This window comes from Platichthys flesus, chromosome 13 (genome assembly GCF_949316205.1).
Source record: "Platichthys flesus chromosome 13, fPlaFle2.1, whole genome shotgun sequence".
In the NCBI taxonomy this organism is placed as follows: Eukaryota; Metazoa; Chordata; class Actinopteri; order Pleuronectiformes; family Pleuronectidae; genus Platichthys; species Platichthys flesus.
Window position 1 is genome coordinate 16,866,405 of NC_084957.1, and position 211,479 is coordinate 17,077,883.

Consider the following 211,479-nt stretch of genomic DNA (forward strand, 5'->3'; position numbering starts at 1 on the left):
TGAACGTCTGTTATCTTCTGTTTTCCACTTGGCGAGATATTACATAAAACCAGACATGCATGCATGCACACAACTGAAATGTAGTCTCCCTTCTTTGCGCTCACTTTAAAATTCGATATAAATGCAAAATAAAAAGCTGAATTATTGGGTGCCGTGCACACTTGCAACTATATACACTGTCATATGTATTCCCAGCCTAAAGAATATACAATAATGTGTGGAGCTGGTTACAATCGAAAAATAATCGAAAAGAACACCAAGTTCAACAGTGTCCCTCTCTTAGTTTAGTAAGAAAGTTCAAGTGGTTTAAGGTATTGTCTCTGAAACTCAACTGACAGGTAACATTCCTCACCTGCAGGCTCTTGAACCCTTCCACCCTCTGAAGTTCACCCTCAGCCAAGACAACTTTGTTTTTAGTGTCTTCAACAGAATGCTGTTCAACCACTAATAATAACAAGGACACTCAGTAGACCAAATACCTCCACCAAGGTACAACGACCCCTTGAATTCTACCCAGCTGCAACAAACTGCACAGACATAGATATGAATCCATTAAATATGCCTGAATCATGAAGTGTTCCCTTTAAAATCTGTGACAATGTCGAAAACCTTGATAATCTCGCAATGTTAGAGACAAATGTTTAAAGTCCAGGATCCACCACTCATTCTGATCCACTCCAAAATGGAATGCGTTCTCTGCTGAGTCATTCCCACATCCTTCCACCAATCTTCTTAATCATCCATTCAGTTGTTTATGTGTCATCTTGTTCACAAACAACGGAATGGACGGATGTGAAAACATCTCCTCCGTTGCAGAGGTAATACCAACACAACATCCAAGAATCGTATCCTGAAAGTAAACTTCTGGAGGTGAAATGTGCATTAGAATAACAGCCCGAGCAACAGTTGTGACAGACTCTTTGGAAATGTTTATGTTCCGTCTCTGCACAGCAATCATTACATCACCTGTGTGACACGATGGATTCAGAGACATGGCAGAGAAGAGATACAGACAATCGTGTTTCCGTCCTGATGTTCTGTCTGACTTTTTGTCAGTTTATTCTTTAGAACCTGGTTCTCCGTGAATCTCTGAATTCCTACCCACATCTCAGATTGTTTTTCTGCAGTGAAATGTTGTTCATTCTATTATTAAACTTCCAAGAAAACGTATATAACAGTGTTTTGTACATCCGCCAACGAGGTTATATTTTCAGCTATGTCTGTTTTTTGGGTTTGTTTGTCTGCAGCTGGATGGAGCAACTGATTCACACCGAACTTGGTGGATGGGATGAGGCGTGAGATCTGGCTCACCAAGGATTGTTTCTCATTTTCATAAGTTATTGTGAGACATTACAAATATCTCAAGAAACAATGTAATAATATTGTCAAGCATCTGTCATTTAAGGTTTATTTGGTCGTGGCTGTGATATCCACTTTGCTAAGGGGCAAGGGGTGACAGTAGATGAGTGGTAGACCGGTAGTCCCCTAACCAGCAGGTCGTGGTTCGATCTCAGTCTTTCCCATCGGCATGAGGAAGTGTACTTAGGCAAGATACTGATCCCACGAATTGCCGATTATAGTTATTGTAAATTGCTTTAATCATATGTATTAAAAAAAAGAATGTGAAGACTTTATGTAAAGAGACATAAAAATATTTTTTATAGATGGTGTTCGTCTAGCATGTATTTGGGGTTAAAGGTAGCAAAAATGTTAAATGGCAGGTACACCCTTCAATATCCCTGCAAGCAGAAGCCTGTGATGAAAACGGGGTTTTGGTCTTTGTTTCTGTGCTGTTTGCTCCCATTTTTTGAATCCATGAAAAACAACCATACACAACAAACATAGTATGTTTAAATAAAAGCTTTATTTAGTAAAAACTTATATTTCTCAGTACAAAATTGGCGCAGAAGGTGCATACAAAAACGTTCACTCTTTCCAACAGATGGACATATCCGGTAATACCTCAGTAATGATAACATAAATGACAATAACAACAATGCATCTCGTGGAAACTCTTCATTATTCTCTGTGCTAAGAGAATTATCAGTTGATTCCGGTTCATCGACCATGTAGGACAGTGGGAGATCACAGGCAGCTGCAGTAGCGTAAGCATATGCCTCCTTCCATGCGAAGCACAATTCAAAGAAACAGAAGCATTACATTTGGAGAAGCACAAATACATGTGAACACACTGACATCATCAGCTCCACAGTGGAGGAAGCTGAGTCTTTTGTCGGTATCCCCTCACTACACCCACAGAGAGAAAGAGTGGGAGAGAGATAGAGGGGTGGCTAAAATGAATGGTCCTCCAACTTTGAAATGACATCTGCCTCTCAAACATGACTCCAGTTCAAGGTAATAAATAATACATTAAATAAAAAGGTTTAAATATGTGTTTCATCTGCGTATCACAAAAAAACTGAAAGGCATCATGTGCACAACACGCAGAGTGCAATACATTAAGGGGTTTGGTGTTGAGTACACAAGATGCTCTCAAGATCAACACATCGACAGTCAATTTACCACAGAGCAGACCAACACCATGTGGGCTGGTAGAGAGGAATAAACTGCCCCCGTTCTCTACCAGTCGTTTCTATTTGTCAGTACATGTAACCAGTAGCCATGGCAGCAGTAATAAGGCCTATTGATAAGTCAGTCCAAGAATTAAAAAAGGAGTTTTCACTCAGTTTCTATTATTGGCCCCATCCTCCGATACCAATCTCCTTCTTGTAGCGCTTGGTGAGGGAGTCGGCCTGGTGCGTGAGCTTGGACAGGACACCCTGCAGCCCGGTGAGGTGGTACTGGAACTGCTTCTCCAGATCCTCGTCCTCCTCCTCTTCGTCCTCCTCGTACGACGACGATGATGATGAGGAGGAGATGGAGGAGTAGGTGGACGTCACGGAGTTCATGCGGCTGAGCTTCATGGACTCCTCTCGCCTCTCGTTGGCCGTGGCGCAACGCACGCCCCACTCCATGTCCGTGCGGATGGACTTGAGCAGCTGGTAGTAGCTGTACATGTCTCCCTCATCCATTTCCGACTTCATGGCGCTCAGCTCCCGGTCCCCGTCCAGCGGGACGTCCCGCAGCAGACTGGGTACCATGACGGTCTGGTCCATGTTGTTCACGGCGCCGAGGAAGCGGTTCATGGCGGTGAAGAGGGAGTTCTTCTGGATATTCGTCTCTGACAGCTGCATCATCATCTTGGCGACGTTTCTTTCCTTCGACTCAGCCACAGAAGTGAGAAAGAGGATCAGCGTCTCCTGTCTTGTTATTGCTCCTCTGTGAGTGCCCTGCTTTAGGTCTGAGCTGATCGGCTTAGCGAAGCGTCTGTGATGCTGCTGCGCGGATTGGCTGTCCGGTGAATCAGGCGAGCTGCGCTTGTCGTCGGTTCTTCAGTGTCCGCTCTTCGTGGACTGTTTCGTGAATGTGTTGCTTGTTCTTTTCAATTTGTGGGAAGACGGGTGAGGCTTTATACGCTTCAGGATTTGAAGGCGGTGTCCAGGACCTGTTTGTCAGGTTCTCCTACTGCAGTTGAAACCGGACCCAAATGACCTGAAATAGCACCGTGGAGGAGAACAGGGGGTTTGGCACTTTTTCTAAAAGAGGAGTGGCTCCACATTGACAGTGCAAACAAACTAAAATCTCTTGCTCTCAAATCAGTTTTAAGATTCATTTATGCGTAAAAAAGCACAGCGGCTGTCACTCCACTGCTCAACTCTCACATCTCAAACTTCACTCATGAGCTTACAGTGCGAGTTTGTTCTGTGATTTCTCCTGAAAGAAGTCGCCTACATTACATCATCACATTCTCTTCCAGTGAGCCAGACACAGAGAGCCATGCAGAGCGAGGCCCAGCCGCGCAGCCCGGTGCGATGAATATTCATTAAGCCATCAGCCCACTGCTGGTGCTGCCGGTGAAGCCAATCCGATGGCCCTGTGGGCTTCCGAGGCGGGACAAATCTGTGTTGGGGCCAATGGCGAGGCCCACTCATTTGCAGAATGCAAAGGCAACACGTGGTCCAGCTCTGGAGCCTTTTGAATGGTTTTTTAATTGAATTCAGAGATTTGCCTTTCACTATGTCAGCCCCGAACATTGGAAGAATAATTCGGATTCTATACTTGGATAAAAGTAGCACACTCATTTGCCTGCATTCAGGTTCGTGCTGTGGAAAAAAACATAATTTGAACTAATGTTACCTCTCTGTGAAGCACTTGTTCTGCAGAAAGAAACGCCCCCTTATAATAAAGCGATGAAACGTATAGACTCCAACCTTTTTATTTGTTGCGTTTGTTGGTTGAGTTGGAGCATGTTTTAACTTCTTCATGTACACTTATATTGTACTTCAATGGGTCCTTGTGTATTTCCAAATGATCACAGGAGATTTCCGAGTGGTTGTGAGATGATTAGTGGTTTATAAAATAGAAAACTCACAATTGCATTGATGAAACGGGAAATGAAAATGTCATAAAACCACAAATTCATTCTTTAATGAGCACCGCGTACACATCCAGCAGTCTCTACAGAAGTATTACAGGCCTGGTTATCTCCCCTCGGGGTAACTTTAGGCTAAGCCCATTGCAGTTACTGACAAGCTTTTCAGATTACACTTAAAACCAAACGGTTGCACCATCCAGTTCCCAGCAGTGATGGAGGATTGCTGATTTCCCTCCACTCTTCTATCTACAGCAGCTAGTAAACAGGGAGGGGGGGGGGAGGACTCCCAAATAGCCTCAGCGTCAGAAACAGCCGTCCAGAAGCACTCCATGCACATGTGCTGTACATGCTCTGGTGCAGTGCTCGGCTTGAAATCTGAGCTTTTGTAAACACTTCTGGTCAGACTGAAACTTTAGCCATAAACATGTTTACTGCTGCCCGGCTGTCAACATGAGAAACATGTTTGATGAATTTGTATGTATCCCTTTTAAAATAGGCTCACGTTGCTTCAGAGAATAGGCTCATGCAGCCGGACATACTGAAGGGGCCTGAGTGAAACTCCAGGAAGAGGTTTCATTCGGTCACAGTTTGTTCCAGAGACTCACAAAGGAATCACTCATTAAAAAAAATTGTTGCTCAGCAAGAATGGAGAGAATGTGAACAAGGATGGGAAAACCTGCTGGATGAGTTTCTAACACACCTCTCTCTTTCTCTCTCTCTCTCTCTCTCTCTCTCTCTCTCTCTCTCGCTCTCTCTCTCTCTCTCTCTCTCTCTCCCTCTGTCCCACCCTTCATCTGTCTCCTCTGGTGCCCCTCATAGGTAATAAGAGATATGTACATGTATAGGTACAGGTGTAGTTGTTATAGTTATATGTGTATGATAAAGGTACTGTATGAGTACAAGTATATGTATATGTTTAGCTACAGATATAGGTACAGATATTTAAGTAGATTATAGGTAAAGTTATGGTTAAAGTTAAAGGGATGGGTATAGGCACATGTTTTGGTACAGGTATAGTTATAAGTACAGGTCCAAGTCCCTGTCAATGTCAGTCAAGTTGTATTATTTGATTCCCCTATTAATTTATAATACAGCATTTTTATTTTGTCATGTTGAAATACTCACATAAAACACTGGAACTTCAGAACTATGCTGCGCAGGAACAACGTTGTGTAGAAGGGTTGGAGTCCTTTAATACAAATATAAGTAAAAATCCTCAAATTGTGCTCAGTAATAGTAATTAAAATGCAGCGAATGATTGGATTACTAACAATTATGCGTGAACACGTAAGCAACACTTGTTATATAATGTTAGGTAGCTAACCATTATCAGCGTACTTTATTTACATGTCGATAGGTTTTAAATGTATATTTCTACTCGCTAGTAACTATAAAAACAAATACATGTAGTGAGATGTAGATTATTGAACACAAAGTATAATGTAGCATGAAATTGAACAACTCGGTTAAAGTACAAGGACCCTAGAATTATGCTTAACTGCAATACTTCAGTGTATATTTACTATACGTCAATCTCCCTCACTGCCTGTGGTCGGGTTCCACTGCCCCCACATCCCCCCACCCCGCAAAACTGCATTGGAAGCAGAGCTACACACACACAAATGGACTAATCTGATCCCCCCCTGTGAAGATAACCTGATTCTAGAGCCATTTAGGGGAAAAAAGCAGGTCAGCAGAGCAAATGTGTACCACTGCTGAGCGGAGATCAGATAGGAGCAGGAGCGGGCTGTGCCTTCTCAACAGGGCTGTCAATCAAAGGCCCCACCTCGCCGACTTCTTCTATTCTCCCGTGAAAAAGGCCCTCTCCACTTGTCAGAGGACGCACTGTGCTCGAATGCAACAATGAGACCTGGATCAGTCCGGAAAGGTGTTTTTTTTCTCGATCGTGTGTCATGTCAGAAGCGGAGCCTCCACCGATTACGGCGGGTGTCATCATCATCATCCCACAAGGCCTCAGAGAGTGAGGGAGAGGAGGACGCCACGGAGAGGCTGGGGAGGGAGGGAGGGAGCGTTGGTGGCTGCACTAAAGGAACAGGCAGCTCGAGTGGGAACTCTTGTAGTTGTCAACACAACTGCATGTTACGGAAACGTGTGAGGCAGGTGTGTCTGGGTTGAGCAGGGAAGCTGGAGGCGAGGAAGAAGCAGCAATTATAACAACAGCAGCGGCAGGAGCAGCGGCTCGTACCCCAAACAATCAGTGGAGAGGGACAGGCCGGCTATATTACTTTATAAGGTAATAAATGAGGCGTCACTGTGGATTCAAAGAGGGAGGCTCTGTTTGTGCGGTGTAAGTGCTCCCTCTGCAAGTTTGTGAAAAGCACATTCATAAGAAGGTCAGATTAAAGCAGTAAAGTTCCTGTCATAGATTTTAATGAGGTTTTCAGTCTAAATTAAACAGCCATTTAAAAACACATCACTAAGCCACTCAAGATTTGAAGTTGGTACAAATCTGGGTCATCAAAACCAGGACTTCCCCGTCAGACATCACGTCATGTGATCATTCTTAGAGGATGGTGGTTATTTCCAGGAGTTTCCACAATGTTCGGTTGTTCAGGTTATGTAATGTGAAACGAAAACCAAATAAATACATGGACTCGCAATCTCTTTGTTCAAGTTTTACATTTTACAGCTCAAAGTACTTACATCTGTGTGTGATTGAGCTCAGTCCATATCTTTTTATTCAACAGGCGTGTTTGCTCATTTCATTAACAGAGTTGATCCTGCATCAACTTTAGTTTATCAACTCAAGTTGAATTAACTCAAATGTTTAAGGCAACGGAAGAACACGTTTTAGAATACACAATATTTGTATTGGTGACAACAGTCTCTGCCATAGCAACTGACCAGAGTTTTAGCTAAAGTTTTAGCAATTATAACGCTAGATTAAAAAAATAAATATTTATTCTATAAAGTGTCATTCGTGTTAAAAAAAGACTTTGCCTCATAATTACCGCGCTCAAAAAGATAAAAAAAAGCCTGCTGATCATTATTTATCATGCTCTGTTTTTCAAGCCAACCACTTTTCTAAATTACACCGAATAATCAGAAGAGTTCCATAGGCCCTTTTCATAGGAGAGACTTCTGCTAGTCATAGTTGGAAAAGCACCTGCGTTACTTTAATAACTTTAACGACGGCTCTGTTCTATTCAAGTGTCACATTGAGTCACAACATTGTGACAGTGATCCAGCACGAACAGAAACAGGTCTGTGAAAACGAAGCAGCTAAATGGAAGTTTCAGCCATCATTCATTTCATAATTTATACTTGTGCTTTTGCCAAAAGGCCTCACACTAACCTGGAACTGTCATTATACACATTACATTACATTACATGTCATTTAGCTGACGCTTTTATCCAAGGCGACTTACATTTTTAGAACACTCATCATTTTTTTTTATGAGGGGCTATCTAGGGGTTCAGTATCTTGCCAAGGACACTTAGGCATGCAGATGGGATAGAGTGGGATTCAAACCGGCAACCTTCTTGTTGCAGAGCACCCGCTCTATCCCCTAGGCCACGCTCTCCCCGTAATGACCTGTCTACATATAATATTCCCACTGTGAGCCAACATGGGAGAATAGCTGTTTAAAACCTCTAGAGGAAGCTGTGACATCATCGCCTCAAGTGATGTCACTTGAGTCGGTGTTGTCCATGCATTGTCGGATTAAACACGAGGTCTTCAAACCAGTTTGTGGACAATGTCCTTCTTCAGAGGCAGGGTCACAAGCTGAAGGACATAGTTTATACTTAAGTGTTACGTAATGCTGACAAATACTTCCTTTGATGAAATTATGGAAACGCAAATGATGTGGAATAGGATGAATGGATGGATGATGGATAGTTGGATGGAAGAATGATGGATGGATGGAAGATGAATGGATGAACTAATTGTCTATAGTATCCCTGGGGCCAATTTGTCTTACAGTAACAGTCAACACCGATGCAGAAAACAAATGAGACCTAAATAATAAATACAGGACGTACACTGAGATTTATTATTTTGGAACAACAATGAGAAAAGTCGGATTGTCACAATTTGTAACCAGTTGACCTACAGCTGCTTGGGGCCCTTGGGCAGTTAGCCCACTTTGCCTGGTTGGTTAGAAAAATAAAATAATTAGTGTGACTGAAATCTATTTAAGCTTTTTCTTCATATGTAAAAAATGGCTGATTGCAACCAGTATCTCTCAAGCCTTTTTAGTTTTATAAGCTTGGTGCCCAATGTTTATCCGTTATGGTGACATTTCTGTCTGCTCTTGAGCGTGTGTGCGCGCTCCTCGGTGTGCGTCCGTGTGAGTAATAGCACCTCCCCGGCGGCGTCTCCCCGCAGCCTCCAACCCATTAAGTGTATCCGGGAGGCGGAGGAAGAGGAGGAGGAGGAGGGGGAGGAGGAGGCCACCGCCGGGCGCGCACACGCTCCATTAACGGACCCACTGCCGCGCCGCTCGGTCGGTAATTTGCGTAACGAGACTGGAGAGCGGCTGGTTAGCGCGTTTCTCCCCGAGTAGCAGCATCTCCTCCCCGCCGCTGGTCCGGCCTCGTTTCGGATGCAGCGCACGGAGGCAGCGCAGCGGGAGAGGAGGAGGAGGAGGAGGACGCGCGGAGAGAGACGGAGGATGTGTGAGTGCGTCGAGCTCCATCTTCCACACAAACAGCAGCAGCAGCTGCCTCCTCCTCCTCCACCTCCTCCTCCTCCTCCTCCTCCTCCTCCTCTTCGCTACCCACAGTTCCGTTTTCCACTGATACCCAAGCGCCCCCACGTGGACGAGGATGGTACATCCAGTATGCGCTCAAAAAGAAGAAAAAAGAACTTCGTAGACTCAGCTGGATGTTCATGAAAACTGTCAGTCACAGAAAATGTCAATAAAGTTTGTCTTTCCTCTTTCTTTTATGTAAAATGCCATTTTTATGGATAGGATAGACTTTTGGCAATAAAAGTATTGAACATTTTAAATGAATATATACACTGTATAAAGTTTATTATAAACCAAGTCACTCCAATAGAAAAACTGAAGTACAGTGGCCCTGAAGTGCAAAACGCAACGTTAAATAAGATAAGACAAAGACAAATAAGATAAAACAAAGTGACAAATAAGAAAACAACAAATAAGAATACACAACCGTGTACAAGAGAAGAAAATGGCAAATGAGAAAACCAGAAAACAGATAATAAAATGGAATGGAAAATAAGACAAGAAAATGGTGTATAAGGAAACACAACGACAAATAGCAAAAGACAACGGAATTAACGGTACCTGCAATGAACAAGGCTCATTGCTGATTGGACGAACGAAGGAGAAAATGCTGACACGTTCGATGTGATTTGCCATTGTGCTTCCTTTTTTTGTCTCTTTATCGGCCGTAGTGTTTTCTTATTTGTTATCGTGTTTTGTGATTTGCAGTGGTGTTTTGTGGCTTGTTGTTATGTTTTGTGACTAGTTGTTGTATGGTTTTATTTGCCGTAGTGATTTGCACTTCAGGGCCTCCATACTGAAGCTATACACAGATTACGCTTTACGATCAGTCTGGAGGAGTTGCAATGCTTTTGATTTACATTAGGTTTGCATTGAATTGCCCTGTCCTTCCCATTTATTTCAAGGAGGGTAGATGCAGCACAAAGAAAATGGTCTCATTTCTCCAGATCAGTTTAGACAAAAACAGAACATTACACCCCTCATGAAGATTATTGCAGCACTTACTTTTAGAAAGCTTGCATGAGTCTACTCCAAGAGCCAATAAAAACTGAAAATATTCCTCTTGTTGTTGCTGTGACTAGCTTGTTCACTTTTTGAAACCATTAAAACGGTGGGTTCTGACAGATAAGACCCTTTGTATCAACAGGCTCTTTAACTGTGACTTCAAACACAAACCTAGCTGCCATTACTAGATCTACATGTCCTCTTGGTTTGGTTTGCACGGCAAAATAAAGTATATGCTCAGTGAATGTGATAGACAGATGTTCTTATTAATATTCTTTGCTGCTTGACTCCTACAGCTATAGATGAGGTAAACCCACACACCTGTATACAAACCACTTGGCCTACTTCTAGAAAGCCTCAACCTTTTGCCTGACATCTTCCGACCCTAATCCTGAAGCTAAAAATATGATTTGTCCCGATTTGAGCATGAGAACGCCTGATTGATCCCATTTTACTGCTGTGGATGAACATAACATTGCTGTCCATGATATATTCTTGCTCTGTTCTATCTATTTTTGCACTATTCAAGTCTGCACTACTCACATCCTTTCCACGCTGAGCCTTGACTGCATACTATGTTGCATATAGGTTTATGTCATGAGAGTATTTAATATGTTGCGCTACTTACATGTGTTGAGTGCTTATATGTCTACTAATGAGTTTAAAATAGGAAAATAATTACATTTCAGTCCCCTGTGCATTTGTCAGAAGTAACAATAAAGCTGACAATGTCAGAGGTTGTGTTGTAGAGACTTACTAACAAAGCACAGTTTGTACAACTCGCACTCAGCTTTAAACTCACCTGATAATAAACATGTTTATCTCCATATTTAAAATATACAGAGCAGTTTCCATCATAGCACAATAAAAACACGCTGAACCCAAGTGTTTTCTGTATATTTAATGATAATAAGACCACTGATGGTGTCAATAGTAGATGGTGCAATTTCTTTTTGAGTTTCTAATGACCCCCTGTGTACGTAGATGGTATTACAATTTAGTATTTACAGAACAATATCAGCTCGAGGAAAGGAAAATTAAGTTTCAGAGTGGAGTCAGGAAAACACACATTCACTAAATAAATTTACAGCTTTAAAAGCAACAAGGTTTTTGTAATGTTTAGAAGCCACAACCAAATACTGACCAAAACTGAACACGGCAGGATCCACGAAATCAAGACGCTCTCTCACACAAACACACAAACTGGATTTTAACATCAGTCTCAGGTCATCTGATCCACGTCGTTTCACGTCGGGCATCAGGAGGTGTCTGGAGGGAGTGATCGGACCCAATAAACATGGAGCTTCGATAATTTGATGTTTTTTTCGCTGACTATACAATTTGCTCCATCATCAGTGTGTTTCAGACGAGGAGAGGAAGAGCCAGAGGACGTCAGCTGAGTCGACCATCTTTCAGTGTGTTCCAGGATGCATTCGCAATCACGCATGCAAAAACACTGTGGCCACGTGCATCCCACACCACCTCCGAGTGTGCTCTGAGCGATCTGATCTCAAATGCTTAAATTAGACTCCAACGTACGCCAACACCAGGTCAGAAGGGTCATCCTCACACACACACAGACACACACACACACACAGACACAGACACACACATACTGAAAGAGCGATAGAAAATCTCTCAGTGATCCTGTAAACTTAATGCCAATCATATAAGAATAAATATACAGCTGAATTCAAACGATTACATGTTACTGTCAAAACATTGGCCACAAGTTGTTTTTTTTTTTAGGTGCAAGTTTCCTATAAACTATCAAACAAATACAGATTAACATCACAAACTGTGTGGAATCAAAACTCTTGACACGACATTTACATCATTAGCATATCAGAATGAGAAACATTTCATTATACAAAGTACATTTCCAATACATATCTACAGATGGTGGTGGTGACGGAGGCATGGTGATGCACTACATAGAATACTGTAAATACTAGATGAACACTGTTGAAATCCTCGGACTCCTCGATGCTTTTCAATCCATCTTCACATGTTCTGCTGTTTTTTAAGCTTGAGACGCGTTCATTCAAATGATGCTGTTGGATGCTCACTGAAGCATTAAAGGTAATTGGGTGTTAGAGGCATAATTCAGAGCCCTGTCACACCAGCATTTGAAACTACTTAATGTCAAATCCGGGGCAACACTTCACGTCAAATTCCACTATAGCCTCGACATGTACATTTTTGTCCTTGACCAATGGAAAGTCGTCTTGACAGCTGATAACTGCCCTTTTAGGGAGTTAATAGTATAAAGAGCTGTCGTTCATTTTAATGGCAGATATCTTGACTTGTCAAAGCTGGTGAACTTAGTAAAATAAATAACGGCAGCGTTTGATTTAGGTGAGGCAGTTTCATGGTCCTCGCACCCTCCATGCCCTCTCACTATTGGGACACTTAATAGTTATAGCTCCTTGGTTAATGGAGCCTTAATAAATTGCATTACCTCTGCTAATGAGGTTATGTTTTCACCCCTGTCCGTTTATTGGGTTGTAAGCTAGATAACACAAAAAAAAAACAGATTTCCTCTAAGGATGGTGGAACGATGTGGTTGGGGGTCCGGAAAAAACCCATTCCATTTTAGTGTTGATCTGGATCAGAGGATGAATCCAGGATTTATTTTTTTCACTTTCACTTTCAATTTCCCCATTGAATAATTCATGAATTTCGAGGGGGAAAAAGAGGCACATTCGGGGAACTGATATCTTTGAGTGTGTGAATTTTGGTGCAGCTTGATTGAATTAAATGGGATTGTTGGGCCCTGGGCTCTTCTAGTTTACACCTGTAAATGTTCCAACACCGACAAGTCAAAAATGTCTGTTGTAGCTGAATTTCTCAGTCCACTTTTAGTTAGTTTGTCACTTATAAGACAGGGGTTGATAGTACAAATCCCACTAATGCATAAATTGTCACTGTGGGAAGTCGTGTTCCTGTGAGTTTGTCACTGTCTGGTGTGACAGGGCCTTCACATTTCCTATATATGAATATATTTCTCTTCCTATTAAAACTAATTAATTGATATTAAACATAATTAAAAGTGTGTTAAAAAGTGACAAAATCAAGTAATATTTACTGTTATCTTAAGTTAATGTGGGCGTTTAACAGCAAATATTCACATTTCTTGTTCTTAAGATTTAACTAAAAAAGTGAATTACAATTGAAAATGTAACTTACTTCCTACTGCGCCTTTAAGTTAAATTAAATACTCGGGTCAAAAACATATCTACAGATAAAAAATACTCTCTAAAAGCCCCCCCTCTTCTTTCAGTTGTCAATTTTCTTATTAAAATATCATCGTCAGTACACATAATCGGTTAACAAAATGTCACAACCGCAGGAATATACAATGGTGAGCGATAGCAAAAGGCAAAATGCAAAACTAAACCAATCTATTAAAGTATTACTTCAAGCTTTAGTCATGTCATTCTGTACAAAGATGTGTGGCGGTCTTCTGCTGGCGATCGGTCGAGCATGCTGCGTCCAACTGAGAAGCCAAGTAGCACCCGGTCATGTATCTGGGACCAGCTAAGATGCCTACGATATGTGCTATTGAGCAACTATAAACATCAAGCAGCAGAGCGGTGTGTGTGATGCAGAAAGCTTTGATGCAACAGCAGTGAGTCAAGGAATGGTGCTTTACAATAAGATACATAAAGATATTACATTAAGATCACAGGCAGAGAGACGGAGGGACGTAAATTCCAATTTAGATGTTTGAGAGTGTTTCGGGGAATTTACTCCTGTCATGTGTCGAGAGTGTTTCTTGTTCTCTTCATCTCCCTAAAAAGAGGAAAACACAAAAAAGAGAGTTTACATTCTTCTTTTTTGGCCACCTGGGAAGAAGCAACGTAAGCTGAAACATTCACGTATTATCAACTGAGAGATGTGTTATGGAAGAATTGTTCACAAATAAAAAACATGGCCATGTGACAAACATAAGCCGGATATCCGATTTCCTTTTTGCTCTGCTTTGTTATAACTGTCTCTTCAGCTGCTAAATGTGTCTTTATGTTCACAAGCTAGTTGTTAACTGTGTTTATTTGTTGTATGGTGTCAAGCAGAAGACGTGCAAGGAGGTGAAACCAGCTGCAGAGAGCGGTGAGTGTGAACCAAAAACATCTACAAATCTAAACAATGCACTGAAAAGCAGCAAAAACACAACGTTCACATTAAGAAAGTATGAATTTTTAAATTTATTTATATAATGTATTTGGAGTGCTGTGACAGAGATAAGCTTGATATTCACTTTCCCTTTTGCTCTGCTTTGTTCTCCACCGAGTATTAAATATCAACTATTTAAATGCCTGTCTGTTTAGCAGCTAAAAGCTCCTTTATGTTCACTAGCTAGTAGTTAACAAAAAAATTGCCAATAAGGTGCTAAGATGCTCATCAGAGATGAGTGGAATTGCGGAGTTGGTGATAATAACTATGTGAGTAACACCCGTCACATTGTATAGAGGGATTAAATTGCTCATTATGAAAATAGTGATTGTAGCACCTTTAACTCTAAACGCGTGTGGTTGCTCGTGTCTCTTTGTGTTTCTTTACCTGCCACGCCACATCAGCTAGACCATCTCATACTGATTGGCTGTGATGATCCTGGACAGACAGCAGGCCAGCAACATGCCAATCAGCTGAGAGATACATAAAAAAGGGGTTAAAAGGGGAGAAACAGTACATTTTATAGAAGACTCCATTTCCCATATAGTCTATTCTCTCCTGTTGCTGCGAGTACCTGCTTTCCTGCAATACATAACGTTATAATGAAGACAATACAGATAAACAATGACCTTAAATTTAAACAAGCAATGAATGAAGATGTGTATTCCTTGCAAAGAACACTACTTCACATTACCTACAATTTTCCAGTCAAGTTAGTCAGTAATTTCCTGTCAAATCACATCTGTCAGTACAAAACGCAACATTACCTCTGTCTGTTGATCTCCTTAGCAACCGCCTTGCTGGTTGTGAGTAATTACATCTCTAATTTGGATAACACTGAAGATCTATTTACACTTCACAACACACAAGCCACCTTTTATGTGTACAGCGGAGAAACGCTCTTCTGTTAACTGTTACCTGTGAGAAGGCGATCCCAAACGTCACTCCTGCAATGATGGCCATGTTGGTTTCCATGAATGAAGTGACCAGCTCATAGCAGCCCTGTAACACAGGGGGTAGGTTAGTTTGAACCGGGTAGAGGGACAGGTTATATGTGCACGTTAGGGGTAAGATGGGTATCTGGGAGATTATCTGAGACATTGGTTGGAGAGATGGATGAGGGAGGTGGTGTGAAAAATTGTATGATACGTGCATTCATGGGCTTCACAGCACGTAAATAGCAGAAAGTCAAGGACATAGAAAAGCAGCGTACTGACCTGTTGGAAGACCTTGGTCGGGGCTATGGTTGCGTTGCGGAGGTCCTCTTGGTTGCAGTCGGAGGAGTTAGAGCAGCAGCTGGCAGGAATACCGTTGGAGGGGTAATACACACTGGCCAACCAGCTGCTGTAGTTATACACTCCACAGCAACGCAGCTGAAAACAGACAGAAGATCGAGAGCAGATTAGAATTCATGGACTCATTCTACATTTATGTTATTGTGAAAGAATCACAACCAACGATGTGCAACACTCTGGATTGTCGTCCTTGCCTGTGTCACTCAGACTAGTCCCCCTTCGATCCGAAACTATAATTCATGTGTGTGTTTTTGTTGCCCTTGTGTGTGTTGTTTGTCCCTGTTCTTGTCTGAGTGTGTCTTTTGTGTGCGTTCCTGCTGGGCATCGTCCTGCCAACATCTACCGCTTTCTGCCAACTCACCTGCCCAGCAGAGAGTCACCCTGCGGTCGGCTCCACAAGCCTGCTACTTTACTTATGCTGCCTTGGAATGGGGCCATGTTTCCCATGTCCAAATAAACGTCACCCTCTTATTGCTTATACAAACTCTGACCTCAGATTTTTTCTGAAAGCTCTGTACTGCTGGAAGTAAAGTTTTCATTGGATGATAGACTTAAATATAGTGATATCAGTCATATAGTTTTAGAAAATTAGGAAAAATGTTATGGCTCCAACATTCCATTTCTTTCATTACGTTACCAACTGCTAGTTTGTTATATTGTTAGCCTCTGTGGTTTCTAGACAAAGTTAATATTAGCATCCATGCTGCTAGGGTCTAGCAGTAATGTTTATCACAATTTAACCACTTGAGTACCAAGTGGTTGTACAAAACTTCCAACCTCGTAACCACAAGCTCACAAGTTCCATCAGAAGCCAGCATAACCCCTGACTCATTCAACACAACTCTGTCACCTACAGAAACGCTACGAACAATCTCTACTTTTACCATTTTGAAAACTTGAATATGTTTTTTTTTTTTATTGTTTGTACTAATACCCGTCAGCCTGAGCCTCAGGTCCACCATCCATCTGCTCTCCGGTTTGGCTACGTCAAGTTTTGTTCTCCATCTCTCTAACCCTGACCCCCGGATCAGAATCAAACTTCTGCTAACCTGTCCGTCCCGCTCTCGAATCTGAACACTCTCAAACTCTGCTCACCTGCCTGCGCTGCTCTCCAGAACCAACCTTCAAGACCTCACTCACTCGAAATTGTCTTTGTTGGCTGTTGTACCACATTGACATCAGCAGCTTACCTTGTGCTGCAAGTTGTCCACAGCGCGGCTCGCCTCGTCCTCAGCATTGTAGTTCAGGACTGCGTCATTGTACGTCCTGTGAAAGGTTCCCTTTATCTGCAGCAGGCCGACATATGCACATAATAACACATGTCAACAGTATGATAATGCTTGGATATTTCGTGTATTAGAGACATGTAAGGATGTTATATGGTGCACTGGTCGCTGACCTCATGGCGAAACACAAATCCAGAGATCCCGGCCACCAACTCGGCGAGGAAGACGAGCGACAGAAACATGGCGTACTACAGAGAGAAAGGAAGGAAGAGTTAGATTTGGATAGTTTGCATCAATACTTTCTGCTCCAGGAGGTCATTTATATATGCTTGCACACACACACACGCACACACTTGTCCACCGTTAACACACCAACGTGCCCTGAGGAATCTATTGGATTTCTGATCCCCCTGCACGTGGTAGAGGTCAGCCATTATTCCCTTTGTCGTGCGACCTGAGGCTAATTAATCAGCACATACAGCACACCTCTCCCTCTCTCTCTGCAACATATCACTACTTCCCAGTCTCTCACCAGCTTCAGCATCCATGGGCTTCCTCTGCAGGTGGCGAAGCATCCGAACAGGCCGAAGACGATGATGACGGTGCCGGTGCCAATGAGGACATACGGGGCGTTGGTGGAGTTGTCGGCTATCAGGGAGATGTACGGGCCAAGCATCAACTTCCCCCATACTCCCACGGCCAGCAGGATGGCTCCTGTTATCTACAGGGCAGAAAGAAGGAGAAAACAGAGGGAGACAGGAATAAAATGAAAGCAGGGCCTTGTTTCTGCACATATTACAATAAATCTGTTTTAGCAGCATATCAAGTGGGAGGAGGAGAAAAAGGATCATGGTGGAACAAGGAAAGAGCAATTAGAGCAAGGAGGTGGAGACTGGAGACAGAAGACACAAATGTATCTTTAGTACGGGGATAGGGATCACCTGCTTTATGAATGTGCCTGCACTCACACATAGAGAGAGACAAAAAAGAAAGGGGACAAATCATAGAAGCTCTTTGATGCGAGGCGAGACGCTTCCCCCTGTTGCGCAGCTCTTTGCATTTCAAATGAAGGCCCGCAGATAAAAGAGCGCGCTGTACAAGGCAGCTGAAGCAGCGTGTGTCTCAGCTGGGTACGTCTCACTGGCATCGGAAAGGGAGCGGGCTGTGGGAACGGCTGTTGATGCTGCGACTCGAGCGAGGGGCCAACTCATCCTCCTAACCCGCTTTCCTTCCAAAGAGGCGGCCGCTCGCCGTCCTGCTGCCAGGCCCTCTGAATAGAGAGAGGGAGCGGCCGGCACAAAGTGTCTCTGTGCACCCGGAAAACTGACGAGGAGAATACACTCTGATTTCTAAAAGCAAAAAAAGCGAGCTGAGACTTAAGAAGAAAAGTTCCCTCTTAGCAACAGCGGCCGCCCACTTACAGAACGTCTCTGGTGCCAAATGCAAATTTCCATCGGTGATTCAGAAAATCTACATAAGAACCAAACGATATTGGAAGTTGTTAGAGAAATCACGGTTACCTTGTGGTAAGCGTTATGTAACCCTGCGGAATCTGATCAAAGCCGACATGCTGTTTGCGGTTTTGGGGAACATTTCCATGGTAACAACGAGCTCCACCGATCACAGACGGTGCTATTACACCTGAGGATTGTGGGTAGTATAGAACATTTTGTGTAAACACAGTTGATGTCATGCAGACTTGTGGCCTCTCAAGGAGCGTCAAGCATCATTTCACAATCTCGTGGCTTGTGGTAAGTCTGCTGTACCTTGGATGGTAGGAACAAATTATGGCCGACAGAGAAAATCTCTATTCACAAAATATATGGGAGTTTTACTTTCGGAAACACGCTTCTGAATTCTATTGGGTGACGATGTCCTCAAGCCTGTAGGTCATGTTACGAAAATACGACAAAGACAGAAGCGATTACCAACCATACAAAAATATTTATGTTCTAAAATTAGGCTGCTGTGTTCTGTCTCTGATTACAGCTTCAACCAGCCTCTGCAGGTTAATGACTGTGTTAATAACATTCACACTTTGCCCCATTGGCACTCAATGATTGGGAAAAGGTTTTTCACCTCGACAAATCACAAGCCTCCAGCTGCCTAATTACAGGGAAAATAGTTAGAGATCGTGCACATGGCGAAACCTGATCGTTTGTTTTTTGTAATCAAAGTTTTCTTAGCGTTTAAATATCAAATAGATTATTTTCTATATTCTATCCGTGAACATACTCAGTTTACTGCGATTTAGAATTTTAAAAAGGAATAAAATCTTGGCATTTTTGCTTAAAAAATGCATCACATGGTAAATTCAGTCAGAATTATTATCGAATCCTTATCGGCCGATCAAGGAATCGAGTCATTAATTAATAATATAGGATTTTCACTCTCTATGTTTTCATGACTTAAACTTGTTGCTTTCTATTACATAAGCAAAACTTGTAAAAATGGGTATTATTGATGACCTGAGGGCATTTGCTTGGCATTTGATGCTGAAGTGAGACCCTTTACATTTAGTATATAAACTGATTTTAAGACAGGACTATTTAAGGTTTTTGTTGTCTCTTTATCTCGATCCTCACCCTGTAGGACTGTAGCTGCCATGTGCTCACATGCTGTTTTCTACAGGACGGACTGCATTGATTTACCCGCCACATAAACCTAATGTCTTAAGTATGTATCGCTGTATTTGCATATAGGGCGGCAGTAGTGCAGAGGTTAAAGCTGTTTCCTGTCGGAATGAAGCTTCTTTGTTCTGTTGGAGTTTGCATGTTCTCCGGGTGCTACTTACTGCCCATAAATTCAGCGTAGGTGTGAGTTGGCCCTTTGATATACTGGTGACCTGTCCACGATGTTTCCAACCTCTCCTGGTCAACTGGGATTAGCTCAGGCTCCCCTGTGACCCTCGAAGGACAAGCAGAATAAATATGGATGGATGCATTTTTTCGCTAATTCGTGTGCAGAGAATTGAATAATTGGCTGATGCAACCAGACAATAATGAATTATATATATATATATATATATATATATATATATATATAATTACAATAATGAATTATATATATATAATTCATTATTGTCTGGTCTATTGTCTATATATATATATATATATATATATATACTGTATGTTTTATTATGTATTCAGTAGTCTGTGTTGTAGCTATTATAGTTGCTCTGTCTCTCGGTTGAAAAATGCCCACGGAGGCGTTCTTGCAGAAAATGTTCTTCTTTTCCCTCTTTTAAAATAGAAAATAAAACATGGCAACAACACGGAATACATGTTCAAAGATTGTGTTGCTGCTGTGTTACACGGCTCACCACAGCTACAACCTGTTCTCACTCCTATATGGTATGCATGTATTTGAAGAGAAGAAGCGGAGGCTGATGATTCGATTTGTAGCTAACGACATCTACTCTCTCCGTGAACAGAGTTTCTCACAGCCTGAGTCATTTGAAGCATTCGACCTCTTGATGACGATGCACTCACCAGCGACAAAATGTCTCCCCCCCCCTAACAGCTGCTGCCACATACAAATAAAGACCCATCTTCTCAATTGTCGATGCTTAAGTGTTCATTTTAAAGCCAGTGGGGAAATCAAGTCCGAGGAGCAGGGACGAGTCATCTGGAATCCATGCCCGTTGCTGAATTCCAAACAGCCCCCCTCCCCCCCCCACACACACTCCTCCTCCATCCGCACGTTTTGTTTGAAATTCAACGCCTGGCCCTGCCACCCTGGTCACAGTACAGAGTTTAAAACAGGTCGCTCCTCACACCCTCCCCCCCTCTCCTTCCCTCCCGGACTAATAAAGAAACAGAAAGTGTGATGACAAAATATGCCGGCGAGGCCACCGCACAGACTCCGCCACCTGCTCCGCATTTTCCCCGTCCTGCGCGTTAAACTACAGCAACGCAGACATTCACACTCCAGACATCATTTGCCAGGACAAGCTGATGACAGTGAAACCGAGGCCTGACATTGAGGGACGTCTCCCCGCTTCGAACTCGGTGCCACTGCCAGCGCCCTCTCCATGCCTCGGCCTCGGGCCTGAACAGAGCTACTGACCTGTGAGACACTTGTGCTCTTCAGACATCTGAAACCCGATGCTGCAGACGTTAGGGAGAGCGACAAGACCATTCAAGCCAGACTAAATATAAAGGCTGGTATCTGTGACACCGGCTTATATCTGCAACGCAGCACAGCTCGGCTTCTTGAGCCTTCGTGGCTACAGATCTAAACTAAAAGCAAGGTAGATCAGTTCTTCTCTTCATGAAAAGCATCAATATTGAGGCTATTTTCTCCATGAAAGCAGAGAAAGCCCTCTTCAGGTCCTAAACACGTTATAAACAGATAAACTGCTTCCACGTGTTCTTATTAGATAATCTAACCCAGCTATTTCTGGCAGCTATCAGAAAACACACAGGAATGAGCCTGTAATGTATGGCTGTGGTCACAAATTATGGCCAATAACATAATAAATTCAGTCACTTGGTGTTGTGGTATACTCGGCTCATATGTGGATCATAGTATTTGAAAGTTGCTTGATCATAATTGCAGGTTCAACTGGTAAAAGGTAAATAAAAGCACATGGAAACTACTGAAAAACACTCTAGTTTATCTCAGTATTTAAGTATTTAATCCCACAATTGGAAGCAGTCTTTACTAAATCGATTTGGTTTGAGTAGCTGGGAGGATTCTGAGTGATCTGCGGCCTACAATCCTGAGGTCAGGAGCTTCAACTACAGTGAAAAGGCAGAATTCATTCTTCAAATGAGCCTAATGCTTGGCTAGCATCGTGAATGCAGCTTTATATAAATTCAAACTCTTTCGTATCGTATTTGAATTGACAAAGTATTAGAAACACTGTGAACTACTCTGATCACCAAGGAAAAATACCCACAATTCTCTGGATCTTTGAAATCAATTTACAGACGAACAAAACTGAAAATAAAATATCGATTCATTTTTGGATAATACAACACCATCACAAACCCCAGTCTCTAAATTCAGTGTCAACAAACAGTAAACACGATCATGGCAGAGCTGATGAACTAAATGACTTTTTCCTCAGGTTTGAGACTGTGGACCGCTCTCAGGAGGGGGCTTAGGGCTAAGATGCTATAACCGCCTATAACAGCAGGTACATTGTGTCTTTAGCAGAGTCTGTTATAATAAATCGACAGGTCCTGATGGCCTGCCTGCCATCCTTCTCAAGAGCTGTGCATTGGAACTCACTGCTGCTTGGTGTCCTATCTTCCAACAATCCCTCTAACGTCACAGTGGGGTTTGAACCCCCTCCAATTTGCCTACAGACAGGGATGGAGGACGGAGGTGGTAATCGCAAGTGTGACGCATCCAGTCAGTAATTATTTAGAGAACCCCAAGAGTTACGCTCAGGTTCTATTGTACACTTCTCCTCAGCTTTTAACACCTTACCTTACCTATTGGTCCAGATGTTAAACAGCTTGTAAATCCTTTCATCATAAAATGGTGGTATTCTTTACTAACCAACAGATCCCAGACCATGAAAGTAACTAGCTCATTTTTCAGGGACAAATACTGTAAAACAGGTGAACCGCATGAGCTCTCCTTTCCTCTACAATCAAATTACCCGACGATACAGTGATTTTAAGCTTGATGAATGCCCTGCAATGTACTTGGATGAGATTGATACATTCAAAGACTGGTGTGACAGTCATCATCTAATTTTTTCAACATCAAAAAAGACAAAGCAGATGACAATTGACCACAAACAGGTAAGAGTCCATGACCAATCACAAAGTTATGGAGCAGGTTAGCACTTTTAAGTATCTAGGCATACAGCTGGACTGTAATCTGAAATGGCGTGCCCATGTAGACTTTCTGTGGAAGTTAGCTCAAAGGCTGCACTTCCTACACAGGCTTAGACTGTTCGGGGTGAGCACCGACGTCATGTCGATATTTTATGCTGTGGTGCTTGAAAGCAAAATGAGATATGGAATGGCTCCATGTTTTGGCACTTTCACAGTCCAGCTCAAATCCAGAATTGAGAGCATAGTAAAAAAAACAGGACTATGCTTCCCTTTAGACCATCTCCGAAGGTTCTGTGGTCAGACTGGCACACAGGATCTTTAATGAACCGTCACACACATCGTACCCAGAACGTTAACTTCAGGTAGACGTTACATGTAAAACCAACCACCTCATGCTCTCATTCATCCCAATGTCTATCAACCTTCCATTTTTACCTGAATAACATTGGTACCTTGTCTTGCAAATGTTACACTTTGGTTTTTAAATGCTAATGCCAGTTTCTGTTATTTATCTTGCCTATCTTGTTTTATCCTGTTAGTGCTTTATCCTTTTAAGTGTATTTAGGGAAGGTGCAATAATAAACTCACTTTTCTCCTGCATTATTATTCTGGTTCTTTCATGTTCTGTCTGTGTGTACTGTTTTGTTTGTTGTTGTTGTTTAATGAACAATGTACTGTTCTGCAGCTGCTGTATCACTTTGGGCCAAGACAAATGTCCCTATGGGACAATAAGTATATTTGATTGAAACTGAAGTTATTTAGACTGGTTTCGAAAGCAAGAGCTGAAATAATCAAGTCAATATCATTTATCCAGCAAGACAAGCAAAGCATCTCTGCTTCCAGCTTTTCGTCCTCTTACATTATATTTAACTGAACATCATTGGGCTTTAAGACAGTTGGTCACAATTAGAAAAAGAAACAAAAGTCAACTTAAACTGTGATGTTAACCTTTTTACACCAATGTGAAATACAACTCCAATATTTTAAAATCATCATACATCAAAATGAAATCAAAATATCAAAAAGGATAGTGCTATAGTGATAAACATAGGCTTATATTTATACTTACTTATAAAGAACCAAATATGACATATACACATTTGATGTTTATTACTTGTGCATTAATATGTGAGCAGCATATTCATTTAAAGCTTGTGGACAGGAAGATCAATTATTCATTTACATTTGGGTGGGGTTACTTTTTTAACAATGAATAGGCTTATTCATATTTTATGAGCTGGGTTTTTACAATTTAATGTTGAAAACTGTAACATTATATTTCTGGAATATGGTGAAGCAGAATTAACAAACAGCGGAATATACCAATAGAGTTCAAGGACCTTAAAATTGTACTGTAGCACTTGAGTAAGCATATGAATAGATATTGATATTGGGCTGGACAATATGGCCATATAATATATTTATACAATAAATATGTAATATTCTTTATATGCATGTGGGCACATTAACACCTGATGATCAGCAAGTATTTTTGTTACATTTTGACAATATCTATAAGGCAGTATAGCATATATACTGCAGTTGTAATGTCCTTTTAAGAATGTATAGAAATCACATAAAATGTATGGTAGATATTGTTATAACTATATTGTTACATTTTGACAAGATATGAGTTTGCACAAGGATACAATGTCCCTTTCAGAATGTATAAAACGACCCAACATGTTCACTGTGTGTTTGAGTAAATGGTTTTAAATGGTTTTAACAAACAGATCAGGTCTTTCGTGATTATCTTATCAGACATTTTGGATTTGAACATCATCCAGCTCCTCACTGACACCGAACATGATGCTGAGTGCGTGTTTGCGTGCGTGTGTGTGTGTGTGTGTGTGCAATGCACCGACACCACTAACGCCCAGCAGACAACATATTTGCAACCTAAACGCAACTTACATAACACACCACGATCACAATACACGCACACACACACGCGCGCGCACTAAACGCTGCGTCGTTGGGCGAGACCCGTCGAGCCTTTCGCGTTTGTCCCGAACAACACGATGAATCCGTCGGTGATGCTGGATCCGTCCAGCCCTTCATCACGCACCACAGACACCACAGTGCCTGTTTTGTGCAGGGAGGCTCCGGCGGAGAGAGACACAGAGAAATGCTACGTACCCAGAAGACGAAGGAGTAGACGATGAGGAGGGTTTTAAGGCAGGTGATGACCGGTTTAGTCTCCATTGTGGAACCAGTGTGATAATAACAGCAGCAGAGGAGGAGGTGGCGGAGGAGGAGGCGGCGGAGGAGGAAGAAGAAGAAGAGAAACACGTCTCTCAGCGCGAGCTGTCGCGTTGCAACCACGCGCTGATGCAGCCACACGGCGTCACTGGAGCAACGCAGCATCATCATCATCTTCTTCATCATCATCATCATCATCATCATCAGTGATAACACAGAATGATACTGATAATAACCTCACTGGGCGATATGATAATATGAATCAGAAGCACACACACAAAGATGCATGTGTGTATTATGTTTTGATATAATCTTTTATCTGCTCTCTTTTATGATCTGGCTTTACTCTGATCTGCTATCTTTGCATTTGCTTTTTCATTTTGTGAAGTCCCTCTGGCTTTAGAGGGCTTTATTATTAATTTAAGTGTTGTTATTATTTTAAGTATAATTATTATTGCCATTTCTAGTGCTTTGTTAAAAAAATAGAAAAATGCTGCAAGGCAATAGAGTGAGAACCATTCTCAAATGAATCACTTCGTATCTCAGAATAATGACTAAGTGTGACTCACTATCTAAAATGTTGCAACTTTGCATTGATCTTTTTTTCTTTCACCTGAACAAATAGGCTTCCGTAGACTAAACGTATATAATAGTGTTATATTAAATATAGGGTGGAGTGGGGACAGTTGCAACCCTTTCAGAGTTTCTCTGGTAACCAAAGATTTCTTTGGATTAGACCAAATCAGCACTAAATTTCTATTTAAGGAATATCAATCTACCGCTGAATGATACAGGCCTAATTCTTAATTGAAGAGGGTTTCATTGATTGTTTAAGATAAGATCAGCTTCATTGATCCAACCAAACAGAACGAAAGTGTCACAGCGGCAGGAGTATAATGGCTCCTGCATATGTGGCCTATTACAGCTCCTGTAACCTCTATAAATACTCACTAGCCGTCAAGACAGGCTCACCCCAGCCTCCACTTCTCTCCCCCTTTGCGGTCCTGAGTATGGAGAAGCTTCCCTGCCATGCTCTGTTAGTGCATGCTGTAGTTGCCGGTGCGTCCACCACTACTCCATAAGTCTTTATCGTGGAGCCAAAGTCCCCCCCTCCTCGCAGGCACAGGTGCAGACCCATGGATGTGGCTGAGGCGTACAGTGGAAACAGTTCTTAGTTTATATAATGCACAACATGTCCCTGTTATATCATCTTTAAAATTTTAAAGTGATTAAATATTTATCTAGACGCTTGCTGTTGATGGGTCAATATGCAGGATTACATAGCAGAACAGCAAAGAAGACTGTAAGCAAATGGTTTTATTCCATATACACTGAGGATGCTTTGAAAGATCTACTTGTGAAAAAGCCTTTAAGTAATTTGGATGCACACAGGGAGTTTATCTGAAAGTGGGACATCATCTGCAAGTGTGTTTCAGGTGTTTCCATTATTTCTGGAAGCTAATAGATAATAGAAGATTATAGAAATGCCTCTTCCTTAAAAACGAGAGACCAAGTTGGTTATGACATTTGTCTTTAGTAGACAGGAGACACCAGGATACGTAAAGTTAAATCAACGTGTGCTATTGTGGGTTGATATCTTTTCTGCACAAACCCTTTTTGGTTTCTTAGCTTCACATTTGGTCACACTGTGAAACTAATCAATGATTATTAGAGACACTGATTAAATACAGAAATCCAAAAGGTGTTTTACGAATCCTAAAAGATTAAAAGTAAAGTTTATTTTTTGGTATTAAAATAAAAGACAATGCAAATTATACACCAAATGGAGCTTTTGGCGCCCTGAAGCAGAATGCTGTAAACGTTTGGAACAGGGGAGAACAATAAAACAACCATTGAGTATAGATTGAGTTCACCATTAGTTCACAATGTATTCATCTTATTATTCAACTCATCCTACACTAGGTCAATACAAAACAAAACCTCACTGAGATTAGGTATACAGGGATAGAGATATAGCTGAGAACTAATTGTCTGCACCATTTAATACACAATCCATGTGGTCGTTCTCTTTTTTAGTTTGACTACAATTTGTTTGATTCAATTAAAATAAAACAAAATAGATTAAAAAACAAACTTGAAAACACAAATACAATCTCTCACCTCACAACAGACTTTGTGGTTCTTCAAGTGTGTTCAGTCAGTAGTAAATACATGAGCTCCACAAGGAGATACATTGAAAGTGCTCGAACATACAGACAATGGGCCTCATGCAAGAATTACAAGAAGCTGACAGAGTTGAGCAGAATTTTCTCTTAAAGGTCCAGTGTGTAAGATTTAGGTGAAAGGGATCTACGGGCAGAAATTGAACATAAAATAATCCTAGTGATGTTTTCACCAGTATGTTTCATCTAAATGGTTTTCGTTACCCCATATACCCTTTAAATCTTAATACTTTATAATTACATAAGGAGTGGGTCCTCTTGCTGGAGGCCTTCATGTTTTTTTTTACAGTAGCTCATTCTGGACAAACTTACACCTTCTGAGATTTTATGCCAACTGAAGGTTACCATTTGTGATATATTTGTCAAGCCAGAGAGAGATGGTGAACACGTCTGCAAAGACCTCCGCCAAGGCCTAGCAGTCCCCTCATGAGATTTGGATTTTTATTTGAATCTGCAACAAACTCACCACACAAATAAATAGCAGGTAAAAAGTAAGAGGTTTAGGCTGAGAATCTGAATTCTTGCATGAGGCCTGATATCTAATTGAAACTAGTGTGCATTCCCTGGTCTACCTGTGTCTAGTATTAGTTACACACTAAAATTTCACATTGTAAGAAAAGTTCACCTCATTCTTCCTCAGGTCACTTAAATCAGTCAGCAGCTGGATGATTGACGCCCACTACACGGACAAGAAGGAAAAGTGAGGAGAAGCGTGAAGCCACTGAAAGTTCACATCACCAAAGGCACCAGTCATCTGATGTGAACTTGAGCCTCTGTGTTTTCTTGATCCCTGATGTGCCGCCTGGTTCACTTGCTACAGTTCCCTGGGCTCTGTACTCCTAAGTCCGTGCTCTTCATCATTACTATGAGTCCTCCTTTTAAGGTGCTGGTCCCTCTGGGTCTCACTGGTACCGGTGTCTACACTGACCCAAACTCAGCCATCCAGGCATCATATTTTTCCAGGTCGGTAGCGGAGACGGACTTGGACATCTTCTTGAGCGTTTGGGTGAAGTCTTCCATAGTCACGGGCATCTGCAGCTCGTCTTTGGACAAAGCTCTGATCTCCTCAGGGCTCAGGCCTTGGATGCGACGCCGCATTGCCATCATGGATGCATCCCTGTTATACGTGGAAAGACGGGAGCAGCAGACAGACGACTGTTACTATACGCACAGGGAACAATTTCACTGAATAAAACATGTCACGTTGAATTTCCTATGTTTTGAATTCCACGTTTGAAGAGTTTTTCTCCTGTCAAAGGGGATGAGTTTACACTGTGAATAAGTCCTGCAGGCTACATGTAGTATGTAGATGATACACACACATCCAAGGTCAACAAAACAAAAAAGCCAATTACTGAGATGAGCAGGACTCTGGCAACTTAACATACCTGCTATTCTCAGCATAGCTACATGAGAAAGGATGAATAATTTCAACACCAGGGCACATAGACAGTAGTCTGATGATCACTCACAGTTTATATTATTAACTGTTGTAATCTATGTATCCTATGGAATGTGTCACATAGTAATCATGAAGCCAAACACTGGTTATCTACATGCACTACTGATCTATCTGAATGTGTATACGAGCTTGTGTAAGTGTGTGTAACTGCTTTAAGAAATGCACACGCTACAGAAAAAGGCAAAAGAAAGAGATTAAATAATTATTTTGAATGTAATTACTCTTTGTAAATGTATAGAAATCAGGGTTTAGTCTTTGCTGAATAGCAGCCTTTACTCTGGTTATTATGTCGGGTTTGAGTTGATTGGGGATAGACAATGAAACCTGGTTGATTGGTATTCAGAGGGCAGGGATGACCTTTGAGAAAGCCTGAGATAGAGATTGTATAACAAACTATAAGATACAATAACACACACACACATTCACGCACGCACGCACGCACGCACGCACGCACCTGCAGACGTTGGTGATATCTGCTCCAGAGTAGCCCTCAATCTTCTCAGCAATGAGGTCCAGGTCAACGTCAGCAGCCACCTCTACCTCCCTCAGGTTGATTTTAAGAAGCTCGACACGACCCACAACTAAACGAACAGACACACACACACGCATACAATAAGAGTATTGTCAGATATAATGATGACACATCTGAACATAATTGTCCTAGAAATGCTCTATAAATACTGAGTGAATTAAATAAATTCTTGATAATTCTCCCCAGTGTGACTCAATATCAATCACTCTTATCTTAGCTTCACTGTTGGGTACAGCCTCTGTTACTTTTATTACAGTGACCTTCGCTCTAGTTTGTTGTGCTGTCAGCCTGAGGCTGATGAAGTCACCTGTGGGCAGGGAGATGTAGATCCGCTTCTCCAGGCGTCGTCTTAAGGCCTCATCAATGTCCCAGGGGAAGTTGGTGGCGGCGAGGACCATAACCATCTTAGAGGGGTCTTCATTCTCTGATGCTCCCCCCACACCTTCATTCAGTGAAAAAAAGATTTCATTTAAAAAAAAATGGAGGACAGTCTTCACTGCATCTGTGTTGCACAGGTCTTGAAAGAACAATTTCAGGCTTTGCTGAGCAGTTTTGTTAGTATTTTTTTAAATCAAGATACATTAGCTTCACCTTTCCACTTCTCTATTTCACTTACCATCCATCTGGATCAGAAGCTCTGATTTGACCCTGCGGCTGGCTTCATGTTCATCAGATGTTCCTCTTCTGCCACAGATTGAGTCAATCTCATCAATGAAGATGGTTGTTGGTGCATAAAACCTGGCCTACGGAAAAAAAAATATTAAACAAACGTTTGCCCTTTTCAAATAACTAAAATCCCCCCAAAAATTTAACTTTTTATCTGAAGTTTCTTAAGACTCATGTCTTATTCAACAGTTCCCAAACATATACACTTTTGTGTTTAGTATCTATCCCAAGGACACTTTGACATGTGGACAGAGCTGGGGATTGAACCACCAACCCTGTGATGTGTGGTTGACCCCATATCCCCAGGTATTAACTTACCATTTCAAACAGCAGACGAACAAGCTTTTCAGACTCGCCCCTGTATTTGGAGCTTAGCGTGGAGGAGGACACATTGAAGAAAGTCGTCCCACATTCTGTGGCTACAGCCTTGGCCAACATGGTCTTCCCTGTCCCTGGAGGGCCCACCATTAACACACCCTGAAACAAACACACTGTTGTTGAGCAAGACCAACGGTACACAGACAACAACTTCTAACACAGCTTCAGTCACTGCGACGTCTTATATTAACATAACACTGACAGACATGTTGAACTATCTCCTGCTGCTGTAAGAAAAGCACTGACATGCACGAGGCTGATGAACAAGAAAAGGCTTCATCTGTTCCCATGTGACTGAAAATCAACAGATCTGATCATAACCCAGTTACTCTGTGTTGTAATTTTCAGTGACTAAATAGAAAGAAAGCCACAAGGGTCACTGCTAATTACAGTGTGACTTATATGGATATTTGGGCGACAAGGCAAATAGCGATATAAGGGTAAATATCACACACTAATATATCTGCCGATATACGTATATGTTTTTTAAATGGCAATGATTACGAAGATTAATTAACATAGTCCCTTTCTTGCAAAGTTGTAATTCAAGGTGGATAACAATTAACAATTAAAAAGACAAACAGAATAAAGTACAGTAATACAATTAACAATAAAATAAATATAAAATAAATAACAAAAATATGAGATGAGATAACATAGAATCAAACAAAGCAGGTAGATTAAGTACAATTCAAGCAGTGTTTTTAGCACTGATTCATGAAAGTTTGAAAGAGAGATCACATACCAGCACTGATTTACAGTTATGTTCATGTATTTGCACATAATTCAAATAAACAGGGTCTCTGAAGCAAATCTCTCTTGTTGATTTCAGTCAGACGTCACTGCCGCTCTGATGTCTGCATCTGTTATGATGATTATGTTTTCTTTTTTCATGTACTTGTAATCCCTACTTCCTCAGCATCCATACACTGTGATTTATATTCCCAGCAGGATGGGGCGGACAGATTTATAACACAAAACACGGATTAAGATGAGATTTACCAGAATCTCACCAGGAGCACAGCGTTCTATACTAAATGTCAGTTATAATGAAACTAATACCTTCAGTCTTCCTGTGTCCCCGGAAAACAATCATGAATTTAAATATTAAAAACTAAAAATGTATTTCTGTAGTTGTATAAATTTAATAGCAGAAAAAATATCTATTTATACTGAGTAAAAAGTTAAATGTTGCTTGTACCAGAAAAAGTGGAGAGCACTGTGCTGCTGTAAAAGTGTTGATCCACACATGAAAAGGCCTGAGGGGAGGAGACCTCACATGATAAAGAAACAATCAGGCTGTTACAGAAAAGATAAAATGGTCATTTAGTCATGTATGGCAGCTGAGGAGGCCCACTGACGAAAGACGTGAACGTATGACAGGATAACCGTTTGTGTTCATGTTTGTATGAAAAATAACAGCTGACTGTCATACTAGGTTAAAAAAGAATGCAGTCTGGTTTGAGTATAGTGTGGGGGAGTTGCACCAGACACCTAAGCTAGGAGATAGTTTGGGTGCGAGTTATAAATAAAGCAGGTAGATTAAGTACAATTCAAGCAGTGTTTTTAGCACTGATTCATGAAAGTTTGAAAGAGAGATCACATACCAGCACTGATTTACAGTTATGTTCATGTATTTGCACATAATTCAATTAAACAGGGTCTCTGAAGCAAATCTCTCTTGTTGATTTCAGTCAGACGTCACTGCCGCTCTGATGTCTGCATCTGTTATGATGATTATGTTTTCTTTTTTCATGTACTTGTAATCCCTACTTCCTCAGCATCCATACACTGTGATTTATATTCCCAGCAGGATGGGGCGGACAGATTTATAACACAAAACACGGATTAAGATGAGATTTACCAGAATCTCACCAGGAGCACAGCGTTCTATACTAAATGTCAGTTATAATGAAACTAATACCTTCAGTCTTCCTGTGTCCCCGGAAAACAATCATGAATTTAAATATTAAAAACTAAAAATGTATTTCTGTAGTTGTATAAATTCAATAGCTGAAAAAATATCTATTTATACTGAGTAAAAAGTTAAATGTTGCATGTATCAGAAAAAGTGGAGAGCACTGTGCTGCTGTAAAAGTGTTGATCCACACATGAAAAGGCCTGAGGGGAGGAGACCTCACATGATAAAGAAACAATCAGGCTGTTACAGAAAAGATAAAATGGTCATTTAGTCATGTATGGCAGCTGAGGAGGCCCACTGACGAAAGACGTGAACGTATGACAGGATAACCGTTTGTGTTCATGTTTGTATGAAAAATAACAGCTGACTGTCATACTAGGTTAAAAAAGAATGCAGTCTGGTTTGAGTATAGTGTGGGGGAGTTGCACCAGACACCTAAGTTAGGAGATAGTTGGGGTGCGAGTTATTTCTTATGAACTGTTGTCATAGAAACCATTTGAAAGATGAGATTTATGATGAAAACACAACCCTTTATGATAACGCTGAGCAGCGCACAACTTTGTTGAGTCTAAAACTTAAATGCTAAGATTTAAGTTTTCTATTGTTGGTGTTGGTGTAGGTGTGACACAGCCATCCTCACCAATGTAAAGAAAACATAAACTAGAGCAGAAACATAAATAACCTTTCTGGTTTAATGCACTTATTGTAAGATGCTTTGGATAAAAGCGTCAGTGCACTGTTTACCCTTCTGAACTGAATGATGATCCAGGTGAAACAGCATGGTCTGCGACTACTTTTCAAACTAGTGTTAGGGTGTTGACTTTACACAGCATGTCTGTGCAGCTGTTGAAACAGGCTGCAGGAGTCACATTACAGCTGGGTGTTCAAATGTCAGCAGCTACCAGGGTTCAAAATTGTAAGTTAGGTCTGAACACAGAACTTTCTGAAATTATGAAACGCTTGCCTATGTGTAAAATCTATGTGATTTTTTTAGTCATCAAGTATGTAAGAAAGAAAGCGTGAGTGTGTGTGTGTGTGTTTGTGCGTGTGTGTATTTGAGTACCTTCCAGGGGCGGCGAATGCCCTTGAAAAAGTCAGGCATCCACATGGGTAACACCACAGCTTCTCTCAGCAGCTTCTTTGCATCTTCCAGATCAGCAATATCCTCCCTGCGGTTCACCAAGATAATTCATTCAGCAAAGCTCAAGAAACGAGCCTCTGCAGTGTAAAGGAGTTTAAATGAAGCTGTGAGCTACCATACCAGTGAACGTTAGGGTTACGGGACACGATGTCTTTCTCCAGTGAGTCCACCAGGTTACTGTCATACCCTGTGCCGTCAAATTTCTTCAGCTCTGCATCCCCTGGTGCATCTCCTGCCCCTTTCTTTGCCTGTTAAGAAAAAATGATATTCTCATTCCTCTAAATCCGTGTCCATCCACTCAACCACCATTAATTTACTGCGGTCTGACCTTCTCGTCTTTAGCCTTTGTGCCACGTGCATCTTTCGCTCCCTGCCGGTCTGGTTTCAATCCGCGGCCTCCTGGCCCCCCCCCTTTTATAGTCAGACCGAGGGACTCCTTTCTCTGCTGCTTCCCTGCACTGCTGGGACGCTTCAGTGCTACAGGATTCCTACTCAGACACAGGATTAAAATGATATACTAAGATAAAAGCAGGACTTGCCTAGGATAATTTGCAACAGGGGAAGGCAGTAACTGTAAACCAGCTCTGCTTCGGTGATGGCAAAGCCTGATATGTCCATTTTAATGAACAGAAATTAAAATTTAAATCCAACATGATGAGTCACAATGTGCGGAATGAAATGGCACAGATGAGATCTGTGTGCACTTCAAAGTGCTTCCTTATAAAGTTATCTTATCCCACAGACTTTCTGGATGGTATCAGTTATAATCAGTTCTGCCAGGAACTCAATAAATCTCCTGGATCCAATCGGGCAAATAAAAACCACACTAAAAATATTATGAAATAAAATAAAAAAACTGCAGAGACACTGCAGTTGTGTTCCTTGTACTTTTATGCTGAATGGAATTAAATAATAACTGATTACTAGAATGTTTTTTCTGCTTTTTCGGTTGTGTTATTATATGCAAAGTGTTTCAAATTTATGGGAATATAAAGTGTTAAGTAAAAAAACAGACATCATTACCTTTAATTTAGCCAAATTGTAAAATACAAACAAAGAATCAGACATTAGAAATAAACTTTACAAACCAGTCTGGTTGGACTATTGACCTGATGGTATATAATATTCCAACTGAAATATGACCTAGTTGGACAAATGGCGGGGGCTCTCCGGCTCTGCAGGAGGATGTTTCTACACACACAAACACACACACCTGTGTTCAGCAGGGATGGGAGGGGGCCAAACTGCTGGATCCTCGGGTCTGTCGTTGGACTGAGGAGCAAGAGGTGCAAAGATGTCGTTTGGCTTCTCTAACTTTAAGCTCTCTAGCGTTCCCATGATGCCTTTCACCTGCTCGTACTCCTCAGTGAGCTCCTGCCTGACCTGAACACAAACAGAGGAAAATGTGTAATATCAGCACTGCATCACTGCTTGTAGACAATAAGCAAAGGATTAAAAACAACTCTTGTCTACTTGTCTCCAAACCATCCAGAGAAAGGAGCCAGACACTAGAGGATCATCTTGTTGAATTCACAGCTAGTGAAGTAGATTCTCAAAATACAAGAGCTGACAGAATAAAATAACACACACCCTTTTATGCCATGGTCAAACATCCATTCTGATGGAAGCAGTATTTTCATTGCAGAATTGCCCCTTTCACCAAAATCATATTGTATTAATTATTAATCAAATAATGTTACAGCTGGTAATGGTGATATTCATTTCAACCACTTTATATACACATGGGTACCTTAATCACTACTATATCATAATTTATCAGTTGATTAGGTTTAATGTTATCACACTAAAGTTATTAAACCAATGTAATGGAGTAAAAACAGTGCGACATTTGCCATTGTAATGCAGTGGAATAGATGTGTAATGTGGCAGAACGCAGGAAAAAATCCAGGGCAAGTACCTGAAGAGTCCAAAACTTGAATAAATGTACTCAGTTGGATTAAAACACAGCATCCTAAATATTTGTACTGCTGAACTCCAGGGCTGTGGCTTCTCCTTCAACGACTCTTCAGTAACTTGTGTAAAAAGGTGTGATCACGGATTTGGGGAACATACCTGTTGCCATCGGACTTTAAGTGCAGGGTCTCTGAAGGTCTGACAGTGCTTGTGGATCTGTTGAATGACGCCCTGGTAGTACACAAGGGAGGAGTCATAGTTTCCAAGCAGGGCATACTCACGGCCTTTCTTGGCGTTGTCACATATCTCTGCCAGATTCATGCTGAATAATAGCTAAATGATGAGGAAAAAACAAGATTAGTTTGACTGAAACCATAATAGATGTTGGCTGGAAATGACATTAATATACATTTAAAATAGCCTTATTGCTAGTCCTTCAACTTCAAAATGTTGCATTAGCTATGAACTTCCTGTGTAAAATATACTAAACAAATGACAAAAGAAGCTGTACACAACAAACCGCTACTAACCTACTTATTTTTAACAAAGGTGTATGTCTTCAGTATTTATATGGTTCAGTTAACAGACAATAAATCCATAAGCAGCTGTATTGATACAGGCTGTCTCCTCCTGTTAAGATAGAGTGAAATGTATTGTTATTGAAGCAAACTGTTATTTATACTTTCCTGGCTTTTACACATCAGTGGCAGTTTATATTGCAACCGGAAGTGCCACTATGAGCTGCCGCTGCCACGATTTGAGCTGGCTGTCTCTCGTTGTACCTGCAGTTCTTAGTTTAGTAAATCCATTAGTTTTAATTGATTAATTTGCTTTGAATTAAATTAAATGTAAGGTTTCAATCCTAAGGCTTTTACTTTTGCTCTTGTTTTTCCTATTTGGCCAATTTAACTCTTTCTTATTTGTTTTCTTCAAAACATGTTGTTTACTTTCTATACTGCAGATGCAATGAAACCTGTTTCACCCGGTGTGGAGCATGGAGGCTACGCGAAGGCTAAGCTAGCTGAAAGCAGTGTGTTAGATAATACACCTTCAGTCCCAACACCATTCAGCTCCTCCTGTTGTCTGCAGTCGCCTCAGAGACGTTAGCTTTTGCTAGCTCACCGCTGCTAGGCCACAGACACACACCGAGACGCGGCAAAGCGGCACACAAACGTGGCTAATCCGCTCAGGAGGTTAAACAGACGAAAAACAACCAGGCCAGGCTATAACTCGCATTGTTGAAGGGAAGGTGGAGCTCGTACTTGCATGAACAGCGCTGGCGTGTTGTGTCTGTGAACTGGAGCTCCAGTGCCAGGGGAAGTGTTACCATGGCCGCGGAGAGACGCCGTGAGGAATACAGACCGCGATGCGTTCACTGGCCCCGCCACAAGCTCGTAAGCATGACCACTGTGCGCGGATCACACGTCGAGGAGGTCACCGCAAGCAGCAAACAGTCCTGCTATCTGTTTCAGTCGGAGAGCACACGTTTCAAAAAAATAAAATATATATGCCCTTCCTGAAACGCTCCTGACCTGCCGTGTCGCAGATCTGCAACTGGCACAACAGAAACTAACTTGCATTACACAGTGGTACTGTGCTTTTTCATTGTCTTGCTGATTAGCAGTGAGTAGATTTGATCTGAAATTACACGACTGACTTGAGATAAACTTGATCAATGTGTAAACACTGGGTTCTCATCCCTGATTGGTAGGCAGAGCGTAACACGCTCGGCAGAGCAGCGAATTTTGCAATCCCCATGCAATTAGCCTCGAACGCTACTGGACCAGACTCACATTCACAGCAAGTTACACAAACCACAGCTGCTTCTGGAGCTCAGTGACAGGGATGTATTCATGATCCCCGGAAGGAGAGCCAACCTTCACTGAATACAGCTCTGGTGAGAGAGGAGGACATTACACACTAAAGAACAAACCCCAAACAAATAAATTAGATTGTAATTCTACAGATTTTAGAATTGAATCACAGCTTGGATCAATAATATCAAAGCACACACATGATGCATGCCCACAGCCCACCGAATAGAATAGATAATTAGACTCTGTAGCAGCCACTTCATCCCCTGATCACTACTGCTCAGACTCTAGCTCCAAACTACGTCTTTGGCTCAAGATATTTTGGCTTAATTTCTGGATAGTGGGAGGAAGTGGAGACATGTTGTGCATCCTTAGATACAGTCTATGTAAGGGATTTGATTGATGGACGGAGGGATGGATGGATGGATAGATAAACTACTTTTGGGGTCGCAGTGTTAAACTAGTGCTTTCTAATCATCTCCATACCTCCTCATCTCACCTTTACCTCCAAAGTTATCAGTTTTTTTAATATCAGGGTTGTGGGTCATGAAATGAAATGTCCATCCAGCTTCACTAACAGAAATAATCACTCCGTGGGAAAGTTAGCTGATGTACTTTAAAAGACATAAATATAAAGTTAGGGAGTTAAATGGTCGATTTGGTGTCACGACTGAGCTGTGTGAAGTGAAATGCTCCCTGGGCTCAGGAAACTGTGACTGAAATCCTGCTGCACGTGGAAACATTTTGCTGCTGAAGCTTATAGTCACATGTCAGTAGCCAGAGAGACAGATGTGGCTGATGTGGCTGCGGATGAGGCCTGTTAATCTCACTGGCAAACATACTGTACCTTGTTCCAGTCTGGGACAGAGGTTCATCTTCGCCAGTGATACCTCAGGCCCCGGATGGTCCAGTACCTGCCTGCACCACTGTAGAGGACTGAGGACACTCTCACCCTGCAGCTTGGCTTTGTGATTCACATACAGCCTGCAACACACAGCAAAAGGCCACAGTTTAGCACAAACATGTTACAGTGACATGACCTGGAGGTTGAGTTTTACAGTGGTGATATTTCTCAAATGAGCAACAGTAGTGCAGTAAAGCCTTTTTACAGCTAAAGTAAACCAGTGGTTGTGTAAAAGATCATGAAATCCAAATACCAATACACCCGTAAACTTCAAATCTCCACAAAGAGCCATTTCCATTTTATTGGCAACAACCTCCGCTCTGAAACCAACAGTGTCAAATAAAACTAAGGTGGTGACAGCTTCATTCAGTGCAGTGATGTACAGAATGTGAGTGAATAACTGTTGCAACTTCAAGGATTGTAATATTGTCACCCAGTGAGGGATGATGTAATGATTTGAATCAGGACCATTAATATTTATTGTGAGTATTATGTTTTAATGTTGTTCTTTTATCTGCTCTGCTTTATTGGAAAGTATGAACTGGCTTTTCTGTGATCTGCTATCTATGCACTTGTATTTTATTTTGTTAAGTACCTCAGGTGTTGGAGGGCGCTTTAGAAATAAAGTTTATTATTATGTAGTTGTTGTCCATGTGGTCAGTTGCAACACACATCTGCATGGAAGCCCATTTCTAGTCAAAATAATGATTAAATGTATGACTCACTATCTCATTTTTAAATGTCCCACCTCAAAAGGCTTGACTTTGCATTCATCTTTTTTTCTTTCACCTGTACAAATAGGCTTTCTTAGATGAAATATAAACCCATATATGTTGTTAAGATGTAGTTGCGTATTGTGTCCACACGGTGCTGCTGCAAGTCAAATAGGTGAGAGAGTTACCTGCGAAGTAGTGTTGCTCGAGCTCTCTCCGTGGAAACGTGCTGTGAACTAAAACAGGATCAACAGGTATGACAAATTCCATAAATAATTCCAAAACGTTCACATATAGAGACTAATGAGGTGTTGTTTCATTAGAGCGCTGACTCTGAGCCCGAAGGCGACAACCTCTGCGACACTACTGTTGACAGGAAACCCCGGTGAGTGTGACCACGTGTCTTGCTAGTCTGTTTCTAGCCACCGCTAACTGTTTAAACTGAGATACTATTTATAAAAAAGTCTGGAGTTATGAGGATGTGTTTGATGCCTCAATTATGCTTTGCTTCATGTTGTATTAATTGGGTTTCATGTTCTAAAAAAAGGTGCCAATGCTAATCGCTAGCTAGCGCTAATGGTTCGCTAATGGACCACAAGGCTGATAAAGCGGCATTAATGAGGTGATAATTGAAGGAGCATTCCGGTCACTTTTTTTTTTTTTTAAGCTGCTATGTGTAAAGGTTGAACTCTTGAATGGATTTAACTTCAAATATAATTTTACTGTACTTTGTTTATTAGACTGTACATGAGTGAACGGCATATAATTAATTCTATGACCGTGTTCAAGGTTAAAATGGTTAAATAATGTCTAAAATGAGTTATAAAGATTGTTACGGTTAAATATTGAATCCTTTCATTTCATCGTAAATAATTTGTTATCAATTCTGTAACAAATTTTGCTGTGATGTATAGCAATCCATCGCACAGTAAGCAGCATATCCTAACTAAGTGATTTTGTTGGTAGGAACATTTCTAAATAAGACTTTATAAGATCTCATATGAAAACACAATGATTTACTTCTCTTCAATATCTGTGCAGGTTTTGTTTTTTTTGCGACAGAGAAAGAGTCTCTATTGATGGCGAGCCCAGCCCAGCAGAGCTATGGACGGTGGGGGTCACGGTGTTGCCAGCCATGAACCTGCCCATAGGAGACAACTGGCTTGCTCGATCTCAATTGATGGCAGATAAGCAGATATACACTCAATGCCTACCCTGGTAGCAGGAACATATTTAAAGCTTTCCAGTTCGTGGTTCCCAAGTCTCTAAGGTCCACCATTCTCACATGTCTCCATGCAGATATGGGAGACATGGGTTTGGAAATAACTCTGGACTTAATCAGATCAAGATTTCATGGCCTAAGTTGCCTGTTGATGTAGAGAATCACATCTAGTCCGGCGGACTAGGGCTGCAACATCAATGTTTTTATTTATCGATTAATCTAACGATTATTTTTGTATTACTTGATTTAATATAGTTGTTGAAGTAGCCTAGTAGTAATATCAATGTCTGTCTGAAGTTCAAAACTGACTGACAAATAAAATAAAGTAGATAAAAGGAGACAAAGGGTGAAAATGTTACAGATGGAGAACCTAAAGACTCCACTAGCAGATCTGAGATTCGGGCGACCACCTGGATGTTTTCACTACCCTCAGTTGGGAAAACCACTTATGAAAGCAATTGATGCCTTCAGTGACATTGATAGTTCCCCGGTGAGCCCTAGATCTGTGCATAAAGGGACTCATGTAGAGTCAAGTTGGGAGGGTGTAAACCATATGAAGTATAGGGCTACTAAATCCAAATATATGTTGTTTACTATTGTGTCAACTCGGTTGCACATCATATAGTTGAGTTACCTGCACACTGGTGCTTTGTTTCACTACTGCTCTAGATCTCTGTGTAAACATTAAGATTAAGATACATTTATTTGTCCCATACACATGCACAGACATGCACAGGCACACTCATGCAATTGTAGGGAAATTTAACCTCTGCTTTTAACCCATCTGGTGCAGGACACACAGAGCAGTGAGCAGTCATGTACAGCGCACACGGAGCAGATGTTGGGGGAGTAAGGTGCCTTGCTCAGGGGCACTAGACAGGGTAGGGAGAATCCTCTTGGATTTTTGGACAGATCAATCAAGGTTCGTCTTTTTGTTTTTTCTCCATGGAGTCGAACCAGAGACCTTTTCTGCCCATAGTCTAAGTTTCTGCCACTAGTCCACAGGTACAATAAGTATGGAAAAATTACATAAATAATCCAAAAACTTTTCACATATAGAGTAGTGATGGCGAGATGAATCATTGAAGCTTTCCATCCAATTGGTTCGCTCATGGGCCCTCTCGTGGAAAATAAATGTAAAACAGGCAGTGATTATAATGACACCATGGCTTTGGTGATTGAAGCTTTGAATTGAATGAATGATGTTTGTGATGCCAATACATAAATTATGAACTTATAAATATAATAATAATACATTTTATTTATAAGGTGCCTTTCAAGATACTCAAGGTCGCCGTACAACAGTCAACAATACAGTTAATTCAAATTTTTAAAATGCACAAAGCAGAGCAGCAGCAGAACAACAACTTCAGCAGACAGGAACATTAAAAGTTATACGCCTGCCTAAACAGGTTGGTTTTGATGCTAGATTTAAAAAGAGCGATCAAACAAATTGAGGAGAGGGTTGTGATGTGAATGTGCTACCTGGTTTGTGTCTGTGCTTATGTGTGTAGGGACAAAATGTAACGCGTACAATAGGGATAACAGTTTATTCATTTTTATTTATAAATAACAGCTTTTCAACAGTGTTGAAAAGCTGTTGCGTTTGCAGTGAGATTGTGTCCTCGTCTGCAGGACTTTGGTGTCCAAACGCTGCCACAGTTTGCTACCTAAGCCAGACAAGCCCGCTGTAAGTGACTAAATACAAAAAAACAATTTAGAATGTAACCATTACCTTGAGTCACAGGCTGAGAAGCTTCTGATGTTTGCGGTTGTAGTGAGGATGAGGAGGAGGAAGACGTGCTGTTTCCAATAACACCAGCACATTCACTAGTGACCCTTGTCACAGCATCTGCGGCTTTATTAGGGCTAAAGAAGCCTATCTTTTTAAACTTTGGATCGAGCAGACAGTGACATGATGCTCATCGATTGCAAGTGTACAGCTTTCCCTTAACTTCCCCTCAGCCACTCAGCCATTTCTGTTCCATGGATAAAAGGGGAATGACTTTTGATCCAGACACTCTCTTCTTCTCTGACAACTCAACTGTGGCATCATGAAATGGGGCCAGCACTTTCAGACATTCTGCAATAATTTCATAGTGTTCTGATGACAGTGGGGCATTGCATTGCGTAGGCTAGCCAAAGCTGCTCCTACAGGTTCCCTGAGGTCATAAACACACGCTGGAGCATATGGTATGTGCTGTTCCAGTATGTATCCACCTCTTGAATGAGCTTCAGTACCGGCCAGTCCATTCGCACCTGTGTCAGCGTTTCCTATAAAATTTGACAACAAACTGAGTCATTCAAGTGTCACTGAAGTATCAACTTAAACAAAACATTATCATTTAGAATATTTCAATTATATGAAGGAATTCACCTTTGCTGTGTTGCTGCTCTTGAGATAGCCCACTATCCGTCTAGAGTTAGCACGGATGTCAGACAACATACTTTTGCCGAAGAGCCTTTTTAATGAGTAAATTTAATGTCCTCCTAAATATTCAAGGGCTGGAATCCTCAATGACCATATTCACCATGGCCTCATTCCACATACTACTTCAGTCCTGATGACAAAAAAAAGTCTATAAATAGTTCTTCTCATTAATTACTCGCATGCAAAATATTAATTAATGTTGTCTAATACAAATTCACCATGTCATTTTATGTTTGTATGCTGTCTTATATCGTTGAATCCTGAAATGGCTTACCTGAGCTTGGTCCATCTTGGTTGGTCCATGTTTTCATGCAGGGCTCTATAATGCCCCAGCATAGACGAGGGGTTATTGTTGTATCCAATTTCTTTTGAACACAACAGACACTTCACCTTTTTTTTAAATTACAGAAATTAGAAGAAATACATTAGAACAAGTGATACGCTGTGCTGTCACATCTATTTACAGTATATTACACTATTTGTCATTAATATGGCCTACCTTTTATCAGGAGAGATCTGCTCAAAATGTTCCAAGACAGCGGAAAATCTCAATCCTCGCAGGACCCAGCGCAAAAAATAGAAGGTTGAATATATTGCAAGCGAACGCGCAATTAAGTCCCAAGACAAGTAAATGTGAAGGGGAATCCATTGCGTTTCGCGGCCCCTTTTATTTCGAATCGAAACACCAAACCTGTGAACCAGTTCCTGAATCAGTCACATGCTACGGCCAGTTCATAAAAACCTTCCTGGGTTACTCGACACACGCTTCGACACGGAAGGACACATCACTAATATAGAGACTAATGAGGTGTTCTTTTATTAGAGTCCTGACTCTGAGCCCGAAGGGACAACCACTGTTGACCTATTGTTTACAGAATCCCTGGTGAGTGTGTCTACGATTCTTGCTAGTCCGTTGCTAGCCACCGCTAACTGTGGTGTCCAGTGCTCCGACGGTCCCCGGCAGAGGGATCCCACGCCAGCGGTCAGTCGCACTGCGTATAAGGGGATGTTTGAGACGCGCTGGCTGCTGCACCAAACACCAAACTCGGCCGCGGCAACGAAACTGCCTCGTCCTTAAGGAGGCGGACACTATAATTCCCTCAGCTTTGTATACACTCCCAAGTCCCTCCTTTATCATTTTCAAAACTGAGGTTTACTTTTAAGTTGCTGGTCCATCTGGGTCTCGGTGGCACCAATGTCTACACTTACGCTAACTCAGCCATCCAGGCATCATGTGTTTCATTGTAGGTTGCTGTGTGGCTCCTGGTGAGTATATGGCCAGTATAGTGTCTGAGTGTTGTTGATTTGAACATGTCAGTGATCTCCCTGGTAAGATAGGGGAGTGTGCCAGCTGGACTGATTTATCTGTCCTTCCATTGGTGTACTCATTTGTTTTTTTGCCTTTGTTATTTTTGGAGGTAACCCTGGGTGGAGACCTGTTTCTCTGGCGGGGGTAAGCATTTCAGGTCCTTGGTCGTATGGCTGAGGTTCACTGAAGTTTCGCTTTTAAAGACGCCTCGAGCCCGGCACGCCTCTGAAGACAGTAAGGTTTAGTGAAGTTAGGAAGGAAACCAGGGGGTTTGCTTAAACTGACAGTGCACTCAGAGGCTTGCTCACTGTGGTCACCAGTGAGTGATTTGATAAATTAGGTGAGTTAAAGTTTGTACTTCGTTTGGTACAACTGTAGTTATGTGTCCAGGATCCTATCTTTTTAATCCAGTTTTTGAGTTGTCAAGTGATGATTAACTTAACTTTAGACCGGCTAGTTCACCAGCATTTCCATTCTGGTTATGGTGTTTTTATAGTTAATATTTTGTGCTACCTATATGTGATTAGGGTTTTGGAAGCCATTACCTTAGGTGTTTGTATAAGGAAATTATTTTGTTCATTCTATAGAACAACAAAAAAAATCAACACACTTGCAGTGAGCAGATCATATTAGGTGCCATGTTTCTCCTCTGAAGCTTCATGCAAGTTACTACGTAAACAATGAGCATTTTAGAAAGTAGAACTGACAAACAACAAAATTCTCAGGCAGTGCAATGAAACTAAGTGCAATTCTGTGTCCCATCTTATGCAACCTCACTTTTCACAAAGCCAAAATGCCATCAGAAGGCAAAACTGCTGGAGTCATGTTACTCACTCAAGTTAATGTGATGGTTGTGACTGAATATTTTGTCTGAGTCTTTTGTAGTTTGGCTCATAGCTACAGACAGGCAGTCTGTGAGGTGTCCGTCAGTAAGCCGGTTCCTGTACTTTGATAATTTTCATTTGTAAAAACTCCATTTCACAGATGTAAGCTGGTCCAAAGTAGGCATTCACTCTTAGTGCTCATGCAGTGAGGAGTGGAAAATTCTCTCTGCTGACAAGTCCCCAAAAGTCACTGTCCCTTGATCTGACTTTCAGCTCTGTCATTTTGCCTGTCATCCTAGGATCTTAACTTTGTTGTCCTAAGTTTTTGAGACTCGCCCCTGTATTTGGAGGTAATGGTGGAGAAGGACACGTTGAAAAATGTAGTCCCACAATCTGTGGCTACAGCTTTGACCATTAACACACCCTGAAACAAACGCACTGTTGTTGAGCAAGACCAAAGATACACAGACGACAACTTCTAACACTCACAGCTTCAGTCACTGTGACTACTAATATTAACATAACACTGACAGACATGTTGAACTATCTCCTGCTGTAAGAAAAGTGTATTCACTTCAGTTACACTGAAAACTTTGAAATGTGCAAAGAGTACGGATGTACAGCACTGACATGCACGAGGCTGAATAAGAAAAGGCTACATCTGCTCCCATGTGACTGAAAATCCACAGATTGCATCATACTCCAGTTGCTCTGTTTTGTAATTTTCCGTGACAAACACTGCGATACGATCATTTGCAAATAAGCAACAACTTACTGCTTGTGGCAGTATACAGTGCCACAGGGCTCTCACCACAGCAGCCAGAGACAAACCATTCCGGTTTTAGGACGTTTTATTCTCTTTAGAACAAACAAAAGTAATCTTTAACTTAATGCGACTCGCTTTGCAGCTCAGTCCTTTCCACAGTGTGTCTTCCGTGTGCTCCGTCCTGAGAGCGTCTCAGCTAACAGCTCTCACCTGTGCTGATTGATCCTCTGTGGTGCAGGTGAAGGAGCTCTCCCAGCCCCCTCACCTCCAAACAGCTGTTTAACTGGTAAATAGAAAGAGAGCCACAAGTGTCAAGTTTGAATAAAGAGCTAATACCAGCAGTGATTAACAGTTGTTAGGTTCATGAATTTGCACATAATACAAAATTAAACGGTGTCTTTGATGCAAATCTCTCCTGTTGATTTTAGTCAGATGTCACTACACAGTAAATTTTGCAGTGTTAAATCAACACTTAAAGAGTTAAATTTAACACTGTCCGAGTGTATTTGGTCCTTATCAGAACTGGTGTTAAATTAACTCTTTCCATAGTGTTAACATTTCAGAGTTAAATTAACTCAAAATTGAGTAAAAAAATTAACACTGGCTAACACTGTACAGTGTTAATGGAACTTAACACTACAGGTTAAACAACTCTGGAGAGAGTAAATATGACTCTGAGCAGTGTTGATAAGTTACTCTACTGTGGTGACAAATCAACTCCTGATTCATATACTTTTTAACACTGAATGGAGTCCTTGAAGGTTAACACTGGAGGCTCATATAACTCTGATTACTGTTAATTTTACACAGTACAGTGTTGATGATTTACTCTGTGCTGTGAAAAAACTACGCAGAAAGAGTCAAATCTTAACACTGCACAGATCAATATGTTGTTACTTTTACACCTTTGTAGTGTCAAATTGCCTCTATCTATAATATACTTTTAGAAATACCATTTAATAAAAACAAGTGACCACCAAAATGCATTAAACTTCTAATTTTTTATTGCACAAAGTACCGTCTAAAAATGCATTTAACATTTGGAATCAACCTTTATAGTTGTACAAAATAAATACAAAGTGAATAGTTGTGCAATGGGTGTGTGTGCCTGCCGTGCCAAGCACCCCAAAACAATAACAGTTAACAGTGTACTTGCCATGCCATTACAGGGCTCAAAGTGAACTTTACATCCTCTGAGCTAGATGGTTGCAGTCATGCCAAGCAACTGATCAAGTCTGCATAAAAACATTACTTAAAAAACAAGTTAACTTTTGATCAGTCTTACAATGCCACCACTTTAAAACACTGACCCATAGTCTAGTAGGAAGGAGGGGTCCCAATAACAAGCAAAAATCTTAAGTAGACACCTTCAGGGTCCTAAAAAAACATGTTTCAAAAACGTTTGTCTCGGGGACATTGGGACCCCTCCTTCCTACTAGACTACCTAGGTCTGCATAAAATGGCAATATGGAACAATATATAAGGCAGTATCAGTTGTACCATACTTCATTTGAACATCAAATGGTTTGAAGTAAAAAAGATTATTTATGTGCAACACTTGAGGAACTTTGTCTGGATGCAGCTTGACCTTAAAAGCATGGTAATGGTTATCAAAACAGATGGTTTCCATCAATTTTCCACAGAGCAAAACACAATCATCTTTTACAGCAATCATGTCAATCTTACAAAATACAGGCATCTCACATGCTACCTCAGTGCATACAATGAAGTCACAACGGTATTCCGTACCATGATACTTTATCCATTTTGCAGAAAACACACTGGTTGACAAGAGAGTTCCAAATTTTTCCGCTATTGCTGCTCCATGTCTTGACTCATAAAGTGTCACACTTTTTCCTGGACCTACAATTAATCTTTCTTTGCTAAAAGATTCATGATACATTGCCATATATCTTTGGTGCTTTTTGGCTAATGTTGTTATGTTTTTAAAGCTTTTTAATTGCTGTTTGAAGAAATTATGTTTGGCTTCGTAACGCATACACCGTGTGTGTAAAATTGGACCAATGTGCCTAATGCAGCTAGGATAATGTATCATAAAATGATGCTTTGGCATGAGATTTCTTTCAGGAAATAATTGCTTGAACAGCCGATGATGATCAGTGATTAAATGTTTGAGGTATATGGTCATGCCTTCTGACAAGACTGGTGAGAATACAATGTTAACAATCTGAAGAAGCAAAAGTAGGAGATGCCAGTGTTTATCATCTGTCTCGATCAAATCACCAAAAAGCAAAGGCATATTGTTCAACAAACACCAAGCCTGTATGGCATTCAACCCCAAATCACTTTCATCCATCATTTTATCTGTTGGCAGAGGTGGACGGTTTCGCTGCTGACTGAAACCATAGTCATACGCATGTATTCTACCAGCCACTTGTTCAGCACTTAGGCAGTAGCATTGGATGTATTTCAGAATCAGTTTCACCTCGAACTGCCCAACTCCCTCTAAAATATCGTGCATGATATCAACTGCAGAATTGTTGGCTGTGTTGAAATACTGAAGTGAATTCAACAGACAAACACGTTTGACACCATATACATGTGGCAACCTTGGATCTGTTTGTACAGTTTGACAGTGCTGTGCATGTGAATCAACAGTTCTTAAGACAACTTCCGGGTCATCTTCACAGAATACAGTTTGGAAAGAGTGTTTCTCAAGGAGACAGAAACGACAGCAATATCGCGCCTCAAATGACTCTACAAAGCCAAAGAGACCATGCAAACCAAGATTGTCCCCAGTGACCTGAACTACAGTACCATGAATAACATGTTCAAAAGTTGGAATTTGAAGTCCCTCTGTCTCAAGCACTTTCAGATCATTAATAAGTGGTTCCAGTATCAAATTAAAACTGTATCGCTTTGTCCTGTGCATGAAATAGAGCACACAAATGAATATTAATCAAAGATGAATTAAAGATTGGGGGGTAATTTCTTAAAGTAAAATATATAGCACCTAATTTATGTAAACCCCTTTTTGGTCCCAAGACATTTGCAGTTTCGAAGTCGTCGTAAAAGAGCTGGATCTGCAAGGCATCTTTTTCTATAGAAAATAGGGGACTTTGGTTAAAATAGGTGGCATCTCTCAAGTCTGCATACACACCTTCCTTGGGAATATACCTGGGCTTGAACAAGTCTGCAGATTCTTTTTTTTGTAAAATACTCTTCAGTGTTTCCAAAATGGGAACATATGCAAACATGTCAGTTACAAGGACTTGGTCATATGTCCCAGTAGTTTTGTTTCTTCTGCTGTCAAATCTTGTGCCAAGCACTTTTTGTACAGGCTCAACAAGTCCCCATTTCTCTCTTAGGTGCCTGCATATTTTTGCTTCTGTATTTAAAGGTGTGAATCGGTTTTCCCACATTTGGAAGGATTGCTCTATTTTGTTCCTATTTTCTGTATCCTGTGGAGACAAGCACTGTAAAGCTACATCTTTAGCCTGACTGTGAACCTCAAAAATCACTTCTTCCATTGATGAGACAAATCTCTTAACATTAGACTGACTTAATCCTGCTGCTTTGAGTTGTGCAATAGCTGTGGCACACATATCTAAAGGGCTGCTACTGGACCTTGTCAACGGGGTAGATGTTGAGGCTGTCTCTTCTACATTGGCTGTCACCTGCTCTCCTGCTTCACCAAGATCTGCTCTGCTTAAATTGACGTCATTATCAACTTGTTGGTCGATATTGTCAGTGTGTTTGGTGTTTAAATGTTTCCTAAACCCAGAAAAAGTTCCAAGCACACGGCCACATCAAGACTGAGCACATTTAAGGCGAAGATATTTTCCATCCAAGTAACCATGAACAACTCGTAAATGCCTAACAAGGGTATTTGTGCAAGTTAACTCAGTCTGACAAACAAAGCACTTCATGACAAACACATCAATACTGTTCAAGTACTAATGAAGCGTTCTAGCCCGAACTTCTGCGACGCGGGGACTCTCCTTCACTTTACCAACATCTATGTTGTACACAGTGGTCTGGATGAACGTGAACATGTTGTACAGCATGGGATTGTATGTGGTGGCAAAAACATAATGCGCCTTAAACATTTCGTAGAAAGTGCCAAGTGAGGAGGCTGACCTGCAACTGATGGCAGTTTTGTCAAGTATGATGAAGAACTGGTGGACTTGTTTCTTCCTTCGTCCTACAGCCAGGAGGTACGGTTGTGTGCTTGTTGTGATGGAATCGAGATGTTCCTGGATGTTGGTTCCTGTCTGAGAAAACAAAAACACAAAACACAAGGCGAGACTATTACAATTCCATGGTTGTGATATTACACAGACACACACAAAACAGCTTCCATGTGTTTGTACAGTTTTTAAGTGTATAAGTGATTATGACCTGCAAAACTGAAGCTCCCTCAGTCAAACATAATTGAATAAAACATATTATAAAATTAGGAGAATATAGAAACCTTCTTGAAGACCACAAGATGCTTCTCTGCTTGGGAAGCAGACACCTTTCCAGGTCTTTTACGACCCTGGGCAGTGGGGGGAATCAGGTGTAACAGCAGCAAAATCGATGAGAGGTCACTGTCCCAACCTGTAACAAGACAAATTTGATGTTAAGTGGACCATCAGTTGAAGTTGTATGAGGTAGTGAGTGAGTGAATTAGCAATTATGTGATTGATAATTTTGAAATGTGTATTGATGAGTTTAGTGGTTGTTTAGCTCGGTAAGTTGTCACTATTATGTTATTCTCTGCCTTAAGGGCACCAATACCTTTATGTGGCTGTGAGGTTATTAAATGTTCCTCATCACTGTATGTTCACAGGTAGGCCTGTCACGATAACACATTTTTCTGTGCGATTAATTGCCCCAGAAATTATTGCGATAAGCGATAATATTGCCGTTTTGACACCATTTTCAACTTATATAATGATAATGGCATAATAATGCAAGTACACCCTTTCGAAGATCAATAAACTTTTATTTTTAAAGAACACTGGAACTGGACATCTGGAAGACATTTAAAATATCCAGAATTAATTAACAAAACATCCAAAAACAATAAATAAAATTATTTTAACCAAAAATGCTCTTGAATAAAAACCAAACACAACCAAAAACAATAAATACAATTTAAACACTAAATAAAAAGGATGTAAACCAGATTGCACTTCAACAAATAATAAACATTAGGCTCAGACATACAGGCAAAACTGCCAATTAGGACCTTTGTGCAAAAAAAGTGCAAACTAACAACAAAAAACATGACAAAGCGGATGCCTCAACAGGTCATATGCAAATCTGTAGCTTCTTTAGTCTTGCAGATTCCGAGCAAGAAATACCAACATGTTGACTTTGTGTGGCTTAAGGCAGGATCTCTCAGGAGTAACAATGTGGCCAGCTGTGCTAAACATTCTCTCTGAGCTGGTGCTTGTTGCACAAATGCACATGTACTTTTGGGCCAACTTGGCCATCAAAGGATATTTTCTTTGATTGTCATGCCACCACATCAAGGGATCACAAGCTGCATCAAGTGCATCTTCTTGGAGGAATTTGGTCAGCTCTGTATCAGCCTGCACTCTTTTTGGAAAGGAAGCCTGGGTCTGACTTGTGAGATGAGCTCTTCTGTTTCGAAGAAAGTCACTCAGCTTCATCTTCTTGGTGGGTGCGGTAGCAGTAGGTTCATCCACGTTTCCTCCAGCAGCGTTGCTGCAGCTCTCACCACTGGCACCTTCTCCACTTTCTTCTGGCCCTATTATGTCCAGTAGCTCTTGGACAAGCTGTTGTTTGACATCATCCAATGCCTCTGCCTCCTCCATGCTGCCATGCTACCTTGGATCCAAGATGGTGGCCTTTCTCAGGAGGACTTGGATTGCAGGTGATTTGTATTTTTCAGTCAGGACCCTGCACATGTTTTGTTTAATGCTGGCTGTCAGTGCAGTGTCATCAGGGCCTGGAGAGAGAAGGTCGTCTTTTATCAGTTCCATCACAGGTTTAACTGAGGACACTGTGACGTATCTTTCCCCTGAGAGGACGTCTGTGAAGTCAGCTAGTGGTTTCATTGCTGCGTTGATGGACTCCAACACAGAAACATCTTGCCAGGTTGGATTGAGGTGGCTATGTTTACGGTCTTGAACCAGGACACTTCTTATGGCTGGGAGTTGCTCGAGCACCCTCTCTACCATCTTCTGCTTAGTGCCCCATCGTGTGACAACATCCTGTGGGAAAGATAATATTGTTCTTGTTCATTAGTTAGTCTATATAAACATTCTTAAACAAATACTACATTTTACATTTCCATTATTATTCATTTGTATGTTTTATTTTATTTTTTAATGCCAGTGCATACGACTACAGTCTCAATTAAATTCAACAGGTCTAGAGGCTACTTTAAAATAAGAATAACAACTCTTTAAATATTTTGTGTTGCAAATTAAACAATAGAATATAGATGTATTGCACAGTAATACATTATACAACAATTCAATGCACTGCACTCACTACTGGACTCATTAAAAAAAAGTAGAGTAATAAATAGTCAATAAATAATACATTCTCATGGTCTCATTCACTCAGTCAGTACATTCATGTCACACTGTACCATCAACTTAGTGCCATTGTATGCATTAGATGCATTAAATTAAACTATCAATGAATTAAATCACTCACCAGTATTAGACTGTGTTGGGGGAGATTTGCCTCACTCTGTGCCTTCCTCAGGTCTCTCCTCTTAAGCCAGCTCAGGTTGAATGTGTTGACCAAACTTTTACAGAGTCCGAATGCACGCGCTGTCCGATCTTTGTCGCTGTCCAGACCATGGCACACAGCAAGGTGGAGGTTGTGGCCAAAGCAATTGAGCCATGACCAGCCAAGATTTCTTATTGCAGCAACAATGTTAGCACCATTATCTGTAGTGATACAGACTAGTTTGTGCTCATCCAGTCCCCAGTCTGCTAAAGCAGACTTCAGGTTTTCTCCAAGGGTGTCAGCAGTATGATTCTCTGGGACATATCTGGTCTCTAAACACTTGGAGTGCAGGGTCCAGTCCGCAGTTATGTAGTGTATGGTCAAGCTCATATAGGGAGTCATGTTTGTACTTGACCACATATCTGTAGTGGCAGAGTAAAATGGGATGTCTTTGATCTCCTTTAGTATGCTGTCTTTTACACTGTTGTACAGTTGTGGAATTGCCGTTTGTGACACGTATGTTCTCCCAGGCAATTCGTACTGGCTGTCAAATGTTTGCAGCATTCGTCGAAATGCAGGCTTTTCCACGATACTAAAGGGCATCATCTCTCTAGCAATGAAGCGAACTACACAGTCAGTGAGCGCGCACCATTTTGCGCTGTCCTGTTTGTACTTTGTTTGCCGACTAAACGCCCCAGGGATTGTGGACAGTTGGGAAGACGGAGACTTCCCAACTGTTTGTTTTTTCCCAAGCTGGGAAAACTGCATCGGGTGATTGTGTTTCAGGTGAAGATGCAGGTTTGTTGTATTACCGCGTTTTGTCAATACTGTTTTCAAACAAATGCGACATGTCGGCTCGCATAAGTTATTTGGTTCGCCCCGGCCGTTGGGTTTGAAGCCGAAGTGCTCCCACACGGCAGCTGTCGCGTTCGGCTTAGAAACCAACTCCATCTTTTTATTCTTCCAAATGTTTTTTCTCTTCTCCTCTCGGGACTTTCATGCTGCACTCTGCACTGCGCAACGCCAGGGCTCCGCCTCCCACATAGAGACCAATGCTACAAGTGACTGAGACGTGACGAGGGGGTTAACTTATTGTGCCCTCAGCTCGGCCTTTAAGGCTGCGCTGCAGGAAATAATAACCATCACCAACTGAATGCCTAACCCTGCGCGCTGCCTTGAAGAATTCAGTTGGGGCAAAAAAACACCATCCGGCGATTTATTGCAGCCGGCAAAAAATTATCGCTCATTTTAATTTATCGCGCAATTAATTGATTTATTGCATATCGCGACAGGCCTATTCACAGGACATTATTACACTGCTAATTATTGCTACTTGGCATACTGAGTGTATACAGCATAACACACCAGTAAAACCTTAACACTGACATGGGTTACAGTGAAGCAGACATAACAAATGCAGCCAATGAAATGAGGCAAAAGTCATACCTGACCACTGTCGTAATCCACTTCAGACCCATCCTCACAAGTATCAGCTGCCAGGAGAAGATCTTCAAGCTCACTGGTGGATGGAAGCTTTCTGCATTGCTGGATGACCTTTTTCTTGAACGTGGTCGTCCATTTCTCAAGAAACTTGCCAGACACATCCTCTCCAAACATCATAACAATCTTGTTCCACCTAGGGGAAGGAAAATTAAGAACTTAAAGATTTCACAGCCAGATGAATTGTTACTGTCACTAAAATGCACACATACTTTCTTTTTAAAACATAATTGTGAAATTGTCAAAACAATGAAAAAAAATTACCAAGCCTTTGACGTCTTTGAAATGTGGAAAGACAGACAGTACATCGCTTGACTGCTGTGGCTCGAGAACCATGTTGCGGCGGAAGTCAAACGTCAGCTTCATCTTCTTCTTGATTGTGTCCTCATCAGCTGAATGTCTCATCAGTGCGATTGCTTCCTTACACCCATCTTCACTCAGGACAGTCTCTGGAACACACTGGGGCTCTCGTCTGGCAGCTGGTCCTCCAGGCCCATCTTCCCAAGATGTTCCTTCAGATGATGCTACACAACATGGAAAAAAAACACCATACTTTGACAACCATATAAACGTACAGGCAAGAAAAACAAACAAGAACAAAAACAATGTTTCAAATCTTCTTCTACTTTTATTATTATTATTGTTAGAGTGTTACCTCCATATGATGATCGCCTGTCTCTAGCAGTGGATCTCTGAATAGTTTTGATCCTCCAGGCCAAGTACCCTGATCCACTCTCGCCATCATAATAATGGTCCTTGAAGGGTGAAAGGATAACAAATACAGACACTCAATTAATGAGATTTTTTTTTAAGTTAAGGTGCTTCCAATTTTGTACGCAACAAAAAAAGTGTCATTTTGCACATGAATCCTCCATTCCTGCCTCTCACAATTGGGGATTGGGGACTGGGGGTAAGAAAGCCGTATGCAGAGCAATTAAATCAATTTTTTCTAATCAAAAAGTACCTTTGAAAGTGTGCTCTGGTAGCAATCAAAATATTTCATCTTTTAACATTATCACAGAGATTATATGTGACTGACATAACCGGTCCTGGAGAATGGATCACTGAGGTAGGGGAATAAGTTCACAATGCCCCTGGCATACATTTCTTTCACCTGTCTCGGTGGTGATATACTGCAAGATTTAAAAAAGTACAGATTTGTTAAATGCACATTTAACAAAGACTTGAACTTGATCTAAAAGCTTCACCAAGTAACATAAAAACTATTTACAAATTACCCATTCTTCTCCGTCATGTCAGCTGCCAGTATGTTCACCATTTTCCTCCTGGTTTCATCTGTCAGGGACTTGCTTCGATTATACTCATTCATTATGCGTTCCCCACCAGGTTTCTTGGTAAGAGTCGATTCCACCAACTTCAAACAAAGAGAAAAACAATTCCACATGTCTTAAAAACAAGTGGTTATTTTTTTATGGCCTTGGCGGCCTTAATATAATCCCTGTTCTGCTCTGTTTGTGTGTTAATTCTTACGTTCTTGGCTTCTGTGTCCAGCCTCTTCCGTTTACTGGAAGGACTTTCTGAGAGAGGGCAGTCATCAAAAGTACAGTAGCCAGAACATGTGAAGACTGGGCCACTTCTTTTAGAGCCGATGGATTTGACACTGTGGCACCTAAATCCAAAACTGCAGTAAGGATGAACACTCCGTATTCCTTTGGCCATTACAGAGGTCCAGTTCAGTGTTTTGAATCTACGGCAGTGGTTTTTTTGCGCAGTTTGGTCCAATCCTTCTGGTCAATGAAGAAAAAACAAGGTGGCGGCGAAGTACTCTTCACTAGATGATTTTTCTTCATCTGAAGTGACTGTGGATCCAATCTGCAAATAGCAATGAAACAATTAAAATATGAGTTATTCTTTTAAAGGCTGATAATTTATATTACTGCACTTTGAATGTTAAATAATGTAAGATGTTCAACACACAAATTATGCAATTAATTAGAAAAAGGTGATAAAAAAGTAATGTTACTTGCTGAGTGGGTGTGTAAAGAAAATTGTTCTGTTGTAACATCAATCTATGTTCTATTGCTACTCACTCTGCCTACTGAGTCTGGACCAAGCAACACAGCGGTTTGTCAACTCAGTTTATCATTTTATAAACATTTTCTTTCTCTAAGAAATTTTAGGACAAATAATGACAATACAAAATTTGGACACTATATGAACTATGAATTTTACTATTTAAAGGTTCATGTCCACAGGCTTTTAGAAATGTCAAAGTGAGAACGTGAAACCATTACCTTTTTATATCGAAGATAGCCATCTTTGAGCCTTGTCCTGTTCATGTTGGAATTTGCAATACCAAAGTCATGGCAGATTTCACCCCAAAACTTTCATCATGGTGTAACAATTCGCCCTGTTTAAAACCCCAGGGGAAAATTACTACGCATTATTTTTAAGGCACGGGTGGATTAGTCCTGCTGCGTACGGCGCGTGCCACCTGCCCAACTTATAACAAACGAATAATCACTGGTTAGACCACTATTCTTGTCATAGGTCCCACCACACATAAAATAATATATATAAACGAAATAAATCAAGACAAGTTGCGTACGATTATCTGTATTTACACCAAACAACAACACCCCCACATATCACCTCGACATGTCCCCGCAAACAAAGTTGGACATGATAACATAAACACGCTATTTATACAAAACCCAAACATCAATATTTCCCCACCCCCGGATGATAACATAACCCGCAAACAATCAATACTTCCCCACCCCAAGTTCATAACATGATCCCCAAGCGACATCCCCACAAACAAAAGGTAAGCAGGTGTGGCGTGGTGAGTTGTCGCAAACCGTCCCAACAGTGTCCACGATGTCCTCACCCCTTCCAGGAGCCCAAAATGTTCAATACTTGCAGTAATCCCTTATAAGTCTCTCAGGCAATAATCCCGCTTCTTCAGAAAATCCCATGATGGTTTTAAGTGGTCGCCGTTCCCTCGAACCTCTGGTCGCTCCGCCAACCCGCTCCAAAAAACAAAGAACCCCCTGCGGGACGTCACTTCCCCCATATTTATCATATTTGCCGCTACAGAAACCCAAATGCACATCATAACACATATAATTAACAAATACATACAAAGATCCCTTCCCTCATCCTTATAATTTGAAGGCGTCTGACCCATGAAATATGTCAATTTTATTGATACATAAAGTGCACTTAGGTGACCTTTACAATGGCTCGAGGCACGACACTTGTCAATGACAGTCACTATATCCTCAATTGTTTTTTTTAAGTTTTCTGGACTGTAAAACAAAAGACAGTCATTTTCCCAATTAAGATTGTACTTAAGGAATTAAGAGCGCTCTTAAGAATGTTTCCCATGCGCATTCTTAACTGGCTTCTTTAGAGTGCCTTAAGATCACACTGAAGAAGCTGTTAATGGGAGCTGTCCAGCACCGCGGTGCGTAAAAGAAATCAATAGATGCCAGGCAAATCGGATGCCAAGCGGTGTTCCGTGTGTGTCTAAGCAGTGTGTGTGCGTTGTGGACCCGCCCAAAGAGACACAGATTACTATCTTGATAATGCGCCCAGTGAAATACTGCGCCATTGACTTAACATCTGTAATTAATAGGCCCATTCAAAATTAATCTGCTCCAAACAGCTGTTTGTTGGGCTTGTTTTGGATGAAATGAACAAAATATAATCCGGGGGAAAATAATTAAATTTATTAATTAAAAGTAGGCCTACATTTGGCTGGAGTGGGGTTGCCTACCTTTCCAAACGTAGAGAACACAAAGACTCTAAAGTGAACAAAAGAAAAAGATATTGTGTTATGCTGCTGCATTTCTTGAAGTGTTTCTGTAGGTCCGGCTGCGCATAGTCGGCTGCGCGTGCTGTAGCCTATAAACTTACAAATTCAGAAAATAAATAAATTCCCTAATAATAACCACAGTGTAATAGTTACAAACTAGTGGGGTCTGCCTGTCACCCCCATATGTCTGTCAATCACTGGCCTGCAGGTAGCGACTGAGTTTCTGCGTTTCTGCGTGCTGTAGGCTCCGCAACAAGCTGCGGATGAGTTATGTAACAACTGGAAAATAGTAAAATATCATTTGCACTGATAAAAATGTATACAACATAGCCTATTGTGCATACTTTGCATATGTTACTTGGTGTGCCAATTAACATGAGCATGTGCTTACTGGCTGAACAATTAGACTAACCTTGTGCGGTGTAGATGCCACAAATATTTATAACAAATGTTATATTTATTAATAGAAAAGGATAGGATGGCGCTATTTAGCTGCTAATACTTTCAACATCCCATGTCACTTGAGCTCAAGTAGCCATAAGAAATATTTGCAAGGGCAACTTTCACTCGTGTTGGCGCCATTCCTCCACATTTGAGGAGAAGAAGTCGTTGGAAGAGCAAATCTGGTGTTATAATACCGCGCATGCGCTTATTCAGAGTAAAGTTACCAACTCAGGAAATAATAAAAATGCATAATTAAATATATTGTAACGGACTGGGTTTAATGTTTATATGTGGGTTTGACGTTATTCAGTAAAACACTGTGTTTAAGGAGTGTTCTGAGATCCTGAGTGTCACTGAAGGGGTCGGGGGTGGGACATGTGATTGTTTAGACGAATAGGATGGGGCTGTTTGGGGAAGACAGTCTCTCATTGGCTGGTTTTGGGGGGGATCAGGAGTCAAAGACGAAGTGAAGTTGTTGTTGAGATGTTAGATAGATAGATAGATAGATAGATAGATTACTTTATTCATCCCGAAGGGAAATTAAGTCGTCATTGCAGCCGGTATATTTGAATACAATAAAATAGAATAAAAAAAAAAAATATTGAGGTAGAAAGAATAAAAACAAACACAAGATAAATAGGTAGATAAGGTGCAGTGGCAACATGATGGTAATAGCACTGATGATATGATGGTAATGTTATTGTCAGTATATAAAAATAGTAAAGTATATATGATTTAACATAATATATATTTATATTAGGGCTGTGAAATGATTACAATTTTTAATCAAATTAATCACAGGTTTCTATGGATTAATCATTAATCATTACAGATTTTCTCTGTATATTTTTGTGAAAACAAAAATGTTATGACAAAAGACGGATATATACATTTAACATGTTTTCTTATTATATGTTTATTTATATATATATATTATACATATATATAAATAAACAAAACGATGGTGCTGCAACTCAGCAGTTCTTTAGCAGTTGTCTTTGCTATTCCATATGGAACATTAATATAATCTTCATCCTAAACAGAATTCAGGCATCTTAGCCACTGTATGGTTGATGAAAACTTTATTCTTTTCTTTTTAAATCAAAAAAATTATTTGAGCTTCTTAGCCATTCTTTTTATAGGATGGTTGACATTTTTTATATTTTGTCAAACAAACATTAACCTCACCATGACACAATCTAATGCCTTTCAAGGTCCTCTTAGCTAGTCGTTCTTTAGCCAGTTGGTGAGGCAAACTAACTTGTTTTCATTCTCTGACAGTAAAGCTGACCGTTTCTTTTGCACAATGTGTCCTGCGAGTGAAGCTGGTTTGGCGCATTCCACTTGAACGCCCCTCGCCGACCAACTCATACTTCACGTTGCGGTGGTACGTGAGGCTGGTATTACTACTGTGAAACGATAACGTCCCGCAGAGTGTACATATCACCTTGGTTTTATTGAATGTTTGATCTTTGATTTTTTTTAGAAACACTATCTTCCCGTCCAGAAGTTTCTCAGGTTCATCAGAATTATCCATGTTGTTGGTTTGAATGGCAGCTGCCGCCGGGCTCACACCGGACGCGGAAGCAATGCCAAAGCATAGCGTAAGCGCAGCGCCAAGCCTTAAAAAAACAGCTGGCTCCCATCCACTCCCATGTTAAACCGTTGTGCTGGTCACACGGGACGCTGAAGCGCCACGCCGCGGCTGCCTAGTGCAGAGTGGGCAGAATCGTGGGTATATTGGAAGGTCCTTCTGCGCAAGCGTTAAATACGTAAAAAAAAAAACTGAATTAATCCTGTAATTTAATCATAACGCGTTATTTTTTACAGCTCTAATTTATATGATAGTAATTATACCAATATATTAGCAGTATATAGTAATAATGGCAGCAACAGTATATATAATAGTAGTAAATATGATAATAATAACATGTACACATCTATAAATATGTGTATATAGACTTATATACAAAGTTAATATAAGTTGTTTAAGGGGACATATTATGAAAAATCCACTTTTGTAGTGCTTCTACACGTTAATGTGGGTATCTGGCATGTCAACCGTCCCAAAAACTCTGGAAAAAAATAACTCCCGCGATTTGTTGTGGTTCCTCTATGTAAGAAACTATACGAGTGCGTCGAATGGGAATACGACCAGAATTGACATCAATTGAATTGATATGTGTGCATACACACGTATCTAATGCATGTATTTAAATAATGTACATCTTTATCAGAAGATTTCGTAGTTTGAAAATTGTAGCTTCAATGAAGAAACACAACAAACGGATACAGAAATATATGTCTAGGAGAGTGAATCAAAGAGATTTTACAGTACAGTAAATATTGCGCATAATGCCTTTTTCAACAAAAAAAAAGGAACTTTGAGGCTGAATTGCTCAAAAATGATACAGTAAATATGCTTGATAATGAGTGAGTGAACAGTCAGGATGGTCCTGAGGACAACTGTATCAGTCTGTCAGAAATTATGGAATAAAGGGATTTTACAGTAGCATAAAAGATTGGCTCGCTCAGTATCATCGACTACCTGCATTTGCCATACATTCTGTAATACGGGCGCACTTGAAATCAGGAAAAGACGAACGTCAGCTCACTTGACCACGAAAAGACGAACGTCTGCTCACTGACCGCAGTATATTTAGGGTGCGAGTAATTTCTTATGAATCGTTGCCATGGAAACCATTTGAAAGACAAGAGATTTATGATGGAAGCAGGAGCCGAACTCCTGTCAAAGATGTCATTCCTTTATATTTACCTGACGGGAAAATGTGCGTATTTCCACACATACTCTGACCCATGCATACAAACATTTTGGAGACGGGGAAATGGCGACGCAGACGTGAGGTGGTGAACTGAAGCCAGATTATTGATCCAATTCATTATTTACATTAAAACCAACAGCTTTGTTTTTTGTGTGCGACATATCTGTTCCACACAAGCCTTTATCTAAAAATATTTAATACAACTTACAGCAAATTACATTTCGAGTTCATGGCGCTCCTCGGGACAAGATTGCTGGGCTCGGGATACAAGCTCTTTGTCGACTATTTTTATGTAAGTCCCGCCCTTTTCTGTGACATCCTTTAGATGAAGGTCTGGGCGTGCAGAACCATCCGCAAGAACCGAACTGGAATCCCAGAAATCAATGTCAACGTTCTGGACTCAATCTCTCTGTGGCAGTATTCATTGGATTCCGGAAGGACTCCCTCCTGTTTGTCGAGTGGCGCGACACGAGGAACGTCTTCATGTGCTCAACACTCCCCACCAGTGTTAATTTTGGCAGCTATTTTGATTTAGTCTTAGTCTTTTGATGAAAATGCAAATTAGTTTTAGTCACATTTAGTCATTTTTATCCTTCTTAGTTTTCGTCGACGAAAACTAATTCCATTTTACTCTAGTTTTGTCACATTTAATAGCCACATTAAACTCCTTTTCTATAAAAACATGTAGCTGCAGCCTAAAGCTTAAAAATATATATTTAGTTTTAAATGTGAAAACAAAAAGTGAGAGCAGTTCTGGAGGCGAACACAGAAACTGCAGCTCTGTACAAACCGCCTGCAGCTTCTGCTCTGATCAAGAAGCTGAGGCGCTGATCTCTGAGCAGCTGAGACCAGAGAAACTCTGTGTTTTCACTGTTTCCATAGTTAAGAAGCAGTCGGTCACTGAGAGGCTGCTCAAGGAGAAAGCGCTCTGCTTTCACTGTGTCTCTCTGAGCGAGTGCGCGAGGCGGGGGGTGGAGCTACGGACCGGTGCGCCATCTGGGAGCGCACAGACACACACACACAGACTCACTCGCCCGCTCCTGATACTTCATGACAGCCTGATACGATGTTTTAAAAATTGTGACTTTTTGAATTGTTAATGTGTTAGTGCACGTGTTAGTCCATATGTCACAGCAAGCATTACTGTCTCCTGTTTAATGGAATCAGTCCATCGTATGTCTCTTTATATTGTTTACCTGTCCTGAACTTAATGATGATCCAAGTGAAACCTCATGGTCTGCGACTACTTGTCAAACTAGTGTGAGGGTGTTGACTTTACACAGCATGTCTGTGCAGCTGTTTGAACAGGCTGCAGGAGTCACATTACTACGACTATGGTTGGTGTGTTACAAGCTTTCACTGCCACACAGCTGGGTGTTCAAATGTGGGCAGCTATCAGGGTTCAGAATTTTAAGCTAGGTCTGAACACAACACTATGTGAAATGATGAAACGCTTACCTCTATTGATCTGTGATTTCTTAGTCAAATATGTAAGAAAGCGTGTGTGTATAACTGTTTAAATTTAATTTACCATATGCCCCTTCCAAGCAAAAAAAAAAAAGCTCGCCAAATGCAGCGTGGTGATTCTGAACCTGCAGCAAGAGCGGGGTATCTTGCTCGGAGAAGAGAAAGGTATGGTAAAACATTTAAAAAATGAAAACCACAAATAACTCAACATGAAGTACATATTGCTCTTATGTGTTTGTCATTACCTGAACTTAATGCATATTTTCATTAAATGTTCATCTTTCATTAGTCCAAAATAACTTGATTTTGGCATGACACTACATCTCTTTTTCAGCTACCAGAGAAATAATCAGCAGGGAAAGATTCCATAAGCCAAGTCAAGTGAGTTGACACTCGCTGTGTTAGACCTGTGTTAGATGCCGACAACTATGGAGAACATTCCACCGGTTCTGGTTGATGTCGATGAAGCACAAGAGCAGCCAGAAGATGCACACGCAACGTGCCCCACTTCCACACGTTAAGTTTAATGAAATGTTAGTTCACGAAACTTTGTGCCACACTTAAATGTTCTTGATGTTTTTTATTTAAAAAAATGTTTACGGACCGTTTGTGTTTATGAAAAATTCTATGACATTAATAAATTCTGGTTTAAATCAATTTTTTTGTATGGGATTTGTTTTTTATCGATCACTTAATGGTAGGAGGTTTTCATATAATTTGGGGCGACTTCTCATCATGTGGTGTGACCAATAATACCAAGACCTGTTTTAAATTTAAAGTAAAATATAGAATTTCTGTGGCTGAATATTAATCACTGATATGGTATGCTTAAATTAATGGTATTTATATCAATTGTATGCGCTTTACAGGAAAAATAAGTATCTACATTTAAGAAGGGGACCGTGACATAGAACAAAAATATGAGATCATTATTTACAAAAATTAAGGAAATTTATTAATTTTAAGATAAATCTTTGTCCCACCACATTACATTTTATTACAGCAAATTCATCTAGATGAAAAAACATCAAATAATTTGAAATTTTTATATGATTTTATGTCTACACAACATTCCTCAAGCTTGAGACCTCAGGCGGTTTTTCTCCATATACTTGATATTGAACCACATATCACGTAAAGTGACATTGTGTCACCTGTAACTCACCCAATGAGTGGGGTGATGTTGCCGCTTGGCTGAATGATACTCAGCGTATTGTTAAAAAGATTCTCAAAGCTGTGATAAATATTATCTATATTTAGTTTCTAACTGGCGGCACACTTGCCATGGTCCCAGGGTCTTGTTAGCTAGCATCGCAGCGCACGGCACAATTCTTCTGCTCCATCCTGCTCGACCCAGCTCATAACAAAGTTCTCTCACCTACGATTCCCTTGCTAATGATGCGTTCTGGTGTTAATGTGACGCTCAGCAATCACAACACCTGCTTTATGTCAAAGTGGAATTTAAATCTCATGGATTTGTTTCGTCAACCATAAAAGTTTTGTGGTAATATAATGCAAATCTGAAACTTTTATTTCTGCATTTTCTGATGACCTCTCACGGCCCACCTGCCCATATTTTTATGTTCTCATATCGATTAAAAATCTGTAAACAAGACTGAAACATGCAACATATGCTCAATCCAATTGAAAATCGTGCCACTTTTCAAATCACTTTTATTAATTTGCAGCTTTATATTGTCCCAATTCTTCGGGCTGCTGGTAAACATTTGCATTATTGAACACATGCAAGAAAGTACCAGTCAAATATGGATAGTTCTGACGTCATAAAGCTGGTAATTTGAGAGATGAACATGTAATAACAGCACCAAAACTTACAGTTTTAGGAATTGCATGTCACTGTAAAACAATTATAGAGAATGGTTACTTCACAGTTTATCTCACTGGTCCCTTTATGCACAGGGGAATCTGTTTTTCCCTTTACTGACTGTCTGCTTTGGATTCTGATAGTTGTAGTGCTACTAGACGGGTGATTGCATATAATTCATGTGCATAATAAAATGTACTCTGCAATGCTGTGAATGATTTCATGTAAAGTTTGATAAAAACATACTTGTGTTAACTCCAAATTGATTTGGGCATTTCATTGAAATGTTGATTCAATGTTGTGCAAACTTAGATATACATTGTTACCCATACTGTCACAAGCTGTGCCTTACAGTAGGAAGGGGAAAGTGCAAAAATCATAAGAAGCTTCTGTCAGTTCAGACTTCAACGTGTGGAGGCTCAACTCATCGCTGCGTTTCTCAGCATCGGGATTGTCCCAGCCGGCCGGGGTGACCTTCATACAAATCCATATAAGATGGAGTTGACCTTAGCATTGACAAGCTGCTTCTTCCTGCTCTCTCTGGCTCCACAGATTACTCACACCGCTCTCACGCAGCTGCTTCAGTCTCATAGGCTTGTGACTCTTTAGCCTATAAGCGATCGTCAGAAAGATGGCATCGACGTGCTCCTTCTCCGCAGGGTCTTTGGCCGAGGTCTCAAACAACGGGAAGTTGTATCTGTCAGCGAGACACTGGGCGGCCGCCGTGGGGACCTCCCTGCACTCCCTCAGGTCACACTTGTTTCCCACCATGATGCGCGGCACCAGGGGCCCCACACAGTGTCGGCTGCATTCCTCAATCCACTCGGGGATGCTGTCGAAGGACGGGAGGCTGGTCACGTCGTACACAAAGATGACGGCGTGGACGTTGCGGTAGTAGTGCTCCACCATGCTCTTCCTGAAACGCTCCTGACCTGCCGTGTCCCAGATCTGCAACTGGCACAGCAGAAACAAACAGTGATATAATATTAATTTATAACAGTCAAACAGCGGTGTTACTGTCGATTCTTCACATCATCAACCAACACTAAGGAAACACTGAAACCAACAATATCCATCAATAGCCTCCGATATCCAGACCCTCTCTGGTCTCTCCGCTCCAAGCCTATCTGTTCCTGCTGAAGATATTAATACTTCTTGGTCACAGATCTAGTCTATATAGGCTTTAATAACAGTGTAGTAATGAAGGTAAATTTCACCCAGTTCAACAGTGCAATATGCTTTCTTTTCCAACAAAAAGGAAGGCCTATTCGGAGGGAATAGGAAACACACACAGAATAAGGCAGACAGGCCTCAGACTACAGAACTACAGAGGCAGAGTCCACACATTATTATTATTGTTCTTATGATGCCAATGTAAATATCTAAAAGGGTAATGTGTAAAGATAAATATGTAAATTAACTCAAATATATGACTAAACTTATCTTTTAACCCGATATATGACTGTGGGAAGATAAAAAGATACAAATAAAAAGCTGACAGATGTTCTCTGACTTTTCCTTATCTGAAGTGATTAACTTATTGGTGGATGCAGGACAGGTCACCCACCATCTGCATCCAACTGCTGGTCAGAAAGAAGTGTGTGTGTTTGTGTATTTCCTCCCACCTTGATACTCTCTTCGGTTAAGTCCATGTTAAACTCCTCCGTGTTTGTGTATGGACCACGGCTCAGAGGTGGTTGTGTTCATTCCGCAGGAGAATAAAGTGTGTTGTGTGTGTGACGGTGTTTCCTTTCGTCTTGATACTGTTTCCATACAGCTCCAGCACAGACTCTCCTCCATGTCCACATATGGACCACGGCTCAGAGAGATTACTTTAGCAGGAGAGTGATACGTGTGAAGTGTGTGGCGTTGTGTGTTTGTGTTTGTGTGTGTTTCCTCTCACCTTGACACTCTCTCCATCCAGCTCCACCGACCTCTCTCTGAAATCGACTCCGATCGTCGCCTCGGGGTTTTTCAGGAAGGTGCCTCCGCAGAACCGGTACGTGAGACACGTCTTCCCCACGTTGGAGTCTCCGATCACGATGATCTTAAAGGTCCGAGCCTGTGCGGTGTCATGGTCGTGCTGGGCAGAAAGCTCCAGAGAATCGTTTCTGCTGAAAACTGTGTCAAATTCCTCCTCAGCTTTGTTGTCTTTTGCCATTTCTCCTCATCTCGCGGTCTGGTGGCGAACTGCGCTCAAACATCGCGAGAGTTGGAGAGACCGCAGATGGACGAGTGTCGTCTGCACCGTTATTTACATAGACTGAATTTAAGATTATTCACCACTTTACATACATTTCACTACATGTATCACTTATTCTGCTTCAATGGGAATAATTCAGAACAAAAACATTTAATTTAGCTGCTGAACGTCTTCCTCCTTTTAATGAATTAGTTAAATGAATGAGTTTATCAAATAGCTGATTCAAATGTCAGGGAAGGCAGTTTTTTCAACAATAAACATAATATAAAAGTCATCGTGACAAATAGTAAAAGAAACATAAGGCTACACAAAAAGAGGCTTTCATAGATAAAAGAGTGAAAATAGTTAAGAAATGTAATTATTTGGAAAGTTTGCCGCATTGATTTAAAAGAACTCACATTTCCGGGGGGCTTGTTTCACAATGTGGAGCAAACCAAACTTCTCCATGTTTAGTAACAGGTTCTCAAAACAATCTACAAATATGTTTGATAAAAGATGTGCTTAAGTTAAATTCAGTGTTGTGCTGCATGCTCATCATAACTTGAACACACTAAGCAGTTGCTGTAAACCAAGCTTCGAGTTGGAGCTAAAAAGAACTGTTTAAGTCTAACTCACCATAAAATGACCTTCCTGCTCACTTTTGAGTTGAAAAAGAAACGTTACTTAATATTTACGTCATGACTTTAAAACTACTTGTGTTGCTGGTTATCTTTTTTTTTGTTTTTTTCTTGATTTGACTTTATATTTTTTAAATGTCAACATTTAACTAAATTTAAAAATCCAGCAATGGAAGTAAAATATTTATTAAAAAATAAACACACAGCTTTGAATTATTCCCAAGCTTTAACTGTTTGTCGCAAACTGACATTATTGAGTGTGACCTTCATTTTCACCCTGCTGTTGCCATATAAATACTTTCATTTACTACAATGTTGAAATACAAAATGGATCACATTTGAATCTTGTGTTGTGTACTTGTGTATTTTTTTCCTCATGTGCTTAAAAAACTAAAACACACTCACATGTTCTTCTGCATCAGACACAGATGTTTAATTGACAAACACTCAACAGCTTTATCATCCAGACCACCTTTTAACACAGCCAACCAACCCTCCCTCCCCTCGCACCCTAGCACGCACGCACGCACGCATACACACACACACACACACTTCAACCACCCATCATAGACAACAAGAATATCTACACTCATTTACCAGTTTATTATGTACAACTAAATAATACAGTCTCAAGCCACAACACTCATAAATATGTTTCTGAGGTTTTAACTCAACATTTATATCAATGAGGTTAGTCAGATTAAAACACTTTAATGTGATTCAAGACAGATAATAAACTGGTAAGTGAGTGTACGGAGCAGTTGTTGAGGCCAATGGCTCTGGGACAGTTGGAAACATGCGGACAAAACTTTCTCACATAAAATAATTAATCAGGACTTAACAGTACAAGTCAAAACACCTCGTGTGTTGATTTCTGATTGTAACATAAGTGTTAAGTAAAAAAAAACAATCCATAGATACAAAATCATAAACACAATCAAATAGTTTAAAATAAATTCAATAAAATTTATAATTTTTCTTCAACATCTTTCACAATTACACAACATCTAAAGAAAAAAGTCAATCATGGCATACAGGCTTGTTTTTAAGCCAAAACCTGAGTGAGCATAGTACAATGGCTTCTACATTTCATACAGCAGTTTTCACCGTGTGCGACATCAGGACGGGCATCACCAACATTACAAGGACTGCAAATTCTTAAGGCCTGCAAATGACCGTTAGTGTTCAGAGCCATGAACGTGAGCCACTGGAGCTGCCATATGTTCCAAAAGTCACAGTCACGATTTAACATCGATCATAAGCAGGACTGCTCCTGAATTCCAGCTAAGTATTATGTTAGTTGTCATGTTATTAGCATATTCCAGTCTAAATATAACACAGCATGAGCTGTGTTAAAGCAGTAAAGGAGCCCTCCACTGGTTCAACACAAACATGTCGATTTACTTATCATGGGGAGTACTGCTCTGTATGTGCAAACAGTTTGACATATTTAAAGTCTTTTGTAACTTAGAACAAGCTGTCAAGTCAAAAATACTCCATCTTCCGCAGAGTGTTCAAAATGTTAAATACCAGCCACTCTGCTCGGTATTAACCAAGCACAAAGTATCTGATGAAAGACGCAGTTAAGTTGCTTGTTTGCCATCAAATTCTTCACAAAAAAGCCATAAGGCTTCCTCTCTAAACTGAAAATGAACTCAGGAGCAAGACATGTCTTTGTTTTCTGGACAAACTTTCCAAGGGAATCTTAAGTTTTAAAGTAATTTTGCCTCATAAATGAGTTATGAGTTCCTCATATTTCCATCCTTCTCCTTTTGTTTGTTTGTCAGCGGGATTCAAAAAAAAACTAACAACGGATTTTCGCTTAACTTGGTGAAAGGATGAGACATGGGTCCAAGAAAACAAGAAAATAGATCTGTGTGGAACAACGATGTATTTTTCTCTTTCTGTAACATGGCGAGACAGCATGTTTTTGGGGGACATTTTGACCTATTTTCTGGGGAATAATTCATGGATCTTTGTGATTTTTTGACTGAATTCAAGGGGACTGTTAGGACTTGGCGGAGGTGTATGCTAACCTTATTGCATGCCATTCTTATGTTCTATTGTTATAACCCAGAAACTACTGGACCTCCTGGATTTCAGTGATCTTTTATGGAGGGGTGGACATGAGCCAAGAAAGAACCCAATATAATTTTGGAACAGATCAAGATGAAATCATTTCACTGCTTTTAACAAGGCAAGATACCTCTTTACTTCATTTTCGTACATTTCAGCAAATGTTTAAATATCTGATGTGTTGACCTGATCTCAATAACTGCAACAATGCGCTCTCTAAGCACCCTTCTACTATGGAAGTGTAATGCTACACATCTTACGAGCAGCCTCCATTCAACTGCCCTCATGCGTGTGTGCTAAATAATTATGGTAGATCCTCTACTCTTCTCTATAGAGGAGACTATTTTTAGACAGTTATTTGTCTGACACTACTAGACTTCACGCTGTCCCTCCTGCTCACCGATCACGGTACAAACTGAGGAACAAAGCCATTCGCTCTTGGCTCTTGTTCACACTGTGTGAAAAAGACTGAAAACAATATATGAAACCATTCCTGCTTCTTTCCCCTCCCTCCTCCAGTGAATTAGTCAGGACCAAGATTTGTAAAAAAAGATAGAAAAAAAAGAATGTTCTCTTCAAAACAGCTTGTGCTTCTACTCTCCATGGCTGGTTTCAATACTGACTTTAAACTGGATCTGAGGCTTAGTCTATGAGACAGAACCCTGTTAATATCCGTTGAATCACAAATACATTTGACTTTTCTTTGACACAGTGATGCATATCGCTACCAGTTCTCGTCTGAGAAGGAGCTGGAGCTACCAGAGTCAGAATCTGCGTCTGTCAACCCGTCAAAGTCCCAGTCAGCACTGGAGCCACTGTCGTCATCCTCCTCTGTAGAGAAGCTGTGAGCTGAGCCGAGGCACGCTGGGTACACGCGTGTCGAAACGCACACGGGCCCCAGCGTGGACACGTACACCGCCATGACGTTCTTCCAGGTGTCCCTGGCCGGGTCGTACTCGTGGATGAGGACCCTGTTTTTGTTGTGCTGTAGTAAAGTCTGCGTGAGGAGCAGCAGTTTGCTGTTGTGCTGGATCACCTGGTAGTTCAGAGCTCGACTGTCGATAGGAATGTCACCCAACCTCTTCCATTCCCCCCTGGTGGGGCTGTAGGCCTTCACCACAGGGATGTCACACACGCAGATGATCTGGTCCTGAAACACGCAGGCCTTGTGAAGCTTGTCTCGTCTTAGCGACCCGCAGTGACGCCAGCGGTTCCTCTTGGGGTCGTAGCAGAGCATCCTCCTTTTGTTCACCACGTAGAGGTGGTCGTTCAGCGCCACCACCTGCATTTTACCCAAAGAGTGAGGCAGAGGGGCCACAAACGTCCACTGGTTCCTCTGGACGCTGTAACACTCGACCTCCTTCAGTCTGGTGTCCGTCACCGGGTTCCTTCCTCCCAAAAGGTACACGTGACCGTTGAGGTAGCCCATCCCGGAGTGGATCCTCCCCAGAGGTCTCTCTGCCAACTCCTGCCAGCTGTTGAGCACAGGGTTATACAGCCAGAAGTGTTTAGAGAGGTGGGAGGCAAGGTACAGGTGGTTTTCGGGCGTGGCACAGCCGATCAATGACTCCATGGTGGAGCGTTTGTAATCCTGACTACTGAGGTCCTCCAAAGGGGGAGCCATGAAATACAGGTCCTCGGAGTACGGGTCACAGCACATGATGTTGTCGTTGGGCAGGCCGAAGAAGAGGATCATCTCTTTTGCGCTGACGCCTATTCTGTGTTTTGCCACCTGCTGTGCCTCAGACAGGCCACAGCTGTCCTCTGTGGACCTGTTGAAAAAGCATGCGAGGTACTTCTCAATGACAGGCCTGGCCATGAGGCCCTCCAGGTAGAGCTTGTCCTTTTCGGTGAACAGGTTCCAGCGAACACACCTCAGCGCCTGCAGAGCATCCTCCCTCCTCTGCGGGGCATTGGCCTCTACCCACTGCAGAGCTGCCGAGCACACCTTTCTCTCGCAGTCCACGTCCAAAGCATCCAGAGACAGCAGGTCCCTGAGCTGCAGCAGGTCCAGCTCGCACAGGTCCCCCCCGCTGCACAGCTGGCTGAAGTTCCTGGCAATGAAAGCCCGTGCGCTCTCCTTCAGCTCAGTGTTGTCGTAGGTGTCCGCGAACTTCAGCATCCCCACACAGTTGGAGAGGTCCAGCCTCCGGGTCATGAAGCTGGAGCAGGCCCTCCGGATGTACTCCAGCTGGAGCATGTTGGCGGCCGCGTACAGCCGTTGGACGTTGCCCTCCGTGACGGTCACCCGGCCCGTGTAGCAGTACTCGATGATCACCGACATGCTCTCCGGGTCCACGCCGCGGATGAGCACCCGCTCCTGCCCGCTCTCGTTCAGGCCGCCGGTGAACATGCTCTTGAAGTAGGGGCTGGCGGCGGCGAGGACGTTGCGGCTGCACAGGAACACTCGGTCCGGGTCGCCCCCGGTCGAGCCTCCGCCGGGCTCCAGCGACTCCTCCTCACGCTCGACGCCGATGGTGATGTCCCCGAGCAGGCGACAGTCGAAGAGCAGCTTGAGCTCGTTCACCAAGCCCCGGGCGTGATTCGCGTCCTCCAGCACCTCGGGTCCACTGAAGCAGCTCAGAGACGAAGCCATGGCTGCGGCTTCACTGGGGGGTTTGGTGTTTACCTTCAAATGACATGATCCGAATAATGACACATCCTGCTCCCGGGTGGAAATCACACATCAGCGGCTGAAGGCTCCGCCGCGTCTCCGGACACTCTCCGGGCTCCACACGCTCATAATGTGTCTTTTAAACCAGAGACAGTCCGCCGATTCGTTCCTGAGTGCCCGCAGAGTCAGGTTTCTGTGAATATTTCTACTATACACTGTTGTTTTCTGTGCTCGGAGCTGAAGTCATCAAGACAGAAAATGTGTCAATAGATAAGGTCGGAACGACATTTTCCGGAAGAAATATTTTCAAAATTAAAACTCAATTCCATTTTGTGTGGCACGCATTTTTATTAGTTTCACTCTAATTCCAATAAAAACACAATTTAGTGGATTTTTAAGCCATTCTTTGCGTTTGAGGTATTTCTATGAGCTATATTAGTCAGTTACCTTCAAAATGAAGAAAGTATTGTCTTTTATTTTGAAAGGTGTCCTCCCCAGGCTTCCGCTTTGGGTCACTGCCTGTTCACACAACCTTGCTAACACGCTTATGATTGGTCTGTTTAACTAGGTCAATTTAGGGTGGGTTGGTGTTGATAAAATCATAAAATCCAAGCCATTAAAGAGAAGAAGGAATTCTCTTTAAATGGCTTCTTGTAGAAATAAGGATGTATTATTTATTATTACTTTTATTATTTTTATTATTATTATTATTATTATTATTATTATTATTATTATTATTATTATTATTATCAGTAGTAGTAGTAGTAGTTCTCAAGTTTCAGGTTTTATTTGTATTATGCAGGTTAACATAGGGTCAATAGTACAATGAAAGGTACAATATTATGACATATTCACATTTATTGTTGAGCCTATTGATAACAAAATACTAAGCCTTACTGTTGCTTTATATTGTATATATTGATGTTTTAGTACAAGATCTCACTTCACTATATTACACCCACAGTATACTTTTTTGACTTTATTTGTCACTTCTCATCAACATATTTTAAGGGCTGTAACAAATGTTTCATGTATGGGAAACTACATAGTGTTTGTGCTAGGTGCTATTATTTTTAAGATTCAAGATTTTCAGGACAAAGTGTCATTAATGGAATAATAGTAATTCAAGTCTTAGAAATTAGTTTTTCCTCATTATTGCAAAGCTTTAATTTGATACAACACAAGTCCTACACATCCCCTGACAAAGTGAGAATTATGCATCACGTCGTAACCCAAACTCAGGTCTATCTGCGGTTGAGCTCGTTGATCCTGTTCAGAGCGTCCTGGTTGTGGATGGTCTTGTGGACTGTGATGAGGAAGGGGAAGGCGGAGGGCAGCTCCACCCTGCGGCTCAGCTTCTGGTGGCCCCAGTGGAGACAGCGCAGCCTCTCAGCCAGGTCCCGTCTGCCTGCTTGCTCCAGACCATCCTGAAGCAACTTGGTCTTATTGGGCTTGTCCCATGACTTCTCATACCTGCATGGTGAATATAATGGGATGCATTTGTATCAGATCAAGGGCGGTCTGAAGAAAGTCCCAATGTCAAAGACGACAAACTGACAATACTTAACCATAGGAAAACTCCTGAGTGTGTATATCTTTGAGAATTATACAGTTTAAAATTGGTTTAATAAACAATAAACAATGGGATAAATATCCTCCATAGCATAATGTTACTAATCTGCTGTTAATTCACTAACCAAACACCTGTATGTATCATATTTGAGTTTTATGTGAGTGTAATGACACTAATCAACAGTATCTGCAAGCTGAATAAATCTGACCTCAGCTGAGTTAAATACATGCACACACACTGTACCAGCTCTCCAACATAGCCCTGGCATGCACACTCTTCTCTGTTGACCTGGTGTGGAACCGGCTGATCTCAGATCTGTTGAAGCCAAGTTCAGATGCTAGAATGGTCCACTCAAAACCGAGCTGAGTGGAAATCTCCTGCAGCGTCTTCAGGTTAATCACAGCATCCTTAAAAAAATGCCATGCAAAATCCATTGGTAAGGATTTAAAAGCCTTAAACTAAGAAAGGCATCAAATAAATCTTTGCTGATTTAAAATACATGGAACTGACAACACAAACAATTACACTTACCTCCTGGGCTTTGTTAGGCATTATCTCAAATTCCTGAAGATCAACAGTGCAAGTCACTTTCTCAATCCCTGTTTTCCTAAATACAACTTAATTTAATTGTGTTAAAATGATTAAACATATGTATGTGGTCGTAAGCTCCATGATTCACTTACCTTGTATGCACATTCAAACAAGTGTGGTCTGAGAGTTACTGTGGAGATTCAACATCAACACACTGACCTGTTAAACATTAGTCACTCTAGCCCCGGGGTCAAGATGTTAACTGTTAGGTTAAACTGCCTCTACCGGCATCCAGGTAAACAAGTGATCTCTGTTAAAAGTGGACTAAATACATTGCGGGAATATATCTGCTGTAGTTTGTATGGTTAGTACTTAATTATATATTACACATACACTTAAGTATTACTTATTATTACTTACTAACCTATTTTGACTCTTGCTGCTGTCATATTGCAAATTTCCCCATTATGGGACAAATAAAGGATTATATTATCTTATCTTAGTTATCGAGAGTTATGGTTTTGCAAGGGTAGTTTAAGGGACAGCAATGTTTTCACCTCCTGTTTAACATGTTTTGCACATGTAGTGTGGATTTCAAGAACTGGCACTCAGTGCGCATGTCTCCACCAAGCTGCAACAGTTCCCTTAAATTCACTCAAGTGGCAGCGACTTTCCCACACAGATATAAGTTCCCTAAATGTTCAAGATTTGTTCCCCATTATGATCCATGGATCAAATGTTGTCTCTTTTATATAAACACATACAGATGTCACTCAGTCATTCAAAACATTATAAATAAATATCAAAACATATAAATGTCAGTGTATTGCTGGGTATAGTTGAGCTATCTGCTATTTCTTTCGCTTATTTTCCAATTTACTTGATTCAAGACTTAAATACAGGTTATATTTATTTAAGACAGAAACAGAAATCGTTGTGAGAGGCTTTTATTCACTTTAAAAAAGTCACCTCCTTTTTAAATCCTTCTCATCCATAAAAAGCATCAGGGTCATATGTGCAATATCATTGCAGCGATTATGTTTTTATCAAATACCATTGAAAAAATCACAGCATGTAATGTAAACAATAATGAAAACAAACTGGCCAAACATAACACTGATAAAACGAGCACGCTCACATTTACAAATGTCATACTTCACTTTAACTTAGATTTATTTTACTTGTTAATCATTATTCTGATCATAAGTGCGACTAGGTCCAGCCAATAGATACGAGTGTCGTGAATTACACAGTTTTTAAACAGGCACAGGAAGTCACTAAATTCCAAATCCGGGTGCATTTTCATATCTGATGTCACAGTCTGACAAATAAAATATAATAATTACAAAAAGTGGTCAGAGGAAATCATTAGAAGCATGTACAAAAGCATGAGCTAACAGTTATAACCTTTCAACTGGACACAGAAATGTCCATTCTGTCCAATGAAAGTATCCACAACATTTAAGAAGATCCAGTTCACATTTAACATCTGATTATTAGAATATTGCCACATTGTGAGTCAGTGTGTGTTTCAGCAGATCGTTCAGTAGTGATCCAGCCCGCTGGACCCAAACTCTTTACAGTCTCTACTTTGTCCTTCAGTGAAGACAAGTGCTTTCAAAAGAAATGTTAACAGTCACTCTCTCTTGGGTCTCAGCCCAAAAGTGGGAACCCTTCAATCATCGGGGTCCCATTGCAGCATTACCCTGTGTGCACGTCGGGAGCTCCTGTTTCTTAGGGGTCAGTAGCAGCCATCTCTCCAGTTGACGTCCCTCAGGGCGCTCAGGGCAGCCATGGTCTTTGGGGGTGTCAGTAAACTGCGGACACAGAGGAACGAGTCAATGGAATCTCTAATGCAGCAGTTTCTGAACTTTGCTGACAGCGCCTCACTGTGGAGAAACCATGTAAATGTTTTAACACGTGCCGTGTCTACGTCCACACTGTATTTTAATCGTGTCACATAGAGCTGCAAGTAACAATTATCTTCATAATCAAACAATTTGACAATAGTTTTTCCAATGGTTCAAATATAAAAAATACATGTTTGGTGTCGGACCAAACTTGTGAACAATGTTTTGTTTTTAAAATGATAGATTAAGCTTGTTGCTGCACATTTACATTAATACAAATAAAAATGTCCCTTTTATATAAACACATACAGATTTAACATTATTAACAAATAAAATAAATTTATTTTTTTGTTCCATGAATGCTTCTTCCCATTAAAACCCTGGCAGGCAGTCGACAGAGGACTAAGCTCACTTCTCTCGTACACCTCCCTTTTTGTTTTATTTTCTAATTTCTGACTCAAGTGACAATACTGCTTCTTGAGCTTTAAAACCTTGGTGCATAAAATTGGATCAGTGGGACTTTTCTTACCTGCGTGTAGGTGGGGTGATTTTGCTCAGACGTGGGACTCCACTTGTCCCCACGAAGGAGGCCGGACGAGGGAGGGAGCTGCGATGGATCACCGGCGGGTTGGCGCCAGCTTTCAGGGGCTGTGGTACCAAGCTGTTGCTGGGTTTTAGGGGCTGAGGCAGTGCGATGCCGCTCGGGATGGAGTGCAGGCTGGCAGAGGTGGTCAGAGGGGTGGAGGCGGGGCCCTGCTGCACCGTTGGGCTCACGTAGGCTGTGGCTTTCAGAGGATGCCGGGGCATGGTGGGGAAGTTCGCCATGCTCTGGACTCGCTGACTGAGCTGGCCTGGGGAAGGAACTGGAACACACGGCAAGAGGTCAACTCTAACTTCAGTAACAATATTGATAGTGCCGCATTTGAAAGTGCCATGCCTGCAGAAAAACAGCGCTCTATAGCAAACCAAAAGCTGATTCATTCATAGACGTGAGGGAAAGAGTCTTACTGGAGGATTGGAGCCGTGCGAGCCCGGTGGACGAGTCAAAGCTCTGGCTGTTCCGCATGGAGGAAGATATCGTTGGCAAGGAGGAAGGGCTGTGGGAGGGTGGGTTGACAGGGGAAGCCAGGCTTGGAATGCTGGGAACACTGGGCATGCTGGGAGCTCGCATGAGGTTGGGCATGCTTCTCCGTAGCTTGTCTATGCAACCAAATCAATAAACCAGATGGGGTTTTGCAGGTGTTGGGGTTTTGTAAAGATTTGGAGTCACAGTTCAAACAAATCGATAAATAGATTTTCTTTGGAATACTTAGTGTTTTGTTAGGAATATTAGATATACTGTGTATAGATAACCAGTAAGGATTTTTTTGAAGCTAATGATACATATATGCAATGATTCCTTAGATATCATCATCCGTATGTAGTGAAGGTTTGATGCTTTTACAGTTTAAACATAAACATTGTTATAAATAACTTAAGATAGAAAGAAAATACAAATACAACCAAATATTTATATTATAAAGTGTGATTATGATGTCTATTTTTAATAACTAATTTTAACCAGCTTACTAGTTTTTTTTTACTTATGTAATGTACCTCTGAGCGCTGTTATAAAATATGTTATAATAAATAATTTTATTAATTATAATAATAGTAAAGTAGAGCATAAATTAAGAGAAACATAAATGCACTTCTCTAATACATTGCTGATCCTGTAAAATAAAAGTTGTTATATAGGCACATATTAGAAAATATAAAATCTACCACTGATGTCTGAGAAAGGCTCATATTGGTTGGGTTCATATATTTATACAAATATAACAGGATAAGTTATGACAATTTAATTAGTGAGCTCAAAAGGCACTAGGAAGTGGATTTTGTAACCTGTGGGAAAAGCAAGTTTGTTTCCAGACGTAAGGCTAAGCTAAGCTAACTGGCTGCAGCTTTATATTTTCCATAAAGACAAGAATTATACCTCACTTATAACCATACACAGCATGTGAAAGTAAAATATTTTCAGATTTGCTCAGTTTCAAATAAGATGGCAAAAATCAAGCAACATCATAGTAGGCTAAAGTGACCCAGCTGGGAACGCTTTTAAAATCCTGCGACCAAGAGCTCTCTTTAAATCCATCTTGGCACAAACAGAAATCGGGAGATCTCAAATGTAGGTAATTCTGTAAAGGAGCTTTCAGCCTGAATTGGGACATTCATGTCCGTTTCAGAGATACAATCTAAACCCTTGTAGTGATGTTGTTATTCCCGAAGATATTTAGTGACCAGAAACGAGTTGCAAGTGGATAAAGTGATTCATGAGACGCTCACCTGTGCTATTCCTGTATGCCATCTGTAGTTCTGTGCTCAGGCTGCAGGGTCCAGAGTACTGGGAGAGTCCACTGAGTGAAAACTGAGGGGTGGTCGACATGCGTCTGCAGTCTCTGATACTGGAGAAGGTGTGGGAGTGGGGCAGGCCGCCCCTCTGCATAGATCCTGTGCGGAACAGTCGAGGCTGGGGAGGAGGGAGCTGGTCGTACCCCTCATCCTCTTCCTCATCCTCCTCCTCCAGATCCATCTCGCTGCGCCTTAGGGAGTGAAGGGAGAAGCTGGAGCTGCGGCGGCTGGCCGTGGATGAGGTAGTGGCGTAGTCCTGTCGGAGACCTGCAAGGAGACGGATCAATGCTTTAATCTGAGGAAAACATGTACAATGATGATACATTTAGTTCTGGAGCACCTCCTCATCCATTTCTCTGAATCGGTGGAACCCACTGCTACTGTGGAGGTGGAAGTATAAAATCAGGACTATAAGCACAGTTATAAAGATGCTTCCTATAAGTAATGTGCATTGGTTTCAGAAATAGAGGCAAGGCACTGAACACTGTTATATAGTAACTTTCAAATCAATTTACGACTTTTAAAATGTGTGAATGTGTGAATGTAAATGTCCAAGTGAAAGCCTATGGAGTTTCTGCAGGCTTCTCCCCCTGGCCCATTAGTCTAAAGTCTTGTAAATGTCATGTAAAATCTTTAAGTCCTCTTTCATTAAAAGGTACTGTATATTTTGTTCCCCCCCGCCCCCCCTAATGCCAACAAGACATTTAGACGGGCAACTCACTCTCCTCCTGAAGTCGTGCCATGACCTCCACATCTGTCATGTCCTGCAGTTTGTAGCTCATGGAGGCGGACTCGTCCTCAAGCTCCGACACACCCACCTCACTGTCCAGGGAAGACTGCGGGCTGATGGCTGCATGCCGGCGACCCAGGTCTAAAAAGAACACACACAAGAGAAAGTCATCAGTTTCATCAAGATATTTTAATCTCATCCAGGGACAAAAAGCAAGTGCACAATAGATAAGGCATGTTGCGTTTATTCTACACAGGTGGATGGTTTGACACATCCGAAAATACAGATTTTCTTACTGTGGAGAGCAGAGTTCGACAGGAAGGTGGGCACTCTGTCACTGAGGCCAGAACTCGTCCTGAGTGGGAGACTTGGCTGGAGGAAGGACTGAGCAGGTGACGTCAACGGGGCTTGAGAGGTGAGAAACACAGCAGAGGAGATTCACACATAGATAAAAACTTATGCAACATGCAAATCAGAACTCAGCCTGCGCGGTCAACCGTGTTCATGTCAGATATGGATAAACATCCACAAGGATTTTTTTACTGGCAGAATTCGAGCTTTCACCATCTGTCTCCGAGCATAACCGGATAATCTCGTCCATGCAATTCGCTGTAATCTGATTGTAAACTGCAAGCGACAGGTTGTTGGAGGATCTGGGTTAGGTTTATACCGTGAGCTCCCAAAACTATGGGAGCGGTTGATGGGATCTTCTGACTTCTGATGTGAAATCTAGCGAGGACTAAGAGGTTTTTATCTGAGCAGTGAATGCAACCACATTAACGAACCAAATTGAATTGAACATTGATTCCAAAGATAGACAGACGTTTATCTTTAAATGTCAGGCCCAAAGGTAAGCTAATCAGCCTTCATTTGCACATTCAGTGGCCATTTCTGTTAATTCCCTTTAGATTTTAAAATGAGGGCAGTGATGGCCTGAAGGTTCGAAAAGTTCACCAGAGTCTCCACACTGGCAAACTAAAACTGCTGAAATAAAAGTTACTTTCATCCTAATGGCTAATGGCTCTATACGGCAGTACTAGTGGTGATTTGAGCTAAAAGCTAACATTATCACAGTAATATGGAAAAATATTCACTGTCTTAGTTCTAGCATGCTAGTATGATAAGGTATGTAATTAACATTAAACACAAAGTAAAGCTCTGGTTTATCGGAATGCCATTAGTCTAAAAAGTATGTGGTCATTGATTGCACAAGACAAATTTACACATTGGCCTGAAAATGGGGCTGGATAAAACATTGACAGATCAATGTTCATCCTGAAGGGGACATGACAGTCTGTACAAGGTTTAGTGCCAATGTATACAACACTCAAGATATTTAACTCAAAACAAAATGATGTCCAACTCCTCATGAAGCCAAGACAAAAAAAGAGGTCACTTAATCCTCTGGGTACCATGAATGTCAGTTTCAATTTTTATTTTTCAAATCAAATTTGACAGGATCGTTAAAAATGTTGACCTGCTGATGGAACCAGGGGAAAAAATCCTGTAAGTCTTGAGGATGTATCCTCTTGGGACCGTCAATGTCTGGACAAATTTTATACCACATATTAACGGCAATAAATCAAATAGTTTTCAAGATCTTTCAGTCGGGAGCAAATCAGTGTTAACCAAACTACTGACCCTGCCATCCCTTGAACCACACTGATACCATGACTACTAATGAGAAAATGATAGACATAAAAAACATAATAGATTACATTTTTGATTAATAAATTACTCAAATAGCAATTGATTATAATGAAATTTTCATTCTTCCATTTGAATATATTGCTGCTTTACCAAATCAAGTGTCAAATTCAGCAGCAAATATCACTTTAATCAAACAGTCATCTTGTTTTTACAACAACAACTTGAGTTCAGACGCAAGGTTAGATCAGTGTGGGTTCAATGATTTGTTCGTGAATAAATAAACAAACCTCAATCCTCAAAGGCCCATCAGAAGTTAGAGTGACTGTTAAGCTGTTAGCATGAGTTATATATGCATGTGTATTATGGTTGTGGTGTAGTTGTGTTACCTGGGGACTCGGTTAGTGCAGCAGATTTAGTGTAAGGCAGGACGGGGCAGCTGAGTGTGGACAGCCCCTCGATGCAGCTGTATGGACGGACAGGGGAGACTCCTCTCCACCGCTTCGCTGCACACAGGAACGCAGCGAAGGACAAGTTAGTCTGATTGCTTCACCATATAACACAAGTTCACACACTCATGCAGACTTTGACTTTATTCAGACACACTCCAGCCAAATGTTAATCCGCTTTTTTACAGATCAGTATTGATGTTTTAAATGATTGGGACACGGCTCAGTTGGAGGGAGCTGATACAGTAAGATGAGGGTTAGCTTACCACCGAGGCTTTTTGGGCTAAACTAGAGGTTTTTTGGAGGGATCTTGGGATAAGCAGGGATTGTGCATGTAGGTTACATCTCATTCCCACAATCAGAATTAGATCCACTATATGTTTGACATTTGGGTGATGAGGTTACATTTATACAGTTAATATGTAATGCTTCTTGATGTGTTACACGTACAATATTTAACTTCAGCGGCTACGGGTCTCTCATTTCAAAATATTACAAAAGACCTAATCTGATGACGTCGTGAAGCAGTGTGGGATCATGGGAGTTGTTGTCTTCACCATTTTTGACGAAGAAAATATACCTGGCGTGACTCAGGTGCAAATCCTGCTCTTGGATGAGTTAATGTACAATGTTTTATTTGTGTTACGCAGCAAATGGCGACGGATATCAATGATAAATTACAAGTGACCAATACATACAGTGTTAGAAAAAGACTGCCACAGGCTTAGTGGCTAACAGTGTTTTCAAAGCGAGACAGCTAAAGCTACAGGCAAAGTAAGTTTGACGCATTTGAAGGGCGTCCAAAATCACGTCTCGTTACCTTGAATAAAATCTGGGATTTCTCTGGGCTTTAGCATTATTGGAAACATTTTGTACGTACAGAAGTCAACGAACTATAGAACCTAGTCTAGTATCCTTATGAAAATGTTACATATTATATTTTTATAACAATGTTATATCATACTAAAGGTTTATAAGCTGTAACTGATGGCTTTAATCATTGTTAAAACACAACTAATTAAGTTTAGAGCTCAGCAGTATAAACCATTGGCAGGCTATTCATTTGATGTTATCAGGCTTGTTAAATTGTTCATTTTTCTGGTAAGTTTGGTCTTAATTAGTTATTTGATGTTATAAAAACATCATGATTGACAGCTGAGACTGACTTGTGATTGGTTGTGCGCATGTCCTACCAGGACCTTGTTAGACCGATGTTTCATCCCACATTGGACTGCGCTTGCTCTGGTTCCAGATCACATCTTTGGCTCAAGTGGAAGTATTCTTAAACAGAATATTTTAGCTTTATTGCTGGATAGTGTTTATATACAGTATATATTTCCATCTTTAAATACAGTCCATCAGCTTTGATGTTGTCTTATTAAATTGCAATCAGTTACGATGTATAAGTGCTTAATAAGCACTTCATAAGAAAGTGTTACTGTGCTTTTTCACTGTTTTGCTGATTAGCAGTGAGTAGATTTGACCTGAAATGACACAAATGACTTGAGATAAACTTGATCAATGTGTAAACACTCTGTTCTCATCCCTGATTGGTAGGCAGAGCATTACACGCCCGACAGAGCAGCGCATTTTGCATTCACCATGCAATTAGCCTTGAATGCTACTGGATAAAACTCACATTCACAGCAAGTTACACAAACAACGGCTAATGGAGCTCAGTGACAGGGACGTATTCATGATCCCCAGGAGGGGAGCCAACCTTCACTGAATACAGCTCTGGTGAGAGAGGAGGACATTACACACTAAAGAACAAACCCCAAACAAATAAATATGTGGAATTTTATCACAGCTTGGACGAAGAATACGAGGATAACACATAAATCAGAAAAATCCACACATACATCATGCATGCCCACAGCATGAGCCGATGTGTGCAGCATTGTGCACTCGTAACAGCAAAAGAGTCTCTTATACAGGCTGTGTAGGACAAATCTGACTCTAAAACCCAGCTAATGTAAGCATGGTTTCTATGGCAACCATATCCCCTTGCGTAAGAGTGGAAACAGTAAAGCACCGAATCTGAAACAGGGTCCAGCAGCAATAATGTTGAATACTTGCACACTATATCCTGATTATAAGGGGGGTTTGTTATATTCTAGTTATATGTTAGTGCATCTAAACACCATGTCCTTAATGTAGAAACAGCATCGCACTGAGAAACACAGGATGGGAACAGATAACATATCCAGGTCGACCAAGAGCGTGGGTGCATCCTCAATTTGATTTGTCTAATTATTTCTTTATTAGTCAGACAAACAAAAGAATGTGACAAATTAAATTCAATAATAATGTGGCGGATGAATTGTATCCTCTCTCTCCAGCACTCAAGATTATTAAATGAAGAAAAATAACTAGTCAAAATCCAAAGTAGGTTCAACTTCTTTTAAATTGCCTCACTACCAAATGATTATACAGAGCTGGAAACTGAATTTAATATGATCCCAGCGCATTTTCCAGTACATTCTAAATATAATCGAAACCAGGACAAGACTCAAATCGGGGGCACAAGTGTGAATGTAAATAGACTCTGTAGCAGCCACTTCATCCCCTGATCACTACTGCTCAGACTCTGGCTCCAAATTTCGTCTTTGGCTCAAGATATTTTGGCTTAATTTCTGGGTAGTGGGAGGAAGTGGAGACGTGTTGTGCATCCTTAGATACAGTCTATGTAATTTGTCTTCTCGCCCTAGGATCCGTGTTATAGCTGATTGAAGGACGGGGGGATGGATAAACTACTTTTGGGGTTGCAGCGTTTGACCAGCGCTTTCTAATCATCTGTGTACTGTTGTTCATTAACACAATGTAACCTTTCCTCCAAAGTAAGTGTTTTTTTATCTGCAGGGTTCGCAAAATTTGTGTGTGGAGGCCGTGAAATGAAAAGTCCATCCAGCTTCACTAACACAGAAATAATCACTCCGTGGGAAAGTTAGCTGATGTACCTTAAAAGACAAAAATATAAAGTTAGGGAGTTAAATGGTCGATTTGTTGGAACGACTGAGCTGTGTGAAGTGAAATGCTCCCTGGGCTCAGGAAACTGTGACTGAAATCCTGCTGCACGTGGAAACATTTTGCTGCTGAAGCTTATAGTCACATGTCAGTAGCCAGAGAGACAGATGTGGCAGATGTGGCTGCGGATGAGGCCTGTTAATCTCACTGGCAAACACACTGTACCTTGGTCCAGTCTGTGACTGAGGTTCATCTTCGCCAGCGACACCTCAGGCCCCGGATGGTCCAGTACCTGCCTGCACCACTGTAGAGGACTGAGGACACTCTCACCCTGCAGCTTGGCTTTGTGACTCACATACAGCCTGCAACACACAGCAAAAGGCCACAGTTTAGCACAAACATGTTACAGTGACATGACCTGGAGGCTTATGCGCACGACCAGTACCCACACAGATAAGAATTGGGGTTGAGTTTTACAGAGGTGACATTTCTCAGATATGTAACATAGTGCAGTAAAGCCTTTTTTATTGCTAAAGTAAACCAGTGGTTGTGTAAAAGATCATAAAATCCAAATGCCAATACACCCGTAAAGTTCAAATCTCCACAAAGAGCCATTTCCGTTTTATTGGCAACAACCTGAGCTCTGAATCCGACTGTGTCAAATAAAACTAAAGTGGTGACAGCTTCTTTCAATGCAGTTATGTATTGGATGCGAGTGTATAACTGTTGCAACTGCAAGGATTGTAATATTGTCACTTCTCATTGTGGAATGTGGATACTTGAAATAGTATATTAATACATTAGACAATCAACTAAAGGTTAATCAACTATTTGGATAAACCATGAACATTTTCAGTTAATTTTATGCACAAAAAAAAAACTTCTAAAACGTGCTGCTTTTTTCTTTGAAATATATTAGTAGAACTACATTTTGAAGATCATTCATTGAAGATGTTGAAAAGAATCTCGAAATTTAGTCGGTGCTTCTCTGGCATATACTGCATCCTTCCACCAAATTTCACGGTTATTAATTTAGCGGTTTTTGCATAGTCTTGCAAATAAACAATCAAACAAACATATGGACAGGGGTGAAAACACAATATCATTGGTGGAGGTAATAATCAAACCACCTCCTTCTGAATCTTGCTAGCAATGACAAGATAATAATACACATAAAAATGCGTTTGACTATTTGAATGACAGATTCTTAATGTGTCATTTCTGCGTTCAAGGAGAAGAAGATTATATACCGTGCAGGACCGAGTTGTCATTTGAAACGAGGCCACAGTGTTAAACACTGGCTCGGGGTCAGTTTGCTCTGTTAAATGGACTGAGGATACACTGACACTCTCCATGGTTGCTTGATGCTGGATCCCATCCCTGCTGCATCCAGCTGTGTGCTACATTCTTCCACATGATTGCATCAGATGCATAAAGCTATAAACGCTTCAGCAGTGTGCGTGTTAGTTTGTGTGTGTGCGTGTGTGTGTCTTTGTGCTTCCTGAGTCTGCAGATACAGTGTTTCAAAGTAGTTCAGCCCGGGGCTCATGCTGCTGCATACAAAGACGGGCTGTTTGATCCCAGGCTGAAGCGGGTCATTGTTTCTAATTTCATCCCAGCACTGTCTTCCTCCGAGCTGGTACCTGTGCTGCTCACACGGTGCATGCTGGGATGCACAGAGCTTGTGTCAAAGCTGGTTTTAGTTCTCCTTATTCTTCTTTCTTCCAGTAAAAACTCACAATGCCAGCATGTCAACACAGTCGACCAGTCGTGTGTTTTGCAGCTCAGGAAACTCTCAAAGATCAGCAGCATCATCATCATGCCTTCGTTATCTCACGTTTGGATTATGGCAATTCTCTTTTCACCTGCTTGAGCAGACTGAGTTGACATAAATCTCAACTCGTCCAAAACACAGCAGCCAGATTTCTCACCCAATCTTAAAATTGTATTGTTTAATGAGAAGGCTCGTTCTAGACTTATAGGTACATATCTTTTGACAACATATGTGCTGAGGAATTTTTGACCATCCTCACTAACTGTATATGCCACTGTATATATCATGTATATAGTTTATATTATTTCTTTACACAATTCAGATAGCGGGACCTATTTTGTTCCACAGATACTCTCTTCAGGTTTTAGATAAAGGACCAACCAACAGTTCATCGCATTGGGACTTTCAGGTCTAACTCAGATGCTCCAGACAGGGAGGCACCAACTTCAACTCTCACCAACTTCAACTCTTTTGCATATTTCATCAGGGGCAAGACGAAATGACACAATGTGATTTAGGATATGCATATTTAGACTTAACTATCCAATAGTTTGCCTACATGTAACATAGAGAGTGACAGCCATTCTAGCAATTCATGGAGGTGCTGTTGGAATTGGTGACGCACGTAGATGAAGATATACTAGGATTATGTGGGAGACATTTTCCGACTTTGGGGGGGACATTTGCTCATGTTACTCTGTTAGCGTTTGTATATTGTTCCACCTTCTGTTCTCCTTGATGCATCAAGTCTACATTAAAATCGTCTGCATAAGACATCAGCTGCTGCCTGAGTTCTCCTTTCACCAGCTTCCAGAAAACATCCATAACAATATGTGCTTGGTCATAATCTGAGGTCCACAGCCAAGGCCCTACTCAGACCAAAGGTGGACCTTTTGTCTCAGGGCTCCTACTCTTTGGACCAATCTCTCTATGAATAAAGTATATTATTATTATGAATATTATAATTATTATATTAGTAGTATAGTAGTAATATGTTACCAGAGCCTGTAAGTCTACCCTTCCTGGAAGAGAATCAATAATATAATCAATAGAGGACACATGCCAGGCAGTATTACACATGATGTCTCACAACACCGCTGTGGCCTGTATAGAATCTGCACAGCCACACAAACAAAAACACAGATTTTAAAATGCACCATCACAACCACATACTAAGCATGCATGTGCAGTCAAGTGGTTGGTATAGTTACCAGCGATCAGGCTCTCCAACAGGGAGTACAGCGTTCAGGTCCAAAACATCCACCTCATCCAGGACAGTCGTGGCTCCGGCGGCGTCGCTGTCCTCCTCCTCCGCGGCATCAGGAGACGCCGAGCTCGGCTGGAAATAGGCGAACGGCTCCCCCGTCGGACTCCGGGCTCCGGGGACGCACGGATGCTGCTGCGTGGGGCTGGAAACGCCGTATTTAGCGAGGTAATCCTCGCTCGGACACGGCGTGGCAGCGCCGCGCAGACCCGTCAGAGACGTCTGGAGATGGTGGTGATGGTGAGGGCCGACGGAGCAATTGTTTACAGCGTTCGCTCGGCTCCGCAATTGTTCGTTCTGCTTCTCCAATTTTCGCACCAGCTCCTGCAGCTTCAGCACCTCCAGCTCCGCGATGGTGGTTTTATTGTTGCCATTGACGTCTGCCATCATCCGGGGGCTCAATACTTCTGCTTCCATCTGGTAACAAGCACATTGAGAGGGAGGGAGAGGCGGAGAGAGAGGCCTGCCGCTGCAGAGGGTCCTATTCAACTCAGAGAGGGTGTCCAGATCCCCCCTGTTTAGAGCTACTACTGCTACACACACACTCACACACACTGATGCTGCTGCTGGTGAGACTGCACATCTAGCATCTCATTGGTCAGCAGCCTGGAGTTCAACTCCCATCACACCACTGCTGAGGAGGAAGTGTTTAGTATGAAAACACTATTGAGGCTGTTTGCACCGTTATGAATTGTTATGTTTTATTTGCACAGTTGTAAATCTCAGTGGCCAGGTCATATTCCTGAACAACCCAATTTGTTTTTAATTAAATCACAAATAAAATGCATATATAAATATAAATATGCTATTTATTATTTTATTTGTGATGCCAGCTGATATTTGGTACCAGGTACACGAAAGACGAACCAAAATCTTAATGAGACAGAGGTATTGAGCTTAATTCATTCCAAACTTAACACACAAGCAAAACATGTTTGACTAGTTCCCTGTCATTCACTTGCAAACAGAGTGTGGTTTACAAATACAAAACTCCACTAACAAACTAATGCATTTTGTTTCTCAAAATACACAACACACCTAACCAAAAAATGCACTACATATTTCTTATAAATTATGCTTTAGATAGAAATAGCCTTCAGCATTCATACAAGTACAAAAAATAAATACGACAAGTAAAAAAATATAATCAATATAATATTTTACTGCAAGTACAAAATATTATAATAACTTGCTCATATTAAATATAAGAAGTGACACAGATATTTCACCTCACTCTTGTTCATGGTGACCCCCACTGTCTGTATGTCAGGTTTTAGAAGATTTTACTGAAGCATATTTGAAAATATTAAAGGCAAAGTTGCTACTTATTCATTATGGCAATCATAACCTGTTCATATTCAATACATGTGAATTGTAATCCTTGAGAGGGGACACAGATATTTCGCCTCAGTCTTGTTCTTGGTGACCCCCACTGTCTGTATGTCAAGTTTCAGAAGATTTTTACAAAAGAATTTCTGAGAAAATTAAAGGCAAAGTTGCTAGTTCTCCTCATAATTTCCTAAAATTAAATATTATTCAAAAAACATTATATATTTTATTCCATCCAAGGCAAGGAATAGCGGTAGGCAAAGAATATTATTTGGACTTTCCGAATACAGCCAGTGTATTAATTGGATGAACTGGCACAAACATTTGGCTCCAGACATTCATGGTCCCCAGATGAGGAATCTCAACGACTACAGTGATTATCATTAATCTATCTCATTCAATATTTCTGATTTTATTGTAAAGCACTTTGAGCTGTATTTAATGTATGAAAGGTGCTGTATACATACAATATAATATTAATATAATTATTATCCAAGACTTTTCCTCAGTGAGGTAGACATTTTGGGTGTGGAGGAAAATATCTGGATAACTGTTGACATTCAAGATTAGTTAAAATAACTGCAACAATCCCCAAACTCATCATGAAGCTCCATCATCTGCTCAAAGAGTCAAATAAATGTTTTAGTCTGAAAACTCCTGAACTTGTTTTTAGTCTGAACGCTTGCTGATTGGGTCTTTTCTGTCATGACGTACTCTTCGTACTCTGATTCGCCAACTCCTATGACATGACGTCCATCCCGGAAGAAAACAACGATGAAGGTAGAAACCAACATGGATAACCAAACACAAGCGCTGCTGACGCTGTTGTCTCTGCTGACAGCTGTCGTGCAGTTAAACTCCGCATTCTATCACGCCACCACCGCGTACATGCGCAGGAGACGAGCCATCATCCGAGCCCTCTGCGACAGCTCCCGTGTCCCGCGGCGCTTCCAGCCCGCAGCGGTGCGCCGCTTCTGGGTGAGACCGGGGAGAACTAGCGCCTGGTGGGATAACTTCACGAGCGGGGTCGTGGCTCCGGAGGAATGGCGAGACAACTTCGGGATGTCCAGGTCGGCCCTGATGCACCTGAGCGAGAGGCTGCGGCCGCATGTGGAGGGAGCCGCGACTAAAATGCGGGCGCCCGTGGACGTTCTCACCAAGGTGGCGTGCACGTTGTTCTATCTGAACGACGAGGGGAGGCTCCGGAAAACGGCGAATGCGTTCGGGCTGTCCCGGCAGGTCGTGTCGGTCATCATCCGACGCGTCTGCAAGGCCATCACCGTCTTCCTAGGCCCGGACTACGTCAAGACACCGAGCTCGGAGCCTGAGGTGGAGGATCTTGTCGTCCACTTCCAGCAAACACACGGTCTCCCACAGTGCTTGGGAGCCGTCGCCTGCACACACATCGAAGTGAAACAACCCACAGCGAACTCCACAGACTACATCAACACCAAGGGGGCATACTCTCTGAATGTCCAAGCCCTGTGCGACCACAAGTACTGCTTCATGGATGTGGTTGTGAAATGGCCTGGCGGTGTGCACGAAGCGCGTATGTTCGCCACCTCCAAACTGTGCAGCGACCTGAAGGATGGGACGATCCCCTCCTGTCCCAAAGTGTTGGTGGAGGGCGAAGAGGCCGTCCCCGTGTTTCTTGTGGGTGATCCAGCTTATCCACTGATGCCCTTCCTCATGAAGGAGTACCCGGATGGCGGAGTGACCCCACAGGAGAAGTCCTACGGGCTCACACTGTGCAAGGCCAACATGGTGATCCAGTGTTCGTTTGCACGCTTGAAAGCAAGGTTTGCAGCCTTGAGGAGGGCCATGGACATAAACATGAACGAGCTGCCTTTTGTCATCTACGCTTGTTTCGTGCTGCACAACTACTGTGAGCTGCAGGGACAGCCTGTGGATGAGGAGAGCATGAATGCTGCCCTGCAGTACGACAGGGACTCTCAGCCACCCAGCACGTGTAGTAATGTGAGAGCAGAAGACGATGAAGCTGAGGGGAAACGAGTGCGTCGTGTGCTGACGACATTTCTTCACCCATGAAGTGATCAGAATCAGAATCAGAATTCTTTTTATTGCCTTGTATATTTTCACATACAGGAAATTGCCTTGGTGTGGTTGGTGCACTTTACAAACAACAATATAAAAACAACAATATAGAGCAATATAAACATCAATATAAAAAACAACAATATCGAAAAAATAATATATACAGTAAATGTGTTGTGTTCGGTTTTAAGGTGCAAAGATTGGTGGTAGTGCCAATAATGTAGTGTTATAAATTATGTGCGAGGGTGGGGGGGGGGGGGTCAGCAGAGTCAGTGTGATGGGGGGGGCTTGTTTGTGAGCCCCACTGCCATGGGGAAAAAACTGTTCAGGTGACGCGAGGTTTTAGTCCTGACGGCCCGGAACCTTTTCCCAGATGGAAGTCTCTGGAACAGGTGGTGACCGGGATGGGAAGGATCAGCGATGATCTTGCCTGCTCTCTTTCTGGTCCTGGAGTGGAACAGGTCTAGGAGAGCCGGCAGGTCACAGCCGATGACCTTCTCAGCTGACCGAATGATCCGCTGCAGTCTGCCCTTGTCCTTGGCAGTGGAGGCAGCGAACCAAACGGTGATGGATGAGGTGAGGATGGACTCAATGATGGCTGTGTAGAACTCAACCATCACTTTCCGCGGCATGCTGAATTTCCTCAGTTGCCGCAGGAAGAACATCCTCTGCTGGGCCTTCTTGGTGATGGAGGTGATGTTCTCCGTCCACCTCAGGTCCTGTGCTATGATCGTCCCCAGGAATCTGAATGACTCCACTGTTTTAACTGGGGAGTCGCACATGGTGAGGGGGGCGGTTTGGGCTGGGCTCCTCCTGAAGTCTGCCACCATCTCTACAGTTTTTGAAGCGTTCAGCTCCAGGTGGTTCTGGCTGCACCAGGAAGCCAGGCTGTTAACTTCCTCTCTGTAGGCGGCCTCGTCCCCATTGGAAATTAATCCAATAAGGGTGGTGTCGTCGGCAAACTTCAGGAGTTTGACAGAGGGATGGCTGGAGGTGCAGTTGTTGGTGTAGAGGGAGAAGAGGAGAGGAGAGAGCACACAACCTTGAGGGGCTCCAGTGCTGATGGTCCGGGTGTCAGAGACAAGCTTCCCCAGCCTCACGCGCTGCTTCCTGTCGGTCAGGAAGTTGGTGATCCACCTGCAGGTGGGGTCAGGCACGCTCAGCTGGGTCAGCTTGTCCCGGAGAAGAGCTGGAGAGATGGTGTTGAATGCGGAGCTGAAGTCCACAAACAAGATCCTGGCGTAGGTGCTGGGGGAGTCGAGGTGCTGGAGGATGAAGTGGAGTCCCATGTTGACTGCATCGTCTACGGACCTGTTGGCTCTGTAGGCAAACTGCAGCGGGTCGAGGAGGTGGTTGGTTATAGTTTTGAGGTGGGTCAGCACGAGTCGCTCGAAGGTCTTCATTACTACAGAGGTCAGGGCGATAAAAATGGATTTGTGGCACATTTTCCGAGAGCAAAATGTTACCCCTCTATACTGGTTATGTCCAGTAGTACCAGGGGTGGATATTTCATCTCATTGGTAAACCACTTGCCTTACATGTGCTTCAGAAGACGTGGCTGCACACGTTCCAAGGTGACCTGAGTTAGATTTAATATTCAACTTTGAGGTTAAACAGCAACACGAGGTCTGACACATTCTTTGTTTTTAGTTGCAGAGTTGCAACTAACTGGAGGTTAGTAACCACTAACCACTGTGTGTGTGTTTGTGTGGGAAGGAGAGGGGGTTTAATCTGCTCTATGTTGCCTCCATAACCTCCTGGATATCCGCCCCTCAGTAGTACTAATACACATTTGTGTGCTGGAGACTGAACCTCCTACAGTCTTAATGTCACTGACTAAGGAGGCGGTGGTGGACTTTAGGAAGAAAAGGCCCTGTTCCCAGTCATCATCAAGGGATCAGAGCTGGATGTTGTCCAGGAGTACAAGTACCTGGGTGTCCAGATAATCACTTAGCTGGAAACACATGCTGTGTAAGATGCGTCAGAGTCGCCTGTTTTTCTCTGGCGTATGTCTGCAGATCCATTGATTTAGCAGACGTCTTATCACTCTGTGGTGGCCGGCGCCATTTTCTACTGACACTGAAGCCGTTTTTAGACTCGACCTCTGGAGGATGGCCAGAGAATTATATGCGTCGGAACTTTCTGGGGAGGTTCCGTTTCACACATGCACAATGCAGCGGGATAGTCTCAGACGCGGTGGTGATGCAGGCAAAGACAGGATCCGCTGCATAGATCACGTTCTTGTTTACAGGACATCGACACCGTTGGCCCTTTAACCTAAAGCTCTCTTGTCTTCTTTGTCAGTGCCTTCTATGTTTGGCACCTTTTAAATCTCCTGCTTTATTCCCACTTCTGCTCCTTCGGACAGTCTGCAGACTCTTTACCTGGGGACTGGCTGGTGAAAGTCTGCAGACGCTGTCACGGACAGTTGCGTTCACACTTACAGTCCCTCTTGAGAATGTCCGGACAATCTCCAGAGTTCAGATTAACAGACTCAACAAGCTCTTCGGAACAGCTGGTTCTGTCCTGGGAGCGAAACTTCAATCTTGTTTGGAAATGAGAGAGAGGAGGATGCTGAGGAAACTACTCAGTATTATAGACAATGCCTCTCAACCCATTCATGCCACACTGGTGTCAGACTGCAGCAGCCTCAGTGGTGGACGGAGACCATTACACAGCGCCACTGATCGTCTGATCTTCCTGTAGTCATCAAACTGTACGACTCCTTCCCCCTACTGCAGGGAGGACCACTGATAATCAGACGCTTGGAAAATAATACCAACAATATACACATCCACAAGAAGTTTTTTTTTTTCATGTGCAATTTGACCACTCGTGCAATAATACCATTTATTTGAACTATGGGTTGTATTAGTTTTTTTCCGATCATGGTTTAATTTCATGCAAAATTCTTTTATTATTATTTTCTATTTATAATTTCTGCTTACTGTGGCTTTTGTTTACTATTAGTTTGACTGTCTTATGTATCTTGATTATTTAAATCTCACCTGTTCAACATTATGTACTTTTTGTTTCATTAACAATTCTTAACAAGTCTTAATAATCTATTGCTTAATTCACTGTTTTATATTATACTGTAATCTTGGCGCAAGATGGAACAAGATTTTCCTTTGGGATTAATAAAATCGTATCTCTTCAGATGAATTTGATGATGTAGAAACTACCTCATGAATACACATGAACATTCAAGCAAATTTGTGACTGAGGGTTTTAAATATCAAAAGAAGGACGTGAGAAGAATATTGTATCTTTGTTTATTAGAGAATCAGTAAAATATATTCAATGGGATAAAAATATATAGAAAACTGTAGAGCACCATTGTTATTCTGTAAATAGCTGATGGAATATCATAAGACGTGATGCTGTGTTTCTTACCGACATTAAATTGAGTCTATACCTTAACATTCTATTACTAATGTCAAATAATTATCTCCTATATTTCTGCAGAACTTTCACTGTAATATATATATATATATATATATTAACTGCAGAATTATAACTATTCTTCAAACACGCAAGAACCTACACATTGTACTACTTTTTTGATAAAGATGCATTCGTGATCTTTATTGCACACAGAAAAAGCCCCCGGCCCTATTTTTTTTTTCAATATCTCTTGTCAGGTTACACATAACAGTCCCCATAAAGGCAGCAGAACTAAGAGAGTATCAGAAATGCACATCTTCAAACTATGTTAAAATCGATACAGACACATAAAATACCACGATGTCAAAAACACAGTAACAACTAGCTGCAATGCATTTTTTAAGATAAAAAGTTGTATTTGTATAACTGAAACTGTCTTTTGCCAGAACACCCACATATAGATCTGTCAGCTTGTTAAAACCTAAATTACAGGAGAACCAGTATCACACCCATTTTGATAAACAGTGATTCATCATCATTGATCCAGAGGCTGAATGTCCACTGAAAGCCGGCGAGAAACTCAACGCCGCCATTTATCTGTAAGGGAGGAACAAATAATATTACCTGTTGAAAGATATTCATTACTTGAACTTTGTAGATTAAAAGCTGTATTTTTTATATTTTCTTACCTCTGGTGACCTCAAAGCAGTTCTCGCAGTGCACCTTGCGGTTGTAGATCCACATGCTGTCCCCGGCTTTCATATAACCCAGATTGCTGTTACACACCTCACACTGTTCACACACATACAAACACACACACAAGGGTTGAGATACACAATGAGTCACTGCTGCACAGTCCCTCATAGAATCTTTTCGCCAGCGGCAGAATGTAACTGATTACTCAAAATACTCAGGTACTACTTTACCACTAAGTATTTTTATTTCGTGCAAATGTGTCTTCATCAGTCATAGAACTACTGAACATTATGATGATTAACTAGAATTAGTTTTTGTCTTAACCAGCAACATTAAAATGCCCCTGTGTACACATTAATGCATCAGTAGTAACATATTTCAAAGCTAGAGCATCCACCTCCTCTGCATAAATAGTTCCCAAAGTAATCTTGCATTAAAGTATTTTAACAGTGTGGTATTGCAAATTTAGCTCGAGTAAATTATCTAAATACGTCATTCTTCAACCGCTACACATTGCTGATTTACGTGTGTCTTTAATCTGCTCACTTTGAAGCAGGTAGCGTGGCAGTTGATCTTCAGGTCATCCAGGACCATCTTGGCGTCTCCAGTGAACGGCTTACGGCAATAAGTGCACAAATCTTTCTCATGCACCAGCCTGTTTGGAACAGAGGTCAATAAAGTTGTTTAGTTTATAACTGTCAAAAGAATAGTAAGAATAGTTCATTCTTGGCTTTGGGGAAAGAGTGGTTTGGCAAAACAAAAGCCAGTATACCTAATTATACATGAATCTGGTTGATTCAGACAAAGGTTGATAGATCTGAAAAAATCATATCATGGTTCCAAGAGTTAAACCCATCTAACTCTAGTGATCCTATGCCTTTTTCTTTAGAACCACTGGCAGGTTGACATTTTTTTTCTTTCAGTTAAATATCATGACAATTATTAATTGAACTGGTGCACTATAATGCAGGATTTATTGTTATGACATTAGTGATTCCTTATCTTTTCATGAAACACCATCATCAGGTCAAAATCTCAATTAGTCCAAAACTTTAGTTTGTGAACAAATAAAAGCGAAACTAATGCAACAGCCGTCAGCCTCAAGTGTAATTTGTGTCTTCACTAACTGGGAATACATTTTAGCAAAACCAACTCGTCCAACGTTAAGAAAGATGTCGGACTTTTCCTACCTGTCAGAAGATCCGTACAAACTCTTGGTGGAGGACCTGGAGTAGGTTGAATCTCCTACATTGTCATCTGACCTGCTGTTAGAATCACAGTTATCAGCTGGAGACTTACTTTAATCTCATATAATATATAGCATACATCCACATTAAACCCATGTTATCTGATACCTGCTGCTTCTGTACGATGACGATGAGTAGGTAGTGGGGCTGCTGACGCTGCTGCGGTCATAACTATACAAAGACAAAGTGAAGCATAGACCACACGTGAGATTTAATCAATACGGAAGGGGAATGAAAATGAAAACATAATGGCGTGAGGTGTTGGAAGGCTCTGCGTCCTCCTACCTGCTGTCGGTCCTGGAGTAGGATTGACGGTCGCTGCTGTATTTGTCACTGTGTGTGCAATCACAGACCAGATTAGGAATAATAGAAAGTCTACATCCATGGTGTCATCTGGTGTTGTGTGTGTAACAGTTTGAGAGTTGTCAAATGAGTACCTGGGCGTGGTGCTGATGGTGTAGGAGGAGGTGCGGGTGGTGGGGCTATCGTCAGAGTACCCTTTGTAACTGTGTGTCAGAGGCAAAGGAATGAGTTGGGTAAAAGCTGGATATTTATTTGTATTGATCTGAGTTCATGTTCATGAAATCAGTGTTGCTGCAGTGTTGGTTCAAACGTGAGAGAAGAAAGGACATTTATTGAAGTTGATTACATGGATAAGAGGGTAAAAGATACAAAAAAACAGAAAGGTTGAGCAAAATATTCAAAGCATTTTTCAGATAATTCTAAATACTTAAAGACAAAATTACACATGGGGCAAAACGCCCCCTAGTGGTTCCAAGCTAGGGGCCTGAGGTATATTTTTCGACTCATACTTGCCACTTTGAGCTGGATTTAATGTATGAAAGGTGCAATATAAATAAAATGTTTTGTTTATCTGTATTCTTTTTAACTGCTTTAACTGCAACATGTTTACCTGCTTATTCTTCCTGTGAAGGAGGGTGATGTCAGAGTTGGGCTGTTGCTTCTAAATGACACAAAGGAAAATGTCAGAGGAAACCTGGTAATGTAGTAAATCTACTGTAAATAGAAAGAAGCAGCACATTCTCCAACATCCATTTCCATCACTCACCCTCTGCTGCTCTCCACTGTGACAGTCTCACTCCTCGTAACCCTGGAACTTCTGACAGAATAATTACAAACTGGGTTTGTTATTCATCTTAATTAGTATAGCACTATAACTACATTTAATAAGTGCTTATTAATATGCATTTATTTGATCAAATAGTTCATAACAGTGATTTCAACTGTTGTTATGTAATTAATTGTTTATACAACAGCCCCTTCTATGCATGTCCAGAGGAGGGAGAAGAAAGAAGAAATACATTAATAATTGCATTTTTCTTTTTGTTTATAATGTTCAATCATGTTTTAAAACATGTATTAAACATGTATTGTGTCATTGTTTATTATAAGTTTGGGGCTAATGAATAAAATTACACAATATGGGCCAGTTAAAGTAAAGGGTTGTCGATGAGATTAAGCAGGATCTCTCTTTTCTCGTTTTATTATTGAGTGAAAGCGTTACCTGTCTGAGAAATCGTCCTTGATAGCGCTTGGGAGGAGTGTACCGTAGAGTAGGTCCTCAGCACTGCAGAGAAATAAATTCAGTGTTAATAATGAATCATTAGTGTCAATACTAATAATGAATAATTTCCCTGTTATGATCGTTACTACAGGATGAAACTCACTCAGTGTCATTGCTGCTTCTCACTATCGAAGTCTGAGTTGTGGAGATGCTCCTTTTGCTGTTAAGAAAAAAATAGTACAGGTGATTAGTACAGTTTAAAACTACTAATTGCATGATCGATATAATTGATGGATTTGTAAAAGCATCACCTCTCTGAAGGTGAGTAATCATTCTTGGTGCCAGAGGGCAGGGGGGTGTCGTAAAGTTTCTCCTCCGCACTGCACAGAACATTTTTAAAGACCACTTAAATTCTAGTGTCGGGTATAGATTTGAAATTCAAATGTTTTTCAATGATAACTTTTGTAACAATCTGAAAAGATCTTACCCCTTATTGGTGGTAACAGTCGTCTCAGTCACTTTTGAAGTTCTGCTAGGTGTGAAGTTTGAGTAAAGTGTCCTGTGTAGAGAAGATGTTGAAACTTATCTTTAATTCAACATTATAGATGATCGATCAAATCTATTTTCCAGCACTGTAACAGAACAGCAACAGGCGCACAGAGGCTGGAACATGCATGCAGTGGTAATTTGACGTATTCTATCCCCCCCAAAATATAATAGTACACATATGTTTTCACCCTTGGCTTGAGGATTTGACTCGCTCGGTGAACGTCTCAGTCTTAGTGGGAGATTTCATCACAGGAGAACTGCAAAATAACAGTCACAACCATTTTTTTATTTATCTGATACAAAGGCGCAAAGTGCAGTAAAATAATCTGTGTGACGCTGCAGTGCTTTTTACCTGACACTCTGGGAGGTGGTGGTGGTGGTGGTGGTCTCAGTGGTTTTGCCATCCTTGGAAGTGGTCGTGGTTGTGGTGCTGAAGGAAGAGACACACCAAGCTAAAGTTACAAAGTGCCTCAGTGTATTTTCTGTACGTTTCCTTGCTGGTTTTAGATATCTGTGGCGTACCTTGATTTTGGTTCCGCTGTAGAAGAACTGGTTCTGTAGTGACATGATAAAAACAAAAAAATGTTTACACACATTATGATACATGGAGCTTTGCATACCCAAATAAAATCACCAGATTTAGCAGGATTATTTGTGTTATTGTGGAAATGTACCTTCTGGTGTACGAGGATGTGGACGTGCTGGAAGGGAGAGTGCTTCCATCGGGAGAGAGAGAGACATTATTAAGTAACAGTACTGATTCAAATTACAGCAAGTGCATTGATTGGCAAAAATACTATAATACTGCTTGCATCTTGTACCAACCTGCTCTTCGGCTCCTCCAGACCTCCACTGAATCTGAAATGACGAGATCACAATCAATGTTTCTTTTCACAATCTGATCACATGACGTTTGCATAGAAATAGTAATGACATATATTTAAAAAAAAAAAATAGGTATCAGACGACAAGTACATTTAAAGAAACTTTACCTCTGGGTGAGAGCATTCACAGATGTTGTCGTGCTTAGGGTTTTGGTGGTTTTTACTTCACTGCCTCCACTGTGAGCAAAGACAATGAATGACATTAAACAAAGAACTCAGTGGAGCACATTCCTCCTTATTTGTTTTCCATCAAGATTCATTGATAATTCCCTGGGAAATCAAGAAATATGACAAAGCGACCTTGGAATAAATAAATTAAAATACGTGACCCGCCTCTATGTGTAATCTTGCTCACAAACAAACAAACCAACCAACCAACAAACAAACAGACGGGTGAACATATAACCACCTTGGCAGACATCATTTTAGCTAAATTATTCTTCCTATAGATAATAGCTTCCCATTATTTTGCCCTTATTATTTTGAGGAATAGTGTTTTTACCTCACAACAGTCTCACTGGTTTTGTTACGGCCCAGAATAGATTTGCCAAAGTTTGGGTCTCGGCTGAGGGAGGAGAAAAAAAACAATAATTCACTCATACATTCAGAGATGATTCAACACTGCGACTTGCAAAAGGAATGTAGCAGGTCTTCTTTTATTTGAGAAGGTGTAAACCGAGATGAACAACCAGTCACACCCAATAGTTTCTGAATGTTTGTGTAAGGTCAGTCACCGCGTGGAATGTATGGAGTGTCTGTGCTGTGCGATTCCATTTACTTACTCGACATCTTCATCCTCTTCCTCGTCTCTTTTGATCCAGCTGCCGTCTTTCAGCAGAGACTTTGAAGTGACCTTAGCTGCAAACACAAGGGAAACATGAGATCTATTACATATCATAAATACATATATCAAAATTAACATCGGGCTCTGCTATATATAAATGTGTGTGTACTTTAAGTATTTTGCCTGAATTATTGGTACTACATGAAGTTTTAATAATTGATATTTATCAGTACTTACGAGTCTGATACGTGTACTTGCTCATTTTGTTATTTCACCTGTAAGAGACAAAGAACAAGAGGTGAATTCATCACGTAACAACACTGCAGCACATTATCCACAAGGTGGTACTGTGGCCTGGGACCTTGCAGATTTTCCATATAGTGCCAGCTCTGTGTTGAAGTTTAACCTGAGGTCAAAAAACACTTTTGGAATCCATGTTTTTCCTCGACAGTGTCTAAGTATGATTTTCCTCTCCTCACATGCACCGCGTTCACATTTTCAGGTGCTTAGTCACGCTGTGGCAGGTTTGTCACGGTGGCGGCAGTGTATCAATCTAAACTCCGCTCAACCCCACACTCACAATGATTAAGGACAGAACAGGTTTGTCTTGACCTGAACCCACATGAAGACACCCCCCCCTCCACCTCCTCCATAACACACCTTCTCTAAACAGACCATTGTCAGCAAAACACAGGAGTGTACCCGTAACATGCCATTAACTATTGATGATAAGGATCAGGATTTGACTTCATGCACACTTTCGCACGAACACCTTCATGGCAGAGGCCTGATGACAGACATGTACAGTCGAGGGGAAAGTTGTAAACTGTAAATGCAACGTTTGTCTATTTATCAGATGCACAATTTACTATCTATCAATTTAAAGGATTGTATAGTGTTGGGATTGTCTGTATAATTGTATAATTTTTTTTTCTGAAGTAGTTGTGAAATTCTTGTTGTAATGTGTACGAGGCCTGAATCAGAATATAATTTTTAGAAAGATTCAGTTAAATCTCTAGTTTAAAGACAAGAAAGTTGCTCCTGACAATTATACAGTTATAACTCAATTGCCCTTTACGATTCAGAAAGCGTCCTATTTCTCCACAATTCTGCGTGCCAAATTATAATCTGGTTTGGTAACTTCCAAACTTATTCAAGACAGAACATGTTTTCAACTGAACATGTAATTTTTTTTTCATATAACTAAACTCGACAGCAATTTTGAGATTCATTTTAACTTACGTAAGCGGGTTTGGACAGGAAATCCTAAATTATGTGTTTGATTGTGTCATGTCCTTATGTCAAGTGTAAGACATTTACAAACGCAAAAATAAAGTCACTATAGAAGTAAATTCTATTGTATTATCATCATCGATGCATTAGTACATGATCCTCATACGTTATACCTGTGTTTCAGATTTTTTTTTTTCAAAAATCATTACCAGAGATAAAATCATCTCTATTTTGTAAACCACATTGTCACATTATAGTAAATCACAGGCACATTAATGGAAACTGACTGAGTGTGACTGTGAAAGTATTCTGCACTCACCTCCACGGGGGGACTCGCTGAAAAAGACTTAGTCGGCTCTCACTACAGGTGGTGTCCGGACACCTGTTGATCTATCCGCAGTGTGCAATCACACCCTTGTCACTCCGTCTGCTTTAATGCTGAGGGAGGAGATTCCTCTGACACCCAAGGGTGTGGCTTCACATAGCGAATCAAAGAATACTCTCTCTCTGTGCCACTCTGGATGTTTCTCTGTCCGTCATCATCATTCACGCCACATTACCTGCTCTGCTTTCTGTGCGTGTTTAAAACCATTGACAGCTACATGGGTGGGGTGCTGAAGGACCTGCAATTCAACTTAGGTGTCAAGAAAGCAGAACGGAAAAATGCATTAGGATAATTTTTTTGCTCCTCCGACTTCCTCATTGAATGTAATGGAATATGATTTAAGACATGATTAAATAAGAAGATGCTATCTATATTCTGCAGGTAATATTATTACATACTGTGTATTGAGGATACGCTCATACCACCTTGAATTGAACATAAGTATGTGTATTAATATCCTTCAGATTTTTTAAACACACTACCTGGTTTACAGCGGCCTTTTACACAAGCTAATAAAAGTTTTGCGAGATAAGGCGCTTTCAACTTGATATTTCACGCTCAGGTTAAAGGTTTGGTTGAAGTCCAAGGAGTCATAATAACCCTCGACTTTGAATGAATCTTCAGCTGAATGACATGTGATACCACAAATAATAATAATTACCAGACCTTGAGAGTTATAGGATATAAGAGGCTATTTTTCAAACGCACAGGTCTAAATAATCAGCAGTGGTTGTAAAACTCAAACGACAACCGGGCCTAAACCTGCATGTCATGTTGTCTGGGAGTGCCATGCTTTGTGCGATCAAAGGTATGAAAGGTGCATAGCATGCCCGGGTGTGACAATACCCAGGACTGATAAGTGCGCCCCTCCTAGTCACGATGACAGCACGGAAGGAATGCAGACTTCTCGCAGTGACAGAACTACGAGGGGGAAACACCACATGATCAATCACTTGCCTTTAACTGATCAACAGGAATAAATGCGTGTGTCATCAGCTGAATAAAGCATGTTCATAGAATTGAAGGGGAAAAGTCTACCACGAACTACCTCAATGAAACGTATTGGCATTACTGTCATTCATTCATTCATCAGTCAATAATAATCTGCTGCTTTGTACGATAAAGCTTTATGAACACAAGTGGAGATCACTGACACTGGGTGGTCACAGATCCATAAAGGTGGAACTAACAATAATGATAATTAAATATAAATAATTTGTTACTGTTCTATTATGGTGAATGGAAGGGAGCTGTTATATCAGGACAACTAATTGTATTGATAAAATCAAACCTGAATAGATTTTTACCAGCCCTCATTCCTGGGTGTGTTCATGTCAACTTGATTTCATCGCCACCACTTCGGCTCATGTTTGTGTCCTGACCCATGATGACATCATTTTGGCCCACATACACCGCCAATCCTCCCTCCATCCTCCCTCCTGCAACTGGACAGAGCTGTGACAACCAGGGGTTAACAGTGAGCCGCCTCTGAACGCTGAGAGCTGCATCTCCACCAGCTCAACGGCAAATCCTCCTCGTTTTATAACCTTCTATCTAAAAGGCCACTGAGGGAGGGGTGATGAATGTCAGCAGTTTGTTATCCAGCATATTTATGATGCTCTTACAACAGATTATTACTGCACACTCGACTAAAACTCCTCTTCACCTCTCATGTTTCACACTGAACATCTAATGGCGCGACCCCTCCGTTTTTACGCTCAGAAGTTCTGCTGCTGGAGACTGAGTTGTCATCACTGATACATGCTCGTGCTCTGATACTGCGCATGATAATCTGTGAATGCTTCCTGGGTTGCTATGAGGAGAGACTGTGGACCGACCCCTCTCTCGTCATTGGACTATTGGAAAGCCTTGCAGCCAATAAAGCACCACTGGGGCCTGTGTAAATCTCTCCCTCTCTCTCTCTCCCTCTCTCTCTTTCCCCCTCTCTCTCAAAATATATGCTTACACATATACATCCACATAAACCACAATTTTAAAGAGATTACATTAGATTTGAATTTGAATATAGGAGGATCCAGTTGATTAAAGCATTTGAAAAATCCACTCACAAGTTCATACCTGTTCTCAGTCAGACGTAGAGCATCATGTGTCATGTTATATGTATTTCTGTGGAACCTTTGCCTGTTTCCTGTGTCGCTCTGCAGGGTATTTTGGTCTTGACTGATATTTTGACTGATGTCGCCAAACTCACAGTGTCTCCTGGTGCCCCCCCCCCCCCCCCCCCCCGCAGTGTTTCAGCTTTTTCTGCACTGTTGTTTTCCATACTGCTCCTCGTCAGTATGGAAATTAAAAATACAAGTACTTTCATCATCATAATCAGCATCTTGCATTGCTGAGGCACTTCAGTATCCCCATGTCATTAGATATTTTATGCATTAACCCTCAAAATATTGTACAATTGGTATTTCCCTGAGTGTGAACCACACCATCTACAGTCTATATATTCTGTTTACATAGTATATATTGTCTCTATTTTCTACTTATGGTCTTTTGTGTGTTTTCTTATTCATTACTTTTACTGATGTCTCTATTTTGACTGTCCTCTTTACTGCTGTGACACAAATATAGTGAACTATAATGAACATGTAGTGTTTGTTGTATTGCTGAGTTTGAACAATATCCTCAGTATTCCACATATTGTGTTGACTTTGTAAATATATTTCTATTTTATATATATTCTTAATAGTTCCTTGTGCTTATAGGCTTGTGCATGTTTATTTGTTTATTACCTTCATTGGTGTCATTATTTTGAATGTCCTCTTTGCTGCTGCCATGTGGCAAATGTCATTATGTGGGAATAATAAAAGATAATCTTGTCTACCTTATCTTATCTTACTCTTTTATAAAGCACAGTAGTGTAAGTGTGGGCCTCGACTGAGGTCTGCATAGTGAAGACCACTATGACACTCACGATGATTGAATGTGAAGGAGGCTGCAGCGCTTGTGCAAAACTAATGAGTTCAAAGGGCAACACCTCTCAGTTTCTCTCACTGGAGGATGAAGCACAATGAAAACACTGACCATGATCATTATTGTTTTCATCATTATTACAGGAAGCTGCTGTTAATTGATTGTAAGTGGGACTGCATTTCATCGCTTTTAAGCATCACACTGTGCCAATTTTAGACCAAACTGGGAGGGGCTGTGAACGAACCCTCTGCAAATTAAATATGCACAATCAAAAGTGTCATGCAACATAGAAAACAGCAGCATAGGTTTCTATCACGTGTCTGCAGTGCAGTCGTCCACTTCCACGGATGTCAAACAAGAAACATGATCATAAATGACACTAGCCGCGAATAGGGGAGGTCATTGTTCGGGTAGAAATCAATGATAGCTCGGTTTTGCTCGTATGAAAATATCCCGGCATGCTAGCGACGCAAGACTCCGCCAGGGAGGGGAGGGATGATGGAGCTAAGATGGCAGCCCAGCTGAGGGTGCTGCCTCTCCGGGGTCAAGAAATAATCAAGCAGCGACTGAGACCCAAACAACCATAGGGAGGATTTTTTCCCCTGGAAAATAGCGGTTCTGTTTATCCCAGCAGATATTTCGGGATGGCTCGATGAGACTCATTCTTCGGGCGACGGGCACCGTGTTGACGCTGAGGCTGGATCGGAAGACCGTAGTTGCGCCACTGGATTGGCTTCAATTTGCGCTAATAACCGTGGATGCTAATTGTGGTTTTTCCCCGCAACTCGGAGCGTAACATGTGGCGGATTTAACAATCGAGCGGACCCGCTTCTGATGGCTAGATGTCACCTGGTCGTGTCGTGTTTTGAGTGATATATGCATTGTTCTCCAAGACGATGATGTGTGCTGCTGCGGCAGCGGCCGCCGGCGGTGGGATCCTGCCCTCCGCATCCCCGTCCATGGGGCTGGGTGTCCGGGTCACTTCTGGAGCAGGAGCCGAGCTTTCAACCATCGGTACGGGCATGGGTTCCTGCCCAACTCCCGGAGCCCAGTCGGACTGTCGGACTCGGTACCAGCTTCTCCTCTCGGGACGAGCCCTGGCCGAAAGATACCGGCGGATTTACACCACCGCTATCAACGATAAAGAGCAGGGGTTAAATCAAGGAAGGTGAGTGATTTACGTGGGAAAAGGCAGAGATGTCTGCCGGAGCTGGTCTGTCATTTGTGCTGCTAACCGAGCTAACGACCGTAGGCTAACATTAACCCTTGCTAGGCGGCACCTCGGAGCACCAGCAACACTCAAATTAAAACGAATGCATGGCTCGTGAGTTAGTTTAACACGTGTCACTGCAGACATTGTTTGAAATGCTGCCTAGACACCAGGGGCTCCACGGTTTGGACGAACCGTTCTACGAGGGTCGGCTTTGCTAGGTAGCATTTGGGGTTTGACTTCCCTAGCTTATCCGTGTCATCTAAGCTAACATTGCTTTAGTTAACCCCTGCGCCGGGGATTTGCACCACGGCTGCTCTCTGTCCGTACACCGTGTTTCTGCCTAACATCGACCGACACACTGTAATAAACTGTAAAGAAAAATGTGCATTCATTCACATATCGCCATATAGCCGGAACAAGCTAGCTGGCTAACTGTCATGACAGCAGGTTGAAATTTTGTTTTGGGTAAATAGCTGCTACCTAGCTAAACGTAAACAAACGTATGGCTAGGGCAATACTTAAATTAGCTTGTTAGCCGTTGCAAACTCACATTGCGCACATTGTCATCACATTGTACACCACCTTACTGGGACTTTAATATCATTTTTAGCGGTGTATATTCAGGCCCACTACCCGGTAAGGTATCGATAGCTAGCCGTTCGCATCAGCCCTTCCCCAGGTTATGCTAACGTTTTACTTGGGTAGTAAATCAATGTGTTTTGAAGCAGAGCTCATACAAAATACTGCTCTTTACATGTTATAGCCATGTTTTTGGAGGAGGATGAACTCATTTGTTTTTTACGACACGAACGGTAAATGCAGTTACGTCATTGTCAGTCAGGTTGTAGTGTTGAGTAGCTGGGTCGTTGCAGCATCCTCCTCCCTCACAAACAGATCTGTTTTGCTCAGCCAGCCATTTACAATGCCTGCTTTAAAACGTGGGCCAGCACACTCACATCCACATGCTAAAAGAACAAGTTTGGGCACGGGGACAAGTCCAATCCTATCAAATATACTCAATTGTCCCCAAAGAGAAAGCTGCAGAACAATACATTGTGCAACAAACAACAGTAAACAAGGAAATATCGTGTAAGATCCAGAAAAATAATGCAGCATGAAAGTGAGTTGAAGGTAGCACCTGCCCTAAATACAATACAAAAGATAGCCCACTAAAAGGATATAATGCATACAAGATGATGGTATTTAAACCTTAAAAACCAGATTGTATAATGTGCTAGACAAAGTGCAAAAGTTACTGAGATACATGATGTGATGGACGTTGTCTTACACTTAAAGGCTCTGTAAGGTAACCAGTCAAAATCAGACAATCAGAATGCGTGACGGGTCATTAAGGATCCTGTGTGCGCGTCTGGTCTCAGAAACCCTCGTAGATGATCCAAAAGGGAAGGATGGTCCTTTCTGCCCATCACCTTCATTTCTGCCTTTGCCATGTTCTCGATTTTTGATTGTAGCTGAACCGTCGGAACAAACCCTGTCGAAAAATGCACTCTTATTATAATTAACCATGAGAAAGAGGAACACAAACTGTAATTGGGACACATGGGAGACAAAATTCGGGCACCTTCAGTTTTTATGGTTTTTGTGGCCGCTACCGGCACAGGAAACATCTGCACAGATGGAGGGAGGAAAGGATGCCACCAACTATCTGTGCATTTGTGATTCAAATGGAATGCAGCAATTCGTCAAAAATGAAACCGAAGCTTCAACAAGGCAATGGTTCACAGCACACCTCATAATCCACCATGAGCTATACCAAGGTTCACAAGCTGAAAGTATAGGGATGACCCTCGCGGTTCCTGGACTCAGATAGATATTAAACATGCTGTATGTGTGCAAGACGGCCTAAAAATATCTCAGCCCTTGAATTGATCTGCAAGAAGAAGGAGTGGGCGTTAAATCCTAAATCAAGAATAAAGAGGCTTCTACTACAGAATGGGTTTGCAAGCTGCGATATCTGCCAGAAATAAACAAAATATGTACATTTTCCTGGGATGATATCCTGGGGTCTGTCATAAGCGTCATTAAATTGATGAGTGCTTTTATCAATGGTGTGCAGACTTGGCTGGGGCAACTATCTAGCAACACAATGCTTGTTCATTATGATACGTTATGACATAATTTTCCTGTATTATAAAATTGCAGCACCTTCCATTTGGATATGACATTTAATTTAATATCATTCCATCATAATAAAGTGATTAGCTGATCCTTTGCCCCACTGTTTTCCATAACCAGCTGCATTCTTAATCAACTTTTGAGCGTTATGATAAAATGTAATTGTTTTACTTGTTACTTTAAACACGGATATAAATTGAAAGGCTCAGTGATCACTTTTTTACTTTCAGGGGGAAAAAGGCTTTGAGTAAGAAGAAACTGAAGAGGCGTCAGAAAGTCAAGTCAAAAGTGAAATCAAGAACAAAGGTAAGACATGTTTTACTGTCAAATATATAACACAATTTTACACTTGGGCTTCTTTGTAATGGTATACAATTGCAATATTTACATTCAGATATTAATTGATGCCTTTTGATGGCTTTTAAGGCCAAGGCTACACTGTACAAGGCCCTTAAAAACCTTGGAGGTAACGATTGCAATGTTGAATCACAACATTACATTCAACATCCTCAGGACTTAAACCATATCATAGAATAATCTTTGACAAATGGCGATTGTAGTATTTTTAGCTTTTTGAAAATGATAACATAACTGTTTTTATTCGCAACTTTCAAAGCTGTAGGTGTGCATTGGTTATTCCTTGTAGCTGGTCTGACTATTTAATGCATTTATCTGATTGGAATAAGATTAGAGATAGAGTTAGATTATCATAAGTCTCAAAGATGTTTGGCAGTCATCTTCTGTTTTGGTGGCATTGGTCAGGTGTCAGGAAGCTCATGCACACATGAAGCCAGAGATTTGGACAGACACGAAACGAGACAAATGGGAGTGGCTCTGGCTTGTGCACGATGTCCTGTTGCCGAGCGACCTAATGTGTTCCACGTTTCCACGGCAACAGCTACCAGCCTCCATCTCCCCCATCCGAAGTGGGAGCCCTAGTCTGTGTCAGAGGATGTGGTTGTATTTTTTTGCATCTGCTGTATACTTGGCATGGAATACATAGGTTGAATCGTCGATCCCCAATTTATTTCAACATAATCCACTAAGATTACATCGACTCATCCCGTTGTTGTTTTCCTCAGAGTGAGAGAGCCGCCTGCTCTATGGTTGCTCTGTAATGTTGTTAGTCACTGCTTGCATTTAACCTTATTATATATATTTTTCCCAGCAGCTTGCAGACAGCTGCTAGAGAGATGTGATATTAGATAGTAACAGAAAAGGACAGTGATTCAGTGTAGAGTTAGCTAGTCAGTTATTTTCTCTTCAGATTGACTCGCTCAGTGAGTTGAACATGATCAAATATTATTATTTTAGGGGCAGAGAATAGAGCCCGAGACAAATGTTAGGCAACCAGGCATAAAAACATGGGTAGTTACACAGGCAGTCATGCTGTATTTGTATGTCTTGTCCTCACTCTTGCTCTGTCATGCCTCTCACTCCGACACAGTCCGACAAGATTGTTATTTCAAAGTGCCTCCTCTCCACCTTTTTTGTCTGCCTCTGTGTCTCCACACATCTGAAAGTGGAGGCAGAACAAAAGACAGGGCATTAAAACTTATCATCCCAATGAAGGTGGTGATGTAACGTCTAGTGTTCAGGGACATGAGTGAATTCTCTTTTTTCATAAACTATAATTATCATTGTAATGTAATTCTACAAAATTATACATCTAATAGAAGAACTCGTCGGATGACCATTGGTTTGCCGAACGACTGTTACACATGATTGGCTGTTTCTCTTTCAAAATGGTTTGGCACAAACCGCTATTATTAAGTCATAAGGAAGGGGATGCCAGAAAGAGATAAGGAACAAAATCGGATTTCGTCATTATAGTTTGATAGCAATGCAGCAGTTTAGCTGTTGCAAGAAGGCTCACATGCAGTTTTCACAGGATTTGCAAAATTGGTTGTTGTGCCAGTAATCCCAGTTTCCTTCGGCACATCTGGTGCTCGATTTATTGGGGGACATTTGAAAAATGACCCCAGAATCAAATTTTAAACATCATGCTTGCGTTGTGGTAACTCGTTATCCTAACAGTAAAAGAGAGATGTGCGCACACGAATATCATTAAGATTCAAAGTGTCCTAATCTGCAATAACTAAATAAGGTTAATGGATAATGATTATTGTTTTATTATTTCTTCTCTTATGGGCTATTGGTATTTTTGTGGTATCAATAACGATAAAAAAATAACGCAGCATTTGAATACTTATTTGGACCTCGATTACCACGGCAACAGTCTAAGCTAAGCACATTTCGGACAGACTTTACTAGATGTAGAACACATGAATTCGACAAGTTAAATCAAATTAAATGGTATGTCAATATGGATATATACCCTAACTGTTGAGTTGTTTTTTTTTGTTGTAGTATCTGGAAAACTCTTTACATATGAGGGGTAGAAGTCATTGTGGGCATATACAGCTTTAACATAACACTTGAGGAACGTAGCTTCTTTGTGTTTGAGAAATGAACCTACATATTCTCTTTATCTTTCAGAGGAAATGATGACAAACTTGACTTGAACATATGGAGAGTAGCGAGCTGCTGAAGATGTCTTAAGTGCGGTCAGGGGCTTCATGCCAGTCCTTTTCCAAAGCTTTTAGATGGCCATTAAATAATCATTTCAGCACAGGCAGAAACACAAAAGAAACGATCAGATGAGCAGTAGTAAGAAAAGAAAATGAACTCTGAATTAACTGGGTCATAAAATGCAATCTGATTATCTAAGCAAGAAGTATTGACAAACACATTAGTCTGAAGTTAATAAAGCACAAACGGTTATAATGTTCTGTTTCTTTACTGAATACATTCTTTAAACATTCAGTGCTGGTGGAAAAAACAAGTGAAGCCTTGGATTTAGCCACTGGTCAAAACCTCTATTGGCAGCAAAAACCTCAAGCAAGCTCCTTCTGCAGCTAATAGCAATTTTGTACCGTTCCTCCTCACAGAACCTCTTCAGCTCATCCATATTCTCAGGATGTCTGCTCTGAAATGCTCTTATGAGGCTATTCCACAGCAGCTCAATGATTATTTATTTTTATATACGTAATAATTGACTACGGATTTTAGATTTCAAAGCTTTCAAAAAATGGAGACAACCAAAATATTGAAAATCCAAGCACATAGGATCTTAGTAGGGCCCCCCCCCCTGGAATGTGCTGGTTAAAAATGACTGAGCTTCCATCTTAGTACTTTGGTCTTTATTCTCTTGCATGCTGCTTTGGGTTTATAAAGCATTTCTATATTTTAGATTTAAGTGCTCTTTCCGGGCAATCCGCTCCTCTGTGAATGCTGTACGATCACTTTGTCACAGAGGCTACATTAGCAGCAAGCAAGAGAGCGGTAGACTGCACTGTTAGATGAGAGGGAAGCTAATATCCTCCCTGGTGGTTTGAGTTGAGAATGAATAACCCCTCTCCCCCAAATAGAGGACATCACTCTCTGATGATTGTGATGCCAAAAGCGCAGCACTGAAAGGGAGGCACAATCGATCAATACGGTTCTCTAGAGGTTGCCCCGGGACTGTAGTTAAAAAAGGCTGTGTGTGGCCTGATAGGGAAAAGCTTATCAATTAGTTAGTTCATCAAGTTTTTCTGTGAAGTGTACTTCCTTTAATCCTAATGATTATTTGTATGTAAGCATTTGAGCTTTACTGTAACGGTTTTAATGTACATTTCCCCCGATGGCTTTTCAAGCTCATTTATACCTAATTAAGTTTGACTCAATATTACAAATATCTCACAGTTCACAGTACTAAGTATATTCAACTTTTCCTAATCAACTCTTGATCATTTAAAAATACAAATGTATAACCTAACAAAATAAATATAGTATAATGATGACCCACTTTTGGTTATGCTTGGAGTTGATGGGTAACAGTAATTTAAACTGTTGTGTACGTCATATTGTATTGGTGAAAGCTGTGTTGAGCTGATTGACAAATGTTTAAACAGTTAAGTAACAAATCAATGTTAATATCTTGTCTGTTTGACATTGTGTATTATGGCGAACAAATTGACAGTCTTGGTCAAGACCAAAAATAGCTGCTTCTGTCACTGAAAGCTCCAATTATTTCCCCCAAAATTGATCACACCTTGGATATATCTGAAAATGTACTAAAATCACTTTTGTCTTTTTAATGTTTTATTTTATATATTTTATTATTGTTTCTTGAAGGCACTATAACAATTTTAAGTTTCAACAAAACAATACAAAAATTCAGAATGTTGACTTGTCAAGGGTCAACCTTAGGCTTTCATCCTCTTCATAAATAGGCCTGCTCATAAAGAATTGACATCAGGGTTTTGCTGTATTGATTATCAGTAATTGTGGTTAGCAAGAAAAGGTTTTGTTGACCTTGCTGACTACCTCCACTTCCTGTTTTTTCCCACAGGCCGAGAGCATAGATGGAGCCCTCTGTGTGCCGGACATCAAGCTGCACAGCAACCCATCTGCATTCAATGTCTACTGCAATGTGCGGCACTGTGTGCTGGACTGGCAGCAGAGAGAGGCCTCCCTCGCGCTGGCCTCCAGGAGCTCGGCGCAGAGTGGCGACTCAGACAGCGAGGAGGAAGAGGAGTACCGCGAGCCAATCATCAAGCTGCCAAAGGTATGAGCACAGGGTAGTATTGGCTTCTTACATGGTGGTAGCAGCGCTTGGTTTCAAGGTGTGAGCCAGCCTGTGCTCTTTATCTGACGGTTGCACCAATCCTTTATCCCCTGGGGTTTGTATGTAGGGCTCATCACTTTTAATGTTATGATAATTTACACTTTGCCTGAGGTCTGAAACTCCTATTCTGTGAGGAATAAAGCTAGTCCTGCACTATTTCCTCCAACTCTGTCCTCTGCTCAGCACCTGCTGGTTTATTTTTCTTACCGAGGATCAGTGCAGTCCCTTTATTTTTATTGTGAACCATCCTTTAATTGTGGGAACAAATTTAAAGATATTTATCTGTAAATATCTTTTCTAAAAGTACCTGCCAGACTTAAATTTGCAGTTTGACACAAACCTTAGGTATCCTTATTAATATGTATTAAAGATCAGTAAACCTTTCTATTGATGTCTTCTTTGATAACTTAAAATGAAGAAAACTATCAAGCCACAATGAACAGCGAAATTACAACCCCAAACTATATGAAAAGCAAAGTGTCAAATGATTTAGTCAAGTTCAAATAAGAGTAGTAAACTTTAGGGAATAGTTCACCCAAAAATTATACTTCACTCATTATCTACTTGCGCCTATGCTGATGGAGGTGTGGGCCAAGTACTTGAGTCCACTCAACTTCAGGAGTTTCAGGGCTAAACAGAGTAGCAGCTGAATCCAATACAACTGCAGATATTATAGTCTTTTCTTCAGACATAAACAAACAACAGAAACAGCATCATTTACATTGTGATTTAAGCCTAAATGACCTCCGATGTCTTCCAACAAGGGACATTCAGTGACTGTCGAGAAATGCTAACGTCCGCTAGCGTAGCAACTTCTGGTGGACTTTTATAAATCGGTGGTGTCATCCAAGTGACACCACCGATATGTCCCATATCAGAGCCAAACTGGTGTTTGAATGGCAGAGTCCATTCGCTATGTATGAAGTCCTCAGAGTTACGATTCTGGAGGCTCGAAGACACAGAGCTGTTTAGATTTCTAGCAGGCAAAATATCGATGAATAGGTGACAACCACAGCCATTTGGAGCACAGTATGTGCAGAACGTGATGTAAAGAGGCGGAAACCCAGAAAGGCCAGACCACACTAGGTACGGGTTTCTCCTGGTGAAAGAGGGTGTTGTGTGTGATCCCCAGTTGCCAGTCTGTGACACAGTATGACAACGACTGCAAGACTCCCAATCACAAGACAGCAAGTCACGTATGGTGAACTGCACAGCAATCTGACAACTCTGAAAGTCGTGTCGTCTAAACAAGGCATATTTGAGGCAGCAGGGGAACAATGAATGATGGATATTGACAGCATACTTTTTGAATAATGGTTTTGATATACATTTATTTTTAGAGAATCGTATGTTGATTCTAAGTTGCATTCTCTGCCCTCTGTATATTTTGGTTATCAGGTAAATACTGAGAAGGACTTAGGTCATCATAGTGAACAAGGAAGTCTGTTCAGTTTTATTCTCCTAATTGAAAGTCAAATTAAAGCAGCTGCTGATTACACTATATTTAAGGGGATTTCATTCTAATTCCTGCTTAATTACATATCTACCAATGTGTATAGGATCTTGTGTGTGTTATTTGACATGACAAGATTATTTAAATGTGTTGTACTTATCATGATATTTCTTTTACGTTTGGCACAAAGTTTCTACTTTTATTTACTGTGTTTTGTTTTCGATTAGTTACACGCTCATGCTAAGCTTTTTACTGTTACACAACAAATTTACTGAGACTGGAGAGAACATTGGATCATTATTTGATTCAATAACAAGGTATACTGAGAGAGAGAGAGAGAGAGAGAGAGGGGGAGGGAACGGCATGGCATCCTTTTCTAGGCCAAACTGCTTTGACTTCCTCCCCTCTCCACACACTCAAGTGAGTCTCTCATTGTAAACAAAGTTAATGTTGAATGCTTAAGTCATTGTTAGTAACTGCACTACCAGCCCCTTGATAAATGGAGGCTGCTTTAGTGTAGCACGATGACATCAGGCTTTTCAAAGAAAACATCTTCTCCAAGCTCCTGTTAATCACTTCTGTTTCATTACAGTGCTGCCATACATCTACTTCTCTGCACAATATCAGCATGTTTAGTCTTCATATATTCCATAAAGTAGTATCACAGCTAGTCTATTTAGATTTTGGGTGGGAAATGTTAGCATGTGGTTCATGAGCTCATAGCAATCTGCTTTTTGTCTGTGTTTGTTTCTGCAGATCATTGGCATTGGCCTGTGTGGGGTATTTGAACTGATAAAAGAGACCCGGTTCTCTCACCCCTCACTGTGCCTGCGCAGCCTGCAAGCTTTGTTGGACATGCTACAGGGACAACAGCCTGAGGGCTTTCAGACTGAGCCTCCTGATGTGCTAGGTAAGGCTGAAAATGTGTAAACAAAAGAGTTTTATTAAGTGCATATGAACAATTCAATCCAATCATACTGAAACCATTTTGATTACAAAGCTTAAAATCTTTTGGCCATAGTTCGTTGCAATGGTTAATTGGACCACATTTAAATTTGTTCCCAATTTTTTTGTTCAGCCTGAATCACGTACATACTTTTTCTCTGCACATATCTCTAAGCTCTCATCCCCTTGTATGTTTCCTCAGAGTCTCTTTTCCAGCTTTTGTTGGAAACCACAGTCCGGAGCACAGGGCCCAATGACCCGACAGGACAGGCCATCACTGCCCTGTCCTGCGCCTGCCTCTTCAGTCTGGTGGTGGCCTGGGGAGACACCGGTAAAATCTTGCAGGCTGTGTCTGCCATCCTCACCAACAACGGCAGCCATGCCTGTCAGACGATACAGGTAATTCACCAGTTTACATCAAGTAAATTAGACTGCACTATTTTATTCATTTTTTATGCAACTCTGTAATTAAAATAAAACTGGGGGTGCTAGGAGAGCACATACCTTTACTAAGGCTAACCCACTATCATGCCATGTTATGCCCTATACAGCATTTAATGGAAATCGTTCAAGTAGTTCTTGAGTAACCATGCTGACAGATAATGAAAACAAAACCTCCTTGGCAGAGGTAATAAGACACAAGATTCAGTCAGTGTATTTTGTTATGTGAGGCTTTACTGGCCCAAATAACTTTGCATAATCAAATGTCCTCATCTAATCTTTGTACTGATCACCTGTTCAGACTGTTTCAGATTAAACAAACACAAGAGAATTACAGGTGGTCCTGTTGCCTGCAAAAACTGAAAAGACATTCTTTTTTCTTATTGGTTGAATCTGACGTTATGTTTTCTTAACCACCTCCACCAAGAGATCTCAACCTTTTCATTATCTATCTATGTATATCTGCCAGATTAGTAGCAGTGCATCAGACCACCAAAGAAGCTTTTGGGTGGATGTAGTGAACTCTGGCTCCTCCAAGCATTTCCTCTGTGCAGTGAGAGACTCAGAGCAGTGTCTGGACAGCACAAATTAAGTTTCGGAAAATGTCAAGCCTCTCTGATTCTTCTGTTTGATTATGTTAGCCTGCCTGCATTCTTCCGCCAATTAGCTGATCTTCTGTTTGCTTGGATCTCTAGTTTTTTCTTCTCTCTCTACTTAGTTTATTCCTCTTTGCTTCTGCCTTATATCAAAACTGCTGTTGTAAAATGTTGGGAGAAACTTACCACAGTAACTACTTATTTCAGTTCTGTTTGTCAATGAAAATGTGTCACATTTACCTGCAAGTCCAATACTGGACTAGGCTTGCAGAGGGGGTTTTATTCACACATTTGATCTCCAACAGACATGGATGGTTTTTTTTTCTTTCCTCCTATTTCATCACTTTTCAGATAGTGAATGGACTGATTCATCACAATGGCAGGCAGGCTGAAGGGAAGCGGGGGCTTACGTGTGTTTGTGTTTATATGCATGTGTGTGTGAATGGTGAGAAAATGCAAATCCGCACTTACTAGAGTCCCAGTTATTTTCTTTTACTTTTCTATTCTATCAGCAACAGTGAAACTTCCCTGTGTATGTTTCCACCTTGTGCAGACTATGGTTATCAAATAAGCCCCCCCCACCCATTAAATCACCCTCACCACCTGCTTTCTTTCGGAATCTTACCAGGTGCCCACCATACTGAATGCGCTACAGCGAAGCGTACAGGCTGTCCTGGTTGGAAAGATCCAAATTCAAGACTGGTTTGGGAACGGCATCAAACGCGCAGCCCTGATGAACAAGTGGGTACTGAAAGAGGTGGCTATCGACGAGGATGAGCGCTGTCTTCTGCAGACCGACGGCTCCTTTCTGTACTTGCTCTGCAAAGATGGACTGTACAAAGTGGGCTCTGGTTACAGTGGCACTGTCAGGGTATGTAACACGTACAGTTGCATGTTTGCAACGTTTAGTAACTCTATATTTACATATAAATTAGGTGTTAAGATTTTTTCCGATAAATAGGATGTTTCTTTATGGGTTGAAAGATACTCTCCTCTTGATTTACACAATTGTCTGATGTGTGCAACAAAGAGCATTCAGTAGCTAAGAGTATGCACATAATACGCCCATTAAAGATTAAGGTGAACTCAGCATTCTATTATATTAATAAGAGTTTATTATTTATTGTAGCCATTTTGTTTTATGTTAGTATTGGAGAACAATGACAGCAAAGAGCCATTATTCTACCTAAAACTACTCTCTGGCTTTGGAGAGGTTTATGACACAGATTTTTGTTAAAGGTTTTTCAGTGTTTGTGATCGTCTGCTCATGTGTTAACAATGCCTTACAGGGCCACGTGTACAACTCCACATCCCGAATCAGGAATCGGAAGGAGAAGAAATCATGGCTTGGCTTTGCTCAGGTAGGTAGTGGAGCTGTCATTAAGCTGCTCCCCACATACACTGCAGTTGAAAACTTCTGATGTGACATTCTCAAGACGTACAAGACTTTTAAAATATCTAACTTGTTTAAATACACACTCATCTCAACAATTATAGACAAGTCTATCCAAGTTAGTACATACGTTAAGCTGTCACTTACACAAGTATAAATAGATATTATGTTATGAATTGTCCTTTCTGATTGCAGATTAATAGTAATGTCTGTGTTGTCTATTTAGGGATACTTGTTGTATCAGGACACAAGTAACAACAGTATGTCGGCCCTCAAGATCAACCCAGAGACCTTGGAGCATGAGGGGTCTGTCACCATGCCAGGTGCTGAGAAGACACACAAAAAAAAACACCTCATGGGGGTTGATCATCAAAATATTAACTAACAAAATATTGAAATACTTTTTGTGGTACTCTCAGGGCAACTCTCTGACGGACAGAACATCATCTTCACAGATGGAGAGTACATCAACCAGATCGCTGCCTGCAAAGATGTAAGTCAAATATTCCAGCTAAAGCTCTTTAAAAGAACAAGACTGAAATGTGAAACAATTGAATCACTTTCATTAAGGGTGGACTTCAGAGTTCATCTGATGCATAACAGAAACCACTGATTGCCTTATCACAGTGGTTAGGTTATGACAGAGCAAATGTCACATAGTACTGTCAGCTGCTGTCCCACTAACTTAAGCCCTTTTTCCACTGGTCACAAAACGCACTAACGCACATCTGGTCTATGTCTGCAATGGGAAAGGATACAGTCAGCATTCACTAAAATGCTGTAGAAATGTCTCTGAGCACCAGTAATGAAAATGTGACACCCAGGAGAAAGCACTAATTTGGCAAAACAGAGAGGTGAGAGAGTGTCTCAGTTTTCAGTGTGTTTGTGGTGTTGAATGTGACGCAGAAAGGGAAAACTCTTCTACTGGCAATGGGTCAATTGCTTTCATAATCCAAAAAACGTGCATATTCCTGCTAATTTTGGTGTAAAAGAGGTATTAATAACAACATTTCCAAGTGATCATTTATTTATATGCATCAGTACAATCAATGTTTTTATCTTGTGCAGTGTTCCATTTTCAATGTTTTTAAATAAAATACACTGTTCTGTCAACTCCTCAGACATAGAGGCCCCAGCCTCACTTTAGGGACCCTCATGATGACCAGCTGTGCCGCACAATTTGCAGCTCTGTATGAGTGTATATAAGTTATGCATATGTGGGCGTGGCAGTGAGGGCAGTGGGACCATATGTGGCCCTTCTCCAGAGAGCTTTATCTCACAAACAGCAGTCATCTGCATAAGCACCCTGTATTGTGGGTGGGGGAGGGAGAAGATGAGAAATAGACACATTTGTTGTCACTCCAGCCTCCCTCCTGGACAGCAGCTTCCTGGTCTATCAAGGGGGGTGGGGTCCTCAGAAGCTGTATGTATTTTACTGGTCAGCCAGTAATAGCAGATGTGGGGGAAAGGAGGAAGAGGATGATGAGGAGGAAGGTATCACGCAAGGATAGAGGCGCATACTTAATGATTTGAGTGCCACAAGTGCTCTGCTCAGCAGGAGTCCCAGCACTAAAGATGAGCCGGTTATCCTTACCACACTGTGGAAACCAGATCATCCACACACTACCCTTCATCCTACTGTTATACCTGTCGTCTCCCAGTTATTACCCTGTTGTCGTCTTTTCTAAACTCTGTTCCTATCCTATAAATGTCCCTTTTCATCAACATCCCCTGTAGAATGTCTAACCTGCATCTCCTGCAGCTGTATCATTTGTTATGTGACCTACATTGAGTGTGTGGGCCGTGGATAGATGTCACACGGGGTATTAAGATATATGGATAAACTAATAATACGGACTTGGTCTAGTTTTTAACTACTAAATAATAAAAATGACTGACACATCCTCAGTAAACTGACCTCCTGCTGATAAATGTATCCATGACATAAACCATTAAGGTTGTAATCCATGTGTTAATCCAAACAGCGTCCAGCACAACATGCCTAATTTCCCACTGCACCAAAATGCACACTTGCACTTGCATCAGTTACACAAATGATTTGATGTCCAAACAATCATGTCCATGTCCCCTAAGCAAAATATTGGAACATGACGTGATTTTGAGAAATTTGCTTATTAGTTTTCATGCTATCTTCACATGTGTGTTATATAAACATATTTATCAATGTTGCCCTCATGGCAACACTTAATATTCACATTTTATGTGCTTCTATTTAAGGGGTGTTGATTTTCTTTCTTTAGGCAATACATAAAATAAATGTACAAATAATTCTGAACCGCTTATTCTTTTATTTTGATTTTGGCATTCAGTCAGGTCAAGCAGGGATATGTTTGTCATCAATCAGATGGACTCTTAATTCCACACTGTGACGTAATGTAATGTAGAGTCCTGACACTTAACAGTGATTCCTTCTCTCGGCCCTGACTCCTGCAGGATGGTTTTGTGGTGCGGATCTATACTATGAGCTTAGACCCGGCCCTGCAGCAGGAACTGCAGCTGAAGCTGGCAAGGAAATGTCTGCATGCCTGTGGTATCTCTCTCTTTGACCTAGAGAAGGATCTGCACATCATCAGTAAGTGATATTAAATATGCTCTAATCTGTAGGAGCTTATGGGAAGTGATTCCCATATGTTCTCCGCACACCTGTTACTTCATACTGTATGTGTGTCTACAAGGTTGCACATTTGTCAGAAGCTGCTCAAAACCCAGAGGAATAAAAAAAAGTACTTTGCAATCTTGTCTCCTTGTTTATTTGGCCCTAAATAGTTTGTTGTTCTCTCAGGCACCGGCTTTGATGAAGAGGCAGCGTTGCTTGGAGCAGGCAGGGAGTTTGCTCTGATGAAAACTGCCTCAGGAAAGGTGAGACTAAAACTCTTCTGTGGTGGTGGTGTGCCTTAACTGCTTAATGAAAGTTGGAACGAGTTCAACTGATGAGCTCTTAACAACTTCTGTCTTGCTAATGACTTGCCAGGAAAGTTAGAGAGTGAACCTGGGGGAAAGCTCCAAATGAATTATGTCCCTTCCTTCTACACTGGCCACACGAAGCCCATTATACAAATTAACTCTTTGTTCAGAGCATCTGTAGATAATTGGTTGTAGTCAGATTTTTGTGAGAGAATTTCATCTTAGCCCTTCTCATATTCATGGGTGGTTAAGATAAGATAAGATAAAACTTTATTGATCCACACACCTTGGCAATTCAGTTGTTACAGTAGCAGGCAGGACAGAACAAAAAACAAAACAAAATGAATATAATTTTAATATTGTATTCACCTTTCACTGTACTGGTTTGTATATGAATGTTATAAAGTAATGAGTAAAGTTATATTTTACTTATTATATGCTGTTTTTCCCTACGAAGAACCCAGATTTGTTTTCAACATATTGCCCTAAGACCGATTTCTAACAAAGCATAATTACAAGAGGACGATACATGTCCTCTTGTTTACAAAAATAATTGATGGCTTTCTTAGTGACATTTTCTTTAAATAATATGGACTGAGGGAGCTGTATTTGTTAGATGTTCATTATTCTATAGACTGAACGCTCATGCAGAGATTATAAGGTGACATCCCTGCTTAAATAGGAGTATTTTCACCTCGCTCCGTAGTAGCTTATATTAATTAAACGGTTACTATTGACTATTGGAATCTTTTATATTCATGGTTATCAAGCAAAGTAGGGCCAATCATTGTTGGGAAGCATGTTGAAGAAGATATTTCGCATTTTTATGCAAACGGTCTCACGCCCAAGAGAATGCTAAATATGTATGTTGTTGGGGTGTGTAGTGGGTGTGGTTGTTTGTCACTGTACTTTAGGTGTGGTGCAGCATGCTTCTTTTGTAGATAGCAGCGCAGTGTCGTCGCCTGTTGTACATTTCTGTGTCTGTGTAGATGGCTAATCTCATAGAGCACTTTATCTACATATTACCCTAACCCAGAGCGACTGGTTGAGTAAAAATAGGAGCAGCTGACTTGTGTCTTGGCACAAAGGGTTACTCATCACTTGGGCTGGACATTGTGCCAAGCATGTGATACCACTTACAAACATCAGAAGAGCTCCCGATCTGTCTGCATGCAATGTCTTGTGTCAGAAGATTTGAGTAATAAAAATGATCTCACCCACAGTAGCAGCAGCCATTATACATGTGTCATCACAAGCTGCCTCTGAATGAGTAAAACAAATAAATGAGTAAAACACCAGGTCCTCATTAGCGATGGCTAACAACACCTGGTTATTAAACAGGCTCCAGTGCTTAATTATTAAAGACGTAAGTATCAATTAGATGTTATCAGTTATCAGAGTACAAGAGAAATTAAGAAAATGCAGCATGTATTTTACATGCAAGGGCAGAAACAAAAGCTATCTTTCAAATAATCAATGAAAGTCCATCACATGCAGGCTGAGTATGCTAGCATACTATATTTTAGCTAAACAATACAAACATTGGTTAATGATTACATTTACCTTAGATCGAATGATGCTCTGACCATTTCGGATTAAGTTATTAACGCAAACATATGTGTTGTCTTATATTTGCCCAGGGTTTGTCTGCTCAACCTTTGTCACGCCAAATCAGAGTCATACATTCTCTTCTTCTCAATAATGGCCTCTAATATAAATATTTTTTCATTTCTTCTGATCGGTTTCCTCTCTTTCACTGTGTTTGACTGTCTTTCATCTTCTCACAGGTCTACTACACAGGAAAGTACCAGAGCCTGGGTATAAAGCAGGGTGGCCCGTCAGCAGGAAAATGGGTGGAACTGCCTGTTACAAAGTCTCCCAAGATAATTCAATTCTCCGTCGGTCATGATGGTTCTCATGCTTTGCTTGTGGCTGAAGACGGAAGTGTGTTCTTCACAGGCTCTGCCAGCAAGGGAGAGGATGGAGAGTCCAGTAAGACAACTTTAAACTGTCTACAATTATTCAACAGTTGGCTCAACCTTCAGTAATCACAGAATCAAAAATGATCTTAGCTGAAGGTCCATAGTTGATATTTGTTATTTTCCTTTGCAGCTAAAAGTCGCAGACAGCCCAAGCCGTATAAGCCCAAGAAGATGATCAAACTAGAGACCAAGACTGCAGTGTATACAGGGTGTAACAATGGCAGCAGCAGTATTGTCACCAAGGATGGAGAGCTCTACATGTTTGGCAAAGATGCCATTTACAGTGACAGTACCTGTAAGTTGACTGGGACATTTAAAAATGCTACAATTCTGGGAGTTTTTCTGAGGAATACTCTTTTAAGAATAAACAATTTATTTGACTATAAATATATCTCTATTCTAAACCCACTGTTTCCACTCCAAAGGCCAGGTGACAGACCTGAAAGGTCACTTTGTAACTCAGGTGGCCATGGGAAAAGCCCATACGTGTGTCCTGACCAAGATCGGTGAAGTGTGGACATTTGGTGTGAACAACAAGGGCCAATGTGGTAGAGACACTGGATCTATGAGCCAGACAGGGAAAGGTGAGATCATGTAAAAAACAATTAAGCCTGAAACATACTTCTGCGTTTTCACGGGCCCGTAAGCGCAAGAGCCCTTCCGGGTCCCTTACGTGCTTATGCATCCCTCCTTACGTGCTGACGGGTGTCGATCCCCTTTTCTAAAATTTACGGCAAAGCTCCGCAAGCTCACTCAGCCCGCAAAGGCTGTGATTGGTCTGCTCTACATCCCTTCTTGAGCTGCATTTCCGGTTTCATGCCCCATAATACCGGCAGAAATCACGGAAGATTTAGAAGAACGAATATGGACCAAATAGAAGAGCACTTGGCAGAAGATATCCGATAGTATGATCACTTGTATAACCTGTCACTGACTGGCGGACTTGTCCGTCAGAAAAAGGCTACAAGGAGCCGCAGTGGCTATGTAAATAAACAATCGACGAAGAAGAAAGAAGGCGTCTCTAAGGTCGTCTTCGACAAAAAGCATTACTCCGCCTAGTGTTCTGGCGCGGAATTGCTTTGTAAGACGCGCAACGGTTCGGGAAGCATGAATGAAAACGAGTCTTGCGCCACAGCGGCGTGAAAAGACGCAGACGCAGTCGCAGAAGCATGTTTCAGGCTTAACACATTATAATACACAGTATATTGGATCTTACACATATGTATATTGACTCTGTAGTACATTCATTCTCCTGCCTTACATGTTGGTGTGTATGCTCTGTGTAGCGTTTGGTGTGGAGAGCATGGCCACAGCCATGGATGAAGACCTGGAAGATGAGCTGGAGGAGAAGGAGGAGAAGAGTATGATGTGCCAGCCAGGCATGCACAAGTGGAAGTTGGACCAATGCATGGTCTGCACAGTATGTGGAGACTGCACTGGCTATGGTGCCAGCTGTGTCAGCAGTGGTCGGCCAGACAGAGTACCAGGAGGGTAAGAGGACACACACACACACAAGTTGTAGTAGAACCAAACATGTTTATCTGAGTTGAGGATAAAATGTTTTCTTCATCAACCAGCATCTGTGGCTGTGGGTCTGGAGAGTCTGGCTGCTCAGCATGTGGCTGCTGCAAGGCCTGTGCCCGGGAGCTCGATGGTCAGGAGGCAAGACAGAGAGGCATCTTTGATGCTGTGAAGGAGATGATTCCACTGGACCTGCTGCTAGGTATAAATGCTTTCTAATGACTTCATGTCCCCCCTTTTCTTCTCTGTCATTCATGGAACATTCACATCTCATCTGTATCACCACTTTTGCTTATATTTAGTTCAAAACTGCAAATTCTGAAAGTCAAAGCATGTTGGAATCTCACAGGCCTACATGTACCCATTGCATACATTCATGGTGATGACATTGAAGCCCGATCGATTTACTATTCGTTTAATAAAATCGATAGATATGCTCCTTGTACAGACATATTTTTTATGTCGCCTTTTGTTTACAATTTATGTAAAAAAAAAAAATATTTTATCAATTCAAACTCTATATTTGGTTGAATTAAGGGTTTGATAACATCTTAGGAATCATTGCCAATTTCTTAATCAAAAACTATTTATAAATGTAGGAGAGGCGGTGGTCTAGTGGTAGAAACTTGGACTATGGGCAGAGAAGGTCTCTGGTTCGACTCCAGGGAGAGACAACAAAAGACGAACCTGGATTGATCTGTCCAAAAATCCAAGAGAATTCTCCCTACCCTGAGCAAGGCACCTTACTCCCCCAACATCTGCTCCCCGTTTACACCCAATAATTGGTATCAAGCATCAGCCCCCAGAAAACACCATCATATTACAGTTGTTGGTGGTTTGAGGTATCTTTGATCCTATATAATTGATCAACATAATTGACTGTCTTGAGAACGGGTGTTGTATTAGCTATCTGCCCTGAGCTGTGCCAGGTTGCTGCTTATGCTGCACATATCACCCTGTCTGTTGCATTTGCTTGGATGTAGTATTTTTGTGCACCTGCTGTCGCCTGGCCTTCATTTTGTTGTTGTGCTGTGCAGAGTCATTGCTTCTCCATCACCTCTCTCCATCTTTCATTGATGTGTGTCTTGTTTTGTTCTGCTCCACCTTCCGCCTCCTCGTCCTCCTGCATCCTGTCTGGGCTGCCTGTACCCGGGGCCTTTTGTGTTTTCAGCTGTGCCTGTCCCTCCCCCCCCAGGAGTGAACATTGAGGAACACATTCAGATCCGCCAGGAGGAGAAACGGCAGAGGATCAACCGCCGGCACAGGCTGGAGGAGGGCAGAGGTATGGAGCAGGGCTAGATGGAATATGATTGTGAAGGGAAGGGCTATGCGTTTTTTATTGGCTTTAAAAGGTTAATTTTCTAGGGTAGACCATTCAACATAGGCACAGGGGAGTGGGACTAAGAAAAGAGGGAGAAGCTAACACTATACCCTCCTGCTTAGTTTCAGATAACTTTCTCTGTGAGCTTGGGTGTTGTGCCTTGGTGACTTTCCCCTTGCTTGTGTCTTTTTTTATAATTTTTCAGTGTGTGTGAATAGTTGTGGTAAAGTATTTTTTCATGTGTTCTTTCCCATTTGTGAGCATTGTGCATGCATGTGAAAGTTTCTTTCTCCCCCAGGCCCCCTTGTTTTTCCTGGTCCCATTTTTATGAACCAGCGTGAGCAGGCCCTAGCCAGAATAAGACCCCTTCAGGCACTAAGGCATAAACGGGACAAGCACAAAGGTACTACGGTCTTCACTAACTCAACGGGTGCAGAGACACCCACTTGACTCATCTCCCAATCTGGCTGTCCCGCCCACCTCCTCTCTCACTCTCTGAAAGCAGGACTCTTGTGTCTTCACCAGGTTTCATGGTAACAAACAAATGTAGCCTATTAGCAAGAAGGACTCACTGTGACTCACAGTGGAGAAATTACTGGGCTTTTAGGCAAGGGTAAAGTCCAGTCCCTTTTTTTTTTAAAGGCTGGTTCCCTTTTGTGTTTCAATATTGATTATTGTAAGTTGTGTTATATAACCAATGTAAAATGAATATTTGGGCTGTTGTACTACTAAAATTTCTGGTTTAATACTCAGAATAGGATGCCTGCTATGCCAACTGCTGTTGTTCAGACCTAAATATAAACAAACGTCCTTGTCTAACTGGATTTGCCGTCACTCCCATAGCAGCTGATTTGTCACTTCGTGACTACAGCTGCAGAATGCAAGCAAACTAAACATAAGCACTTGAGAGAGAAACACTTTGATAAATAACAAGCTGACAAACACAACACAGTAGGAAGTAAGCAGGGACTATAGCTTTAAAAAATGTTTTTGAGATGTGAAGCATCTCATGGAAATGTTAAGAACTCACAGTCTCACAAACATCTAAACATCTGTGGATCTAATATTAACCTTTTCAGGCACTTGACCTTCAGACAAGTTAGTATAAGTGTAAACTCTCTGGAGAAATAAGTTTCAACCAATATGATTTGAATAGTAGCTGCATTAATTATTCAAATATTGAGCAGAAAGGACAGTACAGGGTCATCCTTTTATTCCTATTCATTGTTTGTTTGTTTTGTTTTGGCCTCTGAGTCTCAGCCTCCTTTGTGCCTTGGAAAATGTGGCAAAAAAAGTGGATTTGGTTGTGTAGGTGTATTTTTCTTACCTTTCCAAAGGGTCAGAATGGAGGACACACAATGACATACTGTCCAAGGAATCTTATCAGTATTTAGAGGCATATAATCTTCAGTTAAAATATTAGTTAGTAAAAAATAAAGGTCAAACAAACACAAAGAAAACTTATCACTGCACAAAAGCCTATTTTCTTACTAACGCAGGTTGCTCTGACACTTTAGTTGGATGTCATTGGTTGGGCCTGATATTTGGTGACTAGCTTTCATGAAAGTGTGCCCTTGTTGACTGCCCCCTGAACCTGCACAATTTGATAGCCTTATCAAATAGAAACTCATTGTTTGTGAAAAATGGCTTGTTTTCATGTCACTCTTTTAAATAGTAAAGATCAACGCCACAAGGGTATTTTATTTCAGAGCAGAAGTGGTTTTCCCCTCTTTATGTCAGTTAGGACACTGAGGCTGTCCTTCTTTGCTGAATAACTTTTCTTCCGTTGTGGTTGATGCTCAGCTGTAAGGCGTGATGATTTGTGGTACCTCCCCTGAGCATCCTTCTTCATGGTTTTCCACTTATGAAGAGGAATGGATGCTCTAAACCCCCCACCTACAATGCAGATGTTCCTAAAGCACTTCTGTGTAATCATCAACATTGTCAGTTGTTTCCTTCAGCTCAATTCTCAACCCCTTTCCTTTTAATGGGTCTCTATCCAACTTCTGCAACTCCCACACCACAACTTTGACCTCTTACACAGGGCTCTAGGTAAACCAGATTTCTTCATCCTAATTAAATGCAGAGAAAAGTTTAAAAGATAAGAAATTATTTGTGAAATATATATATATTTTTAATGGGTCTGGTTGCCAAAAGCCTTTCTGTTAAAGACGTGTTGTCCCCTCCTCCCTATTTTGGCATGCACTTCCCTTTTCGCCCTATTTTTTCTTTTAAGTCCTCTTTTCCCTCCAGCTCCTCTTTTCCAGGACTGTGCAGAGACCTCAACCTCAGCGGTCTGAAGTCGCCACTTAACACCTCTCTCTCTCCTCAAATGTGCTGACTTGAGTATTTCCTTGTAGATGGTAGCAGCGAGCGAGGAGAGAAAGACGCCAGCAAAATCACCACCTACCCCCCGGGGGCAGTGAGGTTTGACAGCGAGCTACGAGCTGTACAGGTCAGCTGCGGTTTTCACCACTCAGGTACGTTCACTTTATCTTGCTACTTCCGGTCTGGTACTTCGATTCCACCTTACTTAAAGGGTAATTTAACATGAAAAAACATTTAACATGAGTGATCTGGCCTTGAAGTAAAGAAAGTGGGGAAAGTAATCATTAGTAATTAGAGTCTTGATTATGCTGCTTTGCAGTGGTGTTGATGGAAAATGGAGACGTCTACACATTCGGTTATGGCCAACATGGGCAGCTCGGACATGGAGATGTCAACTCCAGGTACACACTCTGAATTTTTTTAATTTCATGCAATTCCTATTGGAATTAAATTAATTAATCATGATACATATTATTGTCAATTTGAGAAAATAAAATGCAGTGTTTCATTCCCATTTGCAAATAAAGTAAATTCAACCCAATTGTCACAGATTTTGGAAATCGCATTGTAACCACAAACATTTAAACTGCACTTTTCTATCCGCCAGGGGTTCCCCAACTCTGGTGCAGTCCCTTCCGGGTCCGAGCGTCCAGGTGACAGCAGGGAGTAACCACACAGCCGTTCTCCTCATGGATGGACAGGTCTTCACATTTGGAAGCTTCTCGGTACGACAAATGATGTTCCTCAATGAAAGAGCAATTCTTTAAAATCTCAAACTTCATACAAACTTGAGGTTACACTTTAGATGTAAATTAGAAAATGAATATGTGTCATATTCTTGTCCAGAAAGGGCAGCTTGGCCGGCCTATCCTAGACATGCCCTACTGGAATGCCAAGCCATCCCCCATGCCCAACATCGGGGCCAAATATGGACGAAAGGCCACCTGGATTGGCGCCAGTGGAGACCAGACGTTCCTACGGATCGATGAGGCTCTTATCAACTCCCATGTCCTGGCTACTTCAGAGATCTTTGCCAGCAAACACATCATTGGACTCGTGCCCTCCTCTTTGACTGAGCCAGCTCCATTTAAATGCTTGCTTATCAACAAAATGGATGGAAGCTGCCGGACCTTCAATGACTCTGAGCAGGAGGACCTGCAGGGATTCGGCCTGTGTCTGGATCCTGTGTACGATGTCATATGGAGGTCAGTCCAGGGATACATTTCTGGGAATAGTTCAGTACCACATACTGTAATGTACTGTTTTTTAAACCCCCTCTGTGTGCTATCCCTGTGTCCTCCCAGATTCTTGCCAGCCTCAAAAGAGATGTGGTGCTACAACGCAGTGATAGCTGATGCCAGGATGCCCTCTGCCACAGATCTACAGGCTCGCTGCAGCATCCTTAGTCCAGAGCTGGCTTTGCCATCAGGATCAAATGCAACTACCACACGCTCTCACGGAGCCCTGCACATCCTTGGTAATCCTCTACACCTGCCATTCATTTGGGCATCTAGAATTAGTTTTCAATCAGTTTTTTGGGGAAAAGTTGATATCTCTTAGATCATACCCAGACATACAGGTATACATTCTGCTTTCAGGAGTAATTACAGTACATTATGAGCTTTTGATTACTAGCCACATTAAACGCTAATAAATATACTGTGTTGTCCATTTAGGTTGCCTTGATACGTTGGCAGCCATGCAGGAGCTAAAGATGGGTGTAGCCAGCGCAGAGGAAGAGACCCAGGCAGTGATGAAGGTTTACTCCAAGGAAGACTACAGTGTGGTGAACCGCTTTGAGAGTAAGTGGTTTCTCACAGAATACATGACAAGCGATGCATGATACAGCATACTGGGAGAGGATTTTGATATCAGTAAGCTTTGATTAGATTACTGTTACTCAAAAACCTGCATTTAAATTGTCATTGTAGATAAACAACATACCCTGAACATTCTGTCCCTTTTGTATTGATCCCACGTGTGGTGTTATAGGTCACGGCGGTGGTTGGGGTTACTCAGCTCACTCTGTGGAGGCCATTCGCTTTTGTGCTGATGCTGACATCCTGCTGGGTGGGCTGGGCCTGTTTGGGGGTCGAGGGGAGTACACTGCCAAGATCAAGGTGAGCAGTTATGTGGCACAAAGGTCCATTGGATTTTTAGCCCTTTGTTCAGTTTCCATCTCGGTCTTTTGAATGTATTTTTTTTCTAAATTAATGCAAGTTCAACTGGGTTGTGAGTTGATTGTCAGAGTTTCCTCCAAAACATTACGTTTCTGGACCCTATTCAGTTCACAAAGCTAAAAAACTTTAACTGCAATAGACGTGAATCAATTACCACTGGAGGATAATACACATGCATCTAAAATATATTGATTCATTCTTCTTGTGCAGCTTTTTGAGCTGGGACCTGATGGGGGTGACCATGAGACAGATGGTGATCTGCTGGCTGAGACAGATGTCCTGGCTTATGACTGTGCTGCCAGGTACTGTTTATGTTTTCCTTCTGTTCTCACGAGTATTAACATAAGGTGAAAAATATGGAATGATACAGTCTTTATATTTTATTGCTATAAATTATGGTGTTTTTACTCCTAGGGAGAAATATGCCATGATGTTTGACGAGCCTGTGCTGCTGCAGCTTGGTTGGTGGTATGTGGCGTGGGCCCGAGTGTCTGGTCCCAGCAGTGACTGTGGCTCACACGGACAGGCTACCATTACAACTGACGATGGGTAAACCAACTGTCATTTGATCACATATTAACAATGTTCGAATTTTGTTCAAAGCCATTAATTGTTTTTTTTCCCACTGTACAGCGTTGTCTTTCAGTTCAAAAGCTCCAAGAAGTCAAACAACGGTACCGATGTTAACGCGGGTCAAATACCTCAGCTACTTTACAGGCTAGTAAAGATCCACACACTTTCTTACCAAGTAAGAGACTTGTCAACTAATTATTTGTCTAAATATTAATTTATATCTTGTCATTAGGCTTCCTTCTAATGATGGCAATGCATCGAAAGGGAAACAGCAGACCAGTGAACCAGTCCATATCCTGAAACGCTCATTTGCTCGCACAGTGTCCGTAGTGAGTACTGTCTCCATGGTTTCATGTGTCTTGCCTCCTATCTGTTTCACCCTGGGTCTAAACAGGTGATTTTTCATAATTGTGTACTTCAATCTCTTTGCAGGAGTGTTTTGAGTCTCTGCTGAGTGTCCTTCACTGGAGCTGGACCACCTTGGTTTTGGGTGTGGAGGAGCTGCGAGGGCTAAAGGGCTTCCAGTACACAGCCACCCTACTGGATCTTGAGAGACTGCGCTTCGTTGGCACATGCTGCCTTCGCCTGCTCAGGGTCTACATCTGTGAGATCTTCCCTATTGCGGGTAGGAACACAGAGAACCTTAAAGTATTGTATCAATTTGCAAAAAGAACCACAGTGGGGCTTTGAATAGAAAATAAGCATGTATAGTATATTTTCCTAAAGATTTTTTTGAATGAAGACAACAACCATATTTAGATAATGTTTATTATAATATATTTGTCCTGTGTTTATATATGATGTAGATAAAATAGTAACATCTTTTTTATTTCACTGAGAACATTTGAATGAAATCATAGAGGGCATCTTTTGAAAGATTTTGTTGTGTGACTGTTGTCCACCACACAGCCAGCACCAAGGCTGTGGTGGAGGAGTCGAGCAAGCTGGCAGAGTGCGTGGGAAAAACTCGCAGCCTGCTGAAGAAGATCCTGTCCGAAGGCATGGACAACTGCCTGACCAAGCTGGACAATGACCCAGAGGGCTACTTGTCTCAGCCTCTTACCCTGCTAGAAGCTGTGCTTCAGGAGTGTCACAACACCTTCACCGCCTGCTTCCACTCCTTCTACCCGACCCCGGCTCTGCAGTGGGCATGCCTCTGTGACCTTCTCAACTGCCTCGACCAGGTATGATATTCATAGCTACTTCAACTTTCCTAAACCTTAAATCATACATCCATTAAAGTATTTCCTCGGTTGATAAAAGAACATCCGAAAAGTAAAGAACAATAAGTTAAGCATTTAAATTTTGTTTCCCTTTTATTTCAGGACATCGCCGAAGCAAACTTCCGCACATCCAGCAGTCGTCTGCTGGCCGCCGTAATGTCAGCTCTATGCAACACCTCCGTCAAGCTGACGTCCATCCTGCCCATCGCGTATGACGGAGAAGTGCTGCTGCGTTCACTCGTCAAACAAGTCAGCACAGAGAACGACTCTGCACTCGCTCACCGCTTCCCCCTCCTGGTGGCCCATATGGAGAAGCTAAGCCATGTGAGTGGTCCATTTCATAAATGTACTTCAGGTATCTTTATTTCAAAATGGTGTTTAGTATTATTGATGGAACTGTGTGGTCTACTGTTGCTTTTGAAAAACTTTGAATATGTTTTTGCTCGTGCAGACGGAGGAGAACCTGATGGGCATGACCAGTTTTCGAGAGGTACTGGAGAAGATGCTGGTGATTGTGGTGTTGCCAGTGAGGAAGAGTTTGAGGAAGGAGGTTGAGCTCTTCTCTCCACACCTGGTCTCCAACACCTGTGGTCTGCTGGCCTCCATCGTCTCGGAGCTCACGGCCTCTGCCCTTGGCTCTGAGGTAACTAAACTCACATGCCCAAACAAACACATACATAAGGCATGTGTAGGGAGACGTGGGACATGGCTGAGGCAAACATATATCCAAGTTCTGATAGGCTTTTTTAAAATAAACTCACTTGTGTATGGCCTGGACATTGACAATGAATGCCCTTTGTTATTTGGACGGATCAGAGTTGTTGGTGTCACATCTTTTTTATTTTTGCTTCATAGCATCCCGTTCTGTTAAAGTCAAAGTTGTTATACAGCTTGAAGAGCTGTAGATACGATCCATCAACTAGACTACATGTCTCTCAACATTTTTTCTCTCTTTATTTCCTCATGCCATACCCTCTTAATCACTCTTACTCTTATCATCTTACTTCTTCCCTTACACGCTGTCCTTACTGAAGTAATTTTTCACAGTGACAGGTCTTTCTTGGTACGAGGTGCTGTCTTCTATCACTAGAAAACCGAACACAAAGGGTTTTGTTTTTATAATATACTGAGTCATTCAAAGGGTGGGACCGACGTCTGTCATTCTGCCTATTTCACACTCCTTTTGTTATTATCACAATCCGCCAACTCACATGCACATCCGTATGCTGCAATCGAGACTCTTTAGCTCTGGTTGTCATAGTAACCGTCATTCTACGACAGCCCTTGACATCACTGTTATGCCCCTCAGTCTGTTGTCAGGGAAACAAGTCTTCCTCCCAAGAGCAGCCAAATAAGTCCCTCTGCGACTCTGTCTGGATCTCTGTAGTCGGCAGGCCGATATAAATAGTAGTAGTTTATTTTAACTACCACAGGCCAAATATGAGATGGTCTTTTTTCAGTTCATATCATTTTTTACAGACCATCCATTTTCTCTCTGCACTGTCTTGGTCTATAAATATCAAACATTGCTGACCTTCACATTTAGGTAACAGCCATTATACACACATCTATGAGATCTTTAGATCTATAGTACTTTTTGAAATTGATCAGTTTTATGCTTTGCCCTCACTATTGCCACCTGGTGGTATAGATAATAGTCTTTAAGTGTAATGGGTAATGGTTAAACAGATACAGAAAATGATTTCTGTTCAGAAGTTCATTGTTTTTAGTAAAAAGATCGTCCCTGCCTTTTATGGTTGTATAATAACCTGGGTAATATGTTCATGCTCTTAAGGTCGATGGACTGAACTCACTCCACTCTGTGAAAGCGTCTCCCAACCGCTTCACTAAAACGAGCCAGGGCCGAAGTTGGAATACGGGGAACGGTTCGCCGGATGCAATCTGTCTGACAGTGGACAAGCCAGGCATTGTTCTGGTGGGCGTCTGTGTGTACGGAGGAGGGGGCATCCATGAGTATGAGCTAGAGGTGTTGGCTGATGATGTAAGTGATTAGAAAGGATTTTGAGGTAAACATTTATTTACATTTGACATGTCAACACGTTTACCTCATTGTTTTGTTCCTTCACCCTTCAGGCTCAAACAGAGCATCCAGGGGACTCGGCACATTCTCACAGGTGGACATCTCTTGAGCTGGTGAAGGGCACCTACAGCACTGATGATTCTCCCAGTGATATTGCTGAGATTCGCTTGGACAAGGCTGTGCCACTCAAGGTATATACGCTGTTAGAAAAGACATAGTTTTGTGTTGTTATCCAGCTGTTACTGTAGCTGCTGTTGCTGGTTTGTTCTGAATGCAAACTCTCACTGAATTTATTCTGTTGCAGGAAGGGGTAAAGTATGCTGTACGGTTGCGAAACTATGGCAGCAGGACAGCTAATGGGGACGGAGGTATGACCACAGTCCAGTGCTCGGACGGTGTGGCCTTCACCTTCAGCACTTGCAGCTTGAGTAGCAATGGGACCAATCAGACCAGAGGACAGATCCCACAGATTCTCTACTACAGGTATTCATTTAAAATTCTTTTTTTGGTTGATGATTATGTAGCTTTTTGTTTTTGATTCATCTTGAAGGGTTATTTCTGACTCCAAATGTTTTTTCTGGTGGAAGGAGTGAGTATGATGGGGACCTGCAGTCTCAGCTGCTGAGCAAAGCCAATGAGGAGGATAAGAACTGCAGCAGATCCCTATCTGTTGTCAGTGCTGTGGTCAGAGCTGCAAAGGACCTGCTTCATAGAGCATTTGCTGTCGATGGTGAGCACAGCAAACCTGCACCTGTCTTAGAAAATCACTGGTAATTCTTTGTTTGAATTTAGATCAGATATTTGTAGCCTGTCTTCAGTTTTATCTTTGAACTTTGCTCTCTACAGTGGAGGACATTCCTGAGTTATTAAGTTCCTCCAGCCTGTTCTCCATGCTCCTGCCCCTTATCCTGGCCTACATTGGCCCTGTGGCAGCATCAGTACCTAAGGTAAGAGGTCAAAGCAAACCCTTTGTGTTCTAGTCCTGAATGGAATATTGCTGGCATTGTGATAAAACCACTCCTCTTCTTCAACCAGGCTGCTGTAGAGGTCTTTGGACTGGTTCAGGAGCTGTTGCCTGCCGTATCGGCCCTCAACCAAAAATATGCACCACCCACTTTCAATCCCAACCAATCAACAGACAGCACGACAGGAAACCAGCCTGAGCAAGGCTTGTCGGCATGTACCACCTCAAACCACTACTCAGTAATGGAGAGTGATCACCCTTACAAGCAAGCAGGTGTAACACAATACAGAGTAAGATGGTTACTACTACTACTACAATTTAAAAAAAAAAACAGAGACATGCATATCATTTACGTTTGAATGAATCTTGTTCTCTCTCATCTTCCCTCAGGTATCATTCCCAGACTGCGTCCGTTGGACCACCATTGAGTTCGATCCTCAATGTGGCACTGCACAGCCAGAGGACGTCCTACGCCTGCTCATCCCCAGCCGAACCCTCCACCTGGCCGGTGTGGGCGGCAAACCTCTGATACATGACACCATCAACACCTGGACTGAGCTGAAGAAGTTCTCAGGCTCCACAGGCTGGCCAACAACTGTCCTTGTGCTGCCAGGTATGAATAGCTTTGCTGGTCAACTTTTATTGGACACGCAGCTTAAAATGTTATGATGAAATGGTTGCAAAAACAAAGACATGCGCTACAACTTAGTAGTAGACTAGTGAAATACAATAATATGTATTCAAAAACTCTAATATCTGAAATCTCGACCAAACTTCAAGTTAATATAGGAATGTCAATATGAAGCACAGTTGTTAAAATCAAGAAAGTTACCTTTGGTAGACAGATAATTACACATCACAAATTTTCTTTCTGCTTTTAATATCTTATATTTAAAATAATGCCTTCATCTGTTGTCATTTTAGATGCTTGCTAGACTTGAAGCTGAAAGCTGTCAAACATTAACAAAAAACGGGTTGATGTGTTACTGGGCATATTGAGGAACAGGAAATTCCCGTAGTTGCCTGTACAGTAGTGACTAGAAATCTGTAATAGAATAAGCAGGCCAACATATAATGTTTATTATGGTAGTGGCACCAATTGTTATTTGTGACAGCACTTGCAGTATTAATGATGGAACATGTTGCACGATTAAGCATAAATAAGGAGCAATTAATTATAGACACCGTTCCAAACTCAACGGTTATTCTTACAGCTCAGTGGTTTTTCATTGATCTTAATGGTTCTCATGAGTGTTTTAATCTGCTTAATGGTGCTTTGGTGTGCCACCTGTCACAGCAGGCAGACATTAGTTTACCAGTAGTTGCTTACAGATCTCTACCAACCTCTCTTTTCATCCATTTTTTTTCTGTTCTTCCAACTTCAGGAAATGAAGTTTTGTTCTCACTGGAGACGGCCTCAGATTATGTCAAAGATGAGAAGGCTTGCTTCTACGGCTTCAAGTGTGTGGCAGTGGGATATGAATTCAACACTGGTCCTGAGGAGGGTATTATCCAACTAGAGAAGGAGTTGGCCTACCTGGGCAGCGTTTGTGCTGCAGCCCTGATGAAGAAAGACCTGGCCCTCCCTATAGGTATGGGAAACAGTGGATAATTTAATTTGATTGCACTACTCACAACTGGGAGCAGATTAATCTTGTGTGATATTTTAAGTAAAACATACCTCTGTTTTTCTAATATTTTCTAATTTCAAGGCAATGAATTGGAGGAGGATCTTGAGATTCTAGAGGAAGCATCTTTACAGGTATGTGATCTGTTAAATTCAGGGATTTTCTTTAAGACTTTTTTTGGTCTTGTGAAAAGAGCACTACATCTCATTCTTATTTCCTTTGCCCCCTCTCACCAGGTGTGTAAGTCTCACTCAGGGATCCTTGGAAAGGGTCTGGCCTTGTCTCACTCCCCAACCATCCTGGAGGCCCTGGAGGGGAACTTGCCCCTTCACCTCCAAACCAACGAGCACTCTTTCCTTGAGGACTTCATCACCTGTTTACAGACCTCAAGTGGAGGACGTCTGGCCAGGTGAGACTTTGTGACCAGCCTGCAGGAGGTCTGGCTGTCTCTTCATTGCATACTGCTTGACATAGATTAGGTTTTGATTTGGCGATTCCTCTGCTTTAGAAATTCCAGTCATTTCCGTCCCTGCCTCTCTCCCTTTCTTATTTCATCCCATGTAGGTGGCTGCAGCCAGACTCTTACGCAGACCCTCAGAAAACGTCTCTGATCCTGAACAAAGATGACATACGCTGTGGTTGGCCAACCACCGTGGTCGTACAGACAAAAGACCAGTATGGGGATGTGGTGCATGTTCCCAACATGAAGGTCGGGATAGCTCCTTTGGCTTTTCTGCGTCTACCTGAAATGAACTGACTGTATAATTTTGTCTGTAAAGTCAAATCAAGATTGTAATTATATTTGCAATTCAAAGGTGTTGCACATTTTTGATTTAGCTTCTCCTTGGTTTCATGTTCAGGTGGAGGTGAAGGCTGTACCCGTTTCACAAAAAAAGTCAATGCATCCCGAGAATGTGAAGAAGCTGCAGCGGCTACCTGGAAGCTCCTCCCCTTCGTCCTCTGGTCCTGACCTTACCTTTGGAGGTCTGCCAATGCCCAAGCTGGAGGCTACGTACGAGCCCATGATAGTGAAAGAAGCTCGATACATTGCCATTACCATGATGAAGGTCAGCCTCGTGTAACTGTCTCTCAAAGTCACTTGTTTACATTTAGTGGGTTGCAGATTCTCCGAAAGGGGGAGTAGTCTGCTGCATAGGAAATGGCATTGCAGACCTGAAGATGTATTCATGTTATTCTTGTCAAATAAGCAAAAAAGATGTTAGTATCATAAACATTTGCACCACTGCACCTTTCAATAGGAAGGATATTTTATTCGTTAATACAAATCATCTAGTAAAAGAAAAATTATTTATGGAAAATTAAGCAAATTGGCCAAGAAAAATAAAACAAAACATTAAACTCACTAAGTAAAGACGTTATTGGGAATGACTTATTTACTGTGAGATAGCATTAAAGAGCCAAACACAATGAGTCGTTGTAAAGCAAGTAATGAGTTCTGACCAAATTCACATAGAAACACAATCCATGGCCTTTCATATAGCTAAAGATTAAAGGTGTTAAGATCAAGTTTGAATTTAGGCAAAATAAAAAATATTACTTCCGTAATTGTGTAATTGCCAAATATTCTTTGGCTAGTTGTGGTGCTAACACGGTTTCATTTATTAGCCTTATGGTTGTGCTGTCTCTCTTTTAGGCGTATGAAAACTACTCCTTTGAGGAGCTGCGTTTTGCATCCCCCACTCCAAAGAGGTAGGTCAGGTTATGCAGAAACAAAACTCACTGACCAGCGAGCAACAGTCTGTACTTACTGATCATTTCCCCACACAGACCCAGTGAGAACATGTTGATTCGTGCCAACACTGATGGAACATACAGCGCCAATTGGACTCCAGGAGCAGTAGGCCTCTACACAATCCATGTCACCATTGACGGCATTGAAATAGGTAAGAAAATGTGAAACTCTGTTAGAAATGGCCCTTATTTTTTACAACATGACATTTTATACAATGTCCCCATGCTCTGTAAATTATCTTTTTGTATAGATGCTGGTCTCGAAGTCGAAGTCAAAGATCCTCCCAAAGGAATGATACCACCTGGAACTCAGATGGTGAAACCGAAGGCCGAACCTCAGCCTAGCAAGGTGAGCTTTTTCTTTACCAACAGGAGCATGAACATAAATACACCGATAAAATGCATGTGTGATTGCACTCACCCATCAAATACAACTCAACAGACCAGGAACAGTTTGTCCTCCCTTGCACCTGTAACCTTTTCCAAAACTCTTTCCGTAGTTGCCACATTTAACAAGAACTATCAATACAATAATTAAACAAGGCAGTTCCATTAGTGCAAAAGGATAGTTTACATTGCCATTTCTAATTGCAATGACTATCAACTTTTCAGTCTGCACCTCTGTGCAGCTTTTAGTTGTTGTCACCTCCTTTTTTTTGCCGGTTGGAAGAGCCAAACAAAAGCTAGTCCACAGAAAGCAATGGATTCTGGCAGTAGGATATTGGTCTAATACAAGATGGTGGGGATCTAACATAAAGCAGTTAAGAAAGTCAGACATTTAGCAAAGAAAAGAGACATACATCTTAATAATGTTTTCTTCGTAACAAGGAGATTCTGTAAAGGATGCTTCATGTCCTGGATACCTATTGTTTGACCTATTTCTCATTGGCAGAGAAATATGGTGATTGTTCTTTTAGGGCAGGGGTCGGCAACCTTTACTATCAAAGACACCTTTTGCCCCCTCTTCCACCAAATAAAAGTAGTATGGAGCCGCAAAACATATTTGATAACACAGCTTATAAAGTTGTGTAGTTATACTCAGTGTTGTGCCAGTTCACACTTAGAATGAACTAGTTCAAAGTTCAGTTCATGCAGAAGAAAATGAACTAGTTCATGTTCACGGTTCCAAAAATGAAGTAGTTCATGTTCGTTTGTTCCATTTTTTTAATTGGGATGATTTAGATGTCAAACGTACGATCATGTTTTTAGATATTAATGGTGGTGTCATGTATGTGTGTCGCTCGCTGACTGTGAGCGTCAAGTTTGTGTTATATCGAGCACAAAATGTTGACGAGTCATTTTTCATTATGTTTAAATGCAGTCTCAAACTCTGGAGAGAATCAAACAAACAGAAATTTACTGCTGATCATGTCCTGATAACTAGTGATGAGTATTTATTGATTGAAGTGGGCTACAAACCAACCGTAGCTTCTGCTCGGATCACTGAGCAGCTGTGACCAGAGAAACAGTGGGTTTTCACTGTTCTGCCACAAAGTCACTGACCGGCTGCTTGACGTGAACGAGCTCTGATCTCACTGCGTGTCTCTCTGAGTGAGTGAGGGGGGCTGCGGGTTGTCTAACCGGTTCTAGGGCAATAAAAAAGTCCATATATTCAGATTATAGGTTGGAAATTACTTTTGAAATCACACATGCAAAGAGTTAATAAGCATCAAGCTAATGTTCAGCATATTGTGGTCATCATCATTTTGTAAAAAGTGCACTCCCTAATGGGGAAACAAGCAACAACATCTGAAAACTCTTTAAATCTACTCTGGATATATTCCTTCTTAACGTATGTTCTATGGTTTTCCATGCACCAGTTTAAATGTAGCTGGTGCTACTGAAAATCCAGCAGCCAAAGTTTCCTTGTCTTTGGCTGTGTGTATGTGCGCACTACGCAACAACAAGCTCTGTGTGGGTTAATGCACGTACTCTCCCACTGTCAACTTTTCCTGCTTCCTCTTCTTTCTCCTCCTGCTGCACTTCTTGTCTTTTTTCTTTTTTAAATCTTACTATTCTTTGCTCCTGCCGCTCACGGTCTCCATCTCCCCTCTGCCTCTCTCAGGTCCGCAAATTTGTGTCCAAGGACAGCGCAGGCCTGCGTGTGCGTAGTCACCCCTCCCTGCAGAGTGAACAGATAGGCATAGTGCATGTCAATGGCACCATCACTTTCATTGACGAGGTAATTGACTCTAGACCAGTTAGAATTAAGTTGACTTAGCTGGAGCACTACCCGCTTTTATTCTATTTCTATGGTTTTTCTTCTTTAAATAAATAAGTAATAACTATCACAACCAATTTTGTCTAGTTTATAAGGTACAAGTAATTTTGAGTCTTAGATGGTTTCTGTGTATTATGTTATTCCATCTTTCTGTGTTGATAACACTTTCTCTCAAAGCTTATACATTTGTTGCTCTTACCTTATGTTGCTTCATAGTCTTGCAAAGTGTTCTGAGGCTGCAGGAAAGGCCTCAATGCCTGCACCATACAGCCAATGGATGAGGTGCATTTAAAGTCCCAAAAAAATTCTAGCTATTATTAAACTATTGCATATATACCAGTACTACACAACATTTGCATTCTCACCCTTTTGTCGTGCCACTGTGATGCCATTCAGACCTGGTGTTGACATCTGTACTGAATGGTCTGATCACAAGTGAACAGCGCTAAATACATGTGTGCGTCCTGAGATCTGATCACTCAGACCACATTGTAACAATTTTTTGCAGTGCAATGCAAACTTGTCCTTGGCCGCTGACGTCTATGACCTGCAACAGTTTCACAAAGAATCAAATGTAATGCTTGTCAGTGAACTTACAGCAATTTGTTTGTGACAGCTGCCAAAATATCAACACTTACTACCACATTATAAAATCTTTTGACAGTCCTCCAATATGGCTATTCCTGCATCCTCAGTGTGTGTGTGTGTGTGTGATTGACTGAGTGAGCGCCGTCCTTCCTGCTTCTACAGTAACAGGACGGCATGGCTGTGCTGTGCTCTTGTTGCTTGTTTTCCCGTAGATCCACAATGATGATGGTGTATGGCTCAGGCTCAATGATGAAACAGTAAAGAAGTATGTTCCCAGCATGAATGGGTACACTGAAGCCTGGTGCCTCTCATTTAACCAGCACCTGGGCCGGAGCCTACTGGTCCCAGCCGACGTAAGTAGAAGGCGGCCTGCTGAGCGGTCGAACTTAGTTTACTGATAGCAGAGGCTCCTGTGCTCTTCATTTGGGGAAACGCTCAGAGAGATTACCTTTGCTGGTTAATGATGATGGGTTTTCAAGGGCTTAATTGTGTTTGTCACTCCACAAATGTCTTCAAAGCATGGTGGACCGAGAACTTAGGTTATAACTGCTGGGGTGTTCTCCTGCATGAACCATCTATTGAAGCAACACTGAGTATGAGCCTTTTACTAACACACTGTTCACAAGAACAGCAGCTGGAAGCATGCATGCATTAATTCATGTTTGAAGGTTGAAACCATTACATGACCATTGTGTGTTTAGCTCAGTTGGACACAACACTTGTCAATGCTCACATGCCTGGGGGAGTATGTAAGTGCACTGAAGTGTTCCCCTAAGCAGGAACTGACAGGTAGAGAAATGTAGTGTGGTAGAGTTCATTAGTCTGCACTGTTCAGTCTCCTTTTCTGTGTTGCCTCTCACTCACTACTCATGAAGACCTGCACACTACAGCATGTGTTAATGAAGGATGTCTCTTGTATTTTGCTTCATGACACAAAAACCGCCGTAATATGCATCAGTATCAGTTTGACTTGATTAAAAAAGACAGGAATATTGCAGTCACAGGAAAGTATCAGAAAGAATAGGTGATAATATCCAGGTGGTTTTCTGTCATGAAGCACTAACTGGTCCATGAAAAGTTTCAATGGGAAAATGTACCTCTACTGCTCTACAGTTCCACCTTTGCATAGGGATGCTTTAGGTGCAATAGGAGGCTTCCATGTGAGGTCTCTGTCTGAACAGCATGACACACTACATCATCCAAGTGGGGGATTTTTTTGGAAGTTTCTTCTTTAAATGTATCTGATTTGGTCGTGGATTTGGAAATAACGACCCTGTGGTTTTTAGAGTGAGTCTTCAATCTTTTCTGCAACTGAGTTTTCTATATCTTTTATCACTGCTCCACAACTAACCGGCCTCTCTGACACCAGTCAGATTCTGTCTTCTCCTCTCCACTTTCTCAAATAACCTCTGATCCTGGAAATTCCACAAGAGCCAGGCCAAAAATTTTCTTCCAAAAAAATACATGAGCAACCCCATCCTGTTTTCTCTCCATTTTCGGGTCGTCTACTGTTTCTTGACTGTCTCACAATCTGTTGCTCAGACTGTCTTTAACGCTAGCCAAGGAGTCAGGGATATCGGCCTTTTGTCGTGGACCCCCTTAACTATATTCCCACCACAGGTGAGTTGAATGAACGAGGGATAAATAGCTTGACTGCCCCATAGCTTATCATCTATTTGTTGCGCTACTTGTCCTCTTGAACCCCTTGTGACTTTTTTAGTTATTTTCCACAGTGTTAAACAGGCATAAGAGGTGGAACCACAGTTGCATGGTTGTGTGTACAGTGATGATACAGTACTGAATGTCAGCGACTCCTTTTCTTGTAGACTACTACAGTATTCACATTTTAGATTTTTGAGTAATAATTGTTAGAGTCTATGTTGCATGGGGTTGAAGATACTAATGTCCAGTCTGTTGCATGAGGACTTGTTTGAAAAGCTTGTTTAATATAGTCCTGAATCATTGTGTGTAATAGCATGCCTCCCCTTAGAAAATAAGTGAACATTGTTCTTAATTGGTTTGTTGTGTATCTGTATGCTAACTACATTCATTCATCGTTAAATGGGAAATTTAATTATTTGTTCTTATTACTACGAGTACTTTCTTCAATTGAAACATTTACATGCATTCTTGATATTTGGGATTTTTTAATATTACTTGAAACTGTTGAAGATGGAGGTTTATGTATGTTTTCAAGTAATTTAAAAGAATTGTTTAATCATTTGAGATGAAAATAGCTTTGCAAAATTGTTAAAAGGAATAATTCAACATTTTCAGAGATACGCTGATTAGCTTTTTTGATATTAGTTAGATGAGAAGAATAGTACAGCAGTATGTCTCGTAAATAAAAGGTTACATGTTATCTCAGCTTAGTATAAAGACTGAAACAAAGAGCGAAAGCTAAGTTGGCTTTGTCAGACAGTGAGAAACTTAGGATATCAGTGCCGAAAGCTTGCCGTGCTATTGTCTTGTTTATTATCCATACAGATCTAAAGATGTGGGTTCACAGGGATAATGTTTTAGATTATTGGAAAATCTCGATAACCCTAAGAACATTGCGCAACCAAGAAATAGCCCCATACATAACTACCTCACTTTTATTTACAGATTAAACAAATGTGTGTGCTAGTGTTTAAGCTAAGTTTGACAGACAGGTGTAAGTGTGTGTTGAGTCTTCTCACTTAAGTTTTGGCAAGAAAGTCTTTTCTCAAATTTTGAACTGTCGATCTAAGACCTTGAGAACCACTCGGCATTTGTCTAGGTCCCCTGGATTTTAGATTTCTTGATATGGCAAATACATTTGTTTGCAATATTCATTTTAAAAATAAAAAGTACAGCAATGGTTGCCTGAGCACACACGCCCTTTTACGACGCCCTGTCACACTTCTAATGGTGACTTTTCACAATTATAATTCAGGACCTTTAGTTGCCTGAGCCTTGTCCTGGTCTGATATTTCTGCAGCCTTTTGCTGATTTGTTACTCTGCTTCTAATCCATGCTCTTACCTCTTGCAGGAGGTCAGGGGCCAATCGGAGGAGAACGTAAAGGAGGTGAGCAGCTGCCCTTCCCATGAGGCCCCCATTCGGGTGCAGAACAGGGCAGGGCAGGGCGGCGGCCCGGGGCTTTATAAGGTAGTGAAGACCGGCCCCTCTGGTCACAACATCAGAAGCTGTCCAAACCTTAGGGGTATCCCCATTGGAATGTTAGTACTTGGCAACAAGGTCAAGGCCATAGGCGAGGTACGCACTCACCCCAAATAATGCAATGTGTTTTCTGTGGCTGGAGATGAATACATTAGTCTGTTTTGATCAAGTAATGCACTTACGTAGGTAGATTTGCCTTAATTCTCAGTAATTGGCTCCATGGTTTTTCCTCAATGGATTTTGGATGTTAAGAACGTAATCTGTCTTTCTAAATAAATCTGCTGCTTCTGGGTGTGGGTGGTTGTTCTGTATCTTTCCACTTTTTGGGTTCTAATTAACTCTCGTGGCTGCTACATGTCTGTGTGCCTCCTGACCTTACTAATTTCAGTTTGTCTATAAATCCATTGCAGTTTCAGGGTGTCATATTCAGCAGCCTTGGTTTTCTCCAGGGAAGTCTGATCAAAAAATGCAGGAGCCGCTCTTTGCCTTGACTCTATCTTTCTTACACCTTTTAAACTATTCTCTCAATATAATTAATCTGTATACTGTCTAAAATTTCCTTTGGCCTGGTGATGAGTGGAGCTTATCCTTTTTTTGGGGATATTACCTGTCATTGGCTGCTGTGGTGTGTCATGCTGTTCATTAGGTTGTTTTAAACCTGATCTGAATGCCCTGTCTGGATCTGAGACTTGCAGTCTGCAAAAACTAATACTTCCACCTGTGTTTGTTTTTGAATTGTTACTATTTCGGGAGGTTGAGGAAAAAACACATGCATTTACTCCTGACTACGTTTTTATATCAGTTTTTTACTGATACACAAGATCCATTTCATGTGATTTGCTGGTGTGGATGTGTTAATCAGAAAGATTATGTGTCATGGTTTTGTCTGTAAAGTAATAACATGGGTGTTTGGGGGTTGATAAAATGGTTGTTTTTGAATTGACATGGTGATTAAATGTGTGTCCCGTGTGTGTGAGTACAGATAAAGAGCATTGTTTGTGTATCAGGTGGTCAACTCGGAGGGGACCTGGGTACAGCTGGATAAGAACAGTGTCGTGGAGTTCTGTGAGAGTGATGAAGGAGAGGCCTGGTCATTGGCCAGAGACCGCGGCGGGAACCAGTACCTTCGCCATGACGACGGTAAGCCACGGCTTGACCTCTTTTCACAACACAGCTCATAATCTACATTAAAAAGTTCTTTTGAACCTCAATATATGAAGTTTTTGCAAGTTAACATGATGTAATTTGCTCTTACAGAACAAGCATTGATTGAGCACGGTGCTCAGACCCCGCCACCAAGCCCTTTCTCCGTTCAGGCCTTCAACAGAGCCGCGGCTTCAAACGGAGCACAGGGCTTTGACTACGGCATCTCCAACAACAAAGGTGAGGTCAACTCGAGAAGTTTTTTAATACATATCCCAATCTGCATTTCTCTTTGCCTCTAACATCACCACATCCTTTGACTCTGTTCATTTACATTTGAAGTTTTAATAGCATCAGCCTTGTCAATGCTTTTAACCGATGGTTTAGCATAACGGATGTATTCCTCACACTTTCACTGCAACCCATGCTTTTCACTGAGACTTTTCTCACAAACACTCTCATACATTATCACATTTCAATTGCACAATTAAGTCCACGTCGTAACACTGCCCAGTCTATTGAAAATCACAGGAGCCCTTGGTCAATGATCTATCAAGTCTTTTTATTTATGCATGCTTTCTATTGTGGTTGCCGTCGTTATTTCATGCCGAACATCTCGTCGGTGTCGGACATACTGTATGTCTGTGTCTATGTGCATGGGACAGTCAGTCACTGTGCTTCTGCTCATCTGGAGGACTGTGGACTTTGTTTAGTCGGGTACTGGTGGATAACTGACCCTGAACACGTCTCTGTGATTTCACCCTTTACTTCATGTTGTCTTGAATTCAATCTCTTAGAAGCCACTTGATCATTCACTGTTTACTCATAATTACTGGGAACATCACTTGAATGAGCTCATCAGTTTTGCTCCTCCATCAGAGATTGGCTCGCTCCAACATGTCTGTTTGTCTTTCTGCCTGAATACTGTGCTGACGCTGTGTCGAAATTTCCTCGCTTTTGCTTAAAAAAGGAGGTTGATCTGTTGAGACAGTTTGTTATCCAAATACATCTGCTATCGCAGTGCTTGCCGTCGCGGAATAAAGGCCACATTTCCACTTGGCCTTTCAAGCGTCTGGATAAAAGCCAGATACAATTTATTTTCCCTTTGTTTTTACAACACTAAATTAAATCTGTGTCGGTCCTACTCCAGTCTAGAAGTTGATGGAAATACACCTGAATCTGTTTGCTCCACAGAACACTAACATGCTGTTGAATTTTAACTCGTATAACTATTGACATGAAATTGCAGTTGCTGCTTTTTGATGACATTAAATTGTGACTAATAATTTCAGTGTCACTGTGGCTGCCATTAACACAGACAGACCCTAAACGGTTACTTGACATGGAGAGATGGACATATTTAAACCCCAAACATGTGGATTTGAAGATGTACTCTTGCAGCATCAGCCTAAAATACACGATATGGAGAGTGGTGAATTATTCCTCCCCTGTACATAACTATGTATCTTTGGATCCTCTGGTGTGGTAACACAGAGAGATTTTTAAAGATTCTGAGTAGACCCCTCTCTACCCCTCCCTCAATATATCTTTTCCTCAAATAGAGTTGTGAATGGGAGGAGCTGCTTGTTCATGAAGGATTTATTTCTGTGAACTTTTTTCTATCCGTTATATTCTCCCTGATTGTTGGTGTAGAAACTCTTTGAGTTTTCTGGACATTTTAACTATGTGTTACCTTTTGTGTAATGACTATCCGATTTAGTTATTCATAGAGATTGTGAATTTGTTCATTATAGCAAGTGGTAAATATTAAGACAGCTGACATTGCTCTGGTAAAATATCACAACATAGCTGCTGGATTTATCTAAAATCACATAGGAATTCAAATTAAACTAATTTTATACATCTTACGAAATCAAAATTTTGCAGTATTCAACTTCTTTACTGTTGTGTACACTTTAGCAGTGCATGCAAATGAATTGTATCCTTGGTGATTGGATGCTTTTTGCCAAAGTAGTCGTAGTTCTATTGGTTTTCAGTTTTTTCCAAGTACACACAGGCGTCTATCTTTTAACATTAAAATCAAACAACCAGATAATTCCTATTGCTGCTCACCTTTTTTTTTTTCAACCATCCAGCAGAGTTTCAGTTGCCCATCACTTGAGGATGTCCACAAAGAAAATGAGCACAGCTTTAACTTTCAGAACAACGGATAGCTGTATTAGCTCCTCCCATTCTGCAGATCTATTATGTTACAGGAGAAGATTGGATCATTGATAGAAAAATTCACAATGAATGACCCTCACCCCCCTTATGGAAACCTCATACCCTAGTATAAGCTGTAGTCTTTCCCCTTCCTCTGTCTCCATGTTTGCAGGTGACCGGTTGAGTGCCATACTGAATTCCATTCAGTCTGGGCCTTTCCTCTCAGCAGCTCCCTCCTCCTCCGTATTTGAGCAAGCCGCTCAAACTCCTCCCTCCTCCTCCTCCCTTGTCCACAGCCCATTTGTGTTTGGACAATCCCCCTCCCAACTGTCTCAGCCACAACCACAGCTTCTGAGTAAGTCTGTCCTGCTTTCTGACAGCGCTCGCTTGCACAGGTGTAGCTCCTTTTCTTCACAGCTTTATTTTGTTTTCTGAATTTGCTCGTAGTTTTTTTTCTGGGGAGGAAGAGCAGCAATGTGTGAAACATAACGGTGCAGTTATGTTTCACGATGCAGAAATATCCATAACAAGTTAAAATGTCTATTATTCAATGTTTGAATCTTGTTTATGAAAAACAAGTGAGGTGATATTGACTTGTTTTTTAAAACAAGATTTTAAACTGTAATACTAGACTAATCCTCTTGTTAAAATGGATATTTTTTGCCATGTGCTGAAGTAAAGAGCTGAGATTTATTTACTTATTTTAATGCTTGCTTTCTTGTTCAATGGGCCCTTTCCCTCCTCTTCTTTACCTTCTTCATCGCTGCTTTAACTTTGGATCTGCATCCTTCATAATTTAAACCTCATTTCCTGCTTCAACCAGCCCAGAGCTTTACTGACAAAATAGTTGCCTGTTTGTCTACACTAAATATCTAAAACAGCTTATTTTGCATACCCTCACTATCTCACTGTATATTTAAAATAGAAAAACACAGAATCACAAAAAAAAACAACAATCACAAAAAATATTGTGTAACTTCTTCGTCTGTAGGGCTTTCTTTCTTCCAGTCTATCTTTTCTTTGTCTTGCTATTTTCTCTCTATTGTAGGATTTACTTCACCCGTTTCTCTTTCTTACGGAGATGTCATGGAGTAAAAAATCATCTTGGTAGTAACTTGTCACCTTCATGGCATAGTTGTTGTATATCATTCACACTCTCGAAATGTCTGTTAGGTAGCAGCACTACACCAACACTACTGGACAGATCACCATAAAACTTGGTGCGACGATGCAGTACATTTCAGGGAAGAACCCATTGAATTCAGGTGTCGATCCTGGATTTTTCCTTTTGTTTATGTAACATTTTCTTAATTTGTTTTAATGCAGAGATCATTAAAAACATAGCATTTGTAAAACGCTATTATCTTGGATTATGTGACATTTTGTGCATTAGATCGGGGGGGGGGGAATCGTTATTCTGTTACTGTAGGGTAACAAAAGTTCATTTCAACGATATCAGAGCATTAATATTTTGCCTACATTTACTGTAAACAATTTGCCTTTCTGACTATATTAAGATTTTGGATTTATACACTGGATATACTTTGGGTTTAATTTTTTTAATCCCTTAAACCAATTCACAAGATAACAGAATATTGTGCCAGAAACCTATTTTTATTGATGATGTTTGATAAAAGTTTTGGGTTCTGGAGAGCATTATAAATGTCTTGTCGTCTTCTTCAAATTTGAGACAAACTGAATGCATCGTGTCAAAGGATGTTTCCTGCCCTCTATTAGTAGGGAGAATTTTATTTTCCTCCATGACACCTCAGGGTTCTATCATTTATTTTATTCTTCTTTACGTGTTCTCTCCTCGTGTCTATCAGTTTCCCTTCCCATCTATTGATTGTTCGCTCACTTTAACGTGTTGTCCTCTTTGCCTTTTTTTATCTCACCTTCTTGACTTGACCACCATTGCCTCTTTGTGCTTTCTTCTCTTGGCGGTGGCCTTGCATTCCATGGCTTGTTTGTTTACCTGCTCCACTGTTTTCCGCTGTAGATGGTTCATCTCGCAGCCTCGCTTCTCGTGAGCGTATGCACAAAAGCAGTGTGTCCGTGGCTGGGCATGGTACCGCTCTCTCATCTCTCGCTCTGAGGCAAAAGGGTGGGTAATCACAGCATGCATGCCTCCCTCAGACTGAACAGAGGGTAGGCAGGAACTCCGGATAAAGAACCAAACACGAGTTTGTTGCACTTGAATAATAAAATTTGAGCATTAAATATGAGTGCTTAGTTTACCTTCTATACTGTACAGAAGTCAGTACCCGATTGACATGAGTTTCAATACTACTAATTGACTTCCAGACAATTTTAGGAGGCTTTACAGTTACTATACAAGATGCCTGAATTCTGGTCAAGACCAAAGCTTGATCCAATTTTAGTCGGAGAGGTCCCAGAACTGGGCTGGAATTCATCTTTCATCAACTCCTCCATGGTTCACTAGCTATTCTCATCTATATCGGTTTGTCTGGTAATAGACAAAGCTGGCAGAAAAACCAGACTGCAAAACGTTGTTCAAAATCAGTTGTTATTTTTACCATCCTCCACCTTTGGGACTTATCTGCTATTTCTTACGTTCATTTCACTTGACCTTATCCTTTTAACATTACATTTTTTTCACTCAGATGTTGATTTTTCAATCTAGAGTTGCAGTAAATGGTTAAACTCTTACCACTGATGCTGTACTGTTTTGTGGTATAACAGTTTAAATTTGCAACTTATAGGTGAACGAGGAGGCCTGATGTCTGGTGCACGACCCATGTCCCCATCCTCCAAACACCGTCAGGAGAACCGCTCGCCCAAACAGGAGAGTCGGGGAAGCCGTTCATCTGAACAGAGCAGGAGCAAGACGGGTGAGGGCGGACTCTCAGCCAGCGAAGCGCTCATCCTGCGCTCAGACACGGCCAAACTGAGGTCCGACTCTCACAGTCGCTCTCATTCGCCCAATCACAACACTCTGCAAGCTCTGAAGGCAGACGGGAGAAATTCAGGACTTCGGGCCGAGTCCCCAAACCCTGGCTCTCGCTCCTCTTCTCCCAAACAAAAAGTCGTATCCTCCTCAGGCAGGTTGAGTCCCTCCAATACCTCCTCCCAGCACTCCTCTTCAACCCACCATGACAAGAACCTCCCACCTAAAGTGAGTCCATCTTCCAAAGCCCGACTCGACCCTCCCAGAGAGAGATCCAAATCAGACTCATACACTCTGGACCCAGACACACTCAGAAAGAAGAAAGTTCCACTTACAGAGCCCCTTAGAGGCCGATCTACCTCCCCCAAACCCAAATTATCTCCTAAAGATCCAAACCAAGATGTTAGCAGTAATGCAGAGAACCGTGTTCCATCTCCTCATGTGACCCAAGAGAACCTCCACAGTGAAGTAGTGGAGGTTTGCACCTCTAGTGCTCTCCTCTCCAACGAGGAGGGCAACGATGAGAATGTGGAGGTCAGTAATGGAGAGGATGGCTCAGGTAAGGTGCACTTTAGCATTGGCAAAGCTCCTGTGAAAGAAGAACTTGAGAGTCGCTCTTCACCTAAAGTCAGTCGCAAAACCTCCAGTCGACACACGCGCCCGAAGAAGGACAAATCTGGGCCCCTCTTTAAAGGTGAGAGCACATCGAGGGTCACAGAGCCGGCCAAACAGGCCATGTCGCCCTCTGTGGCCGAATGTGCGCGAGCAGTCTTCGCAGCATTCCTTTGGCACGAAGGTATTGTCCACGATGCCATGGCCTGCTCATCCTTCCTAAAGTTCAACCCAGACTTAACCAAAGAGCACGCCCCAATCCGCAGCTCCCTGGGAGGACAGGGTGCTGAGGAGAAGGAAAATAAGTTAAAGAACCGACACTCTTTAGAGATTTCCTCTGCACTTAACATGTTTAACATTGCTCCACACGGCCCTGACATCTCTAAAATGGGCAGCATCAACAAAAACAAGGTACTGTCCATGTTGAAGGAACCCCCATTGCCAGAGAAGTGTGAAGATGGGAAAGGGGAGGCCATTTCCTATGAGATGAGTTCTAATCCCTCTATGAGGGTTAAGTCGATATTACCATTAACGTTGCAGCATTTGGTTGCCTTCTGGGAGGACATATCTATGGCAACCATCAAGGCTGCAACTCAGAACATGATCTTCCCCAGCCCAGGGTCCAGCGCCATTTTAAAAAAGAAGGAACACGAGAAAGACAATAAAAAGTCAAAGAAGGAGAAGAAGAAGAGAGAGAAATCTGACGTGCGTCCGAGAGGGAATCTATTTGGAGAGATGGCACAGCTTGCGATGGGTGGACCGGAGAAAGACACCATCTGCGAGCTGTGTGGGGAATCTCACCCTTATCCTGTCACCTACCACATGAGACAGGCTCATCCAGGTAAGAACCTTTTCTGTTTAAGTACATCACCATAGTCATTTAAATAATATTTTACACTGCAAATTTAACTCAAGTAGCAGAAATTTAGAAAATATTTAACATCCTTTTATTTGTGTTTCTGTGACAGGGTGTGGACGCTATGCTGGTGGCCAGGGCTACAACAGTATTGGCCACTTCTGTGGTGGTTGGGCCGGGAACTGTGGAGACGGAGGCATAGGAGGCAGCACCTGGTACCTGGTGTGCGATCGCTGTCGTGAAAAGTACCTCAGAGAGAAACAGACGGCTGCCAGGGAAAAGGTACCCTACTGCTGCATCAAGGTTTTGGCATTTAAATCTCTTACATAAATTTTATTTAGAAAAACTGTGCTTTTTTTCACACCCTCTGTATGGTCTTTGCCAGGTGAAGCAGTCAAGGAAGAAACCTCTGCAAGTGAAGACCCCGAGGGTTCTGCCTACAATTGAGGCCCACCAGGTGATTCGGGCAAATGCTTTGTTCCTGCTGTCCCTGAGCAGTGCGGCCGAACCCAGCATGCTCTGCCACCACCCTCCCCGGCCCCTGCACTCGCACCTGCTTCCCAGCCTCAAGGAGGGCGTGTCGGACGAACTGCCAAATAAAATGGGCTGCCTCTACCTGCAGACACTAGCCAGGTAAATAATAGGCTGCCTTTTTATAGATAAGAAAAAAACAATATCTTTTGATTGTGTTATGATTTGAGTCACTCTCCTTATATTCCTCAGGCAACACACAGAGAACTTTGGGTCCTACCAAGATGATAACCTCTTCCAAGATGAGATGAGGTATTTGCGCTCTACATCTGTCCCCGCACCTTATATTTCAGTCACCCCTGATGCCTGCCCCAATGTGTTTGAGGAACCTGAGAACAACATGAAATCAATGCCCCCCAGGTGAAACATCTTAATTGTGCTATTTCTTAAATTTCTTAAACTGTACTTCATTCATGTGCTAACACTAAATTCCAGATGATGCTGATTTTAATATCGGTGAAGATATTGAGGTTTAACAGTAGGTATTTGTGTTTGTCCCTATTGGCTCTCTATTAGTCTCGAGACCAGTCCAATCACAGACACCGACACGGCCAAGCGTACGGTGTTTCAGAGGTCCTACTCAGTCGTGGCCTCCGAGTATGACAAGCAACATTCACCCTCTCCAGCCCGGGTCAAAGCTGTGCCCAGACGCAGGGTGCAAAGTGGTGATGCAGGTGAGCATTGGTGATAACTTTAAATAATATGTGACTCTTAGCGTTAAATGGCTTCATCTGATACATTGACTTTCTCTGCCCCCCCTTTCAGAGGTGGGCTCCTCCCTGCTGAGGCACCCGTCTCCGGAGCTCTCTCGGCTGATCTCGGCCCACGGCTCCCTCAGTAAGGGGGAGAGAAACTTCCAGTGGCCTGTGTTGGCTTTTGTTATCCAGCACCATGACCTGGAGGGCCTGGAGGTGGCCATGAGGCACGCACTGAGGAAATCTGCCTGCAGAGTGTTTGCTATGGAGGTACAGTAACAGCTGTCTGGGCTACAATATCTGTCTCAGGCTCAGAGCTCAATCATGTAGACTAAATACTAAATTTGTTTGTAATTTGACTATACAATTGTGTCTGTTTATGACTACTTGATGTGATTTACTCTTGGTGTCCTTGTCAGGCATTCAACTGGCTGCTGTGCAATGTGATCCAGACCACTTCTCTGCACGACATCCTTTGGCATTTTGTAGCATCTCTCACTCCATCGCCCTTTGAGCCAGAGGATGAGGAAGATGAAGAGAACAAGGGCAACAAAGAAATTGTGGAGCAGGTAACGAGTGGTAAAAAGTCAAAAATCATGCCCGATTACTTTTAGCTTTGTTGTTCTATCTAATTATGATTATCTCCGTTCTGTGCTCAACAGGAAAGAGACCTTGGCGTTTGTGAACACCCTCTGTCAGATATTGTCATCGCTGGGGAAGCAGCTCATCCTCTCCCACACACTTTCCACCGCCTCCTTCAGACCATCTCTGACCTCATGATGTCACTTCCTAGTGGCAGCTCGCTTCAGCAGATGGCCCTTAGGTAGACATTTCTAGATTGAAATTGTCCACTTTATGAGCAACAAAAGTTTTGTGTGTGTTATTTAGCAATGTCAATGTTTGTGGATTAACTTTTTGTTAGGTGCTGGAGTCTTAAATTCAAACAGTCGGACCATCAGTTCCTCCACCAGAGCAACGTTTTCCATCATATCAACAATATTTTGTCCAAGTCGGATGATGGAGACAGTGAGGAGAGCTTTAACATCAGTGTGCAGTCAGGCTACGAAGCAATGAGCCAGGTAGGAAAACAACATCCCCACATTATTTCAAAACAGAAACTACTTAATTATACATCAGATTTGTGTCTTCAATTTGTGTCTTTTTGTTATCAATCCGTCATACACTGCTCTGAAGCCAGTCTGTCCCTGTGTGATGATAGGATCTCTGCATGGTGACCTGTCTGAAGGATCTCACCAGTGTGGTGGACATCAAGACATCCAGTCGTCCTGCCATGATTGGCAGCCTGACAGACGGCTCCACAGAGACCTTCTGGGAATCTGGAGACGAGGACAAGAACAAAACCAAGAGCATCACCATCAGCTGTGTGAAAGGCATCAACGCCTCCAACGTGTCTGTTCATGTGGACAACTCCAGGGACATTGGGGTAAGGAGACATTGAAGTGTTTCAGGATTAAAAAATACTAGAAATTAACAGTGTGGATTTGATGATGATAATGTATATATGTGTTTTCTTATTTTTCTCTCCACAGAACAAAGTCACAGCAGTAACGTTCCTGTGTGGAAAAGCAATAGAGGACCTCTGCAGGATTAAACAGGTGAGTTAAGTCTGGTACATGTGAATAGAATATAAACTCTTTTATTTGTGTTTTATGAATGCTGTTTGAGTTTAAAGAGTCAGTTTGAAGTCTAAATATGCTTGGCATTGAGTGTTTGAAGTTTAGCCACTTCCATTAAAGCTGTTTTCAAAACACAAAGTGGTGTCCCTCTGCTGCAGCTTTGTCTGTTTTCTGAATTATAAAGACCTTTATTAAATCAAGTGATGTAGAAACTATAATGCATATTATTATCAAGCTATTTTATAAGATGCACTTTGCTTAATTTACTAATGGGACAGAGCTCTGTGAATGACCTTATGACTTTTCCCTCCAGGTTGACCTTGACTCCCGTCACATGGGCTGGGTGACCAGTGAGCTCCCTGGAGGAGATCATCATGTGATCAAAGTGGAACTGAAAGGTCCCGAAAACACCCTGAGGGTTCGGCAGGTGAAGGTTCTTGGCTGGAAAGAGGGTGAAAGCATCAAGATTCCTGGACAGATCTCCGCCAGCATGGCCCAACAGAAGAACTGCGAGGCTGAGACCCTCAGAGTTTTCCGCCTCATCACCTCACAGGTCTGTCTCAACGGCTTCAGCCAAACAATCACCTGACAAGTTATTTATCTATCACTCTACCGGTCTGTTTAAAAATGGAATTGCCTTTTTGGTGCTTTTACTAATTTATTGTGTACTGTTAGGTCTTTGGAAAACTAATCTGTGGAGATGCTGAACCGACTCCAGAACAGGAGGAGAAAAATCTGCTTTCGTCGCCTGAGGGAGAAGATAAGGTCTGAATTCGGATAATTTAGCTGACCTGTCTGAATAACATGCTTATTGGCCATTTTCCCTAATGTTTTACACTTTGCATTCCTATGAATAGGCTCCATCTGATGCAGACCTTAAGGAGCACATGGTGGGAATCATTTTCAGCAGGAGCAAACTGACCAACCTGCAGAAACAGGTAAACAAGCAGTGGCACTGTTCATTCAACAGCATGAATTATAACTTTTACCTCCGCCCCCTTCTAACCTAACGTGTGTTATCACCTCCAGGTGTGTGCCCACATAGTCCAGGCCATCCGTATGGAGGCCACACGTGTGAGAGAGGAGTGGGAGCACGCCATCTCCAGCAAAGAGAACGCCAACTCTCAGCCCAGTGACGATGACGCCTCCTCAGACGCCTACTGCTTTGAGCTGCTGTCCATGGTCCTGGCTCTGAGTGGCTCCAACGTGGGCCGCCAGTACCTCGCTCAGCAGCTGACACTCATGCAAGACCTGTTCTCCCTGCTGCACACGGCTTCCCCACGTGTACAGAGACAGGTGGGCAACCACACACACACAATGTTTTCAAAGCTAATTTCACTTCGAAACCTTGGTTGTTTGCACACATGTATCACTGTCATTCTTATCGCCTGCATTTCATGGCCCGTTACTGTATTTATTGGCACATTACTGCCATCTATTGTCAATTAGTGAAACAGCATGAAACTGGCAGCAGTGATGTGTTTCTTGTGTCCTAATGAGCACACATATTACATTTTCAATAAACAAAAGTTTATGCAGGTCAAGTAAAGAAAGATATTTCTCTATAAATGTTTAACTTGAATTCCCAATACAGTGGGATTATCTTAGATGTTGTCATGAGATTAATTATTTATTCTACTTGATTCTTCATCTATTTGTTTAGACTTTTCAATGCTGATATAATGGTAATATTTTTTATCTTCAATAGCTGTGACACATGTCATTTAAACTGGCATAGATTAAAATGATCTATTACTTTTAACGAGCATATCAGAGACTTGTGTGCGACCAAATGTTCCTGACAAAAATGTTTCAGCTGGGACACAAATATAGTTTACTTTGGTTTTGGATTTCGTTATTGTTTTATAAGATATTGTTCTATGTATACATTTAAGTAAATACCATTTGACAAAACACAAATTAAAAGTTTCTGCCTCATCTCAGGTGACATCTTTGCTCAGACGGGTCCTTCCAGAGGTCACACCTGTGCGACTTGCCAGCATCATCGGGGTGAAGGCTCTGCCGCCGGCAGACATCAGTGACATCATCCACTCCACGGAGAAGGGTGACTGGAACAAGCTCGGCATCCTTGACATGTTTCTGGGTTGCATCGCCAAAGCCCTCACCGTGCAGCTGAAAGCCAAAGGCACCACCATCGCTGGCACGGCTGGCATGGCTGCTGGTAAAGGGGTCACCACCGTCACGCTGCCCATGATCTTCAACTCAAGGTGAGTTTCTGCAGAAAGTCATCACAACACAAATTCACTTGGTTTGTCACATTATTTTCTAGAAAGTCTAATGTTGCTCCTTCCTGTTGTGTTCAGCTACATCCGCAGGGGGGAGAGTCACTGGTGGATGAAAGGCTCCACCCCTCCTCAGATCGCAGAGATCATAATTAAGCTGGTTAAAGACATGGCAGCTGTAAGTCCATGGTGGTGTTATGGATCTATCTTCTTAGTCATTTGTATTTTGTAATATCTGTTAATAGTAAAAAAGTTTTTCTAATAGAGTTGTTTTTGATTTTTAGGGCCACCTTTCAGATGCTTGGTCCAGAGTCACCAAAAACTCTATAGCTGAGACCATTATAGCGCTGACTAAAATGGAGGAGGAGCATCGGTCCCCTGTACGCTGTATCGCCACCACAAGGGTATGAATACAGAATTACTCATGAGAACATTTTCCTATGTTAGAAATATAAATACATTTGGTAATCATTACCTGTTCTTCCTCATAGCTGTGGCTTGCCTTAGCATCACTGTGTGTGCTGGACCAGGACCATGTAGATCGACTGTCCTCCGGTCGCTGGATGGGCAAAGACGGACAGCAGAAGCAGATGGTGAGAATGGCCAAGAGTTTCCCTGTGAGAAAATAATTTAAAGATAATCAAAGGAACGAGTAATAATCATCCTCTGCTTCTTTCCATAGCCTATGTGTGACAACCACGATGACGGAGAGACAGCAGCCATTATACTGTGTAACATGTGCGGCAACCTCTGCACCGACTGTGACCGCTTCCTCCATCTGCACCGACGCACACGCTCCCACCAGAGACAGGTCTGCTTTACTTGGATATAGATAGTGTGAAACAGATTATAGAAGGATTGTGGATTATTAACGGTCAGGCTGATATTATAACATACTTTCATTACTGCTTTCAGGTGTTCAAGGAGGAAGAGGAGGCCATAAAGGTGGATCTGCATGAAGGCTGCGGGAGAACCAAGCTCTTCTGGCTCATGGCTCTGGCTGACTCAAAGACTATGAAGGCTATGGTGGAGTTCAGAGAGCACACAGGTAGCCCAGAAACCAAGATGATTAACGTATCTCTGTGAATGTAAAAACTTTCTGAAAATGCGGAATCATACAAACAAGTATGTTCTTTCCGAACTACAAAATGTTAACATATATACACCTATCCTGATGATTCCTAATATTTTTGTAGGTAAACCAGCCTCCAGCAGCTCTGACGCCTGCAGGTTCTGTGGGACGAGGAATGGCACAGAGTTGTCTGCAGTGGGAAGCGTCTGCTCAGACCCCGATTGTCAAGTACGCAACATCAACTATAAACAACAAAACTCAACCAAACCTTATTGTCTGCATATCTTTCTGTTGCTCTTTGTAGTATCTATTAAAACCCTTGTTTTATTGAAAACTTTTTTATGTCAACAAATGCTCACAACAGAAACACATGCTTAAAGAACAATAATAGGAAAACAACATTATTATTTAGTTTAATCTGTATCATTCTGTAAAAACTGATTATTTATATCTGTACTTAATCAAGATAGAAAAATATTTTACCCAAATTAAAATATAGATTTTGATCTTCCTTTGGTGAGTGGAAAGATCGCTTGAGAATATTTACAATGAAGCATCACCACCTTGGAAATTTGAATCGCCTCAAATATAAGTCTGTGGTGAATCTCACGAATAATGTATCTGGTGAAAAAAAACTATAACACAATGTAAAGTTGTGTAGTAAAGTGTTTATTATATAAATTAGAAATAACACAAGTTTCTCTTGTGTTCTCCTTTAGGAATACGCTAAACTGGCGTGCAGTAAGACTCATACATGTGGTCACCCCTGTGGGGGTGTTAAAAACGAAGAGGCCTGCCTCCCATGTCTGCACGGCTGTGACAAGAGCACCGGCTGTCTGAAACAGGACGCAGACGACATGTGTATGATCTGCTTCACAGAAGCGCTCTCTGCTGCTCCTGCAGTACAGGTACTACTGTCCATTCGATGTAAGAGTTTCACCCCTGGATTCCGATTTGTCCTTGTTTCAACATTGTGACTCTTTGTTCTGTTCCCAGCTGGACTGCACTCATGTGTTCCACCTTCAGTGTACTCGCCGTGTTCTTGAAAATCGCTGGTTGGGGCCGCGAATCACGTTCGGGTTCATGTTGTGTCCAATTTGCAAGGTGAGATGTTACCTGGGCTCGTCTGATTTAAGAGATTGATTTCGCAACAAAGAGCTTTAAAAAGCTTTCCAGCACGCCTCAGAGAGGATTGAGTTCAGTCTACTTATACCCTTTGTTGAAAAAACTCAGATTACTGTGATGCAGACCTCGCAGTCTTTGTTTACTGTCGTCTTTGTGAAATAACGTTGACACATAATGTGACTCAACAGAGCAAACCTAATGAACATGGCCATTTGTTTGTCTTTAGAACAAAATCAATCACTCCGTGATCAAGGACCTGCTCGACCCAATCAAGGAGCTCTATGAGGATGTGAGGAGAAAGGCCCTGATGAGGCTGGAGTATGAGGGTCTGCACAAGAGTGAGGCAATAACTACACCAGGAGCGCGATTCCACAACGACCCTGCAGGCTTTGCCATGAACAGATATGCATACTATGTCTGTTTCAAGTGCAAGAAGGTGCTGTGTGGACTAAAGATGCAAAATGTGTGAAGTGACATGTTCTTGTGTAGAGAATTAATCACATCCTATTTTCCCCCAGGCCTACTTTGGTGGAGAGGCTCGCTGTGATGCAGAGGCAGGACAGGGAGACGACTACGACCCCAGTGAGCTGATCTGTGGAGCCTGCTCAGATGTCTCCAGGGCACAGGTGAAACTTAAAGCCATAGAGCTGTTGGTTTTATAAAACAAAATATAAACCCAACCCTGATGTTTACTTTTTGCTCTCACCAGATGTGCTCGAAGCACGGCACAGACTTCCTGGAGTATAAATGCAGGTACTGCTGCTCGGTGGCAGTCTTCTTCTGCTTTGGCACCACACACTTCTGCAACGCCTGCCACGATGACTTCCAGAGGATGACCAGTGTCCCCAAGGAGGAGCTGCCCCATTGTCCTGCAGGTACAGGATGAATCTAGTGACTTTACTGAATTATTTACACACTATTGCCGACACCAAAGTCACAGTAATGAGGCACTCCTCATGTCTAAAGCGTCTGTTGTATGATATCCTTTTGATAATCCTTTTTTTATATTGTAAACTCAGGAGGAGGAAGATGATTAGGGTATTTAATAGACCACAACCAACCTTTTTGGAAATTGTTTTTGCCAACTGAGATACAAACACACAGACTAATTGCATTGCTCTGATAACTGAGACCATATATCCATGACTAGAAAACACCTGCTAAATGTTACGTGTGGTTTTTTATGATAAATAACTGCATGTTCCCTCAACACAACATCAAAATACTAAGGTTTGTCAGGGAGGATGATTCTTAAGAAGATGTTGGTATAGCGAGATAATTTAACAACTGACAAAAGATCTTGGTGAGTGTATTTAGCAATCGACTGTGACAATGACAGTTTAGAGACAATGACTGACTGCAAATAGAAGACTGAGTTGAAAAGTAATGATTGTCGTTTCTGTCGCAGGCCCTAAAGGCAAACAGCTGGAAGGTACAGAGTGCCCTTTGCATGTGGTTCACCCGCCAACGGGGGAGGAATTTGCCTTGGGCTGTGGAGTGTGCAGGAATGCCCACACCTTCTAAACAACACGGGACATCAAATTGAGAACCAGTTCGTCTACTGTGATTTCTGGCTGCTGCCGAGGCTCAGCCGCGAAGCTTGGCTCTTGCTCCGTCGAGTCTCCTGGACACCGGACCAGGTTTCTGCTCGACACCAAGAGTCCTCAGGTCTGCCCCTCTACCTACATCAGTAACCGGGCCCTTCTACAAAGCCAGGCTGTGGCTCCTTTGGAATTCAGAGAGACATGAATGGTGGAGGGAAAAAAAGAACAACAGCATTTAAAAAAAGAAGATTTAAAAAAAAAAAGAAAAAAAAAAAAACTTGTGACGTGTTTGCATGCGGCCGATGTATTCCCTCGGCTTCTATAGAAGTTGCACACCTCCTGAAGTGTAACAATACAAGATTAAACATTGACTATGAAATGAATTTGCTTAAAGGCAACTGTGGATCAGTGTGGGGTTTAAAAAAAGGAACAGGCCCTATTCCCAGCTTCCTAACTATAAATTTAAAATATTGTTGTATGTAAACCTTTTTCGTAATCTTGTACAGTATCCTCCACTGTCAAGTGCATCGTGGGTTGACGGACAAAAAAAGCTGAGTTGGTGAGTATAGACTGTTAAAAATATTTGGGCGGAAAGTAGTGTACGATTTATCTAATCTTGTATATAACGATACTATTCAAAAATAGCTGTATTCCGAAGTTGCTACTCTTCACTTCAGTTTTGTTTGATATTCTGGGTTATGTTTTGAGCCAGAACTTTTAATGAAGTGCAATACTGGGTGTGCCTCCTATTTTGCAGCTGTTTAACCTATGGAATGTATGTCAATAAAGCCACTGTACATTTTTATACAGTAGAGAGTCGTAATTTCCCCCCCTCTTCTTCTAAATGTCAGATCTCCTATGTTGTCTAGAAATGAGGAGGAGGAGCCTGGCACCCGCAGTGAATGATGGTGGATGTAAATCCCATTTACAACTCTGTTAAAAAAAATAATGCAAAAAGAAAGTACCAAATCCTACGGTAATACAAAAACACCTCACAGTGAGACTGATTACAGCTGAATGATTTTAAGGGGGCCAGTCGTCACACCAAATACAAATTGTGAACCTGTAATGCTTTTCCCCAAGTAGGAGGCAGGGGGACTGGGGGGTCGGGTGAGGGTCCTGGGAACAGAGTGTGGAAAAAAAGCAGCTGCTGTTATATAAAAAAGCTTAATACTTGTGAATCTGCTCTGTAATATCTGTGGTGGATGGAGTTGAATGGTAATAAACCAGGTTCTCTGTTTCACGAAGTATCCACTGTGTGGTTTCTTAATGAGAGGACACATTTTCTTTCATTTAGCCACCTGCTAGCATTTGGTTTCAATGACGCTCCCAAAAACCGTGATACAAATGTCCCTAACATGCGATTCCCGACCCACTGCTACATCTGCGCCCTCGCATGATTATTTTGATCCAAACATTTTTGAATAAGCACAGCTGCAGTAAAGTTTATATAGGCCAAGATGAATATAATGCACATACAAGCACATTTGTAATATTTAGGTTTAAAAAATATCAAAACAAAGAAAAATCTAGGTCTGAACCGAACCGTGGATTTGGAGTCAGTGCACTGTTGACTAACTACTAGAGTTAATATTCAATACTTCAAATCCTAAGATAAAGCTTATGATGTTGATAACCAAAGGTGAAGCATAACTGAACTGAAAAATGATCTAGTACTTACTTATGTCTCTTTTTCTGAAGTGGCCTTAATTAACTTGAGGGTCACATATTATAACTTTTTGTTATGGTTTATAGTCTCCACAAAGGGGACAATTCAGGAGTTGTTTATATACTTTATTGAGCAAGACGACAATCAATATCTCCAGCTTCTCAAACAATAAGTGTTATTTTGTTTTTCATAAGGTTTACGTTGTTTTGCTTTATTTCTGACTCATAGGTCCATATAAGTATTAAATACAACAAGTACATAAAGAAAAATGACAAAATACAGACTAAAAATACAATGTAAATCTTTATAATCAGAGTTTACATGTCCTCATTATCAGTGAGGCAAAATGGCTAGAAATGTCCCACTCTTGTGGTTAGGGATGTACAATACGTGGGACACTTGTAGGCACTTAACATTATAGCAAAAATTCCTAGAAATTTCCCGACCAATCAGAATGAGCCGGACACTTGTAGGCACTTAACTTTATAGAAAAATGCCTAGAAATGTGCCACACTTGTAGTTCGGGAAGTGCAATACTTCGGACACCCCACAGTCTATGGGGACACTTGTAGGCACTTAACATTGTAGCAAAATGTCTAGAAATATCCCGACCAATCAGAAAGAGCCGGACACTTCTAGGGACTTAACATTAGAGAAAAATGCCTAGAAATGTCCCACTCTTGGTGTTCGGGAAGGACAATACATGGGACACTTGGAGGCACTTTACAATAAAGCAAAATGCCTAGAGATGTCCTGACCAATCAGAATGAGCCAAACACGTCTAGGCACTTATTATTGAGGCAAAATGGTTTGGGCATGTGGGCTCTTGTCAAATAAAACAAAATGTTAGTTAATCTTTGATGTCATCAGACTGTGAAGAAGAATAGAAGAATTGCACTGTAACCCTTATACACTTTATTGGTCCCCCACACATGCACACATGCACAGACACACGACATGGAAGGGGGGAAATTTGTTTTCTGCTATGACCCATCTGGTGTACACAGGAGGACACACAGAGCAGGGGGCTACCATGCACGGCGCCCCGGGGAGCAGGTGTTATGGGAGTAAGGTGCCTTGCTCAGTGGCACTTAGACAGTGGGGTGGGGTAGGCACTTTGACAGTGTGGAACAGATCCAGGTGTTGTCCAGGTGTTGTCCGTCCAGGTATGTTTTATTTGTTGTCACTCCGTGGATGCCTCCGTGGTAAAATATTACAGCCGTTTGTCAGTATTTTCTCTTTTCATTGATTATCATTGATTGTACTCTTGATTTATCATGTAAAGTATATAAATGAATATTAATATAACACCGATCAGCAGACAGGATGCATCACAAAGACAGAAATACATTTGCTCATCAAAGTCTGGAACAGGAAGTTCACCTGAGAACACAACATGCATACTCTATTTTCGCACCGGGTGAATCATTCTCCGAAAGAGACGATCTTCGCCAACATCCATTTCACATTGCATCTTCCCATAATGCATAGCGGCCGGCACAACAACATTTCGCCATTTCGGAGGCAGCAGCTTTGCGGCGGATCGAGTAGGTCAGCCGAGGCGGAGTTGTCACTTTTCCTCCCCGGGGAACGAGCCTCCTTGGTCCCTCCGCTGCTTTACAAACGGGCGGCCCGGTCACGGTGCTCCCATGCGCGTTCCCTGGCCGGTGCGAAAGAGCTTTTCCAGCGCGGGCCCGGGCTGAAGCGTCAACCTGCCAGGTGTCGGATTTTCCTGCTAACGTAAACAACAAGGTATGATGTCCGCCTGAAGGAGCTATGGTGCGGGTGTCTCAGCGGGAGACGAGCCGTTAACAACCCGTTTATGAGTGTTATCACACGAAGGCTGGTTTCGAGTTGGCTCACAGAGCAAATCAAGCTAACGGTGATGTTTGTCTTCTGTGTTTGTTTGAGTATCAGTTTCCTGCTCATTTGCTGAAACCCAAACATCGATGCTACTAAGCTAGCTGCAATCCCGCCCACCTACTTCACACTGATTTAAACCGACCACCTTGCTTTTAGTCTCAATTCACAGACTGCTACTGCCTTACTGTGGCCTCGACATGCATAACGACATATAGATAGAAACAAAATAGCTAAACCCAAAAGCATAAGAATAACATCGTCAAAGTGAGTCAACAATAAGTTCCCCGCAGTGAGATGGTAGTCCTGCCACAAGAACGACTACAAAGCTGTCACTGTACAGAAATATGAATGGAGATATTGTCAATAGACATGTTTTAAGTATCAGGTGCTAGAAAGACACACGTGAGTATTAAATCCAAATATCAAAGATAAATAACTGAAGCATAGCCTGTCAAATCTTTTTTGTACAGCAGATGTAAGTGTATACAAAAAAGACTATATACATACATATATATATACTCAAATAAAGATTAACATAAGCAGTAATGGTGACAGTCTGGTAGTGTAAATCAATCTCCTTGCGCCATATCTTTGAGGAGCTGTACAGTCATTGCCTGGTGTCAAAATCTTCTATATGAGTAGATGAGCAAATCCAACGCAGATGCTCTCACACAGATTGATTGCATGCTTCTGCTAAGCTGGTATTATCCCACAATGCTCTCTGATGATGCACAGAAGGCCCTGTCCAGTCTGATTTAGTGACAAGATGGCAACATCATCGCATGGGGGTAAGAGGGTTCACCGCGAGGTCACAGAGGAAAAGAGATCCAGCTGCAAAGATCAGTCAGCTGCCTGGTGGTTTAACAGCAACGGTGGCTAAAGAGGAACCTGCCATGTATATGTCTGCATATTGAAAAAAGCAGCAGAGCAACTCTTCCCTCAGAGTGCCAGTGCAGGATGCGATCACACCGTGTCTCCAATAATAACCCACTCCATCCACACAGAGAGGGATGTCAGAGGAGGTCTGCAGTGCATCAATCCCTCATCACAATGAGGGTTCTGGTGGCTCTGCTATGGTGTCATGTTGCTGATGTTATTTAGTCCCACTTCTCACCTCCAGTCTATGATGAAACATGTTGGTCCTGATGGGAGGGTTCTTTTCCAGTATTGCAGTGCCCCATTCATAGGGGACACAGAATTGTGTCAAAGTGAGAAATTCTAAACCCAGACAAAAATCTTAAAAATGTCAACACTAATGCCACCCCTCAAATCCCCTGCTATGGGGGAATTAATGTTTATCTATTGTTCCATGTATGATACATAGATTTATGAAAAGGACTGGTGTCTGGAACAGGAAAAGGGAAACTAAGTGTAGTATGAGGCTTCACCTCAGTTGAGGTTAACCTGGATTGTCTTATTAATCCACATAATAAACAGTGTAATGAAAATTTGTATTCAACTTGTTTTGCCATGTCGGATTTGACCAAGTTGTTTCATCTCCATGTTTCAGGATGAAGCGGATAAAAGGAGCTGAGGAGGGCAGCAACGGCTCCCCTAGCAAGAGCCCACCAGAGGCGCACAAGAAGGTTCGGAAGCAGTTGAGCGAGGATCCAGAGGCCGAGGATCCAGAGGCCGAGGCCGGCAGCGACTGGGTGCGGCTTCCTCAGGAGCTCCTGCTCCACATCTTCCAGTACCTTCCACTGCTGGACCGGGCATTTGCCTCTCAGGTGTGTCGGCAGTGGAACCAGGTGTTCCATATGCCTGAGCTGTGGAGATGCTTCGAGTTCGAGCTCAACCAGCCGGCTAGCTCTTACCTGAAAGCCACACATCCAGACCTCATCAAGCAGATCATCAAGAGGCACTCCAACCACCTGCAGTACGTCAGCTTCAAGGTGAGACAGCAGCATCCCTGAAATATGCAACACAAGCGATGTCTTGAATCTTGGCTGCACCATCTGAATGATTTAAATGTGTTTTTCATGTTCTTCACATGTTTTCTATCTGTGTTTGTACTTGCCAGGTGGACAGTAGTACAGAGTCTGCAGAGGCTGCATGTGACATTCTATCACAGTTGGTGAATTGCTCACTGAAGACCTTGGGGCTTATCTCAACAGCCAGACCAAGTTTCATGGAGGTTCCAAAGGTATTATTAACCCAATACTTATCTTGTTCTTTAGATTTAAAAGGGAAATCCACTTGTGAAAATCAACGTCTGTTCTTGTGCACATCCAAGGACAAATTTGTAATTAGCTCCACAGACTCACAAGGACGCAGGATGGTACTTTACTCTGCACACTAAGGAGTCATTTTATGACTTACAGCACTTTTATCACCACAGCTTGAAACTTTTAACACACAGTGTACATGTATAATTTGTCTTCCAATATTCTGTACATGTGGTCGTCTTTGAGATTCCATTTCTTAGACATTTTAAATCTGCAGAGCCTCTGCATGCTCAAGAGATATCAGTCCAATAATCAACACAACCTAAAAAAGGACTGAAAACCTGCAATATATGCTTTGGCCATCGTCATTTCAAATCCATATTATTAGACCTGGTTTTCATCTTGCCACTTCTAAAAATGTGTCATCAGCCTCTAAGTGATTTATAATTCAGCGCATTATTTTCCCCCCTCCCATAGTCTCACTTCATCTCAGCTCTGACTGTGGTGTTCGTCAACTCCAAGTCGCTGTCCTCGCTGAAGATTGACGACACGCCAGTCGATGATCCGTCTCTGAAGGTGCTGGTGGCCAATAACAGTGACACCCTGAAACTGCTGAAGATGAGCAGCTGCCCCCACGTCTCTCCCGCAGGTACGGTCACAGTAAAGACTCCTACGACTGGTTCACTGCTCAACATTAGAAGAAGCACCTCTGTCCCAATTAGTATTTCGTGGCCAAACATTTTCAATCCATGCCTGCGTTGCACTTAGTCATTTGTTTTTAATTTCCTACTTTGAATCACAAGGCTTTAAGTGTTTTCCAGTCTGTGTAATAGTCTTGTTTGCTCTCACACATTGTGGTCAGTTCACGTGGTGGACCGGCAGACATCGCATGATATATTATAAATGAACTATTGTGCTGCTTTCCAGTTTCCCCCTCTCGCATGCATTTTTCCTGCAACTTTTTGTCATTGTCAGCTAAGATAATGATGCTGGTTCAACTGCCACTTCTGGCAAATATAGCAGATTTTTGCGTTAGAGCCGATGATGGCAATAGATTTTTAGGAAGTCTGTCATTTTTAGTCAACTTAAAAAAAGTTGCTTTATGTTTTAAAACCACAATCTGTGTATTTTTAGGAATCCTATGTGTGGCAGACCAGTGTCACGGGCTGAGAGAGCTCGCACTGAACTACCACCTCCTGAGTGACGAACTCCTGCTTGCCCTCTCTTCGGAGAAACACGTCCACCTGGAACACTTGCGTCTTGACGTGGTGAGCGAGAACCCTGGCCAGCACTTCCACACCATCAAAAAGAGCAGCTGGGACGCCATGGTGCGGCACTCGCCCAAATTCAACCTGGTCATGTACTTCTTTCTCTACGAAGACGAGTTTGGTCCTTTCTTCAACGAGGAAACCCCTGTCACGCACCTCTACTTCGGCCGCTCGGTCAGCAAGGATGTCTTGGGCCGTGTGGGCCTCCACTGCCCCCGTCTGGTGGAGCTGGTGGTGTGCGCCAACGGCCTGCGCCCTCTGGACGAGGAGCTGATCCGCATCGCGAAGCACTGCACCCAGCTGTCAGCCATCGGCCTGGGGGAGTGCGAAGTCTCCTGCAGTGCTTTTGTGGAGGTTGTGAAAATGTGCGGCCGGAGGCTGGCCCAGCTCTCCATCATGGAGGAGGTGCTGATTCCCGATCACAAATACTCCCTGGATGAGATTCACTGGGAGGTTTCAAAGCACCTTGGCCGGGTCTGGTTCCCAGACATGATGCCGACATGGTAAAGTAAATCCACAGAGCAGTTCAGTACGTGAAGCGTGTGGTGTAGAACACAGCCTCCATGTTTGCATTGAAAAGCCTTTTAAATGCTCAGCTGTAGTGGAATGTTTGGTGCCATCCTGGAGAGCATAGACTTGCTGAACCCCTGTGTTGTGTAGAGTGTAGCAGCCGCCTGCTACACAATGTCATGTAGTGCAAACAACACAGAAATCTCAAGTGGCAGAAAACAGACTGTGGATCCTGCTTTGTCTAACACAGAGACAGCACTCGATAAGCCGGCTTCCTCTTATGTTCTTCAGACCAGTGCAGGGGGACATTTTTGAAAAAGTAATTTTTATAACTTAAAACTGACTTATCTGGAAGTAGTAGCCTGGTTATGATAATCTATATTCTGAGAGGTGTGCTTTAATGTCTTTAATGTCGTGGAGTAATTTGGGACGATAAGGAACATAATTCCATGGTGTTACACTACCACTCGGCCTGCTTAACTCCAGTCTGCGACAGCAACTCTGCACTCTGTAAAACAACACGCCATTGAAGTATCTCCAAATGGCCTTATTTATTTAAAGTTATTGCAGATATATTTTTTCAGCATTTTACATCAATTGGCTTGAAAACTAGATTTTTATTTATTTCCTAAGCACCTTACGTGAACACCAAATAATCACTGGGACAAACCAAGTCCTTCTGCTTGATATGAAAAGCAATGAAACGATTGTTGTTATCAATTTGCCTTAGTTGGACCCATATTTCAATGCTGATTATGGAGGCTGTACTGGGCTTTTGACATCAAGAACAATATATTGAAGTGATAAATCTCTAATTACTGATTGAAAAAGCAGAGAATTGATTCTTTGTAAATACAAACCCTGCACATACGCGTCTGAATCGTTGTGGTTATTCAACAGATAGACGAGTCTCTGCAGCTAATTGCTCACAGTGCACGCCGAGACAATCAATTTGTCTTTCAGGTGTATTCAATTAATATATTTCCTATGTAGGTTTCATTTGTATCTTCTGCTATTTGCCTGTTCAAGCTCTGAACCTGTTGTGAATACCTGTCCTCCTTGTTAGCCCACACATTGCTCTGTATCATGTTATCACATTGTACGTGCAGGAAAGCAAGCAGTGTATTCACCCTTCTCATTACAGACACCGTCTCTCCAGGTTTCCTTCATGCTCCCATTACCCAATATCCTCCAAACCATTTCAGCCGAAAGAGATTTGACAAGTCAGATGAGTGAAACAAATGTTAATTTCCTTTAAGAAGGAAGTCAAATGCATCTGTATATAAAACGCTGTGTGTTTGATTATTATTACGAATAGAAATGTACCCTCTGTCGGGGTTTGACATTTCCTTAATGGCTTGTCTTTTATAAGAGTGCAAGTTGTCCTTTGCTAGATGGATCATTTTCATACTTTTGTCACTAGAGAAGTCAAGCTGTGGATAATTTATTGATGAGGATAGTACTTTTCTAATTCATTTCTTGTTTGAGTTATAGAAAAAGAAAGCACTCATTTTAACCAGCAAGCAGACCAGCAGCGGGAATTGGTTCTATTGGTTCCACTTCCGTCTTTGTGGCTCTGTTGCAGGCAGGTGGTTGAAAAGTTCTGACTTCACTACAAAACAATTTTTTAATATAATTTATCAATATATGGAGATTAAAACAAAGATGTAGCACACTCCATTCAGGGAATTTGACCCTGCAGTCTTTATGCAGAGAAAGGCCAAAATTGTAAAAATTTGTATGAAAGAGAGTTTGTATTGCAGCAGAAAAGCACTAGATATCCAACCTCATGGTTCCTGGAAAACATGTAAAACATAGTGGACGTTGCAGTATGCCATTAGGATTTATGTAAAAACCCAGATTTTGGTTTTTACAACTTCTGCCAGATTTCATTCGTTTGTATTCATCATTCTCATGTAGACACTAAATGTAGCTAACCTGTAACACAAACTACAAACTGAGACAATTAAATTGCAGGATATCTAACAGTTTATTATTGTATGGGTGTCTGGTCATTGAAGTAGACACCTGTGCTGATTGTCTATGCTCATGTACTTTAGCATCTTAACGGTACAGTAACATATCGCCGGATTGTTTTTATTAATTTATGCAGTGTATTTAACAATAATGACAGCATCTTCGAACTGGGGTTGTGTCTTAATATTGCTTCTCGATTAGTTATTTTCACCTCAGTTGTTCTGCGATACTTTGGTAAGTTTTATTTGGAATAAACTGGTGTTGACAATGCTGTCCTTTAGTGTTGCTTCTGTTTGACAAATGTTTTGTCTTCTTTGCTTTACTGGTCACCTGGCTTGAAATGACAATTGTTTTGGATATGTGATCTTATACCGGTAATAAATTTTCTGAATGTACTCTGCAGCTGTCATTTCATTCTTTTCTAAACACACTGAAGAACGTCATAGTGCACATAATTAGCTCGATTAAATAGAAAGATCATGCTACATAAAATGCAAGTGTAAATAAGTTTAAAAAAGGTTTATATGAAAACTGGACCTGATTACCATATGACACATCCTTGTACATTTAAAATAATTGCAGTTTTTTTTTTTATCCGTAAAACCAGAAAATGAAATGTGTGAAAAAGTCCTTGTTTTGTTGGTGAACATCCTCATATACTTTTAAGCAGCAAATAAACATTAATAAAAAAATGTTTCCGATGATTAAAAAGACAATCTAATGAAAAGTTCCATTTAGTAGCTGTTCTGGAGACAATATCACATTTTTCAGCTGGTGGATACGACAGAGTTGCCTTGAAATTAAGCAATGCACCAAGAGAGGCAGCAAACAAGCGTGTGGAAGAAAGCTCAGTGTGAGACATTCAAAACATGAGGTGTGCAAATGATTTATGAAGAAGAACCGGCAGTAAACAAGCCTACATACAGGATACATACAGTGCATTTTGTTAAGAAATACTGGTTGACAACAGAATACATGTTTCTTAAGAAGAAAACTGCAGAGGGCACTTTAAACTGAGCAAAATCAATCGAACATCATTAATCATCAAAAATGTTACTTTGAGCGTTGACAATTATTTAAATAATCCATCATTTAAATACTTTATCAAGAAACTAAAACGACGTTCCCTGGTTTCTGCTTCTCAAATGTGAAGATGTGCCGTTTCTCAGCTTTTTATTTATTGCTAATACTTCAGATGATCAGTTAATAGACTGATTAATTCGTACATTAAGGCAAAGGTACCTCTTCATATGTAATCTGCACATAAGGCGGTTTCATTGGCAGATGCCAGTACTCAAAGTTGTAGTAGAGGTAAAAGCTCTTCTCCAGCACAACCTTTTTGTACGCCTCCAGTAGACTGATGGCGAAGTCTATAAACGACTGGTGCGGCCGGAACCTCTGGTAAAACTTACGGATGTCCGTGGCCAGGTTCTTCAGAGCGGGCTGACTGAATATGGCGCTGTCGTTGCCGAGGTAACTGGGCTCTCCGCTGTACAGGTAGATCTTAGTGTAGTTGGTTTGAGATCGACTGGAGAGTTTGGCTCCGAGCTCAGAGAGTTTCCTGTACGTGCGGTGGACAAACTGGGAGCAGTCGTAAGACTCGAACCACACGGTGGCATTTGGTCCGGGGTCAGAGCGGACTGTCCACGTCTCGTAATAGATCCCGGTCTCATTGTCGTCTTGGACCCACTGAGCCATGTCATTGAACTGGCCCCCTGGAGAGAGAAAGGAAAACTAATTAACAGTAAGTATTGAGCAGGAAGCACATAAAACTTTGTGTATGTAAATAATTTATAATTTTAAACAATTCACAATACTGGATTCCAGAGAAATTGTGTCAATAAACACATTCAAAGAACCAATCGTCATTTGAAGGTTTAATTATCCACTTATCTGTCGATTTGCTATTGAAATTGCTAATTTATGGATAATGAGAGGTCTTGTAGCTGTTCCCAGACTGAAATGGAGAGAAGTGGGCATCTTAATGCCAATGAAATCTAAAACCATTGATAGTCCATCTTTCAGTTTCAATCCCTAAAACGGCTGGAGAGGGATTTCTTCAAACAGCCGGGAGGTTTTTAACAAATTATTCTAAAAAAAAACAAAATTATGCACTTTTTCAAGACAACTTTCCGCTTTGTATTCATACGTAAATCCATCAAAAACAAAAACACTCGAATTCCTATTTCCTCACCAGTTACTTCTCCCAACTTCTCCAATGTGCCGTTTTGGGACCAGTGTGTGTCGTCGATGCCGCCGAAGAAGCAGGCGGCTCCCTGGTTGCACCAGAAAGGTGTGAACACGTCTGGTCGCAGGTGAGGGAAGGTGCAGTTTCCCAGCTGAAACAGCTCATACCACTCCATGGTGTAGTTGGCCCCCGTCTCTTTGCTGCTGAACCCGATGGCATCATGCATGATATGCTGTGGACCAATCAGAAACATTGTACTGGCTCTATGAGAGGGGGAAGTGTGTACAGTTGTAAATATAGTCGCCCATTTCTGTTGTTTGCACTTTCTTTCTGCACAGATGTTTCCAGGATGTGTTTATTTAGGGTATTTTTGTATTTTGTGTTAGAAAAATAATAATTGCAGAAATACTGATTGTCATTTAACAGAAATGATTTTCAGCAGCATCACCAGCTTGTCTGACCATAAGAGGATCGACGTACTTACAAGCTTCCCCAGCAGATCTCCGTACTTGAATTCCCACACAGGTGTTTGCAGTCTGTACACTGAGATCACGTCAGTGTCGCTCATGGAGGGAATCCGTCCATCAACGTCTCCGGTGGGACAGAACGGGAAGAGAGCTTCACAGTAGGAGTCGGCAGCAGGCCGGCGGTCAAACCGTCTGGGGAGGACATGAGGAATGTGCCACACCACAGGTTTTACACCAATACAGAGGCTTTTCTTTTCATGAGGTCTTTCCTTATGATAACAATATAAACATTTAATTTACTATACAATAATCCTGAAACTTTCTTTCTAAATATTGAATGGATTAATCCCCAGAGTTCACATGAATCGCAGGTGTTGCCTCCATGTACCAAACAAACTGACAACTAAGTGTAGTATCTTATAAAACACCAGCTTTTTAAAGAACTTTGTTTAGGTACCTTGTTTAGGTAAACATACACTGTTTAGGTAGGTTTTTTGTATATATTTGTGCTCCATATCATGGACTGGAGTCACATTTAATAAAAAAGGACATAAATGAAATATCTATGATTGTGTCATGTCATGTGATTTTTGTTTTATGTTCAATAACGACAATGTGTTAATCAGTATACAATATTTCTCATTATATTAAAAACCATAGAAAAGGATTACAAATGTCCCCGTTAATATTCTTGTTCTGGAAAAAGGTAGTTGAATTAAATAATTGATTGTTTCTTCCATAAGTAAAACTTCAGAATAATTATAGAATGAAAATCCTAAACATTACAAATGTCCTCTGTGGTACTCTTGTTGAGGAAAATACTTTTTTAGTTTGAATAACTTCGATGAAGTTTGTAGATAAGTTAAGATTGAACTCAGTTGAATATGTACTACTCGACTGCACAGATCAAAATGTCTGGTTAACAGCTAAATAAACATAAAATACAATAAACGTAGCAGTGATGAAAGTGAAGTTGATTTAAACCGAGTTGATGACGCCGAGAGTAAAATAAATCGCGTTATTATTCAAGAGGAAGATCCTCAGTCTCCAGATCAGTTTTGAACCATCAGTCACATGACTTCACGCCACACACAGAGGAACATGCTGCAGTAATGGAGGAGTGTTGGTACCTGTAGGGAACCGGCCACTGCTGCCGGACATTGTCCGTGAGCTGAGCCCCGACTTGAAGAAACAGCAGCAGGTTCAACCAACACACAACTGACCCCGACATGTTTACTACAGACACAACCGACTCACTTCCCATGATACTTCTCCCTCACTTCCGCATCAGCGTTCACGTGCTTTTGTTGATTACATGACATCACATGACACGAGTCCCATAAGAAACTAAAATGTGAAAATGCTAAGAAACTAACAGGGAAATGAATGATTACAAAATAAAACAGGCATTATGTCTTAAATATATATATTTAATTTGATATAAATGTATATCACGGCAAATAATAGTCTTCAGAAGAAAAGTACAAAACGTGAACCGTCTAGTAAGAAGTAGTATAGTTGCACCTTTGGTCATATTGTGTTATTGTTATATTGCATATCAAGTTTTTGATTTAATTAAATTTTTATTTTAGCTTGTGAGGTCTAAACTTTACACCACGGCGTGGCGCTACAGCACTGCAGACGCCTGTGTGCGCATGTTTAAGCTGCGGCAGAAGAAGAAGGTGGCAGATAGGGGGCGTCCGCTCTGTGTTCCTCCGCCATGCTGTTTTCTGTGCTGCGGCTCAGTGCTCATCACCTGCGGACCCTCAGCCCCGTTCACACCGTCTCTCAAACTTATTACTCCGCACACATGGCGAAGCGCGTTGCCGTTGTGCTGGCGGGATGTGGCGTCTACGACGGGAGCGAGATCCACGAGGCCTCCGCTATTCTGGTTCACCTGAGCAGAGGAGGAGCGACTGTAAGTATGTGTGTGTGTGTCTGTTCGAGGGCCGGTCTTTCCTACAGGCGACATAGGCTAGGCAGAGTTTTTTGCCCCCTTCTATATGTGGTATGGCCAAAAATATTGTATTTAACTACTTTAACAGTAATTTAAGTAGTTTCATTAGAGAAATCAGTTAATGACAGCAGCACTCATGTGGAACGTTTGGCACGGGAGCAGTTGCACCCCGTCCTGTCAGATGCAGTCTAGATGAGTAACTGAATGCTCTGTGTCGTTACTGCTGCTGCATTCATCCTGTACTCTACAGGTCAGTAGTGGGTGAGAGTCACCTACGTCAGCTCCTAAAGCTTCGCTTGATCACCACGAGTGTCATTGAGACATGTTGATATTGTTTTGATTTTCTACTTAGACTGGTGAAACTTAGAAACTCCGCAGGGAAGTGAGGGGAGACACTCGCGCACTAGGTGGGCGGGGCTACATTCGCCTGTAAAACTGCGGTCAAGCCAGCCGACACTCGCGTGTCTTCGGTCAAATCAGCCGACACAGAAATTCTACTGCACCCATATACTGATATTTATGGTAAACGCATCCGAACCGCACATCCCTTTTTCTTTACAGTGTGTAGTACAGCTCCGACACACACAGACTCTGTAATTCATGTATTGTTATTGTGCCTTATTAAGACCAGTTATAAGCTAATGTTCAATAGGTCTATATTGTAAATGTTTATATTTCTTTACGAGTGGTGATGTATATTAAGATGTTTTGAAGAAAAGAGACACCATAATAATTGAATGTATGTTTTATGCACTTTAAAATGCAGTTACACTCAAAGAAATGCTTGTACTTGAATTTGTGTTTAATTTGAATAAGCTGCAGTCTGGATGTGGAACTGAAGGCTCCGTGTCGTTACTGCTGCTGCATTGCTGCTGTATTCTACAGATATACTTTCTGGGACCCATAACATATATCTCCAACCAATACTTTGACATTAAAAAAATTAATCTAACATGAGGGTAAAATGAGGCAAAAATCGAGGTACCAACCTCCTTGGTGTTGTCAGAACGTGCTAGCACATTGAGGCTTATGGTTAGAGTGTGTGTGTCCAAGCAACTTCGACGAAGAAAGAAATAATTTTATAATAAGTTTTCGTGGGGGCGCCAGGAGTGAAGCTTGCCTAGAGCGCCAAATGTGCTAGGGCCGGCCCTGTCTGTCTGTGTGTGTGTGGAGCTAACAGTGTGTTTGTGTGTGTGACCCCCTCTACAAGCGGATTATCTGTACTTTGATTCAATACAACCTACTGAACAGTTTGGTTGTTTTCCTGTTGTTGTGGTTGTTGTTGTTGTTGTTATTGACTTGATGCATGTGTGTGATTTAAAGCTGGAGAAACACGCTACAGGTTTAAACTTCAGGTCAGAGGCTGAACCTGCAGAGCAGCTGAAGTTAGACCCATACAACAAACACACACATCATAGACTGCTCTACTTCGTTGAAAAAAAATCAACAGTTTTTTGTCACACACAAACAAACACATTTTGCATGACTGTAAACACTTGTAAAGGTTCACTTATATTTAAAGTTTCAGTGTGCAGATTTTAGTGACATCTAGTGGTGAAGCTGCATGTTGCAATGAAAGAGAACCTGCCGTAGCCTTCAGTTGTCATAAAAACTCATAAGGTCTTTAGTTTGTCCAGTGTGGGCTACTGTAAAAAACATGGTGGCCTCCGTAGAGATGACCCGCTCCCGATGTAAATATGAAGTACTTAAATATAAACAGTTCATTCTATGGTAAAGAAAACAACAATTTGTACAATTGAGATGAAACGCACTATTGAAAACATCACTGGGATGATTTCTGCCATTAGATCCTTTTCACCTAAATCTTACACACTGAACCTTTTTAAGGTCTGTTTTAATACGATGCCTCCATATGAACATTAGTTGTAATTATTCCGTCTTGACCATAATGGCCCTAAAGGGTTTATTTACATTAGGATTACACAAAATGTAGTGAACTGCTTTTTACCAAACTCACTGGAGTGATCGAAGAAAACCTTACATTTTGGTGTGGATATGGTTAAAGGAGCAGACTCTGATATTTTTTCAATCACCATTTTCAACAACTTCAAATAACATATGGCTGTTGATATAACAAATTTATGGTTTTGAGAACTTTTTGTAGAATTTGGAGCAGATCATCATAATAATCCAGATTTGGTGGAAGAACATGTTTAGAGTTATGTGTTTATGTATTTCTGGTGATGACATCAGAGTCCAGACCTTTGTCTTTTTTCTCCTGCAGGTGAAAATGTTTGCCCCCAACATTGAGCAGATGCACGTGGTGGATCATCTGAAGGGCGAACCATCCCAGGAGAAGAGGAACGTGCTGGTGGAGAGCGCACGCCTGGCTCGGGGAGACATCCAGGACCTGGCCAAACTCAGCGTCAAAGACCACGACGCCATTATCTTCCCAGGTGTGGTTGTAGCAACAATATTTTCCAGTCTAAATTCAATCCTGTCTATACGGAGATCGTAGAGAATATTCTCACCTCTTCTGTTTTGATGTTTGTCAGGTGGTTTCGGGGCAGCGAAGAACCTGTGTACGTGGGCGGTGCAGGGGAAGGACTGCTCCGTCAATGACGAGGTCAAGGCGGCGCTGCAGGCGTTCCACAGCGAGGGCAAACCTATCGGACTGTGCTGCATCTCGCCTGTCCTGGCTGCCAAGGTGCTCCCCGGCTGTGAGGTCACCGTCGGCGTGGAGAAAGACGACAAGTGAGTCTGACCAAACCTGATATTCTTATTTCAAAGCGATCAGGGATAAAGCCACAGTGTTCGGGTCCGGTGCTGCCAACCAACCTATCACGAGTGAATCTCAGCTGTCCCTCATGATGTTATGACCCATATTTATGTTGAACTATTTACAACCAAACATAAAAAAAAAATGACCTATCTAAAATGACAAACCATCTTTGAGATATTTTGGCTTGTTCTCGTCCTATCTGTTAATCTGAAGAGTTATGTTGCTTTATTCCCAGATGGTGGATTTTCGGATAAACTAAAGATGAGAAAGCCGCACTGAAGCATTTCTTTAAACCAACAAAGATCTTAATTTTTGTAACTGAAAACTGTTTGGTCCTGCTCTCTTCACACCAGGTACCCAGACACGTCAGGCACCGCGGAGGCCATCAACCAGCTGGGCTGCAAACACATGAGCAAGAGCGTGGGCGAGAGTCACGTGGACGAGAAGAACAAGCTGGTCACCACCTGTGCCTTCATGTGCAACGCTCCCATCCACGAGATCTTCGACGGGATCGGGTCGATGGTGCGGGACGTGCTGAAGCTGGCTTGACTTGACTGGAACTCGAAGGAGAGTTTAGAAGAAGAAGAAGAGGTGGTTGCCTGCTGAGCTGATCTTTAAGAAGCTAAAGCATCCTCTCGATTAGAAGCACTTCCAGATACTCGTTTGTAAAAAAATATGCACATCATCCAGGATAATCTATAACTCTGACAAAGATCTGTCAACTCTGTGTTACTGGATTATATTCTGAAGCAGCAGTAGTATTGATCACATATTTGAAAATCAATAGCAGGAAGAGTGTTGTACAGAAAATGCAATAAAAGTAAAAAGTCAACATTTTCAGTTGATTTTATTTCAGAGTCCTCCACCATAGAAGAAAAAACTTTTAGTGCACGTGAACATGTCATGTTATAAACGTTTATCAGAAATTTTTACAAGGATTTTAAAATGAAGGGGTTATTTGAATTTCAAATATAGGATTATTCCATATTTAGACACAGTTCAATCACATATTCCTCACGCTGTATAACTGCTCGTGTGGACTACTTGTCATCCTCAGATATGAACCCAGGATCATACATTCACTCACTCGCTCAATGTTTCCGATCACATCGATCAACCCCTCCACTCCCTTCGTGCACAACACTGACGAAGCATTAACTCTAAACTTATCCACCAGGTCCTTGTGACTCAGTGGCTTCCTCCAGTGGCCGTAGAAGGTATCGCACCTGGCTGTGTAACTCTGCCCCTCGACTGTTTCTAGCTCCACCTCGCAGTACATCTCGTCAAAGCTGGGCCGGTTGTCCTCAGGCGTCTCCACCCTCACTCTGGACAGGAGCTCCCTCAGGGCGGTTCGGCTGATTTGAGCCTCGCTGAAGGAGGCCACCGTCACTTTGTCATCCAGCAGCGCGGAGCAGGCGTTGAACTGAAACGAGTGCCTGGCCTGGTGCTCCGTGGCTGGTGAGGAGCAGTCGATGTACTTGGACGGAGGAACTCGCAGTGTGATGTGCCGGATCTCCCTGAGGTCAAAGTGCCTGTCTGCTCTCACAAGCTTCCCCCGGGCTGCCAGAGCTGCATCCACGACCCAGTGCATCCCCAAGTGAGCGGGGATGCGCTTGAAGGCCACGTCCTGATCTTCCAGAATCCATCTGAAGCCACTGGAAGAAGAATCTGGCATCGCTGAGGGACTGTAGTCTTTGTAGTAAACCCCAAACCCGCGGTCCAGATCCAGGATGGCAGGATTCCCCTCCAGGCCAATCTGAGCCAGTTGAGCCGCCTCCAGGCCTCTGCGAGCTGCGTTCCCTATGTGGAGGGGTTTGGTCTGCGTGGCGGCGTTGGCCAGGGGCGCCCCGGCAGAGGAGGCCGCGATGGCCAGAGCGTGAGTGCACTGTGCAGGGGACAGACCCAGGAGCTTGGCTGAGGCTGCAGCACTGCCCATCACCCCAACAACACTGGGGGGGTGGAATCTGGGAGAGAAAGATGAGCAAACTATGAGGATATATCCAAGTTTATTATAGCAGCTAAGGCTTTGATTGATGCTGGGTAGAATGATTTGTAGTCAGTGGTTTTTGGGGGTTTGGGTATTTGGTCGAAAAGTTTTCTTTGCAAAGGAGGTTATGCCATCTGTGATTTTTGATTAGTTAGTCAGCGGGATTATGCAGCAACCACTTAACCAGGTCCAATGACATGTGGTGGAGTGGTTGGGCATGATTTAGGGAAGTAACCATTAATTATTAGTGCGATTCAAGAGTAGGGGCCGGGTGCAGGATTTTTATTTTCAATTTCTGTCATATGGCGAAATAGAGCATCTTTCTTGAATTCTCCGAGAATAATTCACCAATCTTGTTGATATAAATCAGGCATGTTTGAGGAACAGATATCTGTGAGGGTGCAGTTCCCCAAAAAATGTGGTTTCAATCCACAATCTACTGGGGGACATTGAAATGTTGCTATTTTGACACCACCTGAGGTATGTGTTGGTCCTTTGGATGAATCAGTCTACAATAACTTTCAAAGTCTACAATAACTTTCAAATAGACAAAACTTTGCACTAATCTCATATTTCGGGCAAAGAACGTCACCTTTCAGGGATGTTGTGCGCCTCTCTGGAGAACCTCATGAGTCGGCCCTGCACCTCGATGCCAACGTTGAATGCCAACAGCAGCTCGAGGCCGGAGGTCCGGCAGGGCAGGGTCTCCACCAGGGCCAGCAACGCAGGCAGCACGGCTCCCGAGGGATGAGTAGCAGGGTGCCATGTGTCGTCAAAGTCCATGGAGTGAACCTGTGGTCATAAGGATCAGGTCAAAAAAGCACCACACCACATCTTTGTTGTCTGTATCTGTATATCATGATGCTTTTATTCGAACAAACTTACAGCGATGCCATTGACAAATGCAGCATAGTGGGGAGGCAGAGTAATGTTGGATTTGCCCCAGACGCTGCTCCGCTCTTCAGACATGAACGACTGCAATCACACAAATTAATATCAGGATGTGTGCAATTAAATAGGGATGTGAAAAAACAAGTTTACACACTTTCAGGAAACAATTCTTGGCAGATAGCAAAACAAGAATAAACCTCAAGAGTGCACAACTCTGCCAAGGCACGCATGTCTCCTTGAAAAATCACGCTGTCCCAAATTTAGATTTTTTTTTCTTTCAACAAGTTTCTCAAATTAATTCCTGGCTAAAAAAGATAAAAGGTTGTTCCATCCCTAAATATTAAAGAAAGTGAAAAAACGTTCCTGGATTTGCTTTCTGAAAATGTAACGAGTACCACATCTCTCCACCAAGTTGTTTTTGTGAAATCTTGCTTACAACCAAAACAACAAAAAACAAACTCTCTTGGCAGAGGTGATGAATTGTCATCCATGGGTAAAAGTGTTAGAAGACTAGTGATGTAAACATGTAAAAGACAGTTTTCATTTATATTTAAATATCTTTATTCATCAAAAATATTTTAATACAATTCAAATGTCAGACTGACTATTGTTAAGAATTGAATTCATTGCTCTTTGAAAGGGTCAAGGATTATGCTGTAAAATTGGCATATCAGTGGTATGAAATGGTTTCAAAATAATGATACATTACCATCTATGATTTCTGGGACAATTTATCGTAAAAGTTTTTTTTGTGACTGGCCTGCTTTCATATTGTTAACAATACACCAAGTTAGAAGTTTTCTTGCACAGTTGTACAGGTCCAAGCAAAACTTTTATCTTATTATGAAATATCCTCAACTGAACCGATATTGAATCAAATTGAATTGAGATTAATATACAGAAATATAGTATGGCCCTCGAAGGATGTTATAAAAATATCAAGTGACTCTTAAATGAATGCAATACCTTTCTGTTTACTTTTGGTTTCATTAAATCAGGTGGTTAGGGTTAGTCGCTGACTTCTATTTTCTACTAACTAATCAAACAGTTCACTGTACCTGGCTGTGCGTGAGAGCCTTGTTGAAGACCGCTGTCCTGGTTCCTAATAACCCAACACCCAGGGTGTCCAGAATCATCCTTTTGCTCCTGTCAATCACTCCCTCTGTCAGCTGAGCGGTGCTGAGTGAATGGACGGCAGCTCCAAAGCTCTCTGTAATACCCTGGTGAGGTGAAGCAGGGCCAGTCAGTCCAAACCACTCGCACAGACCAAACTGCAATTCAGAGACTAAGAAACTCAAATATGCTGCTTGTATTTGTCTAAAACATGTCGTGAAATCTTGGACCACTACGAGACAATCTGTATCAGAAGAAAAGACAAATGTGTGATACCTTGCGTAGCATTGTGGCAGCTCCACAATCTCCTCAAGTACCAGATTTTGGATGTGCAGAGGCCTTTTATATGCCATGACACGGTCTGAGGGCAGGACTACCAACTTTCCAAACTGTGTACAAACAGCCAGGATGAGAAGTAAGAAGTTTCACAATGACAGTTCATCAGCTCTGATTCTTTGTTTCTTTGGTCTTTTCTTTTTCACCGCTTGGTAGACAATTTATTGGGCAATACGGTTTATATTTTAAATGTCCGATCACGAAATCTACATTTAACTTCAGAGTGCTCGAGTGTTTAAAACATCAGACCGTTCAAAAAACCCTGACAGGAACTTAGCCACCTTTCACAACCTGTTTCGTCTCGACAGACTTGGGAATTCAGTTTTTTGAAATGGGAAGTTCTGAACAGGGAATTTACACAAGTATTCTGCAAATCCCATACCGGTCATCACAAGACCTCTGTCACGTTACACAACATTTGTGATGACTATCCCTTCACTGAAACAATCTTTCATTATCAAAATATCCTCCTTTCGTTATATAAACATATATTATCTGACACTAAAAGTTAATAGCAAGAGGTCACCAACAACAGAATAAGAAAATATAAGGATTTTAGAAAATTTATAAAGGTTTATAAAAATAAAAGATGTGAAAATGTACGTCATTTAAAAGAACAGATTTAAGTAACATGTAAAAGTTAAATTTAAAAGAATACAAATTAAAAAATGACACAAGTTGTGGAACCCACTGCCACTAGATATCAGAGCAGCTAATCCAGTAAATGTCATTAAAAGAAAACATAAAAACATAGATTTTACACTTGCCAGTTATCATTTTATCACTTTCTTTCTTTACTGTTGTTATATATTTTTTCAAATGTATTTAAATTTTTTATTGCCTTTTCTTTTAAATGCTACTTAAAATCTGTTCTTTTAAATTAATTACATTTTCACATCTTTTTTGTTCTTATATGTTTCTTGTATGAAAGGTGCTTTAAAAACAGTTTATAAATATTATTATATTTGTATTGAAATGAACTATGAGTACATTATAACAATGCAGAATGGCAGAAGATGGACATTTCAACCAATCATCAATTACTTCTTTAATCAGCAGCAACTTCAGTTTACTTTCATATTTTTATGCTTTTTTTACTAGCTAGTTAACTTTTTTATTCTCTTTGTTTACATGCAGGCTAGTTTGTACTGTGTCAATATATTCATGACTCAGGTTGATGGGAAATGTACTGATTAATTTACATTTATCATAGATCAGCATTACAGTAACTTGTGATCATATATACATGTGTATATATACACACATGTATATATGTTCAACTCCAGTCGTGGTGTCTTCAGGAGTTGAAACATGTGAACAGAGGAAGCTGGAAAAACAAAATAAGAGGATGCAAGAAGAAAGTTTGACATCTTATTCATAAAAACACTTTAAAGGTGCTGCAAACTATAACTGATTTGATGTCTTTTTTTCAGAGAGGAAACTTGTTGACATGTACCGTTCGATTTCTCTCATAAACTCAAAGAATTGTTGTTTTTTTGGTTTGTGAACTTCAGTGGTGGCCCAAATGGTTTGTGAGCTGCCGTTTTGAAGGCGAGAGTTTCGAATTTGATCGAAACCATCTTGGCTTTAACGAAGCAGGTGATACCATATTTGGACGACGGTGCACAGGCACATGCAGCAAGTACTGTACTATTGATATAAAGTACTTCTTTACGCTTATAATTCCAAGGAGCAAAATTGGTATAAAGTAACACAAACATCCACAATGTTGTAATTATTCAATTAAACATCCAGAAGGTAAATTCCGCACTTTTCCATGCTAATACTAAAATAACCCAAAGTTGATGAAGTCAATCCAAATGACACGAACAGCATTTAGTCAGTGGGGGCTTACATGTTTGGAAATCTCTCTCTCCTCTCTTTCCTCTCTCTCTCTCTCTCTCTCTCTCTCTTTCTCTCTCTCGCTCTCTCGCTCTATCTCAGTGTGTGTTTTTGTGATGTGTAAGAAGCTGGCTGCATTTCCCTCAGAGCTGCAATGGGTGTCACTCTTTCCATATTTTCCTTCCACCGCTCAAAGCTGAATAACTTAACCAGCTGCATGATCTGTGATCCTGTGTGCTCTTATGGGATTTGAAGAAAAAGAAAGTCCTCCTGTAAATGATTTGATTCAATAAATAATGTAAAGAGCTAAGAGCAGGCTGGATTTATATCTATACTGAAAAGGCCAAGATGAAACAAATGTCACGTAATCAAATGTGGGTGTTTGCTGATTTAGGTGATGCTGGAGGAAACTGATGCTCCCTCTCTCTCTCTCTGTGTGTGTGTGTGTGTGTGTGTGTGTGTGTGTGTGTGTGTGTGTGTGTGTGTGTGTGTGTGTGTGTGTGTGTGTGTGTGTGTGTGTGTGTGTGTGTGTGTGTGTGTGTGTGTGTGTGTGTGTGTGTGTGTGTGTGTGTGTGTGTGTGTGTGTGTGTGTGTGTGTGTGTGTGTGTGTGTGTGTGTGTGTGTGTGTGTGTGTGTATTTGTGCTTATATTGTGAGGACCATTTTGCTCATAGAAGTTAAAGTGAGGACATAAAGGGAAAATGAGGACATTTTGTCCGGTCTTCACCTTGTTAAAAGCCTGTTTAAGGGTTAAAACTTGCTTTTAGAGTTGGCATTAGAATATGATTTATGTTCAGGTTATAGTTTAGGTGAGGTTTAGAAATTTGATTATTACAGTTAGCGTTAAAATTAGGTTTAGGTTTAAATTTTCTACCGTCATCTTTACAAATTGAACTATACAACTTGACAGCTGTAGCAGCTTAAAGGGACACTGCTTAGTAAAGTGTGTGTATCTATAGTTATGAGGGCCGATTTTGGTTCAATACCATCATTGTGAGGACATTTTGACATCGTGAGGACATTTTGTCTGGTCCTCACAAACTCAAAGGGCTGTTTGAGGGTTAAGACTTGGTTTACGAGTTAAGGTTAGTATTAAAGCTGATCATGGACGATGATTACAGCAAGACTGCTCTCTTATTTACAAATACTTGACACACTTTTTCATTATGGTAAACATATTTTTGTCTAATCAATGTTGTAAACCCTGTTATTTAGTTTTCGTGTTCAGTTACACGTCCGCCCCGGGAGAGGGATCCCTCACATGTGGCTCTCTCTGAGTTCCCTATGGTCTATTTCCCTTAAAAATGTTCTTTTGTGGCTTCACTCTTATTGAGGGTAAAGCAAATAGGTTAGATATAATAGATTTATTTGTGAAAATGAGAAATACAAATAAAATTGGAATGATTACCTGATCAGGTTCAGCATTAGGTTTAGGGAGTTGGTTGTGATGAGGTTAGGGGCTAGGGAATGCCTGATGCCTATGTGCGTGTATGTGCGTGTATGTGCGTGTGTGTGTGTGTGTGTGTGTGTGTGTGTGGGGGGGTGCTCATACATGACAACTCAGACATGTAACAGTTAAATATTAACTTAACAGTCAACACGCCACGCACGCGCACACAAGCACGCGGTAAGCCCTTCATAAACAAGCCGCAGCCTCTCCGCTGCTCAGAGTCTCCACTGATCCCACATCAGTGCAGCGGCGCGCACAGCAACATGGCACTGGCCGACACTGAGTGCGGAGGCTCCGGCGGCTGCGGGGGCTCCGGCTGCGGGGACTCTGTCTCCCCGTTCACCGAGATCATCGAGCTGAACGTCGGCGGACAGGTGTATGTCACCAGGCACAAAACTCTGGTCGCCGTCCCGGACTCGCTCCTGTGGAACATGTTCAGCAAGAAGTCGCCCAAGGAGTTGGCAAGGGACAGCAAGGGGCGCTTCTTCCTGGACCGGGACGGCTTCTTGTTCCGCTACATCCTCGACTACCTGCGGGACCTGAACCTGGTGCTGCCGGACTACTTCCCGGAGAAGAGCCGGCTGCAGAGGGAGGCGGACTTCTTCCAACTGCGGGACCTCGCCAAGCGGCTCAGCCCCCGGGTGAGTAAGGATAATTCAATCAGCGAGGAGATCAGCCACAGCGACACGGAGGAAGGCGCGCAGCTGTGCGGCTCCGCCGTGCAGGGCATGGAGACTTTACGCGCGATGTCGATCACCGGGGCCGCGCGCTCCCCGTCCCTGGACTCCAGAAAGTCGGGCTACATCACGATAGGATACCGCGGCTCCTACACCATCGGGAGAGACATCCAGACCGACGCCAAGTTCAGGAGGGTGGCGCGCATCACGGTGTGCGGGAAGACCTCCCTGGCCAAAGAGGTGTTCGGGGAGACGCTGAATGAGAGCAGGGACCCGGACAGGCCCCCGGAGAGATACACGTCCCGCTACTATCTGAAGTATAATTTCTTGGAGCAGGCGTTTGACAAGCTGACAGAGGTGGGCTTCCACATGGTGGCCTGCAGCTCCACGGGCACCTGCGCCTACACCAGCAATGATCCAAACGAGGACAAAATCTGGACGAGCTACACTGAATATGTCTTCTGTCGGGATTGAAGCTGCCCGTGTCGTGTTGATGTGCATAGACATAGAGGGGGGTGTCTTTAAAGGTGTTGCATTTGCTGCTGTGCTGAATCGAAACGTTTGGCAAAAGGCTAGAAACTACAAAAACATTTATATGCCCCCATTATTCTAACAATAGCCAGGTAGCAGTGTTAACCCACTCTGAGGTTAATCAGGGTCACATGAACGCCATAAAATAGATGGTACTCAACAGTATGTCAAGAGAAGATTATGTGGGCAGAGCATCATTTGAGTCGACCCACTCAGCCAAAGGCCCCGATGCGTGGAAAGCTCCTATAAAATGCCATGATCTCTATTTCACGGAACTGCATGTCAACGTTGCAGTCACATCTGGCTCAGCGCTGTGTGAATTGAGCAGCGTCCAAGAGCGGACAAGCAGCGATTAGTGTTCAGTGTCATTGTAATTTCTAGACCTGCCTGAGGACATGTTTGGCCAAGTCCTGTATCACCAGAATAGCATCCTATAGCAGTTGACATGACATGATTGTATGTGTATGTGCTTTCCTGGTATAGAGTTGTGTTTGTTGAACCTGTTCAGATGAAATAAAATCTTCTACTCTGTTATTCCCAAGCCCTGTTGCTAGTCATCACATCTTCTTCTTGCACTAAGTGGACAGTTAGACAAAAAAATACTGGCACTTTTACTCTTCAAAGGGAGTCGCCCTACTCCAGAGACTAGAAACTTTCCAGAAACCCAGCTCAACAAAATCTGTTTAAGCCCAGAAGAAGCTTCACAGGCAGAATTGAAATATGGGCCACAGTGATGTGTCTGAGTTCCTGACTGATCCCGACCAGGAACTTTCCTTGGCTCTGACTACGCGCGTCACTCTTGCAAAAATGCTCTTTCTATTTTCTGTCCATCTCCGCCCTGTTATTAAATCCCACAAGAAAGAAAACCTCCATCCCTTGCGAGTAAATATTGCAGGAGGATCGTCCGCCACCGATCCATTCTGTCACAAGATCTCAGCCGCGTGCCGTGCGGATGCAAAATACTGCAGCTGTGCACACATGATGTCATTATCATTTCAAGTGTAAATAATGAAAGGGTCCAGCTGCACCCAAATAGCATGGTTCCGTCTGCCAGGGCCTGTGGATAATTGGGGAGTTGATTGGTGCACCTCAGCTGCAGAAGCAGAATTATTTACTGTCCAGCAGCCTCGGATTATGTGTGTTTCTTTCAAAATAGACGTGAAAAAAACTGCCCTTACATTTTGAGCCATGGGTGAAATTATCGACCATCAGGGGTTTATAGAGCAGAGGCAGTGATGTAACCTCAGTGGGGGTCCGGTTCACATCCTCCCAGAGGGAAGGTCGCAGGGGATTCGTGTGGTAAATACATCTGCCTCACTCAAAATGTTCTGTTTGGACAGGGATGAAAATTATCTGTGGGAGTTTGATCTCACTGGGGATCATGGGAAATGTCTTTTTTGTTTTGTTTTGACAGATAAAAAATCAAAATAGGTTGAATGATGGCTGGATTCCAATTGGCTCCAGGGTTCCTGTACGCTGGACCCATGAACTCAAAAGAGCCATAACAAGCCTTAACAGACAAGAACCTAAGTTAAATTATATGTCGAAAACAGTTTGGCTCCATTTACATGCACATTAATAGTTAAACAAGTAAGTTAAAAATTTACAGAGAAGAGCTTTGACTGAGTCTATAAATATTATGTCATTACAGCCAAGTAACATCATTACAAAGAAGATTCTCTCGTTGAAGTTAAAGACACTCATGGTTGTAGAAGAACAGTAACGTAGATTTATAAACAAAGGTATTGCTCTCTAACTTTGTATTAATACTTTCTTACTGAAGAATTCTCTATACTTGTCTTGAGTAAAGCAGGAAGACTCAGAAAAGCTCACTATACTTGGGAATCTATATTGGTCCTGTGTCCTGCCTGGGTATTTCCAGGAAGCTCAGTATTTACTGTAGCCTCCTGTTTTGGTCTCGATATGACAAAAGACAAGACAGAAAGAGATGACACACTCCGACTTGTTGCAGGCTAAAACAATGATGGTTAACTGTACAAATCACTGCCACAACAGTAGTAGATGTGATTAACTGTAAATTATTCTCTGTTGCATTCTTAACATGGTAACATTTTTGCTGTAAAATGTGGTATATCCTTCAAAATAAAGTATTCTAAGATGAAATTTAAGATGAAACAATCTGGACATCAAATATGTCTGCATTTGTTTCTTAAAATGTTCAAAAGAATTAAGTGTTAGGATGATTTTTGTTATTGCCACCCTCATGCCAACCCTGGCATGATCTTGTTTCCCCCAGTTTTACGATTTAAGGATATATTCACAGGCTTATATGAAATTTCTAGTTTTTTCTCCTCGCACAGTAAATGATTTGCTCAGTTGTTGTTTGTATATCAGCAGACCTTGGATTAATGCAGGGAAAACACCCTGGATCATGCCACCAGTCCGTCACAGATATCAGGCTACAAACAATCACTGACTCACAGCCACATTTACACCCAGAACAGTATGAATGTCCACCACACTGCAGGCGTGTGGGAGGAAACACATTCGAACATGTGCAGCAAAGGCTGTCATTGAATGCTGAACAAATTGTTCAACAGATTTAGCAACAACCTTACAATCATGCATATCATAAAAAAAAATGTTGAAAGCAAAATCAAACATTCAACAGTAAAGACCAATTCGCCAATAAAACCATGATGTATGATTTATGATATCAAATGATTTGTTTGTCTAAAGAGGCTGTAGATTGTGTCTCAAATGTCATTGATGAAAACGTGAATGCATTACTACACTAAATGACAATCTTCTTTGTGACTTCCTCCTGATGTAACTTATCATATGATGTCATACGATGGAGAATAGTTTTCTGATCGATATAACCTTTTGATTGTCTCTACTTCAAAAGAATCTTGAAAAATCTGTTCTCTGAACACTTTTGTTGAACCAAATTTGGATCTATCAGCTCAACACATAAATGTGTCTCATTATGTGCATTCACACACAGGGGCAAAAACATGACCCTGCTTCCAGCTAAGCCAGCACACAGGGTTCATATATATATATATATATATCTATCTATAATTAAATGAGTACTTATAAGAACAAAAAACAGAACCACCAATATGATTCTATCTATATAATTAAATGATAATAAGAAAGTATGGAGTAATGAGAAAAAAAATGTCAGTACAGATTTCAGCTACTAAAATTTACCATCAACCCCTGCGACTGACTTGCCTTTCAGCCAAATGGAAATACAATGGACGGGTTGTCAGGATTTTCAGGCTGAGTGAGCAGCACAGAAAATAAAAGAAGGAAGCCGTGAGACAAAAGACAAAGAGAAAATGTAGTTTTGATTGTCCACCACTGTCACCATTCTTTCTCTCCTTTCTCACTCTAGTTATCTCTATCTGTTCTGTGTGCGCATGCTCTGCATGGAGCTCTCTGACTCGAGTCTCTGCAGATCAGCACCGTTTGAATTTCATGCATGGGTTGCATGGGTCCAGCGCTCGCTTCGGCTTCCTGAGTTATTTTAGATCAAAGTGGGTTTCATTAGCACATCACAACAGTTACTCTGGACCAAAGGCTTCATTATTCAAATTAAATTCAGAGTCAGAAATACATTTTTCAATTTGACTCCACAACAGGGGATATGCATCAGTCAGGGTTCAGATGAGGGTGGTTCCCGCTGCTGTGCGAAGGCAAAACATCCTGGTGTTTCTTAAGGTAAAAGGGCTCATGGTGTTCACAGAGCCAAAGAAAATCCATCATAAGGTGCCGCAGCAGAACATCATTGAAAACATTGTCTGTTTACTTTCAGTTTCAAAGCAGAGCATTTGAGAGTGCTTTCCAGCTTATTCAAGAACTGCATTTCATTTTCTTCATATGATTTACAATATGATGCCAGAATAGACACATGTTAATAACAGGATTTTCTCTATTTCTTTACTTTCTTTGAAATTAGCTTTTAACTTTAGAAACATATATTAAATAGTGGGTCAACTGTGTGTCACATTCAGAAGTTCATATCAATGAACTTTATCATAAGAATGTGAAGATGAAAAGAACAACAACTAGAATGGTACTTAGTAGAGTTCAGACTTCCACCCAAGGCCCAACAGTCTCCTTATATTCAGTCAAGTGGCACAAATGCTAATAGATATCAGTCCCCTAGGCATGTTTTGTAATTTTTTTTTATCAGGAACCATTAATTATTTTCTGGGAAATTATTAAAAAAGTCAGAAAAACTAAGTAATGTAAAAGAAAGTGAGACAGTTATTCTGGATCCGCCTTTATATAGTCTGGTGCAAAATTGAACAACTACTACCTAAGCCAACCAACCAAAGAATTAACCAACCAACCTACTAACCAATCAACAAACAAACCGACAAACCGACAAACAGCCTACAAACCAACCAACCAACCAAACAACCAACCAACCAACAGCCAGCAAACCAACCAACCAGCCAACCAACCAATAGCCAATAAACCAACCAACCAATCAACCAACAGCCAACAAACCAACCTGCCAACCAACCAACAGCTAACAAACCAACTTGCCAAACGACCTAATAAAAAAATGCACTTAAGAATAAAACGTAAAATAAAAAGTATTAAAGGTTGCACAATCTTAGTTTCAGGAAAATAAATTATAATTGTCGTGTAAATCCACTTCAGAGAGCAGCCAATAACTGGTTACTAACACACAAACACATAAAGAAAGCAAAGAGGGGAAAGTTCCTTCTCACATTACTGAAGGACTGATATTAAAATAGCTTGGCATGAATGGGAGCTTTCTTGCTATGAGACAGCAGCTTCAGGAACAACAACAACAATAGCAATAATACAACATTAATGATAGTAATGATTATTTATTAACCCCGACCTGCAGCTCAATCCACAGTGGGTAGTATCTGTGCATTTTGATGAAAGAGCTAAATTACAAATGTAAGTCAGGCAAAAAAAAAACATAAACAAGATATGAGAAGGAAAAACACTGTGTCCCCGCTGAGGCATAAGTGTGATGGCATTTCCACTGATGCGGCTGCTGCTGATATCGTTATACCAGCAATAACATAACGCTAAGCACGTCTCACATATGGCAAACGATGTCGCTGACAGTGCATTGCTTAGAGAACTGATTTCCACGAAAGTTTTCTAATGTTCACTGCACTCATTTTATTCTAGACGTGTGCCAGACAACGGCGATGGCCAACAATTTTCGATCAGCAGCCTCCCGAATAATTCAATGTGTCCCGATGGTCTGAGCCGAGGTGCTGCTCCATCTACCCATTTGAGGAGTCATTAAACCTCCCACCTGTCATGCCAGCTGAGGTCTTTTGGAAATTACAGTCATCAAATAGAAAACGCTCAGCTGCTGTGCACCCCTGTAAAAGCTGCCTTACAAACCGGGACCTTTCATTTCAGAGCTCTCTGCATTACCTGAGGGCAACGCTGAACCCGATCACAGATACCTGCAATTTTCTTCTATTTGATCCATGTGCCAAACATCAGTCAACCTTTTGAATGCAAATCCCTTTTTGAAGCTCTGGATTTCAAGGCCTGCATCAGTAAATGGATAAGAAAGCTTTGCAACAAGCAAAAGACCTTGAGTTTAGAAATGTTTCACGGTGCACCAAGTCAAGATTGAACTTTTAGCTATTAGCTAGTTTTTAGCTATTTTTGTCGCTGAATGGTCAATTTACAAATCTTCTTCATTCGGGACACATCACAACATCATATTTTTTAACACATACATTTCAGTATGTACAACATCGTATTTTGTACCATATAAGTTTCAATATGTACAATCTTACATTTTATAAAATATCATTTTCAATGTGTACAGTATAATATCATATTTTGTGGCACATACTTTTCAATATGGTCAATATCAGATTTTTTACATGTATAATGTTATGTTTTGTATAAAATACTTAACAATAGTATAACGTTAGTGTATTTCTCCTTCTCACAGACTTCGGTAAGTGGACTGTATTTATTTCTTGCTCTTTTCAGCCTCATCAACCACTCAAAGCTCTTTACAAGTCACACTCACAAACATATATTCATACATTTATCACTCATTCATCCACATTCAGGGTTCAGTATCTTAGCCGAGGACCATGTGTAAAGTGGGGATCAAACCATCGACCTTCTGGTAGGTGGAGAACCCACTCTTCCTACTGAGCTGCAATGGATAGTCTGAGTAACTCTTTGAGAGGAGAATCCATCCACAATGACTGGACTCTTGCTGTGGTTCATGGTTTTCACATAGATTCAGAGGTTTGGTTTTCGAAGCCGCTGCTCTAGCCTCAGGTTTTCCACTGCTGCGTTAGTTTTGGGAAGAAGCCTTTTCTTTGTAGGGGCCAGAATTACAGAGTGCAGTAGCACACTAACTTCAACTTCAAATAATAAGCCACATGCTCATGTCTGAGACATAGTCTTGATTAATGTACTTGTGTATTACTTTGGACGGAAGTGTAAAGCAGGATCAAGTGGAGTTATGCAAATAACTGCTGTGCTCTGCAGCGACAGCTCTGTACACTGACACACTACAATACATGGTAATTACTGCACAACCAGGGGAAAAGCAATTAATTTCTAAAAGCTCTTTTTTCCTCAACAGGGAGTCCAACCTTCCCTCACTCTCTCTCACACAAACACACACACACACACACACACACACACACACACACACACACACACGCACACAATACTTTGGGTGCAATCAAAGGAAAACTGTGCTTTTGTGATGTAGCAGGGATTTCAAATTTAAACCAATGGCTCCTGCTTTTGTCACTTTGACTTGTGTTTCCTGGAAGTCTCCTCTCGTCTTCAGTCTTTAAAGTTGATTTGTTCCACCAAAGACTGAACGGTCTGCAAATCAAATGACTTTGACTTTGTTGAGGCACGGTTTTTATGCTTCATGTTTAACCTAAGCATATAGTATATGAAAGAATATGTGAAAGGATTACAATTCATTTCAAGCAGAATAATGGGTAATGCATTTTAATCGGCAGAATTTTGCCTAATTTTAATACGTTTTTGTTTTTTTTATCTTTATAGAGAGATATAAATAGGACCTGGTCTTGATTCAAACCCATAACACTGCAGACAGTAAACAGCCTTAATGGTTTGTGCGTAACCAGGTAAACTACCAGTCTTTGGCTATTTGCTGACATTCCTAGCCCCCAGTGAAATAGTTGTTTTTGGTAAATAGCTAAGATTCAGGTGTTAATACTTGGGCTTTAGAAGTGCTGATATATGATTTTTTGTATTCTCTGAACACAGGCTCAGTTGGAGCTTTGCCCTCTTTCAAAAATATTGAACAACCAATTTCATTTAAATAAATTAGTCGAAAGTAGTCATCTGATCTCTGTTGAGCTGAGACTCTTTTACACTTTACTGCCTTTTTCACTGAACTGGATCAAAGACTAATATCATGTGTGTGTACATTCAGAGATGCTTTTATGTAGCGCTTTTTGGAACAACTAACCCTGAACACAAATTTGAAAAACACATGACCCACTCCTGCAATGAAAGGCAGCTACAATTCTCAAATATTCTTTTGGCAGTAATTACAAATACTTTAGTTTTGCTGTGCAGCCTGAATCCTCTGAAAGTCAGAATAAAACCTGGTTTGAATTTCATGCAAAGCACGTCATGAAATTAAGACAATGATGGTTTCCAGTTTTGTTTGAGTTTGCACATTTCTATTGGGCAGAACGCTGACGAAACCATTTCTGCAAAAGCCAAAAGATGCAAACGTATCATTTGCAGTCTAAAATAAATACAGTCCAAGAATAATTAAGCCGAAAGAACTCCAAGGACATCATTTATATTTGCAAGTAAGGTCTAACAATGATGGAAAAATGTAAAATACCTCTTTAAACACAAATTGCTAGGAAGGTATGTGACGATGTCGTTCTGTTTATTCACGTAACTAGGATTTTCCACCACAGTTTTCTCTTTTATGGGAGGACGCCTGTGATCACTGATCTCTCTGCAAAAAATACAGAAAACCACATGTAGCCGCAAGAGAATTACCATTCATAGTAGACCTTACATCGTGAGTTACATCTAAACCCTCTAATGCGGTCAGGATTTATTTTTCTTGATCTACGCTTCATATTTCTGCACAAGCCTCTATGCGCTTTTCTCTTTTGTTTTCATTGAATGCCTATTCTTTCCCATGCTTCTAAATATCAAACATATAATGGAAGACCAATGAGGACCAGCGAATTAATTCAGATTCCTTAACTCCTTTTGAAATAATCTAGAATTTGCATTAGTTTGTATTCTAAACCAAAGGATTCACGTATGGCATGTTATTGCAAACTAACTGAGGAAGGATTGAGATGCTAAGTCTCATGGCCACAAATCAAAACAGAAGTGGATCCAATCACCATGACAGTGGTAGTTTCCAGATAAAAAGGAATAAATGTCTGCAGATCTCAGATCCGATTCAAAGTAAGACATTTTGTTCACGGGATTTCACAGGTGATTTCATCCAATTTGCTCTGGGCTTTGATGCATTGCTTATCTGTACACTGTGTGAACGTCCTCCATCAACACTGGAGCAGTTGATGGAAGCCCTGAAAGGAATTACATAACCTGTGCTAACTCAATATCATCCAACAGGGATACTATACAGCTGGACTCTGCCTCTTTTTTCTACATTTTTTTCCTTTAAGTTAACATCTCGCATCAAGTGAAAAGTACCAGCTCTCTCTGAAGAGTTACATCAGGCTGACAGACAGTTAGGAGATATCCATCAGAGCCAGTGTTAAAAGAGGGAACTGTTGTCAGCAGCAGCAGCCCAGAAATAAAGCATGAGCTTTGCAGGAAGTCTGTGGTGTAATATGTGTGATCACAGCGATGACTTGTCCCCGAGTTTAGGAACAAGAACAATGTGGTGATGACGCAGCGAGCAGAGCTATAGAAATACGAGCTTTCCGCAAAAGCCAATCATCGAACATCTGTGTGACTCCTCTCTGACAGATGTCAGCCTCCTCTGCAGGACTTGTTTATAGGTTACAGCTTGATTAGATAACTGGGTCAACTAAGCTCCCATCACTGCAGACGGCTTTTAATTTGCAAATATGCAAGGGCATCCAAGAGTCTTTCTTTTGTTATGGAAATTAACATAATGTATATTTATATATTTTTTTATATCATACCTTATATTTGTTGCCAGGGATGAGGATGAAATGTGGAGACTTGTCATCTGTGCTTAAAATTTGTGTAAAGCCACACTCGATATAAAATGCAAATATAAAAATGGTTTTAGATGCTTTTTGACAGATGATCCGAATCAAATCACTGTCGCTTTCACCTCGAGGCAAAGCTTAGACGTCAGGAGATGTTTTGATGCTATGAAAGCTTCAAACCAAAAGAACAACTTTTTGAATGTATTTGGATGCCATGTTACATATAACAGCACATCATCCTTTGAATGATCTCTCTTTTCTCAAAACCAATTACTCAAGCTCATTGGTCACGGTGTAACACAGTGAACGACACATGCCTGGGCCTGTGAATACCTGCGAATGATATCGTGACCTGGAAAATAATAAATGAAAAGAGATTCCCAGGGCACTTAAGGTGATATTTTCAATCCAAGTGTAAAGTGGAAGAGAATAATGCAATTTTTTCTTGCCACTTCTTTCAAGGACATTGTCAGATTCACAGAGTAGATTCACAAGTAGTGATGCTTACCCTTTAGGCAAGGACTGCTGAACGGGAAAAGGTTGTGAAATTAAATACATATTCCATTTTAACTGACAAGCTGGTTATCCTTTATTATTGTGAACAAGGACATTGTAATTTACTCTTGTTAAAGCGATTTTTTGATAGAAACCACAGGGTTAAGATGCTTCAGGGAATAACTGAGCTTTCAACTAAAATATTCATATTCTATAGTTTCATTAGCTCAGCCACAGATTACTGAGAGACAAACTAACAAGTGACACATTTACATAACTAGAAATATCCTGCTTGCTAGGTTCTTGGGTCTAAACCATAGACTGTAAATAAAGATGGATGACGCAACTCCACTTCCTCCCATTGTACAAAATGAAGCCAAAATATCTCAGATAAGGTGCCGCTATGTGCCTATGACGTAATTTGCAGCCATTTGTATACATGCACTCAACTCTGTCAGCTGTTAGTCATGATGTTCACCCCATTTCTACAGCATCAAATAAATGACTAGTAAACTTCCCGGAAAATGTTGCACTGAACTAACTTAAATGAAAGGCACCATCTTTTAGAAACATTTTACATTTTAGGTTTCGGTCCGGGTCCCATCAGCTAACATGGAGGAAGAAGGGTTTATGGCCTATAATGCAGCCTGCCACCAGAGGGCAGTCAAAATGATTTGGCTTAATTTTTGGGGAGCTATCATGTCACCCCAACCCTAACCCACGCAGCCAATAGTCTGATGAACTTATTTAATCTTTATGAAGATGGTTTTTGGAAATGTTATTTAAATGCATTTGAATCATTTTAATTGAGGAAACTGAAAATCTCAGTATTTTCTGATGACATTTGGCTCTTGTAAATTATTTTATAATCTAAGACCACTGAATGAAAGATCATTACAATTAAGAAGATGAAATTATCAAATCTCATCGTGAACAAATTGGTGTCACTCAGTCAAGTCTCAGTCGGAGGAGAGGGGGTAGCTGTGAGTCACCCAGGAGATGACGTGGAGCTTGTTGTTTTTTCTAACAGAGCACTGACCCCACCCACACAGAGAAACCTTTCATTGCGCATAGATCTGGGCCATTAATGCAGCGAGCCCAGCAGTCTGCAGTCAAATACCATCTGCGTATTGACTCTGACCGTGTGTATTTGATCCTTTCTACAAAAAGCCTTTTGATTCTGCTTGGATCAGACCACAGCATCAGAAAATCACAAAAAAAACACTGGCTCAGTCAGTTAGACATGTGGTCGGTGGGAGGAGAACGGTGACCTGCTTGACTTTCATAAAATACTCAGACTGATCATTACATTTAAAGTCCTCATCAGGTCATAATACTAGTCTGTGTCTTGACAGCAACGAGAACTACAGTGTCATATAGGACCTGACAATACAACTTTTACTTGAACATAGTATATCAACATATTGGACCCCAAAACACACAAGGAAAATTACATGATTTTATCAAGACCTTTGGATTCGGGGGTTTATCTCTGTGAGCCGCTCAGAAACCTTATAAGTATAAAAATACCTTTGTGGGAATGGGATCAAATTCCAAAGGTTGAACTTGATAAGCAACATCTCCTTCATCATTTCATCTGAATCAAATTCAAGTGGCAGATTAGATGAGACGAAGGGACATGAAAGATTTAAGAGCAGTGAGAAAACGTTGCCAGTTTGGATTTCAGTCTTTATTCGAGATGCTGCAGTGAGAAGATCTACGATGAATTATTTTATTCATTATTGAACTTGTTGACCGTGTCTTGTTTTGTAGTTGGTATTTGCTCAGTGTGTTAATTCTCTTGAATCCAGGGTTTAATTAGCTTCAGATAACCCATGAGGAAGTCGCCTGGATGTAAATAATTAGTTTCTCACTGATCCAAATGTGAATGATGATGACAGTGCAACAGGTGGTCTGAGGACTTCCACTCAGTATTTTGCTTTTTTTTTTTACCTCTGATCACACTGAGACCGGTGACATTTAAACAGCACAGTACCTTGGGGAGATTTTTTTCTGGAAATATAAAGGTCACATGACGCCACAGTGGCAGAAGATTCCAACAAAATTCCCGGTGCTTGTTTTATCAGGGGATATAGTGATAATCCTAACCCCAAGTGGGTCCTTTAGAAATATGGCAATTTGTAGTTTACAAAAATCCTTTTTACAAACATTCTTCTGTTTTAATACACGTAGATTATATTTTCTGTAGAACATTTTCTAGACCTCTAGTTCAACCTAAGGGTCAGGAGACCTCACAGGGTCGCAACGTAAATCAGAACGGTCGAAATACTAGTTCTGTGTCAAAGTCCAAGAATGACAAACATGATCTGAACTGGCTGTGTCATATACAGTATACAAAGGTTGTGTGTGGAAAAAGAGGAAAGAAGTAAAATATTAAAACTGTGCCAAGGTCCTAAAAATAGGAGAAGGTAGGAGCACACTTTTCAGGACACTTTTGTTTACTGATGTATTGGGCTTTGTTTGTGCCTCATCTGATAACCTGCTTATCGCCTTTTGTCAGTTAGAGACGGGGATGAAAGAAAACAAGTGCAGCTTCATTTTAAAGGTCACAAATTCAATAGTTTGGGTTCCTGCACCAGCTCTAATCTCTGTGCTGCTCTAAAAAAAACGAATTAAGATTCACTTGTGTCTGTCAACTGCCAATGTTTTCAAGTCCATTAGATTCACAGAACCACCCTGCCGAAGATGATCCACACCGTGCAATCATCTGTTGGTGTGACACCACCATTTCTTGTCTTCATCACTTACATCTGTTCCGTTCTTTGTTGTTCATCCAACCTCGAAGGGTGTGATCTCCCTCTCTGATCAAAAGCAGCCGTCAATCTGATGGACACAAAGGTCCGCGAGTGATGAGAACCACCCTGACAGCTCACGGAGAAAAGCGTCATCACGGATCTGTGAAACAAATATAGACAGCGCTTCTGTGGATCCAGTAATATCATCAGCATGCATGTCATTTCAGGAAACATCCACTTACTGTTCATGCTATACCTCATTATAGACACCGATCTGTGCAGCTGGGCAGAGCATAGCTGCTGCTGTATGGGATAACCTTCATTCAGTGATTTTAAGGCACTGATGCCCAGTCACTGTCCATAACTTTATGTCCATAAATCTGCTTACAAATCAAAGAAAAAATCACACAATCCTTGCAACTTCAGAAATGTCGAGCTATGACTGAAACATAAGTGATACTGTGATAGTTGGCTGTGCCTCCATTGATACAGTTCAAACAGAAATATTTAAAATCTAAAAAAATTTAACAAATATAAGGTCAAAGGAACCTGTTCTCCGGTGGTGGCCCACAAAGCATGGCAACACGTCACTTCCTGGTTTCAACCCCGAATGCATTCTTGGAGCTCTAGTGATTTAACAGATTCTTCCAAATGTAAAGGTCAAGACTGTGTATATCAGCGGTTAAATGTAAAGGTGCTATAAAAACGGGATGAAACGACAATTGAAATGGCCCCAGGATTGGTGTAGTGTGTGTATCAGTGGGGCCTCAATACTGCGGCTACGCAGACCCTTGTTCCTTCTTCACAAGATGGCGGCAGTATATATCCAGGATATTTTGGCTGCATTTCTGGATAGTAGGAGGAAGTGGAGCTGTGCTGCCATTGTTCTACAGTCTAGGATGCTAACGCATGCTAACAGTCTCCTAGTTTATGCACAGGTATAAAAGTAGTATGAATCTTTGAATTTTATGAAAACAAAAAGGCAATATTTCCAAAGTGTAACACTATTTCTTTAAGAAGTATGAAAATATATTGTTATATTTGATGATTTTATTTCATATGCGACCGTCACTGGGTTTATGAAAGAATTCTCTTGCTTTTGAATTTCTGTGGGTTTGTATCAAGAAGTGTTTTGCGCCAGGATAAACTGCTTTGATGCTGAGCACTCTCCTGTCTTTGTTGTTGTTGTTGTTGGTCTGCTGCTGAATGTGTGTGAAGCTCCTGGAGCTGTTGTTGTCCTGTACAGCCTACTGTTTAGGCCCCGGCCCTGTTTAAAGGCTGCCAGCTCAAACAGAGGAGAAAGTAATTACACTTGTAACAGACTGGCCCATGTTCTTACTATTAATGCATCCTTGGATTGGTGTGGAAGTCAATTGAATTTACAGAGATCTAATGACCCGGGTTTGTTTCCTGTTACAATTCTCCCACAGTGCTGTCAACAATTATCCAGCCATCCATCCATTTTCTATACCACTTATCCTTTGAGGGCAGTGAAGGGAGCTGGAGATTATCCCAGCTGACAATGGGCGAGAGGGGGGTTACAACCTGGACAGGTCACCAGCGTATCATAGGACCCACAAATAGAGACTAACAACCATTCACTCACACGTTCACACCTATATGGTCAATTTCGAGTCTCCAATCAAACTTACCCGAATCTGCACGTCTTGAGACTGTGCGAAGTCTGAGTGTAAAGATAAAAACCCACACAAGCTAGCGATTTGAACCAGAAACCTTTCTGCTGTAAGGCGACATTGCAAACAACCGCAGCAGCATGTTGGCAATTATTTTTTCCTAATGATAATATAAATGTCAAATTACCGACTTAAAATAAGATTACAACAATATGGCAAACACTTTTTGTTGTAAGTGAATCTGAGAGTTTTCCTGCGGAAGTCTCTAATGCACGAGTCCTTTTGCTATAGAAGGGAAAATTCGCTTTTCTCCTATTTCAACATGTCACCCAGGATATCCCTTTGTAGTTACAATGAACCTTTTCAAATGGAGAAAGTCTGGATGCTTCATAAATTCATCAGCGTACAGTGATAAGTCACGTTCTGAAATCCAGAGGTGTGAAGTTTCATTACAGAGAGTCATCCAGGACTAAATCCTGCTGCAAGTGACACAATGATAAGCAGTGTACGACAATACTTTGTTCTGCATTGGAAGCTGGATAAGAGCTCACTGGCTGTCAGCTTGGCCCCTTTCCTGTTATACCATTAGGGAACATGAACAATTATGTAAAAAAGGAAAGTATATAATGGGCGATTGGCGATACCAGCAACCGAAGAAAGTAATTGACACTCTTATCAGTGTCTAAGAGCGGTTATAGAGTTACCATATATTGAATATTCAGTTTCGTCCTTTTCATTCTTACCAGAGAGCAGATTGTTCTGTGCCCTCACACCCCAGCTGTGCACTGATCTGAGAGGGTTTAAGGAGGGCACAGCGTCAGGTTTTCCCATTAGCCTCCCACCAGCCCGCACCGTACAGGTCTGATGTACGTTACCGACCTCACCTGGTGTGGATCTTGTGCCTCATCCTGCTCACTTAGCCGGCTAATCTCCCTCTACCTGAGCAGCCATTGACCCAGCGCAAGACATTCTGCAGACAGGATGAGGCCAGATGGGATGGCATATCAGTGGTATTGATTGCTTATTAGATCGGAGCCAGTTCTTCAGGAGCACAGAGGCGGGGGGGCATTTCAGAGGAAATGCAAACCCCGGATCCTATACCATACGACAGCTGTGCTCCATCCTTGTGACCTACAGTTAAAAAAGAAGCAACCCTCTCAAATCAGAGTCAAATCTATTTCATTGTAGGTGTCGACAGCTGCCACTCCTCAGCCAGGAAATCAGGCTGGCTGCGAGAGATTACAAAAGGGCAGGGGGGGATTAATGGGCAGAAATAAGATGTGAGATTTAAAAAAACACACACAGGCACAACTCGATGTCAGCTGATGCACCTCAGTTTGTTCCGTGGTCTGCAACACAACATTCACACATTTCTAAAAGAGAAACAACTGCTGTCAAAAGATGAATAGCAACTGTTCACCTGAACTGACTTTTGTGACTTTCATCACGTAAGTTGATATTTTGATTAGGTTGAATAATTTCATATGTTTTGCGAAGTTATCTTTAAGTAGGACACGTGTACTACAGCTGAAAGTTAAATGAGAGGATTGATACAGCTCTCAGGGCTGTATAATCAATGTAAGCCTCCAGTTGCAGCCACTTAGCTCAGCTCTGCATAAAGCTCACTGATTACCATATCACACATAGCCATTCTGCACAAAAACACATGGGAGTTGCTGCTTCACCACCAAATCTAACTGACACGACTCAACCACAAATCATATGAGGAAATGTATTAAAGTTTTGTTCACATTATGCAGCAAATGGGAATGAATGTTCCATTACAAGTGACCAATAGAAACAGTGGAAGGATAAAACAGCTGACTGGTTAACGGTGTGTTTTTCTTTCGTCATGTGTTGTTTGCCCCGGGGTTTAAGACGGGAGAAGCCGCAGGTAAAGTGGATATGATGCAATTAGAAGGCAACCGGAAAACCTCCGGATTATAAAATTTTGGATTTCTCTGGGTTTGAACATTGTTGGAAACATTTTGGATACTGTAAGTGCACCAGTCAACAAAATATATAACACAGGTCTAATCGTTTTTAGACATTTTAATGAAGAATTGTTACATATTATATCTTAAAATGTACATGTGAATGCATACGAGAGTAGATACTATATTCTCATCTAACTCACAGTGTCAAAAGTGATTTTTCTCCCCCTTTTTCACTAGGCCCTGTCTCCCTATTATAAAAACATTTGGTCATTTGATTATTAATGGAATTTTGATTATCACTTAGAATATGTAGATAATTTGGTTTTGAGTTGTGTTTCGTAGTGTTGACAGTTTATATTGTTGTCTGTGATGCTGCTCTGTTAGATGGTGGTTTTCCAGATTGGTGCATGGAGTCAGATCAGCAGGTCCATCGGGGAGAGTGACAACAGGTGAGTAGGATTAGGTCTGTGAGAAAGGAGGGTCTGGGCACTCAAGGTCAGTGAGTGAGTCTTCTACTCCTGTTACTTATGGCTTTATTTTGAAGTTTTCAGTGCCAGATAGCCCCAACTACCCCATATGGGTGTTACGGTGCTAGACACAGCGCCGTAACCATCATTTGAAAAGGGCTCAAAATTTATTTAAATTAAAACAGAAAAATTCTTGTTTTTTGATTAGGAATTCCATCTTTTTGTGCTTTAAATACAACGGAAACTCTGTGGAAATATAACTGCTGAAATATATCAATGAATTTCCACCATTAGCGAGATCTGAAATGATCTTGAAAATCAATCGTTGGTTTAGAGAAACATGCTCTGAATAACTTCCTAAAGTAGCTTTCATTATAATTTGTTGCAGGAGTTTATACTAGAAAAAAACTGCCTGGCTTAGTGGTGTTGTTAATTAAGAAAAGGGATTATTCTCCAAAATAATTCGAACAGAGCCGGGGGAAAAGAGAAAAGAGCCACTGCAGAAACTAAAACCACCAGAAAATTATTCAGTAGACGGAAGTTGTTTTGGTTTTGCTGATGGTCACACAGCTGATGATGTGAAAAGATGATGCTAGTGGAGAGATGACGGGCGCCAGGAAGTAAAGAAACTGTTAATATCTTATAATAAAGACAGAAAATCAACAAGGCTACTAACAGTTTGACGTCACGTCTGTGGTAACTGTGGCAACAAGGGAGAGAGGAGGAATGTATTAGATTATAATTATAAAATGATTATACTATCAAATTAAAATGATCATTACTTCCTATGAACTATACCAAAAAGTAACATAATAGTAGATAAATAATAAGTTAACGTGCAATATGAAGATAATATACATTAATAATTATGTTAATAGAAATATTATTATACATACATGTTAAAACATTGAAATTTAACAAATAATTGAAGTATTACACAGTTTGAATGAGATACAGCAGTCATCATATTTTTGCACAACTTTTGAAAAAATGACGATATTTAACTTATTATTGTTTTTTATCTCTGACGTTAATGTCAATAAGTAAAATTTGTTTTAACTGAGCCTACATTGTTAATTAGTTATTAAATAAACAAACATGTTATTGAAAAACAAATGTACAAATAAGAGTAAACTTTCCTCTTCACACTCAATATAAAATTAAATAAAAGATATGAAAATATATTGAAATTATGCTTTGAACTGCACTTTATTTAAATCTAAACTCAAGACCTACATATTTAATTGGTTTTGTAATTGAGTTTTTTTTTTATTTATAATTTTTGTATATTTGTTATTGAATACTGACTAATTTATCAACGTTCTCTGAATTGATTTCACTTTAATACCTTACTTTTAATCTCCTCTTTAAGCTTTTGATTATTTATATTTTTCTCATCTCTTTTGTTATGTTATCTTTATATGTTTACCCTCCTTCTGTGTTTTATCATTTCAAATTAATGAGATATACAATAATGTTTCCTCAGTTACCATTAAAACTGTTCTACTCTTTGCATGGTTGGAGGGATGAGTAATAATGTTTTCATTGCTAATATTCAGTGAGGCACTTTGTTATATTACTTGTATAAAAGTCCTATACAAATAAAGTAAATAAAACTAGATAGTACAGCACATGACGTGTACAACTCTGCCGTCTTTTCTTAATAATTCAAAGTACTAGTATTTTCACTTTGAGCTGTTAAGGAATAAGTGGATGAGGGGAAGTTTGTACCTCAGCAGCAGAGCTCTTAAAGATCAACAGGCTTAAAACCCATGACAGTGACATTTCCATCGGTCCAGTTTTTCCACCTGAGCGTGTTTTTCCTTCAAAGTCAGTGTAACGGCACATGTTTGCAGCGTGGCACAGGAATGATCCACCCGCTACATATCTCTTCGTCCTGAGGACATTAAGCATCAGCTCAGGAGAGCATGAAATTGAGTTTAGAGACAAAGGGACTTAAATGATGTTTTCATGATAACCTAGAGCAAACACCCAGGCCATTAGTAAGTTAATAAGTCAAACACTGTAATAAGCCCAGCTTTGCTCCTTGCTCTTTGCATGACTCTGGAGCACTTACAGGGTTTAATGATGAACAGAGGTAATGACTGACAGTAAAGGAGGGGGAGGACATGACCGGGACAGCTGGTGGTCTGAGTATCACTTTGTTTTCCAACCGTGGAATTTGAAGTCATATCTATCAGCAGGGCGGTGTAATGAGGGAACCTGGGTTAGTTAAGTCAACATGTTCTCAGCGATGTTGATTCAAGCGAGATTATAGTTTGCATTCAGACTCACGGAGAGGAAGGAGAGACGGGACATGGCGACTAATAAAATCCATCAGAGTGCAGAGGGTTTACCTTTGGCCCCTGAGGTGGAATGTCTTTTATTCAGCTTTGTGCACACTGGAGTAATGGCAAGGCTTTTGTTGTCCCCTTTGAATTTATAATGATACAAGAAGCAAAGTTATTAAAATGTTATTTCCCTCTGCACGGACAGCCCTCACGATGTGAATATGAATGACGAGCATTCATCCATAGCAAACAAATTGTCAAACAGTGATGTAGGAGCGAGGGCTGTGGAGGAATCCCAGAGGGAGGCCCCTGCTCCAGCTCCAGCTTCATCCCCCCCGGGCCTGCAGTCAAGTATGAAGAAGATAGCAGCTGTCGTAGCTGAGTCCTTTTCGCCTGGGACTTCAGGGCAAAAGCACTAAAAAGTTGAACTTTGTAGCCTTAAAGTCCAAATTGCACCGCTTTGTGGCTAACAGTAGAAAATCTTGACAATGTGTTCTTTCAGAAACCTCCTCCTGAACGGTTGAACAGCTTGCTGCTCTTTTCTCCTCAGTAAATGCAGCTCAAGTCAAGTATTCGATACGTCAGGACCATTTCATCCTAAAATTCCTTATTGACGTCCATTTCCATTCTTTGTATATAAATGGCACGGGGACAAAACCTGCTCCAGTGTTGCCATCAAAACCGTTAACATCAATATATTGACAGCGGCTGAGCTCCTCCACCGCAGCACAAACAACCTTGAGGAGCTTTCAGGGGCAGGAAATGACGGGTTGTGGAAAGCTATTCACCATACAGTGATTACAGCTCCGCGAGGGAGATAATGATGTTGAATGGACCACAAACAAAAGGCTGGACTGACAGCTTTGTGTTCCAGCGGCGCTTCTCAGATAAAATATTGCCGGCTTGCGGCGAAGTCTCGTCTTCTCGCCCGCTGCCTTTTCAGGAATCTATTCACCGCACCGTCTTGTGTTTTGTCATGGAGACACGGAGTCAGTGAGCGGTAGACTCAGTCAGGAGATTGTACGAACCACTGTAAATGCACAGTGGTTTTATATCCAGTGTGATATTTTTTCCTGTATTCGAGTATTGTTCCAGCCTTGTGTTTTAGTCATTTGATGGCATAAGCAATTATGGTCAGAATTACTTTCTCTCCCTCTTGATTAGTTATAATTAAAACTGATCGCGAATCACTGACTCAAGGCCAAACACAAGAGGACAACACAACCGAAACAAAAGAAAATCTTAATTGCTTCTCGCAAGAATTTAGTTGTGCATGAATATTTCTTGAATCCCTGTTCTTTCTGTGTGAGGTTTGCATGTTCTCCCCATGTCAGAGTGGAGTTTCCTCCGTGTACTCTGGCTTCCTTCCACAGTCCAAAGACATGCTCATTTAGGTCAGGGTAATTGGAGATTCTAATAGAAGGATGTGTAATGGAAAATGAATGGAAGGATGTTTATTGTTTTTGGTGGCTGGATTTTTCCACAGCCAATGAAGCAACAGTTGTTTGTCAGAGCTCTCTTTGCCTGAGGAGGACAGCAGCGTCTGAGCTCTCAAAGGCAAAAAGGAAAAACAGCAAGACCAATCAATGGTCGTATCATTCTCTCTGAGAGAATCAATACCTGTCAGAAATGTATGAGGTGAAGAGCCAGAAGCCAGATATTAGTCAAAGCTGAATCCTGACTAATTGGAGTACTTCAGACAAAAACATGTGTTTCTAAAAAGGTTCCAGATTTGGTGGAATAATAGTCAGGCAACAGATTCACTTGAAGTCTCAGATGCACTGACAAGAAGATGCTTTAACCTGATGTGACCTCATCAGTGTCGTCTTTACACATCATTAAAGAAACGAAAGAAAAAAAAAATCAATCATATTGACACAACAGTGTTAATTTTGTTTAAGAGCTTATCAGGCCAGAGAGAAAGGATGAAACACTCTCAGATCTATTTCCATCTTTCGCTGAGTGTAGCTGCAGGGATTATCCTGAGAGCAAGTCCAAGAAAGAGCTGAGCTGTTGGAGAAAGGCATCTGACTCATGATGGAGACTTCTCTTTCTAGGTTGAGTGGGCAGCAAACTCCTCTTGATATTCTTCTACTAAAACAGTGACGCTTTTTGGTTCTGCTTATGTGAATGACTAAACCCTTGGTGGGCCCACACTCCAAATGTAAAACACAACAAATGACTATAACTTATAGCATTTCAAATCACTATTTATAACAAAGAATTGCAATGGAGTGTGAAAATATGTACGGAGTGGTCAGACTTTGACCATGCATGCTCGCACATGTGCATCCTTCGTGTGCACAAGAACAAATCGTGGCCCCACCCAACCAATATAGTTTATGCTGGTCAAAGACTACACAACTACTTTTAGACAGAGCAATAATCTAATGGAATACTTTTTGCAGATGCTGGAAACTGGGTCTTAATAACTAATTAAGACCAAACTTGACAGAAAAACATACATTGATATGACAAGATCCACCCAAAATGAAAGGGACTACGTCAAGATTTATTTCACGTGTATTTTTACTTTTTAGTTGGGCCCTCGTCCCATCCGCTAACATGGAAGAGGCATGGTTTATGACTAAACTGCAGCACTATTAGGGAGCTTTCATGTCAACTAATAACTAATATAGCAAGATTATACAATGTAGTTATAGTTTTGGTGTAAATTCTCAGTGTGAGGATTCTCTGTGGGTTCATCATTATATCACACAGGTTTTTTGACCGAATGTTAATATTTAATTATTGATCAGTGGGACTGTAAAATATTAAAATGACAATGAAACTGAACAAACCCAGCAAGTGTTCACATTTTCAAGTAATCTGGGGGCCCCTGATGGCTACGAGACCCTGAGCTGCTGCTTAGTTTGTTTATGCCTCGGGCCTGCTCTGCGCCAGAGTCAGTCATAACAGCAAACTTGTGGGTCAGAGCTGAAAATTGCTATGTGAAGCTGAGGGGAGGTGCAGGTAAATATCCTCCTTGAATTGCCCATTCTGGTGCCATGCCTGCACATCCATGTACTTGTGTATATCAGCATGAAAATGGTTTGTTATTGAGATATGTAAAACGTGGGCTAGTGCATTATCTCCAAAGCTGGCAACCAAAGTAGCTGGACTCCACATTTACCATTATGTAATCTGCACAACACACTGTTGTGTCTAAAGTGGTGGGAGTTCCACTGAAATATCCAATTTTAGTCCGAAATAAAAAGAAGGATTAGAACAAAGCAACAAATCCACTAATGAACTGTTGGGAAAAAGCTTTACTCGTGTTTTTTTTTTTATATTCAGACTCTCTCAGTTTGGGAAAAGTAAAGTGTATAAAACAAAGAGTACATTCAACACTATGTGGCTCAGTGATTGTCATTTGTTTCATCATAATCTGAAACAAAGACAGGAAATGGTTTTGCCGTCAATCTGTTTGTCATCGAGCTGTTTTTCGGCCTCAGACGATCCAGAGGATTATTGAGTTGCCCATATGGCTACTCAGAGACACAGACAGAGAGAGAGAGAGAGAGAGAGAGAGAGCGTGGAACAAAGCACGACTCCGGCATCGCTACATCCAGCGGTGAATGAGCGGCGTTCATGCACAGTCACAAACACTCTCCACAGCTCCCTGAGGCACGCAGTGTGTGTGACAGTGTCCTGGCACAGATGAATTTAACAGCGCTGCTCCTCTTTTGTCAATGCTGCCCCCTCTGCATCACCACAGACACACACACACACACACACACAGACTAACACACTGTTATTTGCCCTTGGCTTGTGACACCTATTGTAGGATTCTTGGCTCCCGGAACTGCACATTTAGATTAAAAGTCAGGAAAACTATACATTGCCTTCATAAATAAATCTAGCTCTGCTACACAACAAATGTTAACAATAACATTTCTTCAATTCACATCGAGTCAGTTAGGAAAGCATTCCTCTCTCACTGTGGTTGAAAAAACAGACTTGGCCTGCACGGTTTCCAAACATTTTAAAAGAACATTTGAATCTGCACATCCTATTTATAATTTGTTCAACTGCACTATATTAACCTGGCTGCTCAGTGTGGTACTCAATATTAAATACTTGTTCTTTTTTTTGCTTAAGTATAGGTTTGGAATTTATTAAGATAAAGATTAAGAGGCATTTTACTAGTCCCAAACACATGCACAGACATGCACAGGCACACTCATGCAGGTAGGGAAATTTAACCTCTGCACTAACCCATCTGGTGCAGGACACACAGAGCAGTGAGCAGCCGTGTACGGCGCCAGGGGAGCAGATGTTGGGGGAGTAAGGTGCCTTGCTCAGGGGCACTAGACAGGGTAGGGAGACTCTTGGATTTTTAGACAGATCAATCCAGGTTCGTCTTTTGTTGTCTCTCCGTGGAGTCGAACCAGAGACGAACCAGAGACCTTCTCTGCCCATAGTCCAAGTTTCTGCCACTAGACCACCGCCTCTCCATAAAATGCTTGGCACTTTAAAGTGCAATATCTGATTCCCTTCCTCTATGAATTATAATAGAGCTTTAAAATCCATAAGGAACATTGAATATTATTACTTATTATCAATACTGCATTTTTCTTGGGTCCTCTGTGGATGTGACTAGAGATGAAGTGGGTTTGTCACGCATGCACAAAGCAAACGTGTGTTTGCGTTACCTCTGATATAACGTTTTCAGTTTATCTGATGCAACTGTTGCAAACATGACAATTAATACTCAAGGAGACTAGTTGGAGACATTTCTGTGTCAGGGACTGTGGTGCTGGATGTTGTGGGAAACCGGCACAAACAGGACGTCCATCATGCCACCTGACTTTGAAGTGATGCGTGCGGCGCAGACGTCACCACTAGTCTCCCGATATCAAATGAAGGGCAGACTTGCGAGTGTGTCATCCTCTCTTTTAAGTTCCCCCCCTGATGAAATTCTAATTAACGGGGAAAAAGATGACCTCTCTGTGTCGTGGTCAGATTGGGACAGACGAGCGCTGTGGTCGTGGACTCGTGGTGAACCATCATGGCTGCTGCTGTAACTCTTACAGAAGAAGAAACTACTACTTTTATCAATGTGACTGTGTTGAAAAGGTGACATGCGCCCAAAGATGCATGAATGACGGCGGAACAGATGGAGCAGGCGGGGAAGCAGCCATCATGTTCAGTGCAACAGTATCCAGGCTCCAAATAGAAAAGATGATCGGGGGAATATTTGGCACATTGATACATTCGATATTGTTCAGTCTCAGCAAATGATTTCTCTCCTCTGTTGATCTTCCTCTGATCTAAACACACAGCAACACCAGCTAGAAAGTGGAGAACGCTTTTAGTGAGAATCAGTATTCCCACTCATCCTCGGCTGTATAGGACAGGAGTGGGATGAATTAATGTGAGGACAGAAAAGTTGGTCCCCCGTCACCTCGGGCCTAATGAAGTCTCAAGCATATCAGGGTGTCCCAGCTGTGACCGTGCAGTCTTATCATTCCAGAGTCATGTAACACTTTCACCGCTCGTTTTCTCTTCCCCCGCCAACTGCAAAAGCGACTCCAATGCATTTCATCGCCAGTGATGCTTTTTCCCTCCTCAGCCGCTAAATAGAGGAACGGAAATATATCAGAGTGCTCTTTAAGGTCACAAAAGGGAAATCGCAGATGTTAACTTTCCTGTTACATGGCTGCATGGAGTCCTCTTGTAGCAGAGGGGGACGGAGACAGAAACACTTCCTTTGGTTTCCTTTTCCTCCTGCATTTCGAAACCTTCGAAACCAAAGTTGTGCTCTGCTTCTATGAATGAGAATGAACAGAGTCCCCCTCATGTGTTGGGAATTTACAGGTTTGCACACACTCCATTTTCCTATAATCCCTGCGGTTAATTGAAGTCATGACAAAGCTTCGAGCTGCATGCATGACGCCTGCAAGCCATGGCAACAGATCTAGAGAGACGGTATCCGCAATTACACGACTAATTATAGCTTCAGTTTATCTGCAGGTGAATAAGTGCCTGACGGCTCCTCTTAATTGCGAAAAGCATCCTTCTAATGGGAGGAGGTACAGCTTATTTAAGACGCCGGTAAAGAAAATACTGTCGACTTGCAGGTCGAACGTGAGTTAGAAGTGGAAATAATATTTGAACATTGATTAAACCCCCCGTGCTGTCATGGCTACCGCTTTCATGACGGCAGGCCCGGGCATGTAGAAAACTGCTCACAAAGAATATTTTATCATCAGCAATAAAACCACACAAGATCGGAAGAATGAGGCACCGTCAGAAAACCGTGTTTAGAAGAGCACATAAACGAAAGAGAACTATCTCAGCTTGAGGAATCAGATATTTTTGCCGCATAGATGGGGCAAAAATGCTAAACTTACATCCACACGCTGCATGAAGGAGATCAATGTGAAATCTGCAGTCTTTTGTGCTGAGTCGGCCCAACATTGTCCAGGCCAGTAGGGTTCATTATGCAGCCGGCACAAGATCACAGGCCTGAGCAAAATAACCTTAATGCTGCTGATTCCATTAGCTTTCATACCGTGACATGTGAAAATGTCTGCCTCCCTATAGTTACTGTCCCTGTGGCTCTTGCTGTGTCATGTCAGTCACACAGATCAGCCACAACTTTAAAACCAAATTAAATACTATGTATTCATCCCAAGCTGCGGCAGGAAAAGTCCAAGTGGATCGTCAGCAGATGTAAATCAAATTCATTTCATCTTGTCCCAACCGGTGGAGCTGAATCACAGAGACGCTGTTCCTGTCACGGACACTGTTATATAGAGATGAGACTCCATGTTAATCAGTCATGTTTGATTACAGACCAGACTGAACTGGATAAAGTGGAGTTTTTAAAATAAACCTTTCTATTCTGCCAAAACAACAGCAGCTCTTCCAAATGATGGACTGATAATGGAAAATGTAAATTTACCTTTTAATGCTAGACTTGTCATTTACCACCTCCAGTTATTAAGTGTCTCATCAGTTCATTCTTTAGCCATTTTTTCTGCCAAATTTGAGGACACGAATCAAGGAATGTTTGTATATTGTGTTAATGTCGAAAACGATACTTATACCTACAGGTGACATTAACCTTGATGTTAGACCACTAAATTCGAATGCAAATTAGATTGACGCTTTCCGATATATTATGGTATCATTTATAATACATTCACAAACTCAGACACAAAATCCTATAATATAATACAAGAGATACTATGTTTTTAAATGACTGATGTCAAAATGGCATTCATGACGACGCATAGTCTCTCCTACTTATAAAGTATTTAATGCTAAATGACAATGCATAGAGGTGCAGCGTTTTCAACCTTCTGCAGCTTAATAAAGTAAAATTTAAACCTAGATCACAGTGCCCCCTTCTGGTCGGACCAAGCCCCACAAATCTCCAGCAGATTCTTTGTTGTGGAAATGGAGCATGACTCGTTCTTGTGTGTTGATTGTGAGGTGAAAATGAGTTGAATCTTCGTGGGCCTGCTTGAAGAATCACCTGAGAACTGGGTCATCTTTCCTCCAAGTGAGGGAGCGGCACAAAGAATAAAGAAGATTGAGGGCAGAGCACGCTTTCTTATCTGGGACCTTCCATCTGTGTTCCATCTTTTTGCGGACGTTATTCTTCTGAGCTTCCGAGCATAGTTTCTCTGTAAGCCCACAGACACACACAGAGAAGCTGTTTGATTCTCCACGTCAAAGCCTTTCCATACAGGCTGGTTGCGGCCTCGGCTTGGGAGGGAAAAGACGGGGACACTTATCCCGAAAGGTTTTATATTTCCCAGCCACTCAGCGCTGCTCGGTGCCATTCAGGCCGTTCTTGTTTTCCCAAGCCCGAGGATTAAGATCTCTGTCTCTCCTCTCCTCCACAGGAGCACCAAGAAAAATCTAAAAATGGAATCAGGGAATTTGAGAGGTCTGCCTCCGGGGGCTGTTTGTGCTTCACAATACGGAGCCAATTTATGCTCGGGTCCAGCTTATTTTCCTTTTATTGCTTCAGTTGAACTTGCTTCCATTTATGGCAAATGAGGACAATTCCTTACCTTTGCTTCTCAAACACATTGAGGGGGCTGCAGACTGTGCTCTTCTATTGAAATGAATATGCAATAGGAGCTCGAAAGACAGAATGCATTAAGGAGATAGCCTATCAATGTGTAA

The 211,479-nt window shown here is 41.5% G+C and overlaps 15 protein-coding genes across 30 annotated transcripts; 5 read left to right on the forward strand and 10 right to left on the reverse strand.

Annotated features, from left to right (window-relative positions):
- Window positions 1–1,845: 1,845 nt before the first annotated feature.
- Window positions 1,846–3,527, reverse strand: LOC133967183 (mid1-interacting protein 1-B-like). Its single transcript, XM_062402441.1, has one exon. It carries the CDS (start codon window positions 3,198–3,200, stop codon window positions 2,694–2,696), a length of 507 nt encoding a protein of 168 aa, XP_062258425.1. The 5' UTR covers window positions 3,201–3,527; the 3' UTR covers window positions 1,846–2,693.
- Window positions 3,528–11,041: 7,514 nt separating this feature from the next.
- Window positions 11,042–24,999, reverse strand: tspan7b (tetraspanin 7b). The gene is made up of 8 exons (XM_062403402.1): window positions 24,787–24,999; window positions 17,385–17,573; window positions 17,026–17,100; window positions 16,817–16,912; window positions 15,549–15,704; window positions 15,250–15,333; window positions 14,719–14,804; window positions 11,042–13,950 (listed from the first exon to the last, which is right to left on the reverse strand). Exons 1-7 carry the CDS (start codon window positions 24,850–24,852, stop codon window positions 14,736–14,738), a joined length of 735 nt encoding a protein of 244 aa, XP_062259386.1. The 5' UTR covers window positions 24,853–24,999; the 3' UTR covers window positions 11,042–13,950; window positions 14,719–14,735.
- A 1,152-nt stretch (window positions 25,000–26,151) lies between these two features.
- On the reverse strand, window positions 26,152–36,413 carry katnal1 (katanin p60 subunit A-like 1). The gene is made up of 11 exons (XM_062403278.1): window positions 36,309–36,413; window positions 35,206–35,379; window positions 34,346–34,515; window positions 33,461–33,620; window positions 33,253–33,380; window positions 33,055–33,160; window positions 30,011–30,169; window positions 29,643–29,769; window positions 29,334–29,468; window positions 28,949–29,075; window positions 26,152–28,149 (listed from the first exon to the last, which is right to left on the reverse strand). The coding sequence occupies exons 1-11, from the start codon at window positions 36,312–36,314 to the stop codon at window positions 27,951–27,953; spliced, it is 1,491 nt and encodes a 496-aa protein (XP_062259262.1). The 5' UTR covers window positions 36,315–36,413; the 3' UTR covers window positions 26,152–27,950.
- A 26,904-nt stretch (window positions 36,414–63,317) lies between these two features.
- On the reverse strand, window positions 63,318–65,665 carry zgc:101559 (Ras-related protein Rab-33B-like). Of its 2 annotated transcripts, none has more exons than XM_062403411.1 (2): window positions 65,390–65,665; window positions 63,318–64,434 (listed from the first exon to the last, which is right to left on the reverse strand). In XM_062403411.1, exons 1-2 carry the CDS (start codon window positions 65,645–65,647, stop codon window positions 63,994–63,996), a joined length of 699 nt encoding a protein of 232 aa, XP_062259395.1. In that variant the 5' UTR covers window positions 65,648–65,665; the 3' UTR covers window positions 63,318–63,993. The 2 variants fall into 2 exon arrangements, with proteins under 2 accessions (XP_062259395.1, XP_062259394.1); XM_062403410.1 differs by having other exon boundaries at window positions 63,318–64,440.
- Window positions 65,666–67,001: 1,336 nt separating this feature from the next.
- On the reverse strand, window positions 67,002–71,264 carry kbtbd7 (kelch repeat and BTB (POZ) domain containing 7). The gene has a single exon (XM_062403042.1). The coding sequence runs from the start codon at window positions 70,976–70,978 to the stop codon at window positions 69,107–69,109; it is 1,872 nt and encodes a 623-aa protein (XP_062259026.1). The 5' UTR covers window positions 70,979–71,264; the 3' UTR covers window positions 67,002–69,106.
- Window positions 71,265–72,134: 870 nt separating this feature from the next.
- On the reverse strand, window positions 72,135–73,276 carry wu:fc50b12 (uncharacterized protein LOC103911624 homolog). Of its 4 annotated transcripts, XM_062403045.1 has the most exons (4): window positions 73,253–73,276; window positions 73,101–73,133; window positions 72,813–72,976; window positions 72,135–72,469 (listed from the first exon to the last, which is right to left on the reverse strand). In XM_062403045.1, the coding sequence occupies exons 2-4, from the start codon at window positions 73,119–73,121 to the stop codon at window positions 72,241–72,243; spliced, it is 414 nt and encodes a 137-aa protein (XP_062259029.1). In that variant the 5' UTR covers window positions 73,122–73,133; window positions 73,253–73,276; the 3' UTR covers window positions 72,135–72,240. The 4 variants fall into 4 exon arrangements, with proteins under 4 accessions (XP_062259029.1, XP_062259031.1, XP_062259030.1 ...); XM_062403047.1 differs by lacking the exon at window positions 73,253–73,276 and having other exon boundaries at window positions 72,858–72,976; window positions 73,101–73,246; XM_062403046.1 differs by lacking the exon at window positions 73,253–73,276 and having other exon boundaries at window positions 72,858–73,244.
- Window positions 73,277–74,043: 767 nt separating this feature from the next.
- slain1a (SLAIN motif family, member 1a) lies at window positions 74,044–87,156 on the reverse strand. 2 transcript variants are annotated; one of them, XM_062401873.1, is made up of 9 exons: window positions 86,120–87,156; window positions 83,360–83,496; window positions 80,108–80,224; window positions 78,368–78,478; window positions 78,063–78,212; window positions 77,276–77,608; window positions 75,959–76,150; window positions 75,480–75,813; window positions 74,044–74,917 (listed from the first exon to the last, which is right to left on the reverse strand). In XM_062401873.1, the coding sequence occupies exons 1-9, from the start codon at window positions 86,587–86,589 to the stop codon at window positions 74,842–74,844; spliced, it is 1,920 nt and encodes a 639-aa protein (XP_062257857.1). In that variant the 5' UTR covers window positions 86,590–87,156; the 3' UTR covers window positions 74,044–74,841. The 2 variants fall into 2 exon arrangements, with proteins under 2 accessions (XP_062257857.1, XP_062257858.1); XM_062401874.1 differs by lacking the exon at window positions 75,959–76,150.
- A 1,137-nt stretch (window positions 87,157–88,293) lies between these two features.
- Window positions 88,294–89,550, forward strand: LOC133967105 (putative nuclease HARBI1). Its single transcript, XM_062402334.1, has one exon. The coding sequence runs from the start codon at window positions 88,294–88,296 to the stop codon at window positions 89,548–89,550; it is 1,257 nt and encodes a 418-aa protein (XP_062258318.1).
- Window positions 89,551–92,815: 3,265 nt separating this feature from the next.
- On the reverse strand, window positions 92,816–100,336 carry scel (sciellin). The gene is made up of 23 exons (XM_062402989.1): window positions 100,181–100,336; window positions 98,866–98,903; window positions 98,627–98,702; window positions 98,347–98,409; window positions 97,953–98,021; window positions 97,786–97,818; window positions 97,635–97,676; window positions 97,483–97,515; window positions 97,313–97,390; window positions 97,149–97,217; window positions 96,899–96,970; window positions 96,723–96,791; window positions 96,575–96,631; window positions 96,412–96,474; window positions 95,956–96,006; window positions 95,800–95,850; window positions 95,324–95,392; window positions 95,172–95,219; window positions 94,995–95,057; window positions 94,830–94,904; window positions 94,186–94,294; window positions 93,633–93,735; window positions 92,816–93,540 (listed from the first exon to the last, which is right to left on the reverse strand). Exons 2-23 carry the CDS (start codon window positions 98,888–98,890, stop codon window positions 93,524–93,526), a joined length of 1,335 nt encoding a protein of 444 aa, XP_062258973.1. The 5' UTR covers window positions 98,891–98,903; window positions 100,181–100,336; the 3' UTR covers window positions 92,816–93,523.
- A 3,336-nt stretch (window positions 100,337–103,672) lies between these two features.
- mycbp2 (MYC binding protein 2) lies at window positions 103,673–160,188 on the forward strand. 11 transcript variants are annotated; one of them, XM_062403003.1, is made up of 82 exons: window positions 103,673–104,345; window positions 106,757–106,832; window positions 110,923–111,138; window positions 113,408–113,561; window positions 113,799–113,995; window positions 115,262–115,504; window positions 115,923–115,994; window positions 116,253–116,349; window positions 116,446–116,519; window positions 118,481–118,619; window positions 118,830–118,906; window positions 120,739–120,943; window positions 121,064–121,228; window positions 121,359–121,517; window positions 122,220–122,424; window positions 122,511–122,656; window positions 123,626–123,736; window positions 124,074–124,178; window positions 126,136–126,255; window positions 126,423–126,504; window positions 126,711–126,828; window positions 126,950–127,308; window positions 127,408–127,580; window positions 127,780–127,905; window positions 128,096–128,223; window positions 128,494–128,585; window positions 128,698–128,832; window positions 128,917–129,000; window positions 129,089–129,185; window positions 129,289–129,481; window positions 129,766–130,040; window positions 130,182–130,403; window positions 130,531–130,722; window positions 131,875–132,081; window positions 132,174–132,311; window positions 132,425–132,603; window positions 132,708–132,850; window positions 132,967–133,067; window positions 133,156–133,374; window positions 133,475–133,697; window positions 134,470–134,676; window positions 134,797–134,846; window positions 134,949–135,121; window positions 135,277–135,421; window positions 135,573–135,779; window positions 136,367–136,422; window positions 136,501–136,616; window positions 136,716–136,813; window positions 138,530–138,646; window positions 139,486–139,626; window positions 142,288–142,512; window positions 143,424–143,556; window positions 143,674–143,799; window positions 145,895–146,077; window positions 148,446–150,083; window positions 150,211–150,401; window positions 150,484–150,731; window positions 150,822–150,989; window positions 151,146–151,303; window positions 151,395–151,594; window positions 151,744–151,893; window positions 151,987–152,147; window positions 152,247–152,403; window positions 152,544–152,768; window positions 152,875–152,940; window positions 153,275–153,514; window positions 153,637–153,726; window positions 153,819–153,899; window positions 153,991–154,257; window positions 154,906–155,189; window positions 155,286–155,382; window positions 155,489–155,608; window positions 155,696–155,797; window positions 155,887–156,015; window positions 156,120–156,252; window positions 156,401–156,504; window positions 156,996–157,184; window positions 157,273–157,380; window positions 157,628–157,837; window positions 157,920–158,027; window positions 158,111–158,276; window positions 158,810–160,188. In XM_062403003.1, exons 1-82 carry the CDS (start codon window positions 104,074–104,076, stop codon window positions 158,923–158,925), a joined length of 14,202 nt encoding a protein of 4,733 aa, XP_062258987.1. In that variant the 5' UTR covers window positions 103,673–104,073; the 3' UTR covers window positions 158,926–160,188. The 11 variants fall into 11 exon arrangements, with proteins under 11 accessions (XP_062258987.1, XP_062258991.1, XP_062258988.1 ...); XM_062403007.1 differs by having other exon boundaries at window positions 150,822–150,881; XM_062403004.1 differs by having other exon boundaries at window positions 150,211–150,380.
- Window positions 160,189–162,093: 1,905 nt separating this feature from the next.
- fbxl3a (F-box and leucine-rich repeat protein 3a) lies at window positions 162,094–168,792 on the forward strand. The gene is made up of 5 exons (XM_062401936.1): window positions 162,094–162,366; window positions 163,988–164,369; window positions 164,498–164,620; window positions 165,120–165,291; window positions 165,777–168,792. Exons 2-5 carry the CDS (start codon window positions 163,989–163,991, stop codon window positions 166,415–166,417), a joined length of 1,317 nt encoding a protein of 438 aa, XP_062257920.1. The 5' UTR covers window positions 162,094–162,366; window position 163,988; the 3' UTR covers window positions 166,418–168,792.
- A 475-nt stretch (window positions 168,793–169,267) lies between these two features.
- On the reverse strand, window positions 169,268–172,344 carry cln5 (CLN5 intracellular trafficking protein). The gene is made up of 4 exons (XM_062401937.1): window positions 172,183–172,344; window positions 171,070–171,244; window positions 170,592–170,817; window positions 169,268–170,112 (listed from the first exon to the last, which is right to left on the reverse strand). Exons 1-4 carry the CDS (start codon window positions 172,314–172,316, stop codon window positions 169,625–169,627), a joined length of 1,023 nt encoding a protein of 340 aa, XP_062257921.1. The 5' UTR covers window positions 172,317–172,344; the 3' UTR covers window positions 169,268–169,624.
- Window positions 172,345–172,732: 388 nt separating this feature from the next.
- zgc:162944 (uncharacterized protein LOC569993 homolog) lies at window positions 172,733–176,584 on the forward strand. Its single transcript, XM_062401939.1, has 4 exons — window positions 172,733–172,970; window positions 175,255–175,426; window positions 175,526–175,724; window positions 176,106–176,584. The coding sequence occupies exons 1-4, from the start codon at window positions 172,773–172,775 to the stop codon at window positions 176,299–176,301; spliced, it is 765 nt and encodes a 254-aa protein (XP_062257923.1). The 5' UTR covers window positions 172,733–172,772; the 3' UTR covers window positions 176,302–176,584.
- Window position 176,585: 1 nt separating this feature from the next.
- acod1 (aconitate decarboxylase 1) lies at window positions 176,586–180,087 on the reverse strand. The gene is made up of 5 exons (XM_062401938.1): window positions 180,020–180,087; window positions 179,689–179,850; window positions 178,625–178,714; window positions 178,332–178,531; window positions 176,586–177,716 (listed from the first exon to the last, which is right to left on the reverse strand). Exons 1-5 carry the CDS (start codon window positions 180,029–180,031, stop codon window positions 176,756–176,758), a joined length of 1,425 nt encoding a protein of 474 aa, XP_062257922.1. The 5' UTR covers window positions 180,032–180,087; the 3' UTR covers window positions 176,586–176,755.
- A 3,514-nt stretch (window positions 180,088–183,601) lies between these two features.
- Window positions 183,602–185,119, forward strand: kctd12.1 (potassium channel tetramerisation domain containing 12.1). The gene has a single exon (XM_062403429.1). It carries the CDS (start codon window positions 183,634–183,636, stop codon window positions 184,519–184,521), a length of 888 nt encoding a protein of 295 aa, XP_062259413.1. The 5' UTR covers window positions 183,602–183,633; the 3' UTR covers window positions 184,522–185,119.
- Window positions 185,120–211,479: the final 26,360 nt, after the last annotated feature.

What these genes read in the sequence shown, in the direction of transcription:
- LOC133967183 (XM_062402441.1), bottom strand. Translation starts at nt 3,200, where the DNA reads ATGATGATGCAGCTGTCAGAGACGAATATCCAGAAGAACTCCCTCTTC.
- tspan7b (XM_062403402.1), bottom strand. Translation starts at nt 24,852, where the DNA reads ATGGAGACTAAACCGGTCATCACCTGCCTTAAAACCCTCCTCATCGTC. An exon ending in TGGACAACTTGCAGCACAAG is followed by an intron (nt 15,705 to 16,816) that starts GTAAGCTGCTGA and finishes GTCTGTTTTCAG; the next exon opens with CTGCGTTGCTGTGGAGTGTA. An exon ending in CGACCAAGGTCTTCCAACAG is followed by an intron (nt 15,334 to 15,548) that starts GTCAGTACGCTG and finishes CCTGTGTTACAG; the next exon opens with GGCTGCTATGAGCTGGTCAC.
- katnal1 (XM_062403278.1), bottom strand. An exon ending in CGTAACCCTAACGTTCACTG is followed by an intron (nt 33,161 to 33,252) that starts GTATGGTAGCTC and finishes GGTGAACCGCAG; the next exon opens with GGAGGATATTGCTGATCTGG. An exon ending in TTCGTCTGCTGTTTGAAATG is followed by an intron (nt 29,770 to 30,010) that starts GTAAGTTAATAC and finishes TTTTTTCCGTAG; the next exon opens with GCCAGGTTTTATGCACCAAC.
- zgc:101559 (XM_062403410.1), bottom strand. Translation starts at nt 65,647, where the DNA reads ATGGCAAAAGACAACAAAGCTGAGGAGGAATTTGACACAGTTTTCAGC. An exon ending in TGGATGGAGAGAGTGTCAAG is followed by an intron (nt 64,441 to 65,389) that starts GTGAGAGGAAAC and finishes CTGCTGTGCCAG; the next exon opens with TTGCAGATCTGGGACACGGC.
- kbtbd7 (XM_062403042.1), bottom strand. Translation starts at nt 70,978, where the DNA reads ATGGCTTCGTCTCTGAGCTGCTTCAGTGGACCCGAGGTGCTGGAGGAC.
- wu:fc50b12 (XM_062403043.1), bottom strand. Translation starts at nt 73,003, where the DNA reads ATGGATTTTGCATGGCATTTTTTTAAGGATGCTGTGATTAACCTGAAG. An exon ending in AGGGCTATGTTGGAGAGCTG is followed by an intron (nt 72,470 to 72,812) that starts GTACAGTGTGTG and finishes TTCACCATGCAG; the next exon opens with GTATGAGAAGTCATGGGACA.
- slain1a (XM_062401873.1), bottom strand. Translation starts at nt 86,589, where the DNA reads ATGGAAGCAGAAGTATTGAGCCCCCGGATGATGGCAGACGTCAATGGC. An exon ending in CAGTCACAGACTGGACCAAG is followed by an intron (nt 80,225 to 83,359) that starts GTACAGTGTGTT and finishes TCCTGTGTGCAG; the next exon opens with CGAAGCGGTGGAGAGGAGTC. An exon ending in CGCACGGCTCCAATCCTCCA is followed by an intron (nt 75,814 to 75,958) that starts GTAAGACTCTTT and finishes CGTGTGTTCCAG; the next exon opens with TTCCTTCCCCAGGCCAGCTC.
- LOC133967105 (XM_062402334.1), top strand. Translation starts at nt 88,294, where the DNA reads ATGGATAACCAAACACAAGCGCTGCTGACGCTGTTGTCTCTGCTGACA.
- scel (XM_062402989.1), bottom strand. Translation starts at nt 98,890, where the DNA reads ATGAGCAAGTACACGTATCAGACTC. An exon ending in ACAGCGGAACCAAAATCAAG is followed by an intron (nt 97,391 to 97,482) that starts GTACGCCACAGA and finishes CTCTTCCTTCAG; the next exon opens with CACCACAACCACGACCACTT. An exon ending in ACAGTGGAGAGCAGCAGAGG is followed by an intron (nt 95,851 to 95,955) that starts GTGAGTGATGGA and finishes TGTGTCATTTAG; the next exon opens with AAGCAACAGCCCAACTCTGA.
- mycbp2 (XM_062403003.1), top strand. Translation starts at nt 104,074, where the DNA reads ATGATGTGTGCTGCTGCGGCAGCGGCCGCCGGCGGTGGGATCCTGCCC. An exon ending in CATGGCTTGGCTTTGCTCAG is followed by an intron (nt 115,995 to 116,252) that starts GTAGGTAGTGGA and finishes TTGTCTATTTAG; the next exon opens with GGATACTTGTTGTATCAGGA. An exon ending in TGTGGTGAACCGCTTTGAGA is followed by an intron (nt 127,906 to 128,095) that starts GTAAGTGGTTTC and finishes GTGGTGTTATAG; the next exon opens with GTCACGGCGGTGGTTGGGGT.
- fbxl3a (XM_062401936.1), top strand. Translation starts at nt 163,989, where the DNA reads ATGAAGCGGATAAAAGGAGCTGAGGAGGGCAGCAACGGCTCCCCTAGC. An exon ending in TGCAGTACGTCAGCTTCAAG is followed by an intron (nt 164,370 to 164,497) that starts GTGAGACAGCAG and finishes TGTACTTGCCAG; the next exon opens with GTGGACAGTAGTACAGAGTC. An exon ending in CCCCCACGTCTCTCCCGCAG is followed by an intron (nt 165,292 to 165,776) that starts GTACGGTCACAG and finishes GTGTATTTTTAG; the next exon opens with GAATCCTATGTGTGGCAGAC.
- cln5 (XM_062401937.1), bottom strand. Translation starts at nt 172,316, where the DNA reads ATGGGAAGTGAGTCGGTTGTGTCTGTAGTAAACATGTCGGGGTCAGTT. An exon ending in CAGTGGCCGGTTCCCTACAG is followed by an intron (nt 171,245 to 172,182) that starts GTACCAACACTC and finishes TGTCCTCCCCAG; the next exon opens with ACGGTTTGACCGCCGGCCTG. An exon ending in GAGATCTGCTGGGGAAGCTT is followed by an intron (nt 170,818 to 171,069) that starts GTAAGTACGTCG and finishes ATTGGTCCACAG; the next exon opens with CATATCATGCATGATGCCAT.
- zgc:162944 (XM_062401939.1), top strand. Translation starts at nt 172,773, where the DNA reads ATGCTGTTTTCTGTGCTGCGGCTCAGTGCTCATCACCTGCGGACCCTC. An exon ending in TGAGCAGAGGAGGAGCGACT is followed by an intron (nt 172,971 to 175,254) that starts GTAAGTATGTGT and finishes TTTCTCCTGCAG; the next exon opens with GTGAAAATGTTTGCCCCCAA. An exon ending in CGACGCCATTATCTTCCCAG is followed by an intron (nt 175,427 to 175,525) that starts GTGTGGTTGTAG and finishes GATGTTTGTCAG; the next exon opens with GTGGTTTCGGGGCAGCGAAG.
- acod1 (XM_062401938.1), bottom strand. An exon ending in AGGCTCTCACGCACAGCCAG is followed by an intron (nt 178,715 to 179,688) that starts GTACAGTGAACT and finishes GTGTGATTGCAG; the next exon opens with TCGTTCATGTCTGAAGAGCG. An exon ending in GCGCACAACATCCCTGAAAG is followed by an intron (nt 177,717 to 178,331) that starts GTGACGTTCTTT and finishes TTTCTCTCCCAG; the next exon opens with ATTCCACCCCCCCAGTGTTG.
- kctd12.1 (XM_062403429.1), top strand. Translation starts at nt 183,634, where the DNA reads ATGGCACTGGCCGACACTGAGTGCGGAGGCTCCGGCGGCTGCGGGGGC.